This window comes from Euleptes europaea, chromosome 21 (genome assembly GCF_029931775.1).
Source record: "Euleptes europaea isolate rEulEur1 chromosome 21, rEulEur1.hap1, whole genome shotgun sequence".
NCBI classification, from domain to species: domain Eukaryota; kingdom Metazoa; phylum Chordata; class Lepidosauria; order Squamata; family Sphaerodactylidae; genus Euleptes; species Euleptes europaea.
The window spans coordinates 5,748,920-6,029,649 of NC_079332.1; the positions used below are offsets into that span (position 1 = coordinate 5,748,920).

Here is a 280,730-nt window from a genome sequence, read left to right on the forward strand (position 1 = left end):
TCAGCAGAGCGAGCTGATTTATAGTGTGCAACCAGCATTGAAAAACAAATACCACCTCCTGAGGAAGCTTCTTCCTCTCTTTTAATCTCCCCCCTTTTTTTTAGGCCATGAGTCACACTGTGAAAATAGCCTTATTTGTTCGGTAGTTGCTGTTCTAATATCGAAGGAAGGCATGCAGGTGACTCACGGTGGTTTGTAAAAGCTACTTTGCAAACTATCTGCCTGCCAACAGTCCGCTGAGAGGAGCTCCGAGGATGACATTCGGGAGGATGTTGGATGTGATTTGGTAGGAATGATGACATAGTGTAGAAAGCAATACTGCATGCAGAAAGTGCCTAAGAATCGCAGCTTGCTTCCTCTCTCTTGTAAACAGCAAGGTTCTAGTCCTTATGGATGCAGAGAGATAAATCTGTGATCAACACCTGCTGTAATCTCAAGAGGGGTGGCACGAGACGATTTCTCATGGAAGGGGGTGTTGGTTTGCTTTGCTCCCTTTCCTTCAAGGGAGCCAGTGTGGTGTAGTGGTTAAGAGTGGTGGTTTGGAGCGGTGGACTCTGATCTGGAGAACCGGGTTTGATTCCCCACTTCTCCACCTGAGCGGCGGAGGCTAATCTGGTGAACTGGATTTGTTTCCCCACTCCTACACACGAAGCCAGCTGGGTGAGTTTAGGCTAGTCACAGCTCTCTCAGCCCCACCTACCTCACAGGGTGTCTGTTGAGGGGAAGGGAAGGTGAATGTAAGCCGGTTTGAGTCCCCCTTAAGTGGTAGAGAAAGTCGGCATATAAAACCAACTCTTCCTCTTCAACGGTACTAGCAGAACCAGAGTAAACTATGCAAAATGCAAAAGGTAAATTTACGCAATATATACACGGGGAAGAATTTGGATGGCCTTGGCATTCGTAATATTGTTTTATATGGAACACTCCATACTGAAAGGGTAAAGCCAGACATAGAATCATAGAGTTGGAAGGGGCCATACAGGCTGTCCGGTCCAACCTCCTGCTCAATGCAGGATTAGCCCAAAGCATCCCTGGCAAGTGTCCATCCAGCCGCAGCTTGAAGACTGCCAGTGAGGGGGAGCTCACCACCTCTAGGCAGCCCATTCCCCTGCTGAACTACTCTTACTATAACTACTCTTTTCCTAATATCCAGCCGGTACCTTTCTGCTCATAATTTAAACCCATTATGGCGAGTCCTATCCTCTGCTGCCAGCAGGAACAGCTCTGCCCTCCTTTGACTGACAACCTTTCAAACACTTAAAGAGAGCAATCCTGTCCCCTCTCAGGTTCCTCTTCTCCAGAATGAACATCCCCGAGTCTTTGGGTTGTGCTGAGGGTTAGACTAGGCTGCGCTGAGAAGAGGGTTAGACTAGATGGCCTTTAGGGACCCCTTCCAACTCTGTGACTCTGTTATTCTAACTGTCAAAGAGCTGTCAATGAAATGGAATTTCTTCTGAGAATCTAACCTTGCTAAAAGGCTCCGTGATAACAAAAGGGCAGGAGGGACGGGAGTTGTGCATTCAGACTTGGCCCCTCATGTCAGGGGTGAACGTCAAGGGTGAACGGCTCACAGTTGTTTATCCCACTTTCTTGGCTTCTGGGGGTTTGCTTCCCCCCCCTTTTTTTTTAGATTATAATGTTTTTTAAGATCTAATCCACTATAACTGATAGAGATGAAGGCTTGGAAGATACTGTATTAAATATACTATGTGAAAAAAAATTTAATGGTTTTTTCCAGCTTTCCCCCCTGCTTATTAATATTACTGTGTTATTATCATTTATGAAAAGGAATAATATAAGGGGGAATTATAATATTAACATTTTTTAAAAAGTATCAGGATTAGAAGATATTAGTACAAAGGAGATACCAGTTTAATGATGGGAGAGAGGTGGTCGGTGGGGAAGTTCACTATATTATATTTGATTTAATGTTGAAGACAAATGCCTAAGAATTTGTTAAAGTCCTTTTTTCTTACATTATATGGAAGGTAATGTCAAATGAATATGTTATAATTGTTGAAAAATAATAAAAATATATTTAAAGAAACAAAAACAAAGTAGAGGCATTTGGGGCAGGGGGAGGAAACTGAGGAAAAAAGCTGACCTGTGGTCACCCCAGTGTGGACTGGGAAGGAATGATTAAACAACTCGAAAGAAGAGGGTTCGAGCCTGTTCTTCTTCAGCTCAGCAGGGGAACAGAGCAGAGGAACAGTGCGGGGCTGCACTGAATGATGCACAGAGAAATCCCACCGCAATAGGATTGTGAGAACCGCAGATCCCTCCCCCTTCTTGTAAAGGGGATTTTCTAGCAGAGAAGAGGTGCCTGTCGCTAGCGATTGCTCCTTCTCGTTGTTCTGGCGGCGGGAGCCCCACCGGCAACCAAAACAGTGACGAGGTCCGCGGCAGCCCAGGGGTTAAAGCCACCACGGTTGTCATTCGCATTTCGGCATCGAGGAGTGGAGCGGACGGCTTCAGTTGCCGGTCAGCTGCCAACGCGCGGTTCTCTCCCGGACAAAATCGGCATCTTGCTGGCGGCCACGCTGTTGGGCACGGACGGGAACGTCCGGCAGGCAGGTAAGGTCCAGTTATGCTCGGCTGTCAGCCCACACAAGCAATGAATCGGTGTGCTTAAAGCACAACAGGGGCAAGGCAGAAAGAAACTGGGAGCGTATGAAGATAGAACATTGTTTCCCTCTCGAGGTTTCAAAGCATAGCGGGCGGCCACGGGATAGTTATTTCCAACCGAGGCAACACTTTCTCTCCCTGCTCGTTGGAACGTCAACAGGATTTGTGAATTGGAGATGTGAAACCTACGACTGGACTTTTATTCTGGCCCTCTAGGGACGACCTCTTAACTTCAGTCCCCATCAGTGATTGTATTTTCCATGTGGCAAAAAAAAGAAGAAGAAGATGCACAAATTAGGTCTGAAGGGGCGTAGAGTCAGCGGCGGACGTCGAGCGTTCGAGCGTACGGAAGGTGTTTGTACATGACCAGCCCTAGGGAGGCGGCTCGTTTCTGCCTTTTGGGACAAGGACGCTCACGTTACGAGGACCGCTTTGGGCCGAGGGAACGGCAGCGTGTCGATCCAGGGCGAGACGTGGGCGTAATGGAACTGGGGCAGTGCACCACTCCGCCCTGTCCCTTGAACACCACCGGTAGACCCCCCAACGCCACTTCCGAGGACCTCGACGCTGCCGGGAGCACCGTCGTGACTTCCCTGCTGGGCTGCATCCTGGGCGCGATGTGCCTGGTTGGGATGGTGGGAAACGTCTACACCCTGGCGGTGGTCCACCTCTCCGCGAGACTGACCGGTTCCATGTCTGTGTACATCGTCAACCTGGCTCTGGCAGACCTCCTGTATCTCTCCACCATTCCTTTCGTAGTCTGCACCTATGTCTTGAAGGACTGGTATTTTGGAGACGTGGGGTGCCGGATCCTGTTCAGCCTGGACTTGCTCACCATGCACGCCAGCATCTTCATCCTCCTGGCCATGAGTATGGAGAGGTACCTGGCGGTCGTCAAGCCTCTGGATACCATCAGGAGGCCGAGAGATTACCGAAGGATGATCACCTGCTCCGTGTGGCTGGCGTCCTTCCTCTTGGCCTTGCCGACCATGATCCTCATCGACCTACGGACCAGCATCCAGGACGGGGTGGTCAAGCACATGTGCTACCCCACGTGGCAGATGGAGGCCTACAAAGTCTACCTCACTGTCCTTTTCAACACTTGCATTTTGGCCCCCGGGGTGGTCATTTGCTACTTGTACGTCCAGCTCGCCAGGGCTTATTGGAGATCTCAGGTGGCCGTCTTCAGCCCCAAGGAAGTGAATAGATGTCCCAGGCAGAAGGTCTTGTACATGATATTTAGCATTATCCTCACCTACTGGACCTGCTTCATCCCGTTCTGGCTCTGGCAGCTGCTCGGCGTCTATCGCCACCAGACCGACGACATTGCGGACAACACAGCTGTCAATTTCCTCGTGACCTGCCTGGCTTACAGCAACAGCTGCATCAACCCTTTCCTCTACACGCTGCTGTCCAGGAACTACAAGGAGTACCTCAGGAGCCGGCAGAAGAGCAGTGTCAACCTCTCCAAGATCAAGCCGAGGAGGAGCTCCTCGAAGAGGTCGGTGCTGACCGGAAGCCACCGATACACGGAGGCGGTGGCCGTTGCTCGGATCAAAGACATTGACGGTGAGGATGCCGTCTCCTTGTGAGCAGGTGAGTGCACGTGAACACATGAAGCTGCCTTATACCGAGTCAGACCATCAAGGTCCATCAAAGTCAGTATTGTCTACTCAGACCGGCAGCGGCTCTCCAGGGTCTCAGGCAGGGGTCTTTCACATCACCTACCTGCCTAGTCCCTTTAACTGGAGATGCCGGGAATTGAACCTGGGACCTTCTGCATGCCTAGCAGATGCTCTGCCACTGAGCCACAGCCCCTCTCTAGGGTCTCAGGCTGAGGGTTTTCACATCACCTGCTTGTCTAGTCCCTTTAATTGGAGATGCCGGGGATTGAACCTGAGACCTTCTGCATGCCAAGCAGATGCTCTGCCACTGAGCCACGACCCCTCTCCATGGCTCTCCAGGGTCTCAGGCAGAGGTCATTCACATCACCTACCTGCCTAGTCCCTTTAACTGGAGGTGTTGGGGACTGAACCTGGGACCTTCTGCATGCCGAGCAGAGGCTCTGCCACTGAGCCACGGCCCCTCCCCTAAGGGAGGGCAGGGCAAGGGGCATAAAGAAGGCCGACTGCCATCTATTGTCAGGACCTACGTAGGTTGCAGCCCTGTGTCTGGAGCTCGCCATCAGTTGGCTGGCCCTCACAGTTTGCCAGTTGTTGCACCCGCTCAACCTCTGCTGCCATTTACAGGATTTCTCAGAGTAGCTCCTTGGCTGGGACCTGTATGAATGGATTTCCTTTGATTTCCAGAACCATCGCGGGCAAATCTATAACAAAGCGGATGGATAGGGAGAGCCGCTGCCGGTCTAAGGAGACGACATGGACCTTGATGGACCGAGGTTCTGACTCCGTCCGCGGCAGCTTCATGCTACCGAAAGGGCTAGGGGTGGTCCAACTTGGGTTGGGAGCCTGACAGCACGTGCCTCCGCATGCCAGCGGATGCCATTTTCCAGCTGGTACAACGGCACTTTTGTTTTAGCCAGGGAAGGAGGCGGAGGCCCTGCTGGCAATTATTTTTTCTTTAAAAAAAAAAAAAGCAGTTTAGGCCTTTTGTTCCTTGATACCCAAAGTGGCAGGGGGATGGGGGAGGAGTGAAGCCCACTCTACAAAGGCCTCAATAGACCCTGCCATTTCGCACGGAGCAAAATGATTGTTCATCCTGTCTCAGTAGGGAAGGCCTTAAGAACTGCCTCTGCCTCAGCAGCGATTCTATTATGGAATAATTTCACACTCCCTTCCTTTCTCCTCGTGAGAGAGAGGAGTGGTTCAGGACAGCCGTGAAACGGTATGTTTTCCTGAGCCCTGTGGCGCCTTTGTGAAAATGGGATGCTTTACAAGTACATCGTGGAAGAGGGGTTGGGGGGCACAGAAGCAAGCACACAGGCTGTGCCGGTCCCAAAGCAGTGATACCAGCGCCAGGGAATTCTAAAAACAGTGGCTTTCCACAAGTGTCTATGACTCTACCCCAATGTCCTATGGAACCTCTGGCATGTTTTTGTCCCCGTTTGGGGCAAGCTTCTGATGCAGGAGCAGGATTCCAGCTGCAAGTTTTAAACTGTTGATCCGAGCCACCGATCAGCTGCTGGTTGCAAAAATCCAAAGCTAAACCCGAAATGCTCCCAGCCTCTTCTTTTCAGAGTCCGTACATGATCCTTGAACAAGTGTTGGAGCCTCGCGTTCACACAGTGGCAAGAAGCATTTTAAAAACGTAAGCGGGCAGAGATGCAAAATGCCAGAATGAGTGGTGTAGTGGTTAAGAGCAGTGGTTTGCAGTGGTGGACTCTAAATCTGGAGAACTGGGTTTGATTCCCCACTCCTCCACATAAGCGGTGGACTATAATCTGGAGAACCAGGTTTGATTCCCCACTCCTCCACATGAGCGGTGGACGCTTATCTGATGAACCAGGTTGGTTTCCCCACTCCACACATGAAGTCAGCTGGGTGACCTTGGGCTAGTCACAGCTCTCTTAGAGCTCTCTCAGCCTCACCTACCTCACAGGGTGTCTGTTGTGGGGAGGGGAAGGTGATTGTAAGGCGGTTTGATTCTGCCTTAAGTGGTAGAGAAAGTCGGCACATAAAAACCAACTCTTCTTCTTTAACAGCCAGAATGCATGAAGGTGGGCAACGCTTGTCCAAATAGTGATTGTTCCCACTAAGGGACATCGTATTGGGATCTACTGTCTGCTGATTTAAGATTTAAAACTATCTGGGGAAAGTGGTACCAATCAGGACCGGTATTTTACGTGTTGGCAGTGCAAACTAGGAACAGTGTGGACATGAAAAAAGCCATTGGGTTAGGGCAGGGAGGGCAGACTCCTTGCGGTCCATGACTCAATGGGGGCTCGGACGAGAGTTTTGCCAGCCACTCTCCTGTGCCGTCGGTACTTGGCTTCGTTCCTGGCTTGCAGACCTGTGACTCACATGTCTACCTCCTCCGCACCCTCCCCTGCAAGCTGCAAATCCCAGTCGGAATTAAGTCCTCTGCCAGGAACGATTCAGAGAATCAAGTGGGAGGCTTTTTACACTTGGCTTCCTGGTGGACCTTGGAATTCATCCTCACCATCCACCTGGGCGCTTGACTACTCTCCTAGAATCATAAGAGTTGGAAGGGACCACCAGGATCATCTAGTCCAACCCCCTGCACAATGCAGGAAACTCACGGCTACCTCCCCCACACACACCCAGTGCCCAGAAGATGGTCAAGATGCCCTCCCTCTCATCATCTGCCTAAGGTCACAGAATCAGCATGGCTGACAGATGGCAAACTAGCCTCTGCTTCAAAACTTCCAGGGAAGGAGAGCTTACCACCTCCCGAGGAAGCCTGTTCCACTGAGGAACACCTCTAACATTTAGAAAATTTTTCCTAATGTCTAGATGGAAACTCGTTTGATTTAATTTCAGCCCGTTGTTTCTGGTCCGACCTGAGGCAACAGAAAACAGCTCGGCACCATCTTCCATGTGGCATCCCTTCACATCTTCCATGTGGCAGCCCTTCAAGTACTTGAAGATGGTTATCATATCCCCTCTCAGTCTTCTCCTCTCCAGGCTAAACATACCCAGCTCCTTCAACCCTGTCCTCATAGGACTTGGGTCTTCAGACCCCTCCCCATCTTTGTTGCCCTCCTCTCTCTCTCTTCCCCTTGGGCCCGGGAGATTTAGGGACAGACACCAGCCGCAACAGACGTACCTTGCAAATTAGCCTCAGACAAGCGGGTTTTTCTTCGCTGACAGCAGGTCTGGTCATTGTGCTGGCTGCCTTCTAATCTGGACCTCACCCGGTGGCCGTTCTGCCAAGGCCGCAGGTATTCTGCGATTCCGCTCGAGCCCAGAATGCATTCTGCCCAGAGAACGCAGCTCCTTTAGCACTGCGGCTTTCAGTTAAAGAAGTGAAAATACATTTATAAAGTGGTTGAAAGAACAAAAACAAAATTAACGGAGCAACTGTCCTCACCCTTTGTTTTTTGTTTCTTCATTTATATCCCACCCTATATCCCACCTGGTCTGGAGAACTCTGATTTGGAGAACCAGGTTCAATTCCCCTCTCCTCCACATGAGTGGCGGAGGCTAATCTGGTGAAATGGATTTGTTTCCCCACTCCTACACATGAAGCCAGCTGGGTGGCCTTGGGCTAGTCGCACTCTCTCAGCCCCACCTGCCTCCCAGAGTGTCTGTTGTGGGGAGGGGAAGGCGATGGTAAGCCAGTTTGATTCTGCCTTAAGTGGTAGAGAAAGTCGCATATAAAAACCAACTCTTCTTCTTTCTCTTTAATGGGAACTCAAAGCGGCTTTCATCGTTCTCCTCTCCTCCGTTTTATTCTCGTAACAACCCTGACGGACAGAGGGGGTTTGCCATGGCCTTCCTCTGTGTAGCAACTCCTGGACTTCCTTGGTGGTCTCCCATCCAAGTTCTGACCAGGGCTGACATTGCTTCGCTTCTGAGTGTTTATTGATACCGGATATTATTGAGAAAATTATATTTCTGCTACCTAATATTGATGCATCTGCATCATATAGTCTCTTTGTTTGCTCTTGCAGCAAAGAAAATAAGGTATAAAATATTGAAAGAAGCAGCTTTTCTTTTAAATTGAAATGTTTTAGTTTATCCCATTATCTATTTAATATTTTACTTGAGAATCTATTGTATTTGCATTTTATTTTATTTGTTTTAGCATGTTACTAGCAAATTGTGATGGCCAATAGCTACATACAATAAAATTTTCGTCGAAGGCTTTCACGATCAGAGTTCATTGGTTCTTGTAGGTTATCCGGGCTGTGTAACCGTGGTCCTGGAATTTTCTTTCCTGACGTTTCGCCAGCAACTGTGGCAGGCATCTTCAGAATAGTAACACTGACAGAGACACTGTCCTTCAGTGTTACTACTCTGAAGATGCCTGCCACAGTTGCTGGCGAAACGTCAGGAAAGGAAATTCCAGGACCACGGTTACACAGCCCGGATAACCTACAAGAACCAATAAAATATTCATTCATTCACAATAGAAGGTAATTTTTTTAAATCAGTTATTTGTAAGTGATCTTTCTGTATGAATAAAGTTAACCCTTTCCAAGCATGGGGCGTGCTGTCTGGGCAAACGTTTTGGGCTGGTCAGCACTCCCAACCCTGAGAGGTATGTGTGCTTGGACTCTATTTACTACTTGTAAATAGTGAGTCAGCATGGTGTAGTGGTTAAGAGCGGTGGTTTGGAGCGGTGGAGTCTGATCTGGAGAACTGGGTTTGACTCCCCTGCTCCTCCATACGAACAGCGGAGGCTAATCTGGTGAACGAGGTTGATTTCCCCACTTCTACACACATGAAGCCAGCTGGGTGACCTTGGGCTAGTCACAGCTCTCTCAGCCCCACCTACCTCACAGGGTATCTGTTGTGGGGAGGGGAAGGTGATTGTAAGCCGGTTTGATTCTCCCTTAAGTGGTAGAGAAAGTTGGCATATAAAAACCAACTCTTCTACTACTTCAAATCCTGAGCAAGAAATAGCTTCCTTAACTGGTCACTCCCAGTTTCATTCAGGCATGTCCTGCAGTGCCACCTACTGCCATATTTTCACATTGACAAGGCATTTTTTAAAATGTATTTTCCTTAGAACAGCATGGATGACCAGCTGGTCTTCCTACTGGATGATCCTACATTACCCCTTTCACGTCAAGGCAGGGTTTAACTGAACTGGAAGGAATGTAGCGTTCCACCTCTTGGGGATTTCTTGTTCCCGAGACCCGCAGGGCAGCAATTAATCTTTCCACCAACTTCAGAATGGACCGGTTTGGACTCAATGCCCCACCTCCTCTTTTCAAAAACCGTCTCTTAGGGGCCCTTCAGTTAGGTTCCTGCCAGCCGCATCCAGAATATTCATATCTGGAGAGTTCCAGCTAGACGCCAGAACGTCTCCTTATGCATAGAATTAAGTATTCTTTGATTGTTTCAGTTAATATTGCGAGCCCGTGAGAAGTTTTGAGATTCTGTTTCAGGGAGGGGCCACAGCTCAGTGGCTGAGCATCTGCTCGACATGCCGAAGGTCCCATGTTCAATCCCCTCCATCTCCAGTTAAAGGACCAGGCAGTAGGTGATGGGAAAGACCTCTGCCTGAGACCCTGGAGAGCCACTACCAGTCCGAATAGACCAGGGGTTCTCAACAAGGGGGGGAATTCCCCCCCCGGGGGGATTTTAGGGTTCCAAGGGGGGAATTGGGACCACTATTCAGCAAAGTGTGATGACCTGTAGATTATGTACAATCTGTAAAATTGAAGTTTGTTTTTTTGAGTTAGACTATCTTGGGAAGGGGGGAATTACATTCTGAACAATGGGGAAAGGGGGGAATGGAGCAAAAAAGGTTGAGAACCACTGGAATAGACAGTACCGTCTGCAATGGGGACTAATTCCAGATAAAATGGCCTCCTATACGTTTTGGCAAGGTACAATAAAATATAAAAATGATTGTGATCGTAAGCCGGTTTGAGTCTCCCTTAAGTGGTAGAGAAAGTCGGCATATAAAAACCAACTCTTCTTCTTCAGTTTGCCTGAAATACCACAGGTAGGTTATTTCCAAGTCTACCTTACAAAGTGAAGCCGCTTTTCACATGGCGTCCGCCACCATAAAGTGCAAACGATACCACGGCAGGGTAGTAGCCTTCAATAGTCGTTTCGGAGTGTTTCAACCCCAGTGTGAACACAGCGCTAGCACAACAAAATGGTAAAATACCTGAACTTAAAGTTGGTGAGTTTATTGCATATGTAACAAAACAAAAAAATGAATATGACCTCCTGGGCCCAGCCTATTATACAATCACTTTTTATTCCAGCCGGCTCCAATACCACATTAAATAGAAGTAGTATTTCATTAAATACTTTGATTTTAAGACATAAAACGGAGAGAGAGAGAAATTAGTGTACAACTTTTTCCACAAAATAAAATCCGCAATTAAAAACTGTGAGAAGAATAACAAGGGTAGCAGCAATACTTTTTCTTTTTAAAAAAACAGACATTACAAAACAATAAGTTAAAAAATACATTATAAAGTGGTTGAAAGAACAAAAAAAAATTAACGGAGAAAAAAAAAGACACAAATACATACTGCGTCGCCCCCCCCCCCAAAAAAAAACTTTCTGTGCTCTACAGTGTAGGTTCTGGATAAGGGGGGGTCTGAGAGAGAGAGAGTGGGGCATTTTAATGAGCTGGGGTTTTTAACAGCCACACGGCTTTAGCAAAGGTGGGCACGCTCCCCATGCAGAGCAAGCAACCTTCTCAGAAGCAAAAGCTGGTCTGGTATGTTGTCGTTTTCGATTTACACACTTGCGCCTTCCCAATTCACCAAAATCACACACAGGCAGGCACAGGCACATGCAGACGAGTGGTCATTTCCTACGTCCCTGAGAGCACAAACACCAAGATGACGGTGGCGCATTTGTACCACTGAACTAGATTCCTGGCTCTGTGCTTGCTATGGGCGCGAAAGACCACAGGAGGCTTTGGGTGTGCTAACAGTGTGTGTGGGGTGGGGAGGAAGCACGAGCGCCCTGATGCGTCCTCTCTGTGTGACTCCACTGAAGCAGACTTGGGGAGGGGGGGAAGCGAGAGGAGAGATGCGAAAACCGTATTTCGGGCGGCGCCAACTGCACCAGGACAGGCGGCGTTAAGACACCGGTGCTTCCGGCCCCCTCCTCTACCAGCGACCTGTTGGAAGATCTTCGGTCACTACCTGCGGGCCCATCCCAGGCCGCATTAGCGATCAAGAGGCTGCAGCGGCCAATGCGTAAGCCGCCCCCCCTTCTGTTTCTGATGCACGTTTTGCCTGGATGGTACAGACGCCGGTGAAGCTTACACCTGCGCCCTACACAGCAAGAGAACCTGACTTTTGGACACGGCCCTTAAGGCTGCCTTCGAGCACAAGCAGAGGTGGAAGTCTGAGCTCGAGAAGAAGCGGGGACTCTCTGTGGCACTGCTGCCAGCACCCCGGAAGGGGAGAAAAACCCGCAAGAGAGTTTTGCCTGGGGTGCTTCTTTCCACAGATCCCAGCTCCTCCCCGTTTGGGCTCTCGGATGCTAAAAAAACCCCAACAGAAGCGCAAAAGCTTCAGGGCACACCCAACCCCCCCCCCCCCCAGGGAATAGGAAGTAGCTTTGGAGAGATTGCTAAAGAGACGGAGGGGGCAGCCTTCCCTTCTCCCTCACTACTATCGCAGATATCGTGGAGAAGCCATCCATCTATGCTATGCGGCCTGATCCACACCTGTCCATGTGCTACCTCTGGCACATCACTTCCACTCCGCAGGCGTGTCCCGGTTCTACCGCTCCTCTCTTGAGAACGTTACCGGCACAACGTGCGGCCTCAGCTACCCAGAAGCTGCGGCTTTATCGTGGCAGTAGTGGAAGAGCTGGCCAGCGGGCAGACCAATTGCCAGTGTTATCTCTACTCGTCTTACATCGCTAGCTCGTTTGCCTCTGTACTGCGCATGAAGCCAACTGCTGTGCTTAAGAACATCTCTTCCCTCCCCCCCTGCAGGGAACAGTCTGGGCAGCCTTTGGGTAGCGCTGGCATCTCTCAACAGTATCTCACAAGTTCCAATTCCACTAACAGGGCTTAACTGCACTCAAGAGACAGCGTCTCACCTCCCCAGGCATTTGAAAAACCAGAGCCACTACAGTTCTATAACCCAGAGGATTGCAAATTAAGCTTGCCCATCTATTTGAATGCCACTCACTCTCCCCCACCCCATAATGCAGTTAACTGGTCCCTTAAGTGCGACTGGGAGGCCCTCCCCACCCACCCCAGTTATGTCTGAATCCGCCAATGAAATCCAACACTTCAGCCACATGGTGCAAATTTCACAAAACAATACAGATTTCCTCTCTCACAAATGTAAATCCTCATATCCCCAAACATCAAATCACAAAAAAGTTACCGTCAATTGAACAAACAGGAAAGCTTTCAGGATTCTGCCACGTATCTAAATTTAATTTGCCCTGTCGCAGTTTAAAGCTATTGTCAAGCTTAAGAAAGAAATGGACCATAGAAATATTGTTTTTGTGGATCGGACGACAAAATCTGACCCACATTTGAAATCCAACATGCTACTTGCCCAGAACCCCATCTGTTAACATGGATGTATGAGATTCTCTCTCTTTTTGTAATCAAGTCTGCCTAAGTCTGTTTGGGGATTACTGGGGCTTTCTGCAAAGAAATGGTTAAGAATACTGCGGCGTTGTGCAAACTGTAAGAGTGATTCAATTAAACAGGTTGCTTTGGTCTTCCTTCTCCGGGAAGTCACATGAAGTGAGCGCCTCAATGCCAGTCCTGAACCATTTAGCGCCAGAAGAATGAAAATGAAAATAAAAGAAAGAGGCTAAAAACAGTACTCCGGGTTGCTCAATCTCTGTAGGCTAAAACCATGAATCCTTCCAATAGATTTACATTGTGTTAAGACTTTTATTGTCTGTGTATGCTCCTCCGCTCAACTGCGTCATCCTCCAGGCTACACAGAACTGGGTTCCGTTTGCTTTTAGCTATTTTCTCGTAAGAGACTTCCACGGTTTTGAGTCAAAGAAAGCATTTGAGAAAGCCACGTTAGAGGAAAACCTTCCAGGCTGGTGGATCATGGCGCCCCAGGCTGGCTCTCTCCACGTCCTCTAATGTATGCTAGGGAAGGAAGTCTGCAGGGCAAAGTCGCTCTCGGCTTCGAAGTGTCCAAAACGTAAAGGAAATAAACAGCTTACCTCCCCATTCAAGGAATGGCTTAGGATTCCTCAATCTGCTCTCAAAAAGGCAAGCTGCTGTGGTCGCACAGAGCGCTGCCTATCAAGGAACCGCCCTACGTTACGTGTGCCTACGGAGCTCCGTTCTGCTAACCGTTCTGCAAAGAGGGCTCTGAAATGTGAGTTTGGGCATTCCAGCGCTCGTCTCCTTCCCCACAGCTTCTGGAACTCTACAAGGGGAGCTCGGGACCGTGTTAAGACAAAACATCCAGGTACACATAACCAGTCGAAAGTCCTCAGCAAACCAATCTCAAGATACTCAACTACAAGTCTGATACTCCTATTAAAAAAAAAAAAAGACCACAGGTCATTGACCTTATCACAATATGTGTTACAAGTCTAGCAGAATATCTTGGGTCACCGAAACCAAAAATCCTGATCCCTGGCTGCCTTTTGTTCCACGGGAAACATGGGAGCGGAAAGAAAAGGGAATTATTGTAACAAAAGGGAGGAGTCGTGTGGTTGGGAACCACCAAGAAAAGCCCCCCCCCCAACGTCACTGCAGGAGGAAAGACGGCCTCGTCCCCCCGTCCCCCCAAAGTACTTTTAGCGTCCCAATGCTTTGGACAACGGAAGTTCACAGCAAGCTTCTTCTTACAAGCTTTTGGTTTGGTGGTCCATGAGCTAGAATCTGTTTTCCTTTGGTTGCCCGCTCACTCCACTGCAAACCCACACGTCTCTTCCACGGCAGTCAGGAGCTTCTCGTATAGCTTCTCATAGGACTCGTAAGGCGGGATGTCGATTCGGTTAAAGCTGCGGAAGGCAGAAATCTCAGTTAGCGTCCTGCAGGCTCGGCCCGACAGCACACCACACAGGCGCAAGAGACATATTTTTTTAAAAATCAGGAATACCATCGGGTGTTTCAGAGTTCGGATACACAGCCCCTGGTCTGAGAAAGCGAGCCCTGATCAGACGGCCAAAAAAAACAGCCTCTCTTTTAAGGAAACCGACCGGGGTTTTGTTCCAGACATTTTCAAGTAAAATAAATTGCGAGGTGGTTGATGCAGTGGTTGCAAAGAAATAATATTTCTCTGCTGCCACCGCCGTTGCCTCCTACATTTCCCAGTGGGCTCTGCAGCATGCTCTGGCAGATTCAGCGCGGGTTTTCCGCCATCGTCTTTCCAGAGGTCTTCCGGTGCTGTCTGGGTCACCCAGCGCCACAGTAAACCAGGGGGGCCGGCTTTCTGCCTAAGGGTGGGAGAGGTCGATGAGGCGCCATCTTGCCAATGGCATCGGGGCGTCTCATGTTCCGGTTCCCACCACAGCCTCAAAGGGGTGAGCGTTGGGAATCCCAAAACCTCCCAGGGCATCTTGAGATCCCAGAGGATCCACGAGCCCCCAGGGGCGAATCGTTTTTGCTGAGCCCCCCTTTTTGTGGGGAGTCGCTGCCATAGAATCATAGACTTGGAAGGGACCACCAGGTTCGTCTAGTCCAACCTCCTACACAATGCATGAAATTCACAACTCCCCACCCCACACCTCCAGTGACCCCTATTCCATGCCCAGAAGATGGCCAAGATACCCTCCTTCTCATAATCTGCTTAAGGTCATAGGATCAACATTGCTGACAGATGGCCATCTAGCCTCTGCTTAAAAACCTCTATAGTCACCCTTGCCTTCAGTAGACAGTGGTCAGACCACTGAATCTCTAAGACCTCTCTAAGACCTGAATCTCTAAGACCTGAAATAAGTCCTCTCCTCAAGAGGCTCAGCGCAAAAAGATCCAAGTCTAAGGTCTGGCCTTGTCTGTCTGTTGGGCCTGTCACAATCCGAGAGAGTCCCGGGGCAATCGAGGAGGCTTTGGGCCAACCCTAAAGAGGAGCGGTCAAGCGCGGACGCTGACGTCACCCAGGACAACCGGTGTCTGGATGTACTCGGTAAGCGTGAGCGTCTGGAAGCACGGTCTGAACTGCTGAAACAGCCTTACCAAGTATGAGCTTTTGGAAGGTTGTCGGTGTTGGCATCTATCAAGTGGATGGTGAAGAGCCTGGGTCCTGCCGCGCCTGTAGAGCCTTGCAAAGAGACGTTCTAGTTAAGGCCCTTCACAAACACGGCTATCCCACAGCAGTCATTTATTATCTCTGGCCGCCCCGCCCCCCCACATACACACACAATCTGACATCACTGGGGGTAGGTGGGAAATACCATTTGGGAGGGAAGAACCAAGAGCAAGCACGAGGCTTCCCAAACGCCTGGCTCAGTGAGGAATTCCCTGCCCCCTGGCCTCAGTCTCCCACTCTTGAGGAACCGTCTTTGTGGTATTTACTACCAACATTAGGGGGAATTCCTAGGGCGCCACCCCCAGAAGAAGTGACGTCGCCTCCTCCCCAAACTCCAGCTTACCTAGGCACTGGCCACCAAATCTCCCGCCATTTGCCGGAACAGTATTAGGAATGTGCACGTGTTAAGTGCCATCAAGTCGCTTCTGACTCATGGCGACCCTATGAATCAATGTCCTCCAAAATGTCCTCTCTTTGACAGCCTTGCTCTGTTCTTGCAAATTGAGGGCTGTGGCTTCCTTTATTGGGTCAATCTCTTGTTGGGTCTCCCTCTTTTCCTGCTGCCCTCAACCTTTCCTAGCCTGTCTTCTCCAGTGACTCTTGTCTTCTCATAATGTGACCAAAATACGACAGCCTCAGTTTAGTCATTTTAGCTTCTAGGGTCTGTTCAGGCTTGATTTGATCTATAACCCACTGATTTGGTTTTTTTTTTTTGGGCCGTCCAGGGTATCCGTAACCCTCTACTCCAACACCACATTCCAAAAGAATCTACTTTTTCTTCCTATCAGTTTTCTTCAATAACCATCTTTCACACCCATACACAGTCATAGGGAATACGATGGCATGAATACTAGCAAGGAAAATTACTTTAATGGACTGCAGAGGGGCCCTAAGCTCGGTGGCACGGCGCATACTTTTTAGGAAGAAGGTCTTGGCCTCAAACCCAGCTAAAGGGATCTCAGGGGGCAGTGCTGGCAAAGCCCCTGGAGAGCTGCTGCCAAATCAGAGCACATAATGCTGGGCTAGACGGACCTACAGCTCCGAATCAAGACAAGGCGACCCCGTATATTGTGCGAGCAATGCACTTCTGCAACAGCGATGGAGCGGAAAATCGCCGCAGCCTCACTGTAGTCCGGAGATGCCATCGGACGGCAAGAGGTCTCCCAGCTCCAAGCCCTCCCCTCGAGAGAGAGCTAACTCAGCCCCCCTAGCAGTCACCTTGCAGAGCCTTGAAGCCCTGAAGCGGAACCCGGGTGGAGCCCGTCACGAACTGCAGCAGCCGCGCCCTTCTCTCCTCGTCGAAGGCTTCCACCGCCTGCCAGAACCACTTGACGATGCTGCTGTCCCCCGTGCAGTGCTTCAAGCGTGTGTTGGACTTCCAGTCGCTCAAATCAATCTTGTCCAGGCCTCCTATGATGAGCTGTCGAAGGACACACGCATATTTTAGTTTGCAAGCACCCAGCCGACAAGATGGAGCTCGCCCCATTTACTTCGGAGCGCCCTGCCGGCTATTAGTTTCAGGTGGGTAGCTGTGATGGTCTGTGGCTCAGTGGTAGAGCCTCTGCTTGACATGCAGAAGGTCCCAGGTTCAATCCCTGGCCTCTCCAGTTAAAGGGACCAGGCAAGTAGGTGATGTGAAAGACCTCTGTCTGAGACCCTGGAGAGCCGCTGCCGGTCTGAGTAGGCAATACTGAATTTGATGGACCAAGAGTTTGATTCAGCTTCATGTGTGTTCAAGAGCAAGACTGGGAACACCTTAGAGACTGGCAAGATCCCCAGGTCATATGCTTTTGAGAGTCAGAGCTCCCTCCAAGACAGACAACCATATTAAGTGACTTGACTGAGCGTTCTTGTAGGAGGATAGCCAGCCAGATCAATGCTCCCTCGCCTCCTGCAGCGAGGCTTCATGGCCGGCCTTTGCGCCTCCCCATTTCCACTTATAGTGTCTCCATGACAACCCAGTTTTACATTGCAAACCACGCTCATCAAACCCCTACCGGGAGCCATCCTTAGAGCAGATCAACAGATCCTAGTCAGATGATACTGCAGGCATCTCGTAGGTTAAAAAAAAACCCAACAATTTGCAAAAATGCTTTGGGAGTTATCAAAACAGCAGCGTGGAACCCATTTTGTTCTTGAATAAGTGTTCCAGAGCATAACTAGAAAGCTAGCTTGACATAAGGAGGAGGCAAGAGACGTTCAGAGGTGGTTTGCCATTGCCTGCCTCTGCGCAGCGACCCTGGGCTGCCTTGGAGGTCTCCCATCCAAATACTAACCAGGGCCAACCCTGCTTAGCTTCCGAGATTTGAGGACATTGGGCTAGCCAGGGCTATCCGGATCAGGGCATCGTAAATTACCTTGGAGATTATCTGTGCTTGCGAGGCGGGGTAGAATGTTAATAACTAAAAATTTGAGAAAATTAAAATAACAAAAAAACAAAACCAAAGAGAGAAACTGGCCCTGTCTTCAGTCCCTGACATGTAAATGAAGTCTAGTCTCCCAAATAAGACCAGCGTCTTTAATAGGACTGGTGTTCAAGAAGCAACCCCAAGCAGTTTATTAACAGCTTCATACAGAACTGTCCCTGCCACCATGTTCAACAGGAGGAAGGGAAAAGATATTTTTACGTGGCAATATTCATGTGATATTCACACCCTGATCAGAAGAAAAGGAGCCCATCTGAAAGGGGACGCTTCACAGTACCTCGAGTTCCTTCTGGTCGAAAGGCTTCAGGAGGTGCTGAGGGATGAGCTCGTTAAAACCCTTCTGGAGAGCCAAGAACTGGGCCTCGATTCCTCTCATGAACCGCCAATTAACGTACAGCCTGGAGGGGGAGAGGAAAACCAAAATTGAGATGCTCGGAGGCGTCCAACGCTGCAAGTGAAATAAAGCCTGCCTGCTGGCTCCAAACCGTGAAAGATTTCATGATGAGTTCCAAAGTCTGGAAGCCCTGACAGCTGCATCTTTGTCACCTGTCATGTCTGTTCTGGTATAGTCATCGCTGGTAAAGCTGTTCCGGTCACAGCATGATCATCCTTGCGGCTAAGTCAAATGCTCAGAGCACAACCCGCAGTCACTTTTGGCAACGGATGCAAACGCAAATCATTGTTAATATCCCCGCAGTCACAACCCTGAACCTAGACCAGGGGTGGGGAACGTAGGGCCCGGGGGCCATTTAAGGCCCGCGAAATCATTTGGTCTGGCCCTTCGTGGGTCCTGGCAGATCTCTAGCTCAGAAGGATCTAAGACTGGCGATCCGCCCCCTCCCACGGACAGGAATAGCCTCCATTCAAGGTGGATGTCAGTTTGTTTTGCCGAGAAAAGGAACCGTTTTTCCCCCTTGCAGAAGAGTCGTTAGCTATGGAGCTGCTAGGACCGCCCAAGAAACTGTATTAACCCTTTCCCACCCGGGCTGTGGAGAAACGTATTCTCTCTGTACTACAAGAGGCCTGGGGGTGGAAGTGGCGACAATGGAGGGGTTAAAGGGGGCAGGGCCAGAATATATATATGTGTGTGTGTGAGAGAGAGACAGAGAGACAGAGCGAGCAGGCAGAGGTCGCAGGAGCCGGCTCCGACCATGCGAAGCAGGAGCAACTCCAGCGTGTGTCTGGACGGCTACGCCCGGCTGGTGCAACAGATCATCCTGTGCCACCAGGTGGGCAAGTGCGCCACTGGTTGGATGCCTGCCTGCTTGCCTGTGCCGGGGGGGGTGTCATCTGGGGCAGCTGCCTGCTTGGGGCTTGGTCGCTAATTTTTAAGTTGATAATTTTGTATGGTCTGCAGATGATGTTATAAATATCCAAATGGCCCTTGGCGGAAAAAAGGTTCCCCACCCCGACCTAGACGTTCCCCGACATGCAACCAAACGCCAACGGGAAAGAGCTACGCCCGCTTGACTGGCAAAGGGGGGGGGAGAGAGCTTCTCCTCCAGGGATACCTGACATATTCTTTCTTGTTCTCCTCTGTGACAGGGACGTTCCTGCCGTTCGGCTTGAGCTCATGCTGCAGGATCCTGCCGAAGGCATTGTGCTCCACGCAGAAGGTGTGGTCCAGAACGGGAGTGATGTCGTTCTCTCTGTCAACGAGCCAAAGGAGACACCGGTGATTTCTTCATCGGCCAGCAAGCACACGTGCTCCCTCAACGTTTTGACAGCGGGAACCCGAGGAGCCGTGTAACAGTAGCCGGTCTACTGTCTGTTATGGTGCGAAACCACCGAGCATGTATTGTTCGGCTGTTCATTCTATCATGAGGCCTGTATTAGATTCATTGCTCCCCTGATCAGTGAATTCCCCGATAAGCCAGTAGAATTCCTGAATAAGAGGCTGCTGATGGGTGAAACTCCACACCTTTCGCTCCCAGCTGCCAAATTCTGGGCCATTGCAATTAAAATTCGCAAAAATAGAATGGAAAAATATTACTAAACCGGGCTATACTTTTAGAAGAAGAGTTGGTTTTTAGACGCCGACTTTCTACCACAAGGGAGACTCAAACCGGCTTACAATCACCTTCCCTTCCCCTCCCCACAACAGACACCCTGTGAGGTAGGTGGGGCTGAGAGAGCTCCAACAGAGCTGTAACTTGCCCAAGGTCATCCAGCTGGCTTCGTGTGTAGGAGTGGGGAAACCAACCCAGTTCTCCAGAACAGACTCCACCGCTCCAAACCACCGCTCTTAACACTACACCACACTAGAAATGTTAAGTTGTTCAGTTAAATCTTGTGATTTGTTTTAATATCCTACATTTTAACATCATTAGCCTTTTATCTAATTTTGTAATTTATGCTAGTTTTACAGCTTTATTAAGTCAGATAATTTTATGTATTAACCTTTGGCTGGTTGAACAGACTGCCATCGATAATTAAATACAAAATATAAAATTGTTACAGTGAAACTCTGTGGGAAGTGTTATCTCTGGCAATTTTTGGGCCGGGGGGGGGGGGGGTAATAGTAGGCTGCATTATTTAAAAGGGCCTTTGAGAAACAGACGGGCGGCTGTACCAATTGCTTAAAAATTTGTTATTGTTAATTTTAATGTTCTCGGGTCTACAGCTTCATTTGTATCTCTAAAAGCTGCTTTAAGTGCTTATCAGGAAAGCAGTGATTTAATGTTAATAATTAAAAAAACTCTACCCCCCCTCAAAAAATATGACCACTTGATGTATTGCCTGCTGGGTCTCAGAGAAGAATGACATCTCAGCAATTTTCCTTTGAACTACTGTCGAAAAAGTAATTCTGCTGCACATAATTATGGAAAGAAACAAACCGGCTGCTCTAGAAAATCAGAGTAATTCAGCATTAGAATCAAACCATAGTGCCTACTTAAAGATAAAAAGGGTCCTTGTTAGAAGAAGACTTGGTTTTTATATGCCGACTTTCTCTACCACTTAAGGAAGAATCAAACCAGCTTACAATCACCTTCCCTTCCCCTCCCCACAACAGACACCCTGGGAGGTGGGTGGGGCTGAGACAGCTGTGACTAGCCTAAGGCCACCCAGCTGGCTTCGTGTGTAGGAACCAGGAAACAAATCCAGTTCACCAGATTAGCCTCCACCGCTCGTGTGGAGGAGTGGGGAATCAAACCCGGTTCTCCAGATTAGAATCCACCGCTCCAAACCACCACTCTTAACCACTACACCACGCTCTTGCTCTTGCTGTTAGAGCAAGCCAGGAGATGTCCAGCAAGCGCATACTTGATTTTTTGACCCCAAATGGCAAGAAGCCATATAGGAAGCCTGCCCAGGTGTTCAAGGGGGCTGCAAAGAGGTCCTTCTTTGCCTGACAGCTTTGATGAGCTCTTATGGGTTCGTCCTCAAATTATTGGAAGGCGGGGAGGCTCTGCAGTAACATTGGACAATGGACCCAGAGAAACTCACTGAACAGATCTGCCTCCTTCCCACACCCCTTTTGCCCTAGTCTAGAGATCAGCGTCCTTCAACTGGCGTCATACTCACAAAATCCAAACAAGGCTCTTGTGCAGCTCCGGGTCAACGGATTCCAGATCGGACAGCTGGATGGGCTTGCCCAGCAGCTGCTTGTAGAAAGGGACCGTGAAGCCCCCGTTGATGTAGTGCCCATGGAAGACGGCCAGGCCCATTATCCGACCAACAAAGTGGAAGTAAGACAGATGGTCCTGCAAGAGACGCGAGGGTTTGTTTCAGGGCCCGGTGGTGTGCTGCCGGCGTCTTGCAGCTCTACCCACGCCTTCAGCGCACACAGGGCCTTTCCTTTAATTAAATGCCGAGCCCTCTGTGTGGGAAAATTATTAACTCCTCTGTACAGAATTCAACGTGAAGGGTACACGGCGCAGCTGATTGGGTGGACACCATTTAAAAAGGATGGTGGTGACCTCACCCGGCCTCTCTGACTAGCGGGTGGGTTTGTTTGGCATCACCTTGAGTGGTACCTATTATTCAAAGCCCTACATGGCTTGGGACCGGAGTATCTAAAGGACCGTCTTCTCCAATATGTTCCTGCCCAGGAATTAAGATCAAAGGGAGAGGCCCTCCTGACTGCCCCATCAATCAAAGAAGAAGAGCTGGTTTTTTATATGCCGACTTTCTCTGCCACTTAAGAATCAAACCGGCTTACAATCACCTGCCCTTCCCCTCCCCACAGCAGACACCCTGTGAGGTAGGTGGGGCTGAGAGAGCTCTAAGAGAGCTGTGACTAGCCCAAGGTCACCCAGCTGGCTTCGTGTGTCGGAACGGGGAATCAAACCCGGTTCTATAGATCAAAGTCCACTGCTCCAAACCACCGCTCTGAACCACTACACCACGCTGGCTCATTTGGTGAGTACACAAGAGAGGGCCTTTTCGGTGGCGGCCACCCAGTTATGGAACAAATTCCCCTGAAAAGGTGGACCGGGGGAGGGGATTCTCTCTTTGATTGGTACCTGACCCCTCCTTACTTTTAATCTTTAGGAGGCAGTTGAAGACAGTTTTATGTACGACCACATCTGATCACTTTACAAGCAGTCCTAAATTTTGGTTTGTATATATTTTATGTATTCTACTGTATGCATTTTATCTATATGGTGAGTCGCCTTGAGCAATGTAAGGAAAGAAGGTGGCTGACAACCAGTAGGTCTTTGGGCGCCCTGCACAGGCAGCCTCTCACCCTTGCTGCTGGGAAGGGGGTTCAGCACCATACGATGGTTTGTTTTAAAACCTGAGCTGCACGGAAGGCCAGCACAGCTACAGCCTTACTAGCTGCAGGCCAGGAGAGATCGATCCTCCTACTGGGATGAAGCTTTGCGCCCCTCAGGAAAGGAAGCTGCCTCCCATGTCCTGCGGATGCTTCAGCCAGCGTGGCGTCGTGGTTAAGAGTGGTGGTTTGGAGAGGTGGACTCTGATCTGAAGAACTGGGTTTGATTCCCCACTCCTCCACATGAGCGGCGGAGGCTAATCTGGTGAACTGGATTTGTTTCCCCGCTCCTACACATGAAGCCAGCTGGGTGACCGTGGGCAAGTCACATTCTCTCAGCCCCACCCGCCTCACAGGGTGTCAGTTATGGGGAGGGGAAGGGAAGGTGATTGTAAGCCGATTTGAGTCACCCTTAAGTGGTAGAGAAAGTCGGCATATAAAAACCAACTCTTCTCCTTCTTCTTTTTCATGCATCCCATACCCACAGCCCCCTCTTCTCCAAGGCAAACGTGGGATAAAATGGTCATGTATCACCAGGCACTTTCTGTACAATTGCCCACTTACTTGGGCAGCCGTCTTGAAGAAATGGAAGCACAATTTAAGGCTTGGGGAACACTGTTACAATAATCGAATGTACAGGGAGATCTTTTTTTTTTAAATCAGGTTGTTAACATGCAGCGGATGTTCCTGGGGGATGAAAGTTCAGGCAGCTATCTACGCCATGAGGGTTTAGTGTGAAGTTTTTTTTTTAAAAAGGTTGTTAAAAGGAACAGCTTTAATTACTCCTTAACTGGAAAAAATGGAACTCTACAAATTAGTCCGTTACGTGGCTGAAAGTGTAACGTCCTCGGTTCCACTTACCTTCGCTGGTATATTTGCCATTGGCTAAAAAAGTAACGGAAACAAGACAGCCCTTCTGTATGGTGTTGCCACTCTACAAAGGGAAGGCTCAGGTCTCGCAACTGGCCAAAGCTACAGCCCTGTGCTGGCACTGCAGCTTTGCGCCCAGTGGGAGGGACAGGAAAAACGCCAGTCTGCCTCCGTGCCACCCTGCCCGTGCCTTTTGTCAGCACATCTGAATTTCGGCAAGCAGGACCCTCCCCCCCCCCCCCCGCCCCAGCAACTGAGACCAAAGTAAGAAAGCCTCATTCTGCTTTGTTTCTCGGAAAGGGCACAAATTGGGTCCACGCGTTATGAGGTTTGTGAATGCAGACAAATGTGCATAGAACACATGAAAGGCAGCCCAACCAAACGTGCAGCTAGTTATCAGCACAGGGCTTACAAGCTGGGGTCCCAGCGCTCGTACGTCAGAGTGTGACTTTGTCTTAAACCCCCGCCCCCCTTGAACAGCAGACACACGAAGAACACATGAAGCACATGAAGCTGCCTTATACTGAATCAGACTCTTGGTCCATCAAGATCAGTATTGCCTACTCAAACCGGCAGCGGCTCTCCAGGGTCTCAGGCAGGGGTCTTTCACGTCACCTACTTGCCTAGACCCTTTAACTGGAGATGACGGGGACTGAACCTGGGACCTTCTGCATGCCAAGCAGATGCTCTACCACTGAGCCATGGCCCCTCTCCATGGCTCTCCAGGGTCTCAGGCAGGGGTCTTCCACATCGTCTCCTTGCCTAGTCCCTTTAACTGGAGATGCCAGGGACTGAACCTGGGACCTTCTGCATGCCAAGCCCTCCCCACAGCCCCTTCATGAAAGCTCAAATTGCAATTGAACCCCCCCCCCGCACCAACACGTACCCACAGGGCCATTTCACAAGCCTGCTCCTGGAGAAACACAAGCCTCAAGGTGGAGTGTGCTCGGCAAACCGGTGACGCCACTGCCCTGTGCCATCAGCTATATTTCCCTGAAGGTGTTCTCTTAAAAGCATGCCTCTGAGCTCGGCGCTCAGACTTTACTTACGGGATTGATAGAGGAGTCCGGATTTATTTGCAGCATGTAAATGTTATCAGTGGAGTACTGGAAGAGTCCATAATAGGGGTTCAACATTTCATGGCACAGCAGGTACAGCCATTCCCTGCAGGACAAAACAAACAAACAAAGATTTCTCTTACAAAAAAAGAAGCTTCCAAAAAGGCTTTTACTATTATGCAGCTGGCAGGGAGGACAGGCTCTCTTAATCCTCTTTCTGGGAGAAAGGGAGAAGCCTGCCCCAGAAGGTAAGGCACGGAGCTGCACAGCTAACGCCGCCTGCAGCAGACAGGCGAGTTGGGAAAATCCAGAAAGTGCGATATTTGAAGACAAACTAAGAAAAGCCTTAAAAAAAACCCGAATCAGCGTCTACCATGCAAAGAAGAGAGCAAACGCTCCCCTTTCACAGAATCTTCCCTTTGGCTTCCACCCAAGACAACTATAGCACAGAGGAATCGGGTTGCTTCTCATTATAGGGTGCCCAAGACACCATCAGATAGACAAGATACTTTTTTTAAAAAAAGAGCTTTACCCTTCATTTAAAGCCGAAAAGATTCAGGAAAGTTTACAGGGCTTGGAAGAAAAGTCTAAAGGGCAGGCTTAAAAAAAAAAAGCCTTCACAGCTGAGCTGACTCGTATTCCTATCATGGGGAATCAGCTGCCTTGGAAGTCTCTTGAGCTGATAGAGAAGATGGAGTAAGGATACAGGGATAGAGAACACATTATAAACATATTTTTAACACTGCTTGATCGTATCGTTCCTTCCGGGAAAAAGAGTGAGCTTCTCAAAAGAGACCTCGCGCTCTCCTGACGACTGGAGGAGGAGAAAACCGCATAATGGAATCCGAGACTAATTAACACATCTCTAAGTATTCCATATAAGAGCACCATGGTGCAGAGTGGTAAGCTGTAAGTCCAAGTTCTGCTCCCGACCTGAGTTCAATCCCAACGGAAGTTGGTTTCAGGTAGCCGGCTCAAGGTTGACTCCGCCTACCATCCTTCCGAGGTCGGTAAAATGAGTACCCAGCTTGCTGGGGGTAAAGGGAAGATGACTGCGGAAGGCACTGGCAAACCACCCCGTAAACAAAGTCTGCTTAGGAAACGTCGGGATATGACGTCACCCCAAGGGTCAGGAATGACCCGGTGCTTGCACAGGGGACCTTTACCTTTTTAAAGTATTTCATACTATGAACTTTTGCAGAGTAATTACCTGTTTAATTTGTATTTTTATTGCATTTATTTGTATTTTTTATATTTGGTTCTAGTAATCCCTACTGTAAAAATCAACAGTCTCCAGGCAGCACTGGGATGAGCGGCAAAGAGGAAATTGCTAAACAAGCCGGATAACAAATACATTTCAGAGGCTATTAGTCACCAAAGGCAGCTCCAGGGACTTGGCTGGCTTTCGTAACTCGGAGGGCAGGAGATGGTGTGTTGTGAACTACTACTCGGGATAATCGACTAGCTTAATTGCGCAACGCAGATTCTCCCCTGAAACCAAACAGGCATTTGGGCAAGCTACGCAGGATCATTCAGCAAATTGTCTAGACAGATTTAAAGCCGAGACAAGATAAAAACTCTTGCAACATGCCCGTGAATGCAAGGGAGGAGGCCAAAAGGGAAGAGCTCCCAGACAAGAATTTAGTCTACAGAATTTAAGATTAGAGAATATGTCTGTGGGTTGAAGACAAAAGAAGTCTAGCTGGGGGGAGGTGACATTAGACACTCAAGGGCTTGACCCTTGGAAGAAGTGCCACACCCAGGAAACAGATCTATCACTGGGAGATGTGCAACACATAACAGAGACCGGCTCAAGAAAGATGGAACAAGAGAATATAAAATGGTGGTTTTTTTTAACAAGTTCTAAAGCTCATATAAAAACCCTCAAACAATCTGAACGGGCAGCTGTGGCTCCATTTATAGCAACACGCGAAGCCAAGAGTCCTGCCGCATCAAAAAGATTAACACGTTATCGTGGAGTAAGGAACCCCCTGGGTGACCTTTGGCCTGTGAAAGGCTACTGCACAATACGTGCCAATACGTGAGGTGCCATAAGACTTTTCAGACATCATAACCTCCTTCCTGGAAGGTTTGTAAAAGAAAAATTACACTGAATGAGAGCCAAAAGGGGTGGGGGGTGGGGGTGACATATCTTACTCTGCAACACCACTCCCCAATAACGCACTGAACCCTATCGGCTGAAAGCAGGATGATGCAAGCCAGAGGGGAATTTGGTCAAAGGCATCCTGAAGGATTGAAAGGAAGTACCAAACAGGAAAAGGAAATCAGCAAGGATTTAATTCTGCACTGGTATGAGGAAGGACTTTTGAAAACACTACTTTTGGGAGGAGAGGGAACAGCATGGGGAAGAAAACACTACAGTTCTACAGCAACCCTGATGCAGAAGTAAAAAAACAACAACCAGGTTATTTCCCAAGTCCATACAGCTCCCCTTCTGCCAGAAACTCAAAGCGCTCCCCCCTCCATCACTAATATGGTATTAACTGGTTCAATAAAGGCTTCACTCTGTCGCTACAGTGCCTGGAGCTCTCCATTAAGGGCTCCAAGTCTGGTTTTTACCTGGCCACGCCACCGTAATCCAAACCCTCCTCGCCTCGGAACTTCACCATCAGCCTCTTCTTCAGGTCTTTTGGCCGCATCTTCATTATCTGACGGTAGGATTCCTACAGAAGGAAACCAAACAAAGGAGGCCATTTTCAGGAGATGAGCATGAATTTTTCGACGGGAGCTGGGTTTTGCGCACACTCATCCCTCTGGGTCTCAGAGGGAGAGGACAGCTTCCTGATCGCTGATAAAGGATGCTCTCCTTGTTTCCACTGCTTTAAGGCATAAGGTTCAGGACAGTATCCATTTCTAGGACAGCAGACCTTCCACGTGATGTTGAGAGCCAGCATGGAGTAGCGGTTAAGTGTGTTGGATTAGTATCTGAGAGACCCAGGTTCAAATCTCCACTCCGCCATGGAAGCTCACTGGGTGACCTTGGGCCAGTCACGCTCTCTCAGCCTAACCTACCTCACAGGGTTGTTGTGAGGATAAAATGGAGGAGAGAAGAACGATGTAAGCTGCTTTGAGTCCCCATTGGGGAGAAAGGCAGGGTACAAATAAATTAAGATGAGTTGGTTTTTATATGCCGACTTTCTCTGCCACTTAAAGGAGAATCAAACCGGCTTACAATCGCCTTCCTTTCCCCTCCCCACAACTGACACCCTGTGAGGTAGGTGGGGCTGAGAAAGCTGTGACTAGCCCAAGGTCACCCAGCTGGCTTCGTGTGTAGGGAAAACAACCCGGTTCACCAGATTAGCCTCCGCTGCTCATGTGGACGAGTGGGGAATCAAACCCGGTTCTCCAGATCAGACTCCACTGCTCCAAAACACCGCTCTTAACCATACACCACACTGTTTACACCATTAACAAAGGTACAGCACCAGTCTAGCAAAACTTCTCGGATAGCAGTTAACTTTGGTGAGTGTATACAGAAATCCAGGAGCCATTCCAGCAATGCCTTCGGAATGCCTTCAACGGAAATCTACATACCTCAAATATTTCTTCCCTCGACACTTCGATGCGGCAGTGACCAGCCTGGGGCTGCTGGAGGGAGAGCTCGTGCCGAAGGATCTTAAGTTTTTGCACCAGGTCCCGCTCGTATCTCTGCGCCGGCAGCTCTTCACTGTCTTCCAACGACCCCTCGTTCTGCACTGACAAAGGCTGGTTGGGTTCTTTCAACTGGCATTGGTGGCTTTGGGAACGAGGGAGGAAGAATACAAACATCACATGAACACAGGAAGCTGCCTTATACTGAACCAGACCCTTGGTCCATCAAAGTCAGTATTGTCTACTCAGACCGGCAGCAGCTCTCCATGGTATCAGGCAGGGGTCTTTCCCATCACCTACTTGCCTAGTCCCTTTAACTGGAGATGCTGGGGATTGAACCTGGGGCCTTCTGCATGCCAAGCAGATGCTCTACCGCTGAACCACAGCCCCTCCCCATAGAAGAACAGAGGTGGTTTACCATTACCAACCTCTGTGTAGCAACCTGGAATTCCTTGGTGGTCTCCCATCCAAGTGCTAACCAGGGCCGACCCTGCTTAGCTTCCAAGCTCTGACAAGATTGGGCTAGCGAGGGCCGAGCAGACCACTGAGCTCTACCACTGAGCCACGGCCCCTCCCCTAATAATCTCTTAAGGAAAGGAGGAGCGAACCTGAAGGGCGGCGCTGGTGGCCACTTGGTCCCTACGTTGTTTGAAGGAACGGGAGACAAGCTTGTCATATCTTTAAAGAATGACCTCTACAAGTCATGATGGTCGACAGTAAGTCTGGGAAGTGGGACTACCTGTGCTTCAGCACTCCGAGAGACGAGAACCTCAAAATCCTCTGCACACTGTCACTTTTCTGGCACCCGCACCAGCTTGCTGGGCTCCTGACAAAACTAGCTTCTCTGACGGCGAGTCACATGAACCCAGGAAGCTGCCTGGTACTGAATCAGGCCGACGGTCCGTCAAGATCAACACTGCCCATTCAGACTGGCAGTAGCTCTCCAGGGTCTCAGGCGGAGATCTTCCATATCACCTACAACCCCCATCCTTTCAACTAGAGGGGCCGGGGATTGAACCTGGGAACTTCTGCATGCCGAGCAAGATGCTGTACCACTGAGTCACGGCCCCGCCCCATCCATTACCGCATATACTCGGGGTTGAAAGCGGTACAGCGAAGCAGAAACTTCACTAGTGAGGTTCTATGCAGGGTCAGAGGAGCATGCCTCTGATATTAGGGGCTGTGGAACACAGGCAGGATAAATGCTGCTGTCTTGTTTGGGGGCTTCCTGGAGGCACCTGGTTGGCCACTGTGGGAACAGACTGCTGGACTTGATGGGCCTGGGTCTGATCCAGCAGGGCTTTTCTTATGTTCTTATGTCCTTGCTCTTTTTAAGATCTCAGCTGTGGAAAGGGGAGGGGCTTCAAGATACATCCCTATCCCTTTTCCCCAGCTGGCTCTTCTGCTGCCTAGAGCCCAAACCATCTATCCTCACTGGCCTCCCCCAGACTTGTAAGTACCAGTTGAAAGAGGAGGTAGTTTCATAGTTAAATTGTGGAACTCCCTGCCCCGGGATGTGGTGACAGATGCCAACTTGGAGGGCTTTAAGAGAGGAGTGGACATGTTCAGGCAGGATAGGACATTCATCACTATTAGTAAAAATGGATACTAGTCATGATGCATACCTATTCTCTCCAGGATCAGAGGAGCATACCTATTCTATTAGGGGCTGCGGAACACCGGCAGGACAATGCTGCTGCAGGCATCTTGCTTGTGGGCTTCCTAGAGGCACCTGGTTGGCCACTGTGTGAACAGACTGCTGGACTTGATGGGCCTCGGTCTGATCCAGCATGGCCTTTCTTATGTTCTTAAGATCTTATCCTTGCACTTCTCCAAGTACAGTATAAAAAAAAGGGTTTCAACAAGGTGTTGGCCACAAGTTCCAGCTAGAGCTTTATTTCTTCTATTTTTTGCTTTATGAGGCCAGAGATGAGCCTCAAGAGCAAATAACATTACGCCGGCTTCTTACTTCATAATATGATGCAATCTTGGGTCCGTGAACTGGGTGGTTCTGTTATTATGATCTACAAAATATATTCTTCCGGACACCGTGCTTCTAACTTCCCAGCCTGGCGGCAGAGGTCCAAGTTCATCACAATTCACACTGTTAAGGTCCCTGCAAAGAGCAGAAGAGGAACGGTTAAACCATATTTGTCAAGCTGAACCCCACGTGACTAAAAAAAACCCCGCTAACTCAGCAAGTCTGGGGCTGCTGAAATGCCTGAGGTGGTGATGCTGGTGGTAGCATCTAGAGAAGAAACCCTTCCCCACACGTGAAGCTAACTGCAAAACTATCTGAGGGGGCAGGCATCTTTCAAAACTCACACACGCTTAAAAGTTAAAACTACCCGCCAACACCCAGCATACATACCTTGGTATCCTGGGGTCATGCCATGTGCTAACGCCAGTTTGTGTATGCAAAAAATAAACCTGTCCCTGTACAGTTGTTCTTTGTTCTACAAAGAAAAGTGAAGGGAGTGGGGAGAGAAAAGAGGTTACGGTGAGAATTTCAAATTCTAGTGAACTACAACACATCTAGTGACCTCAGCTGGGACCTAAACACTTAGCCATATTCATTTTCTCAGTTGTATGTACGTCACAGAATCATAGTTGGAAGGGACCACCAGGGTCATCTAGTCCAATCCCCCTGCACAGCGTAGGAATTTCACAACTACCTCCCCCCTCACACCCCCAGCAACCCCTACTCCATGTCCAGAAGATGGCCAAGGTGCCCTCCCTCTCGTGAACTGCCTACGGAGAGATCAGAGTGAAAAATGTGGTTGGAAAAGCGACTGGATGGTATTGAAAACCAGAGGGTGGGGGGCCTGGAAAAGCAGGCCACACATCAAATCCACACTCTGGGGCAGGGCACTGTTGCAAATATTGGCAGTTACCTCCTGTGCCCCTGGCATGGTTTTTTTGTCTAGGCAACTGAGCTAAGAAGCAGAACGGGGCTGGGAACATGGGCGGGGGCATAGTCTAGTCAGGCTTGTGGGTTCTCCTGCTCCTGCCCAGGAGCGACAAATGGCTGGTGCAAATTCTGCACCAACGTGACAAATGGGCCCACCCCTGTGATGACCTGAGAAAGGACTCTGCTCATAACATGGGTGAGTTGCTCCTTTACAAGCAGGTCAGATGCAGAAGAGCACGACAAAAGGCTACTTATACTTGTGTCAACAAAAAATGGGTCCCAGTAATTAAAAAAAACAAAACAACTATGGAATAGTGTAGAGTTAAGGGGGGGAATCCCAAGTTCCTCTTCCTCTCGTAATTTTCATGTGTGTGTGCATGCGTGGTGTCAAACTGCATATCAAGGTGAAAAAGGAACTTTTACCCTCACAAAGTGGTTAAGCAGGAATGTGAGGGGCAGAACTATCCATACACTTTGCTCCGTTGCAAGAAAACCAGACACCACACACTGGAAAAATCAATCCCACAGACTAAATGTTGGCAAGTTCAGGGACTGAACCTGGGACCTTCTGCATGCGAAGAGCGGAGGCTCTTCCACTGAGCCACAGCCCCACTCCTAACTGGCGTATTTTGAACCAGGGGCCGCTTGGATCATGGTACAATGTCCCAGCCTCAAGGCCACGTCGACTCATGCGCTTGATGGGATACAGAAATACGCAGGACAGGAGCTAAGGAACTGGCTACGTCGCGACTGAGGGATAATCTCACCGTAGCCTTCGGGCAGGTCAGGAGATGGTGACTGATGGCCATGCGGCCGGTTCTGGGGAGTCTGTACGTGGCCTCTCACGTCAGGAGCCCGCAACCGCTGGGCCTGCGATGTCTGGTCCTGGCTAGGAGACTCCACAAACCGACAGTTCCCTCCCCCGGCAGCCCCCGTGCTGTCCGTATACGGCGCTGGCTCTTCCATGTAGCAGCTCAGCGGCCTTCCGGGTCCTGAGTCTTCATAAACCGTTCTGGAAGTGGGGAAAATATCAGGGAGATGTCGGGAAATGTCAGCAGAACAGAGCTGACCTTTAAAGGGACACTTGAACTTCTGAAGCAAGCGCACGCATCATCCCTGCCAGGGCAGTCAAACAGTCTTGACTGAAACAAAGAATTGTGTGGCGACAAGATACTCTCTCTGGAACTCTGTTCACAGCAGCATCTGGGGGACTGCAGCGGTGGTGTGTGTGTTATGCTTTCAAGACAATTCAACCGTTTTTCTCTGCAAAATGAACTGGGCCTTGCAAACCGAGGTGCCAAGTCCAATCTGTCGGCTGCACATTAAGAACAGGAGGGCGTTAAACCAATCTCCTCTGCTCATAAGCAGAGTTGGCCCACAGCCTGGGCAGCACCAAGCAGCGAGGAAGGAGCACTGAAACAACCATTGGCACAAAACTGGGCTCTCCCTATGCCAAACCATCTTAGTCCGAGATTCATAGAATCATAGGATCATAGAGTTGGAAGGGACCACCAGGGTCATGTAGTCCAACCCCCTGAACAATGCAGGAAACTCACAACTCCCTCCCCCCCACACACCCCCAGTGACCCCTACTCCATGCCCAGAAGGTGGCCAAGATGCCCTCCCTCTCATCATCTGCCTAAGGTCATAGAATCAGCATTGCTGACAGATGGCCATCTAGCCTCTGCTTAAAAACCTCCAGAGAAGGAGCATTTACCACCTCCCAAGGAAGCCTGTTCCACTGAGGAACCGCTCTAACGGTTAGAAAATTATTCCTAATGTCTAGATGGAAACTCTTTTGATTTAATTTCAACCCGTTGGTTTCGGTCCAACCTTCTGGGGCAACAGAAAACAACCTGGCACCCTCCTCTATATGACAGCCCTTCAAGTATTTGGAGATCGTTATCATATCCCCTCTCAGTCTTCTCCTTGTGGAGAAGACGGAGAAAAGGAGTCTGTGATCTCTGAGGATGTCCCAAGTCCACCCATAAGCAGATCCCTGAACTCCAGGATTATGCTGGTATTGTGGGTAGAGGGGGCTCGATCAGCCTATTGCGAAAGCTGGCAAAGAGCAAACAACGAATGAGTGAGACAAGGTTTTGCTCATTCAAAGTGTGTGCAACACCACCACCACCGACAGCATTAGATAATGATAATTTTTGTCTATACCATAGATATAACACACGGTATTTTGAAGAAGAAGAAGAGTTGGTTTTTATATGCTGACTTTCTCTACCACTTAAGGCAGAATCAAACCGACCTACAGTTACCTTCCCTCACCCTCCCCACAACAGACACCCTGTGAAGTAGGTGGGACTGAGAGAACGTGAATGGCCCAAGGTCACCCAGCTGGCTTCATATGGAGGAGAAGGGAAACAAATCCAGTTCACCAGATTAGCCTCCGCCGCTCATGTGGAGGAGTGGGGAATCAAACCCGGATTTCCAGATCAGACTCCACCGCTCCAAACCACTACACCAGCTGGCTCTCACACCATGCTGGTGTTCAAATAGGATGTTGTTCAAATAGGACTAATTTTGCCCACAGTTTGTTCAAGAGATTCTCAACATTACCGTAAAATGCCACACCTACCCTTCATTCTCCAACAGCCCCCTGCAATCGACGACAGACCCTCCTGTGCCTATCCTGTCCCGCGTCTGCAAGCTGACTGGAACACAAAGGAAGGAAAGCCAAAAATTAAAAGGTGGAGCAGGATGGACCCACATTAGGCAAAACCAGCCAGTCCCAGATGAAGTGCAAGCAACTGGTTGCGGAAGCTGAACTCAACACTGATGAAGGAAGCTTCCACTCTTGAAAGATTATACCCTAAAATACCTTTCTCATCGTATACACATGTGGTTAAAGCCCTTTCCTTTATGGGAGCAGACAGCTGTGGAGTTCTGGTAGGGCACACTGATGGTGCTCTTTTAAAGCTACGCATTCCAGGTTTGCAAATACTTTGATAATTCAATACCCTTTTAATGAGAAATGTGAGACACCCAAGGACAGCAGTTTATGCTTACTATGCTTCAAAATTGTAGCTAAGATTTGGGGTTTAAATGTCAATTCGCACACACACAACCCAGATAAGACCCAGATTTCTTGTTGATCACAGCAACACAAATTCTGTTTTTAAAAAATGTGATGCGCTAGACCACTTGCAATGATTTCTCATCTTACAGAGGCAATCTGGGAGCCAAACGTCTACCACTAGATGGCTCTAGCTATAACAGACAAAAACACTTGACTGCCACATGTGTGTTATCCCAGAGAAAGCGTTCTCACTTCTCCACTGCTTTCCAAACACCTTCCTGAGAAAGCAAGGCAGAGCAACAATCCGTGGAAGACTGAATACAACGATCCACGTAAGAAGTCACGATTCGGCTACCCAGTTTGCAAGAAAAGTCTCGCACCCAACACAAGCACGGGACATAGCACATCTCACCTAAGAGCTGGAGCGGAGAACGCCACACATCGGCCCTACGCTACATTTTTATCGGCTGGCCAGCGCGAGTGTGACAAGCTATTCACCTGGGAAGAATATTCAGCCAACTCAAGCAAGTGGCTAATGACAAGGCTGCCCGTTCATGCTGCTTCATAAAATAAATCTCTCACAAAGTTACGCCCTATTAAAGCCACCTCTTTTAAATAATGCCATTTTCCCTCCAGAAAAGGCTGCAGTCCGCAGCTCACCCTCTCACTAGTGAGCTACTCTTAATGCCCCAAGGCTCTCCAATACACAGCTGGAACTTTTCGCTTACTTTCTAAAACTGCCAAAGAACTTAGCCCCTTGCTCCGGTAGGAGTGGAGTTACCAGAAGCAGGGCCCTCAGTTCCTGTTTAGAGATGGTGTGCAGATGAGGACTCATCCAAGAAGTCTGGGCGATTCATCCAGAGCAGAAGCTCCCTTGCGATAACCCGGAAGGCCCCAAGCAGTCCGGGACCAATGTAGCGGCACCGACACCTTGAATTTTGCCCGGAAACTAGAGTGTAACCCGCAACACGGGTGCTGCCGATTCTAAACACTCGCCTCCCATTAGTCATGGGCAGCAACGCTGAGAACCACTTGGAAGATCCCAGTCTCCGTTAGGAGTCCCACGTAGCGTCAGTCCCCCAGTTTGATGCACACGCTTTCATACTGTCTTTCCGAAAGATAAGCCTCTCCCCGCCCCCGCCAGAACTAGCGCTCCTCTCCCCCACCCCACCCTTACCTACTATCTGGCCTCGAACCGCATCAGTATCTGTGGGGTTTAGTTTGCATAGATCCAAACGCTGGTCTGAAAGTGAACAATTAAACAGATTTAGCTGAAGGATGACCCCGATCGAGCAAATCAGAATTCAGTACGCTTACAAGGCATTTCCGCAATGAACGCACACTTACATCCAGTATCTTTTAGCCTGCTGATGGCGTTGGAAAGGAGCCGGACGCACCCCAGGAAGCCACCTCCCTGTTTCTTGTGTATTTTCTTGTGGTTCCAGACACTGATGGTGATCGAATCTGACTTCCCGATGTATCTACAAGATCGGTTTGAGAAAGATGCTTTAACGGCGGGGCTTATCCTTTGCGAAGATACTTCACGCTTGCAAAGGCTAGACTTTTAAAATAATAATAATAATGCTTTGGTCACACTGTCGCTTAGTTAAATTGTGGGACTCCCTGCCCCAGGACATGGTGATGGCTGCCAACTCGGAAGGCTTCAAGAGGGGAGTGGATGTGTTCATGGAGGAGAGGGCTATCCATGGCTACTAGTCATGAGGCACACCTATTCTCTCCAGGATCAGAGGAGCAGGCCTATTATATTAGGGGCTGTGGAACACAGGCAGGACGATGCTGCTGCAGCCGTCTTGTTTGTGGGCTTCCTAGAGGCGCCTGGTTGGCCACTGTGGGAACAGACTGCTGGACTTGATGGAGCTTGGTCTGATCCAGCAGGGCCTTTCTTATGTTCTTATCAAATATGGAAAACGTGTAATTAAATGGTCAGGATTACTGTAATTTCACGCAGCGTGTTAAACTGATAATGCAGCAATGCTGGTTATTTAATCGCCGACAACCTTCTTACAAACTGTGCAGCACTGAGCTCATTAGCAGAGATGAGACTCCGCCTCCTTCCCCGCGTTTTGAGTTATTCCATAGACACAGCAGCCCAGCCTCAATGGGCAGCACGAGTGACGTTGGCAGCCCACAGATGAACTCCAGAGGAATGGCACGACTAGTTCCTCACGTCCAAGGGGGCTTTTAGAGCAGCAACTGCACTACAAACCAAGGAGGCTTTGGAAAGCAGACTGTGACACAGCATGGGGGTTTGCTCTTCAAAGCAAGCGCTCTCACTAGGCAGGCCCTTGCCTTTGGGGTGGTTCTAAAATAGTTCTGTGGAGCCCAGCCAAAACGTTTCGGCTGTCGGCACAATACTGAAATGCTTCAGAGGAAGTGAAGACCTGCACGTTCTCGTACAGCTACGATTCCCCTATCTGAACGGCTAATGGCCATGTGGCGCAGAGTGGTAAGCTGCAGTCCTGCAGTCAAAAGAATTGCTCACGACCTGAGTTCAATCCTGACGGAAGTTGGTTTCAGGCTCAAGGTCGACTCAGCCTTCCATCCTTACGAGGTCAGTAAAATGAGTACCCAGCTTGCTGAGGGTAAAGGGAAGATGACTGGGGAAGGCACTGGCAAACCACCCCGTAAACCAAGTCTACCTAGTAAATGTCGGGATGTGACGTCACCACATGGGTAGTAATGACCCGGTGCTTGCACAGGGGATTACCTTTACCTTTTAATGAAGAAGGATTTTTATATGCTGACTTTCTCTACCACTTAAGGAAGAATCAAACCGGCTTACAATCCCCTTTCCCTCCCCACAACAGACACCCTGTGAGAGCATGACTTGCCCAAGGTCACCCAGCTGGCTTCATGTGGAGGAGCGGGAAGTCAAACCCGGTTCTCCAGATTAGAGTCCATTGATCCAAACCACTGCTCTTAACCACTACACCATGCTGACCATGTACTGGAGATAATTTTCTAGCTGGACTTATTAATGTGGGTTCCTCCCCCGGCCATTGGCAAATTATCCTTTGCGGAACAGACAACTCACAAGTCATAATGCTGGTTCCACTTGGGATCTAACGTGTTCTTCACGGTGTCAGTCGAGTGGCACTGGCCCGATCCATCGACCACCACCTTTGCGAACGGGTCAGGAAGCCCTGTGGAGAGGCGGCAGAAACAGTTAGGACAAAAGGCAGTGCAACCCATCTGCGAGCGACAATGCGACTTCAAGAAAGCCTGGCCTGCCCCCAATCCCGCTGGGAACATTAAAATTACCAGGAGCACATAGGCTGCCCACCCCCTACCCTGAAACTCTGAAAAAGCAAAAGAGGAAACTATACACCTTATTATCATCCATTCATGATTTAAAGGCACAGGAAATGGACAAACATTAATGGTTTGCCCTTGACTGTCAGAGTCAGGATGGGATTTTAAGAATTCAGCTCATAGGGCGGGGGAGCCCAGCCCTGTGCTACAGTCTGCAGAGGAGACATTTCAGACCATTATGCTACTGACTTCCAAGAAACTATCCTTAAATGACCCAACAGAAACATGCAAGAAAGAAAAAAAAGCTGCCATCATCAGGATAAAGTGGGGGGGGGAAAGCTTCAATATGCACATGGGGGGGGGAGAAGCAGAGACTTCTGCCAGCTACTTACTGAAGAAATCTTTTTTTGCAAGGTTCTTGGCACAAAGTACTATAAAGAGAGAGAGAGAGAAAAAAAAGGTTATCAAACTCCACCCATATTTGGTTAAAAACAAGTCCAGCAGGGAGAAGGATTCTATTGCCCAACTCAAATCCTCAGTTTAGAAAAGGAAAAAAAATAAGGGGGGACAGGATGCAATAGGATTAGCAGCTACAGCACCACGTACAAATTATTTTGCACAAGCTCAGGCAAAGGACAAAGGCTTGATTTCTTCCCTCCCCCCCTAAAACTGGGTTTTCATCACCGCCACACTAAGTGGATACTATGGAGAAAGTTTTATATACTTAGGAGTATTCTTCTAGTTGTCCTCTTTTGTAACCTGGGGGGCAGCAGGTGAGGATTTGGCCTGGGCCCGACCACCTGGCTCTGACATTCCAACATATGGCCCTTCACTTCAGTTGGTCCCATCCCAGGAAAAATTACACCACATGCTTTTCTTAGCAGGCTGACAGGCTTTTAGCCTAACGCGGCGTTTTCTCTTTATGAAACTAAGCGCATACACGGCTCTCGCCCAGAAACCTTGGTTCTGAAAACGCTTCCCTTATGATGCTTCTGCTCGACTAGTTTAATTAGATTCTCACACCTTCTATGGAAAGAGAGGCTCCATGCTGGCTTTGCTGAAGATTTAATAGCAACACCCTGCTTCCATGCAACATTAATGCAGGAATCTGCAGTAGTGACTGGACTCCTAACACCCTTCCCCACCTGACAACAGCTCGACAAAGAGCTGGCAAAGACAGACAGAGTTAACACAGCCTTGGTAATGTGGGCATTCAACAGGTGCGGCCATGGTTGAGAGAGACCAGCAATCTCTGGATGTATCTCTCTGTTGTACTTCATCCTGCCCCTGGTCTCATCTTCACATATTTCCCCAGACACACGCTTTGAGTTGGTACATGCTGGTATTTCTCACTAAAAAAAGGGGGGGGGCTTTGTGTAATGGCACTTCAAATCCACACACATCCCCCAACAACTGTGATGCGTATTTGTGAAAATCAGCTTAAAATTTCTTTATTGGGGGGTGGAGAGGAAGGCAGAGTGCAAATTTATAGACTGCTGTTCATTACATTTCTATCCTGTCTTCCTTGTCTCATCACAGAAAAGGAAGCGGACACAGGATTCCCATGAGGTCACCCCCTGCCAGCGCTGACAAGATGTACGGCGCTTTCACACATGCTGAATAATGCACTTTCAATCCACTTTCAATGCACTTTAGCGACGGTTCGCAAGTGAACAGTAAAATCCAGGTAAGCTTCCCCTCAGCAGGATAGTCACATGGCCTGCCTTCTACCCAACAACCTCTGATGAAATGCAAAACTGAATAGGCAGATGTGTCAGATCAGGAACATTACTTGAAAAGAAACTTGCTAGATATGAAGAATTTGTCATCTTTGGGGGAGGCTTGTACAGACAGCACAAAAGTAGAATTTGCGCTGTACTGGTGGCTTTGAATACTCTGAAATCATTCAGAAAGCAAGGTGAGGTGTATGGGTATGCTTCCTCAGAATGGAACAGCCAACATCCGTTTCAGAATGCAGAGTTCAAAATGTCTCACTTGGAATAACGTGGAATTTGTTTTTGTTTTTTTAAGCATGTTCTAAATTGGATGCAAGGAGCCCCATGGCACAGAGTGGTCAGCTGCAGTACTGCAAGCTCTGCTCACGACCTGAGTTCGATCCCGACGGAAGTCGGTTTCAGGTAACCGGCTCAAGGTTGACTCCGCCTTCCATCCTTCTGAGGTCGTTAAAATAAGGACCCAGCTTGCTGGGGGTAAAGGGAAGACGACTGGGGAAGGCACTGGCAAACCACCCCGTAAACAAAGTCTGCCTAGTAAACGTCGGGATGTGACGTCACCCCATGTGTCAGGAATGACCCGGTGCTTGCACAGGGGACCTTTACCTTTAAGTTGAAGGCAGTTATCATTTGTATTCAGATAAATGGGCTAGGATCCAAAGAGAATGTGGCTACCCCAAGAGATTTTTTGCCTTTCCCCCAGCTGAACAGTGCAGTCTCCTGCCATATCATAAGCGGCTTTCGACGGACCCCCCACCCAGTTTCACAAGTGCTTGGCTTTGATGCAGTGGAGGTTTTGGTCTTAAATGTTATCCAGTTATGCCAAGAAGCAGGTAACAAAACTCAGAAAGATCACCATCTTCTTGCATCCAAAAAGGGAACTTTACTTGAAGATATTCCAGGATTGTCTTTGGATCATCTTTGTACTTTTACCTGGTACCGTAAATTGCTTTAACAAGTGTCAATTACACATTGTATTCCAAGAAATGGTTATTTTTAGTTTTCTATACGACTCTCTCCCTAACCTTAGTTAAAACTATCTTGGAGCATCAAGACTTCCTTTAATGACTTTCATATCTGCCTAACACACAGTTCCTCAAAATCAGAGATCAGTGACCTGTTTAGGAAGGTAAATATTAATTTCTGGCAGCAATTTAAGGAGCAGGATTCTGTATTCCCAAAGCTATTTCTGTGTTCAGGGTTAAAAAGCCATTTCTCAAGTCACAACCCTTGCATGATTTGAAAAGGCTTTCAAAAAAATAAACGTGACTGTTCCAGTGCAGCCTACAAAACTGACAATCCCCCAAAATGGATAAAAATTTAAAGAAAACCTAGAGGCAGAAGCAGCCTGACATATGCTGCACTAAATCCCACAGCACACTAGCCTGAGATTAAGTATTCTCAGAAATCTAACAACTAATTGCTTCACAACCGAAATAAACTTCAGGTCTTGTACGCGGTATATACTGAATGCTCCCATATCTGTAATACAGCAACCGTCTTTAGCACCTATATGTCTGTTGTGTTCACATGCATGAAAGGTTCACTGGTGGTATGAAACGCCATCAAGTCGCAGCCAATTTATGGTGACCCCTTGGGGGTTTTAAGGCAAGAGACTAGCAGAGGTGGTTGGCCATTGCCTGCCTCCGCGTACCAACCCTGGACTTCCTTGGTGGTCTCGAATCCAAATTACTAACCAGGGCTGACCCTGCTTCCCTTCCAAGATCGGGCAAAAAGGTCTCATTGCTCTGCAGCCAAGGAATTTTTTTAAGCTCCCTTCTTTCCTTCCCAGGAAAACAGAGAACAGAAACAAAAGCTGGCATATAAAACAACTTCATCCTACACAGAGCATTTGCAGTTTCCAAGCATACTCATACTCCAACACTTAACTACTACCACAAAATCCAGCCTGCAGAACAGACCAAGTCATCTTCCCTCTCTTTAATGCCCCGCATTCAGCTAAGCAGGGTCAGCCCTGGTTAGTATTTGGATGGGAGACCACCAAGGAATACCAGGGTTGCTGTGCAGAGGAAGGCACTGGCAAACCACCTCTGTTAGTCTCTTGCCATGAAAACCTCAAAAGGGGTCGCCATAAGCCGGCTGTGACTTGACGGTACTTCACACACACATTCAGTCTGTCACATCAACTCTCCCTTTACAGTTTTGTGACGATCTAGCCCCTCTCAGGGTTGCTGTGCAGAGGAAGGCACTGGCAAACCACCTCTGTTAAGTCTCTTGCCATGAAAACCCCAAAAGGGGTCGCCATAAGTCGGCTGCGACTTGAAGGCACTTTGCACACACACACAGCCCCTCTCTGTTCCCTCTGGCTCTCTCCCACCGTTGCACAATTAATCACGTTACAATTAGATCATATTTAGATACTTTAATCAAATAAGCTCTGGGCCTTTTCTAGCAAGATTAAGTGTCTTTGCTGTGTTCAAACTTATTGGGCAAAGAAGTGCATCAGGAACCTAAACTGAACATCAAAGTTGTGTACATCGTAGGTTTCTTCAGAGGGTTAATAAGGGAGGTGAAGGTAGAAGCAAAACCTGATCGAATCTCTCATCCACTCACACACATAAAGACATGTACGTTAATTATTCACTTATTTCAGTTGGCTGTGAGCAACCACTACATTATATTTAAAAAACCAAGCTGTTTTAAACGCTCACATTTTTTTTAAAACAACTTGAACTATAAGAATTGTGTTTTTCCTCCCACTAGCATGCATGGTTCAGATTCCAAGCTGAATTTCACCTGCCAAAAATATTTCGCATATTTAACACTTCCAAGATCACTGAAAGCTGTAATTCAGTGCACTGCTATACAAACATCCACATGGAGTGATGAAGTTAAAGACTGGCACGCGTTGCCCAAGGCCACAGACAGGAATTAGGTTAGAGTTGAAATCTGATTGCTTCCCAAACCTCGATTCCATGCCCACCTCTAACCTTAGAGAGCTCTGACCTGGATAGTCCAGGCTAGCCCAATCTTGTCAGATCTTGGAAGCTAAGCAGGCTCAACCCTGGTTAGTATTTAGATGGGAGACCACCATAGAAATCCAGGGTCACTATGCAGAGGCAGCCAATGGCAAACCACCTCTGAACGTCTCTTGCCATGAAAACCTAGGGGGTCGCCATAAGTTGGCTGCAACTTAACGTACTTTACACGCACAACTTTAGAGAACACTCAAGAATCAAAGCCACTGTTACTAGCAATCTGTGACATGTACCCTAAGACTCAAGAAGCAAGAAGGTTCCAGGAAATGCATACGGGGGGGGGGGGTGTCATAGCACACACACTCTCAACCACCACGTTCGAGATTTCTCACTTACTGTTGACAAATTAATGAACGGAAACAATAAACAGGATAGATTATGTAAAACGGCAATGCGAGACCAGGTCCATCTGGAGGAGTTTAAGCAGTTTTACAGGTAGAAACTGCGGGGCAATATATCAAATAGATTGGCGCTACAAGGAAACCCAGCCATGAGCTCCGCATTCCGGCTAATTGCAAGGCAGGCATGCAAATGCAGTTTTCACTGATGTATATCAGCTACAGTAACTTAAGCATATGCATGGAGATTGAAATGCTTATGCTGACATTACAATCTCCAGGATAGCTAGTAGCACTGCGACTTAGGAACACTCTGCTGTCTGGAGGGGGCATGTAGCGCACATATAAAATGAAGTTACTACCCTGCCCCATTTGGTGGCATGGCATACCCACACTCAGTTAGTCATGTATGGAGCACTCACAGGGCCAGACAGTTGTGATGGGGAGGCTGGGACAAACTAGGCTTGGGCAGGGGAGGGAAGGAGAAGGCAAGGAAGAGGTCTTGGGGGGCAGAGAGGTCTCTGAACCTCCCAAGGCAAAAAAGGAACCTTCACCACCCCGGAGTGACTTCGCCTCGCAATCCTACTGCTCCTCTCCACATGCAGGCTAAGAGGGAAGCAGTGTTGCTCTCTACACATATGCACTAATGTCAAGTCCTTCAAATGAGCAGCTCCACAGGCCATCCCAACCCAGTAGGCGAGCCTCCATCGCAATAGATCTGAGGGTCCTGACCCATCCGTTGAGACCACCTGTTTGAAAAACTGGATGGTTGTTCCACAAAGATGTGTAGCACAACTGAAAAAAATGGACTTCTGGAAATGCCAAGGAAGGCTTGTTCCTTCAGCCAGGGAGAGGTGCAAAGTCCAGGGGTATAAGACACGCTGCCCAAGGTGAAGAGAAAGTCGATGAGTGTTTGCCAAGTATCTCAAGTCTGTGGGTGGCCAGTGGTCCTGTTAATATTTCCAATGGTTCAGAAGTTCAACCTGGTAAAACAGGGCTAGCCTGCCAGTTCACCAGGGGAGCTAGTGAACTCTGTTTTGGAACAACCAACAATTAACACACACACTCACAAAATACTGCCATTGTGAATGAGGGCTTTTTAAAATTCAAAGTAAAGCTGTATCAGCCTATGTGTTGCTCTTTTGTTCTTCAAATACGACAGCATTCACTTCAACAACCCAGTGAACCACTTCAAATTTGAATCAATACTCATTGTTGACACAGACCAACACTGGCCGTCGCCAGGGCTAGCTGACAACGCCAACTTAATACCAGAAGTCTGCCACTGGAGCACAAGAAATCATACAAGAAAGGCAACATACACACAGAGTACAAGAAATCATACAGAAGTGGCAAACAGACATGTTCAGAATTGTCATGGTTACAAAGATCTTTTACTGTTACTACTGTTAATTAGCAGCCAGGGTTGTTCAATGTCTGCTGTCTTACCAGTTTTGACTTCCACAACAAGAACATCTATGCATATTTTTCTGGCTCACAGCCAAATCGAAGGATTAGGGCATTCTTGCATAACCAAGCAGCACCGGCCCAAGTCCAAACTTTATCCTGTATCGCCCAGAAACATTAATATTTAAATACATGCTCTCGGGTTCATACACTGGGAGACCCGACAATTTCCTGCCAGGGAACGCTAACGTAAGCTGCAGGCTGTCATTCATCTCGCAGAGAAGACTATAAGGGGCCCATGGAAGGCTTTAAACTATATCCTGGAATGGAATCTACAAAGGCTACACAGGAATCCTCTCAGGAGCAAACGGAGATGCACCATTGTCTGCGTTTTGTTAACTGACGCTATAAATCATTCATGCAACACAAAAGCAGCTCAGGATGAAGATATGAGTTTCACATTTTTTGCTATGGCTACATGAGAGAAAACATTTCTACTTCCCCATATTGGCAACGGTGGAAAATTAGTTCAGTCTAAACATGAGGCCGCACCTTTGTATTGAGGAGTAGTGACATGTTTGCCTACTCAGACAACTTTTTTTAAAAAAACAAAAACGAAGGGTTAATGCAGTATTGCGATTCAGATTCTACAATGTGACATTTGAAGGGTGTAAAGTTTACGGACGAAAAAAGAAAACTAGAAATCCTATCAATATTTCTACCCACAAAACCAGTGTACCAATGAGTCATTGTTGCTTTGGCTTCAGAATGGAAACTGCAGGAAAGCACTGTCAATATTGGGAAAATAAACCAGTGTCTTCACCTGCCTTTTTTCCTTGCCTAGTTGCTTAATTATGGATCTTCGCTGTGGGGGGAGCCGCATTAAATCACTCGTACAGTCGATTGCCCAAAAGGCTAACAGAACATATGTCCAATTCATCTTGAGAGGAATCACAAACTGTAACTCATTTCAATACCGCTTCTGTTCATATGTAAACAAGAAACTAATTAATAATACACACAAAACTGGCTGTAACAACGCAGTGATCAGAAGTCATGCAAATGCTTCAGACTTTTTTTTCTTAGCCAAAACAGTATGTCTGTACATGGTTCTGAATCCTATTCCACTCACGCTGCCATCTAAGCACTTCCAAATTAATTCCCATCCATCTACTCTTCTGAATGAGTTCCCCTGTACATTTTATGATGCTTAGCAATGCAAGATGATAAAAGCCAAACTGTTTTATTTTCTTGGCAACTCCTTTTTAATCCATCTCCTCTCCCTTCCATAACCCCAACCATCTGGGAGCAGTTTTCAAATCTGCTCTGGTTCAGTTTGGAAGCCAAGGGCTCTGACTCTATCAGAATTCTGCACAGGAAATGCTTGGGATTGCAGACTATTTGGAACATTTCGGTTTCCCTAGTGAGTCTGTATAACTTCAGTTGATGGGCGATTCTGCAGATTCCAATTTCCAAAGAATATAAAATGAGGTGGCTCAACTAGAGAAGTCAAAAGAGGACTTTTTCTGATGGATGCGCAACCTCACCCAAGTCAGAAGAAACAAAAGGCAGGCTTTAAATTCATTAAACAAACAAGCTTGGAGTAAGTTATACAGAAAAGCAACCAATCACTGCAGGAGACTATCTAGAGACACTTAATTTTCTTAACTAAGTGGTTGAGTTTTACATAAAGCTAACCTCTCATATTAGCCTCTCTCGTCAATAGGGCACAAACTATTTTGCATGCCTGAGTGGTTAATGTGCTTATTAATTGTCAACACTCAAGACTTCCTAAAGCACAGACTGCAATAACAGGAAGGAAAGGGATTTTTTTAAAGTCCTTGACTACAATAAACCCAGTTGCCTCAGTCCAGCGGCCAGCAGGGAAAGAAGTACCAGAGGACAAAGCAGGGAGGCAGACAGAGAAAAACCAGCACGGGACTTAGATAGGTATAGACAAAAGTTGCTGGGTTTGAAGGGGAGTAAATGTCACAGGCTCACTATTCTTGTATCAGACCAGGCAAGAAGTTGGCACTTTCAAAAGAATCCATCTCAGTTATACTGCCACAGATAGGTGTCCAAATTTTTTTATTGCACACTTATCGTAAGTCACAGCTGGCCTGTACACCTCTGGTGCATCAATTGCGTCTGTTCCTGGGTTAGTCACATCTAGCCACAGTGATCCATACCATACTTACACCTACACTGGGCTACTGCAATGCGCTCTGTCTCATGTTACCCTGCAAGAGTATGTATTTGGAAGTTGCAGTTAGTGCAGAATGCGGCAGCTAGACCACTGTTCAGGGCCAACTATCAGGGCCAGTACAGCAATTGTACTGGCTGCCAATCCGCTTCTGAGCCCAACTCAAGATGTTGGTTTTGTCCTTTACAGCCCTACGTAGCTTCAGACTGGGGTATCTGAAGAACCGTGTTCTCCCATACGCTCCTGCCTGGGAATTAAGATCGTGGGGAGATGCCCTCCTGACTATCCCACAAATTAAAGACGCTCGTTTGGTGATACACGAGAGAGGGCCTTTTCCGTGGCAGTCCCACAATTATGGAACAACCTCCCCAGGGAGGTGCGCATGGCTCACTGTCAATCTTCAGGAGGCAGATGAAGAGTTTTATTTAGGAATGCATTTTGATGGATTTGGCTTTTACTACCATCCAATTATAGTTTTTAAACTGTGACTTATGAATGTTATATTTGGTTGTTTTTATAATGTTTCATTTATACTGCAAGTCACCTTCAGTTCCGCAAGGGAGAAAGGCGGCTAAATAAATGTCTAAAATAAATAAAATAAATAAATTTGTCAGCAACCAGGCTGCGGCTTACGGTTAAACTCACAGATTGGACTGTATCTAATCTTCTCAGGAACAGACTTACGGTGCTGTGAATGACATACTGTTAACGGTTTTGTTTCATAAACAAATATGATGCCAGCATTCATAAATACCAATATGAATTCTCTAAAAAGTTGGTTCCTAAGAAACTAAAAAGAAGAAGCTAAAAGTAGTCTCCAGCTTGGCTAATGCAAGGTCAACCGCATTCTTTTCTGCTGTCTTCGCAAGGGACCTGTGGGATCTGGCTAGAAGTAAGGAGACTCAAATAATTACTGCTTTTGTGTTTTTAAAACAAGAATGACAAAGAAACAATAGCAGCAGTATGCTTTGTCAGTCTGTTCCCCCCCCCCCCCCGGCCAAGATGGGCTCAGAACTAATCCAGTTTGTCTGTAACGAATGTTCTGAATCACAATGTTAAGGCCATAACATGCCGCAAATGAGGCTTTTGCCAGGCCCCTTTCCAACGACATCTCTCTTTTCTTCCTGCACCCGTTAAGTTTTTGTTTAACACTGAGCCTGAGAAAGAGTTCCAAGAAACTGAAAAGTTAATTCACTGTTTTGTAATTTTAGATGGTTTGTAATATAGTTATTGCAATAAAGTTCCTTTTTGTAGTTTTTCCAATAGACCGGGACATACGAAGAATATAAAGTAATATAGATGATGAACAGCCTCTGTGGTTGCTATTCACTATTTTTTTTTAATGACATACAAAATTGCCTGGGTAGATCTATATTAATGACACTGATTTTCTGTGAAGCCAACAGGATGTTCACTCAATGCGGCATTCGTCACACAAATTAAGCAAGAAATGCCAGGATATTGGTTAAAACCTTGTCTTCGAAATATCCCATTGCATGCCTTTTCACAGTCGCCTGTTAAAGCACCTTTTTAAATGGACAAAAGATGTTTGACGATAAACCCAGGCCCTTCCGATGGCATTCAGCTTTACTCGGATGGAATTAATTTTTTTAGTTTGGCTAGCATGTACACATTAAATACCATACACACTTCTAAATTACTTAAAATTTCCCTCAATACCAGATTTTGATGCTTCAGAGGGTAGCTGTGTCGGTCTGCAATGAAACAAAGAAGTGTGCTTTGACTCCCAAAAGCTCATACCCTGAAACTCTTGCTGGTCTCTGAGGTGGTACTGGACTCAAATCTAACAGATTTTGATGTATGATTATCCTTCTGTTGCTAGTAAAACCCACCGTCCAACAGGATATTGGAAAGACTTGATCTCATTTTTATGATTTTTTTTGTTGTTCTTTCATGGCTGGCCCATAAATCTGTCAATTTCTACTAAACTAGATCTTAAGTATGTCCGCCTCCCCTCTCCCAAAAAAGTCTTCTTCTCGTTCCAGGCTCCAATCCATAAAAACCACAGCAACTGTCTTATAACAGCCTCGCTGCATTTTATCCCCATCGTCCTTCCATTCTGAATTACTGTAGTAATTGTCCCTTTCCCATTCTAATTCCAAATTTCTTGTCCAACATAACCTTAGGGTTCTCAAACAATAGGGATGGGCCCAGAACGTGTGACAGTATGGCTGTGAACTTCGACTTCGGGGAGTGATCCACTCCTAGCATGGGTATGCAAGATCTCCACACAGACACAAAGAGACGTCAGTTCAGAAGCATCCTGAAAAGCAACAACGATAGAACGCACACTCACGGAGTCCTAGAAGCTTTCTCAAACTGCTTTAAACTTATTTCCAACTTCCTTCATGATTTACAGCCCACCTGTTCAATTTGCTTATTCAAGATAGATCTTCACATTTGATGCTTCACTCCTCTCCTACCCTTTTGCTTCAGTATAAAGCTTATCCTATTCCGTCTGAACATTATTTGCTGAAAAGAAAAGTATGTAGGAAGAAACTGAGATTTAAACCAGCTCTTCCTTCCTATGCATAAAGAAAATGAAACAGGGAAAACATAACCTTTCATTTGCAAAGTGACCCCTTAATCCCAGTATCCTCAGTATGCAAAAATATTTGCACACTGGTATACCTTAATGCATATCCAGATGGATTATCACCACCGCAAAACAAATTGCAAAATTAGTAACAGGGCAATATTTCACGCTTTGCTTTAATGCAGGCACATCTATGGGATTTTGAGATCAACCCATCAACTGTTAGAAATGTGCAAGTACACAAAAAAAGTGCAAGTTATATTTACCAATTCTGCAATGAGGACCAGTACGCAGATCTCTCTTTGTATCAGGCTTTAAAAAAAAAAATTAAGAGGGAGATGCTGGGCTTGCTTTTTTGCGGCTGAATGACAAGGCAGAGGATTTCAATTTATTAATGCTGCCATGTTTAAACAAGCTACAGAATTCCATTAACTGCAGCCTCTCCAATGAAGTGTGCATAATTACAAAGGCAGACGGAACAGCCCCCACTGAAAGCAGCGGCACAAATGTCGACACTCACCACGCCACGTAAAAATATTGAGCCAATAACATTACCGTAGTTGTAGATAATCCCAACTTTGTAAACACCTTTAAAAAAAGGGGAGCGTACCAAGTCTTTAAAAAACAAGAGATAACTTGGATTTTCCAAGTCTCCATGAACGAGGAATGCCACGGTAATCATCTTGGCAAGACAACTTACCTCCCCCCCAAATAAAAAAGTTTTCTAAACATTCATGCCCTTACACCACCTCTAGTCATGCACCCCTGATTGTGGCTAGCTGGGCCACAATATGAACGTATATTCAGATGTACATCCCATCAAACACAATAAAGCGAGGGTGTCGGGACCTGCAATTAGATGCTCCTCAGCATCTAATTTATGCCAGCAAGAGACATGAGCGCAGACACACATGGACTTCCTTACCTAGATGAAAGCACCAATTAACAAGATCAATTGCATATTAAAAGAGTCCTGAACCCACTTCAGTGTAGACAAGGTTATTTTAGAGGCTCTTTTCCGAAAGCAAGATTAAACCAGTGAATTACAGCTTGATTACATTCCCATCCAAATTAAGCCTGCCTGCATATAAGGGCAGCTGTTCATATTTATTGCTCTTGATTCTTATTCTGCCCTTCACCTTATTTTGACCATAAATTCCTTGTGGCAGGACCCTCTCATTTCTCATTGGGAAAGTGTCACACTTTTCAAATAAAGGAATAATTAAAAAAATTAAAATTACCATTACTTCTTTCTACAGCAGTATCCTCAGCTTTACTGTTAGTTTACAAGTTCAGTGTCATCAAGATTCCTATTTGATTTTTGCCTAACTCACATCGCACAAAACAGTTATGCATCCATAAAAACAGACACTTGAGGTGTAAGTTGTATTCCGTGAAATAGAACAAGCATACTTTCTGTGATACATGCCTTCCAAAGTCTTGTACATGTGTGTAACCAAAATCAATAATTCATATTGCAGCAGATCTTCTCACATAGATAAGATGAACCTTAATTAATTCTATAAGTTTCACTGAAGTTGATGGAATACTTCCTATGTACATCAACTCACCAGCAATACAGTTCACAGTAATATTTAGGACACAAAAAACAATTATTCGACTGGTGATATTATGGCCATCTCTATATATTACATCGACAATGAACTTTCAGTTAACTGTAGACAGTCACTATTCATTGAGCCTAAATCCCCACGCATACAATATGAGGATAACTGACCTATTTTACAGGGCTGCTGTAATGCTTACTAGCATAACTATATGAAGCTCTTTAACACATTATATTAATGCTAACCAACCAACTATAATTTTGAACTAGCTACAACATGAATCTGCTGAGAACATGCTTTACCCTACATATACTATACAGCCTTTTGAATATCAACAACACAATACAAATACAATATAATAATTGTATGAAGCAGTAGGGAAAAGCAAGCAAAATGCATATGGCTTCCGTCTATTTTGCAAGTTTTTCTTTCCCTTCTCAGCAGACACTGACGTGTGTTTTCAGTTTTGAATATTTGTTTAATTAATTGTAAAGCTCTAAGAAGTTGGGAAGGCCCAAATAATGCCCACACAGCGATGGCAACATGACAGCAAACAAGGAGGCACCCAACACACTACGACGGCTGATATCTCCAGAAGGAATTTTAAAGTTTGCTTGCAATTTAATGAAAGAAAGCAAACCCCACCAAAAAAATTAAAATAAAAGCAATCGTTGACAGGTGCTCTTCGGGACATACACAGGTAACTGAAAACACCAGACTTCTGGCAGAAATTAATGTGTTAATGTGAACAGTCTACACAAAGGGACAGGTTAATTTTTGCACTGCTTTTGGCAAAAGCCACTGGGATGCAAAATAGTGTTTTGGACTCAGAGACAAGCTCTTTCCCACAGGAGCAATCTATCAAGGCCTTTGCCAGGCATCTTTTAATGGGATCACTAGACATCCCCCTGGGGGCGTGCAAGTTCCATTCAGAAATGGGAGGGGGGGCAGGAAGTTAAACATTGTCTGGATTCCAATGGCCTCTTCACACATTTCACATTTGAATCACTCACTCAACTGTGCTCTGCAGCACATTTCGCACACAGTCTGCCTCGCAAAATTAAAAAAATTAAACAGTACGCTGATGTTCAAAGCACTTCGCATATACTGTCTCAGTAACCTAACAATTTTACAAGGCAGGTCAGCATATCTGCCTTCATGCTGCAGGTTTTTGGGAGAGGAGAAATGTTGAGACAGAGAGCCTTGGTTAAGACAATAATTAACAAAGGAATGTTGAAGAAATATTTTAAAGAGGGATTTCCAGGCTCAGAGTGCATACTCTTAGCTGCTATAGCAGCTCCCAAAATAGGCACATATGACAAAGCTCCAGTTGAGGGGCAATCCCCATGTGGTGAAGCAGACATGTCTGTGATCAAAACAGTTGACCACAGACATGCCGTTCCCTAAGAAGAGACAGCCTTGTAGGAAATATCATCATGGGAGAAGCAGTTCTACAGGCCAAACTAGAGAACCACAAAAAGAAAAATCCAAGTTGTACAGTACATGGAGATGATAAAAAAGTAGAATAGGAAAGAAGATGGCCAAGAAAGAAGTGGATTAAAACAAGAGGTACAAGAGAAGGAGCTTCGCATTTTCATTACCCTCTAATTAACTTTATGGAATCGCTATGCTACCAGATCATTTTTAATACTGAGGATGCTTTCACACATCACATTTTTAGTGCATGTATGTTAAGAACCTACTGCGGAGAAAGGACAAATGCATATCCTGGAAGACCTGCATGCATGCACCTGGGAAGCTGTGACTGGCAGAGGTTTCCCACCACGTACACATGGATTGCAAAATGCATATGTGTCTTCTGCAACACATGAAACAGCCCTCTGTGGAGAAACCCACAGCTGTGATCCCGTGCAATTTATAAAGCCACATTAAGAATCACTTCAAAGTGTCCAACCCACAATCCCCAAAGAACTCATCCAAACAGATCTGGACTGAAACCCAACCTTCCCTTCAGGCCCCAAAAAGTCTAGCTGGCCAGGCCAAATTTCCACACTTCAGAATCGGCACACAGTGGCTGGATATGAATGTATTCATTAAGAAGAAGACACAGTGAAACGCTGGACTCCAATTACATTCCACATTACTACAATATACTGAAATACAGGCTGTCCTTTAAAGTGGGGGGGGGGTCAGAAAGTTTTTCAGTGTTAGTTGGTCTTTAGGAAAGCCACTAGATTCTTAATGAGCTTTACAGACCAGCAGGAAAACAGAAACAAGTCTACATTTCCTCTGAAGGAAGGGGGGCAGGGAGCATAGATTCCTGCCTTTAACATCCACTGCCTGAGTCTCTGAAAACAGAGAGAAAGCAAAAGAATAGCGCAAAACACACACACACACTTATGTGAACTTCTCAACACAACTGGAACAGAATAACGAGATAGGGAGGGATACAGAATAAATAGAAGCCTCTACCTATACATTCTATTCCTTTCCTGCAAGAGGAAATTGGGAGGGGGGGAGAGGAAGGAGAAAAGCAATGTATAATTTCCTGCAAAAGAGAAAAGGGGTATTTGCCACCCGGCTTTCCACAAAACACCCCTTATAGTAAATGGAAAAAGGGGAAAGACAGTAGTTGCCACCCTGTTCCTACCCCCTCCCCAAAATCCCTGGTGGGAAACAGGGAAGGACTCCTCCCTTCCCACATAAAACTATCATGAAAAAATGCAAACTGGAGTAAGGAATCAGCAGCACTCAACCCTAGCCAAATAAGAAAGCTGGTATGGTGGCGGTAGTTGACAGTGCAATCCTAAAGAGAGTTATTGAAGTCTAAGCCCATTCACTTCAATGGGTTTTGACTGGAGTAACACTGTATAGGATTGACCTATCAAAGGGCGTCTGTTGACAGTACAATCCCAAAGGGAGTTACTCCAATCTAAGCCATTCACTTCAATGTGTGTGGACTGGAGTAACTCTGCATAGGATCGCACTGTCAGATTGTCATACTGTGATCCGGAGACCCCCGTTCAAATCCCCACTTGTGCCGTGGCAGCTTGCTGGGTGACCTTGGGGCCAATCACACTCTCAGCCTACCTCATAGGGTTGTTGTGAGGATAAAATGGAGGAGAGGAGAATGATGTAAGCTGCCTTCGGTCCCCATGGAGGAGAAAAGCAGGGGATGGATGGATGGACAGATGAAACCAGACGCCCCTTCCCCAACAGAGGGAGGGGGGAGAGAGGGGGGGGAAACCAGGCACCAGATAGATAGACAGACAGATGAAACATAGATGGATAGATAGATAGACAGACAGATAGACAGATGGATAGGATAGATGGATAGGATAGATAGGTTGGATGGACGGATAGACAGATGAAACCAGATGCCCCTTCCCCAACAGAGGGAGGGAGAGAGGGAGGGAGGGGGGGAAACCAGGCACCAGACAGATAGACAGACAGATGAAACATAGATGGATAGATGGACAGACAGACAGATAGACAGATGGGATAGGATAGATAGGTAGGATAGATGGATAGGTTGGATGGACGGACGGATAGACAGATGAAACCAGACGCCCCTTCCCCAACAGAGGGAGGGAGAGAGAGAGGGAGGGGGGAAACCAGGCACCAGATAGACAGACAGACAGATGAAACATAATGGATAGATGGATAGACAGACAGATAGACAGATGGATAGGATAGGTAGGATAGATAGATAGGTTGGATGGACGGACGGATAGACGAAACCAGACGCCCCTTCCCCAACAGAGGGAGGGAGAGAGAGAGGGGGGGAAACCAGGCACCAGATAGATAGACAGATGAAACATAGATACATGGATAGAGAGAGAGAGGGAGAGAGAGAGAGATGGATAAGGTAGATGGATTGGATAGATGGATGGATAGATGCATGCAACCAGGCGCCCCTTCCTCAACAGAGGGAAGAAGAGAGGGGGAGAGAGGGAGGGAGGGGGGGAAACCAGGCACCAGATAGATAGACAGATGAAACATAGATAGATAGATGGAGAGAGAGAGAGAGAGAGAGAGAGAGAGAGAGAGAGAGAGAGAGAGAGAGAGAGAGAGAGAGAGAGAGAGAGAGAGAGAGAGAGAGATATGGATAGGATAGATGGATAGGATAGATTGGATGGATGGATGGATGCATGCAACCAGGCGCCCCTTCCCCAACGGTGGGGCTAAAACAGGGAAGACCGAGCCCGACGGCCTAGCTCCCGCCGCTGCATGTGAGACGGGCGGGGAGGAAGAGAAGGGCGAGAGCGATGTGCACGGGTGGGGTGGGGGGTTATTTCTCCCCTTTCAACCCCCCCCCCTCCTCCTCCTCCACCGCCCCGAGCCTCGCGTGACCCGCAGCGGGACGGGGTGGCGCCCGCTGCCTCCCTCCGTCTCCCGGCGGCGCCAGGCGGCTCCTCCCTCACCTGTGAGGCGGACTTTGATACTCGAGCCGGTCCTGCGCGTCCCCGCGTTCGACATCGCGTCCCCTCAGAGACACGGCCGGGAACGGCGATGGGGGGGAGGGGAGGGGAGAGAAGGGAGGGAGGAGCGGAATCAGCCGCCGGCGACACGGACCGCCATCCGGGACCGTCACGACTCCTTCTCCTCCTCCTCCCCCTCCGGACCCCCGGGCCTTTTCTCTCCCGTCCTTTCTTTTCTCCCCCCCCCCCTCCTCCTCCTCCTCCTCCTCCTCCTCCTCCTCCTCCTCCTCCGCCCCTCCTCACGAGGCGGCGGCGGCGGCGGCGCCGCCTCACGAAGCTCGACGCCCGCCGGACGCGAACGAGGACTGCGCGCTCGCGTCGCCTCGGCGGCCGCCGTCGCCTCCTCCCCTTCTCCTCTCAGGCGGGCTCTCGCGCGCGCCTCCTTTCCCGTCGTGCCTCGGGAAGGGAAGGAGAGTGGCGGCGGCGGCGGCGCGCGATGACGCGGCGGCGTCGCGTCGGCGGCCATGTCGGTGAGGTCGCAAGGAATGAAGGTTGCCAACCTCCAGGTGCTAGCTGGAGATCTCCTGCTATAACAGGGCTTTAAGAGGGGAGTGGACATATTCATGGAGGAGAGGGGGGGGGTTTAAATAATTTTTTTAATTATTTTCCAAACTAATTCACATTCTATTTATCATTAAGGGATATGTTTTGATCAAATTTTTTGAAGTAATTAAGATACTAATGTTAAAAAGTAGAGTTTTTTACAATGAATTAGACACTAGATACAAAGAAATAAATAAGAATATCAAATGGACAGAGAGGGGAAGCCAACTATATATATTTGTTTAATGATCAGATAGAAATTGTTTGTAGTATATACTATATGAATGGAATGATAAATAGAATGTGATCCTTCTGAACAGTAACGCAACCGGCTTTTCCTCTGAAACACAATTCCGAATCTGTCTCAAAACGTACCGTTCGCATTAACGCAAATTGTCATCGCCCAAGACATTCCTGTCGTACCAATGTCCAGTCCCCCCTTTTGAAACCGGCGCTGTCTTTGATCACAAAGACATCCTGAACCAAAGTGCTTAAGTGCGACAACGTGGTGGAGGAATGCAGACGTGATGCGGTGAGACATTGCCCCAAAATAGCTCGTTTTCAAAAGGCTGTGCAGGGCCGCCAAGAAACAGCGGCAGCCTGAACGGCTCAGCTCAGCCTGAGCTTGCCAGAAGCTAAGCAAGGTCTGCCCCGGTTAGTCCCTGGATGGGAGACGTCCAAATAAGACAGGGGTTGCTATGCCCAGGAAGGCAATGGCAAACCACCTCTGCACGTAAATTGCCTGCAATGCCTTGTGGAAGGGGTTGCCCTGAGCCGGTTGTGACTCGATGCCACGTTCTTAAGAACAAGCATTGACCCCAGAAAGAATGTGAGAAGACAACACAATTGTTTTTGACAACTTGGAAGGCTTGAAGAGGGGAGTGGACATGATCATGGAGGAGAGGGCTATTCATGGCCACTAGTTAAGATGGATACTAGTCATGATGCATGCCCATTCTCTCTAGTATCAGAGGAGCATGGCTATTCTATTAGGTGCTGTGGAACACAGGCAGGATGGTGCTGCTGCATTCGTCTTGTTTGTGGGCTTCCTAGAGGCACCTGGTTCACCTTTGTGGGGACAGACTGCTGGACTTGATGGGACTTGGTCTGATCCAGCATAGCCTTTCTTATGTTCTTATGACACCAGGGGCAGCTGCCCTGGGTCCTGGGCTTGGGGGCCTTGGCAGCCCCTTCCTTACCAAATGGGAGGAAGAAGAAGAGCAGACTCCTACTGCTGTTTCTACCTACCCCATCCGGGCCTTGGGCAGCTGTCTCCTTGCTTGACGGGGGAGGCGGGGGATGTCAGTGATTCTGGGGTCCCACCCCAGACTTTTGCCCAGCCCCTACCCTCACTAAGACCACCCTTGTTTGAGGCAAGGACTCAGCTTGAGTCCCATAGCCACTCTGAGCCACATATTTGAAAGCAAATGATTGGTAAATCCGTCAGGGTATAAAGCCCAGGTAAGCCGAGACGCGGTGAGAGAAGTGAGTAATGTGTAGTTCAGCTCTCAGTAGGGTTGCCAGCTCCGGGTTGGGAAATACCTGGAGATTTTGGGGGTGGAGCCTGAGGAGGGTAGGGTTTGGAGAGGGATTTCAATGCCATAGAGTTCAATTGCCAAAGCAGCCAATTTCTCCCAGTGAACTGATCTCTGTCAGTAGGGTTGCCAGATCTAGCTGGAGATCTCCTATTACAACTGATCTCCAGCCAATAGAGATCAGTTCACCTGGAGAAAATGGCCGCTTTGGCAATTGGACTCTATGGCATTGAAGTCCCTCCCCTTCCCAAACCCCACTCTCCTCAGGTTCTGTCCCCAAAACCACCTGCCAGTGGCGAAGTGGGACCTGGCAACCCTAGTTGCCAGCTCCAGTTTGGAAAGTACCAGGAGATTTTTGGGGAGGAGCCTGAGGAGGACAGAGTTGGGAGAGGGGAGGGACTTCAGTGCCATAAAGTCCAATGGCCAAAGCTGCCCTTTTTCTCCAGGGGAACTGATCTCTATCGGCTGGGGATCAGTTGTAATAGCGGGACATCTCCAGCCACCACCTGGAGATCGGCAACCCTACCTCTCAGTGAGGCTGCTGTATGAAGTTGTTGTGATGATTTTTGTTATTAAAAGGTGGGGTTCACTTCTTCAAGCTCCATGCCAGAAGGGCAGGATGCCAACAGTAGTGGAAGGAGACCGCTGAGCTTCCAAGGCTATTTGCTGCCGCCTTTGCGTTCGCTGCAGGGAAAACAAAGGGCAGCTAAGGCTACGCGTATCCATCCGGAGAGAGAGAGACTGGGGGAAAAAAACCCCAGTGTGGCGCAAACGGCATTTCAATTTTTCTACAGGCAAGGAGCTGACCTAGTTCCCCAATCCCGTTGATTTATCGAACTGGAAGCCGGAATCAAGGCGACGTGCGGCTGAATTATTATGCGTCGCTCTAGAGACTACTTTGGGTTCAGATCATCGACGACTGAGTGAAAGTTGAAGCGGGGAGGCCGGCCTGATCAAGAACGGCTACAAACAGGTTTTCTGATGTTTCTTCCCCTCTCCCTAAACATATATGTATTATTAAAAAAATTAACCCAGCCAATCAAAGAGCCACGGTTCTGAGTTAGCCAACATGGCGTAGTAGTTGAGAGCAGAGCGGTGGACTCTCATTGGGAGAGGTTTGCATCCAGGCCTTGCCCGTTGCACCAGGGTCTCGCTGGAAGAAGGCAACTCCAGACGACAGAGAATACAAATCTAGAACAGTGATTTATTAATCAGAAATTACAAACAAGATCCTTCCCAGTCGTGAGCTCCCCCCGCCCTTGTAGTGCTTCAACAGTCAATTTAAGTGCTTCTTTACACAGCAGCTTTCACTGTGTTAGAAATCGTAGTGATCCCGTTGCTCGACAGAGAAAGTGAAGGTTTTGCTTTCTTCGTCTGCTTCGGGATTTAGGTCCTTGTCCTCCTGTTGTTTGAGGCAGGGTAAGGGGAAAAAAAAAACACTAGATGAGGGAACCATCTCAAATATTATACAATATTAAGGTCTCGTTTGAATGTGGAACTTGCTGCTAGAGGATGTACTGATGTCCATAGCAATAGTCTCTTAAAAGGGGATTAGAGAGATTCGTGGATGATTGGTCTACTGAAAGCCAGCGTGGTGTAGCAGTTAAGAGCGGTGGTTTGGAGGGGTAGACTCTGATCTGGAGAACCGGGTTTATTTCCCCACTCCTCCACATGAACGGCGGAGGCTAATCCGGGGAACTGGATTTGTTTCCCCACCTTGGGCTAGTCACACTCTCTCAGCCCCACTTGCCTCCCAGGGTGTCTGTGGAGGGGAGGGGAAGGAGAGGTGATTGTAAGCCGGTTTGAGTCTCCCTTAAGTGGTAGAGAAAGTCGGCATATAAAAACCAACTCCTCTTCTTCTATTGGCAGCTATTGGCCATGGTAACTGAAGGGAACCTCCACGTTCAGAGGCAATCAACCTCTAAATACCAGTGCCAGGAGGCAACATCAGGGGAAGGCCTCGGCCTCTGTGCCCCGTTGATGGACCTCCAGAAGAACTGGTTGGCTACTGTGTTCAAACAGGACTGCTCTTACATTCTTATCAATAAAGCTGCCCAGACATGTGCTTTTCAGCTACCTCCAGCCTCCCTCACAGAACTACAATTCCCAGGATCCCTGGGGAAAGGAAGCAGTGCATCTGGTATAGGCCAGGCTGGATGTGCTTTGCAACAATCCAACCCTTCAGTTTCCCTCCAGGAAATTAAAAAAAAAACAATATGGGTCTGATGAAATTCGTATTCAACGACTTTTGGAAGATAGTAACCCATTAATCTCAAGATGTGTGGCTGAACTTTGTGCCGCTATATATAAGGCACAGAAAGAAGTAAGTCATAAACATTAAATGCTATTAGATAAACCTTTTAGAAGTTAGAATATGGTCCATTTCAGAAATGGGATTTTATTGGGATCGTGTCGATAATTTTAATCTATGGATTTGTTAAGCAATTAATATTGTTTTATGGTGATCGTATGTTATTTTGATTTGGTCAAATGACTGTAAATTAAAGATTGATTCCTCAGTGTTTTGCTTGGACTGACGCACCCTAAGGGGGGTATGGAATCAAAAGCCAGCAGCTACCGACCTCGCCAGAAAAATACTTTTCTATGAGATTTAAAGCGGATTGGTAGACAGCGATGTTCTCGTGTGTCTGGAGCGCTTCAATCTTCTCCAAGCCGCCAAGCTGCTCCACGATGAGGCACAGCTTCTCGGTCTCGCCCAGTTTTTCAGCTGACTGGTGTGGAGAGAAAGGAGAGTAGTGAGCAATTCAGAAGCATATTCCCACAATGTGGCACAGCCCCTTCTGCTATACAGCCCAAAGATCATTCCCTTAAGGTCCCACTTCGGTGGAGAATCAATGGTCTGAAGACCATCCATGAGAACATAGTAACCGGTCAGATTTCTAGACTGATCAAAGTTTTTTTCATAACAATCCTAGTGGTCGATGAGCTGGGAAGAAGGCACAAGATACACATAAAATTGCCCTTGAAGGACAGTGAATATCCCAAGGATGTGATCACCACTTCAGAACAACCAGTTATGACTTGTATAACCAGTGACTCCAGGAAGCTGCCTTCTACTGAGCCCTTGACCTATCAAGGTCAGTCTTGCCTACTTGAGAAGTGGATGGCTGGCAGAGAGCCTCTCACTTGGTCCTTTTAAGTGGAGACGCCAGGGATTGAACCGGGGACCTCCTGCATGCAAAGCCGATGCTCCACCACTGAGCCAAGGCTCCAGCTGCTGATCCTAGGGAGAGCTATGCATTGAAAAGCCCTGACATTGAACACATGAAGCTGCCTTCTACTGAACCAGACTCTTGGTCCATCAAAGTCAGTATTGTCTACTCAGACCAACAGTAGCTCTCCAGGGTCTCAGGCAGGGGTCTTTCCCATCACCTACTTGCCTAGTCACTTTTAACTGGAGATGCCAGGGATTGAACCTGGGACCCTTTCTGCATGCAAAGAAGATGCTCTACCACTGAGCCACAGCCCTTCCCCTAGAGAAGGGTCTTTTACATCACCTACTTCCTTGTTCTTTTAAGTGGTGATGCTGGGGATTGAACCTGGGACCCTTCCGCATGCCAAGCTGGTGCTCTACCACTGAGCCAGGGTCCCTCCCACATTGAGGTTCCTATAAATTCAGCTGAGAGTCAAATGCATTCATCTCAGCGCCCATACATAAATAAACCAACCCGGTAGGCTGACATGCCAGTTCCAATGTTCCTTCTCTAGAGGAAGCTAAAATTGGCAACCCCATGTTACCCTGAAAAGGGAGGGATGAAGTATTCTGGTACAGGTTCAGTTTACAGCATATGTTCAAAGGCTGTTACAAGAGCTAAGAAGAAGAAGAGTTGGTTTTTATATGCCGACTTTCTCCACCACTTAAGAAAGAATCAAACTGGCTTACAATCATCTTCCCTTCCCCTCCCCACAACAGACACCCTGAGAGGAAGTTGGGGCTGAGAAAGCTCTAAGAGAACTGTGACTAGCCCAGGGTCACCCAGCTGGCTTCACATGCAGGAGTGGGGAAACCAACCCGGTTCACCAGATTAGTCTCCGCTGCTCATGTGGAGGAGCGGGGAATGAAACCCGGTTCTCCAGATCAGAGTTCACCGCTCCAAACCACCGCTCTTAACCACTACATCAGACTGCGTGTATATATAAATATATAAATCATTGATAAAAGTCGGACTACAGTCGCAAGTTAAGAACTCGCGGGATGTGTTCGTCTAACCCTTCGGAACTTATCTTCCATTATTCTGGAGTACTGATTGGGGACCGAGGACAAGAGGCAGTGCAAGTCATCGGAAGCAGAAGGCGAACGAAGAAGAAAAATCTTACCATGAAGATGTTGGAAAGGCTGTCCAGGATCACTTGGATGGTTTTCCCATCTTTGGCAGACAGCAAGTTGAGCAGGGGCAAGAGGATGCCTGCTTGGACCAAATCAACAACCTGCTCCACGGTGCCTCCGGTGGTGAAGTTGGCAACTGCCCAAACGGCTTCTTTCTGAGCTTTAAAATCTCCCTGCAGATGGGGTGTGTGTGTATAATTTCAACAAAAAAGGTGGTGGCGGGGTGGGGGGGGAGAGAGAAACAGCATCAGACCTGTAGGCTATTCTAGTTGGCACACCATACCACCCAAGAGCTGCTTGGACAACCACAGAGGGCATTAGAGCCCCATTGCTGGAGACTTCACTGATGTGCTTCCAAGAACATGTGCGGCTGCTGTGAAAACGGCTAATTCCATGCCGGCCATAAATAGAAAAGGAATAGCGAACAAAACTGCTGCTATCATAACTGCCCTTGTACAAATCTATGGTGAGACCACATTTGGAATACCGTGTACAGTTCTGGTCACCACTCCTCAAAAAGGATATTGCAGAGCTTGAGAAGGTGCAGAAAGGAGCAACCAAAATGATCAGGGGACTAGATCCTCTGAGGAGCGGTTAAAACCCTTAGGGCTGTTTAGCTTGGAAAGGTGGTGGTTAAGGGGAGAGACACGATAGAGGTCTATACAATTATACATGGTATGGAGAGAGTGGACAGGGAGAAGATTTCTCCCTGTCCACTCTCTCTGTGCCATGCATAATTGTATTTTCTCCGTCTCATAATGCTAGAACACGGGGTCATCTGCTGAAGCTGGAGGATGAGAGATTCAAAACAGACAAAAGGAAGTATTTCTTCATGCAACGCATCATTAAATTATGGAACTCCCTGCCCCAGGATCAGAGGAGCATGCCTATTATATTAGGTGCTGTGGGACACAGACAAGATAATGCTGCTGCAGACGTTCTGTTTGGGGGCTTCCTAGAGGCACCCGGTTGGCCAATGTGTGAACGGACTGCTGGGCTTGATGGGCCTTTGTCTGATCCAGCAGGGCTTTTCTTAGGTTCTTAACATGCTGGCCTCCATAAGGGATAAAAGCATGTTTCTTGAGGAAAAAAATGAAAACAGGGCTTAGGAAGCACTTTCTACACAAGGAGTTGGATTACCCCAAACGAGGTTTACCCATCCCCTCCTGGGCCTGCTTCACTGCCAGCCGGGCCTATTCCATGCTGTTGACTCGTGTGAGTAAGCCAAGTTGCTCACCCAGAGAACCAAGCATCCAAGGCAACAGCCTACCAAGCACCCTGATGAATTACCTTGTCCAAAAGCTCCACCAGGGGAGGCAGGAGTCCGCAGGTAATGAGTTGCTGGATCTGCATGCAGGGCCCCGCGGCGATGTTGCTGAGTGCCCACGCCGCTTCCTTCTGGATGGAAGACTTAGGGTGCCGCAGGAGCCGCGGCAGGACCGACAGCAAGCCTGCGTCGATCGCCTGCTGGGTCTGCTCGTCCGTCCCGGTGACGATGTTGCCCACGGCACGCAGAGCTGGAGTCTAAGGGAAAGGCGTGTTAAAGAGGGCAATGGAGGGCACGGCCCCAACCACAACCTGAATGTGTGCAGCATTTTATGCATGTAGAAGAGTTGGTTTTTATATGCCGGCTTTCTCTGCCACTTAAGGGAGAATCAGATCGGCTTACAATCACCTTCCCCTCCCCATAACATACACCCTGTGAGGTAGGTGGGGCTGAGAGAGAATGACTTGCCCAAGGTCACCCAGCTGGCTTCGTGTGTAGAAGTGGGTGAACAAATCCAGTTCACCAGATTAGCCTCCACTGCTCATGTGGAGGAGTAGGGAATCAAACCTGGTTCTCCAGATCAGAGTCCACCGCTCCAAACCACGCCACACTGGCTCTCAAAGTGAGTAGCGAGTGAGCAAGATCAATTCACAGGCACTCTTCCGAAGTTTAGGGGCGACGGTTGTAAGCACTTGTGTAGTCCTTCACAATCTGTTACATTGCTTTTTAGCCCAAAGACCTAGGTAGACTTAGATCTGTGTCTGATTTGATTAACGGCCAGCTTAATACACTAGAAAGGACTACCATATGGTCGCTCGGTAAAAGAGATTGCAGCCTGTTCCAACGTTTAGTGTATGCACTAACTTCCTCATAGCGTATTGCATTCTACCTCCGTAACCTGTTTTCTGCATTATGACACATTATCCCTAAGCAGTTTGGTCTAGACCGTCCCCTGGCCCTTGTGGAATCTTGGGAAATGTAGTTCCCTTCTGCCAAGTAGCACCCCAGGCCTAACGGCAGATTTCACTCTGAATAGCACTGATAAGGCCCTTTCTGCAGAATCAGCAGACAGGATACAACTCCCCCCACCCGCACTGTTTAGATTGCAATCCTTGATGTCCCTAGGCCCCAAAAACTACATCTTCCAGGATGCAGAGAGGTTTGTGCTGCCCCAAACTGAACACGATACTTTAGGTGAGGTCTAACCAGAGCAGAGTAAAGTGATACCATCACTTCACGTGATCTGGACACTATACTTCTGTTGATGCGGCCCAAGACTGCATTTGCCTTTTTAGCTACGCATCACACTGCTGACTCATGTTCAGTGTTGGGTCTACTAAGACCCCAAGATCCTTTTCACACACGCAACTGCTCAGACAAGTCCCCCCCGTCCTATAATTATGCATTTGATTGAATCCTGCATAACTCTGCATAAACTCTTGTTTGCCTACCAGAACCGGCAACTCCGGGCAAGACAGAAGCAGCACCAGCCTCGGCAGTATCCCCGCGTCCACTACAACATGAATGCGATCGTTGGTCCCATCGGTCAGGTAGGAGATGGCCCAGCAGGTGTCCGAGATAATGTCCTTGTCGTCATGTTGCAGGAGGCAGATCAGCGAAGGAAGGATCTGCTTCACAGCTTCCAGAGGAGGCCAGGGGTTTTTATTCCTGCACAGGTTGGACAGGGTCCATGTGATGTTCCTCAGGAACCCGACCTGAAACCAGAACATGGCAGGGGTCTTCAGACAAGTTTCATCCCATCGGCTAGGAAGCTGGGGGCTCTTTAATTATTCGAGGGTAGGACATGAGCTGGGGTTAAATCAACGCAAGATAAGGGGAAGGAAACGTTAGTAGTGTTCAAGGACCCATTTCAAGGTAAAGGTCCCCTGTGCAAGCACCGGGTCATTCCTGACCCATGGGGTGACGTCACATCCCGACCTTTACTAGGCAGACTTTGTTTACAGGGTGGTTTGCCAGTGCCTTCCCCAGTTGTCTTCCCTTTACCCCCAAGCAAGCTGGGTACTCGTTTTACCGACCTCAGAGGATGGAAGGCTGAGTCAACCTTGAGCCGGCTACCTGAAACCAACTTCCGTTGGGATCGAACTCAGGTCGTGAACAGAGCTTGGACATACAGCTTACCACTCTGCTCTTATATGGAATACTTAAGAGATGTGTTAATTAGTCTAGGATTCCATTATGTGGTTCAAGATGTTGGGAGAACGAGGGTTGGCTTCATGAGACCCAGAAACATACTTACAGGAGTCACTGGGGCCACCAGAGCCAGGAGAGGTGGGATCACTTGCAGCTGGATCAAAGAGTCTCTGTACATGGGGCCATCACCTACAGATAAAGAGCAGCAGTCAAGTGGATCAATTGCTAAGGAGCGTTCCTGAAGCTGGCAAACACGCTGCATCAGCTCTCTGGGTTTAATCTGTCCCTACACTAGATACTAAGGGCCCCGTGGTGCAGAGTGGTAGGCTGCAGGGGGTCAAGTGTAGATGACTGGGGAAGGCAATGGCTAACCACCCTGTAGACATAGTCTGCCTAGTAAAGGTTGGGATGTGACATCACCCATGGGTCAGGAATGATTAGGTGTTTGCACTGGGGACTACCTTTACACTAGATACTAGAGGAGAATTCCCTACCTAAGCATTTCTGTGAGCTTGGCAGAGTGGACAGGGAGGCATGTTCACACAAACTGGATGGCAATGGCAGAAGATTGCGGGGAAGGTGCTGTGGTTCAGGGGCAGGGCATCTTGCTTGGCATGCAGAAGGTCCCAGGTTCTATCCCCGGCATCTCCAGTAAAAAAGACCAGGTAGGAAGTGATACTGAGAGCACCTCCACTTACCTGCAATGTTACCAAGCGCCCACACCGATTGCTCACAGATGTGCATATGCGGAGAGTCCAAGAGGGTTATGAAAGCCGGTATGGCATTGGCCTCCACGACCGCCCTGGTTTGGTCCGACGTGCCGGAAGCAATGTTGGTGAGCGCCCAGGCTGCCTCGAACTGCAAGTTCGGGGCATCGTGACGACTCAGAAAGGCCACCAGCATGGGAACGATCCCAGCTTTTATGACCTCGTTGATGGGGGGATTCTTCTGCCTGGAGAGCATTTTCCTGCAGGGAGAGATGGGATGGCACAGCCTTGACAGGATGCTCAAATTAAATGGACACTTACAGTGGCAAATCTTAACCTAGGATGTTGGACCTCAAAAGAGACGTCGTTCCCCATGGTGTAGGCCAGGGCTCCCAACATGAAGCTGCTTTATACGGAATCAGACCACTAGTCCATCAAGGTCAGTATTGCCTACTCAGATGGGCAGTGGGTCTCAGGTGGAGGTCATTCACCTAACCTACTACTGGGTTCTTTTCACGGGAGATGATTAAACCTAGGACCTTCTGCATGCCGAGCAGCCTTGACAGGATGTCCAAGGGACGTCGCCATGCAATATGATGCCCAAAGGTGCCATGGCACCTGCCGGTACTTCCCTGGGAGCCCACTGAGCTTTTCAGAAAGCAGGGAGGGGCAGTGGCCAGGGTTGAGCATCTGCTTGGCAAGCAGAAGGTCCCAGTGTCAATCCCTGGCATCTCCAGTCGAAGGGACCAGGCAAGTAGGTGATGTGAAAGACCTCTGCCTGAGACCCTGGAGAGCCGCTGCCAGGCTGAGTAGACAAGACTGACTTTGATGGACCAAGGGTCTGATTTAGTATAAGGTCAGCTTCATGTCTTCATAGTAGGTTGGGCCATTGTAAGGCAGGGCTTACTACTGTTCCCCCTCATTCAAACAAAAGTTTTCCTCTGGAAGACGAGGAGTTCTGGTAAGCAACTGGGCTTTCCTTAGTCAAGAGGAGACAAGAGCATGGTCCCATCCCCCTTTACCATGTCCTTCTTAGGAGGTGCAAGAAGGAAAGATTTCTTTGGCTCCGCCTCCTGAGGCAGCCATTTTGGGTGTTCCCTCTTCTTCCTGTGGGACACCATTTTGGGGTGGCGTTCATCCCTCCCTCTCAAAATCCCATGTGCTCCATGCTAGCAACACTTCCAACACTTGAAGCTGCCTTCTACTGAAACAGACCCTCGGTCCATCAAAGTCAGTACTGTCTACTCAGACCGGCAGCGGCTCTCCAGGGTCTCAGGTCTTTCACATCACCTACTTGCCTAGTCCCTTTAACTGGCGATGACGGGGATTGAACTTGGGACCTTCTGCTTGCCAAGGACATGCTCTACCACTAGTAGGTTTAGTAACTGATACTCAATATGGCTTTGAGACATTATCTCTCTCTTGGCACCCCCCCTCTCTTGGTATCCTTCTGGCTGGGTTACTCCAGCATACACTAAGTAGGGCTGCCTCTGAACAGTCTTTGTTACCTTTAACAAGCTCAGAATACAGCAGCCAGGCAGATGAACATGGTCTTATTGCAATATTTCACCCTAGCATTTAAATAATTTCACAGGCCTCAAGCTGGTTTCTGGGGATACTCAAAGGGGTGGTGTGGACCACAAGATCCTAGGCTGCCTGGGTATCCCAGAAATCATTTTTCAAGATGAACCTGGTAATTTGCAAGTCAGAAGTCCTGTTCAGGGACTGCCAATCTTTGAAGACTGGGTGGATATCTACCCAACGCAGGCCATTGTGACACTAGCCCCAAGTTTGGATCCTCCCCGGAAACATTATCTTGGCACTCACTCATGTCAATGTTATATACCAGTAACACTCAGCCCCCCCCAGTACACAACTAAACCTGTAGATTGAGCAGTCCACAAATTGATGCTTCTAGCCGTAATTGTGGATTTTCCAGAAAGCCGTGCTCCTTGACGGACGTGAACAGTTCTCCCACCCTTGTTTCAGTCCAACCCCGAGCTGTTTCAGAGACCACACCAAGTCTCCCAACAGTGTGATATGGTGGCTAAGAAGGCCAATGCAATTCTGGGCTGCATCAATAGGAGTATTGTGTCTAGATCAAAGGACGTAATACTGCCACTGTATTCTGCATTGGTCAGACCTCACTTGGAATACTGTGTCCAGTTTTGGGCTCCACAATTTAAGAATGATGTTGACAGGTTGGAGGGTGTCCAGAGGAGGGCAACCAGCATGGTCAGAGGTCTGGAATCCATGCCCTATGAGGAGAGACTTAAGGAGCTGGGTTTGTTTAGTCTGGAGATGAGAAGGTTAAGGGGTGACATGATAGCCATGTTTAAATATTTGAAGGGATGTCATGTTGATGAGGGAACTAGCTTGTTCTCTGTTGCTCCAGAGACTAGGACACAGAGTAATGGATTTAAACTGAGAAAAGCGATTCCACCTAAACATTAGGAAGAACTTTCTGACTGTGAGGGCTGTTAGACAGTGGAATGCCCTGCCTCAGAGGGTGGTGTAGTCCCCATCTTTGGTGGTCTTTAAGCAGAGGCTGGATGGCCATCTGTCAGGAGTGCTTTGATTGTGGGATCCTGCATGGCAGGGGGTTGGACTGGATGGCCCTTGTGTTCCAACCTTGTGAACACCATCTAGGGCTAGGCAAATACCAGGCAAAGTTCATTGGCTTAACATACCTGGCTGACTGAGCTCCCTTCAAATGGAAGTGAAAACTGTCCGAGTTCAGAGCATCGACTATTTCTTCCACAGATAGCTCAGCAACCTACATGGGGGTGGGGGGTAGAAAATAGATCCAGAATCAGGCACGCATGGAGAAAACCCAGTCCGTAGATACCCAACTCTCCACTTTCCTGCTATAGCTGCTCTCCAGGAGGAGATCTAGAAAGCTCAGGAAAGCTTCATAAAGTATTTCCCACTCAGAAAGGCCACCAGTTTACGAACAATCCCAGCTTTTATGACTTTGTTGATGGGGGGATTCTTCTGCCTGGAGAGCATTTTCCTGCAGGGAGAGATGGGACGGCACAGCCTTGACAGGATGCTCAAATTAAATGGACACTTAAGTGTCAAATCTTAACCTAGGATGTTGGACCTCAAAAGAGTCGTCGTTCCCCATGGTGTAGGCCAGGGCTCCCAGCATGAAGCTGCTTTATACTGAATCAGACCACTAGTCTATCAAGGTCAGTACTGACTACTCACATGGGCAGTGGGTCTCAGGCGGAGGTCACTCACCTAACCTACTACTGGGTTCTTTTCAAGGGAGATGATTGAACCTAGGACCTTCTGCATGCCAAGCAAGACGCTGCACCAGTGAGCCACAGACCCTTCAGTTCTACGTTGCAAAGATGGCCATCTCAACCCCTGCCAACTCTAGTTAGGGGAGGGGCTGTGGCTCAGTGGTAGAGCATCCGCTTGGCATGCAGAAGGTCCCAGGTTCAATCCCCGGCATCTCCAGTTAAAGGGACTGGGCAAGTAGGTGATGTGAAAGACCTCAGCCTGAGACCCTGGAGAGCCGTTGCCGGTCTGAGTAGACAATACTGACTTTGATGGGCCAAGGGTTCAGTATAAGGCAGCTTCATGTGTGTTCATCTTGGGTGGTCCGTCCTTCTCTGTCCAAGACCCTAGAGAGCCACCACCAGTAAGGCTAAGCAATACTGTACTAAAATTCTATAACTAGAATCGATCAGCTTCCCAGAGCAATAGGAAATGCATAAGTATATTTTAAAGTTCAAAAGTGAAGCATATTTCCTAATGTAATCTAGGAGGCAAGGAAAAACGTGTCCTCATATATCAGGACTTTGGGAACAGTTGGCTTTAAGTGTTGGGGGGATGCATTTCTCTCGGGAGCATCCATACCATGTTCTTGTCTTCTATCTCTGGAGATGAGCCGTCTTCCTTGCCAAAAGAGAGGTTTCTTCGCTTCATGATCTGTTCATCTTTCCTAGCCTTACGAAGTTCGACTGCAACTTCTACTCTTTGTCTTCTCATCGCCTGTGGAAAGTTGGGGGGGGGGGAGAGAATCAAGCATTATGCAGTCTTGTCAATAACCCACAACCCCACACAACAAAAACCTTATATCCTTCCTCACAAGGAAGACCAACAACTGCATTTTATTATGCTAGATTTAATAGGCAGCCTAGCATAGCTGAGGAAGCTAGCAGATCAGGAGATTGACCTGTGTAGTGCAAACACATTTTACAGTGAGGGAAGCCAAGCATGGAGCAATCCACACAGCAATCTACTCAGGCCACAGCTGAGAATTTGGTACTGGTCACTTACAGAGAAACAGCTACAAACACGGGACTGGAAAATTAACCTACGTAATTAGATAACTTTTCTCATACCTAGAAGGAAAGAAATTGCTCCATAGAAGGCAGGCAATTTTTAATATCAAGACATTATGAGGTAAATACAAGGCAATCTTCTGTGAGAAAAGGAAAGCTACGAAGCACATAGGCCTCTGGGCAGCCTGCCAAGCAGTAGATTCCTAGCACCTGGCATTTAGAGGTATACTACTCCTATACATGGAGGCTTGCAGCCATGCACAATACGTTCTGTGCTATTGCGGTACTTGTGATATTGCCGAACCGAGCTCTACCAATGAGGAACACCCCCCCCCCACTCACGTCTGTGTCTTTCCCTTTGTTTTTAAACTTCTTCATCCGTTCAGTTTGCACGTTTTCGGTGGGCATTGTGGAGCTAGCAAGGCAGCACACGGTGATGAAAGCTGACCGTTTCTACGTATACCTATACAATTAAAAAATAGGTTTTAGTTGGGAATCCAGTTTCTTTTCTGTTATCAAGTCAAACTAAACATGGTTGGCTCCCTAAGGGTAATTTAGCAGCCCCAAAAAACACCAGCTTGTTAAAACATGTTATTTGACTTTTGGGTGTGTTTTTTAAAATGCTGGTTTACAGCCTCAGACAGCTGCTTTTAAGATCATAGAGGACTCCCTGGAAGCAAGAGAATGTTTAACCCCTTGGGGTGCCAGAAGCAATGTATCTGCCCCACCAGAGTCAACCGCAGCGCTAGAAAGGAGTTTTAAACTGTAGAGCCAGCATTCCCAAGCCTGTGGGTCATGAAGCCTGTAAAAGCAGGTCTAAGGTTTTTGCCATTTTAACAATTTGAGCATAGGGTTGCCAACTTCCAGGCACTAGCTGGAGATCTCCTGCTATTACAACTGATCTCCAGCTGATAGAGATCAGTTTACCTGGAGAAAATGGCCACTTTGGCAATTGGACTCTATGGCTTTGAAGTCCCTCCCTAAACCCCACCCTCCTCAGGCTCCCCCCAACCCTATTTGAGCATGCTCTTTTTTTTTTTTTAAGTAGGTCAGTATGCCAAGTAAATTTGGACTTTGGGGGCCATACATGGGAAAGGTTGAGAACCAATACTGTAAAAGAGGTCTAGAAAGAAATACCTTCCCACTGAAGTTACCTGTCATGGCATACCAAATTAAGTATGCCCTAAAAGTTTTGAACTCTTTCCAAGTACACCTGAAATTACCCTATATCAAGAAAATGTTTTTTTGTTGTTGTTTAATTTAAAAGCCTAGGTATTTTCTATTGCCCCAGCTTAGGAGAGACCACAGCAGATCTCACCTCAATCCATTAATGCAGCAGGTACAGGGGATAAACTGGCAAAAACGGATTTTACTATTTTAATTAGTGAGTTATAGAAACTAGTTTTAATACTTTTATATCTTACTGTTAATAGATATTTTTAAAACTGTTTAGACACTTCTTCGGAAGTCGGGTGATGGGTCACTTTTTAAGGTGGGTGGAGGGTCGAAGGGGTATCTTTTTGAACTTTATAATTTTGTAACCAGGAATGTATTATATACATTATATATACATATATTATATATAGATACTCTTTTGTATTTTCTTTTTAAAATTTTCTTTATATTATTATTATTGTATTTGTTTTGTTTTATGTTTTAATTTTTTTTTTAATTATAAAATAAAAAAAAATGCAGCAGGTACAGTTTTTCAAAGTACCATTTTAAAAAACAGAGCAGAAAAGATCGACCCCTCACCTGGACTCACCTTTCCTCTTGCAATCCGCCTCTCAAGCAAGCCCAACAGCGCGTGATGCTTAAATCTCCCGGGAAATTGCCCCCCCCCGCCTCCGATTGGCTGTTCCTCAACGCGGCCCCGCCCCCATTCGTGACGAAACGTTCCATTCATTCACGGGCGGGCGAGGAACGTCTGGGCGCAAGGCGCACGTTCGTCAGGTGCAGCAGAAGCCGGCCTGTTGAATTGTTTTCTCTTGAAGCGTCGCGTGTTTGGGGTTTCTCCCCCTTCGAGGAAAACCCTGTACTTCCCCCCCCTCCACCCCCGCCATCGTATACTAAATATTCTTGGATCTTCCATTGAAAACAGAAATGGGAAATCTCTGTTAAAATGGTCGCTAGGGACCCCAATCCAGGCAGCTGGCAAGAAAATGACTAACAATAAAAAAAGAAATATCTGCATTACTTTGTTTGGGGAGGAACAGTGCAATCCTAAACAGAGTTTTCACTAGGGTTGCCAACATCCAGGTACTAACTGGAGATCTCCCGCTATTACAACTGATCTCCAGCCGATAGAGATCAGTTCACCTGGGGGAAATGGCCGCGTTGGCCATTGGACTCTATGACATTGAAGTCCCTCCCGTCCCCAAGCCCCACCCTCTTCAGGGTTGCCAGGTCCCTCTTCACAACTGGCGGGAGGTTTTTGGGGCGGAGCCTGAGGAGGGTGGGGTTTGGGGAGGGGAGGGACTTTAATGCCATAGAGTCCAATGGCCAAAGAGGCCATTTTCTCCAGGTGAACTGATCTCTATCGGCTGGAGATCAGTTGTAATAGTGGGAGATCTCCAGCTATTACCTGGAGGTTGGCAACCCTAGGCATATGATAGTAAGAAAGGAAGTCTCAAAGACAGACGTATGCTCTGATCTGTACCAGCAACACTGTTTATTGACCCCGTAGAAGATCCACATTTGTTTTAGCTTCTTGGACCCTGAAAGGGGATGGAGGAGAGCAGTGGTACGTCTGCCAAATGGGAAAGGGGAGGCAGAGAAAACTGCCCTTCATCTGAGTAAGAAAGATATCAAGATTAATGGAGAGCTGAAAAGATTCACGCCTTAAATCTGGACGACAGTGTCCGTTTCATTCAGTCACATGTATGCTTTCGGGAAAAGTTCAGTTTTGACAGCTGCAGAAAAGCTGCATTTCTGGACGAGACTTTTCTGGTCACGTGGAACAATAAATGCAGACGTTTTTAGAAGTACTGATAGCTGGGGGATATATTTTTATAAGTTAAGACTGAAGTCAGACTTCACTTACACCCTCCCAAATGTACTGTATTTTTCTGTGTACAAGACAATGTTTTTTTTTTCTTTAAAAATTTGCCCCAAAATTGGGGTTGTCTTACACACGGAACGCCGCAAGCCGGCGACTGGTTTGAACACCGGACACCGGCCGGACAGGGCCACTGGCTTCTTTCACTGCTCCCTCTCTTCCCCGCCCGTCATCTGACGGGAGGGGAAGTGAGCTAGAGGTGAAAGAGGCCCGTAGCCCTGGCCGTCCGGCGTTCAAACCCAAAGCCACCCACCCCGCCCGACAGCTGTCAGGCGGGGTGGGCGGCAAACGGTTTGAACGCCGGATGTCGGCAGGCTAGAGCAATGGGCCTCTTTCGCCCCCATGTATAATATGGACAAGATAGTTAAAACGGATACTAATCATGATGCATACCTATTCTCTCCAGGATCAGAGGAGCATGCCCATTATCTTAGGTGCTGTGGAGCACAGGCAGGATGGTGCTGCTGCAGTCATCTTGTTTGGGGGCTTCCTAGAGGCCCCTGGTTGGCCGCTGTGTGAACAGACTGCTGGACTTGATGGGCCTCGGCCTGATCGAGCAGGGCTTTTCTTATGTTCATAAGACGACCCCTATTTTTTCTTAATTTTGGGTTCAAAAAAATAGGGGTCATCTTATACATGGGAAAATACGGTCATGCTAGAGCACGGAAAGGTTTGAAGCACCTTTCCGCAAAAGAGCGCACCTTGGGTTCGGAAGGAGGCAAGCTATGAGCTTAAATATCTGCACCGCCAATCAAATCCCCAACGGCCAATCAGAAACGTCGTTGGACAAAAGCCTCACCTGGCCCCACCCACGTTCTAAAAGCATTTGGTGGGCGCCAGGAAAGGTCTTGGTGGGCATCATGCAGCCCACGGGGACCCTTGGCTTAGGGTCTTTTCTTTCTAGCATTCCCAACCCCACCTTTCTCGACAACGGAGAAGCAGATTCTGTAAATAGAACCTGGAAAGAACACCCTTTCCTTGTTTGGGGCCAATACCAGGCTACCAAGGAACGCCGGTGGGAATACACGGATCCTTCCCAGGGTCAGACATTATCAGACAGCTGGGAATGAACGCTGAACCAGGAAAGATGCATCAGCATTTCTATAATTTTTTTGGTTGTTGTAGCGGTTAATAAAATACCACAAAGACGGGAAGGGGGGGGGAAGCAATCCTCTCTGCGGGTCCGGAGCTTAATATAAACTGTATGACACACGAAGCCCTTGCCGGGTTTTCTCGCTTCATTCTTTCTGGAAAGCGAAAAGGGCCTTCTTCTGTCAATCCGGCCGCTAATTAGCTGCGGCTTCCCCGCCGGAGTAACAAGACATGTCAGCGGCTCCTTTCCCCTCCGGGGCTGGCTGGAACGGAGTGACAGAAACAGCAGCTGCCCCGAAGCTAGGGGCTAGCGGCGCAAATCAAATTATCAAGAAGGTCCTCCGGGCCAGCCAAATCGATGGCAAAGAGATCTCCTGTCTTGTATGATTCCCTTCATGTGTATGTTAAATGCTCTTACATGGGGTAAAAAAAACCCATAGAATCCTAGAGTTGGAAGGGACCACCAGGGTCATCTAGTCCAACCCCCTGCACAATGCAGGAAATTCACAACTACCTCCCCCCCATGCCCCCAGTGACCCCTACTCCATGCCCAGAAGATGGTCACGAGAATACTATGTGGAACTACTCCATTATACAAAAACTAGGATGCCATGTGTTGAACTGTGATCCCTGACAAGCTAGTTTTCTACGTGAGGGGAGTTTTTTTTTTAATATGGAGGATTCGAACTCACAGCCCCCTTCCTCACAACCTGAAGTGACACAGTCCAGGAAAAGGTTTACTGCCTGGTTTTCTGAAGAGGCCTGACTTTTTAGGAGTCCAAGCGAGGATTGTCATCCTTTTGAAACTAGGAACTAAAGTGGGTGCAGGAAGGGAAGTGGTTCTGGGGGACACCAGGGCAGGATTGGAACCCTGGGCAGCCATTGTGTTGAGATCAGCTGGAGCGGTTGTTTCATAGAAAATGTGGCCTTTGAGAGGAGGGAGGTGGGGGAAACCCCGCGTGGTGTCGTGGTATAGCTAGGTTCTGGGAAAGTCAGGGTCAAATCCAGACGTGTAACAAAATCTGGTTCCAGTGTAACAAAATCTGGACCTGTGGTGAAGAGAAAAATAGATTGACCACACATAGTTGTCGTTGTTTTTGCTTTTTGCTCAGCAGGAGCAGTCTATCTGAGCAGCCAGGACTTTGAATTTTGGCAGCAGCACCCTTGAAGAAGCATCACTTGGCTTGGTCCCGGTGCCCAGGTTGGAGTGGTTATGGTAAAACTGGGAGCCTACATTGGATGGGGAAATTAGGAATTATGGGCCTGGTTACGGATAGCCTCCGACCCTCTGGTTTGCAACTCCTCTTCTCTGGATTTCGGTTGGGGAGGGATGGAAACGTTGGGCTGAGTTACATGAAAAGCTACAACCAGCTGTGGGAACCCTCTGTTAAACTTTTAGGTGAATACAACCCTGTGGTCCAAACCCACCCCGGCTCTGGCACCTATTGCTCCCACAGGCAATAGGTGGTGTGGTGGTTAAGAGCAGCAGTCTCTAAACTGGAGAACCGGGTTCGATTCCCCACTCCTCCACTCGAAGCCTGCTGGCTGGCCTTGGGCCAGTCACAGTTATCTCCGAACTCTCTCTGCCCCACCTACCTCACAAGGTGCCTGTGGTGGGTAGGGGAAGGGGATTGTAAGCCGCTTTGAGACTCCTCAAAGGTAGAGAAAAGCAGGGTACAAAAACCAACTCTTCTTCTTCGCTGACCCTCTGCGTGAACTGAGCCCGCTCAAAACGGCGCCTTCCGAAGAGAAGTCAGCTTCTATTTTGGCCTTCTTTGGTCCCTTGAGCCGTGTGGCTGAGTTTATAAGATGCCCTATAAGGCCGAGAGAAGGAAGAAGAAATCCCCGAGAAACCGGGCAGGACTCGATCTCTCCTGAGGGAGACCGTCTTAGGCCAATCAACTTTCCCTGCCACAAAATTTTTTGGCTCACATGTCCCCCACCCTGCAAGGCAAGTGATATCTCAGGCACATGGAACAGGTATAAAAGACTTGATCCAGTGCCTTGTAAACAAGAGGTGTCTTTCTGCCTTGTCTCTCTGGTAGGTACTCCCTGTCTGTTGGATGAGGTTTTAAGGGGTACGGTATCTTCAGTGGGCAAAAAATTAAAACAGGAGATAACAGTAGATGGGGAGGGAAACCATGGCCATTTTTGCATGGCAGCACGTTCCAGGCTGAACTGCCCCGCATATTTTTTTGAATTTTGCACACTGAACCGTCATTCCGGAAGTGACTGCGAAGCCGGGGCTTACCCGCTTCGCATTACTAAAGAGGCCATTTAACGCGACCTTTGGTGTTTGCCGCGAAGAATCCCCCTCAAGGAGCCATACGAAACAGAGGCGCGTTAGCTATGCCTATGCTGATGGCTATGCAAACAGGAACAAAGGAGCAGGCGAGTGGGGGGGGGAGTGGAACTTCTCCTTTTGCGTGGGGACCGTGAAAAGGCATTTTTAAAGTCGCATTTTGAAAAAGAGCTTTGAGCGAGCATCAAAATTGACCATGCAAAAATGGCCATTTGAGTGGATAATCGTACAAAGTGGACGACCGTATGGGGCAATGCAATACTCTCTCTTTTCCTTCGCACCAGCGGTCTGATTTCTCTCCTTCCCGAAGCAGCGGCTTTGTGGGTCACACCTTCACCAGCGCCCTCGTCCTTCCTGCGTGTGCCCCGTGCCTAAATCAACGCCGACATGCCTGGTGGGTACAAAGGAGAGTGTGGGGACGATGTGGACCCCATGCCGTTCCTGGCTCCCACCGAGAAAGAGAAGCTGGAGGCCATAAACAAGCCCTACGATATCAAGAAGTCGTGCTGGGTCAAGGACAACAAAGAAGGCTTCGTCGCCGGGGAGATCCAGTCGGAAGCTGATAACCAAGTCACTGTGAAGACGGTGACCAATCAGGTGATTTGATGCAGAGTATTGAAAAAAAGATGCTGCACTTTGATTGATTTTCTTTGCTGTAGGTTACCAATAGAGGGTGTTTCTTTTTTTCCCAAACTGGGGAGGGGGACCAGAACAGGGATAACCAGTGCTAGCTGGTAACAGTGGGAAGTGTCGCCAAGTCGCAGCCGACTTATGGCTACCCCATACGGCTTTCAAGGCAGGAGAGGCACAGAGGTGGTTTGCCATTGCCTGAACATAAGAAAACCCCTGCTGGATCAGACCAAGGCCCATCAAGTCCCGCAGTCTGTTCACACAGTGGCCAACCAGGTGCCTCTAGGAAGCCCCCAAACAAGATGACTTGGTGCCTCTAGGAAGCCCACAAACAAGGCCCATCAAGTCCAGCAGTCTGTTCACACAGCGGCCAACCAGGTGTCTCTAGGAAGCCCCCAAACAAGACGACTGCAGCAGCACCATCCTGCCTGTGTTCCACAGCACCTAAGATAATGGGCCTGCTCCTCTGAGGGTGCATCATGACTAGTAGCCATTTTGACTAGTAGCCATGGATAGCCCTCTCCTCCATGAACATGTCCACTCCCCTCTTAAAGCCTTCCAAGTTGGCAGTCCTCACCACATCCTGGGGCAGGGTGTTCCACAGCTGAACTACGTAACAACCCTGTGCTCTTCCTTGGTGGTCTCCCATCGAAATCTTCTGAGATTTAACGAGATCGGGCTAGCCTGGTCCATCCAGGTTGGTAATGCAGGCCTCAGAAACAGTCAGCGCTTTGGGATACAAGTGGGATAATTGCAACAAAGGGTGGGGGCACAAGTATGGTATCCAGATGTCCAGCATGATGTAGTGGTTAAGAGCAGTGGTTTGGAGCGATGGAGTCTGATCTGGAGAACCCGGCTAAACTGGTGAGCTGGATTTGTTTGCCCACTCCTCCACACGAAACCAGCTTGGGCAAGTCACAGCTCTGTTAGAGCTCTCTCAGCCCCACCTACCTCACAGGGTGTCTGTTGTGGGAAGGTGAAGGTGATTGTAAGCCGGTTTGAGTCTCCCTTAAGTGGTAGAGAAAGTCGGCATATAAAAACCAACTGTTCTTCTTCTTCTTCTCTTTTCGAGCTGGAGATAATTAACAAAATTTCAACAGCATCATTCATGCCAGTTAAATACTTTAGTGTGACCTAGGCTGAATTCTTTTTTTCGCCTGTGAAATGGTTCTCTGAACTCTACGGGTAGTGTATTATGCACAATGTAAGTTCCTTTTCCCTAATCTGGATGGCCCAGGCTAGCCCAATCACGTCAGATCTCAGAAGCTAAGCAGGGTCGGCCCCGGTTAGTATTTGAGTGGGAGGCCACCAAGGAATTCCAGGGTCGCTATGCAGTGGAAGGCACTGGCAAACCACCTCTGAATGTCTCTTGCTTCGGCTACAACTTGATGGCACTTCGCCGCCACCAAGAATAGCGTTAAGAACATTCCAATGTATCATTTAGAAGTGGGAGCATTAAGAAGCTTTGAACAATGCAGAAGATGTTGATGCTGCAGCCTGGCTTTCACGAAATTATTGTTTAACCACACAGACCGTCACCATAAAGAAGGACGATGTCCAGCAGATGAACCCACCCAAGTTCTACCAGATCAGCGACATGGCCAACATGACCTTCCTGAATGAAGCCAGTGTCTTAGACAACCTGCGGCAACGTTACATCCTCATGAGGATCTATGTGAGTGGAGCAAGAAGACTGTCTGGTGTAGCTGAATGGCGTGGAGGTCAAGGGTATTCCAGATGTGACGGACATCTCTGCTTCCTAGAGTCTGAGCATCTTTTGGAAGAGTTATAGGGCCCTCTTGTTTGAGCTGAGTTTTAATGCTCAGCGTTACGTAGGGAGAGGATGGGGAAAGTTAATCCACCCCAGCTGGGATAGGTTAAACTGGAGGGTCATTGTTCCACTACCATCCACTGAGTATGCAACATTATTATTTGAGAACCAGTGTAGTGTAGTGGTTAGAGTTCAAATCTCCACTCTGACATGGAAGCTTGCTGGGTAGACTTGGGCCAGTCACACTCTCTCGGCCAAACCTACCTCGCAGGCTTGTTGTGAGGATAAAATGGAGGAGAGGAGACTGGTGTGAGCACCCTTGGGTCCCCAGATTCAGGTGTGAATGCTCCTCAAAATGGGCAGATGCCCCCCCCCCGGGGAAGGGACATACGGCTCTTGTTGAGAAAGACTGCTCTAGGACCCCTTTTGCCTCTTGATTGTGTAAACGGGCATGGGTCAACAGAATCCACACTTGAAGCTGCCTTATACTGAATCAGACCATTGGTCCATCACAGTCAGTATTGCCTACTCAGACTGGCAGCTGCTCTCCAGGGTCTCAGGCAGGGGTCTTTCACATCAGTTCTGGGCTGCGTCAATAGAAGCATTGTGTCTAGATCAAGGGAAGTAATACCACCAATGTATTCTTCATTGGTCAGACCTCACTTGGAATACTGTGTCCAGTTTTGGGCTCCACAATTTAAGAAAGATGCTGACAAGTTGGAGCGTGTCCAGAGGAGGGCGACCAGAGTGGTCAGAGGTCTGGAATCCATGCCCTATGAGGAGAGACTTAAGGAGCTGGATTTGTTTAGTCTGGAGAAGAAAAGGTTGAGGGGTGACATGATAGCCATGTTTAAATATTTGAAGGGATGCCATGTTAATGAGGAAATTAGCTTGTTCTCGGTTGCTCCAGAGACTAGGACACGGAGTAATGGATTTAAACTAAGAGAAAAGCGATTCCACCTAAACATTAGGAAGAATTTTCTGACGGTGAGGGCTCTTCGAGGGTGGAATGCGCTGCCTCGGGGTGTGTGTGTGTGTGTGTGTGTGTAGTCCCTGTCTTTGGAGGTCTTTAAGCAGAGGTTGGATGGCCATCTGTCGGGAGCGCTTTGATTGTGGGATCCTGCATGGTAGGGGGTTGGACTGGATGGCCCTTGTGGTCTCTTCCAACCTTGTGTGATTTTGTGATTTGTGATCACCGACTGCCTGGTCCTTTTATCTGGAGATGCCAGGGATTGAACCTGAGACCTTCTGCATGCCAAGCAGATGCTCTGCCACGGAGCCACAGCCCCTCCAAGTTACTGCATGCTCCCCTGACTGAGCGAGGGCCTGAAGCTGTCCTCCCAGCTCTGAAGCCAATCTCGAGCCCACTAAACCCCTGACCAGAAAGCTTATGTCGGTTCCTTTCTGCTCCCTCTAGACCTACTCCGGCTTGTTCTGCGTCACCATCAACCCGTACAGGTGGCTGCCCATCTACGGCTCTCGGGTGGCGCAGATGTACAAAGGCAGGAAGCGCACAGAGGTGCCTCCCCACCTCTTCTCCATCTCTGACAACGCCTACCACGACATGCTGATGGGTGAGAGCTGGGAGGGTCGTGGACAACACTGCAGCAGTGATAGGATGCTGGAGAGCCAAGGCCTCTGTTCTCATGGTTACGGGGCCTAGCCACATTCAGTTGCATGGTGAAGACGCCAGAGTACAGTAGGGTTGCCAGGTCTCCCTTTGCTACCAGCGGGAGGTTTTTGGTGCGGAGCCCGAGGACGGCGGGGCTTGGGGAGGGAAGGGACTTCAATGCCATAGAGTCCAATGGCCAAAGCGGCCATTTTCTCCAGGTGAACTGATCTCTGTTGGCTGGAGATCAGTGGTAATAGCAGGAGATCTCCAGCTAGTACCTGGAGGTTGGCAACCCTAGAGTACAGCCTTCTTGGGTTAAAAGTTAAATTAGCACAGCCTCAGCACTGTCTCTCTTTGCTCCTTGCGCTCTGGGAAAACAGGTGCTGGGTTGGGGGACGTGCCTGAGAGCAGGTTAGGAGGCAGGTTTGAAAAGCCACAAGCAGTGGGAAGCCTGCTGTGGTATTATCTTCAGGGGCAACCTAGAGGAAACATTGGCTAGACTGAAGGAGTGGTGTAGGCCTTGGGCCTTTATAGTAGGCAGTGCCTTTTGAATGGATCTTCTGGATCATCTGACTTCCAGGACTGGGATATTATCTGGCCTCTGGTAGCCATATACTGGTTTGAAATGCAGGCATTCCCATGAACACATGAAGCTACCTCATACCAAATCAGACAATCAAGGTCCATCAAAGTCAATATTGTCTAAGACTGGCAGCAGCTCTCCAGGGTCTCAGGCAGAGGTCTTTCATACCACCTACTTGCCTAGTCCCTTTAACTGGAGATGCCAGGGGTTGAACCTGGGACCTTCTGCACGCTAAGCAGATGCTCTGCCACTGAGCCACGGCCCCTCCCCAGGGTGTCTGACACCACGTAGTTAAGCCCAGCGTGGTTGACATCGGCATGTATAAACACTGTTCCGGATTTACCAAACGGCCGGCGAAATGAGTTTTCAGCTACCCTCAGAAGGCTTCTGGGTCCATTTTTTGGTTTCTCTTGTCTAATATGGTTGTAGAACTCAAAGCTGTGGAATAGGGTTGCCAACTCCACGCTGGGAAATTCCTGGAGATTTGGGGGTAGAGCCGTGAAAGGGCAGGGTTTGGGGAGGGGAGGAACCTCTGTGGGTATGATGCCATAGAGTCCGCCCTCCAAAGCTGCTCTTACCTCCAGGGAAACCAACATCTGTCGTCAGTTGTAATTCCAGGAGATTTCCAGGCCCTACCTGGAGGTCGGCAACCTGATATGGGGAGCAGTCGCCTCCCGGCAGAAACCAAAAATGCTTACTAAAATCCTCTGCAGTGGGATCTGTCTCCGTTCATGTAGGGGGCCAGCTTGCATAGTGGTTCTGGCCAGACTGGCGTACCACAGGAAGCAAGGGATCATCCGTGACCTTGCAGGAGGCTCTGGGGCTTGCTTCACAGACACCCTTGTCCCATCCCCGAAAGTCTAGGGTGGCAACGAGCTTTATTCCAGCACTGCTGTGCCTCCTTCCCCAGCTCCATTTCCCTGCCCCCTTCCACGAAACCCATGTTTTCAGGTCTGTGGCCAGATTAGTGGGGAGCTACTGCAGAGTTGTAAATTAGCTCGGCAGGAAGATGAAGACCCTTTATTAACGCCTGCTGTGTTATCTTTCTTGTGCTCCCCACAGAACGGGAAAACCAGTCTATGCTGATCACGTAAGTATACATTTGCTCGCTGCTTAGCTCAGCCACTTGAGACAGGTACTTTTTAGCTAAGAGGAATAAAACTGTAAGAAAACTGTGAACGGCAGAAAAGCAGCATTTCAGCTCTGAAAATTGTCTTGATCCGAGGGCGCTGGTCTCATCTGCTCGTGCGCTCAAGGTTCAGTGGGGTTGCCGTCTCTGACCTTTGACCTCAGAAACCGAACATCTGGTCTATCTGATGTATGAACCCTCTTTTTGTGGGTGGGGTTGATTGCCTCTGAGTGCCTTTCAACTTTCTGGGTGTATCTGTCTACATATATATCACATTTTTTAATCCTGCCCTCCCTACGAGGAGCTCAGTGGTCTATGTATGGTCTCCTCCTCTCCTTTTCCCCCTCACTACAGCCCTGTGAGGTAGCTTAACTGAAAGTGAGTGACCTGAGGGAGCCAGCGTGGTGTAGTGGTTAAGAGCGATGGTTAAGAGCAGTGGACTCTGATCTGGAGAACCGGGTTTGATTCCCCACTCCTCCACATGAGCGGCGGAGGCTAATCTGGCGAACCACTCTTACACATGAAGCCAGCTGGGTGACCTTGGGCTAGTCACAGCTCTCTCAGCCTCACCTACCTCACAGGGTATCTGTTGTGAGAGAGGAAGAGAAGGTGACTGTAAGCCGGTTTTATTCTTCCTTCAGTGGGAGAGAAAGCTGGCATAGAAAAAACCAACACTTCTTCTTCTAGCTTGTGGGGATTTGAACCTAGACGTGCCTGGTTCTAGTCTGATACTCTAACCCAGCGTCCCCAACCTTTTTGACCCTGTGGTCACCTTTGACATTCTGACACAGGGTGGTGGGTGCAGCCAAAAAATGGCCGCTGATGCTCACCTTCAGTCATACGGTTAAGATACTTGGCACTGTGGTGGCAAGCTGCCACCGAAGCAATGTCTTTAAAAATCGGCACTGCCAATCAGAATCCCTGCTGGGCAAGGGCCCCACCTGGCCCCATCCACTTTTGAAAAGCATTTGGCGGGTGTCAAGACCCCTGCTCTAACCCCTATACCACACTGTCTGTTTGCTGCTGATTTCCATCTCCTCTTTCATCCGTAGTGGAGAATCCGGGGCTGGCAAGACTGAAAACACCAAGAAAGTCATCCAGTATTTTGCCAACATCGGCAGCACAGGCAAAGCCTCTGCTGACGGGAAGGTAAGGGCTTCTGGCAGGATCAACTGGAAACGTTTGTCCTGCAGCAACTAAAATTGTTCCCCGCCCTTGGAGGTTCCAGGTGATAAATGTTCACCTTTTGCAGTAGAGAAATGTCCTCGATTAACAGAACATCGTATTTAGCCGACTGATGGTTCTGTCTTGCGCAGGGGTCCTTGGAAGATCAAATCATCCAAGCTAACCCAGTCCTGGAAGCCTTTGGAAACGCCAAAACGACCAGGAACAACAATTCCTCTCGCTTTGTGAGTACCTGATTCTGAACGTGTGTTGCACCCCCCCATCAATTTCTGTTTGCAGAACTCACCTGTCATCGAACTGATCTCTCATTCCCAGGAGCCTGTTTATGCTATACTATTCTATAGTTTCTGAGAGCAAATTTTGTTTGCAAAATGCAGGAAAAGTCTAATGTTTCTGTTCCCAGTTGGCAGTTAGTCCCCTGAAGACTGAACCGGTCTACAATCTTCTGTTTATTCTTCTTTGCGTGACCGTATCTCTCTCTCATGTGCTCAACGGGCCTGTCTCCTTTTTTCCCATTGCCTAGGGTAAATTCATCCGAATTCACTTTGGCAGCACAGGCAAGCTGGCTGGGGCTGACATCGAGAGCTGTAAGTATCCGCGTAGGTCCAATCTCTGCCGTAAGAGAATCCCCAAATCGCAGCCCTGGTTCTGTTTTAGACGGAAGCCAGCAGTAACGTTACGGGAAACAGTGATGCGCAAACACTCTCCTGTTTGTTTTATCGACACTGTGTCTGTCTCTGAAGAGGCGGGATGTAATTTTGTAAATTAAATCCATACTACACCCAGCCTTGGAGTAACACTTTGCGCAGCAGAGGAGCTGCCTCCTTAAATATATATTTTAGCTGCGGGTTGCTTCTGCCTTCCCGCCACAAGCCCAGGTTTCTTTCGTGTTCCAGATCTCTTAGAGAAATCTCGCGTCATCTCCCAGCAGCCTGCTGAGCGAGGCTATCACATCTTCTATCAGCTTCTCTCAAACAAGAAGCCCGAACTTATTGGTATGGCCAACTTGTATGTGTTTGTTTTCAAGTATATATGTGTGTGTGTAAACACGTGCAAGAGAGAGAGAGAGAGAGAGAGAAATCTCTACTACAGGGTCCCCAATGTGATACCCATGGGCATCATGGTGCCTGCCGACACATAACCTAATGGAGAGGAGCCGTGACTCAGCGGTAAGAGCATCTGCTCATCATGCAGAAGGTCCCAGGTTCAATCCCCAGCATCTCCAGTTAAAGGGACTAGGCAAGCAGGTGATGTGAAAGACCTCAGCCTGAGACCCTGGAGAGCCACTGCCAGTCAGAGTAGACATTACTGACTTTAATGGGCGAAAGGTCTGATTCAATATACATCTGCCTAAAGTCATAGAATCAGCATTGCTGACGGATGGCCATCTAGCCTCTGCTTAAAAACCTCCAGGGAAGGAGAGCTTCACCACCTCCCAAGGAAGTCTGTCCCACTGAGGAACTGCTCTGACTGTTAGAAAGTTCTTTCTAATGTCTAGACGGAAACTCTTTTGATTTTATTTCAACCTGTTGGTTCTGGTCCGACCTTCTGGGGCAACAGAAAACAACTCTGCAACTCGGGAAAGATGGGACTCCTTGCTCTCTTTCTCCAGATCCGCCTGGCCCGTCAGGGCGTAAGGGGGCTGGGTTTTTTTTCAAAACTCACAGGACTCTTACAACTGCGAGAGCCACCACCTCCTGGGAGGGGCGAAGCGTTGCTTTAGGACAGGGGTGGGGAACCTTTTTTCCGCCAGGGGCCATTTGGATATTTATAACATCATTTGTGGTGGGGAAAACTCAGATGCAGGAAACTTGGCATTTCGTCAAAGCATAGGGACCCAACTGTGATAGAGAACAAGCCAGTATACAAAGGCTGTGTTTTAACGCACTTCAAACAAAATTGACTGGCACTCGGAATGGTGGCGCAGCTCAGTCGCGTGGCAAAAAAGGCCGCGCTTTCCCCATCCCATTGTCCCTTCTGTCTTGCAGAATCCTTGCTTCTCACACCGGACCCCAAGGAGTACCACTGGACGAGCCAGGGAGTAACCATAGTCGACAACATGGATGATGGAGAGGAACTGATTCTCACCGACGTAAGTCTGTTAATACTGATAAGCTCTGGGAGAAAAGCCAGGGCTCGTTTATTTGAGATAAAACAAGTCTCTGAAAACCCGAGCAAAACGCCGGGAAATGCAGGGGGAGAGCCAGGCAACCTCTGACGGTCGGAAATGGCATGCGTAATCCAAACAAAGAGCCGAAGTTGGAGGGGTGACGGAGAGGGAAACAGCCATGCATAAAAGACCATTCACTCTTCGGGCTGGGGGGGTGATTGTTCTGGTTCTTATCGCGTCTCTCCCTCCCCTGCTCTGACAGGTAGCCTTTGACGTCCTGGGCTTCACTCCGGAAGAGAAGGCCAGCATTTATAAGCTGACTGGCGCCATCATGCACTTTGGCAACATGAAGTTCAAGCAGAAGCCGAGAGAGGAGCAAGCGGAGGTGGACACCACAGAAGGTAAAAGGGCCCTTTCGCACGTGCTGAATAATGCACTTTCAATTCACTTTGCAGCTGGATTTTAATGTGTGAAATGGCAAAATCCACTTGCAAACAATCGTTAAAGTGGATTGAAAGTGCAGGATTCAGCTTGTGTGAAAGCGCCCAAAGAGTTGTTCTTAGGATTTTTCTTTTCTTTTTTGTGGTGCTGGGGGAAGTCGTAAGAGCCGGCGCAAAGCAAGCGGCCATCAAAATAATACATTCTCACGATGCTTAGTTGGGCTGGGCCGGTTCCAAATATGCAACGCAGGAAGTTTTCGTCATCATCTTTTCCCCCCATGTTTGATCAGGGCACTATTGTTTTTGAGGGCCTGTGGTTTCATTCTATCTGACCATGGGAGCCAGTGTGGTGAAGTCGTTAAGAGCTGTGGTTTGGAGTGGTGGAGTCTGATCTGGAGAACCGGGTTTGATTCCCCACTCCTCCACGTGAATGGCGGAGGCTAATATGGTGAACTGGATTTGTTTCCCCACTCCGACACATGAAGCCAGCTGGGTGACTTTGGGCAAGTCACAATTCTCTCAGCCCCACCCACCTCACAAGGTGTTGTTGGGAGAATTTTTCAAGTTCTCTCCCTTGAGCTCTTTTATTTTTTTGGTCTTCTCTCCCTGCTACTTAGAGTCTCTCCGCCTGCTGCTTACCAGAGCAGGAGCTAGAGAGTTTGATAGGAAAAGATAGATCTTGCACACTAAACACTCTTAAAACAGTACACCAAATGTATAAAGTAAATCATGCAGCTTTATTATACTTACAAGGAAATATAAAGCAAAGAGAGAAAGCAATACTTAACTGAATATATATATGACAGCACACACACTGACAGACAGACAAACAGTCAGAGATCTGAGGTCGTTCCAAGGAAGAGACAGAAATGGGACTCTCTCTTAGAAGGACGACGGGCTGGGCTCTTTGAAAGCCTTTTATAGGTTGAACTGTGTGAGAGAGGTCTCAAATGGCCCCCTCCTGCCAAATTAGTCAGGATATGAGTTTTCACAAATCATGGCTATAAGTTGTTTGGGAATATTTTGTTTTATAATAAGTTTGCCATGTCCAGGTCTCTGACAGCCATCCGTTCATCCATTACCCTGTGTTCATAAACAATTTCCTCACTGCGTAAGCAGGCACTTTGCTGCCCATCTACGTGACCTTGTTACCCCTGAACATAATTTCTAGGCACCTTAATGTTCTTTGGTTGGTTAACTATTAGTAATGCAATTTCCTATGGCCTCTAGGTCAGGGGCCTGGTTTTGGAGCTAAGGTCCTTTAGAGGCTTCATGTGGCTGTTTAAACTACAGGTTATAGTATTAAGATATAGAAGGTACAGAGAGTGGTTCTTCTTAAGCCAAATTATAATATTCCTGCCACAGGTGTCTGTTGTGGGGAGGGGAAGGGAAGGTGAGTGTAAGTCAGTTTGAATCTCCCTTAAGTGGTATAGAAAGTTGGCATATAAAAACCAACTCTTCTTCTTCTTCTAAGTGCCAGATAATTGGAATGTACCCCCATTAAGGAGCCCCGTGGCGCAGAGTGGTAAGCTGCAGTACTGCAGTCAAAAGCTCTGCTCACGACCTGAGTTCGATTCCAACGGAAGTCGGTTTAAGGTAGCCGGCTCAAGGTTGACTCAGCCTTCCATCCTTCCGAGATCGGTAAAACAAGTACCCAGCTTGCTGGGGGTAAAGGGGAGATGACTGGGGAAGGCACTGGCAAACCACCCCGTAAACAAAGTCTGCCTAGTAAACGTCGGGATGTGACATAACCCCATGGGTCAGGAATGACCCCGTGTTTGCCCAGGGGACCTTTACCTTTACCTCCATTAAGTGTGTTCTTTGTCGTGAATGTCAGTGAAGTTTCCAATGCTGGGTTTATCCATCCCGTCGAACGTGCGTCTTTCTCGCTTCTTTGGACAGTGGCTGACAAAGTCGCCCACCTGATGGGACTCAACTCCGGGGATCTCCAGAAGGGCATCACCCGCCCCCGGGTGAAAGTGGGCAACGAGTTCGTCCAGAAAGGTCAGAACATGGACCAGTGCAACAACTCGGTCGGGGCCCTGGGCAAAGCCGTCTATGACAAGATGTTCAAGTGGATGGTGGTCCGGATCAACAAGACCTTGGACACCAAGATGCAGAGGCAGTTCTTCATCGGGGTGCTGGATATTGCCGGCTTTGAGATCTTTGAGGTACAAGGGAGGGGCCGTGGTTCAGTGGTAGAGCATCTGCTTAGCATGCAGAAGGTCCCTGGCTCAATCCCTGGCATCTCCAGTTAAAGGGACTAGGAAAGTAGGTGGTGTGAAAGACCTCTGCCTGAGACCCTGGAGAGCTGCTGCCAGTCTGAGTAGACAATACTGACTTTGATGGACCAAGGGTCTGATTCAGTATCAGGCAGCTTCATGTGAAAGCCAAGAACAGCCTCTCAAATGTCCTTTTATTTGGATTCTCCAGGTAGATCCAGAGCCAAGAATTCTGCTGTAGCGATAGTCTTAGATGGGAGACCATCTAGAGTCAATGCCAGACAGGAAAAACCAAAACACTTATAATGAAAAACCTTTCTTTAAAAAAAAAATTATAACTTTTACGAGTTACCATTAGAACCTTTTTGAACTGCCACCCTCCTGCCAGCAACTGGTATTCAGAGGTAGGATGCCTCTGAACTTGGAAGATCCTTTTAGTCATCATGACTAAGAGCAATCTATCAACCGATCCTCCATGGATTTGTCTAAACCTCATTAAAAGCCATCTGAAGCCAGTGCCAGGTGGCTATGAGTTCCATAAGCTGATTATGCATTTTTTTCCTGATAACAGTACTTTGGGTGTGCCTTGCATCTGTGGCCCATCAACGTCATGGGGTGTCTTCTAGTATTATGGGAGGGGCAAAACCTTATTTCTGTCCACATGTTTTTTCTAAGTGCCAAACTACATATTTCATATGCAGTTCTCCTCTGAAAATGTTTTAAAGTATAATTTTTACAAAAAAATGAACTGCAGTTGGGGAGAGTTGGGGCAACTTTTTAACTCTTTGGTGCCTTTGTGGTAGACCCACAGCAAGGCTGTTAAAGTCTACGGAACAACCCGGCTCTGGTTTGCCAGAGACCGAAACACAGCCCTTCGGCTTGATAGAAGCCCCTGTGGCGTTTGCAGGCTGCATTTCTGAGGAAGGCAAGTCGTGTCACTAACTGCTTCTTCTTCCTCCCTTTGGCAGTTTAACAGCTTTGAGCAGCTCTGCATCAACTTCACCAACGAGAAGCTGCAGCAGTTCTTCAACCACCACATGTTCGTGCTGGAGCAGGAGGAGTACAAGAGGGAGGGCATCGACTGGGTGTTCATCGACTTCGGCCTGGACCTGCAGGCTTGCATTGAGCTCCTGGAAAAGGTGAGCCTTCCTTTGGGGGCCTGCAGGGAGAGTGATCACTTGGAGGCAAAGCCGCCCCCTTTCTCAATGGAAGACAGGTGGCCTCGATTCATTTCAACCAGAACCAACCCTAACCCTAACCCAGAACCAATAGGTTGAAATTAAATAAAAAAGAGTTTCCGTCTAGACATTAAGAAGGACTTTCTAACAGTTAGAGCGGTTCCTCAGTGGGACAGGCTTCCTCGGGAGGTGGTGAGCTCTCCTTCCCTGGAGGTTTTAAAGAAGAGGTTAGGTGGCCATCTGTCAGCAACGCTGATTCTATGACCTTAGGCAGCTCACGAGAGGGAGGGCATCTTGGCCATCTTCTGGGCATGGAGTAGGGGTCACTGGGGGAGTTGGGGGGGAGGTAGTTGTGAATTTCCTGGGTCTCTACATCTCTTTCTTGCATGCCCAGGGTAGTGCCGATTGCCGCTTTGGGGTCAGGAAGCAAGTTTCCTCCAGGCCAGATTGGCCAGAGATCCTGGAGGGTTTCTTGCCATCTTCTGGGCGTGAAGTAGGGCTCACTGGGGGTTTGGGGGGGAGGTAGTTTTGAACTTCCTGCATTGTGCAGGGGGTTGGACTAGATGACCCTGGTGATCCCTTCCAACTCTATGATTCCCAATAGCTCTGTTGCCATTGCAGGGAAACCCTGGGCTGTCTGTTGTAGACCTTTGCACAATAACATAAGATCAGTCCTCCTGGATCAGCACCAAAAGGTTCATCTAGTCCAGAATTCTGTTCCTCACAGTGGCCAACCAGGAAGCTCACATGCAGGGCATGAAGGCCCCATAGCCCCGACTGGGCAGACGGGCAGGATATAAATGTTGTAAATAAAATAAATACCCCGACCTGGATGGCCCGGGCTAGCCTGATCTCATCAGAGCTCGAGAGCTTAGTAATTGGATGGGAGACCACCAAGGAAGTCCAGGGTCGCCACGCAGAGGCAGGCAATGGCAAACCACCTCTGCTCATCGGCACGCAGTTATCAACCCTGACCTGGGTAGCCCAGGCAAGCCTGATCTTTTCAGATCTCAGCAACTAAGCAGGGTTAGTCCTCCTAAACTGCTTCAGGCATATTTTCCTGGAGGATGTGGTTGGTAACAGTTTGAAGGGAATAGGTTTTTTTTTTTTTAATGTTCCACTGTATGCTTTTCTCACGTTTTCTCTCTCTTCTCCAGCCCATGGGCATCTTCTCCATCCTTGAAGAGCAGTGCGTGTTCCCTAAGGCAACCGAAGCTACTTTCAAGGCCGCCCTCTATGACAATCATCTGGGCAAATCCCCCAACTTCCTGAAGCCCAAAGGAGGGAAAGGAAAAGGGCCCGAAGCTCACTTTGAGCTGGTCCACTATGCCGGCACGGTGAGTACACACAAACTCTGGGTGATGTTGACTTTTGCTACTGCTTCTTTTGGGATTTTGAGAAAAGGTACTGGATACCACCACAAGATGGGCACTTTGACTTACTTTATCGTCCGTTCCAACTCGGTTTTTCGTTGGGGTTATGCATGAGTTTTCCGTCCCTTAGAGATGTCCTTGCGTCCAGCCCGCCAAATGTCCGGATCTTCCTGATCCTGTTGTAATGCTGCCGGTCAGAGTAGACAAGATTGACCTTGATGGACCAAGGGTCTGATCCAGTACAAGGCAGCTTCATGTGTAACCGGCATGTGTAATGGAGGAAAGCCAAGATGGACTCTTGATTGTCATTGGGGGGGCATCATATTGGTAATCGCTGGTGTATAGGATTGCTCTTCTAAGTGGCGGGGTGTTGACGGGACACGCTCTTCAAACCTCTCTGCCCCTTCTCTCTCACTTAGGTGGGCTACAATATCAGTGGGTGGCTGGAGAAAAACAAGGACCCCCTGAACGAGACGGTGGTGGGCTTGTTTCAGAAGTCCAGCACGGCTTTGCTCTGTGTTCTCTTCAAAGAGGAAGAAGCAGGTCAGTGAAGGTTTATTAATCAAGGCAACGGACACCGGGATAGCCCATTTCACGCTTATGAAGACTTAAACTTTTCCCTTTTCTCAGCGTTGGAACCCTGATCCACATCAGCCCCCACTGGGGTTTGCCAGCGCTGGATTGGGAAATTCCTGGAGATTTGGGAGGTGGAGGGTTGGGGAGGGGAAGGACCTCAGCAGGGTATAATGCCATAGATCCCACCTTCCAAAGCGGCCATTTTCTCCAGGGGAACTGATTTTTGTCATCTGGAGATTGGTTGTAATTCCAGGAGATGTCCAGGCCACACCTGGAGGCTGGCAACCTTAGCTCCCCTGAATCTCCCCCTCCTCTTCCCCCCACCAGACTCATAATACATTGAGAAATCAAATGTATTTATTCATTTTTTGTGGGTCGCTGTGTCATTTGGCCCTTAGGCTGGTCCGGTTTTGCAGGCATTCCAAAGTTACCCACATTTCTCTGGCGCAAGCAAGCAGATGGGGCGAAAACGCATGGTCGCTTTAGCCTCCTTTATTCCCTGTTTCAGCCACGATTCAGCCAGGATCGAACACACGTTCGGTGAAACGCATGAGTCCCATCCTGGCTGAATCCTGGTTGAAACAGGGAATAAAGGAGGCTAAAGCGACCATGCTTTTTCGCCCAGGGTCTCTTTGTCATTCCTTGTGCTGAGCCTGCAGTCTCTATCTGGGTTGCAGGAGGCCTGGCCGCCCACCACAAACAGTCCAGAAGCGTCCCCTTCAGAAGGCGTGCACTACCTGCTCGATCAAGCTTTCGTTAGTGCCAGGAGTTGTGGGTGTGCCCTGACGCTCGACTCTTGTCTTATTTGAACGACAGCCTTCTTAGATCACCACTCGAGGAAAAGCCTTAAACTGGATAGAAACAAATGGATCGGGGGGAGCACCTAGTTCAGGAACTGGGCTAAAGAGAAAGACAAGAATCCCCTCATGGTAGCTAGCAGCCATCCGTCGGCCAGATAAATGTCAGGCTTCTGTCAACTAGGAAATCTTTGCTTGCCTAATTGTTGTTGCCGAAGTCTCAGCAGTTGATGTGTGTGTGTTAAGTGCCGTCAAGTCGCTTCCGACTCATGGCGACCCTATGAATCAATGTCCTCCAAAATGCCCTATCTTTGACAGCCTTGCTCAGGTCTTGCAAACTGAGGGCTGTGGCTTCCTTTATTGGGTCAATCCATCTCTTGTTGGGTCTTCCTCTTTTCCTGCTGCCCTCAACTTTTCCTAGCATGATTGTCTTTTCCAGTGACTCTTGTCTTCTCATAATGTGATCAAAATGTGATAGCCTCAGTTTAGTCATTTTAGCTTCTAGGGTCAGTTCAGGCTTGATTTGATCTATAACGCACTGATTTGGTTTTTGGCTGTCCACGGTATCCCTAACACTCTCCTCCAACACTACATTTCAAAGGAGTCTACTTTCTTCCTGTCAGCTATCTTTGTTGTCCAGGTTTCACACCCATACATAGTAATAGGGAACACGATGGCATGATATAGAGGGAGACAATTATCCTGGAACAAAAACAATCAGAATCCTCTGGAAACTGCAACTTACAATTGACTCTGCTGCATGAAAATTGGTGGCGTGGCTTTGCCCTTCCCCATTCCGCAACAGGGATATGAAGAACTGGAAAAACGCCTGTGATTTGTTTTGTTTTTTTTAAGTGTGGTGTTAATGCATTTATTTCCATACATCCTTGACTTGTCCGTTCCAATGTTGTCCTCAGCTGCAGGAACCAAGAAGCAGAAAAGAGGATCTTCTTTCATGACGGTCTCCAACTTCTATAGGGTAAGAGAACAATCATCTTTTAAAGCCCCCTGAAGCTGCCTTAAAATGAGCCAGACCCTTTGTCTATCACGCCCTTTTATGCGTGGCTGTTTTCCTCGCTGTCACCCCTCCGACGAGTTTGTGTCTTTGCAATGCATAAGATGGAGATCAGCCGTAATAATAACGTTGCACAGATCTGTATTGTGGAAGTGACTGCTGAACCCTCCTCCGGCCCCATTCATCCCCCCCTTTCCTTATTTTAGGAGCAGCTGAACAAGCTGATGGCCACCTTGCACAGCACAGCCCCACATTTCGTGCGCTGCATCGTCCCCAACGAATTCAAGCAGTCCGGTACGTGTTTTGGCTGCAGACAGTGAGAGTAATCCTACACCCCCTTTTAGAAGGCAGCTGTCAGCAGGCGGCCTGCCACACCATCCTCCAGCTTCTTTTTGCCAGCTTCGTTGTCTACTAGAAAAATCCATTCTTTTTAATGTCTAGACTACTGTCATACGCCATCTGTGGGGCTGCCCTTGAAGATGGTTCACAAACTTCAAAATGCCGCATCCAGACTTTTAGGGGCCTGTCAGCAAAAAAATATCACTCTGGTGTTGAACAAGCGCAAAGCAGGTTTCAACTCTGTTAAATCCCAACCCAGCAGAGGACTCTCTTTCTCTGGGACCCTGTTAACTGTAGTTTGCATCTCATCCTGGTTAACCCAGCCCTAGCTGGGTTAAGCCTCGAGTCGATCGCAGTCGAGCAGTGGCCCTGAACATCCCTTGCTGTCGCTGTCTCAATGTGGGAATGCTGACAGGTGTCTTTTGGGTTTTGCAGGAGTGGTTGACGCCCACCTGATCTTGCACCAGCTGGCCTGTAATGGTGTGCTCGAAGGCATCCGTATTTGCAGGAAGGGCTTCCCCAACAGACTGCAATACCCCGAGTTCAAGCAAAGGTGACCGTTGCTTCTTCTTCTTCTTTTTTTTTTTTACAAAAAAATCCTCTATTCCTTTTGTTCTCCTAGAAATTAGGGAGCCCCTGATGAAGCCGAGGGGCAGCAAATTCAGGAGATAAAAGGAAGTACCGTGTCATGCCATGCACAGTGCAGTGAGCTGTGGAACTCACTGCTGCTAGAAGAGTTGGATTTTATATGCCGACTTTCTCTACCACTTAAGGAAGAATCAAATTGGCTTACAATCACCTTCCCCTCCCCACAAAAGACACCCTGTGAGGTAGGCGGGGCTGAGAGAGCTCTAAGAGAGCTGTGACTAGCCCAAGGTCACCCAGCAGGCTTCGTGTGTAGGAGTGGGGAACCCAACCCAGTTCACCAGATTAGAGTCCGCCGCTCATGTGGAGGAGTGGGGAATCGAATCCGGTTCTCTAGATCAGAGTCCGCCACTCCAAACCACTGCTGTTAACCACAACACCATGCTGGCTCTAGATGTAGTGATGGGCAGCTAGCATGTGGTTGTAAAGTGTCATCAAGTCGCAGCAAGAGACGAACAGAGGTGGCTGGCCATATCCTGCCTCTGCATAGTGGCCCTGGACTTCCTTGGTGGCCTCCCCATCCAAGTACTAACCAGAGCTGACCATACTTAGCTTCTGAGATCTGACAAGATCAGGCTAGCCTGGGCCATGCAGGTCAGGTATCTACCCTACCCCAGGGTAATATGGGGAGGTGACCTTGGGCCAGTTGTTTACCCTGGTGGTGGAAAGTGCAGTCAAGTCGCAGCCGACCTATGGTGACCCCATAGGATTTTCAAGGCAAGAGACAAACAGAGGCGGTTTGCCCTATCCTGCCTCTATGTCCCAACCCTGGATTTACTCGGTGGTCTCCCATCCAAGGACTAACCCGGGCAAACCCTGCTTAACCTCCGAGATCTGACAAGATGTGGCCATTCTAGGTCACGTATAGCCTACCTTAGGATGAAATGAACCACTGAAAAGTCCATCTTGGTCTCCTAGGAGGGGTAGGATAGACACATGAAGCTGCCTTCTACTGAACCAGACCCTTGTTCCATCATAGTCAGTATTGTCTACTCAGACCGGCAGCTGCTCTCCAGGGTCTCAGGCAGAGATCTTTCACATCACCTCCTTGCCTAGTGTCTCTTTAACTGGAGATGCTGGGGGTTGAACCTGGGATCTTCTGCATGCCAAGCAGATGCTCTACCTCTGAGCCATGGCCCCTCCCCACGTGATAAATGGCATTTGCAGATACTAGCATAAGTAGCTTTAAAAGACTAGACACGTTCACCAAGGACAGGTTGACCGACGGATTGAAGAACGAGTGTCCAGAACCTGCAAACTGGCCGAAGTCCTGCTTGAAGAATGAGGAGGCGGGGCAGCTGTGAATTCTCTGCCACTGAAAGGAAGGTGACTCTTGGTTGTTAAATCACTTCCTTGTTTGTGTTTCCTTTGCCTCAGGTACCAGGTCTTAAACCCCAACGTCATCCCGTCGGGATTTGTTGACAACAAGAAGGCCTCAGAACTTCTTTTGGCTTCTGTCGATCTGGGAGAGAACGAGTACAAAATTGGGCACACTAAGGTAATGTACGTTCCAGCGTCAAGCCTTGTCCTCCTTGAATGGATCTCTCGTTTGAGGTCAGAATCGTTGTAAGAATGGAGGAGGGAGGGAATCCAAGGCCTTTTATGCAGGGTTGTTTCCCTGTGGTCACCCCCACCGACTGCTTCGGAGCTTCCTTTTGATTATTCCTGCCTTTTCTGCCCGTCGGAGGTCACCTCACTCTCCTTGCGTGTTTTGCCCGCGTTTTCCAGATTCTGGCTAAATCGGCACCTTGAAAACAAGGGCAAAACGCATGGGGAGAGCGAGGCGACCTCTGACGGTCTCAAAAGGCTCGCACAATCAAAAGGAAGCCCTGAAGCAGTCGGTGGGGGTGACCGTGGGGAAACGTCCCTGCATAAAAGGCCAAAGAAAACTCTAACCCTGCACTTAGGGTTGCCAACCTCCAGGTAGTAGCTGGAGATCTCCTGCTATTACAACTGATCTCCAGCCGATAGAGATCAGTTCACCTGGAGAAAATGGCCACTCTGGCAATTGGACTCTACGGCATTGAAGTCCCTCCCCAAACCCCGCCCTCCTCAAGCTCCACCCCCAAAACCTCCCGCCGGTGGCGAAGAGGGACCTGGCAACCCTGCCTGCACTACCCTGGGCCAAACTTTCTTCCTCTTGACATTTCTGGGTGCCCTCTCGCAGAGACGTTTGAACCACGACAGCCTTTGGTAGGAAAGCAAAGCAGTTACGCTCACATAAAACAGGGGTCCCCAACATGGCACCCACTGACACCTTTCCTGGTGCTCACCAAGTTCTTCTAGAAAGTGGGCTGGTCCAGGCGAGCCTTTTGCCCAGCAAGACTTGATTGGCCATTGAAAATCTGATTGCTGGTGCAGATGGTTAAAAACCCTGCTTGGGCAGCAGCTGCCACCACCCCACAAGGATCTTCACTGTGTGAGTGAAGGTAAGCTGCAGCGGCCATTGTGTGGCTGGTTCTGTCTCCTGTGGCAGCCGTTTTGGCCAGCGCCCACCCCACTGTGTCAGAATCCCAAAGGTGCCCACAGGCTCCAATAGATTGGGAACTTCTGATCTAAAACCAGTATAAATTCTTTTCCAGGGTCTGTGAAGACACAGAGCAAAAATGGGTAGGGAGGAATTTGCTTCTCCCCCGCGATGGTCCATACCTCGTGCTTACAGAGGTCCATTCTGGAAATCAGTGTGGGTGATTGGTTGTAGGGGATGGGGTCGTGAGGTCACTACCCAACCATTGGGCTGACGGGTACACGGATCTCTGCTTTCCCAGGTGTTCTTCCGTGCCGGCGTCTTAGCCAAGCTGGAAGACCTGAGAGATGAGCGGCTGGCCAAGATCATGACCATGTTGCAGTGCCGCGGGCGGGGGTTCCTGATGAGGATCGAGTTTAAAAAGATGCTGGAAAGGAGGTAGGGATTCCCTGTCTCCTCCTCTGATTGCCGTAACTGCCTTCACGTGAACACGGGAAGCTGCCTTCTACTGAATCAGACCTTGGTCCATTTGGGTCAGTCTTGTCTTCTCAGGGAGCCCCGTGGCGCAGAGTGGTAAGCTGCAGTCCTGCAGCCCAAGCTCTGCTCACGACCTGAGTTCGATCCTGACGGAAGTTGGTTTCAGGTAGACAGCTCAAGGTCGACTCAGCCTTCCATCCTTCCGAGGTCGGTAAAATGAGGACCCAGCTTGCTGGGGATAAAGGGAAGATGACTGGGGAAGGCACTGGCAAACCACCCTGTAAACAAAGTCAGCCTAGTAAACGTCGGGATGTGACGTCACCCATGGGTCAGGAATGACCCGGTGCTTGCACAGGGGACCTTTACCTTTTACCTGTCTTCTTAGAGTGGCATCAGCTCTCTGAGGTCTCGCGCATCACCTGCTACCTAATCCTTTAACTAGAGATGCCGAGGATTGAACCTAGGACCTTCTGCCTGCAAAACAGAGGTTCTTCCACTGAGCCACAGCCCCTTTCCCTTAAAGAGAAAGCCATGTCACTTGTAAGACTGCAGTCGTTCAGTAGGGTGGGGACAGACATACCTGTGCACAGGAACGGGTACAGGCTTTTTGTCCTTTGAGTGAGCTGTGAGCCGTGGTACCTTCACTCCTGTTAAGGACTGCCCATAGGAACTGTGGATCAAATCCTGATCACCTCTTTTCTATCAGACCTTTCTCCCCCATGCACCGGGCAAGCAATTACCTCATTGCGCTTCAGCGCCTGGCACGTTTATCCAACCAAATGTTTCTTTTGAAGCGTCTAAAAGATTTTTTGAAAGGCTTTTAATACTGTTTACCAACTCTATATGGGGGGGAGTTGGCTTTGCAGACTCACAGGTGTTGGCCAATCAGTCCTGTGCACAGTGGAAAGGATGGGGTGGTGGTGGCAGTAGCGTCATGAGGGCTGACCAGTCAGTGCTGCCCAATCCAATTTTGACTGAAAGCTGGGACAGGTTCCTTGAGCTCGACCTAACAGAGAAGGTTGAATGTGTGTGCAGAGGTTTGTTGTTTCATAAGGCCCAAACACCCTTTTTTCCCCATTCCAGGGTGGGCCTGATGGCAATCCAGAGGAACGTCCGCAAGTTCTTGCAGCTGCGGTTCTGGGGATGGTGGAAGCTGTACAACAAGGTGAGGGAAAGGGGGTTAGGGTTGATAACCCTGTTATTAACAGACTCTTTTGTAGCACCCTGGCAGCTAGCTCTTAATAAAAAACTGGGCCACTGTGGGCTCTCTTGTCAGCTGCTCTTATCAATGGGGGTTACCGCATTATGTATTCCCAGCGATGTATTAAGAGTTTGAAAATGTTATAAAAAATACTGTTCGCACTTTCTATGTATTCCCATCGATGTATTAAGAGTTTGAAACTGTTATAAAAAACTACTGTTCACACTTTGTTTGGCCCTTTAGCTGTGAAGATGTCTTCCAACCATTTTTTAGCCGTGGCATCCAAAAACCCTTTTAAAGCTTTTAATGTTTTTTATAACATCCAGCTCAGGGTGGGTGACATCATGCAAAAACAATACATCAGTAATAAAATTAACCACAAAACCTCAATTTAAACAATGCCGTTCCCGACTGTCAAAGGCCCATCAAGTCCAGCAGTTTGTTCACGCAGCGGCCAACCAGGTGCCTCTAGGGAGCCCACAAACAAGACGACTGCAGCAGCATCTTGCCTTTGTCCCCAGCACCTAAGATAATGGGCCTGCTCCTCTGATCCTGCAGAAAAGAGGTGTGCCTCATGACTAGTATTTATTTTGACTAGTAGCCATGGATAGCCCTCTCCTGCATGAACATGTCCACTTCCCTCTTAAAGCCGTCCAAGTTGGCAGCCATCACCACATCCTGGGGCAGGGAGTTCCACAATTTAACGATGCGTTGTGTGAAGAAGTACTTCCTTTTATCAGTTTTGAATCTTTCACTCCCAACGACTTCAGGTCTTTGTTGTGATTATTCATGCTGTTTCCGATTGTCAGAGGCCGCCTCTCTCTCCCGCTGTGTTTCCCCGTGTTTTCAGGGCCCAGTTTTATCTCGAATTTCAAAATGCGGGGAAACACAGGGGAGAGCGAGCTGGCCTCTGACGGTCAGAAGCTGGCCTCGCTCTGCGGGTGGAAAATATCTGTGTGGGGCCTGCTTGGCGGTATTCTTGGCAGACCGGAAAGGTTCTCCCCTCCCCAGTCACCTTGGTGCCCGGTTTTCCCTCCCTGCAGGTGAAGCCTCTGCTAAACGTGGCCCGCCAGGAGGAGGAGATGAAGGCGAAGGAGGAAGAGCTGAGGAGCGCGATGTCCAAGACGCAGGAGCTGGTGGACCGCATCAAAGAGCTGGAGGAAAAGAACGCCACCCTCAGCCAAGAGAAGAACGACTTGACCATCCAGCTGCAGGCGGTGAGTCGCCGGGCTGCTTACTAGAGCTCCGTCTCTTGTTGTGGTGTTTTCCCGTGTGTGCACGTGGGCCACCGTCCTGCTCGGTATGTCCACGACACACAAAATACCCACGAACAATAATCAGATATGATTGTGTACCTGTGTCAGTGTTTATTGTGATGATCGACCACCAGCATAATTTAAAAAAACACCAAGGATTAATCATAATTCCCATATGCAGTCATTTCTGGTCCCAGGGTTTACGGAGACTAAACATTCCCAAATAAAAATTTACATAATTTAGAACATTAAAATAAAACTACCTCTCCAGTGTGGTGTAGGAGAGCCAGCGTGGTGTAGTGGTTAAGAGTGGTGGTTTGGAGCAGCAGACTCTGATCTAGAGAACCAGATTTGATTCCCCATTCCTCCACAGGAGCGGCGGAGGCTAATCTGGTGAACTGGATGTGTTTCCCCACTCCTACACACGAAGCCAGCTGGGTGACCTTGGGCTAGTCACAGCTCTCTCAGCCCCACCCACCTCACAGGGTGCCTGTTGTGGGGAGGGGAAGGTAATTGTAAGCTGGTTTGAGTCTTCCTCAAGTGGTGGAGAAAGTCAGCATATAAAAACCAACTCTTCTTCTTCAATATACAATGGGCGCTTTTACACATGCTGAATAATCCACTTTCAATGCGCTTTAATGATGGTTTGCAAGTTGACTTTGCCGTTTCACACAGTAAAATCCAGCTGCGAAGTGCATTACAAGTGGATCGAAAGTGCATTATTCGGCCTGTGTGAAAAGCGCCAATCATTTCTGATCCCATGGTTTACAGATAGTAAAAATCCCAAATAAAAATGTACCTAATTGAGAACATCAAAATAAAACTACCTCCCCACTGAAGCATGGATTTTGCAAATCTTGCTACCTTCTCTGTGATCTGATTATATTATTTTGCTAGCAGAATAATCAGGTAAGATTGTTCGGATCTTTCCGAGGAATTTTCGTGAAACGGGGGAACAGATATGAATGTGGTTTTCAAGCGGAGGTTACCAGGACAGGAGACGTTGGCAACCCACTGAATTGGAAAACTGTTGAGGGGGAATAATACTTCAACCGTTGTTAAAAAAATCGCCGGACTCTGTGATGTTCTCTTGCTCAGAGGCATGGCTTCCGGGAGTGGGGAAGGGGGTGATAACCCTTGCATCTTTGCTACCCTAACCCCTTCAGGAACAAGAGAACCTTATGGATGGTGAGGAGCGCCTGACCCAAATGATGAAGGCCAAGCTTGACCTGGAGAGCCAGATCTCAGACATGAAGGAGCGCCTGGAGGAGGAAGAGAGTTCTGCCTCGACACTGAGCGCCAACAAGCGCAAGATAGAGGCGGAGCTGAGCGACCTCAAGCGGGACCTCGAGGGGCTGGAGACCACCCTGGCCAAGACGGAGAAGGAGAAACAGGTACGCTCCGCTGTTCGGCACAGCCATTTGGGACATGGGGCATCTGTGGTAGAGCCGGCGTGGCGTAGTGGTTGAGAGCTGTGGTTTGGAGCGGTGGAATCTGATCTGGAGAACCGGGTTGGATTCCCCACTCCTGCACGTGAAGCCAGTTGGGCGACCTTGGGGCTAGTCACAGCTCTCTTAGAGCTCTCTCAGCCCCACCTACCTCACAGGGTGTCTGTTGTGGGGAGGGGAAGGGAAGGTGATTGTGAGCCGGTTTGATTCTCTCTTAAGTGGTAGAGAAAGTCGGCATATAAGAACCAACTCTTCCTTCTTCACGCTGGTTTCCCACCAGAGAAAACCACGGCTCCTCCGTGCTGTTCTAAGACACCAAAAATGGCGGGTTTGTGCACAGACAGGGGGAGGCTAAAGCCACTTCTCCCCATGTGCCACAGTCGCAATCAGAATTGGGCGCATGTGCGCCTGGGCGGCATGGAACTCCCCTCCCCACGTGTTTGATGCAAAGTCATTGTAGTGACTACGAGGATATTGTTTTGTGTGAATCGGCCCATGGGATTACACCTCATGCCGAAAACTGGTTTCAGTGTTTGGCACTGTGAGAAAACGACTTGGGTTAACTTGTCCGGGATGGCACGGCTTTGACTGGATGAATTCCCCCTTCCTCTTTTCCAGGCTCTGGATCTCAGAGTGCGGACCCTGACTGGCGACCTCTCGGCCCGGGACGATAGCATCGCCAAACTCCAGAAGGAGAAGCGGGCTCTGGAGGAGCTTCATCAGGTAGGGGCAGGGCTGTGGCTCAGTGGTAGAGCATCTGCTTGGCATGCAGAAGGTCCCAGGTTCAATCCCCAGCATCTCCCGTTCAAAGGACCAGGTAGCAGGCAAAGTTAGGACTTCCACCTGAGACCCTGGAGAGCCACTGCCATTCTGAGTAGACAATACTGACCTTGATGGACCAAGGGTCTGATTCACTATAAGGCAGCTTCAGGTGTTCATGTGTGTGTGTTCAGGGTAAGAAACAGCAGCTTTTGCCAATTGCCAATGTGGCCATTTTCTCCAGGGGAACCGATCTCTATCAGCTGGAGATCAGTTGTAATAGCAGGAGATCTCCAGCTAGTACCTGGAGGTTGGCAACCCAGTCAGAGAAGACTATACCAGACCAAGTGGGCCACTAGTTTGACTCGACATAGAATCATAGCGTTGGAAAGGACCACCAGGGTCATCTAGTCCAACCCCCTGCACAATGCAGGAAATTCACAACTACCTCCACCCGCACACCCCCAGCGATCCCTACCCCACGCCCAAAAGATGGCCAGAAAATAATAATAATCCTCGTGGATCTCTGGTCAATCTGGCCTGGAGGAAAATTGCTTCCTGACCCCAAAGTGGCGATTGGCATTTCCCTGGGCATGTCAGAAAGGGCCACGAGAGCCAAACACTGACGCAACCCTTCCTGCCCTCCGTCTCATGATCTGCCTAAGATTACAAAATCAGCATTGCTGACAGATGGCCATCTAGGCTTTGCTTAAGGGCTGCTTCATGTGACTGTCCTGTCCTTGTCCAGACCAAAGAGCCCTAGCCCTATTCAGCATTCCATAGCAGGGTCTATTAATATTGAAACACCCTCTATTAAACCAAATTTTAAAGGAGGAAGTTCTATAATTTATAAGCTGGTTTAACTGCAGGAAAGATTTCTGAGAGGAAGCCATGTTTCAGGTTGGCGGGCGCGCATTTTCCTCCCAGCTTGCAAAAGACGGGGGGAGATTAACTAGCTTCTTCGGTTTTCCATGTTTCCCTCCTTTTACGTTTGCCTCTCTTTCCAGAAAACTCTCGACGACCTTCAAGCCGAGGAAGACAAAGTGAACCACCTCACCAAAACCAACAGCAAGCTTAGCACTCAGATTCACGAGGTCAGTATCTGTCGGTCCGCCACCGTTTTTCTGCCATTGTCATAGTGGAAGGTATAGGGTTAAACTTAGGACAACGGAGTTCTATTATTTCATTGCCCCTGGCTTTTCATGGCTCCTGGCCAGCAGCAACCGGAAACCTGAATTTTCTTTGCCTGCCAGAAATTCCGCCCTATCCTGGCCAGGGGGTCAGGAAGACCTGTAATATCTGCATTCCCCTCTTTTTTATTTTGTAACCTCTGGCCTGATGCAAATTCGGGGGAACTAAACAAAGCCTGAACATTATGATGGGTTGCTGGGTGGTTCCTAATAAAGGTATTACACAGATGGTGTTTTTGACTTTTTGGATTATACCTATCATAGAAGCATAGAGTTGGAAGAGACCACCAGGGTCATCTAGTCCAACCCCCTGCACAATGCAGGAAATTCACAACTACCTCCCCCACACACACCTAGTGACCCCTACTCCATGCCCAGAAGATGGCCAAGGTGCCCTCCATCTCATGATCTGCCTAAGGTCATAGAATCAGCCTTGCTGACAGATGGCCATCTAGCCTCTGCTTAAAAACCTCCAGGGAAGGAGAGCTCACCACCTCCCGAGGAAGCCTGTTCCACTGAGGAACCGCTTTAACTGTTAGAAAGTTCTTCCTAATGTCTAAACTGAAACTCTTTTGATTTAATTTCAACCCGTTGGTTCATTTTCATTTCTGTAACTCCACTCCGGAGTCTGACCGAATCACAACCCCCGCTCGCTCTAGCCGTCTTCTCCCCGCACCCCGGTTCTGGCTCCGCTTTCCCCAGCTCCTCTTCTCCTTGCTGGTTCCGGTGACCACTGAGCCATTAGCAATAATTAGAGAGCAAACCCATCCCAGAACTCAGCACGCTCATGCGCGCTCACACATACATTCGTGCGCAAGCTCAGTTATGACATCCGTTTTGAGTTTCGTTGGTTACCGCATGGGCCAAGGCCACTGATAACGCCATGTACCCCCTTCTGCTGAAGACACCGTGTGACGTCTCCCTCCAGTGCCTCTGGTTCATCACCCTTTTTCGTTGTTGTTGTTGTTTTTGAGGGGAGGGACTGATGGTTTTGTTCCTCTTGGTTCTTCCAAAACAGCTGGAGGACAACTGGGAGCAAGAGAAGAAGATCCGCGCCGAGGTGGAGAAAGCCCGGCGCAAGGCAGAGGGCGACCTGAAAATGACCATCGAGAACCTGAACGAAATGGAAAGAGCAAAACTGGACCTGGAAGAGGTGGTGAAAAAGTAAGTGTGCAACAAAACACACACGACAGGAAGGAAAGTGGTTAGGAACTGGCTGAATATTACCAGTGCCGAGGGTTACTTCCATGATACCATGCGGTAAAGTTACAGCTGACTTATGGCAGACCCCCCGCAGGGTTTTCAAGGCAAGAGACGTTCAGGGGTGGTTTGCCATTGCCTGCCTCCGTGTGGGCTGAGAGAGTTCATAGAGAACTGTGACTGGCCCAAGGTCACCCAGCACGCTTCACGGGGAGGAGAGGGGAATCAAACCCGGTTCTCCAGATTATAGTCCACCATTCCTAACCACTACACCACGCTGGCACTCACCTCCTGGAGGATAACGTACCCCATGTATAACTGTGACTATCATTATGATGTCTGAGTGTATGCATTAGTATGATGAATTTTGAAAACCTAATCCAGCATCTCCTGAAAAGAAGAAGAAGAGTTGGTTTTTATATGCCGACTTTCTCTACCACTTAAGGCAGAATCAAACCGGCTTACAATCACCTTCCCTTCCTCTCCCCACAACAGACACGCTGTGAGGTAGGTGGGGCTGAGAGAGTGTGACTAGCCCAAGGTCACCCAGCCGGCTTCTTGTGTAGGAGCGGGGAAACAAATCCAGTTCACCAGATTAGCCTCCGCCGCTCCTGTGGAGGAATAGGGAATCAAATCCGGTTCTCCAGATCAGAGTCCACCGCTCCAAACCACCACTCTTAACCACTACACTACGCTGGCTCTCTTTGGTCCTGAACGGTCTTAGTTTGACTTTTGGCTCTGTTCAAACTCTGACCTATATAGCCTAGGCTAGCCTGATCTCATCAGATCTCAGAAGCAAACAGGGCCAACCCTGGCAAGTGTTTGAATGGGAAACCTCCAAGGAATACCAGGGTTGTGATGTGGAGACAGGCAATGACAAACCACCTCTAAACATCTCTGGCCTTGAAAACCCCACAAGGGGGTCACCTTGGGTCAGAAGTGACTTGCGGCAAACAAGAGGCTCTGTTCAGATTCTCTCGTGGCAATGGTCTGAATCGTTTTAGTTTATGGTGTATATGGCAGGATCCCCCGAATAAACTTGTTACATCTTTTCTCGCAGGAGAGACATGGAAATCAACTCCGTCAACTCCAAAATGGAGGACGAGCAGTCCCTGAACTCCACGCTGCAGAGGAAACTGAAGGAGCACCAGGTAGGTGGGACAAGGAAGGGGCCGAGGACAACCCAGAGGGTATCCCTTTGACCGCCCTTGCATGAATTGACCGTTCCCCCTCAGTCCTCTCGTACTGGCCACAGAAGGTATAGAACTCCCTGCCCCAGGATGTGGTGACGGCTGCCAATTCGGAAGGCTTTAAAAGGGGAGTGGACGTGTTCATGGAGAAGAGGGGTATCCATGGCTACTACTCAAAATGAATACTAGTCATGATGCACACCTCTTCTCTCCAGGATCAGAGGAGCAGGCTTATTATATTAGGGGCTGGGGGACAAAGGCAAGATGCTGCTGCAGTCGTTTTGTTTGGGGGCTTCCTAGAGGCACCTGGTTGGCCGCTGTGTGAACAGACTGCTGGACTTGATGGGCCTGGGTCTGATCCAGCAGGGCTTTTCTGATGCTCTTAAGGTCAGCCTGCTGCTTGTGGGTTACGACTTTCCCTCATTAACTGCGAGCTGTAGTGGTGCTGGACCAGTCCCCTGACTTGTTAGCTGGCTGCCAGGCTGTCCCGAACCTAAATATTGCCAAACGGCGCTTCCGATTTCACTGTCTTGTGTGTTTCTGGCAGGCTCGGATTGAAGAGCTGGAGGAGGAACTTGAAGCAGAGCGTTCGATACGAGCAAAGGTAAACAGCTTCTCCATTCCAGTTAAATAGGATTCCCCGCCCCCAGGTTTGCAGAAATTAAATTGTGGAACTCCTTGTCCCAGAATGTGGTGATGGCTGCCAACTTGGAAGGCTTTAAGAGGGGAGTGGACATCTTCATGGAGGAGAGGGCTATCATGGCTACTAGTAAAAATGGATACTAGTCACAATGCATACCTATTCTTTCCAGGATCAGAGGAGCATGCCTGTTATATTAGGTGCCGTGGAACACAGGCAGGATAAATGCTGCTGCAGTCATCTTGTTTTGGGGCTTCCTAGAGGCACGTGGTTGGCCACTGTGTGAACAGACTGCTGGACTTGATAGACCTTGGTCTGATCCAGCAGGGCCTTTCTTATGTTCTTAAGTGTAAATGGTAGTTGGGCATGGAGCCGTTTTGTTGATATTTTTTTTAAGCCGCACATCGGCAACTAGCTTATAAGGCTGATTAATTTTATGACAGCTCAGAGTTGACTGGAGGCAGCCACTGTTGGAAGAAGGTCCCTGGACTTGAATGGTGGTCTTCAACCTTTCCAGACTCAGGAACTGCCTTTCACCCTGCGCCAACTTAGGGACCTTATTTGGGCGGGAAAGTGGCATAGGAATGTTTTAAATAAATGAATGAATCATTGGTAGCCAGGTCCCCCGGAATTGCAAGCATGTGACATTAGAGTCACGTGAGAGGAAGAGTGGGGAGCCAGAAGCTCTGATCAGTGCCTGTACGGAAAAGGAATCCTCCCCCGCCACTGAATGACCTCACGGGGCTCTCCCTCTGCTCCCCTCAGCAGGCGTGCAAAGGCAGACAGGGGGCATGGTGACCTTGCTATCTACGCATGGGCCTTGGTAACCACTCCTTCCCAAAAGGAGTTCTAGATCCAGCTACTGATATGAGCGCCCTGGGTTCAATCCCTGGCATCTCCAGTTAAAGAGACTAGGCAAGTAGGTGATGTGAAAGACCTCTCTGCCTGAGACCCTGGAGAGCTGCTGCCGGTCTGAGTAGACAATACTGACTTTGATGGACCGAGGGTCTGGTTCAGTAGAAGGCAACTTCATGTGTTCATGTGACTACTGGCCTAGAAGCCCCATTCCTCCGAACCCCGTAGACAGTGTTCCAAACAGGTGGATTCTCCCATTGGTCACTTCCAGCACAAGGGGAGTACGGTGCCACCCACAATCATACCGCAGCTTTCGCTCCGTCCCCAGGGTATCGGATGGCGTTTCTTCCGCCACGTGCCCCAAATGTCTATTTCTCAGTGCCTGCGCTTCTGACACTGTTTAAGAAGATGCCATCGGGGGTGGGAATTTAAGCCAGGGTGACGCAACGCTAAGGTTTTGCTTCCCTGCCTTCCTACAGATCGAGAAACAGCGCAGCGACCTGTCCCGGGAACTGGAAGAACTCAGCGACCGTCTGGAAGAGGCTGGAGGGGCGACGACATCTCAGGTGAACAGTTATCAGAGGAAGAGAGAGTTGTTCAGCAGGGGAATGGGGCTGCCTAGGGAGGTGGTGAGCCTCCCCCTCACTGGCAGTCTTCAAGCAGCGGCTGGACAAACCCTTGTCAGGGATGTTCTGGGCTGATCTTGCTTTGAGCAGGAGACTAGATCAGGGGTGTCGAACTCATTTGTTACGAGGGCCAGATAGGACACAAATGTCACTTTGACCGGGCCAGGCCATGCCTTGCCAGCCCAGATCGGGAGCGGGGAGTGGGGGGGTGGCTGCCTCGGCTGGCTTGCGGGCCAGATAAGAGCCCTCAAGGGGCCAGATCCTGCCTACGGGCCATAAGTTTGACACCCCTGGACTAGATGGCCTGTATGGCCCCTTGCACCTCTATGATTCTCTGGTTCTGTGCTATTATTATTGCAAGCCACCTTGAACCAAGAGGAAAGGCGGGATAGAAATGTTTCAGTAAATAAATAAATATTAGGGCTGATCACGATCACACGAAAAAGCTTCCAAGTTCTTCAGAGTGGGCAGTGGCTCAGTGGTAGAGCATCTGCTCGGCATGCAGAAGGTCCCATGTTCAATCCCCGGCATCTCCAGTTAAAGGGACCAGGCAAGTAGGTGATGTGGAAGACCTCTGCCTGAGACCCTGGAGAGCCCCTGCCGGACTGAGTAGACAATACTGACTTTGATGGACCGAGGTTCTGGTTCAGTATAAGGCAGCTTCACATGTTCATGTATCATCAGGCTAGATGTTAACATCCGTCCTAATGAAGATCTCTGAAGTACCTGGAAGTTTGAACACTGTTTTGGCTGCATTTAATAAATGACTTTTGTTTTGGGGAAAAACTAAAACAAAGACTGGGTATCAGTAAACGTAGCTGTCGGTTCTTGGTTCTTTGTTACCAATCCATGCTCCTCCGTCCTTCCCGCCCCCCCAGATCGAGCAGAACCGCAAGCGGGAAGCTGAGCTGCTGAAGCTGCGCCGGGAGCTGGAAGAGGCCGCCTTGCAGAGTGAGGCCACGGCCTCCACCCTGCGCAAGAAGCACACGGACACCATGGCGGAGATGACGGAGCACCTGGAGAGCCTGCAGCGGGTGAAGTCCAAGCTGGAGAAAGACAAGCAGGTCATGAAGGCGGAGATCGAGGACCTCAGCAGCAGCATGGAGACCGTCCAGAAGTCCAAGGTGGGAGGAGAGGAGACAAAAGCGAAGTTCTTCTAAGTCAGGGAGTCCCCCAGCCTTTGGGGAATGCTGACCCAGGGCGGTGGGTGCAGCCACAAAATGGCTGCCGCGAGAGGCGGAGCCACACACAGAGGAAGTCCATGTGCAGGGAAGAAAAGAGGTAATTTAAAAAATGCACTGGGAAACAGGAGTGAGAGGAAGAATCAGTTGGGGATGGGACATGGCTCAGTGGTAGAGCCTCTGCTTGGCATTCAGAAGGTCCCAAGTTCAATCCCCGGCATCTCCAGTTAAAGGGACTAGGCAGGTAGGTGATGTGAAAGACCCTGTGCCTGAGATCCCGGAGAGCTGCTGCCGGTCTGAGTAGACAGTACTGACTTTGATGGACCAAGAGTCTGATTCAGTATCAGGCAGCTTCACGTGTTCACGTGTTCAATAAAACCAGTGCTGGTGGCAGCTGCTAGCAAAGCGACATTATTTTAATCTGGACAGCCAATAGGATCCCCAATGGCCTTTCAAAAGCTGTGCTGGGCAAGAGCCCCACCTGGTCCCCGCCCACTTCCTGAAAACACTTCGCGGGCAACAGGTAAGGTTCTGGCATTGTGCTGGGACCCCTGTTCTAAGTCAGCGGGACCAAAAGGAGTCTTGGAGATGGGTCAGGTTGCCAGCTTCTGTGCTGGTCTGTACCTCTTCCTAGAGGTCCGTTCCCCATTCTCTCCTTCGACGAGCCCGCCGGCGCTGCAGGCAAAAGATAAGTCGGGCCTGTGTTCAAGAACCTCTGCTCTGCGTTTCCCCCTCCCCCAGATGAACGCCGAGGCCCACGTCCGCAAGCTGGAAGACAATCTGGCCGAAGCCAACGCCAGGCTGGGTGAGATGGAGAAGAACCAAGCCGAAATCAATGCTATTCGGACACGGCTCCAAGGTAGGACGCCCTCCGCTGTCTTGGCGCCGAACGGCCCATCTGCCTCTGTGTGCACTGCGGAGGATGCTGGGGCCTCTTCTGAAGGGTGCATTCCGTTCTTAAGAAGCATTTGCTGGGCCTGTTGAGCCTCAGCCATCGCTAAAGTGCTCAATCGTCCCTGTGCAACGTAAGAAAAATGCATGGTTTAAGAATTACTCAACCTTAAGGTGGACAATGAGGAAAATGAAATTGTTCAAGGCTTTCTATTCCTTGGCTCCGTTATCAACCAAAAGGAAGACTGCAGCCAAGAAATCAGAAGGGGATTGAGAGTGGGAATAGCCAGAAATTTTGTTAGTCCTTAAAGAAGTTTCAGTTTTCCCTCAGGAAGGAGATAAGAAATCACATTCCCCCGCAGTCGTCCTTCTTTCCTCAAACCCTGCTTCTCCCCCTCTCATCTGCAGCTGAGAACAGCGAACTGAGCCGGGAGTATGAAGAAAGTCAGACCCGACTGAACCAGGTCATCCGGGTCAAGATGACCCTCACCTCCCAGGTGGATGACTTCAAGCGGCAGCTGGACGAAGAGTCAAAGGTAGGGGCGGGGAACGGCGGCGTTTAGGGGCGCGAGAGAACCGATAACTAAAGTCTTTTGATTTTGTTGTTTTAGTACCTGTGGGGTTTTTTAATCCCCTAAAACGTTGCTGCTACGAATGGTTAACGATGGGAGCAGCCTGGAGAGGGGGGCGTTGGGCCGATGGGGGAGTGGGTATTGAGATTCGTAAATAAGCAGGGAAACTGATTGGCGTCTCTAGGCCCGAAGCACTGCGGTAGTGAGCCTGGCTAACACCAAGCACGACCTAGACTTGATGAAAGAGCAGCTGGAGGAAGAGCAGGGGGGCAAATCCGAACTGCAGCGCCTGGTCTCCAAGCTCAACACTGAAGTCACCACCTGGAGGACCAAATACGAGACCGACGCCATTCATAGGACGGAGGAGCTGGAAGAGACCAAGTGAGCGGGATTCGAGGGAGGGGGTCCCAGTCCACATGGGAGGTCTGTGTTGCTCAGGTGGGGCCAAGAGACCACCCACAGTGAAGGCTGACAGGGTATCGTCCCTGGCTTCTCCTAACAGGAGGAAGTTGGCTGCCCGTCTCCAGGAGGCAGAGGAGACGGCCGAGGCTGCTCAAGCCCGGGCGGCCAGCATGGAGAAAACCAAACAGAGGCTTCAGATGGAAGTGGAAGACCTCACGTTAGATCTCGAGAAGGTGAGGGGGAGATCAACCGAGGCGCTGCTCAACTGGTTACGGGACCTTTTATGGGCTAACCAAAGGGACAGCTCAAGCTGCCTCCGATCACCAAGAATCTAGTGATCTGAAGGACCTCCTAATCTGAAGTTATTGGCATTGGGTGTGTGTACAAAGTGCCATCAAGTTGCAGCTGACTTATGGAGACCCTATAGTGTTTCCAAAGCAAGAGATGGACAGAAGTAGTTTGCTATTGCATACCTCTGCGTAGTCTCCCATTCAAGTATCAACCAGGGCTGACCTGGCTTAGCTTCCGAGATCTAAGATCAGTCTAGCCTGGGCCGTCCAGGCCGTTATGAACGAATGAATAATTATCATTTCAACAGCAGCGTCAGTGCTGCTGCGTGTAGCATAAACCAAAAAGAGAGAGAGATCTGTGTCTAGATCGAGGGAAGTAATACTACCACTGTGTTCTGCATTGGTCACTTGGAATACTGTGTCCAGTTTTGGGCTCCACAATTTAAGAAGGGTGTTGACAAGTTGGAGGATTCCAGAGGAGGGCGACCAGAGTGGTCAGAGGTCTGGAATCCATGCCCTATGAGGAGAGACTTAAGGAGCTGGGTTTGTTTAGTCTGGAGAAGAGAAGGTTAAGGGATGACATGATAGCCATGTTTAAATATTTGAAGGGATGTCATGTTGATGAGAGAACTAGCTTGTTCTCTGTTGCTCCAGAGACTAGGACACGGAGTAATGGATTTAAACTAAGAGAAAAGCGATTTCACCTAAACATTAGGAAGAACTTTCTGACGGTGAGGGCGGTTCGATGGTGGAATGTGTTGCCTTGGAGGGTGGTGGAGTCTCCGTCTTTGGAGGTCTTTAAGCAGAGGTTGGATGGCCGTCGAGAGTGCTTTGATTGTGGGATCCTGCATGGCAGGGGGTTGGACTGGATGGCCCTTGTGGTCTCTTCCAACCTTGTGTGATGTTGTGATTGAGACGGAGAGGTCTCTGCCCCAAGGAGCTTACAAGCTGAACTTGGATGCTTAGTCTAAACGGTAGTTATGATAATTGCTTAGGAAACACTTCATCAGAGTACAATAAATACCGCAAGGGGAAGCGTGAGGAGGTCAGTTCCCTGTCTGACATCTCGAGGGGAAGGGAGATTTTTACACAAGGCAACCTGTGATCGCAGGCCAGTATTTTAGCCATCCGTTTGGGGCGGAGCTGCAGGAAATGCTGCCGGCCCTGCGTACGACAACCAAGTGAACTGCGAAGAGCTGGCCGTGTGCCGGACAGAAGGGTCGATGCCCATAACGTGCCCCCACTCGGCTCCCTTTTTTCCAGTCCAACGCTGCCTGCGCGGCCCTCGACAAGAAGCAGCGGGCTTTCGACAAGATGCTGGCCGAGTGGCAGCAGAAGTGTGAGGAAGTGCAGGTGGAGCTGGACAACTCCCAGAAGGAGTGCCGCATGTACATGACGGAGAACTTCAAGCTCAAGACCGCCTACGAGGAAGCCCTGGAGCACCTGGAATCCGTCAAGAAAGAGAACAAGACCCTCCAGGGTAAGTACACCGGGTGGGGAGTATGCCAGGTGGGGTGGGGAGTATGCCAGGCCTTTTATAGCCCAAACCACATTGGGCCTTCAGACACAGCTGAAATTTTGGAGCAGAGAGCAGGCCAGTCGCAAAAGTTTTCCGAGGGCCTCAAAGGGGAAAGCTGTCATTAATTTGGTCGCCCTGAGCACAAGAGATACAGCTACTTTCAGCCTCCTGGCTAACGCCTTCCTCTTTTGTGAAGTTGACACAGCTGTTTGTATGGAGCAGAGAACATATTCTTTCAAAGATTCTTTTAGGGTCACAATTGTCATCTGATGCTGACAGATTAATCGATTTGTTGTCAGATAGGGACCTGTATATGTCCAAAAGATTGGCACTGTATGGTCTGGTGGCCAAGAAAATTAGGGAAAAGCAAACTATGAAGGGTGGCAAAGTTGGCTAGAGTCGACTGAGCGTATTTTAATTTTTTAATTTTTGTATTCTTTTAAAGATTTTGGTTCTGCCTATTTTAACCTGTTACTGTACTGTTTTAGATTGTAATGGCCTATGGCCTTATACAATAAACTTGACTTGACTTGGTAGCCATCTGGGAGAAGAAAGTGTAAGGCACGAGGAAATAGGGAAGCCAGGAAGCGTGTTTCTTTTCTGTGTAGAGAGTCTCTCCCTTCCGCATTTTGGGACCCACACAATGGTCAAGGCTGTTTTGCAAAACATCTTCGAAAGCTGCAGTTGACTGCGACTAGAACCAGCGTGGTGTAGTGGTTAAGAGCGGTGGTTTGGAGCGGTGCTCTGATCTGGAGAACCGGGTTTGATTCCCCACTCCTCCACGTGAGCGGCGGAGGCTAATCTGGTGAACTGGAATTGCTTCCCCACTCCTACACACGAAGCCAGCTGGGTGACCTTGGGCAAGTCACAGCTCTCTCAGCCCCACCTACTTCAGAGGGTGTTTGTTGTGGGGAGGGATGGGAAGATGATTATAAGCCGGTTTGATTCTAGTTTAGTTTATTGTTGTTACGGTCATAGACCAGCACATGTATAAAATACAGTCTTAAACCGACGCTCCGGTTTGATTCTTCCTTAAGTGGTAGAGAAAGTCAGCATATAAAAACCAACTCTTCTTCTCCTACAATCTCCCTTCAGAGGGGTCAGCAGGAGTGCCGCAGCAACTGTCCCCGGGTCCGGTATTTAAGCATCAGATTCAATATCTTTGTATGTGTGTGTTTGTGTCCCCCTTTCTTCAGAGGAGATTAAAGATCTGATCGACCAGCTGGGTGAGGGAGGGAGAAGCGTGCACGAGCTGCAGAAGATAAAAAAGAAACTGGAGGTCGAGAAGGACGAGCTGCAGATGGCTCTGGAAGAGGCCGAGTCTTCCCTGGAGGTGACTGTTTGCGGTTCCATTTGCCCTGATTTATTTAGCACTTCTGAGCCTGCAATGGTCAGCATCCTGGCCCTCAGACCCGTATTGCTAGGAGGTAGCCCACACCATCAGTGCAGTGAAACCTCCTGAGGACTGCAGTAGGATTCCCATCTTGGAGGACAGAGACTAGCCTCACCTAGTGGAATGCTCCTCCATGCAAAACGTTAGTGCATCAGGGAGAAGTGCTGAAGCCTAGCCATCTCCCTGAGGTGCTAGTTCTCTATGCTGAAGAACGGAAAACTAATCTTTGCTTGCTCCCCCTTTTATGTACCTTCCCTGGTCATTCTAGAGTCTACCATTTGCTTTAATATTCTGACCATCTGGAGTTAGCATCCCTGCTGTCCATCAGATGTTCTCTGGGAGTTCCCTGTCTGGAACATAATTCCTGGGCATGCGTTTGGAGCACGACCGTTGGGAGAGGGGATATGCCTTCCCCCCCCTCTATTAAGCCCCCTCTCCCTGTATATTGTTATCCTGATCCAAATAGAGAGGGAGCCAGCGGGGTGTAGTGGTTAAGAGCGGTGGTTTGGAGTGGTGGACTCTGACCTGGAGAACCGGGTTGGATTCCCCACTCCTCCACATGAGCAGCGGAGGCTAATCTGGTGAACTGGGTTGGTTTCCCCACTCCTCCACATGAAGCCAGCTGGGTGACCTTGGGCTAGTCACAGTTCTCTCAGCCCCACCTACCTCACAGGCTCTGTTGTGGGGAGAGGAAGGGAAAGGTGATTGTAAGCCGGTTTGAGTCTCCCTTAAGTGGTAGAGAAAGTCGGCATATAAAAACCAACTCTTATTATTATTATTTCTTCTCCATTTCATGTGGTTCTCCCCCTTGCACATTGAAAGCATCATGTAAACAATACGCATTAATACCTCTTTCAAAAGCCTACCATCCAAGCCTCTACTTGTTCATTTGCCGACAGGTGGAAGAGAGCAAACTCATCCGCATCCAGCTGGAGCTGGCTCAGGTCAAAGCAGACATCGACAGGAGGATCCATGAGAAGGAAGAAGAATTTGAAGCTACAAGGTACGGAACATGGAAGGTGGGAGGTTCAAGCTTGGGTAGCCCCCCCCCCCCCATCCTGCACAAGAAGCCAAAACATACCGGAGAAAGTTTATTTGAACAGCCATCTTTGTGTGTAGTTAGATTTGAGTCCGGTAGCATCGTAGAGACCAACAAGATCTTCAGGCAACGAGCTTTCGAGAGTCAAAGCTCCCTTCGTCAGAAAGCTCATACCCCAAAAATCTTGTGGTCTCTAAGGGGAGGGGCTGTGGTAGAGCATCTGCTTGGCATGCAGAAGGTCCCAGGTTCAATCCCCAGCATCTCCAGTTAAAGGGACTAGGCAAGTAGGTGGTGTGAAAGACCTCCGCCTGAGACCCTGGAGAGCTGCTGCCGGTCAGAGTAGACAATACTGACTTTGACGGACCAGGAGTCTGATTCAGTATAAGGCAGCTTCATGTGCTATTGTACTCGAGACTTGCCATTCTACTACAGACCAACACAGCTGCCCTCTGAAACTATCTTTGTGTGTGCCCCAAATCAGGTCATTTAAGGAAAACACAGCTCCGGAAAACAGTTGGGGAAATGGGGTCGGAGAGGGAAAACACATGGGCGGAAGGGTTAACTGAGGACACCCTCCCCTGCCTGCTGCTTCTTGGCAGCAAACCGCACCCTCCCTTGGCTGCTTTGCAGCTGTTCGACGACAACCAGGACTCCCAGTCTGGTATCTGCTGCCGAACGTCTAGCTTGGCCTAGACGAGACCCACCCAGTTCTGAGGTGCTGTGTCATGTGACCCAACCATCACAACATGACTTCCGTCACTTTCCGCTGTAGAAAGAACCACCAGCGTGCCATCGAGTCCCTCCAGTCCAGCCTGGAGTTGGAGGCGAAAGGACGGGCCGAGGCCCTTCGCCTGAAGAAGAAGATGGAGACGGACCTGAACGAAATGGAGATCCAGCTGGACCACGCCAACAGGAACAACAGCGAGCTGGTCAAGACACTGAAGAAACTGCAGCAGCAGATCAAGGTGGGGCGGGGCGAATTAGCAGGGAAAGCGTGGGAGAGTGCCAAAACGAAAACGGCGCCTGAGAGAAACTCTTGCTGCCCAGGGCGAGGGGCAGAGCCCTGGTGGTTGTTCTCCCACGAGCAGGGCTGACTTAAGAGGGTGGCAAGGTCAGGCCAGGGCTGGTTCTGTCGTCAGGCCACAAAGCAACTGCTTCTAGTGGCACAGTGAGGGGGCCACGGATACACTGTTCAACTTGCTCCCTCCTGCCAGAGACCCAGAGTATAGGTGGTGGAGTCAGTCAGTTGTCTGACCAGCGTCCGCTCCGTGGACCTGTGCCAGTCCAGACCCAGCTGTATGCCCACCGTCACCCTTTGTATCGGCAGGACCTTCAGAGCCAGATGGACGAGGATGCCCGTCAGCACGAAGAGCTCCGCGAGCAGTACAATCTCCAGGAACGCCGGCTCAGCCTTCTCCAGACCGAGCTGGAGGAAGTCCGCACCGGCTTGGAGGGCAGCGAGCGCTCGCGCAAGCTCATTGAGCAGGAACTGGTGGAGGTCACCGAGAGGCAGAATGAATTCAGCGTTCAGGTGATCACGGGTGGTAGTTCTCCCTTCGGGAAGTTGGATTAGTGGACATTGGTACGAGTGTAGCACGTTGAACTCAGAGGCGAAGCTAAACAAACCTTGGCTGCATCAGCAGTAGGACGCTCTCGCACTGCGTCGGCACTAGGACGTACTATGTCGGCAATAGAACACTACTTTTTTGCAGCCGGCTGCTAACATAATTAAATTATGGGTTATATGATCCATAAACCCCCCCCCCGCCATGTCCGTTTTCCACAGGAATGTTCCTGCTGTATGAAGTTCCTGTTCCGTTCCATTACTTACTTACTTAAATGATATTGCTTAAACAGCCAAAAGCCACAAGCAGCATCACACTAATATAATCCCCCCAAATTAACCCTTTTTACATGTAATTACTGCCCTACAAAATTGAGCCACTAATAATGTAATTCTGTTATCTGTGCCAAATAGCAACTATTGAATAAAGCTTTGAAGGGAGAGATAACATTTATAAGGTAGGAGTTGCCCTAAATATTTCTGCCTCAAATCATCCCAACGACAGCAGTATAGCAAAATTTGTTTCAGGGTCTCTACATCCCTTTCTTGCATGCCCAGGGTAGTGCTGATTGCCACTTTGGGGTCAGGAAGCAAGTTTCCTCCAGGCCATATTGGCCAGAGATCCTGGAGGGTTTTTCTTGCCATCTTCTGGGCATGAAGTAGGGGTCACTGGGGGTGTTGGGGGGAGGTAGTTGTGAATTTCCTGTATTGTGCAGGGGGGTTGGACTAGATGACCCTGGTGATCCCTTCCAACTCTATGATTCTATACGGCCATCCCCACATAACGCAGCTTCTATCTGAACAAGGAATGCCTGCAAAGCAGCCTTTGGTAACCACAGACGAAAGTTCTTCTCCCCGCCCATTTCCCTTTTAAAAACTTTGCTCCCCTTTGCAGAACCAAACCCTGCTGGTGATCAAGCGCAAGCTGGAGTCCGACCTCCAGCGCCTCACCAACGAACACGAAGAGGTCATCAGCGAGTACCGAGCTGCGGACGAGAAAGCGAAGAAAGCCGTGGCCGACGTGAGTCCCATCCCTGGGTTCAGCACGGGCCTTGGGACAAGTTGGAGCCCCTTTCCGGGCAGGCATGAAGGGGCTGTGGCTTGGTGGTGGAGCATCTGCTTTGCACGCGGAAGGTCCCAGGTTCTATCCCTAGTGTCTCCAGGTAAAATGTAGCAGGTGATGTGAAGGACCATGACCTGAGACCCTGGAGGCCCCTGCCGGTCAAAAGCGGACCATACTGACCTCAATAGACCAAGGGTCTGACTCAACAGAAGTCAGCTTCATGTGCTCCAAGTCATATACTTCAGAACGAGCTGGCCGTAATGAGCGTATCTGACGAAGGGAGCTTTGACCCTTGAAAGCCGATACCCTAAAAGTCTTGTCGGTCTCCAAGATACTTCTGGACTTAAACTGAGCTGCCCTAATGATAATAAATTGTTGATGTTATGGGCAAGCCTTTCTGTCCAAGAGGATACACCGGGTGGAAATTAAATCCAAAGAGTTTCCGTCTAGACATTAGGAACAATTTTCTAACAGTTAGAGCGGTTCCTCAGTGGAACAGCCTTCCTCGGGAGGTGGTGAACTCTCCTTCCCTGGAGGTTTTTAAGAAGTGGTTAGATAGCCATCTGTCAACAATGCTGGTTCTATAACCTTAAGCAGATGATGAGAGGGAGGGCATCTTGGGCATCTTCTGGGCATGGAGTAGGGGGTCACTGGGAGTGCGTGTGGGGAGGGGGGAGGTAGTTGTGAAATTCCTTTTGACGTTCCTTGTGAATGATCGTGTCTTGACGGTCTAGTTTTACTCACTCCTCTTCCCTCCTAATTTCAGGCGACTCGTATGGCGGAAGAGCTGCGCCAAGAACAGGACCACTCCATGCACCTGGAGAAGATTAAGAAGAACTACGAGGTCACCATTAAGGACTTGCAAGTCAAGATCGAGGAAGCCGAGCAGTTGGCCCTGAAAGGAGGGAAACGTACCATCATGAAGCTGGAAACCAAAGTGAGAACACCTTCCCCTGGTTCTTTTCTCCAGCGGAGACGCTGGCTGCTTCCCCCTGCTTTCAGTAGTGGTGGATGAGAGATTTATGGAGAAGGAACATGTTCTCATCCAAGCGTTTGTCCATCCAACGGGCAGTTCCGCCACTCAGCTTGCCCATCTGCTCAGGGTGCTTTGGCCAAAATATTTGTCCACTTTGGGCCTGAGCTCCCGACAGTGGGGTGGATCCAGACAGGTTCTCCACTCCGTCTTGCCCAGCTTCCCTTCACATTACAGCTCTCGTCCCGCTTGACTTTTTGTCTGGGCAGATCCCATGATCCCTGACGTAATCTTGTTGCATGGTCAAAGGGGACCCCCACCTCCTTAATTATCAAAAGAAAAGTGGGTCAGATTCACCCCCATCCCCACCTTAGCCCCTTACCCTCATTAATCAAATCGGGCATTAGAAGAAAGAAATTATGTGTAATCTAGTTAGAAAGTATGCCGCATTTCTAGAGACATGCTCACAAAGTAAAAAACAAACAATAAATCATAAAAACCAAGGACTTCAGAATTTTTGGCCATAACACAAGCCATCAAAACAAGCCAGGGGCATTAAAACACCATTCAGCCGCCAAAATGACATCAATTCAACAGCCACCAAGCAAGAAGCAGATCATTAAAACAGTGTTAAAAGATGAAACCTCTCAGTCGAAAGCCGGAGTAAATAGAAATGTTTTGATCTGGCGCCTAGAAGCCAATAAGGCACCGGGCAAGCCTCGAGGGGTTAGGCCATTCCAAAAGACAAGGTGCGAACGCTGAAAAAGCCCTGTCTTGGTTTGCTACCCTCCTCACCTCTGCAGGTGGGGGTACACAGCGCAGGGCTTGGGAAGAGGATCTTAACAGGCAGGCTGGATAGTAGGGAAGGAAGCGGTCCTCCAGCCCCAAACTGTTTAGGGTCTAAACTGTAAGAACCAGCACTTTGAATTGTACATAGGAATTAGTTCTCTTTGTGGGAAAGAAAAGAAAGTACAGTATTTCACATCCGAGTATCCTTATCGCCATATCGTGGTTATTGAGAGGGCAAACCGCTCTCTTAAATTCTTTAAGAAACATTCCCATTTCAAACCTTCCTTCCTTCCTTTCTTTCTTTCTTTCTTTCTTCCTTTCTTCCTTTCTTCCCTTTTTCCGCCAATAACCACCCCCTTCCCCAGTGACCTCCTGTCTAACTTCCCAGCAGCCGACCTTCTCAACCTCCCTTTCCCGCTTTCAGATTAAGGAACTGGAGACCGAGCTGGACTCCGAGCAGAAGCGGCACGTGGAGACGGTGAAAGTCCTACACAAGAACGAACGGCGCCTGAAGGAGCTGGTCTTCCAGACTGAGGAGGACCACAAGACTAACCAGCGTATGCAGGAGCTGGTGGAGAAGCTGCAGAACAAACTGAAGACGTACAAGAGACAAATCGAGGAGGCTGTAAGTATCTCAGCCCTTTCCTTTATTGCAGGGGGTGGAGCCAGGTGGGGCTCTTCCAGAGCACAGCTTTTGAAAGGCCATTGGAGGTCTGATTGGCTGTCCAGATTAAAATAACGTCGCTTTGGTAGCAGCTGCCACCAGCACCGGTTTTATTCTCCCTCTCACTCCTGTTTCCCAGTGCGTTTTTAAAATTACCTCTTCCCCACCCCCTGCACTTGGACTTCCTCTGGGGGTGTGCATGTGAGGCTCCGCCTCTTGCTGCAGCCATTTTGCAGTTGTGCCTACCACCCTGTGTCAGCACTCCGAAGGTGCCCGCAGGCTCAAAAAGTTTGGAGATCCCTGCTTTAGCACTTCCCACCAGCAACCATACCCAGGGTCAGTTGTTGCTCTGGGTGAAATATTAGAACAGATTGCACGTCCCGTTCATTCCAGTGTGGACCATGGAGAACATCCCAGTCAGTTGTGCCTCTGGATTAGATCCGCCTGTCTCTTTTTCTGCCCAACTGAGGCAGCTGCCTCACCTGGCCGCCCGGTAAGGCCACTTTTTGACTTTGGGTACCAATTCAGCACATACTGGCTACCCAATACACAGACTGAGAAAACAATCGGTAACACACCCGCTTCATACATATAGCCTCCATGATGTCTGAGCCAGAAAGCTGCTTCTGCTCAAGGCCTGCAAAGATCCTTGCCGAACCCGTTCCGTCCAGGCCTGCTATCTTTGCCTTGTTGCCAGCTGCATGAAACCATTAATCTTTCTAACCAGTTCGCTGGTTTACATTTCTGCTGGAGATATAAGGTTCTGCCTTAAATTAAGGAGGATCCGTTCTGCTTTCTTCCAGCAGAGTTTTGGAGAAGTAGTTAACATGGCCATACAACTGTCTTCCTCTGAATGCCCACTGTCTTCCTCTGCATGCCGTTTTCCTCTGAATGCCCTCTGTCTTCCTCTGAATGCCCCCTGTCTCCCCCTCTATCTCTAGCCCAGCACTGAGCCTGTTCCCACTCAAGCAATGCTATTCTTCTTTTAACTCTCTGCAGGAGGAACAGGCTAACCAGAGCATAGCGAGGTACCGCAAAACCGTGCACGAGCTGGATGACGCTGAGGAGAGGGCTGGAATGGCCGAGTCGGCGCTAAACAAACTGCGCACCAGGCACCGGGTGTCAGCTGGAAAAGCTTTCACCTCTGTGGAAATCATCCAGGTCTCCAAGTCTTCCGCTTCCAAGTCGGCAGCAGAGGAATAGAGCCCGCCTCGCAACCTGCTGCCGGTAGGTGCGATGTTTCTTCCCTTTTCAGGAGGCTGGGAGGGGAGGCTCACAGCTACAGATAAATAATATGGCACCCCCTTTTAGAAAGAGCATTCCAAGTGCTTCTCGTCGCTTATCTCAGCGATCCTTACAACACCCTGACAACAGCCCTGTAAAGTAGGGCAGCGTTATTGACAAATCTCCAATAAATCTGGTCCTAGAAAATGGAACCACAGTGGAGGGAAAGGGGGGGAGGATAGAGGATCAGCACCAACTTCTTTTGGAACAACCACTACAGTCGCAGATACAAGTTATGGTAACTGCGCTACATTTTGGTGGTGGGGATCCACCCTGAATCCGATCTCAAAAACCTCCCAGTTTCTGTCCTGTTTGCTCCAGAGTGTGATACTCTCTTGGATTTCTCCTTCTTTTCTTATTCAGCCTTTTCCTCTGTCTTCCCACCACACCTCTCTCTTCTTTAACTGGGGACTTAGTGAAACTACCACAAAAAATTCCCTTTCAAAACTGCTGCTCACCAGCCTACCTTCCTAAGCTTTCTTTTGGTTTTAGCCCCACAATTTCAGTTTTATGGCGATCCTTTTACAATCGCAGTCTTAGTCGCTCCCACCATATGGCTTATTCCGTTTGGCTGCTTTTCTCCCCCCCCCCCCCACATGCTATTACAGTTAATTTTAAACCCTCGTTCTAAAAAGCCATGAGCAATTAATTTTGCTTGGGAGGGATATAATTTTTTAAAAGGAAATAATGAAAGGAAATGACAGGTAGGACCCCATCCTGAGACCAAGTTTAGAGTTGTTTCTTCACATCCCTTCTTTGCCAATGTGGTGTATTGGGTAGAGTATCGGGTTAGGATCTGAGAGACCCAGGTTCGAATCCTCATGAAGAAGAGTTGGTTTTTATATGCCGACTTTCTCTACCACTTAAGGAAGAATCGTACCAGCTTACAATCTCCTTCCCCTCCCCACAACAGACACCCTGTGAGGTAGGTGGGGCTGAGAGAGCTGTGTCTAGGCCAAGGTCACCCAGCTGGCTTCATGTGGAGGAGTGGGGAAACAAACTCAGTTCGCCAGATTAGCCTCCACCGCTCATGTGGAGGAGTGGGGAATCAAACCCGGTTCTCCAGATCAGAGTCCACCGCTCCAAACCACCGCTCTTCACCATTACACCACACTGGCTCTCAAGCTTGCCGGGTGACCTTGGGCAACCACATACTCTCAGCCTAACCAATCTCACAAGGGTCAGTGTTGGGAGGATAAAATGGAGGACTGGAGAAAATGTTGTAAGCTGATTTTGGGTCCCCAGAGAGGAGAAAAGCAGGGTATAAATATCAAAATGAATAAACCAGAACGGAAGTATCCTGCGGCCGCTTGGGCTTCTGTAAACCTGGTTACCTGCTGTTCAGATTAAAGATTAAAGGGTGCAGGGAAATGCTTCTGACCAAGCAGGCCAAGAGCAGCAGCTAGAACATCCCTGGCTGTGGCATGTTGCATTTTCTCTCCTGCTGTGTGTTGATCCCTCTCAAACCGATGCCCCTTCAGCATCCTAGGAGGGCTCCATTTGCTCTCTGATGCCCCACCTTGTCCCATTCCTCCCCCACCCCTGACCCCGGTTTAACTGTTTGCTTTTCGTTTACAGGGTGATAGGCAAAGCTTTTCCCGGCAGCGGCCTCTTTGCAAGATTGCTACCATAGTGATGACCGGAGCAGCCCAAGTCCATCAGAAAGACACTTGCGTAGGAGACAGAAGGAAGGCAGAAGGGGAAAGCATCTTGGCCTCTGGGGTGTGGGGAGAAGAAACTGGGGGGTGGGGGTCTGAGCATCTGCAATACGTGAGCTCAACGCCCCCCCTCCGTTCCTCAGGTCACATTTTGTTTACTGCTGAAGGTTGTAAGGACACTTTCTCCGTTGGAATGGGGGTCTGTGTTGTTGTTTTTTATGTAGTCGGTTTGCATTTTCATGTCAAGGACGGAAAATGCTGCGGAAGGGTTGACTTGAGCTGTCTCTTGTAAATAACTCTCTCCTACCAATAGTCAGAATGCATAGTCTTAATAAAGCTTTTATCACACCAAAAAGGAACTTGGCAAAGTTCATTCTTTTGTCACAAGCTGCTGGGGGGGGGGGGAGGAGAATGCAGCCCTTGTGCGTCCCATAACCGCTTTCACCTCCCACTACCACTGGCTGCTCTAGGGCAGGTCAAAAGTCTGTGGTTACCAACCTCCAGGTAGGGCCTGGCGATCTCCCAGAATTACAACTGATCTCCAGATTACAGCGATCGGATCCCCTGTAGAAAACGGCTGACTTGGTGGGTGGATTCTATGGCATTTATAACCCCGCTGTAGTCCGTCCCCTCCCCAAACCATGTCCTCCCCTGGCTCCACCCTCCAAAATCTCCAGGAACTTTCCAACCGTGAGCTGGCAACCCTACAATTTGTGAGCAAAGGGGCTAGGAGAGAACGGCAAGGTGAGAAGCATGGTATTCGCAACCTCACTGCTTCCAATTTTTGGAAAGGACGAGCATCAGCCCCAGGATGAAAGTCAAGACAAACATTTCACCATTGTAGGTCTTCTACTGGGCAGAGCCGTACTCTGTAGTGTTATATACCATCACAGCAAACCCAACCAACACTATATCATGTGTGTGTGTGTGTGTGTGAGAGGGTGTGTGTGTGTGTTAAGTGCCGTCAAGTTGCTTCCGACTCATGGCGACCCTATGAATCAAAGTCCTCCAAAATGTCCTATCTTTGACAGCCTTGCTCAGATCTTGCAAACTGAGGGCCGTGGCTTCCTTTATTGAGTCCATCCATCTCTTGTTGGGTCTTCCTCTTTTCCCGCTGCCCTCAACTTTTCCTGGCATGACTGTCTTTTCCAGTGACTCTTGTCTTCTCATAATTGACCAAAATACGATAGCCTCAGTGTAGTCATTTTAGCTTCTAGGGTCTGATCAGGCTTGATTTGATCTATAACCCACTGATTTGTTTATTTTTTTAAATCTTTTATGTGTTACCTTTTTTACACTTATAAATTCTCCCGTTCCAGATAAACAGTATGGCAGGAGAAGTTTAGAAAGGAGGATAATCTATTCTTTGAGAGCCAGTGTGGTGGAATGGATAGAGTGGCGGACTAGGACCCTGGGCGGCCTGGGTTCAAATCCCCCACTCTGCCATGGAAGCCCGCTGGGTGACCCTGGGCCTCGTCACAAACTCTGAGCCTGGCTTACCTTACAGGGTGGTTGTTGTGTGAGAAAACGGAGGAGGGGAGAACGATGTTCTAGGCCACTTTGAGTCCCAACAGTGGGGAGAAAAAACGGGATACGAATAACAATGAGGTTAAAAAAGCATAAAAACTGCAGCCTAGGACATAGTCCATTGAGAGCGAAATCCTATGCAGAACTCCTCTGGTCTATGCCCACTGAACTCAATGGGCTTCAGCCGGAATAACTCCGCATAGGATTGCATTGTAAATCTCCAAATTGCAGTTGTGTGTCTGTGGGTAGGGTATCTCTGGCTTTGCAGCTCCCACCCCTCCCCCAGCTGCCAAAGACGTTCCTGAACGCTGAAGCTGTTTTTACACGCAACTGCATTCCAGTTGTGCAGTTTTCAGCTGACCTAGTTCGCAAAGCTTTTAATCCGCAAAGAGAGATCGGGCGCAGAAAGAGGGCAGAGGCTGTCTTTCGCCCGGCGCCCTTCGGTGCCCAACTGGCGAGGTGTCTCGTGGTGAATCAGACGGCAAGCCTATGCATGCTGTCAGTTCTATTTAACACAGGAGTCAGTTCTATTTAACACAGTGGGGATTTGCACCTGAATAAAATGATGTAGGCTCAAGGCTTTTCAACACAGCAACACACACCAGATTTGGAGAAATTAAACTCATGTTGGTCATTTCACTCAAGAGTAACAGCTCCATTTGCAACAACCTGCCACTGAATTCTATGGCAGAAAGTTCCAGGCGCTGAAGGCGGGGTGGACTGAGGGAGAGCAAATAATAATTAGGATTTTGCACTGTTTTCATAGCACAAAGATTTAAAAAAACTTTCCTGGGAGTAAGCCCCATTGAATAAAACGGGACTTCCTTCTGAGACGCCCTGTTCAGGATTGCCCCATACAGTGCCATCCTAAGCAAAGCTGCACCCTTCTAGGATCATTAAGTAGGTTGAGAAGGGTGTAACTAGGGTTGCTAACTGCTAAAGCGGCCATTCTCTCCAGGTGAACTGATCTGTATCGGCTGGAGATCAGTTGTAATAGCAGGAGATTGCCAGCCGCTACCTGGAGGTTGGGGAACTCTAACCTGGGAACAAGCTTTTTATCAAAATATTGTCGAAGGCTTTCACGGTCCGGATAACCTACAAGAACCAATGAACTTTTTCATTGGTTCTTGTAGGTGATCTGGGCTGTGTGACCGTGGTCTTGGTATTTTCTTTCCTGACGTTTCGCCAGCAGCTGTGGCAGGCATCTTCAGAGGAGTAACACTGAAGGACAGTGTCTCTCAGTGTCAAGTGTGTAGGAAGAGTAATATATAGTCAGAAAGGGGTTGGGTTTGAGCTGAGTCAGTGTCCTGCGAAAGCTTTTTATCGCTGACTAAACATGCACAAGACTGCTTCGCTTGGCCCCTGTACTTATTTGAAGGTTATAATGTAGCTCTGGCATATCTGGGAGCTTTCATTTCACTTCTGTCTGATAAGGCACTGAAAAGAATAGCTTGGCTGTGTTTTAGAGGGCTAGGTGCCGTGTACAGCCAGTGGTGTAGTGGTTAGAGTTACAGTAGGATCTGGGAGAACCAGCTTCGAATCCCCACTCTGCCATGGAAGCTCGCTGGGTGACGTTGAGCCAGTCACTGCCAGCCTAACCTACCTCACAGGGGTATAGTGAGGGTAAAATGGAGGAGAGAATTATGCTTTAGGTCCCCATGGGGGGGGGGGAAGTCGAATTATAAATGAAGTAAGCAAATAAATTTCACAAAGTTTTATGCTTTGCAAAAAAATGCACACTAAACCACACAGGACTGGACAAATTTCCTGGCCCGGAAAATTATCCAGGCACCCAACCAACCCAGTCCCTGCAGCTTATTCACACAACCTTTCTCATTCTCCAGAGTTATGCTTTCCTACGGTTTGACAAGAATCATAGCATTGGAAGGGACCACCAGGGTCATCTAGTCCAACCCCCCTGCACAATGCAGGAAATTCACAACTACCTCCCCCTCATAAACCCCCAGCGACCCCTACTCCATGCCCAGAAGATGCCCAAGATGCCCTCCCTCTCATCACCTGCTTCTTGTCATAGAATCAGAGTTGGAAGGGACCACCAGGGTCATCTAGTCCAACCCCCTGCACAATGCAGGAAACTCACAGCTACCTCCCCCCCACCTCCATGCCCAGAAGATGGCCAAGATGCCCCATGAACTGCCTAAGGTCATAGAGTCAGCACTGCTGACAGATGGCCAGTGTCTCTTGCCCGCGCAGGCGCACTGCGCAGATCTCGCCCCATCCGCCCTCACCCGTCCCATCTGCGCAAGCGCGGCGAGAGAACCCGGGCGGCCTTTCCCACGCTTGGCGCAGGCGCAGTACGACGCGCAGGCCTCCCCCGCCCCCCGCTCCTACCAAAGGCCTGGGAAGGAGGACTTGACCGTTGGGACGCCGCCGCGCATGCGCAGCGAGGGCGCGAGGCGCTGGGGGGAAGCCGGCGCGCACGCGCAGTGGCTCCCAGCGACGGAACCGGGGCCCTGCTCGGACGGCCGCGCCTTCGTCCCTTCTCTTCCGAGCGCCGCTTGAGGCGGAGTCGCGTTGACTGACCAGAGTCCGCGATCCCCGCTGCCCCTTAAGCCCCTCAGGTGAGTGGACGGGAGGGAGGCGACCCCTTCCTGGGGGCGGGGCGGGGGGGGACGTGAGGGAAGCCCCTCCCCCACGCGAGGGATGGCGCGCGAGGGATGGAACGCGGGGGAGGGAAACGAACGAGAGGAGCCGGCCTAGCCCCGAGGCATTGTGGGAGTAGGACCAAGCAGCCACGCTGTGCAGTGGCTAAAGGGGCGGAGGAGGATGCGGGGGGGGGATCCCCGGGGTGGCCTTGGGCCAGTCACTCCTCCCCCCCAGCCTAAAATTATGACCCCCCCCTTCCTCCCCATTCTTAGTTGCAACTGAAAGTGGATCAAGCTGACGTCATACAAAGTCAATAAAGGAGCCCATCTAGGGTTGCCAACCTCCAGGTACTAGCTGGAGATCTCCTGCTATGACAACTGAGCTCCAGCCGATAGAGATCAGTTCCCCTGGAGAAAGGGGCCGCTTTGGCCATTGGACTCTACGGCATTGAAGTTAGGGTTGCCAACCTCCAGGTACTAGCTGGAGATCTCCTGCTATTACAACTCCAGCCGACAAGAAGTCAGTTCTCCTGGAGAAAAAAATGGCCGCTTTGGCCATTGGACCCTATGGCATTGAGGCCCCTCCCCAAACCCCGCCCTCCTCTGACTCCAGCCCCAAAAACCTCCCGCTGGTGGCAAAGAGGGACCTGGCAACCCTAAGCCCATTTTGCTTGGTGTTGTCTACTGTGAGTGGCGGAGTCCTCATTGAAAACTGGTTTACAACCTGCCAACCCCACCCTTGCCCTCTTCCTACACCGCCTTCACTTCTAGGTTTTGAGATCCCATCTTGTTATGTAGTTCCTGCTCTGGTTGACAGAGACAAGCCAACCTCTACTGCCTGAGAGTCTTTAAGTGGAGATGGCCTTTTTTGAGTTCTCAGCCATTGGTCATAGTCATAGTGTTGGAAGGGATCACCAGGGTCATCTAGTCCAACCCCCTGCACAATGCAGGAAATTTACAACTACCTCCCCCCGACACACACCCAGTGACCCTCAGAAGATGCCCTCCCTCTCATCATCTGCATAAGGTTATAGAACCAGCATTGCTGACAGATGGCCATCTAGCCTCTGCTTAAAAACCTCCAGGGAAGGAGAGCTCACCATCTCCCGAGGAAGCCTGTTCCACTGAGGAACCGCTCTGTTAGAAATTCCTCCCCACACCCCCAGTGACCCATACTTCATGCCCAGAAAATAGCTAAGGTGCCCTCCCTCCTTGAACCCGCATCTGCTCCCTTTCATGACCCCTTTCTCTTCTCACGTCTTTTTTAAAAAACAACAACGTGTTAAAATAGAGGACAAGGACCTGGCTACTTTTTGTTTACCTGATTGTGTACGGCACCATGTGTGGCAGTCACCCAGTACAAATAATATAGTCAGCTTGTACTGGACTTGCCAAAACCAAGGAGAAATTGAAGTTGAAAACAAAATGTCTAGTTATGGTATTCCCCCCTGTAAAAAATCCAGGTGGGACAAGGGATTCTTTGTAAAATGTTACTAATGTTTAAAGCAGTGATAGGGTGCCCTTCGACTTACCAAGTTTTAAATTCAAGTATTCGATCTGGAAGAAATTCTCAGAGGGAGAAAATTTTGATTACAATAAGCTGTTTTGTCTTTTAGCTGTTATGTATTGTACAACAGAAGTGTTTCCAGACCTAAAAAATAAAAACATCTAAAACCTTTCAGTATTCCTTCCTACTAAATACCTGCCAGAGAGTCTGCAGTTCAGTTTCCTCAGGATGTGATGTAAAACTCTGATTCAGATGTTATTTAAGTTATTAAAACATATCCTGCCTTTCCACTTGGTTCAAGGTGACTTAGAATATTAGCGTTACAATGAAGGAAGCTGGAATTTATTAACCTATAGCGGTGGTAAGGGTGAGATTGAGGGGCAGGAGTGAGTCACAAAGACCAGCTGTAATTAAAATGCCAGTGCCATTATTACTGCATTTCCATTTTATTGCTTTTTTCACAATAATGTCCTTTTGGGAAAACTATTTCTTTGAGATCACACATATTTACGTTTGATTAACACTGTTAATAAATAGACCAGCTATTCTTCACAGCTGCTGATGCATTTATTTAAGTTGGCACTGCCTAGAACTGAGGACAAGGTGTCTTCTTGGTTTTCTTCAGGTTTTTGCTTGGATTTACTCTGTTCTCTCCCCCTTCATAAGACACAGCCAGACTTGGGGGAGAGTATCTCAAGAAGCCATTATAGAGTTGCTTTGTTCTTTGTGCTTTGATGCACAGGATGGAGTATTTCTGTAAGAGCACTCAGCCTGTGATTATACATTGCAGCAGGAATGTGGTGGTGGTGGGGGTCTGGGCTTCAGGAATTATAGTGTTTAAGCATTCCATAGTTACCTTGTACTTGCCTGGTTTCTGTGCACATTCCAGCCCCAAAGTGTCACTGACTTTACAAACACCTGAAGATGATTCAGCTCATTTACCTTTTCAGGCGTGGTTGCTCATCTGGCATCTGTTTGGCTAGGAAACAAAATGTCATTGTTTTCCATTATGCTGGAATTTAGATTGAGCTCTTCGCAGGGCAACGTCTCGCTTAGGTTCCTGTGCATCAGGAAAAAGCAACGTCCAAATAAGATTCCAAACTAAAAGTTGGCACATCCCATAAATGCAAATGGTCCTGGAAGTTCTCCCCCCCAACCTATTCATTCAAGCAAAAAGACTCACAACAATTGATTTAGCCACTGTGTTTGAGAGTATATTTGACAAAAATAGTTAACTTCTGATGGCCCAGGGCAGTCAAAACAGGCTTATGTATCCTGTTAAATTCATGTTGCTGAATTTGTAATGATAGTGTCACATACAGTATTCCTAGTTTAAGGCATCACTTTCTTTCAGCTTCCTCCCTCTGAAGACCATCCTTTGACCAGAATGTCTCTTCACCAGTTCTTAATAGAGCCAATAACCTGCCATGCCTGGAACCGAGACCGAACTCGTGAGTATTCCTGCGATTGTTAATACATTGGGCTGTGAGACTTCAGATGCTACAACAAACTTGCCACAGAAAGCCAGCTCACCTATGGAATTTATGCAGTTGGGCAGCTTGTGGCTTACCATTCTGCTGAAGACTAGTATTGACAACATTCTGTATTGCTTTTTTTACTCCCTTGGGCCGCTAATACTGAAGGTCAGCTACACACATTTTGCAGCCATTTCAAGTCACATAAACCCAGCGGTTATTTCTGTGCCATAGCATAACACCATAAAGGGATGGTTTGCAGCAGAAAGGGCAGATAGGAGGACATGACTAAGCCCCTTTTCCATGCTTTACTACTCCCCAGGAGTTGCAGACGGTCAAGTCTCCAGGGCCACATCCCACCTGCCTCACCAAGAGCGGTCCAACAGTAGAAAATGGCAGAGGTTCTCCCTGAAGTGCTTAAATCTCATTGGCAAGCCCCAGACTTAACAGCGTTGTCCTAGTCGGGAAGCTAGTTCTCCCATCTCCACTATTGCCCAGTTCAACCCAAGTTCCATGTCTGGGTTCTTCCCCAGGCCCTGTAGCTGTTGCCTCTGGCTGCTGTACCATTATAATAAAGTTAAGCCATGAGGTAGCTAGACTGTCAGAGTCCCAGGTGATGCAGCCTACCATATTCTCAGGCAGGAATACTGCCTCATGAGTCCCAGAATGGTCCCAGGCCTTCACGTTGCAGAGAGACCAGGGTAGTCTGTTAATTTCTCCCCCACTTGCACAGAACTCAGGTTATTCAGTTAATTTCCTCCCCATGTCTTCCTGCTGGGTCCTTTTATCTACTTTCTCTTGGCCCAGCCCACTTCCTTCTTCCTTACACCTGAGAAGTTCTTTTCCCCCAAGGAGACCTCTACACCAGAGGAGGCCATTACTCTACGGTACTGGCTGTCATTCCTCCTGTTTGCTTTTCTCAGTTCCCCTTGGGGACCTGCCTTGCCTTTCCCTCTGCTCTGAGGCCGGGCTGCTGTCTGCTATGGCTGCACCTAGGCTCCTCCCTCTGGGGTGTTTCTGTCTCAGATGCGTGTCTTGAATTCGTGTCTTCAATCCTGCTGGGTTGGGTCTGGTGGGGGGAGTTGCATTGAAAAAAATATTGGTTGGCGGGGGAAAGGTTATGTACCCCTCCCCTTATATGCCTTCATCTTAGCTGGAAATTGATGGTGGTTGCTCCAATGGACAAGCAGCTGTAAGGGGTATGTTGTGCTGCAGCTGGACGGAACTGTCAACATGACCTTCTTTTTCTCCTCTGTGCTTTCTGACCTGTGTTAAATCTTGGGCTGGCAGGATTTGGTGTCTCTGTCTTCCTGCCTGTTCATTGTGCATTCCACTTGTGTGCCATTGCGTTCAGTTTTGTGTTTAAAATCTCAGCTCAGCACAACAATGGCATCTGTATACTGCTAACTTTTGTTTGCTTTTTTTTTTCAATTGGAAAGGTGACTCCCTAAACTGTACGCATGAAAGATGAGCCTGTAGATCCTTGGATAGATTTTGCACTCTAAATTTTGTAGTTACTTTTTTTTTTAAGACAAAGCTTTTAATGCTAACGGATTTGCTCTCTTTACAGAGATTGCCATTAGCCCGAATAACCATGAAGTTCACATCTATAAGAAAAACAGTAACCAATGGGTAAAGGCCCATGAGCTGAAAGAGCACAACGGACACATCACAGGTAAAAGCGTTTGTCTTGGAAGACCATGTTCTGCTTTGTACACGCTGCCAGGGAGTTGTGGCTCAGCGGCAGAGCGCATGCTTTGCATGCAGAAGTTCCCACGTTTGGCCACTGGCAAAACAAATAAACTTTATTCTGGTGCTTCCCTCCACTCCTCGTTTTATATATATAAAAAAACGATTCAACCGCTGATTTATCCATAGATCACATAAATTCAGGATGCACATAAATGCCAGATACTGCCTTAGCTAAATAATCATATACACTAGTCTGCAGAAGAATTTGGCAAGATAGGGACTATATAAGTCCTAAAATGGGGTGGGTGGGATTGAAGGTCTAAGTAGTATTCAGGAGACAGGATCAGAAAATGTGTTTCTGCCTGAGGCAGAACATGAGAGGGAGGGCAGGAAGGGTTGCATCAGTGCTTGGCTCTTGTGGCCCTTTCTTGCATGCCCAGGGTAGTGCCAATCGCCACTTCGGGGTCGGGAAGCAATTTTCCTCCAGGCCAAATTGGCCAGGGATCCTGGAGGGGTATTTTTTGCCATCTTCTGGGCATGGAGTAGGGGTCACCTGCGGGGAGGTAGTTGTGGATTTCCTGCATTGTGCAGGGGGTTGGACCAGATGACCCTGGTGGTCCCTTCCAGTTCTGTGAGTCTATGATTCTATGCGTTGTGACAAGGTGTTGACGGCCAAAAATGAAGGCGTCCTCTCAAACTGCAGGGATCGATTGGGCCCCCAAGAGCGACCGCATCGTCACCTGTGGTGCCGACCGCAACGCTTACGTCTGGAGCCAGAAGGATGGTGTGTGGAAGCCGACCCTGGTCATTCTGAGGATCAACCGAGCTGCCACTTTTGTGAAGTGGTCCCCTCTGGAGAACAAGTTTGCCGTGGGGAGCGGGGCACGCCTCATCTCCGTGTGCTACTTCGAATCGGAGAACGACTGGTGAGCGGGTTGGCGTTTGAGCAGTTTCTCTTGGGTGATTCCCTCGGCTTTTGGCCGCGATCTGTGGGAAACGGCTGGTGATCAGCAGGCCCTTTTGCCACTTCTGAATTGTGTCTTCTCTAAATTGTGTTTGTAACCTCAAAGGGGAGTTGGAACCACTTTGGGGCTCTGCAGTTTGATGTGGCCTCAGTCGAGAGAGCCACTGACTTTTGACTTTCTGATGGGTTGGCTGGGCCCAGAACCAAGTTTATTACTTTTGGCTTTACAGATATTTTTCAAATACTTAGACTGACATCATTTTTGCAGCAGATCATTAGTTGGCCGGGAGGGGTCTCCCTTGAGTAATATTAATCTATAAAGGCTGATTCTGTGGCAAACCTGGGATGTTCGCGTGGTGGTTGTAGTAGTGCCGCCTCATGTGCTGATCTACGGGCTTCTTTTCCCTCTTCTCTCCCAGGTGGGTGAGCAAGCACATTAAGAAGCCCATTCGGTCCACGGTCCTCAGCCTCGACTGGCATCCCAATAATGTCTTGCTGGCGGCTGGCTCCTGCGACTTCAAATGCAGGTGAGAGAAGCCCCTTCCAGAGTGGGTTTGGGTCAAGGGGTCCGGCAGCTCAGGGCTGGCATGCGGAGGTCTTCCGCCAACAGGTGGCAGCAAGGGTTGGCTCCTGAAAAGGGGACGGATTTCACAGATAGTCTTCGGTGCTCAGTCTTCAGATACTGTTGTGGTTATCAAATCAGTTTTCTTTTTTTGAAGCTGATGACACATTTTTTGTAACTATTAAGGCAGCATCTGAGAACAAATTGATAGGGCAGGTGAAAATGAATGTAGGATAGAGGTTTCGGGGGAAGGAGGTGGTGGCAAATAGAAAAGGCGAGGCAAACGAACGTCCAAAGGGATCCATGAGTTCAGACCAACGAGAAGCGCAGCCATTGATTTCCTGGGCTTTTCAAGAGGCTGGGGAGGGTGGCCTCCAGTGTATCTTTTATCCTGTGGCTCCCGGCAGGCATGGGGGAATGTTTCACGCTGTATAAGGATTGCAGGAATTACAGCTGTCCTCCAGCCTCTTAAATATTGGGGACCTCTAAGCAGAGAAAAGAGCCCTGTGGCACAGAGGGGTACGCTGCAGTACTGCAGTCCAAGCTCTGCTCGTGACCTGAGTTCGATCCCGATGGAAGTCGGTTTCAGGTAGCTGGCTCAAGGTTGACTCAGCCTTCCATCCTTCCAAGGTCAGTAAAATGAGGACCCAGCTTGCTGGGGGTAAAGGGAAGACGACTGGGGAAGGCACTGGCAAACCACCCCGTAAAACAAAGTCTGCCTAGTGAACGTCGGGATGTGACGTCACCCCATGGGTCAGAAATGACCTGGTGCTTGCACAGGGGACCTTTACCTTTTAAGCAGAGAAGGGGATTTTAGGTGAGGAAAATCCCATCTTATTAAAAGAAGCCTTACTAAACAAGATGGTTTTCTCTCTCCACCCCCCCTAATCATAGGTACCTGCAGTGTCCCTTCTGGTTCACATGGGTTTATTAGTGCCTCACCAAAGCTTTAATGTCCTTTTTATGTCCTTACATTGATGCCATGTGCCTCCTTCAGCTTTTGTGAATGGCTCTTTCAATTCAGTCCACTGCCGGGGTTCAGCTACTTTTAAAAAATACCTCAAATGGCTGTAAGCTTTCTTTTTGCATCTACATACAGTTTGGAGTCTTTTGCCGTTTCAACACATGCAGCTTCTTGTTTACTGTTTACTCTGGTGGGGAAAATATAACAAGCTTTCAAGGAAACACAGAGCTCCGTGTCAGGAAGGATGACTAAGCTACGCAGAGCGGAGAAGATGTAATGTTGCATCAGCAATGACAAAACAAAAAAACCCTTTATACCTTCTAGGCACACAGGGCTCACTGCCTAACAGGAGACTTCAGAGTATTGGGAATCCCTCGTCGCAGGGCTTTTTCTTCTTTACATTAAACGGTCACGTAGTGATGCTGTTTGCATTTGAGTTTAAAACAAAACAAGTAATCCTTCTTGCTGAAATAGCGCGTCCTGCAGATGGGAGAACAGCTGTCCTTAACCCACTTCTGGCTAGCGGACTAAGCAGTTACTATAATTGAGCATCTGTGACATCAGCAGCGCTTTCTGTGGGAACAGTCACGTACACTATAGAGCAGTCATTTTCATACCGAGTGTCAGTCTCCCCAAAGCTTGTTTGGTGTTCTGCCACAGAGTAGAACAGTAAAGGCAGACAAGCTTACTTCTTCACGGTCTCTGTTCGTCACGCTGATGGGCTTTTATACCTGCTGAGAGTTAGGATTCGGATGCGGATCTTCTGCTGCAGCGGGCAGTGGCAGGAGTTGTCTTGGGTGTGATCCGGGTGGCATTATGGGTTCCTGTAGGACAGTGGTGAGGGCCAGCCACCATAGGATGTGCCCTAGAATTCTCCACTGTGCGCTGGGGGCTGCTACTGCAGATCTTTAGGTGTTCTTTGACAGATGATTGTGGGAGGGATTTCCCTGCAGACAGAAAGTTTGAAAGTGTCTCCTATAACGGGAAGGTGATGTAGAAGAGATTCAGAGATTGAGCCAGAGGCACCGGAAAATCCTCTTGGGAGAGTTGTACCACCTCAAACACTGATGAGAGATAATTCACAGTAGCCGTATTAGTCTGTCTGCAGTAGTAGAAAAGAGCAAGAGTCCAGTAGCACCTTAAAGTTCAGCTGGGTGACCTTGGGCTAGTCACAGCTCTCAACCCCACCTACCTCCCAGGGTGTCTGTTGGGGGGAAGGGAAGGGGATTGTAAGCCGGTTTGAGTCTCCCTTAAGTGGTAGAGAAAGTCGGCATATAAAAACCAACTCTTCTTCCTTTTTGAATTCAGATGTGGTACAGCCTGACTGAGGGGACCCGCATGCCTCTTCTGATTGCCGGAATCTGCTTGTATGTCATTTCCAGGTGGGGAGGGGTTGATGAGCGTCAGGCATGTGGAGTCTGCTTGGCTGTTAGTCATAGTCCAGTGGGGGGCATTATCCATCCTTATGCTGATAGCTCCTGGTTCAAGATGTGTTGGTTGGACTTGCACAGGTGGGGTCACACAGCACAGAACCCCCCTGCAATAGGGCATCTCCTTTCCTCCTCCTCCCGTAGCTTTCTGCTGAGAGGTGCAGTTTCTGGGAGAATCCACTGTCTCTCTTTGAGTACTGGGCCTTCCTGTGTCAGTGCGTGTGCGCAAATACACCCGCAGCTCGACAGAGAGATCTCTCTCTCTCTCTTCCTTTATGCCTCTTTCTTTGCAGAGTGTTTTCAGCCTACATTAAGGAGGTTGATGAGAAACCGGCAAGCACCCCCTGGGGCTCAAAGATGCCGTTTGGGCAGCTGATGGCGGAATTTGGCGGCACAGGGAGCGGCGGATGGGTCCACAGCGTCAGTTTTTCTGCCAGCGGCAACCGCCTCGCCTGGGTCAGCCACGACAGTACTGTATCGGTTGCGGACGCTTCCAAAAACATGATGTAAGTCACTGAAACGAGTCTTGGGGCTGACATACTTGAAGAGCCTCATGATTATCGTCCGACCTTTCGCCACCAGCAAGGTTTCTTGACGCTTGAGCCAAACGTGCTCTGAATGTTTCGCATTCTGTACGTAGACCTGCACCTCGGTTGTAATGTGCCCAGCACTGATTCGGGCCGAATGTATGGCCTACTGCCAAAAGTGACAGGCTGATTTGAAGTATAGTTTCAAGAAAAGCATATGGGGTTCCTGGCCCACTGACCCCAAGCACAAGTGAAATTACTAGTGGGTCGTTCCAGCTCCTGTCTTAATAAATTTCCTCCTTGTGCTGTTGAACAAAAAGAGGCTTCATTAACCAGATGTTACTGTGAATGTTTGTTTTTTAGGGTCTCGCAACTGAAAACGGAGTTCCTCCCGCTCCTGAGCGTGTCGTTCGTTTCGGAGAACAGCGTGGTCGCTGCTGTAAGCATCTCCTCTCTAACTTGTAGCACTTTTAGAGTCCACCGGCACAGAGAGCTGACGTTATCCTTTTGACGCCCCAGCTGGCAGCAAGGTTGGAAGAAAAAAATCACAGGACCTTAAATGCTGAACAGTTATTGTGCAAATCATATTTGGCGGCCTAGGGCCTCCTCAGATGGTACGCTGTCCTTGTGCAGAAAGCATAACCTGTAGAGGAAAGCACCGAGACCTGTTAGGTAGATGTGGAGTGCAACAGTAGCCACAAATTCATCTCACTCCTGCAGTTTTGTGTGTACCGAGGCAGCCTCCCAGCACGCTGGCAGGCAGCATTATGCAAGAAGTGGAGAGTCACAGGAAGCTTGACAGTTTGTTCTTTCTCTACGCAGAATTGCTTTCTGCACAGCACAATTGTGACATGTCGAGCAGCCTTCGTTTAAGCCCTTAGTGTATAATAAAACTGAATTGGCAGACCTCATCCCTTTTGGGAGCCAGGCCCTTGGACTCAGGAAGCCCCGCCTCTTACGTTCAGGCGTAAACAGACTGGAGGCGGTTACCTAGTGGCGGGTCAAATGTTACACGTTGACACACCTTTTCCTTGAAATCTTTGGGGGCAAAATTTAGGCTGCAAACTGCTTGCGGCAGATGGGTCTTTTGTCCCTGCTGTTCTGGGAAGCACTGCCTACACTGGTGGTTCTGTCTCATCAAAGGTATATTTTGCTGAGGGATCGGATGATAACATACTCTGGGACAGAACTTTACAACTGCGGGTCAGGAAGTGAGGGTGGGCAATTATTTGGAAGTTAGGAGACCAAAAGTCAGCCGAAGACAGCAGAGACGTACTAGCTCGGAGAAGAATCTTGTCTTTGCGGCTGGCTTTCCAGCTAAGCCTGGCCAAAATTACACCCAAGCATCAGTTCTTAAGAAAACAGGTTTTTCCTCGTCCGGTGGATTTGAGCAAGGGTGTCAACGTTTTGCCGCAGGGCCACGATTGCTGCCCCATGCTCTTCAACTGCGACGACCGCGGATCCCTCGCCTTCGTCTCCAAGCTCGACATTCCCAAGCAGAGCATCCAGCGCAACATTTCCGCCATGGAGCGCTTCCGCAACATGGACAAGAGAGCCACCACCGAGGACCGCAACGCCACGCTGGAGACCTTGCACCAGAACAGCATCACGTAGGTGCCCGCAGGGTGTGTGTGTGTGCGTGTGGCTCAGGAGCTCTCTCAGCCCCACCTACCTCACGAGGGTGTCTGTTGTGGGGAGGGAAAGGTGATTGTAAGCTGGTTTGAGTCTCCCTTAAGTGGTAGAGAAAGTTGGCATATAAAAACCAACTCTTCTTCATTTACAATCGCAGCCGTCGTTCCCCGTGTTCAGGAGAGTAAAGAAGGTATTGGGTAACCCTTCTCGCACTGTTAAAAATACCTCCTGAGTACATTTTTATCTGGGCACTTAATCCTATCATAAATATCCTGCTTTCGGTCTCTCTTCCCTTCCAACGCCAAAGCAGTCTTTTTTTTTTCCTGCCTGCAGCCAAGTGTCTATTTACGAGGTGGACAAGCGCGACTGCCACAAGTTCTGCACCACCGGCATCGACGGAGCCATGACCATCTGGGACTTCAAGGTACGCTCGAGCCACACCGCCTCCGCCAGTTGAGCACCAGCGGCTCATTGACTCAATTCCTTGGGGTGGCGGGGCCAGTAAACCGGAGGGACGGCCCCAGGTGAGGAAGGGCCCTGAGAGCCGAGCACTGACTTGTCCCTTCCTGCCTTCGCTCTCACAATCACATGACCAGCGTTGCAGTCAGATGGCCATCTAGCCTCTGCTTAAAAACCTCCAAGGCAATGCTCCCCTGTTTTCTTTGCCCCAGAAGGTCAAACCAGAACCAACGGGTTGAAATTAAATCAAAAGAGTTTCCATCTAGACATTAGGAAGAATTTTCTAACCGTTAAAAGCGGTTTCTCGGTGGAACAGGCTTCCTTAGGAGGTGGTGAGCTCTCCTTCCCTGGACGTTTTTAAGAAGAGGCTAGATGGCCATCTGTGAGCATTGCTGATTCTATGGCCTTAAGCAGTTGATGAGAGTGAGGGCACCTTGGCCATCTTCTGGGCATGGAGTAGGGGTCACTGGGGGTGTGGCGGGGGGGAGGTAGTTGTGAATTTCCTGCATTGAGCAGGGGGTTGGGCTAGATGACCCTGGTGGTCCCTTTCAACTCTTTGATTCTATGATTCTGTGAACTCTTTGCGGGCGAGGCAAGAGAAGAATATAATTGAATCCAGCTGATCTTGAACTGCTGGTGAACACCACACAGCTGTCTGCACGTGGAAAGGACACGCGGTACCCCCCAGACAGTACAGCGTCTCTTCCTTTCTGGAGGGCTCCTTCCTTGCGCTAAACTCACTGAGTCAGGGAGGAGGCTCTGCCACGTACCTGGTTGGGCCTCCAGCATCCGGTGGTGTGCCGCTTCCTTGCAGCCGCTTGCGTCCTGGCATGGTGTGGCCACCAGGTGGCGCTGTTCATCCGAAGATAGCTGCCGTGAGCCGCTCGGCGTTGATTCGTTGAATTATTAGTATTTTGTTCAACCACCCTTTGGACTTCCGGAACTGCCCCCCCCCCCCCAATTATAATCCATTTCAAGCATATCTCTGCAGCCCGAAGGAGTAGAAACATGTGCATTCTCCTGCCTCCCCCCCCCCCAATCAAAGCCAAGGATCCCAGTCGGATCATGTATCCAGTTACCATGTTCTGTGGTGCCCTTAGGGTTGCCAAGTCCCTGTTCACTACCAGGTTTTGGGGGCGGAGCCTGAGGAGGGCGGGGTTTGGGGGAGGGGAGGGACTTCAGTGCCATAGAGTCCTATGGCCAAAGTGGCCATTTTCTCCAGGGGAACTGATCTCTTTCGGCTGGAGATCAGTTGTAATAGCAGGAGATCTCCAGCTAGTACCTGGAGGTTTGCAAAAATCAGTATAGGATAACAAAAACCACCTACAAATTATTGCATTCAAGTATTTCTTAATATTACTAATTAACAAATTCTTAAGGTAAAGGTAAAGGTCCCCTGTGCAAGCACCGGATCATTCCTGACTCATGGGGTGACGTTACATCCCAACGTTTTGTAGGCAGACTTTGTTTACAGGGTGGTTTGCCAGTGCCTTCCCCAGTCATCTTCCCTTTACCCCCAAATTCTTACCACAATATAATTTTATCTCCTAACATAACATCTAAGAAGGATCCTATCTACTTTGTATATACAATATCAATCCTACAATCCTGTTTTCTATCAAAGTCCATAAGCCATTAGGGATTTCAGTACAAGATGAAGATGGCTTATGGACTTTTAATAGGATTGTTATTGTATATACAAAGTAGATAGGTATCCTTCTTAGATGTTATGTTAGGAGATAAAATTATATTGTGGTAAGAATTTGTTAATTAGTAATAGTAAGAAATATTTGAATGCAATAATTTGTAAGTGGTTTTTGTTATCCTATACTGATTTTTGCAAACTTGAATGAGTATAGAGGTGTGATTTTCCAGCAGTACCTGGAGGATGGCAACCCTGGGTGCCCTGCAATCATCATCCAACTCTCGTTAATGCTTGTTTGCTTTCCCATTCTCTCCCCCACCCCAGACACTAGAGTCCTCTATCCAGGGCCTGCGGATCATGTAAAGGAGCCTCTCTGTTCTCTAGCAAGACAGCTCGCTCTGGCCCCTGCACAGACTTGAAAAGGGACGGCGAAGATGGGTCACTTTGAAGCACTGAGAAATTGAAGGCTTGGTGGATTTTTTTTTTTGTGTGCCCTCCTCTTTTTCAACCCCCATCCCACCCCCACCCCCGTTCGGTGAAATGTGTTTGGTTTGCAAATCAGCTGTGATCGTGGTATATATTTGGGGTTTTTATTATTATTATTATTATTATTGCTGGTTGTTTCATTCCATTCTTTACCAAAGCTGCTCCTTAAAATAGTTTTATTGCAGGAAGTATGAATCCCTAATTTAAAAGAGGGGAATTTTGTGTAAACTGTCTGCTAGAAGATTAAAAAAACAAAAAAGAACACACATGCTCAGCCTTCAGTCGGTTCCTCCCGGGAGATAAAAACCATCTTTTTGGAATCGGAAGAGAGGCAGGGATCCGGGGTGGAGTAGTATCGGGGCTTTGACCCTCAGCCTTTTCTTCACTTTCTTTCATTATTTAAACTGCTCCGCAGAGAGGCAAAAGCTCCCACTGCCTGCGTTCTGCCCCAGAGGGCTGAGCCAAGACGGCTACGGCTTTGACTGTATCCCCCCCCCCCAAGTCCCTTATTTCCCATGTTCTTCTGATCTCAGACTGGGGGGAAGATGGGGCTTACAGGATTCACCCACCACTTCCTGCTGACTTGAGCAGCACTGTGCGGGGATGTCTTCCATGGTGAGCCCCGAAGGCACACAAGTAACCCCTCTGTTCTTCTGCGTACCCCATTCTCTGGTTCTCCCCCCGATCAACCGTGCAGACTCCTAGGAGGGTTTGCCCTTTTGAATGTCCTCTGGCAGCCTGAGCTGTGTAGTGTGTTCTATGCCTGTGAGAGCGGGGACCCCCCCCCCCCACAAAGAAGGACTGATGCCATCAGGCTTTGAAAGACCCAGGAAGAGCCATGGCATTTTCTGAGAATGTGAAAACGTTACCTGGCCAAGCCCCCAAAGGTCCCAGCCGGTCCCCACCCAGCACGCTGTTTTCTGACGGCGAACAGCTCCTGCGTCCCTGGGAAAGCTCTCAAGGAAGGCACACTGGGGAACGACTGATGTTCCCTTGCATCCAATCTCTCTGAATTTGGAAGTTCCTGTTTTCAGCTGTTGGCAGACCCATCCTCCATAAAAAAAAATTCTTCTTTAAAAAGTCCCAACGTTTTCCAGTTCTTCACTGTCACCCTCTCCCCCCCAAAAAGCGTTCCCGTTGTTCGGTTTGGTTCTGCGCCTGAGACTGGCATCTGCTGTACTGCCGCCTAGGCTCAGCTTAGGAAATCTGCGCTTACTTGAGACTCTTCCCCGCCGTTGGTGGGGGGGCACAATGAATGGTGGACCTAATTGCATGAGGACAGCTGGGGAAGGGGGGTTGGCCTGCTGCTCGGCCTGCCCACCTTGTTCCCTCCGCTCTTCCTTAAAGCTGCAGCACTCAATTTGCCGAGCGGGCAAGATCAGAGAGCCCTTTTTCTATAGGAACAGGCCTGTATGTTCTCCGGGCTCAAACAAAACAATAGAGTTCTGGGATTTATCTAAAGTGATGCAAATTGAACAGATTTGCACAACTTTTCTCTTACATAATTCTGCAGCTTCCCCTCCCCCCCCCCCCACTTTTAGTGTTTGGTGTAAATCATTCTCGTTTTGCTCGGTGGAGGCAGAAGGCAGGTGGGCGCAGAAGAGCTGAAGGCATGGATGGAGCTCACCACTGATAGACACAGCGTTCTGCCGCCCCTCTAGGCTTCTAAGTCTTTGGGCGTTTGCCTGTTCAAACTGCAAACCTGAGGACTAGAAATTTGTTCTTTTTAAAAAAAACAAAAGTTGAGAATCTCAGGAAAATGAATTCTGTACCTGATTATCATCTTCTACAGGATCGCACTATGTGTCCAACCCTCGGTGTGGAGGCAGTGAATCCTTTTACAGTCTGGAAACTAATCCTGAAGTCTAATTAAATAGCAACATCATCTAAAGTTTGTGAAACCCATCCACAGGGTCTTCCAGACACGATGCTGGAGCCCCCAGGTTGCTTCCTGGGGCTTTATGCACGGTGCCATTGATTTTGCCGGCCACATGCGCCCCGCTTGTCCCATTGTCTAGATTTCCTGCACCAGGGAATGTGAGACAGGATATGAGATGGTGTTCCACTAGGCTCATGTTCGCCCAGTTTTTTTCTGAATTTGTGAACGGACCAATAAGTGCGGGCAGCGGCGTCTGTCCAAAGATGGAAATTCCCAGACATAACTCAGAATGGCCTGCATCCTCTTGTGCAGATTTGGGCAGGCCATGTACCAGCGTTCTGTGACTTGTGGATGTGGGATGGACGGTGTCTAGTGCGCTTTTATCCCGCCCTTTTTTCAAGGAGAGCTCAACGAGGCTTACCGAGGTTTCCCCTTCCATTTGATCCTCACAACAGCCCTGTGAGGTAGGCAAGACTGAGAGACTTCAACTGGCCCAAAGTCATCTAGCAAGCTTCCATGGGCAGTGCAGGGACCAAACCCGGGCATCCTAACCCGACACTCTTTTAAGTAGCACACTACCGAACGCCGACCGAGGCTCCGAAAAATCTATCTGGGAGTGCCTGAACAGCAGAGGGGGGCAGGACTTCCCCATCTGGACTTCCCAAACCGCCCTTGTCTCTGCCAAAGTCAGCCGTGCTTTCCTCGCTGCGAAACGGCTGGGTTGTGAAAGCGGCTCTCTGAAGCATGCACAAATATGGTATGTTGTCAGGATAAGAGCCGGCAAACAGGATGTGCAATTGGCCAACTTTTTAGAAGAATTTCGCAATAGGCAGAGAGGACAAAACGGGTAACCCAAGTGCTCAGAGCCTGCCGCATCATCCCAAGCGCTATAGGTACATGTGCCGGTCAGTTCATCACCACATCCTGGGGCAGGGAGTTCCACCATTTAACTATGCGTCTGAAGAAATCCTTCCTTTCATCAGTTTCGAATCTCACCCTCCAGCTTCACGTTCTGATATTATGAGAGAAGGAGAAAAGCTTCTCCCTGTCCGCTTTCTCCACACCATGCATAATTTTATACCCCTTTATCATATCCCCCCCTTAATCACCCTTCTTTCCAAGCTAAACAGCCCTATGCGTTTTAACCGCTCCTCATAGGGCAGTTGCTCTAATTCCCTGATCCTACAAAACATTCATCAGCCTCTTGGCCTTTGAACCAAGGGCAGAGCCTACTCTTAACAGCCGGCAGCTCTCCGCAAGAATTCCTTGCAGTGCTGCCAGATTCGAGGCCCAGGAGCACCTTAGAGGCCAAGAAGGTTATCGGGGGTCTGAGCTGTCCTTCGTCAGAAAACCGTCTTCCGGTCCTGTGACCTGGCGATGCTGGGGCTTCGGCTTGGGACCCCTTCTTCTACAAAGCCCCCGCTCTGTGAGCTGCAGACCACCACCCCCTGCCTATCTGAGCACATCGGTTTGCAAGGCTGGGCCCTAACACAGCCCAGAGCTGCCTGCAGTCTAACCGCAGCAGCTTCTAGTGGTCAAATAGCTCCACTTTGGAGAGGGAGGGAGGGAGAGAAGCCCTGCCCTGCCCCACGAGGAAGCCAGCAAACCAGGAAGTGGTTAGAAGCAGCCCTTTGCGGAGAAGCTTTCCTGGGGTCCCTGTGAATTTCCCCCAGAGGTGAGTTGCAGCTCAACCAGGAAGGCTTTCCCCCAGCAAGAGGAACAGATGGGGCAGCTTAACCTTCAAGGGCAACCTCTGCATCCAAAGCCCTGGAGCTTTATATTTGGCGAGGGGGAAATCCCATTTAATTGCCTGCCCGGTCAGCCGGGTGTCGGCTTCTGGCCTTTAGCCATGGGCAGAGCTGGGATTTGCGTGCTTAAGGGCCGGTGGAAATTGCGGTAGTTGGAGTGTGTTGCCCCCCACCCCAACCAACGGGGGAGGGATTTCCCCCTTTTGATGTCTCTGGCTTGATGGTGCTCTCTAATCTGTTCAGGGAATCTGGGCAGGGGCTGGCTTTACTGTGAAGTAAAAGGAAGCTACTGCTGCAGGGTGCAATTTGCTGTTTTTTCCCCCCAGCCTTCGCTGTCTTACTCCGAGCACTGTTTTAAAAGGAAAAAAAATATTATTTATCGACTTCATCAATACCCCAGCCTTTCTCCCCGGTCTTAACATCGTCCCCTCTCGTTTTATCCTCACAACAGCCCTGTGAGGTAGGTCAGGCCGAGTGTGCGGCCGGGCCAAGGTCGCCCAGCGAGTGTCCACGGCTAGGGTCGCCAGGTCCCTCTTCGTTATCGGCGGGAGAATTTGGGGGCGGAGCCTGAGGAGGGGAGGGTTTGGGAGGGGAGGGACTTAAATGCCGTAGAGTCCAATTGCCAAAGCAGCCATTTTCTCCAGGTGAACTGATCTCTATCGGCTGGAGATGAGTTGTAATAGATCTTCTGCTATTACCTGGAGGTTGGCAACCTTATCCATTGCGGGGGTGGGGGGAATTCGAACCTGGGTCTCCCAGATTCTGGCTTGACACTAAGCACTACACCATGCCGGCTCTCCAGTGCAGATTGGAGCGGGGTGGGGGGGAATAATTTTGCCCTTTAACTTCAGATATGGAAATGACACAGTAATCCCCCTAAATAATTAAAAAGCAGCTTGTAATTTCTCTCTCTCAGATCTTTCATTAACAAAACCTCTCTTTGTTCCCAAATGCCTTAAATCTGCTGGGTTTTCCAGGCCAGGCTTGGGCGGCACTATTCCATCCCCCAAATGGCAGCTGCCCCCCCCCCATTTCAAACAACCTCTGGCTCTGGAGACAGTTCCTTCTTTTTTTGCAGAGAGAGCCAGAGCCGGCAAGTCGGAGCTCCCCGCAGCTGGGACCGAGAAGCGGCTTTTGGCCCGGCAGGAGGCAGGCCTCCCTCCACACCCACGCAAGGAAGTGGTTGCATTTCTCAGAGAGGAAAGGGGAAGTCAGAGGAACTTCAGAGCAGTCGGCTTCTGCCTCCTGGCCCGGCCGTGCTGCTGCTGCTGCCGTTCATGTCGACTGTCCAGAGTCCATGAACTAGCCAGGCCTCCGGTTCCCGACGGCAGAGTGGGGGGAAAAAAACCCAGCTCCCTTTCCCCGCTCCTTCAAGGTAAGTGCCGGAGATGCCACTTCTGCTAACAGATGTGCCCCCGGCTCCATGGAGCCGCTGGCCCGCATCCAGCATCTCTCCGCCCTCTCTCCAACTCCCTTGCGGTCCAGAGGTTCCGGGGTGGCAGGCTCTGTGCCGGAGGGAAAGAAACTCTGCCTTCCCTCCTGTCTTTTTGGCTTCCTTTGGGTCCTCCCTGTGAAAATGTTTGTTCCAAAAGTTCTCTGCAGGGCTTGGAGGCTGGGGACTGGGTCCTGCCATTCGAACTTTTGAGTGGGTTTTGAAGAGGCGCCCTCTGACCTGTTCCAAGAGCGGTAGGAAGGTTTTAGGTTTGAGCCTGGCTCAGGTTCTGCTTTCGTGAGAACCAGAGGGGGAAAACGGGAGCGGCTGGGAGATCTGGCAATTCCCACAGTGTGTGAGATACGTTTTAAAATGACTGAAAATGTAACGGGAAATGCCTGGTTGTGGTTCCTCTCGTGGCTACTTCTTCTCGTGGCTACCAGCCCCACAGTCTTTAGGGTAATGCTTATCCCCATTTCAATAGCTTAAAGAACTAAAAAATATATATTAAAATTGCACACCAACCTTTAGCATCCGCAAAGTTTGCTTTCAAAGCATGTGAGTAACCATCCCATCTGGCCTGCAGCTGCGAGGGTTATTGTTCTGAACGCACCTCCGGCTTGAAAGGAGGCAGGGCCAGAACAGCAACTCATGTATATATTTTATTATTTACGAAAGTATTTATATCCCGCCTTGTGAAGAGGCCAATCTGCGAATCAGAACCGATTGGGTCATTTGATTATACCGGATACTGAGACCCTGAAGGGCTTAACCTGCCTATAGTAGAAACTGAGTGGAAGGGCCCCCGATTCTGAGCAGTGACTCATGCAGGTGTGCAACAGGCAACCTCCTCTGGGACCACAAGCTCTGTGTTTATAAGGAGTCTGGTCTTAAGGTTTCCATCATCTGTCCAGCTTGTGCTAAGCTGGGTTTTTTTTTGGGGGGGGGCAGATAAACATACAAAATAGCTTTTCAGGCACCTGTTTGTTTTGCAAGCAGACAGTAGGTTTTAAAAAATATACAGAGGTTTCTCACCGTGCACAACCGCTGCCCCAAAGGAGAGCGCATTTTTGCTTTCCTTCTTAAAACCACACAAATCTCACTGTGCAGCAAAAATGTGAACAGCCACACCCTGCAAGAGCAGAGCCAGACTTTGGCTGCTTCCAAAACCAACAGACAAAACTTTACTGCTGAGGCCAGTCCCACCCCAGAGAAGCCAAACACTTTTTATATCCTTTGCAGGCCCCGTATTTCTTGCTGAACGTTACTGAAAGAAGCAGATGTCCGCCAAACTTCTATACCTATCCGCCAATGTTCCCATTCCTCCCTTCTTCCAAGGCGGTCAGGGCAATGTCTGCATTTCTCCCGTACCCATTTTTGTCCTCGCAACAACCTTGTGAGGTAGGGCTAGCAGGAAAGTGTGGCTGGTCCAAGCTTACCCAGCAAGCTCAGTGACCGAGAGGGGACTCGAACTCAGGATTCCTGCGTCCTAATTTGACACCCAAGCTTCATGTGTCAAGCCACTACACCGCACCGTGTCTGCATTTTGTTTTTAAAACCCAGCTCGCCCCATTGGCTGCAAAACAGGCGTGATGAGTTCACTGCCTGGAAGGTATTTGTCATAATTCCAACAGGAGCCCGGCAAAACACAGATGTGCAATGGATGAGCAGAGATTATTCCTTATTTGGGAAACCTCTGGGTCCTTGTGACTGTTGTGGAGGTACAGATGTTTCCCCTCCTGGACACACCTTGGTGTGCTGGGCAGGGTAAGCCCAGGGAGTAATGCCAGGCCCCTCCCAATATGTTTATGGCTGGGAACAAACTACACCCGCGCAGGGCACCTGCGTCGTTTTTAAAGTACAGGGACGCAACCTCTGCTTTTCTTGGCCTTCGAGAGGACCTTTTTTGGCTTTCTTTTTTCCCCCCTGGGTTTTTAAAAGCTAACTTCCTGATTTGAAAGGTTATCAGGGCCTGCCTCGTTTCCTTTCAGAGGCTGCTCAGAGCCGAAGGAACTGGGTCGGAGAGGAGGAGAGGCATTCTCTTACGACAGAACACTGGGCTCCGCCCCACTGTGCTTTCCAGGGAATTTCTCCGCCCTCGTGTTAAATGGGATAGGGCCACGCTCAAACGCTTGGCCAACCTTGAACTAAAAAAAATAAACTCTCCTTGCCAAAACACCAAAAAAAACCCTTGGCTTAGTAGATAAAAATGGGTTAAACGCAATGCGAAATGCCTCGATTTCCCCAGCCAACAAACATTTGATTTGGGACCTGTTTCATAGGCCAAAGAAACCCTGATGAACAGATTTCTGAGCATTTGCAGAGTGCATTCCTCTCTCTGCCGAGCAATGAGGACACTTCTCTGTCCCATGTGCAATTAGGGTGGCCAGGAAGGGGGTGGGAAAGAGCTTCCCAGCCAACCTGAGGGTTACCAAACTCCAGGTAGGGCCTGGAGATCTCCCAGATATTACAACTGATCTCCGGACTACAGAGATCAGTTTCCCCAGAGAAAATGGCTGTTTTGGCGGGTGGGCTGTATGTCATTACACCCTGCTCAGGTCCCTCCCCTTCCCTAGCCCCACCCTCCCCAGGCTCCACCCCCAAATCTCCAGGAATTTCCCAACCCGGAGCTGGCAACATTGGGCCTTTTGGGCACAGGGGCTCTGGAAGGCACAGTTTAGATGCTCTTGACAAAACATTAAACCTGAAAAAGAAACTGGTTTTTTTCCCCCGTCCAAGGTTGAGAAGTCATGGCTTACCACAGCTTTCTGCTTGAGCCCATCAGCTGCCACTCCTGGAACAAGGACAGAACCCGTAAGTCATGGCCTCCTACAGACACGGGGTTGCCAACCCTCTTGCCCCAAAGAAAAAGGGGGAAACGCTTCTCTAGGTTTTAATGGAGATTTATTTATTTACACCATTTATACCCCACCTTTCTGCCCTCCTCTGACCCCTTAAACACAATGCAGAAAGACACGCAATGTTCGACACGTCACTGCTGCTGAAAAAGGTAGTCCTGAGTCAAGTTCTGCTTTCTCCATAATCATTGAATCAAACCTGCCCCATTCTCATTTCCCTGTGTTTCTCCACCCTTCTCCAGTAGTGGCCAGTGATCTGTAGTAAGGGATGGAGAAAAGAGGCATGTAAATCTTACTAGTTTACAAGGAGAGGGGGAGGACGTGGCACGCTGCTTCCGTTTTTGGTGGCAGCCCGCGTGGAGCGCAGCATCTAATTCCTCCTGAGTTGCATAGAGATTTTGCTGCTTGCAGATCCAGGCCACAAAGCGCTGGGAGCCCAGAGAGGTGGAGGCCCAGGGCGGAGACAAAGAGAACAGAAAGTTACTGTCAGCTGCCTGACTAGATCTCCGAGAGACAATATGGCCATTATTTGTGGGTCAGTGGGATGCCCTGGCAAAGCACAGCCAGCCAGACTTCCTCCGCTCCAGCTGTAGCATTTGAAAGAACCATTGTGGTTGCATTATTTTCCCCGAGAATAAAAAGCACGTTCTCTCCCTCTCTTGTGCTCTGAGAGGTTGACATTACAGACAGAAAGAGGAGAAATCAACCTTGTGCACGGAAGAGGCTGGAGGTAGCCTAAGTGGCCAGTTATAACATCAAGGCTGGATTACTGCCATGTGTTATCTGTGGGGCTGCCCTTGAAAACTGTTTGAAGCTTCAGCTGGTTTGGGCGGCAGCATCCTGCTGATTGGATGATTTCATGTGGATTTGCAAAGGTCAGCAGTGGCTGCTAGTAAATTTCTGAGTGCAAAATGGCTTGGATCAGGGCGCTCGAAAGCCGCCTCCTCCCCTTAGAATCCGCCCCAGTTCAATACAAGGTTTCTTCTCAGCAATATCCGTGCAATTGACTCCTGTTCTGCAGAACTGGCGATCTGCCCCAACAACCACGAAGTGCACATCTACCGGAAAGAAGGGGCCAAATGGACCAAGGCCCATGAGCTGAAGGAACACAATGGGCAGGTGACAGGTAAGGGGCCTGGGGGCATTGCCCGGGGCAGAGTCTGAGAAACAGAGGATTCTGCTGTCGTAGCATGCTTTAAAGACTGAGCTAGAAATCGGGAGGACCCGGTTTAGGGTTGCCAGGTCCCTCTTCACCACCAGCAGGAGGTTTTTCGGGCGGAGCCTGAGGAGGGTGGGGTTTGGGGAGGGGAGGGACTTCAGCGCCATACAGTCCACTTGCCAAAGCGGCCATTGTCTCCAGGGGAACTGATCTCTATCAGCTGGAGATCAGTTGTAATAGCAGGCTTCCTGATGAGGCTCCCTGGGTGATCCCGGGCTGGTTCTTATCTGTGCTGAGCCCACCTCACAGGGCTGTTGCGAACAGAGAGAACCATGTATAAATAGGTCTGATCTCTTAGTAGAAAGGGCTGGTTTAAAAAAAAAAATCGAATGGAGAGGTGGCACTCCATGCTGGGTCAAGCTCTCTTTGCCTCTTGCGCTGAAGGGCGTCTGAAACACCACCCTGTGAGGAAGCCCACTTCCCTTGTCTCATAATGCTGCCCTGTTGGATTCCACAAAGCTGCCGCTGCCCGTTAGGAGGGAGAGCGACCAGGAAGTACAGCTGGCAATATAAGGCGACTGCAGGGCATGTAATGGACCTCTGCTGTCCTCTGCTGGCCACTTTGTGGAGATTTCATCTCTGCTGTCTTCCCCCCCCCCCTCTCCATTGCGTTCTTTAAAACATGAGCACATGAAGCTGCCTTCTACTGAATCAGACCCTCGGTCCATCCAAGTCAGTATTGTCTGCTCAGACCGGCAGTGGCTCTCCAGAGTCTCAGGTGGAGGTCTTTCCCATCACCTACTTGCTCTGTCCTTTTCACTGGAGATGGCTGGGATTGAACCTGGGACCTTCTGCATGCCAAGCAGATGCTCTGCCACTGAGCTACCGCCCCTCCCCATGCTTTTGTCAGAATCCCAGCAGTGCCCACAGGCTAATGAAGGCTGGGTGGGGGATCCTGCTTTAAGCTCAGTGCTACATTAGCTCATGAGCTGACAGCTCTGAAGCTGACTGCCCTGACTCACGGCCAACTGCTCGGAGGTCCTACCTCGGAGAGACGTGCCTCGGTCGCAGCCCGCTCTCTGTCTCCTCCGCAGGCATTGACTGGGCCCCGGAGAGCAACCGCCTCGTGACCTGTGGCACGGACCGTAACGCCTACGTCTGGACCCTGAAGGGCAACGTCTGGAAGCCCACCCTGGTCATCCTGCGGATCAATCGGGCTGCCCGCTGCGTGAAGTGGTCTCCGAAGGAGAACAAGTTTGCGGTGGGGAGTGGCTCCAGGCTCATTTCCATCTGCTACTTTGAACAAGAGAATGACTGGTGAGTCCCTCCTAGGACTGGACCGCTCCAAGCTGCAGGTCGGAGACAATCAGGGACTTTGTTTTAAGACTCCCCGCAAGCAGAAAGCTAGCTTGTCAGGGTGATGGGGAGGCCCAGCCGCTTCTGCCTTGAACTGCTGCGAGGGTGGAGCGTTCTATCCTGCGCTAGTGTTGGCGAGGATAGTGTCTGGGTGGGATAAATCTTCCACAATTGTCAATGTCCTCTCTTCTAGGTGGGTTTGCAAGCATATCAAGAAACCCATCCGATCCACCATCCTCACCCTGGACTGGCACCCCAACAATGTCCTGCTGGCAGCCGGATCCTGCGATTTCAAATGCAGGTAAATAACCCTTCGGACGCCGCTTGCGACGGTTGAAAGGACTCGGCGGGCACAATCTAGCCGAAATCCTTAGCAGCAGCCCTATAAGGCGGGCCAATGTTACGATTCATATATTGTAGGTGGGGTTGGGGCAGGGATGCAGCGATGGGTGAGAACAACCCCCCTGGCCAGTTCGCAGCGGGGGCCAGGTTCAACCTGGGGACTTCCTGATTTCCCCCCTCCTTAGCCACTAACCTGTAAAAGCTGTCTAGGCAATTTCTGTTCTAGATCCTGAACTGGGTTTGATTCCCCACTCCCCCACATGAGCGGGGGACTCTAATCTGGTAACCCGGGTTGGTTTCCCCACTCCTCCACATGCAGCCTGTTGGGTGACCTTGGGCTAGTTACAGTTCTCTCTTTTCCAGAGGACAAACTTGGGTGGATCAAACATACAGGACTGTGAAGGCAGTCCTGTAACCATTGAGTCCCCTCGCTCAAAGCTCCTATCATTGACTCCACAGCAGCCATATGACTCCTTCCTTTGAGAATGAGCATTGGTTGTATATAGCCAAAGGCCATCACAGTCAACCCCAAAGAACATAGAAGTTATTAAAGTAAACTATGTCTAAAAGCCCTTGCCCTGACCTTGATAGGCCAGGCTAGCCTGACCTCATCAGATCTCAGAAGCTAACCACGGTTGGCCCTGGTTAGTACTTGGATGGGAGATGGGAATTCCAGGTTCGCTAGGCAGAGGCAGGCAAGGGCAACCAACCTCTATTTGTCTCTTGCCTTGAAAACCCTATGGGGTTGCCATAAGTCGGCTGTGACTTGACGCCAGTTCCCACCACCACCAAAGTGCTCATTTCACCTTTCAGATACAACTCTAGCCCATATTTTCTTTGCTGCTTCCTCCACTGCAGATGTTGTCATTGTAAGCTGCGTGGGGCAGAGATCTCTCTCTCTATATATATCATTTTGGGGGGCTTCTCTAGCCTCTAATGTACCTGCTGGGTCACAGGCCTTGGTGGACACGCAACTGTTAAGGGGACTGTTCAGCCACATGCAAGGGGGTGTGCACGTTCAGCACCCCCTTGTATAAGAACACCTGGTTACGATAGGCACACGACAGCGTTCCTGTTTTCGGGGTTATGATTTTGGATACCGCAGAGATGGCTCCCGCTTCCAGGGGGGCTCCGCCCGCTTCCCTCGCAGCCTCCCTTTGGTTTCCCCCCTAGGATCTTCTCTGCCTACATCAAGGAGGTCGAGGAGCGTCCGTCCCCGACTCCCTGGGGCTCCAAGATGCCCTTTGGGGAGCTAATGTTCGAGTCGAGCAGCAGCTGCGGTTGGGTCCACAGTGTCTCCTTCTCCGAGAGCGGCAACCACGTGGCATGGGTGGGCCATGACAGCACCATCTGCCTCGCCGACGCCAACAAGAAAATGGCGTAAGTGGGACATTTGGGGTGATGGCTTCTGACAAACTCATCTGTTCCAATTAGCAACAGGAAAATTCCTTGCTTGGGGGTTGGGGGGGAGAGGTTTGATCCAAGGACAAAAAACCTGCACATGAAGTCTGCGACATCTTTGTTCTGCTAAGGAAAAAGCTTTCAAGCTTTCATTTACTGATCCTTTTCAGATTGGGAAAAAAAAAAGAATAGCAGGGAAATGCAAAAATGTTCTTGCACCTTATCCGAGAGCCACTAGTTAGGGCTGCCAAGGAGGGGCCTTGAGATCTCCCAGAATTACAGCTGATCTCTGATCTCCAGAGATCACTTCCTGGGAGAAAACGGCTGCTTTGGAGGGTGGACTTTATGACTTTATACCCCACTGAGGTTCCTCCTCTCCCCAAACCCTGCAGTCTCCTAGCTGTACCCCCAAATCTCCAGGAATTTTCCAACCAAGAGTTGGCAACCCTACCCTTAATCCTAGCTAATGTTTCCCGCCACGTTTCCCCCAACAGCGTGGCTTCACTTTCCACGGAGACACTTCCCCTCCTGGCCGTGACCTTCATCACCGAGAACAGCCTGGTGGCCGCGGTAAGTCACCTGCCGAGACCTCTTACAAAACAACGAATCCAGAAGCGCATTTGAGACCAACAAGGTTTTTGGGGTATAAGCTTTGGAGAGGGGAAAGCTCCCCTTTGTCTCTAAGATGCTACTGGGTTCAAATCTGGCCACTCTGCTGCAGACCAATGCAGTTTTCTGGGTAGCCTCAGTGCTTTGCCTGCTGTTTGTGAGAATCGGACCTCTTACTGAGAATTGACCCTCTTACTGTGAATTGGACCTTTTACTGAGAATCGGACCTCTGAGGAACGCAAAGTGAACGCCAGCGAAGTCAGTTCGTACTCTGGAACCATGCCTTGCGACTCGAAATCCAGCTCTGCTGACCGGAGCCTCTTCCTCTCGTCTCTCCCCAGGGCCACGACTGCTGCCCCGTGCTGTTCACTTACGATGGCCAGCAGGGTGCCCTGAGTTTCGAGGGGAAGCTGGACATCCCCAAGCAAAGCTCCCAGCGGGGCCTGACGGCTCGCGAGCGCTTCCAGAACCTGGACAAGAAGGCCAGCTCCGACACCGAGAGCAGCCTGGACACGCTGCACAAGAACAGCATCAGGTCAGCTCCTTCGCCCGTTAAAAAGGGGCGTGAGAAGGTGCCCAAGAGCCACTCACTCCACTGGGCCCCCTGCGCTGGTTGGCAGCGGCTCTGCAGCATCTTTCCCATCACCTGCTGCCATTTGTCTTTTTAACTGGAAATGCTGGGGGATAGAACCAGGGACCTTCTGCATGTCAAACAGAGACCCTTCCACTGAGCCACGGCCCCTCCCCAAATTATAGGTTTCATATGTACCTATGAAACTGCCTTATCCTGAATCAGACCACTGGTCCATCAAGGTCAGTATTGTCTGCTTGGACTGGCAGTGGCTCCCCAGGGTCTCAGGTGAAGGTCTTCCAGGGAGCCAGGGTGGTGCAGTGGTTAAGAGCGGTGGTTTGGAGTGGTGGACTCTAATCTGGAGAACCGGGGTTGATTCCCCACTCCTCCGCATGAGCGGCGGAGGCTAATCTGGTGAACCGGGTTGGTTTCCCCATTCCTGCACACGAAGCCAGCTGGGTGACCTTGGGATAGTCACAGATCTCTTAGAGCTCTCTCAGCCCCACCCACTTCACAGGGTGTCTGTTGTGGGGAGGAGATGATGATTGTAAGCTGGTTTGATTTTTCCTTAAGTGGTAGAGAAAGCCGGCATATAAAAACCAACTCTTCTACTTCTTCTATTGCATGATCCTTTTAAATGGGAGGTGCTGGGGATTGAACCTGGGACCTTCTGCGTGCCAAGCAGATGCTCCACCTCTGTGCTACGGCCCCTCCCCGCCTAACTCTGACTAAGCTAACTCTGGCTAGACTTTAGCCAACTTTGAGCTCAGCCTAACAACGATCCTCTCTGCACTTTTGTCTACCTTTTCATTTTTTTTTAGCCAAATATCCGTGATTGCCGGCGGGAAAGGCAGCTGCTCCAAGTTCTGCACCACGGGGATGGACGGAGGGCTGAGCATCTGGGACGTCAAGGTAAGCACCGGCGGGGCGGAACATGGTGCCCCCCCCAGAGCAACACTCTTAACCGCTGCACCACACGGGCTTCACCTACTCGTGCACCCTATTCCCCCCCCCCATCCTTCCTTCAACTCCTTGCCGCTTTCATTTCAGAGTCTGGAGTCCGCCATGAAAGGCCTGCGCATCAAGTAAAAGGACCGCCAAGGGAAGGGCTTCTCCAAGGGCTTCCCGTCCGCTGGCTCAGTGCTTCCTTCTTGCCGTTCTGTGAGTTACCTGCGAAGACAAATCCTGGCAGCAGCAAGCTTTCTTGCCGCCCCCCTCTCCCCCAGCTGATGCCACGGGAGAGGAACATATTAGCCAAATTCAATAAAAAAAGAAATGTTGGTCATGAATAGCGTAACGGGAGTTGTTTCTCCTCATGTCAACGGGTGGGGAGGACAGTATTCTTATATTTGAGCCGCTGTTTCCCTCCAAACTACTATTTGGTTTTCAGTAGTGTTGCAAGCTGTTAATTTACAGCAGGGGTGGGGAACCTTTTTTCCCAAGGGCCATTTGGATATTTATAACATCATTTGCAGGCCATACCAAACAATTTCTTGGGCGGTTCTAGCAGCTCCATAGCTAACAACTCTTCTGCAAGGGGGAAAAAAAGTTCCTTTTCTTGGCAAAACAAACTCATATCTGCCTTGAATAGAGGCTATTCCTGTCTGCGGGGCTGGATCACCAGTCTTACATCCTTCTGAGCTAGAGATCTTCCAGGACCCACGAAGGGCCAGACCAAATGATTTTGCAGGCCTTAAATGGCCCCCGGGCCTGATGTTCCCCACCCCTGATTTACAGGAAACTTCTCATAAGGAAAAGCAGCTTTGCCTGTCCCCGAGAGTGTAGAGAGCTAGATGCTCAGTTGTATCGGAAGGTGACACGTCTACCAGCTAAGACAAGGGTCCCCAGCCTGTTTGAGTCTGTGCGTACCACTGGAATTCTAACACAGGGTGGGTGGAACCACAAAATGGCCACTGCAGGAGGCTGGACCAATCATGAAATGGTCACCACAGAAGGCGGAGCCACACAGAGAGATGAAGCCCAAGTGCACAGGAGAAAAGGGGTCCTATTACTGTCTGTAAAAGGTAGGCCTTTTCTAGGTGATGGGTGAAGTCATGCCTCCAAGTTTTAATTTGGAAACAATGCCTTGGCTGTCAGAAGTCCAGGAAATATTTTTTTGAATTATGTGCATTTTAATTTGCCAGTCGCTGAGGGTCAGAGAAACAAGCTGCACTCTGGACAGCATACAGACTGCATAATGGGTGAGGTATAGAAGCAAGGATTAGAAGTCTCAATAGCCCAGGCTAGCTCTATGGGTGGTCAGAGCATGGGAAGCTCAGCAGGGTTGGCTATGATTAGTATTTAGATGAGGGACCACCAAGGAAAACAAGGGTTTCTATGCAGAGGGAGGCAATGACAAACCACTTCTGCTCATCTCTTTCCGTGAAAACCCCATGAGGGGTCGCCATAAATCTGCTGCGACCTCTTGAAACCTCTTGAATCGCCATTCCTGTTTGAGAAGGAGAACATTCGTTGTCTGAGCAGGCTGTCCGCTGTCCCGTCTCGGTGATCTGCCTGGTAGTAACTCCCAAGCCACAATCTGGAAGGCTACCAAGCTCTTCGCCAATTCCCCCCCCCCAAAAAAAAACACCTCCAGCACAGTGTACGATAATTTAAACTTTATTCAGCCAAATATACAAGTTTCGTTTCCAATTTGCATCTTGTCCAAAATGTTGCACAATCGAGAAGGGTGTTTTGTTTGCAGGTAAAAAGTCACCTTCCCGGTTTCTGGAGCGGGGGTGGGGAGATTATAGATGGCTTTCAAAAAGATAAGGTGGTGGTGAGGAAAGGGGGATGAAACCGGAAGGAGAGGCACAGGTCAGCTCAGAACGGTTCCTTGCCGCTCCACAGCTCAAACCCCACAGGTCGGTTTGCAGACCAACATCTTGCAGGTGATGCCTTCCCCCCGGATCCGGTCACCAGTTCTACCCCATCTGCAGCCTAGCTGAAGCGTTTCTCCCCTTTGCCCCCTCCCCCATCCTTTTCCCATCCGACCCCTGGATATGTGATCTGCACTCTTAACACAGCAAAAGAAAAAGAAAACCGTTTGGGTTTATCCCTCCTCGAAACGGTTCTGCGGAGAAGTGCTGCTCCTCACAATTCTGCACCGGATTAATAGCTGCCCTACCCCCGCCCGCCCTGTTTCCCCCCCATTCCCTGCCCCCCAATGGAAATTCTGTGCCCAGATGAAGACAAACGTGTCGCTGTCAGTGTCTCTTGGAGGTGAAGACAATGCTGGCGCCGCAGCCCTCTCCGTCTGGTCTTGCACGGACGTGGTGCGGCAGAGCTCCCAAAAGGCACCCGCCAGGCACGGCTCCTGGGAATTCCCTCCTCCCACGTGGCTTACTTGTTGAGGGACAGCGACTGCAATCGTTTGCCGGTCACAGAGGCGTCATCTTTAGCTTAGGAGGGTTAAAAAATAAAAATAAGAGAGAGATGGAAAAGTTTGAAAGGTTGATGGGACTGCTGCTAGGTTAAAAGGCAGACAATGCAAGCAGGTCGCAAAATCTGATGTTTGCACCGTTTGGCCAAAATGACTACATTGGGGCAAAGGACACATCCACAAAAGAGAGCAGTTGACAGGAGCAGGCTAAAACGGCTCACATGGGAAAGGCATGAACTTTCTGGACCCTCCTGGGAAAGTGACTTGCACGGCGGGCAGGAGCTCCGCATGCAATCCTTCATTCGCTAAACAACCTGCGGCAATCAGAGGCTGTTTGTCAAAAGCTCAGGCAGGCAGGCAGCCGCCAGCCTCAAGGTAGAATGGCAGCAGAGTTCAAGACGTCCCCCCCATCTGAATGTCAATGGACGGAAGTCAACGGGCAGGATCTGTGGCTCTCTCACGCTAACAGTGGTGCCTTCCCCTAGCAGATGGAGACTTGACCTGCTTTTGCACTGGTGGGGGAGAAGTACCAGCCTTTGTGGAATGGATCTGCCAGATCTGACCCTTTACCTCCAGCCTGAGCCTGCATCGCAAGGTTATTGACATTCCATTTGCGTGCCAATCAGATTCTCTACCATTGAGCCATGCCTCAGTGGCTTACAACAGCCTCCCCGCACCCACCTCATCTTCAAAACAACCCTATGAGGCTTAGAGTGTGCGGCTGCTGGGTTTCTGCTGGGTGCCTGTCCAACAATTCCCCGAAAGCTTGGAATGAAGGACATTCCCATCCTTCTCACATGTAACAAGCTCTCCCTAACATTTAACCTCATTCACAACCTCCCCCCTGCCACTGAAAAGCTGAGAAAGAAGGAAAGACCGAGTGCTGGCCGAGAAATTGTGGCGTGAGCCTGGTTGTTTCACCGCAACCGTGAACTCAAGGGGGGGGGGGACTTTGAGTTCCCACTGGGGAGAAAGGCAGGGTATAAATTAAATAATAATAACATGGCTGGTGGGGGGACACTGCGTTTTAAAAAATATGTAGGGTAGCCTCACCTTTTTTTTCTTCCTCCTTCTTTTTGGCTGCTTCTTCCCTCTGTTTCCGGATGATTGCTAGCCGGGCGAGATCCGCCTTGGCCTGTTCCGTCTTTCCAGCGAGGTGCATTTTCATGTATCGCTCTTTCGCTTTCTGTTTTTCAATTTCCTCTCTGTCCAAGTACAAAAGGTGGTAAAAAAAAACCCAGGGCCTCTCAGGAATTAACACAGAGTTTAGTGGACCCTCCCTTTCCAGGGCGGCAAAGATGCCTTCGGAGAGACAGAAAGTACCGAAAAAAGCCCACAAACTCTTCCAAAAGCATTCAGGGGGGCTGTGGCTCAGTGGAAGAGTCTCTGCTTGGCATGCAGAAGGACCCAGGTTAAATCCCCAGCATCTCCAGTTAAAAGGATCAGGTGGTAGGTGATGTGAAAGACCTCTGCCTGAGACCCTTGAGAGCCGCTAACAGTCCGAGTAGGCAGTACTGACCTTGATGGACCAAAGATCTGATTCAGTATAAGGAAGCTTCGTGTGGAAAGGCACTGTGTGCAACTTCCCCCTCAGTTTCTACACCAAATCATGCTAAACTTGCAGAGGTGATAACCTGCGGCGATTTGGGTGCACCAAAAGGAGGCCTTTCCAATGGCAAGAACAGCGAGCTCTCTCTGAACTAGCAGCACCACTTAGTGGCAGAACCCCTGCATTGCGTGCAGAAGGACGCCGTTCGATCCCTGGCACCTCCATTTAAGAGGAGCTCAAGCACCAGGGCTAGGAAGAATCCTCCGCCCAAGAGCAGTTGCCCATCACAGAGGAGACGGCACCAGCTAGATAACCCAAGGGTCCGAGTCAGGATAAAAGCTGCTCTATGCGTTAGCAGGATGGTTCAACCCAGTGAAACCAGTGGCTGCATTCACAGGGGTGTGGAGTCCTTTTCTCAAGGAACAAGCCATACTGTTCCTTAAGTCGGCAAACAGCGACTCCACCACCTGTCTTTCCCACCTGGAGGCTTCTGTCCAAGAACTGCGCCTGTACACAAATTCGCCACCCCAGAAAAAAAAAAGAGCTGTTGAGCAGCGATTCTTAAATGTGGGCTCCTTGCACGCCTCTGTTCTCCTTTGCGCCTTTGTTGTGGACCAGTGTATGTCCAGCTGGGCCCTGCCTGCACTTCCCGAAGCAGCAGCAGAGGCGCAGGCGCATAACCCTGCATCAGAGACGTCTGCCAGTCAAGAAGCTAATGCTGAGTACCAATTTCTTCGGCGCAGTTTGCATCTGCGGGCAAGGAGCCGAGATGGAATTCATCCCCCTTCACTCCAAAACACATTTGCTCTTCCCTTCAGCGAATTCACCCTGGTCCTGCAGATCACCCCACCCTCCAGTTTGAGAGTCACGTTATTTCAAGGGAAGGAGACCTTCTTACCGCTCTCTCCGCGATAATTCCCTGGGGCTCTCCATATCTATCTGAGTGACTTTTTTGGCCGTCTGTCCAACGCGATTGGGATTTTCGATGTCTATCATGCCTTCCACTCCTTTGTGCTTTGGCTGAAATCAAAGAACAGGACAGGCGCTTGATCGGGGCAGCTCCTATTTATTTGACGTTATTTCTAGCCCCCCTTTTTCACAGGGACTCAAGGCGGATTATAAATACTGAGTCAGTACAGTCAACAAAACAGGACATTCAATAACCAACGCGTTAGGCTTTGAAAAGGCTGAGACCACTGGAAAGAAATGAAGCATAGCGTAAGCATTCACATGACAGATTAAGTGGTACAGAAAGTACATAATAGGACCCTACTTACAATAAGCTATACACAGCAGCACAGACCACACTTCCAATCCTTTATCCAGGTAAGTTTTCAAAAAAAGACAGTTTCAGAGAGCAGCTGAATTGGTCTACAGTAGAACTAGATGAGTCCAGCAGCACATTGGAGACAACACAATTTTGGGGGGTATGAGCATCAGGTATCCAACGCAGCAAGCTTTGACTCTCGAAAGCTTATACCCCCAAAACCTGGTTGGTCTCGAAGGTGCTACTGGACTTGTACCTAGCTGTTTTGCCAGGGAAGAAAGTGTATCTTACCCTTTGGATCTGGTCCGGGGAGCCAGGTCAGAAAACACAAGCCAGGGGCTAAATACAGCCATCATGTGGCCATTTCTTACTAAGGATGTACATAGTAAATGGGCACATGTGCAATCAAGTGCTCATGTAAGAGACAGGGCAAAAAACATAGCACATGTCCCTCTCTGACTGCACATATGCTCTCCCAAAGGTAAACATCCTCCTTTGTAGACATCTTAAACAACTGATGATGGTACAGGGCAGGACACAGACAGTTGCAGCACCAAGGGAACCTTTCCACCCAATTTATCACATTAAAAGCAGACCGGGAGAACACAAACACACACACTCCACACCTCTGAGGCCAGAAGAGCCCACACACACCTGTACAATTGGGCCGTGGAGTCTTGCTGATGTGCACGCACGGCTTGTGATACAGCCCACCTCAAAAAACATCGGCCACGCTCAACCCAAGAAGTTTCCTGGGGACAGTTTGATGACCACAAACAGCCTTGAGACTTAGAAACCTTTTCAAGAAGTTTAGCGTTTGACAGTCCCCAGGGGAGCATTAGGCGCGACGTGAACTCATCTTCTGGGAGATCTCGCCCTCCTACCTGGTAATCTTCATCCTCCTCCTCCTCGCTCTCATCTGAATCTAGCGACTTCTTCTCCTTTTTGGCCTCTGCCGATGCCCCGTCGCCTCCCTCCTGTTCAGCCTCCTCTTCCTCCTGCAGAAGTCAAAATGCATTGCCATGGTTAGAAGGATCACACGGATGTGGCTCACTGGTAGAGCCTCTACCTGGCATGCAGAAGATCCCAGGTTCAATCCCCGGCATCTCCAGTTAAAGGGACTAGGCAAGAAGGTGATGTGAAAGACCCCTGCCAGAGACCCAGGAGAGCCGCTGCCGGTCTGAATAGGCAATACTGACTTCAATGGACCACGGGTCTGATTCAGTATAAGGCAGCTTCATGTGTGTTCATGTGCAACAGGTATCATGCAGCAGAGCTTTCATAGACAAGCAAAGCATTGGGAAGGCTAATTGGAAAGAAAGCAGGCCAGGGAGTCCTCCATGCCCCCTCCCCACTAGCTCCAGGGGTGTGTGAGATCTTGGAGGAGCTTACCTTGGCCTTCTGCTTCTCTGCTTGGAGCTGTGCGTCAATCTCCTCGGGGCTGGTGTACTGCCTCGCCCGGCCCTTGTGGCCTCCTTTTCTCCCTGCAAAGGAAAGACCCGATTTAGCAAAGGATTTCGTTCCAGCATCGGCATCCTCACCTTTGCCCACGGTCATCCAAAGAGTGTCTAGTTCCGCCAACATCTTCACTTCTGCGGCAATAGCAGCTAGGCAATGGAAGCGGTTTCCAAATCACCAGAGTGGCCCTCCACTGGAATCTGGAGAAGAGCCCCACACATGAAGATAGGACTCACAATTATGGGTTTAAATTGCGGGCGGAGAGGTACTGGCTGGATATTAGGAAAAAGTGTTTTGCAGTCAGAGTTGTTCGACAGTGGAATCAGCTGCCTAGGGGTGGTGGTGAGCTCCCCTTCTCAGGCAGTCTTCAAGCAGAGGCTGGACAAGCACTTGTCAGGGATGCTCTAGGCCAGGGGTCTCAAAACTGCGGCTCCAGAGCCGCATGCGGCTCTTTGGCCCGTTGAGTGCGGCTCTCTGAACTTGGTTTGGAGCCCCTGCTCTTGCGCTCGTTTGCGCCGGCAGCTGGGCTGCGGAGCCGGCGCGCCTGAGAGAGAGAGAGTGAGCGGGTGCACTGTCTCTTCCCCCCCCCCCCGCCATGGAGAATGGCCGGGTCCCCCTTTCCCTTGCCCTCAATGGTTGGGAGGCTAAAGCCTCCCCTCCTCTCTAGCCGCGCGATTGCTGGGCGGGTGGCTTGGCGGTTCCTGCCCCCCTGCCTATCAGCTGTTGGGCGGGGCGGGCTTCCTTTGGTAGACCTGGCCTCCGGCTGAGTCCCATTGGGAGGACATGTCTACCCACTGGCTTTCTTGGCGGTAGACCTGGACTCCGAGGATGGGGAAAAAGTCCCCCTTCAGTGGCCAGGTCTACCAGTTGGCTTCTCTGGGCCTCCGGAGGCCAGGTCTACTGCCAAGAAAGCCAGTGGGTAGACCTGGCCTCCCAATGGGACTCAGCCGGAGGCCAGGTCTACCAATAGGCTTTTATGGCGGTAGACCAGGCCTCTAGACGAAGACTCCGGACAGGGAGGGGGAAATGGCAGGGACTTACAATTTAATTTTTATCAATAAATAAGATCACTATTAAGTATGATATCAAGTTTTATTCAGTGTACCTATAGTTTAATTAAGACTTAAAACTTTAATTACAGATTATTAAGTTAATAAACAGTGTACCTACCTATATAGTTTAAGAAATTTGGCTCTCAAAAGAAATCTCAATCGTTGTACTGTTGATATTTGGCTCTTTTGACTAATGAGTTTGCCGACCCCTGCTCTAGGCTGATCCTGCATTGAGCAGGGGGTTGGACTAGATGGCCTGTCTGGCTCCTTCCAACTCTATGATTCTATGGCTCCACTACCTCACGGAGGAAGTGTGGAGGGCTGCCCAAGCATTGTGGGGTGCAAAAGCTCAGATTCCCCCCTCCCAAGCTCCAGTGCTTGAGGGACCCAACTGGTTCTAAACCTCGCCTGGTCCAGATCCAAGTTAGCCCCCTTTTTCCACGGGACCCACTTTGAGATTCTGGGGGGGGGGAGTCTAAAGTGCTGCAGCTGATGGGGCCATGTGTTCAGAGTCTTACTATACGCCAGTCGGCTAATGCGCCTCTGTCCTCCCCCCCCCCCCATGCATGCCGCTGCCTGACTCACCTTCTGGGCTGGCGCCCAACTGCAACTTTTGCAGCTGTCCGCTGTGCTCAGCCGCCCCTGGGGGACGTCACAGACTCTGAAAGCATCACTCGAGCGCCTGAGCAGCGGGCGGGGACCGAGGTCTACCCTCCTTCTGGCTCTGAGGGCCTCTATCAAGAAAACATGCCCACTACAACACTGGTTTAGGTCTCTGTGAGGCGGCATGCTTGAATCTGGGCTCTAGTGCCTCACACTGTGGGTGGCCATTCATGCGATAGACTGCACCTCCATACCCCCCAAAAAAGCTCCACATGCGTCGAAAACTGGTGTTTCCAGGGAGTCCGCCAGAACAACCACTGAGGGAAGGATCCCAAGCAAAAAGCGATCGACCATATTAAAGAAGCACCCATATGACAATTTAAATGAACACAAGATTTACAAGGCACTACAATGTATGCTGAGCAATAAATATAAAGTATGGTGGATGTAAATATGAGAGGGCAACAAGGATATTGTAAAACTAGCGTATCATACTGAACAGATATAAATATACTGAATATTTACTCCTGAGCACAGTAAAAATACATTTAGAACAATGTAACCTGTGTTCGTTTACATTTGTTTGTGACAGTTATACCCTGCCTTTCTCCCCAATGTGAACCCCAGACGGCTGACCGAGTTCTCTCCCCCATTCTGGCAATTTACACTGTCACATTGCTGATTCTTTAAGGCCTTCTATTGCTTTTACTTGGGTCCCTTCCTATAGGGGCGTTCTGTTTTTCCAGAGGATCCTCTTCCCTTTATTTTTCGTATATTGTTACATTCGTGGGAGTAGACCAGGTCAGAGCTTTTCTATGTGAACACATGAAGCTGCCTTCTACTGAATCAGACCCTTGGTCCATCAAAGTCAGTACTGTCTACTCAGACCGGCAGTGGCTCTCCAGGGTCTCAGGCAGGGGTCTTTCACATCACCTACCTGCCTAGTCCCTTTAACTGGAGGTGCCGGGGATTGATCCTGGGACCTTCTGCATGCCAAGCAGATGCTCTATCACTGAGCCACGGCCCCTCCCCTACAGATGTGGGGTGTGTGTCTGCCTCTGAGAAAAAGAGAAGACCGGCTGTCTCATCTGCTGCCTAAAGTGGTACAGCCCAGAAATTCTAAAAACTCAGAGCTACCTGGACAACCCAAACTGTGGCCCTAGCAACTCTCAGATCTAGCCGCACCTCAAGCAAAGCCATTCAGCATAAGGCGGCGGCTGTATGGGGTGGGGGGAAGAGGATGAAAGGGAATGGAATTAAACCAGGTTTCCTGAACAGACAGCAGGGACTCTCTGAACAAAATGTAATCAATCTGTATTAAGCTGTTCCATGCTTTAAATCCAGGGTAGAAGTGGCACCCGGAAGCTATTTAGGGAAGACTCGTGAACTAGCATCCTGCCAAATCTCGTTTTTGTTTGAGAGGACTGTGTTTCTCTCCCTCCTGGCAAAGGCAGATGGCTGCGTCTTCTGGCACACATCTAAGCCAAACTCGCCTGTGCTCTCTGTTGCCACCTCATTGTACAGAAGACAGTAATTATGAGCGGTGAACGGAACTCCTTAACAACAGAGATTCTACGTGCAACAGCTCGGCATTTAAATCTGGATTTAATCCAGCTTTTGCCGAGTCTGTGGGCTTTTTACGGTGCTCTTGAAAGAGAGCAAAGCGGTTCACATTTCTTTCGATGATCTCCCCACCGTTCACAAACCTCTATGATCCCACCTCTCTTCCCTAGTTCAAATCCAGCGGAGCAGAGGAGCTGAGCGCTCGATGCTGGGAAGTACAGGTTCTAGCAGAGCGTGCCCTGGGAGAAAGGCGTGCTTGGCCACATCCCTTGGAAAGAGTCCAAACTGGGTGCGGTGAGGCTGCAGCCCGGCTTGCCCTCCCCGGTCCCTGCTAGTAGCAATCTGCCACATCGCCGTCGCACACAGCGCAGCAAGCAAAGCGCCTCACTTGAGTAGGACAAGCCCAGACATGTCTCCATCATCTCCCGAAAAGGTAAGCTTCAAACCAAAGCTCTCCCCCCCGCACTGGTTCCCCTTTCCCCTGGCTTCAAGGTACTGGTTCAAAGCATCTCAGCCACACAGGCTCCCAAGTTGCAAAGCCAGGCTTACTTTGGAGAGCTGGTTTTATCCAAGTAACCCAGACTCAAGTGACAGGCCAACGCTTGAGCGGGAGGTACAAGTAAAATATATATAAATAAATATAAACAGAACTTGTTTAAATGCACATAACTGCATTGATGGTGACTTGAACACAGTCACGCAGCGACACCTTTAAGAGGAGGAAAAGCTGCTTATCAGAGAGACAGCGCGATGCAGTGGTTACAGTGTCAGACTAAGATCTGGGAGACCCAGGTTCGAATCCCCACTCTGCCAAGGCAGCTGGCTGGGTGGCCTTGGGCCAGCCTCACACACACACAGCCTAACCTACCTCATAGGGTTGTTGTGAGGACAAGCTGGAAGAGGAGGGAATTCTTTAGGCCACTCTGGGTGTCCAATGTTGAGACATGTGGTATCAATGAAGTACATAAATGAATCAGTAACAGCCATTACAAAGCCTAACAACAAATGATACACCATAAGACACCCCCCCAACTCAGCTATGTCCCCAATAGATGCATTGGTCGGCTTGTGCTCTCCTTCCACCTGTACTGTGGGGAAAATAACACTGGTGTATCGAAGACATCTTTGTAAGACTAGTCACTGAACCTTTCCAAGAACTGCTTTACAAAGTTGTAGCGATCTATTATGTCAGTTTCTCAGGGACTAGATCTCAACCTGGCTTTTTAAACCTCTCACTCCAAGAGAATGATCCAGCTTTGTTTTGGGAAGTCTTTGGGCAGCAAACACATTTTAGAGCAAGCTGAAATCAGATAGTCAGAGAGGGACTAGCTATCCCATGTGCACACTGCTTTTTTCTTGGCAAGCAGAGGCTGGATTATTTCTGTCTCATTTCTGGAAACTCCTTTCCCGACAACGCTGGCTCAGCAACAGCTCTCCTGAACCGCACTCCGCTGTTTTCTTCCCATGAGATTCCACCTGCAAATCCATCAAGTTTTATGTCCTACTTCACTGAAGTGTGCCACTCCAGAGATAGAATCATAGAGTTGGAAGGGGCCATACAAGCCATCTAGTCCAACCCCCTGCTCAATGCAGGATCAGCCTAGAACATCCCTGATGGCACAGTCTACCCAAGAAAACCACATCTGGTTGTACCTGTCTACTTTATTACCCTGCCTTTATCCCTAATGGATCACGTGAGGCAGGGTGAAGTTGAGAGATAGTGACTGACCCGAGGTCACTCAGCATGCTTCCGAGGTAGAGTGGGATTTGAACCTGGGCCTCCTAGATCGTAATCTGACACTCTAAACACCATGCCAGGCTGTCCCCCATTTTACATTATGAAACTGTTTAGAAGAAAAAGAAGAGCAGGTTTTTATATGCCGACTTTCTCTACCACTTAAGGGAGACTCAAACCGGCTTACAATCACCTTCCCTTCCCACAACAGACACCCTGCATCTCGTTATTCCAGCATCACATTAAACATAGAAGCTAATACACCCCCCCAAAAAAAAGTTTCCCACGTACTTGGAACAAGACGGCTGCAAACGCACACTAGCCCCTTACGCATTTCGACCAGCGACACTTACTGGACCAGAACTGAGGCTGCTCATGTGCTCCAGTCTACTCAAGCATCCCATGAGAATGAAGCTACTCCTATACCATTTGAGTCTGCTGGGGGGGGGGGGAAGAGAAGAAAACCCTGCAGGATCAGCCCAAGGTTGGGATTTAAAAGGCTGAACGCTCACCTGAAGCTGCCCTACATTAGAATCACAGAGTTGGCAGGGACCACCAGGGTCATCTAGTCTAACCCCCTGCACAATGCAGGAAATGAATCAGATATTTGGTCCATCAAGGTCAGTATTGCCTACTCAGGCTGACAGTGGCTCTCCAGGGTCTCAGGCAGAGGTCTTTCAAATCATCTGCTGTCTGGTCCCTTTAAACTGGAGATTGTACCTGGGGCCTCCTGCATGCCTCTAGCAGATACTCTACTATTTCTTAACAACAGTTACTTTCTAAATTAAGCTGCCTTCTACTGAGACAGACCCTTGGTCTATCAAGATCGGTCTTGTCTACTCAGACTGACAGCAGCTCTCCTCAATCTTGGATCATGGTATTTCGCATAGTCCCTCCCCAGCGGTAAACTGGGCAACCCTGCAGGATCCTTTACCCAGGCATCGCCCCAACAAGTGAGGAAGAGTAAGAGCAAAAGGAAAGCGTGTTTGATCTGCAACCCCGCCCCCAACAGATGCAGTTCAAGGAGAGCTTCTCCCCCATCACCTGCCCTTTGCACGGGACCAAGTCCGCTCTCGGGAGGTGGGGAAGAGGCAACTCTAAAGCTCCATCCTACTTGGAAGCACGCTTCTAGTCATCAGACCTGCCTCATGCTCACCTTTTAAGGAGCCAGATAAAAGAATCAGAGTTGGAAGGGACCACCAGGGTCATCTAGTCCAACCCCCTGTACAATGCAGGGATTTCACAACTACCTCCCCCCCAACACCTAGTGACCAGAAGATGCCCAAGATGTCCTCCCCTCTCATCATCTGCTTAAGGTCACAGAATCAGCATTGCTGACAGATGGCCTTGTTGCAGTAAAACAGGGGTTCGCGGGGGAGAGGGAGACCCAAGATCGTTATCAAGAAAGCAGAAATCTCCGAGTCCCGATTAAACTGGGGAAGAGATATTTATCCAAATTCAAGTTATGACGCTACATCAACAAGCTATGCGTATCTGATTGTATTACAGACAGAAAGGCGACTCAGTACAGTTGCAGTTTCATCCCGTTTCTCCTATCATTGTTTACCGTTCACTCTGACGCTCCATGACTCTTAGCCCAGTGACCCAGTGCACAGAGCAGGCTTGTAGCTAGGCAGAAATCCCTTCCCTGGCAGTCTGGAAGCCAATTATTACCGGGAGATCTCTGGGGTCTCTTCTTAAAAACCTCCAGGGAAGGAGAGCTTCACCACCTCCCGAGGAAGCCTGTTCCACCGAGGAACCGCTCTAGATGCAGGACAGCGCCTGCGGAACTCCCTGCCACGATACCGTGACAAGAAGCCGATTTGACAGAGGAAGGGAGAGGGGGGGTAAGAGAAAGGAGATCCCCCGGCTCGGTCACGGTACAGAGAAAGAAAGAATGGAGGAGGAGGAGGGGTCCCTTCGCCCTCCCCATAGATGGATGGGACCCCCCCCCCCCAAAAAAAAAGCAACTAGACCGCAGCCTGCTGCTCCGACCCCCCCCCCCCGGCCCTTCCTCACCCACCTCCTTTGGGCATGGCGAAAACGAGGGCGGCGGCGGCAACGGCTCCAGCGGCGAGAGAGAATCCGTCCCGCACCCCCCACCCGCCTCGCTTCCTCACCAGCCGGGAGGCGACCCGGAAGCGGAAGACACCCGCCGCCGCTGCCCTGTGCCGCCTTCCCCCCTTCCCGCCGCCCCTGGACCCGAGCGCGCAGGCGCCGTGCCCCTCCTCGCCCTGACGGAGGAAGGGCTGTCCACAGCGCTGCCTGATTGGAAAAAAAATGGACACCCCCCCCCGTTCCGTTCGACACCGTCCTCGTCGTTTTCATTCCCACCCCTCTCTTCCGGAGGGACGTTTCAACCTATAAGTCGGAGAAGAAACGAAGGGGGGCTTTTAAAATTAAATAATAAGGCATCGATCGCGACGCCTACCGGACTGAGAAGGCCCTTGGAAGCGACGCGTGAGGGGACTAAGCGCCTCCTTCTAGGGTGACGTCACTAGGCAGCGACGGCGGAAGGTGGAGGAGAGGCGGAAAAGGCAACTGGGCGCTTGGAAGGTGCGGGGGTTTTCCGTTGTGACGGGCTGACCGGAGCCCGCCCACCCACCCACTCCGTGAGGCGTTGAGTCCCTAACAGCTTCGTCAGACGTTTGTTGGTTGGTTTTATTGGCTTTTTTATCATTGCTTCGGTAAGGGACGCGGCAGGAAGAAATCCGACCGGTGGCGTAGGGACAGGCCTCGACTGTGAGGCTCCTACCTGTCTTCTAGCCGGTTTGGAGCGTAAAAAAGTGGGGGGGGGGGCCTGGACAGTCCTAGTTTTGTCCTGGTAGATAAACCCGGAGGGAGGGTGCTTGTGGGGGTGGGGCAAGTCCTTGAGAAGGAATTCTTATTTTTTAAAAAAATTCTGTGGGAAGACCTAGGACTAGCTGTTTCTAAGAGGAAGAAAAACACATGGACACATGAAGCTGCCTTATACGGAATCAGACCATCAAGGTCCATCAAAATTAGTATTGTGTACTGAGACTGGCAGCAGCTCTCCAGGGTCTCAGGCTGAGGTCTTTCACATCACCTCCTTGCCTGGTCCCTTTAACTGGAGATGCTGGGGATTGAACCTGGGACCTTCTGCATGCTAAGCAGATGCTCTACCACTGAGCCACGGCCCCTCCCCTAATTATACATGAAGGTGCCTTATACTGACTCAGGCTCTCAGTCCATCAAGGTCAGTATTGTCTACTCAGACCAGCAGCGACTCTCCAGGGTCTTTCACATCACCTACTTGCCTGGTCTCTTTAACTGGAGATGCCGGGGATTGAACCTGGGACCTTCTGCATGCCAAGCAGAGGCTCTACCACTGAGCCACCGCCCCTCCCCTCATTACACTCCCTCTTTCTCTCTAGTGGACACCAACAGCAGCTTACATTGCATTCCTGCAGCTTACCCTCACAACAGCCCTGTGAAGAAGGTTAGGCTGAAAGCGTATGACTGGCCCAATGGCACCCAGCAACCTTCCATGTCAAAGTGGATTTCCCAGATCTTAGATGCACTGTGAGCCCTGGCTCTCTGTAATTTAGTACCTTTCTTCCCAGTCCTCCTGCTTTAGAGTAGCCAGATGCGAAGGATTGGCCAGAGTGAGACTCAGTGGTATAGCCTCTTCCCCCCCCTGCAGAAAGTCACCTTTCCCCCCCCCCCCCAGCATCTGCAGCTAAAAGGATCCAGTAGCGGTTGATGTGAAAGACTGAGACTTTGGAGATCCACTGCCAGTTAAACAATCCTGACATTGATAGGGCAATGATCTGACTCCGTGGAAAACAACCTTGTGTTCAGCTTGCCATCTTGTACCCGATATGACATTCAGCAGATGCAGTTTTTCTTGCTTCTGTGTGATAAGCTACCCCTGCCTGCCTTTGCACTGAATCATCCTACGCAAACCCATTCTAGTATCCTGTTTCCTTAGTTTTGGGAAGGCTGAAGCACGTGCTATCTAGAAGTGTGCCTCTTATTAGTCCTGGTATAAATTTGACAACTGTTGTGATTTGTTCTTTGCTTCCGCAGTTCCGTTTTCCTCTTGAAATGCCCAAGGTGAAAAGGAGCAGAAAACCTCCTCCGGATGGTTGGGAGTTGATTGAACCAACTTTAGATGAGCTGGATCAGAAAATGAGAGAAGGTGAGGACTGAAGCAAAGAACTGGGCTGATGATGAGAATTGATGTTGCTTAAGAAAGTGTGGCAGTTGAGGTTTGAACCCTGGCCTTTTGGGGTTCAAGACACTTACACTGCACTGACAACCGTTGCTGTGGTAGGGGCCCGTTTCAGTGTTACACATCTCAAGTCCAAGGTTGAATGTTTGGCATCTGCAATGAAATGCAGCATGCCTCTCCCTCTCCTTACTGCCTTTGGTTCTGCCTCCCCCCCGCCCATCCCATCACTCCCCTCTTCCCAGTTGCTGCTTTCCCTACCCATTGCCTACTGGCTGTCCTCCCTCAGTCTCCAGTTTCCAGCCTGCCTCAATGTAAAACTCAGGTTAAGAATTCCAATATACAATCAGCCATCATTTTGGGTAGTCTAGACAATAGAGCTTGGGGCAGCTCCAGTGGTAGCTGAGATCTTGCCAAGTAGTCTCACAAGATCATAACACTTTTTGGTGTTTTATTTCTCTCAAATCTGGGAGTGCCCCTTGGGTTTGTCTAAACATGTACCATAGACCTGAGCGGCTCACTCCTGTGACTTTTCTAATCTGTTCAGGGGCCATACTTAGGTGTTAGATATATAATATGGAGTAGCGGGTGTGTAATGGAGATGCCTTTTGGGAAAAAATATCAACCTTCCTGCCCTGTTTTCTTCTCACTGACAGCTGAGACTGAACCACACGAAGGGAAGAGGAAAGTGGAATCCCTTTGGCCCATTTTCAGAATTCACCACCAGAAAACACGTTACATTTTTGATCTCTTTTATAAGAGAAAAGCCATCAGTAGAGGTAAGCCATGGGTTTTCCTTGTAAAGGACACTTTGTTCTGGAATGGGAAATTAGTGCACATCTCAGTGAAGCCCTCCCCTTACTAATTCTGGCTGTTGGTAGATTTATTTATTGAAATGTCGCCTTTCAGCATGACAAGGAGTCTGCTGCTCCTGGTTGTGGGAGGTTGAGGATATAAAACTCCTTCCACCCCCCACCAAGCGCAATATTCTTTGTGTCCTCACTCCACTCTGCAGAATTGTACGAGTATTGCATCAGAGAAGGATACGCTGACAAAAACCTGATTGCGAAGTGGAAGAAGCAGGGCTACGAAAACCTCTGCTGCTTGCGTTGCATCCAGACGCGGGACACGAACTTTGGCACCAACTGCATCTGTCGGGTTCCCAAAAGCAAGCTGGAAGTGGTAAGGATGCGATGCAAACCTTTTCTTTGAGCCGTTGCAGCAAATCCTTCTGCCCCACATATCCTTCTCACATGAACACAGGAAGCTGGCTTACACTGAACCAGACCCTTGGTCCATCAGAGTCATTATTGTCTACTCAGACCGGCAGTGGCTCTCCAGGGTCTTAGGCGGAGGTCTTTCACATCACCTGCTCACCTAGCCCCTTTAACTGGAGATGCTGGGGATTGAACCTGGGACCTTCTGCATGCCAGACAGAGGCTCTACCACTGAGCCACCTCCCCTCCCCTCCCAAGCCCTTGGGGGCAGTTTTTTCATAACTGCCTCTGCAAACTCTCCTACTGTGGGGTTGCCCTGTAAGATATGAAAATTCAATACTGGGTGGAGATTTTAAGGCATGCTGTTACGCTTCCTGACTTTTCTTGGGAATGTTTAAAACACGAAAGCGGGGATTATAAAGGGCCTTCGCACAGTGGGCCTGGGGAGGCACTTTCTTCTTACACAGAAAGCATTTTTGTTTGCGATTGTCCCCATAACACCAGAGATGTTCCCACCCAGGTCAGCAGAAAACCAGACCTGAGAGCCAGCGTGGTGTAGTGGTTAAGAGGGGTGGAGTCTGATCTGGAGAACCGGGTTTGATTCCCCACTCCTCCACATGAGCGGCAGAGGCTAATCTGGTGAACTGGATTTGTTTCCCCATTCCTGCACACATGAAGCCAGCTGGGTGACCTTGGGCAAGTTACAGCTCTGTAAAAGCTCTCTCAGCCCCACCTACCTCACAGGGTGTCTGTTGTGGGGAAGGGAAGGTGTAAGCCAGTTTGAGTCTCCCTTAAGTGGTAGAGAAAGTCGGCATATAAAAACCAACTCTTCTTCTACCTCTCCGAATCCATTTCGGTTCCTGTCGAGATCAGGTTCTCTGATCCAGCAAGCCCGCCTGGCTGTCTTTTCAGCCATTAGTTCCTGCGCACTTCTGACCTGGGGGGCGATTTTAACATGCTGGTTTCATTCCACAGGGGAGAATCATTGAGTGCACTCACTGCGGCTGCCGAGGCTGCTCCGGATGAAGCCTTTCCCCAGTCACCCCCCTCCCCCCCCATTTGCGGGGCTGCTGACTCTGCATCAGTGACTGTTCTTAAGAGCTACAATTTGCCTTTCATAAAACCCGACGGTGAGCGGGCCTCCGTAGCAGCCAGACGACGCAGCGGCGCCACGTTAGTTCATTCTCTGTAACCATTTTATTGTAAAATAAAGCCTTGCCGACCTTCTCCCCGGGCCCTGCTTCTACAGTGACTTTTGTGAAGTTAATTGAGCAAAACAAAAAAGGCCTAGAGATAAACACAACCTGTTAGCGGCAGCGGGACCAGTGGCAAGATTGGGGGTGGTGCAGCCCAGTTGCTCAACCCTTTCTGATCAAGCAAGCAGAGAACTGGTGTGGGGGAACAGGTAAGAATCTGCCGAGATTCTCTAGCCCTGACCATGGTAGAAATCTTTTGCTCTGACCTGGATGCCCCAGGCTAGCCCCATCTCGTCAGATCTTAGAAACGACTGAATGCCATTCCATCAGGGGAGTTAATAGGTCGTTTAAATAGGGTACCGTACTGTGAGAGAGCATGTCAATGTGGTTCTGGCCAAACAGACACTCTTCAGCATTCTTTGTTTAGCTGTGACTTGCTCAACGAGGCTAGACAGATGGATAAAGCCTTTTATTAGGGAATCTGTCCCTAAACAGGATAAACTGAGGGTTATTTTAGCAGGGGTGGATTTTAATATTACATGGGCAGTTGCCAAGTTTCTTTCCCGGTCAATTAAGATTAAACAATACTAATTTCCTTATGGGATAGTTCCTCCCCCACTTTTTATTTTAATCTCAGTGTGACTTTGTTCAGGGCCGAATAGGCCATGTGAACAATATCATTAAAGTAACAGATCTTGGCAACTGAGCTGGGTCGGCCCTGGTTAGTACTTGGATTGAAGACCATGAATAAAGTCCAGGGTCACTGCACAGAGGGAGGCACTAGCCAGCCGTCTCTTGCCTCGAAAACCCTATGGGGTCCACCATAAGTCAGCTGCTAGTCAATGGCACATTCTGCCACCACCAGAGATCTTTTGGAAAGAGTTACTTCACTATATTAAATTACAACTGTATCACCTTTGTGCCCTCTTAAGCAGAGTTGCCCCATTCTAGGCCCACTGATTTCAGAAGATGCAGAAGGGTATAACTCCCTTAGGATTACACTGTAAATTCCACACTTTCATGAAACACACACAGTCCTTTAAAATTAAAATAAAAACTATACATGTCTTTGCTGCTGCCGCTGTAGAGGAAAACCAGCCCAGAAAAGAAGAAAGCACATCAAATGCAGGAATTCAACATTTTCTCCTTTGAATTATTTTTTATTAAAGGCATTTGTAGTGCCACGTGGGAGGTTTTGCTTTCCTTAAGAGTTTTTATTTACATACTTTACGGATGCCAACTTTTACCACGCCGAGGATGTGAAAAACGCCACAGGAGGATGAAGGAAACAGCACAGATTACTCCTTAGCGATGCTGGTGCCACTTGGGCAAGCAGGCTGTTTTTTTTTTTGTCCCTTTCTTGCTGGTCCACCTGGCAGCTGCATTGTTCATTCGTCTCCTGCACTGGCTTTGCTTGGCGACCGCTTTCCCGTTCTGTATTTGGCCCATGGGTGCGGCTGCTCCTCTGCTCCCATCCACTTCAGCCAGCGGAAATAGTATGCTCTGAAGCCGTCAATTTTTTCCAGATAGCGGTCTTTTCTCTTGTACTGCGAGCGGAAAAAGCAAGAGGGTGACTAACTCTTTGCAGGAGGACAGTGTTTACACAGACAATAAAGAAGGGAACACTCTTTCCTGGAAACAGTCAGAAATCCATAACCTCGTTTTAAAACACTTCTATATGGGAAGGGATGGATGAACTTTCTGGTGTTACAGCAGAGTTCCTACTGCAGGAAGGCCCAAACCAGCCCTTTTGCTCCCTGCCACCGAAATCAGAAGACAAACATACTTTAAACTGATATCCATCTGCAATCCACCTGTGGGCAAGTACGCCGTAAGAAGGGGGTAGGGGAACCACAGTGGCTACGAAGTTTATGAACAAGGTCTTCAGAAGACTGGGAAGGAATCAACGTAAGATGATTTAAAACATTTTATCATCTCCACTTGAAAATTCCTTTAAAACGTTCAGCTAAAATGAGAGAATGGATATAGCGATCTATTCGCGTGAGGATGTGCAATCTTTCCAGCGTCCCTTTGACTGCCAGAAAGCTGATGCCCAGGGCCGTGGCACCCTTGGGGACTTGTAGGTACAGGGATGGGGGGCACACACTGAGGATGGGAAGGGGGCTAAATCAAGGGGGGGGGAAAGCATGCTTCCACTCAAAGACTGCTAGATCCAACTCAATGGTTTTGCATTTAATAACAAACAAACACCACTATGGTATCTTACTCGGTCAAAGTCTGGAGGATACTGAGCAGCAAACTCTAGCATCTGCAAGACAAATTCATTTGGGGCCGTCTGTGTGTTCCTCATGTCCCTGAGGATCTCAATGAGGTACGCATAGTCCAGCTTCTTCACAGCTGCATTGAGCAGTGCGCCATAGATGTGGATGTTTGGATTTATCCCCAATTGCTGAAAGAGAGATGAGAATAGTAAGGCAAAGGAACTTGAAAGAACTGATAAACTCAGCCATGCAGGAATTCAGGTGCAGGTCCAGGAAGAAACATAAGGCCTTCCCCCAAGCGCCAAGGTTATTGTCCGTACTCAAGGGCTGCTCTGAAATCTGGCATGCAAAATGGCCTGAAAGACTGGGTTGTGGAGAATCCAGCTAACATGCACTACTTCGAACCTAATTCGGAGCTTCCAAGGCAACTCCTTGACGTCCGTAACATGCAGATTACAGAAACTCCACCCTCCAAATTTCATAATTCTCAATTACAAGTGGACACGGCATATATACCTCACTATTCTATATCTCTGAAACTGTTACCAAACGTGAAGGAACTTTAGTGTTTCAAAAAGCTGTAAGGACTTCCATCCAGACAATGTTACACCTTGTTTTTGATACTGCAGTGTATTTTGTCCACACCTTGATAACTGTACGGGCTTGCTGATTCTGTTTTTAAAAGAAGCTAAGCTATGCTGTAGGTCGTTGTGGTAATTCCATCAATTAGACTGCTCAGAGAAAGGGCAAAGCAAGTAGAAGAAGAAGAAGAGTTGGTTTTTATATGCCGACTTTCTCTACCACTTAAGGCAGAATCAAACCGGCTTACAATCACCTTCCCCTCCCCACAACAGACACCCTGTGAGGTGGGTGGGGATGACAGAGTTGTGTCTAGCCCAAGGTCACCCAGCTGCCTTCGTGTGGAGGAGCGGGGAAACGAACCTAGTTCACCAGATTAGCCTCCGCCGCTCACGTGGAGGAGTGGGGAATCAAACTCGGTTCTCCAGATCAGAGCCCACCACTCCAAACCACCACTCAACCCCTTAAAAAAATATATATCCAAATTTCATTTTGGACCAATCAAATAGAAAGAAGGAAATAATCACACCCTGCTCAACGGACCCGTGGAACGGGTCCCAACTTCACAGAGGTTTGTGCTAAACCTATTTATATTATAAAACCCTTCAACACTCGCGGATGCCCAGATCTCCAAGTCTGCCACACGGCACCCTGATCCAGAAGCTTCCTACACCTTCATGTCGGAGAGTAACTGCAGTCCGTCCTTCTGTTTGTGGCAAGCTATCGCCAAGTTGCAAAAAGTGTGCAGGTCCGGGTGTAGTCCTTCCTTCGCCAGAATGGGCAGCAGGCTCTGCAACATACAAAGAGACATATAAGTCGGGCTGCAGATATTCTATCCAACCCGCTGCTCAATGCAGGATCAGCCTAGAGCATCCCTGACAAGTGCTTGTCCAGCCTCTGCCTAAAGGCTGCCAGTGAGGGGGAGCTCACCATCTCCCTAGGCAGCCCATTCCACTGCTGAACAACTCTTACTGTAAAAACTCCCCCCACCAATATCCAGCCGGTACCTTTAGGTCCGCAATTTATACCCATTATTGCGAGTCCTCTGCTGCCAACAGGAGCAGCTCCCTGCCCTCCTCTAAGTGGCAGACCTTCAAATACTTCAAGAGAGCAATCATGTCCCCCCTCAACCTCCTCCAGACTAAACATTCCCAGCTCCATCAGCCTTTTCTCGTAGGGTTCGGTCTCCAGGCCCCTGACCATCTTCATCGCGGTCCTCTTCACCCACTCAGTTCTGTCCACGTCCTTTTTGAAGTGCAGTGTATGTCTTCCATTTTGCACAATTTATCGTTTTCTCCCCCATCTTTGAGGAGGAGCCAGGAGCTACGTACGACTCCCAACCTGTACCCTGAGCAAAGGAAACCTTGTCTGGCTACCCTTCTTGTTTATGAGATTTCAGCAGAAAAATTCACGTTTTTGTGACTGCATAAGGGCTAGAAGCTTGTTATTTTGAAAGCCAAGACTCTCAGGAAGCTGAACGTTGCCAATTCACCTTGCGTGCCCTTGTGAAATGGCAGCGTGGTGCACTGGCACACCAGTAACATTACCTTTGCTCCATCCAGATCCGCTCGCTTGCTCTTCTTCCTCACCAACGTATTGAAGAAGGTCAGATCGGGCTTCACCTTGTGCTCCTTTATCACTGTCAACAAGGAAGATTCTGACGGGCTGTTGGGCTCCACCAGCTCGGCCAGAAGCGTGAAAGTTTTGATGTTGCCTGCCACGTTGTCCTCCTTCATTTTCTTTAAGAAGCCCTCCAGGTTCCCCATCAGAGCCAGCCTGTCGGAGGCCGTGGCCACCGTCCCTAAAGAAATCAGGTTGCCGTTCGGGCTCGGCAAGTCCAGCAAGTTGGGAGGAGAGCCAGCACCCATGGAGAAACCCACGTTCACTCCTGCAAAACTTGGAACGAGCTGGTACTGATTTGAGATCAGCGAATTCTCAGATGTCTTGGAATCCGGCCCAGTAGAATCATCGGTGAGGTCTTCCTCTGCAATAGTCTTGCCTGCTCTGGTTTCTTGGCTGAGAAAAGGCTCCGCAGGTTTTCTGGAATCCTCCGGAAACATGCATCTTTCCAGCACTTCTACATCTAACTGCAGCCCAACTCCAGGGCCCGGTTCCTTCCCCCTGTGACCCTTTGTCTTCCGCCTTTGTCTCAGTCTTGGCATCGCTGGGCTCTCCTCGGGAGCTCTCAGCAACAGCTCTGAAGCTACGAGGGGGTCGCCCAGGCCGCAGCCTCTGGCAGCCGCCAGCATCAAGTTGTAGGTGTAGCTGTCGGGTTTGACGTCCAGTTTCGCCATCTGCCGCCACAGCTGTTGGCAGGAGGAAGGGAAGTTAGGGCAAAGTTAAGGTTATCCAAAACACAACTAACTCCGGGCAATTGCAGTGGCTTGTAGCTGTCACACAGGAGGGAGGCTAACAGCAAGTCACTCCCACTGAGCTCAAGTTACTTACTTATTTAAAACACCACTGTGGTGTAGTGGTTAGGTAAAGATAAAGGTCCCCTGTGCAAGCACAGGGTCATTCCTGACCCATGGGGTGATGTCACGTCCCGATGTTTACTAGGCAGACTTTGTTTACAGGGTGGTTTGCCAGTGCCTTCCTCAGTCATCCTCCCTTTGCCCCCAGCAAGCTGGGTCCTCATTTTACTGACCTCAGAAGGATGGAAGGCTGAGTCAACCTTGAGCTGGCTACCTGAAACCAACTTCCGCAGGGATTGAACTCAGGTCGTGAGCAGAGCTTGGACTGCAGTACTGCAGCTTGCCACTCTGCACCACGGGGCTCCTGGTGTAGTGGTTAACAGCATTTAAAAACCAACTCTTTTTCTTCTTAGCTGCCCCTGCATCATACCCCTACATCCAGCCTAGGAGAGCTTTAATATAGCCCTTACACTGCTCCACAATGTGGCGGAAGCGCTGGCTTACGAGCCTGCAGCTTTGGCTAGAGGCTCAATGCTCCCCAAAAGAAGCATCCCTCACAAAGCAGACAGATATCCAGAGGCTTGCCCACCCCAGTTCCAGGAGAAGAGTTGGTTTTGATATGCCAACTTTCTCTACCACTTAAGGGAGACTCAAACTGGCTTACAATCACCTTCCCTCCCCACAACAGACACCCTGTGAGGTAGGTGGGGCTGAGAGCTCTAACAGAGCGGTGACTAGCACAAGGTCCCCCAGCTGGCTTCATGTGTAGGAGTGGGGAAACATATCCAGTTCAACAGATCAGCCTCTGCTGCTCATGTGGAGACTCAAATTTGGTTCTCCAGATCAAGGTCCACCACTCCAAATCAACGCTCTTAACCACAACTCCACACTGGCTCTCACAGCACATAGCCCTTGCATTCTAGCGTGCACATGAAAACAGGAAGATCCCAAAGGGAGGAGAATGGCAGCTTTGGCTGCCACACAAAAACCTCTGCACCACTGAAAAGAAGAGAGGTTTATATATATTTTAAAAAAAAACAGACCTGCAAGGCGTATCGGAAACCGTTCTCTTTGTCTTTTATGCACCCCATCAGCAAAAAGTTGAAAGTCTCCGTGGTGACGCTGTGGCCTTTCTGGATCATTTCCTAGAAAGGGGGGGAAAGATAAATTTCTTTCCCACACTGTTCTATAGTACAGCTTTTATCAGTAGAGGCGCTGCCAGTGAGACACACACACACACACACACACACCACCCAACTGGTTAGGTCCAGCTGCTCTGCTCCACTACTGGCACCCTCTCTTCTGGACCTTGTTGTGTAAGCACAAGGCTGCCTGCCTTGGAGAAACGGGGGAGGGGGGGCGTTAGTGGTCAGATCTGCAGGACCCAATCTTCTACACCTTGGTTAACCGGAATGGTTTTGCTGGGTTCCCGCACAGGGTTTTTGTGGCAAAGGCCACTAACTTCAATGGACTCAGAGGGATATAACTCTGCCAGGGACTGCACAGAAAACCCTTCCATGGGGAATTCTAGAGCATCAGATAGGAAAGCGGAGTCCTTTTCTCTGAAGTGCTTCTTTATTCTCTGCAGGGAACTTTAAAAAAAAACAACTAGAGCCGTCACGTCATTAGAAGGCAATTAATCATCTACGTTTTAGTCAACTGATTTATTTTTGTTTAATTTTTTGCTCTACCCTTCGTCCGATGTTGTCCTGACAACAACCCGGTGAGGTAGTTTCAGCTGAGAGTACGTGACTGGCCCAAGGTAACCCAGCAAGCTTCCGTGGCAAAATGAGGATTAAAACCTGGATCCCCCAGATCACATGAACACATGAAGCTGCCTTCTACTGAATCAGACCCTTGGTCCATCAAAATCAGTATTGTCTACTCAGACGGGCTGCGGCTCTCCAGGGTCTCAGGCGGAGGTCTTTCACATCACCTACTTGCCTAGTCCCTTTAACTGGAGATGCCGGGGATTGAACCTGGGGCCTTCTGCATGCCAAGCAGATGCTCTACCCACTGAGCAACAGCCCCTCCCCCAGACAGACAGGAAGCTTCGCCTTACCTTGAACACCTCAAAGCACGTCCGGAGATCTGAGCAGAAGGCACAGACTTTCAACAGCGCCTGATAGCTGATGACGTTCAGCTCCAGATTACAGTCCCTCAGCTGCTGCTGCAACCTGAGCGCGTTCTGTAAGCCTGAATCTTTCCAGGGCGATTCCGCGCAGGCGTTGAAGAGGGCTGTGTAGGTGGCGTCGGTGGGGACCAAGCCTCGCTTTTTCATCTGCCTCCCAAGACAAAAAGGAAACAAACAAACAAAAACCCCTCTTGCGTTGATTGAAATGAACGCCATGCTCACAGTTATGTAAACACTTGAGAAGAATTAAACACAGCCAGTGCCATGTGGAGCTTAGAGCAGGGGTCCCCGATGAAGTGCCCGTGAACACCATGGCGTGTGGCATGGCACCTTTCCTGGCACCAGCCAAGTGCAGGGCTTCTGACTCAATATTTTGTTGGGGACCCAGCTTGGTGTTGTGGTTAAGAGTGGTGGACTCTGATCTGGAAAACTGGGTTAGTTTCCCCACTCCACATGAAGCCAGTTGGGTGACCTTGGGCTAGTCACAGCTCTCTTAGAGCTCTCTCAGCCCCACCTACCTCACAGGGTGTCTGTTGTGGGGCGGGGAAGGTGATTGCAAGCTGGTTTGAGTCTTCCTTAAGTGGTAGAGAAAGTCGGCAAGTAAAAACCAACTCTTCTTCTTCTTCCCCCTCTTGTGGCAGCCCATTTGTGCCCACCGTCATGTATCTAAATTCCAAAGGTGCCCACAAACTCAAAAAGGTTGGGGACCCCCGGCTTAGAGTGTTGTACTAGTATCCAGGAGACCCAAATTTAAAATCCCTACACTGCCGTGAAAGTTCAGGGGGCAACCTTGGTCAGTCATGCACACTCTCAGCCTAAAAGACCTAACAGGAGAATGAGAGAACCACACGTACCACACTGATCTCCTTGGAGCAAGGACAGGTAACCCCTTTTATCTATTTACTTCATTGACACCCCATCTTTCTTCACAACGGGGACCCACAGTGGCTTTCATCGTCTTCCTCTCCTCCATTTTATCCCCGCAACAGCCTTGTGAGGCAGGTCAGGTCGAGTGTGTGTAACTGGGCCAAGACTACCCAGCAAGCTTCCGAGGCGGAGTGAGGATTTGAACCTGGGTCTCCAAGATCCTAATGGATTCTCAACAAGGGGGGAATTGGGACCACTATTCAGCAAAGCGTGATGTCCTGTAGATTTTGTACAATCTGTAAAATTGTAGTTTGTTTTTATTTAATCTGCGACATTCAATAAAGTTTATGACTATCTTGGGAAGGGGGGAATTATATTCTGAACAATGGTGAAAGGGGGGAATGGAGCAAAAAAGGTTGAGAAGCACTGTCCTAGCCTGACACCCAACCACTACACCACACTGTGCTAAATAGACAGATGTTAGTCAAAATGGGAAAGGGTAAATGAAGCCAATTCCAGGAGCATGCCACGGATACCAGAAGCAGCACAAAGAGACCGGGCGCAAGTCCTGAACCACTATTATGAAAAGAGGCCTCATTTCAAACCGCACCTCTTCTGCGGAACCTGGACTTGCCCCAGTTTGGTGCCACAAATACTCCCTTTGCGGACACCAGCTCTTTTCCCAGCTGAAAAACCCCTGGGCTGAGAGCGCTTACGTCATTATAGAGCTTGAACGCCTTCTTCACGTAGCCAGCCCTGCCGCAGCCGCCAATCAGCACCGTGTAATTGCTCTCCTCTGGCTGGAGGCGCTCTTCCTTCAGCATCTGCACCTCAAACAGGTCCAGGGCCTCGGCCAACTGCAGGGAAGAGCACAGGGCTAAAAAGGTGATGGGCACAGGAGTCACATTTCAAGGCTCAGAGCCAATCCCCCGACAGTGGTTGTCAGCTCTTTGCTAAAATGCCCAAGGATAAAACAACTTTTTCCCTGTCTGCAGGGTTATCTGGAGAGAGGCAGACAGGTGACAGACACAAACACACTTCTGACCCTGGTCAAGACGGCCTTTTGCGCACTTTCTTCATTCCCTACCACACACACTTCAATTTAAAAGGCTCTGCTTTCTTTTCACACTTCTCTCTACGATATGTAAAGGCCTCTTCAATTTGTAATGTTCTGAGCCTTTTGCTAAATGTAAACTTGTAAGGAACCTGCATTTAAACAAAAATAGTAAGTTTTTTTTTTTTAAAGTCTGGGGAATTAATTTTGCATTCTCTTTGCCCCAAAACTGCCTCACTGGGACACCTTAAGAGGCTTTCCTGTGACGTCACCACCAAGAATGAACGGGAAAGGAGATCGCACAAAGGTGAGCAGGGCTAGTCCAGTTACATCTAGTTTGCAATGAGAAGCCGGGATCAGGCCTCCACGACACAGAATTCAGAAAGCTCTCTGTTCTCGCCTCCTTGTCGTTTGCGGGGAAGACGGCCTTGGCGCGTCAGCTCTCAGGTTGAGCCATGCCAGCCAGTTCCTTTGCAATTAAACAAAGACGGCCACTGACCTTATCTTCCTTGATCAACGCCTTGCAACGTAAGAAGTACCAATAAGGAGTGTTCCGACGGCCTCGTCTGGGTGGTGGCCTCAGCTCTTCCTCCTCCTCAGCTGCCACTCCCTGCGTTCGGAGCTGTAAGTCGTGAAGCTCTGTCTTTGCTTTATAAAAAAAGCGCCGGGAAGAAAACTTTTCAGACAGCGTGCCAAAGCCTTCCTCCGTGTCAGCTTCCTCTTCTGTGACGGTTTCAGAGGAGCTGGCGGGGCGACTCTCATTCAAGTCCCTGCCACGGCCAACCGCTTGGGATGAGCTGAAAGGCCTTGAGCCCAGGAAGTTGAGCGGATGCCGTGGGTTTTCAGGGGAGGCCATCAGTTTCCGCGGAATCGCCCCCAGTTTGCAAGCCGGAGACGTTGGAGGGCAGAAAGAAGCTTTCAGGGCGTGGAGGCCCGCAGGGAAGTACCGGGATATCAGCTGCCCGGCCATTGGGAAACTCTGGACTTTATCACCTGATCATGCAGCCATCTTCCGAAATCAAAAGCCTGAAATCAAAACAAAGAAGATGTTATGTTGTGTTTCAGAAACACACAAAGCTGCCTTATATTGAGTCAGGCCATTGGTCCATCATGGTCAGCACTGTCTAGAGCAGTGGTTCTCAATCTTTTTTGCTCCATTCCCCCTTTTACTATTTTTCGGAATATAATTCCACTCTTCCCAAAAAAGTCTATCTCAAAACCAAAACAAACTAAAAAAAAACCCCTACAATTTTACAGATTGCACATAATCTATAGGACATCACACTTTGCTGAATAGTGGTCCAAATTCCTCCCCGGAACCCTAAAATTCCCCCCTTGTTGAGAACCCATGCTCTAGAGCCAGCGTGGTGTAGTGGTTAAGAGCGTTGGAGTCTGATCTGGAGAACCGGGTTTGATTCCCCGCTCCTCCACAGGAGCGGCGGAGGCGAATCTGGTGGATTCGTTTTCCCACTCTTATGCATGAAGCCAGCTGGGCGACCTTGGGCTAGTCACAGCTCTCTCAGCCTCACCTACCTCACAGGGTGCCTGTTGCGGGGAGGGGGAAGCTATTGTAAGCTGGTCTGAGTCTTCCTTAAGTGGTAGGGAGAGTCGGCATATAAAAACCACCTCCTCCTCATTTTTTTAAAAAATAATTTTTTACTTTCTTCATTTAAAAAATCAGCATAGAAACAATATCCAATATTAAAAATAATAGTAATAAAAAAACAAGTAATATCACTAATTTAACAATAAAATGACTTCCCCCTCTCCCTCTTCCATCTAAAAATAAATTGTATAAACATTTGCTAACGGAACTAATTCCAATATTACTGTAATTAACCTATTCTTGTCCTATCTAACATTATTAAATCAATACCTAATATAAAATTAATACAAGTTATATATTAATTGATACGTTCTTGTCTGTTTTTCTTCTTCTACTACTACTACGCCCTGGCAGGGGCTCTCCAGCATCCCAGGTGGAGATTTTTCAGCTCTCCCACCGCCTGATGCTGGGGATTGAACTGGGGAAGGTTCTGCACGCCAAAAAAGCAGCTGACCTGTGACCACCCCGGAATCAGCCGTCCCGGGACGCTACCCGTGCAGGCGCGCTCACACGACCGCGCGCGGACAGCGTCGCACAAACGCACGGAGGGGGCGGAGCCGCGCCCTCATTGGCTGACGGGAAAGGACGGCGCTGGCAACGCCGCCACCGCCCTCAGAGAGGAAGCGTCTTCTTATTGGTCGAGGCGGGCGGGTCGTCCCAGCATCCTCCGCCCTCAGAGAGAGGAGGCTTCTTCTTATTGGTCCAGGCGGGCGGGTCGTCCCAGCATCCTCCGCCCTCAGACAGAAGGCTTCTTCTTATTGGTCGAGGCGGGCGGGTCGTCGCAACATCCTCCGCCCTCAGACAGAAAGCTTCTTCTTATTGGTCGAGGCGGGCGGGTCGTCCCAGCATCCTCCGCCCTCAGACAGAACGCTTCTTCTTATTGGTCGAGGCGGGCGGCTCATCTCAGCATCCTCCTCCCTCAGAGAGGAGGCTCCTCCGCACTCAGAGAGGAGGCTTCTTCTTATTGGTCGAGGCGGGCGGGTCGTCCCAGCATCCTCCGCCCTCAGACAGAAGGCTTCTTCTTATTGGTCGAGGCGGGCGGCTCATCCCAGCATCCTCCTCCCTCAGAGAGGAGGCTCCTCCGCCCTCAGAGAGGAGGCTTCTTCCTATTGGTCGAGGCGGGCACGTCATCACGCCGCGCCGTGGCCCAGCATCCTCCGCGGCGTCGGCGGGCGGCCGTTTCCCTCAGTTTCCTCGCCGGGGTGGGGACGACGACGGCGTTTTCTTCCCTTCCTCCGTCTCGCTTGGGGCCGCCGCCATGCAGGAGCTCATCGCCAGCGTGGACCACATCAAGTTCGAGCTGGAGATCGCGGTGGAGCAACAGCTCGGGGCGCAGCCGCTCCCCTTCCCGGGCATGGACAGTACGTGGAGGCGCTAGTCCTCAAGCCCCCCCCCCACTTTAAAAAAAAACATTTTAATTGGCTTTTTAGGGTACAGAATGAAACGGGGGGAGGGGGTGGGGAAACGGGGCAGTGAGGTTTCTGTGTCCAAGATAAGTCAACGCATCCATACCACGTCTCAGAAATCAGCCTAACACAAAAGCGCCTTGTCTTTACCATTTGGAGTGAAGCTGTAGTGAAAAGGGATAGTAAAGAGTTAACTGGAGCCTGATTGTGGGGTGGGCATGAGCTTTTGTCGTATTTTGGTCACGACGAGTCACTGGAAAACAGCAAGAGTCCAGTAGCACCTTAAAGACTAACAAAAATATTTTCTGGTAGGGTAGGGGCTTTCGTGAGCCACAGCTCACTTCTTCAGATACCTTTTCTACTACTGCAGACAGGCTAACACGGCTACCCACTGGAAAAGACAGTCATGCTAGGAAAAGCTGAGGGCAGCAGGAAAAGAGGAAGACCCAACAAGAGATGGATTGACTCTATAAAGGAAGCCACAGCCCTCAATTTGCAAGACCTGAGCAAGGCTGTCAAAGACAGGACATTTTGGAGTACTTTCATTCATAGGGTCGCCATGAGTTGGAAGCGACTTGACGGTACTTAACACACACACACACACATGAGCTTTTGAGAGTCAAAGCTCCCTTCTTCAAGTATGGGTTGGAAAGAGAGAGAAGTAACCGTGCGTCTGGTCTTCCTAACTCTGTATGAATAATACCTTTTGCTGAGGAGAATTGCCCATGCAACTTAATAAGCCTCCCGGGCAGTGCTGTGTGTGTGTTAAGCGCTGTCAAGTCACTTCCGACTTATGGCAACCTTAAAGTCGATAACCCTAGGAAAAGTGGAAGACCCAGCATGAGAAGGACTCAATCAAGGAAGCCACTGCTCTCATTTTGCAACTTGACAGCGCTTTATACACACGCATTAATTAACAATCTCCAAAAAGTCCTATTGTGAACAGCCTTGATCAGATCTTGCAAACTGATTGACTGTGCTACTTATCCAGTAACCTCAGATGTGGGCAAGGCTCCCGAGGAATGCCAGGCTTTGCTGCTGTCTCCTTATGTGTCCCCGTGTTATTGTACAACAGAGGTTTAAAAAAACACCCCAAAGATCAGAAATCTTCAGGGCCCACCTTGTGTTCTTGCAGCATGTATGCTTTCAAGTTAGAAAGGGCTATTGGTCAGGCTGATTGAGTAAAAGAGAGAAAGTTGGGGAAAGCTTTCTTGGATTTCTCACTGTGTCCCTGATAAAATGGACTGCCAATGCTCATTTTTTGTCCTGTTGAGACTTCTGTGTGGACTTGGTTTTGGAAAGATCTGCAAGGGCACAGGAAGCCTCTGTCTGAGTGAGGAATTGCAGACCAGGCCACACTGAACTGTGTAACTAATTAAGAATCATGGAACTTCTACACTTAAACCAATAGAGCAGTGGAATGTATGGTACTTCATTGTGTGTCTGCTTTTCTCCACAGAATCGGGAGCTGCTGTCTGTGAATTTTTTTTGAAGTCTGCCTGTGGGAAAGGTATGCTTCAGTTACATATATTCTATGCTAGGAATCATCAAACGTGCACTGATATGTTGCCCATTCTACCACGAAGTCAGATCAAAGATTATTTCCCCCCTACTTGGTAAATTCCCTGACGAGTTCAGTTGAGCTTTTGGCAAAGAAGCTCCTATTAGGAGAAGACCCTCAGCTTATGCTCCAAACTGCCAAGTTCTGCGCTGTTGCTATTAAAATACGCAGAGCTTTATTACAGAATGACTGCTAGAATATTTTACAGTTTTATCAATTTTAATGTGATAATTTTAACCAGGGGTTGCTTTTGTTGACCATATACCTTTATATGTTCGGGCAGTCTGTGATTCTGCGGTGCAAAGCTATTGTGTCTGGAAATTTTGATGTGTTGGCACGTGATTGGTCAGTCGACCGTATTAATAAACTTGACTATGCTTGGAAAAGGTGGGTGGGAAGCCATTCGTTGGCACACCGTCCTTCCCCTGTTAAGTTGTGAACACCTGCGCAACGGTATCTCCCCGCTCTTCATCGACTCTAGGAGGAATGTGTCCGTTCCGGCACATAAGTGGTGAAAAGACTGTGGTTTGCAAGCACTGGCTACGGGGGCTGTGCAAGAAGGGAGACCAGTGCGAATTCTTGCATGAGTACGACATGACCAAGATGCCAGAGTGCTACTTCTACTCAAAATTTGGTAAGAGGAACTGTGCTATCCATCTGTCTGTCACTGTGGCTTCTCTGTGGAAGGGAGACGTTGGGCTAGTTACCCTGTGCATAGATATGTGGGTATAAGCCCAGTTGGACAAAGGGTTTATTTCCTTCTGAGCAGATATGCTTGGGATTGCGCTGTGCCCTCAGTCATGTCTTGAGCCTTAGCATTCAGAACCGTTTATAAGCAGCTCAGTACACTGTGGAATTATTAGCTCCTCGTCACAGATTTGGGCTGAGGCTGACTTTTCTAAGGCAGGGATGAGATTTGACTCCCTGATTGGTAGCCCAGTGCCCTAGCCCCAGCGCTCATTGTTTCCTCCACCACACAGAAGGGCTCCAGAAGGCTTTGTTCCCTCGCTAAAGGAACAGTACATAACCAGCTTTGTGCTGGAGGTTTAGAGATGCAAAACAAGGTTTTAATACAATTACCCAGCGCCCTCTTCATACTTAACTGGGCTACTTACTTACTCGGATGGAGAACGCCAAAATGGCCAGGCTTAGCCTGTTCATTTTCACCGCTTTGCGAGCAGGCAGGAAAAGCAGCGCATCCTCCTGAGATAAAGAAAACTTATCCAAGAGATTCCTAATACTGTTTAGCTTTCTTGGGAGGGAGGGGTTTGTTCCTCATGGAGAGTTCTCCCCCTCCCCTTCAACTTTGGTCAGTGAAGTGCGCGATTGCCTATTGCAGGGGAATGCAGCAACAAAGAATGCCCGTTCTTGCATATTGACCCCGAGTCCAAGATCAAGGACTGCCCTTGGTATGACCGAGGCTTTTGTAAGCATGGTACGTATGCATTTCCCTTACCTTTGCAAGTAACCTCAACTTACTTACTGCCTTGTGAGAAAAAATGTCAGAGCAGCAGCCTCTTGTGGCGTGGGAGGGCTGGAGCCAGAGGTCTGGTTTGCCTGCTGGAGATCTGGCTTAAATTCAGAAAAGTTCCTTGCATTCTTGGTTGGGACCAGTAGTCTGGGCCTGCTCAAAGGTTCAAAAGCCCAAGGAGGCCTTGCAGTTGGGGGTGGGGCAAGTATTCTATATCAGAAACATGACCCTGATGTTCTGTGTTGCAGGCCCCCTCTGCCGGCACAGACACACCCGGCGTGTTATTTGTGTGAATTATCTGGTGGGGTTCTGTCCGGAGGGGCCAGCTTGCAAATTCATGCAGTGAGTATATTCCTGGACTGTCTCCCTGGTCTTCCGCTTTCCCCCCTTGAATCTGACATGGGTCAGTCACTATGCCACATAGCACTCCTTGTGGATAGAAAAGCATTTTTTAGCTTGGCAGCGATCCCACATTTGACCTTCAACTTTAACATGTTTTGTGCAACGTGTTCTTACATGAATAACCTCAAGCTATTTCCCCTGCGATCCAAATCAGTATACATGTGTCAGGGCTGTACCAGGCAATGGCGTCCGCCTGCATGCGCGAAACTAACACATTTTCGGCGCCTATATATTTGGGATTGCTGGCCTGCATATACCAAGGTCCAGATTCAAACCAACACTTGGAAAAACGAGGGGGGGAAAGACTCCTAAACAAATGGGGTTTTTCTTTTGCAAACAGAGAGACCAAATCAATCTGCAATAAGGTGGAGCAATAATGACCTTATTAATAAGGTGGAACAGTAATGACAATTACCAAATGGAAATGCAGCGCAGTAAATAAAAATATATATAAAAAACACTTCCCTACATTGGCTGCCTACATAGAGGGATAATAAACCTATAAAATAAACTGAGACATATTACCTGTGAAGAGAAGTGTGTGTGTGTGGTGGGGGGAACAGAAAAGGAGATTTATACTGTACAGGAAAGAGGGGGTCCCCTAGAGTGAAGGTCTCTGGGCATCAAAAGCATCTCTTGTTCTGTTGTGGAGACTGATCAGGGCGCATGTGCCTCTAGGACAGAGATGGGGCTGCGGCATGATGGAGATCGCTTTTTGGATGACTTTGTGGAACGGATTCCAGCCAGTTCCTCAAGATTCAGCTCTGCCTTTGCCTCTTCCCTGATGTCCTTTTTCCTTTCTTCTTTCAAACCAGCCCTCGATTTGAGCTCCCCATGGGAACCACAGAACAGCCGCCCCTGCCTCAGCCGCCGCAACCGCAGCAAAAGGTATGCAGCTTCTCGCTCACATCTCCAGCGAGCGATGAAGGTGCTTCTGGGAATTCTCTGTGGCTGTCGGATGGCATGCGGGTGGCATAGAGGAATCACATTATATCTATTCCTTGAGATGATGTCACAGCCTATAAATGAAGGAGGGGGAGAAATGATCCACAAGGCCATGTTTGCCCTGAGGGTCATGGAGGGGTGGGACTGATCGGACATGGTGGCATAACTTGCAGAAGAAGAAGAGTTGGTTTTTATATGCCGACTTTCTCTGCTGTTTAACGAAAAATCAAACCAGCTTACAATCGCCTTCCCCTCCCCAAAACACACCCTGGGGGGGGGGGCTGAGAGAGCTCCAAAAGAACTGTGACTAGCCCAAGGTCAACCAACTGGCTTCACATGTAGGAGTGGGAAAACCAACCCGGTTCACCAGAGTAGCGACCGCCGCTCACGTGGAGGAGTGGGGAATCAAACCTGGTTCTCCAGAGTCTACCGCTCCTAGCCACCGCTGTTAACCAGACAGACAACCTTTATTGGCATACTCGCTGTTAACTACTACACGCTGGCTAGAATATACTTTGAAGGGCATGAGCTTAAACCACCCAGCAGTTGCGTGGCTGTTCCAGCACCCTAGGCCTGAGTGACAAGAGATGTATTGGGAAGGCCTGGGTTCTTGCACAGGGCTCTTTTATTGTTGGGCATGTAATGCTTAGCCTAGCCCACAGAGGTGCCTCGAAAAGACTGATGTGGGCTGTTCTTTTTCCCGCCTGCAGCAAAATAACAACCCGCCATTGCAGAGGTCGTCCTCCCTGATCCAGTTGACGAGTCAGAACTCTTCTCCCAACCAACAGAGGACCCCACAGGTCATCGGCGTCATGCAGTCCCAAAACAACAGTGTCGGCAACAGGGGCCCCCGGCCACTGGAGCAGGTCACTTGCTACAAGGTAAGTCGAAGGCACAACGGTGCGTGGGGGTGTTTTGATTTGGAGAACCTTGCAAACGTAATAGCCCCATTCACGGCTGTATGTCATTTTCATGCCTCTGTTCAGGTGCAAGGAATTGGGGAAACAGCTTGCGTTTTGAATGGGATGTTGAACTCTGGGATGTGGGAACGTAAGAATGTAGGAACTGGCAAGGAGGCAGCTGGGACGGGCTGAAAGCAGTGTTGAAAGTCATAAACTTGCCCTCACTCCTGCAAAGAGCCCGTTTGTGGAAATGACTCGCATATTCAGATGTCTGAACCGTAAGGGATAGAAACTCCTGAATCAGGATTTCATAAGGAAGAAATCCTGCTCTCTTTATCTCTGAGGTGGCTGCCGTTTCCGCCCAGGATGTTGTGCATTTAAATAGCTTCATGTCTTTTCTTCCCCCCCCCCTCCTTCCTCGAGTGTGGTGAAAAAGGACATTATGCCAATCGGTGCACAAAGGGACACTTGGCTTTTCTCAGTGGACAGTGAGCCAGCAACCGTACCGGAGACAACTTCACTGGAAAGAAAAAAGGGGAGCGGAATGATGCCACCAATTCGAAGCGTTGATCTGTTTTTTTTAAGCACCTGTGCCAGAAGAGCTGCCCCGCCGGGGACTCCTGATGTGCAACACTTTTGTAACTTCCTCATTTGTTTTAACCTTTTTAAAATTAGAACTTGAGTGGATTCTGCCTTAACTGAGATGCAACCCATTGGGGAAGTGGGACTGACGGGCGGGGAGGGGAAAAAAATACACGCACCTCAAATTGCATTCAGAATGGATACTTTTTCTTTTGTGCTCGAAGTCCTCGGTTGTTCAAGCAGTCCCTGAACACTGAAGACAGTGCTAAAGGGCTAGTCTGTGCTCTGCACCACGTGGAAGGAAGCATCACACGTCTGTATTCTCTGCATTTGGATGCGTACCTGTGGGGGATGAGGATTGGCATAGCTCTCTGCAGGAGCTTCTGTGGTGTTCTGGCAGTTGATCACAGAGCGGGAGCAGCACATGCCATGAGCCTGCGCATACAGCTTGCCCTCAGTAAATGGCTAGGTCAAAAAACAGCCTCAAGGTGAAGAGCAAAGGAGCTTGAAAAGTTCTGGGCCCCGGTGGACAGGTGCTAGAAACACACCTGTATAAAGAAACTAGCGTTACTTAAACCCTTTGGCTCTTGTAGGCCTTGACTAAGCGTTTGTTAGCCGAACATCCCCATACCCAAAACTCTGCCAGTGGACTCCCTCAGGTAGACTTCTTCGAAGCTGAGTCAGAAGACTGCGCTGCTCTAACTCAAGCCTTATCCCTCAGCAGCTAACTACCTTCAAAGCATCATTTATTTTTGTTTCTTTTTTAAATGGATGTAGCATTTGAAAAAAGTTGGGAGTATTTTGATTTCTGGAAAAAAATGACTTTTTGGAGGGGGAAAAATGTGCCTAGGAAGAATACAACTGGAACACACGTGTTTCTTAGTTGATTAAAGACTCCCCCACCCCCAAAAGCCTATGTTGTCATCTGTGGAGAACGTAGCAACTCTTCAGCAAGCAATCAATATATTCAAGGATAGTTTTTGTACTGAAAATAAAACAGCAGCTGATTTCAAGAAGTGACAGTATGCCAGTTAACACACTTTACTTACCAGGAGCTATTAGGTCTGGAATGGACAACCCAGTATCAAGGCTTGCGCTTGGCACAGATGCTGGAAAGTGTCGGCTGCTGATCTGTGCGTCCTGTATGGCCAGCGCACTATCCCTTGCGTGAGGAGGGAACCCAGTGGGGGCTTCCAACTACCCTTTTGGGAGAGAGGCCCTCATGTTTGTCCTTATGAACAGCTGTGAGTTGGAGCACTGTGCAGTTCAATTGGGGCCCTATGGATCTGTACGCCAGCCGTTGATGGCTACGGACCTTCCAAGGGCAACCAGTCTTCCACCCTTTACAAAACACAGCACTTATTTTAAATTAGAGTTGGATGTCAATTTCCTCCCAATCGGAGGAAACGTCAGGGGTTAATACGATACTTTATACCCGGTTCAGGGCCGTCCATGCATTCTTTTCAACTACTCCTGCATCACATTGTCCGTTTCTATAAATAAATGCTGTGCGATCTGCCAACACAAAAAATCCTCTCAAAGAAATGTTTTATTATTGGTCACCATACACTGCTCATTCAGGAAAAGAATTCAGCTTTTAAGGACTAGGAGCCTCAATAGACGGGATCTCTTCTCTTCCCACTGCCAGTCAGGACGGCCTGTATTGTTCTGGTGCATTCAGTCTCAGTGATACTTCCTCCAGCGGTCATGCTCTGAACGATTAAAACAAGTCAGTTTGCTTTGGGTTTATTGTGTTCACCCAGTAAGGGGGACAAAAAAAGGATGACTTTTTCTTTAGCTGAGTACAATACTAAGCAGGAACCAATGCCAATTAACTTTGCTAGCTCAAGAAGAGTTGGCTTTTATATGCTGACTTTCTCTCCCACTTAAGAGAGACTCAAACCAGCTTACAATCACCTTCCCCTCCCCAGAACAGACAACCTGTGAGGTAGGTGGGGCTGAGAGTGACTAGCCCAAGGTCACCCAGCTGACTTCGTGTGTAGGAGTGGGGAAACAATTCCAGATCAGCCTCCGCCGCTCACGTGGAGGAGTGGGGAATCAAACCTGGTTCTACAGATCAGTCCACTGCTCTTAACCACTATACCACGCTGGCTCTCAGGCAAGAAACAGTAAGCTTGCCCTGATGCGAGTAACTGGAAATTCCTAACACCTAATGTCAGGCCTGGTGGATTAGGTAAAAGGCTTATTTAGGCCAGCAGCCCTGACAGATGCTTCTAGGAAACGAGCAGGCCAGGCCAGTTCAGAGGTACTGTGGACCTCCTGTTTACAAGATTTCCTAGGAGCCCTGTCTTGTTTCCCAATACTGCTCTCTCTGCCTGCCCTGCCAGGATCAACTGGAATGCTCTTGCCCGATCCTTTGGAAGTAATCAACTTGCCCTGCCTCTTCCAAACATTTCAAGCTCTACTCTATCCTCTAAAAGGTTGTTGGATTTAAGACCCCAAGATGCACACTAGCAGGCTCTTACACTCAGATGTGAAAAATTCTCCACCTTCTCAGAATGCGTTTTTTTTTTTAAAGCAGACTTTCAGACATATAAGATTTTACTCACTAATATGGTCGTAGCTCCAGATATAGCTGATCACCACGTAGCTTGTAAGGAGTATGGCAATACCCCCGATGCCACCTTTCTTCACATTAATGTACTTATTGTAAAATCGATTGGTACCTAAAGGGGGGGGGAGGAAAAAAAACTCAGCTTCAAAAAGTTGCTTTCTTGGCCTACGGATATTGATGGCGCCACCTTAACAGCAAGGGGTGGGAGTCGAGAACCACTCAGAGGTGGCCAATTCTGCCGTAAAGCAAACTCCATGCAGAAGGACGCAGGCTGGTTCTCATGCCTCCAGCACCAAGGAATTCAGCAGGGGTAGGGAAGGTCCCCTTCCCGCAACCTTGAAGAGCCAACACTAATTGCAGTTCCCAATCCCAGCCCAAGGGTAGAGTTCACGTACCAGTGGGCCTGCAAGTTTACTGATTCTCAAGTAGTTTCTGCCTCTCCCGATAATCCTAATCTGACTAAAGTGAGGTTTTACTCACAAAACTTTATACTCTGGACATTTTTTGCTGGTCTTTAAAGGTGGTACTGGACTTGAGTTTTTTTCGGTCAATAATGAGATACAGAATTTGTTCGAGGTTGTAATCTTACATGCCCCTTTGCTCGCCAGTTCCACCGAACTCGGGGTTGTAGCGGCATGATTTAAAGACAAACTTGGCACTCAATCTTATACAATTTTGCTGGGCAGTTCAATGAGAGGACTGAGTACGGGGGGCACTGGATCATACTGTGTTATCCCCAAGCCCCAAAGCACAAGACTGTCAAAAATAAAGCTAGGACTAGTAATCCATAGTCAACTGAACCAACAAGCCTTCCACTATCCTCAGGTGCAGCTTCTACCACTAGGGATGCACCCCTCCAGAGCAGGCTTCTGCCTACAACTCACCTCGTTGGTAAGCTTTAACAATCCCCGCGGGGCTGTAATCGCACGACGCCAGCCATGCCGGCAGCTGACCCAGTTTGACATCCAGGAGCCTCAAGTCTTTAACAGGAACTAGAAGAGAGAACACAAGGAGAGTTCATAGAATCACATAGTTGGAAGGGACCGCCAGGGTCATCTAGTCCAACCCCTCGCACGGCTGTTGAGAGGTTAAAATGGAGGAGGGGAGAATGCTGACTGCCAGTTTGGGGAGAAAAGCAGGATAATAAATCTCTCCCCAGATAAATACAGCCATGTGTACATATAGAATCACAGAGTTGGAAGGGACCACCAAGGTCATCTAGTCCAACCCCCTGCACAATGCAGGAAATTCACAACTACCTCCTCCCCACCACAAACCCCAAGTGACCCCTACTCCATGCCCAGAAGATGGCCAAGATGCCCTCCCTCCCATCTGCTTAAGGTTATCGAATCAGCATTGCTGACAGATGGCCATCTAGCCTCGGCTTAAAAACCTCCAGGGAAGGAGAGCTTCACCACCTCCCGAGGAAGCCTGCGCTTTGACTGTTAGAAAATCCTTCCTGATATCTAGACGGAAACTCTTTGGATTTAACTTCTACCCGTTGGTTCTGGTCCGACCTTCTGGGGCAAACAGAAAACCACTCGGCACCCTCCTGTACACGACAGCCCTTCAAGTACTTGCAGACTGGATGGGTAGGCAAGCGCATCATTTTAAAGGCGTGCATCAGCACGAGCCGGCTGGATTTCCGCCTGTCGCGTGAAAGAGACCTGGGCGGCAGATATGCGCATGCGCAGAAAGGCTGCGCGCGCGCACACACACACACAAAAGAAGGGTCTCGTTATTCGGAGTCCCCCCCCCCTCCCGGGACACCCCCAGGGACCGAGGCAGGCCCGAGGACTGGGGCGGGGGGTGGGCACGAGCGGATTCCCCCCCCTCGCCGAACCGGGCCGCCGCGCAGCCGGGTGACCTTGAAGGCTCCCTTCAAGCCAACAGCCGCTTACCGAGCCGGTCCGCCATCTTGCCGCGGCCAGGAACGCGCGAGGGGCTCTGGGAAAGGAAAGAAAAGGGGGGAAAAGCGGAGGCCGCGCCCAGAGGCTCACGGGAAGGAGGGCGTCCTGAGTCGCCCTTTTTGCCGCTGCCAGGAACGCGTGAGGGGCTCTGGGAAAGAAAAGGGAAAAAAAGGAGGCCGCGCCCAGAGGCTCACGGGAAGAAGGGCGGCTTAGGGGCGAGGCTGAGTCGAGAGGGAATGGGAATTTAAAGCGACAGGGGCACGAGTCTGGGGTGGTTGTTTTTTTTAAGACCGACTGACTGTGCAATCATAAAGGGGGTCACTCCAGCCTATGCCCGTCCATTTCGATGCGTTGAGCCTTATTTTGGAACAAAACGTCCATTTTTGAAGGCGCAGCCGAAGAAGCGGCCTCTCCTCGTCCAAAACAAATAAAACACCGGCTGCAGTGATAAACGTTTTGGGGGCGGCCGGGCCGAGCCCGTCCCTGCAGGGAAGTCCAGTTGCAAAGGGATGCTTTCGGAGCAATCGGCGGCGGAGCATGCGCTGTGCACGCAGAGGGGCCCCAATTCAACCCCCTGTGCCTCTAGGTCCAAGGACCTGTCGGGCGAGCCCGCCGGCTCGCGAGCACCATTTCAGACTGGCCAGCAGAGGGCAGTCTCGGCTTGCAAAAACCCGACCCGTTTCCCCTATTTCCCATTGCTTTCTTCCTTGTGTACCTTCTACACTAGTCCACTAGGGGGGGCTAAAGAGTGGGGTATTCATATATATGGGGGGGGGGAAGGCGCCATCTCCCCAGAGTGGTTGGAGGGCCTGCAGCTTCCCTCAGAAAGACCCCAGCCTTTTTTAATTATTATTATTATTACAAAAAGTACATATTAATAATTCTAGGTATTCGAATATTTCTTATGCTGATTACTGGAAAGGGGAGTTGTGTTTATATTAATGGGCTGCCGGTCTGTATTTTGGCTCCTTGGCAGCCCGGCCTGTTGGGGTTGCCAACCTCCAGGTACTGGCAAATAACGGTTAGCCTGCTATACAGTTAGTTAGCAAATACAAAATAGAAGGGGGAAAAACAAGCATTCAAAGTCTGTCTTGGTTCAATTTAGGCATATAGTTAACGTACAATTATATAATCGTTGTCTGTGCACTATTTGGCGGGATAAATCATAAACAGCTTGTAATTACTAATGTCTGAAAGTTTAAATTCTTGAGATTGTGAAGTGTCTTGTAATAGCTCTCCTCGGGGTTTGTTATTTGCTCTGTTCAAAGCTGTTCTTATAATGGTTAGCACATTACCTTTGTTACTTTTTTGCAGGACAATGATTCAGCTCAAACTCAACCCCTTTCTGACTATATATTACTCTTCCTACACACTTGACACTGAGACACTGTCCTTCAGTGTTACTCCTCTGAAGATGCCTGCCACAGCTGCTGGCGAAACGTCAGGAAAGAAAATACCAAGACCACGGTCACACAGCCCGGATAACCTACAAGAACCAATGTTCTTATAACTGTTTGTGGATACTGTCTTACAGTTAGGTCCTTCACCAGTTGGTTTGCTGCCTTGTTGTATTCATGTAATTCTGTGGCATCCCTCTTTAAACGAAGGAATTGGCCATACGGGAGGTTGCGTTTCAAATGGAGGGGATGAAAGGAATTGTAGTGTAGTAGGGAATTTCTATCAATGGGCTTCCTGTATGGCTTGACATTAAGGGAGCCATTATGTTTCTTATATATTATTGTGTCTAGAAATGGAATTTGTAATGTATTGGCTTCTCCAGTAAGACGAATATTGTCGTCTTGGATATTAATCCATTCTTTAAATGCTGAGAAGCTTTCCATGTCTCTTGTTGCTATTAGGATGTCATCAATAAATCTTTTGTACAGAAATGTTGAATTGTTAAAGGGATTGTTTGGAGAAATAATGAAATTGTGTTCAAAATAAATCATATAAATATTAGCTATAGGTGGAGCACATGCACTCCCCATAGCAACTCCTTTTGTCTGAGGAGGGTGGAGTTTGGGGAGGGGCTGGAGATCAGTTGTAATAGCAGGAGATCTCCAGCTAGTACCTGAGGGTTCGGAGGCTCGAGAAATGCAAACCACACTGGAATGTAACAAATAAATTATAATAATCTGAAGGCATTAAACTCATGCCAATCACTGAGAAACATGAGCATCATAAGCATCAAGAGAGCAGATGCATCATAACAAAGCAATACCCCATAAGGAGAAACCCAGGTCGGGGGTCTCCCGCCCGGGAGAATAGAAAACAAATAATTGTCCACGAGTCAAAAGCAAGGTCCAAGGAAGTGGTAGGGTGGGAGAACGTGTGGCTAGTCGTTGGTGCACGTTGGAAGTAAGCGCGTTGTCCGTTGACCGTCAGCTAAAGTAAATGCGTCTATTTGGAATTCAAGTGCGCATGTAATTTCACCGCTCTCATGAAATTACATGCGTACTTGAATTCCAAATAGACGCATTTACTTTAGCTGACGGTCAACGGACAACGCGCTTACTCCCAATTGGATTTAAAAGCATTACAGTTGCCTTAAGTTGTTTTTTGGAGCTGAAGAAAGCCTTTTGAAACGTCCACCAACAACTAGCCACACGTTCTGATGCTTATGATGTTTATGTTTCTCAGTGATTGGCATGAGTTTAATGCCTTCAGATTATTATAATTTATTTGTTACATTCCAGTGTGGTTTACATTTCTTGAGCCTCCGTGCCACCATTTTCTCCAATTGAATTAATTCTGGCATAGGTGTTTTCATTTATAGTACCTGGAGGTTGGCAACCCTACTAGAATGACAGGAAGCCACCCATCTCAGAGCATTGGACTGGTTTGGGGGAGACTGTCATGACTAGAAAGATCTGGCTGCTCCCTCTTTCCTACCTCACAGAGAGGCAGCATGGTGTAGTGGTTAAGAGTGGTGAACTCTAATCTGGAGAACCGGGTTGGTTTCCCCATTCCTCCCCACGAAGCCTGCTGGGTGACCTTGGGCCAGTCAGTTCTCTCCGAACGCTTTAAGCCCCACCTACCTCACAAGGTGTCTGTTGTGGGGAGAGGAAGGGAAGGGGACTGTAAACTGGTCTGATTCGCCTTAAAAGGTAGCGAAAGCTGGCATATAAAAACCAACTGTTCTTCTTCACAGGGTTGTCGTGAAGGTAAAACAAGAATCGTCCACCCTGAGGTCTTTGAAGGAAGCGTGACTGACTTGAGAACGGAGAAGAAAAACATACCGGACAGTTTGCTCTGGTCTTAGAAAGCATATTTTGAGTCTTCGTGCATCCGGTATGTAATTTATTTTCTACAGTTACACAATGCACATTGCGTTTGTTGCATTAACTATTTGTCGGTTATTGAAACAGAGCTCTGGTTCATATTGGCTCACTCCAACATTTCTTCCCCTCCATTTGCTTTGTATTCAGCTTTGCTGTGTCCATCAAAGATAGGGTTGCCAACTCCAGGTTGGGAAATGCCTGGGGATGTGGGGGTGGAACCCAAGGAAGACATGCTTTGGGTAGGGAGCGCACTGTTTTACGTTTTCTCCAGGGGAACTGATCTCGGTAGCCTGGAGATCAGCCCCTGCGTGGAGGTTGGCGACTCTAAGGCATGGGAAAGGAAAGGGTACAAGGGAGGGATTCAATATGGCTTTGGAAGTTCTTGCGATCCCACTTGACTGTCCCTGCCTGAGATTCGGTGTTAAGTGGCCCTCTCCCCAAGGATGGCGAACTCCCACGCTGTCACCGGAGAAATGGCTGCTGATGGCTCGTGGCTACTCCGAGCATCTGGAATTTGCAGAGGACCTTGAGCATCTAGGGAGGGGACCATTAGGGAAGCCACAACTTTTGCAATTGACCTCTTAGCAGAAGGACACGAGTTCAGTCCTTGGCATCTCCAGCTAAAAGGATCAGGTGGTAGGTGATGGGTGGCAGGTGATGGGACTTGGCAACCCTAGAGTTTGAGCATCCCTAGAGTCTGAGCATCCCTAACTGAAGGAGCCCCGTGGCGCAGAGTGGTCAGCTGCAGTACTGCAGTCCAAGCTCTGCTCACGACCTGAGTTCGATCACGACGGAAGTCGGTTTCAGGTAGCTGGCTCAAGGTTGACTCAGCCTTCCATCCTTCCGAGGTCAGTAAAATGAGGACGCAGCTTGCTGGGGGTAAAGGGAAGATGACTGGGGAAGGCACTGGCAAACCACCTCGTCAACAAAGTCTGCCTAGTAAATGTCGAGATGTGAATTCACCCCATGGGTCAGGAATGACCCGGTGCTTGCACAGGGGACCTTTACCTTTACTTTTTTTTATTATCTGCAGTATCTGCAGACCTCTCACACTATTAGGGTTGCCAATCTCCAGGTACTAGCTGGAGATCTCCTGCTATTACAACTGATCTCCAGCCAATAGAGTTCACCTGGAGTAAATTGCTGCTTTGGCAATTGGATTCTATGGCATTGAAGTCCCTCCCTTCCCCAAACCCCACCCTCCTCAGGCTCCACCCTAAACATCTCCCACCGGTTGCAAAGAGGGACCTGGCAACCCTACACAGTATAGCATCCTAGTATCCAAGTCATCTATTTTTCCTTCTTTGTGTTGCTTCTGCTCTATGGGTGGTGTGTGTATCTGGTACATGTGATTTTATTTTTCAAACATAGAAGAGCATCAGTGTGTGTGTGTGTATGTGGGTGAGACCAAAGGTTCTCAGTTACATATTTGTGGCTGTGGGCAGCTCATGGGTTTGGGCCAAAGGAAAACAGTAACCTGAGGATTGCTAGCTTCTGGCTGTGAGATTAGCGATGGTGACATTTCTTTCCAGGGCGAATGTCCCCGTATCTAATTGTTTTACCTCTTTCGAGACAACCTGCCTATCTTTGGCGTTTGTGTGCAAGGTAAACAGCTAATAAATGTCAAGAGGGTGGTGGAATTATGTTTAAATTATCATTGCACTTAATCAAATCAGATCGGGGGGGGCACATTTTATTGCCTCCTTCTCCCTCTCTTATTTAACACTAGCAGGGGGGTGGAAATCCATCCTCTTGTTTTTTGTTGAAAGGATACATATGAATGCTCTCTGGGTTCTGCTTATCTTTCCTTGCAGTAGCATTAATGGATCCCATTCCGTGCTCTGTAAGAGTTCATTCCCTGTGGTGCATAGTTAAGGGGCAATCCACATGTGCGTTGACAACTCCAGTTTAGGTGTGGCAAATAAGTTGTGCTTACATGCCTGCATGTGGCAAGAGCCAGTGCCAAAGATGATGCTTTTTAAAGGCTTACCTTGGTATGGTACACATGGATGTGTATTCATGTGACGTCTTTTGCATGCAGAAAGGGCTTTACCATAACCCTGCACGCACAACCTGGAGACGGAGCCGTGTGGGTGCCTATTGACCCTGCCTCCTGTTGACATTGTGATTGCCTCCTCCTCCCTTTCTTAGGGGAAGAGGCCGTGGCTCAGTGGTAGAGCATCTGCTTGGCATGCAGAAGGTCTCAGGTTCAGTCCCCGGCATCTCCAGTTAAAGGGACTAGGCGATGTGAAAGACCTCTACCTGAGACCCTGGAGAGCCGCTGCCGGTCTGAGTAGACAATACTGACTTTGACGGACCAAGGGTCTGATTCAGTATAATAATAATAATAAGAGTTGGTTTTTATATGCGGACTTTCTCTACCACAAGGCAGAATCAAACCAGCTTACAATCACCTTCCCCTCCCCACAACAGACACCCTGTGAGGTAGGTAGGGCTGAGAGAGCTGTGACTAGCCCAAGGTCACCCAGCTGGCTTCGTGTGGAGTAGTGGGGAAACAAATCCAGTTCACCAGATTAGCCTCCGCCGCTCATGTGGAGGAGTGGGGAATCGAACCCGGTTCTCCAGATCAGAGTCCACCGTTCTTAACCACTACACCATGCTGGCTGTCATAAGGCAGCTTCATGTGTTCATGTGCCGGATCTTGAGTGCACATCGTGTGCATGTGGGAAGTATACGCGCACGAGCTCCATCCCTGTAAGGGAGGAATGTTTGGAAAAGCAAAGCTCCCAGTCACAGGGCGGGATCTGAAGCCAATACCCTCTTTATGCGTGGTGGCTCCCTGTGCAGGGGGTGGAACTCGGGCATTGGCGTGCATTGACGTGCAATGATTTCAATGCACATTGAGAGGTGAGACCAGAAGGGAAGCAAACCAAACATGACCACATAAGAAATTTGCGTCTATTTAGCTTTCCCTTGATTATACAAAGGCACACATCTTCTTTTTCGCTCTTAACCCACTTCTCAAAGACCCAAGCCGAGGAAATAATTCTGGATGTGCCATGAGGTTTTGGGTAAGAGAGGGTCTTGTCTGTGTGATTTTTAAGAAAGTTATTTCTATTTTTAAAAAGGTTGTGGGAGCTGAACATTTGGAGAGGCACGATGATTACCGAAGCCCGGTCCCTTATCGCACCTTACAACCTCATCAGTGGAAAGTAAGTAAATTCTGCCAATCAATATCCGATCCCTTCCCTAAAGCGGCGTAGAGGTTGGAGCAATGGACTTTTGCTGGCAAGGAAGTCAGATATTTAATACTGCAAACGGCCTAGATTTCCAAGAACCGCCTTGCTGGAAGGGACTGAGGTAGATCGAGGAAGGGCCTGCCGGACACCTCTGGGAAACTCACAAGCAGGGCAGCAAGAGTGGAGCCGCCAATATGGGGTAGTGGTTAGAGTGTCAGACTAAGATCTGGGAAACCCAGGTTCGAATCTCCACTCTGTCGTGGAGGCTTGCGGAGGGTCATGGCATGGAGGAAGGCAATGGCAAACTACCTCTGAACGTCTCTTGCCACGAAAACCCCACGGGGGTCTCCATAAGTCAGCTGTGACTTGACGGCAGCCACCACCACCCCAGCCAGTGTGGTGCAGTGGTTAAGAGCGGTGGTTTGGAGCGGCAGACTCTGACCTGGAGAACCAGGTTGGATTCCCCACTCTTTCACATGAGCGGCGGAGGCTAATCTGGTGAACTGGATTTCTTTCCCCGCTCCGACACGTGAAGCCAGCTGGGTGACCTTGGGCAAGTCACAGCTCTGTTAGAGCTCTCTCAGCCCCACCTACCTATCATAGAATTATAGAGTTGGAAGGGACCACCAGGGTCATCTAGTCCAACCCCCTGCACAATGCAGGAAATTCTAAACTCCCTCCCCCCACGCCCTCCAATGACCCCCTACTCCATGCCCAGAAGATGGCCAAGGTGCCCTCCTTCTCATGATCTGCCTAAAGTTATAGAATTAGCATTGATGACAGGATGTCTGTTCCCATGAGAATGGAAGGCGATTGTAAGCTGGTTTGAGTCTCCCTTAAGTGGTAGAGAAAGTCGGCATATAAAAACCAACTCTTCTTCTTCTTCCCCCAAAACCCTAAGCCTTAGTAGTAGTAATTTGTTAAAATAGGGGCGATCTGTTTGTCCCTTTGGGAACTCAAAGTCTGCAAGATAGAAAATGCACTTTATTGGTTGTTGTGCTGTGGTGAATGCGCTGTGGAGTACCAAACCAGAGTCACAAAGTAGCGGAATGAGCTGCATTTTCCACTATCCCTTCAGGTATTTGACGGTCGACCAGTTGCAGATTTGTCTGGTGTCAGTCAAGAGGACAAGGGAGGTGCCAGACCCCTTTCTGCTCAGTTGGTGGGAGTGACACCGTTCTCTAACATTAAATGCCATTTCCATGCTGCTCTTAGGCATGCTGATATCTGGAAGGCAATATTTGGGTCTCGTGGGAAACCAAAATTAACCCCCCAGCTAATGGCTCTGTAGCATCCTCTGGTTTTGCTTGCATGCTGTCAGTTTAATAGGTTTATTAATTTAACCGTCTGAGCCTTTATCGTAATGTATTAGCAAGTACCTGTGAGCTCGAATGTGCTTGGCAGCTCGATTTCCTTCCTGGTAATTGGTTTAAGAAGTTTCCATTACATTGTCTCTGGAATAGCAGAAAGATAAGCTTTCAAGCCTGAGTTTGATCCCCCCCCCCTGTGTTCAGAGAATGTTTGTTCCCCCACTGTGCTGAATAATCAGTACAACTATTGAGTTGTGTGCTGTTGGGGCTTCACTAATCAAGATCTGACCTGAAGCAAGCCCGTTTTTTATTTCATAAGGGCTCTCAATCCAAAAAGAGTTGTTTCCAGTGTTTGTGAATGGTTGGAAAACCTTCCAGTCTGACAGCTATTCTAGTACCTCCCTGTGTTTTTATTATCTTTAGTCGTGGGCTTTGACTTTGGCTCTTCCCCCCCCCTCCGCCCCCCATTCAATATAGAGAAAGAGAGACATCTAGAATGAACTTTTACTTACTGGGCATTCAAAATGAACAATGTAAAAAAAAAATACAGAGGTTTTTCAGAAGCCTTCCATGTTCCATCAAGACAGCTATGAAAGTCCTTAGTCTCTCTAGAAGAGGGGTCCCCAGTGTGGTACCCGTGGGCATCATGGTGCTTGCCAAAACCTTTCCAAGTGCCTACCAAGTGTCTCGACACAGAGCACATAGAGATGCCCTGTGTGTGTGTGAGTCTCATACTGGGTCTTTGCAATATACAAGCTGGCTCTCTATTACCAACCCCCCCCTCTCAATCATAAGGACCAACATTTCCCTGGGCTCTTCTCTTCCCTGCCCTCCCTCACACCCTAAACAAATGAAAGAGGTTCTTGTGCCTCAGGGTTCAAGTCAAAAGGTGGTAATTGCCGTCTGGCATCTCCCCTTAACACAGTTCTGCCCACCTCGGGCCCTTGTGAAGAAGGGCCATGATTGTTCTTGCAAGAAGACTCAGAAAACTACTTCATTGAGTCACAGGCTGGAAATGCCTAGGAGAATCTCGCTCTCTTCCTCTCTGTCTAGTGTAGAATCATAGAATCATAGAGCTGGAAGGGACCACGAGGGTCATCTAGTCCAATCTTCTGCACAATGCAGGAAATTCATAACTACCTCCCCACACACACCCCAGTGACCCCTACTCCATGCTTAGAAGATGGCCAAGGTGCCCTCCCTCTCATCATCTGCCCAAGGTCATAGAATCAGCATTGCTGACAGATGGCCTTCTAGCCTCTTCTTAAAAACCTCCAGGGAAGGAGAGCTCACCACCTCCTGAGGAAGCCTGTTCCACTGAGGAACCGCTCTGACTGTTAGAAAATTCTTCTTAATGTCTAGACGGAAACTCTTTTGATTTAATTGCAACCCATTGTTTCTGGTCCGACCTTCTAGGGCAACAGAGAACAACTAGTCACCATCCTCTATATGACAGCCCTTCAAGTACTTGAAGATGGTTATCATATCCCCTCTCAAGTCTTCTCCTCTTCAGGCTAAACATACCCAGCTTCTTCAACCTTTCCTCATAGGACTTGGTCTCCAGACCCCTTTGGCAGAGATGTGTTAACATCATTTTCAAAAGCACGGATTTTGCAGAAGTCCTCCAGTACAGCCGCTAAACTTCACGCTAGCCGTTTTGTTTTTGAAGCCCCACTGATCATAGGCAGTGGCTCTGGCCTGGCTTAGAGCAAAGATTCCCCCGATGCGAAAACTCATTTGAGAAATGGGGCATTTCATGATGGAAGGATTTACTACATTCGCTCTGGGCCCCGCTGAGACTGTTAAAACTATCGGAGTTCATGACGGCATGAAAAAAAAAACCCACACAATGGCCGTTTCCCCTTCAGAGGTGCCAGAGGTCGGATTTCCTATTATCTGTAGGGGATAATTGAGCAAAATAATGTTTCCCCAGTTAATGAAGCCGACAGGCCGCGGCGGGTGCCGGTGTGGGTGACGTGATCAAGGCCAGACTGTATTATACGATACAAAAGCCTCTTGGAATTGGGAAGTGGGCTGAAAAAGGGTTATTTCCCCTTTTCATTTCTCAGCCCCGTGGAGACTTGCTGCATGTTCAATGGCCGGAGCTGTTACTGTGGTTGCTGGAAAGCTTGAGAGCTTCTGGAACATCCGTCCACAAAACGCGGGTTTATTAATCGCTTTGGGAGATGAATGTGAGGCCCGTCAGCCAGTAGGTGCCCGAGGCAGCAAACAGCAAAGACTAAATCCGGTAATAAAATCTAACAATCCGTTTCAAAACTCAGCCATGCAGGGGTGTGTGTGTGGGGAAACAAACACATTCGGTAAAACCAGGATTAAAACTGCTGTATGCCCTGTTAGGCAGAGTGACGGTGGCCATCCTAAGCTGGTCTACTCAGAATGCTACTCAGGTCTGTTCCATGAGGCTTACTCCCAGGAAAGTGTTCTTAGGATTGCCCTCGTTAACTTCTGTTTTATGGACTCCAAAGGGAGCCAGGGGAAGCTTTAGCACCTGGAACTTCTCACCACTGGTGGGGTGTGTGATCCAGATGTAGGGTTGCCAACCTCCTGGTGGCAGCTGGAGATCCCAGAATTACAACTGGTCTCCAGATGACAGAGATCAGCTCCCCTGGAGAAAATGGCTGTAAGGTTGGACTGTAGGGCATTATTCCCTGTAGGGTATTTGGAGATTGGACTGTAAGGTATTATTCCCTGCCTGAGGTCTCTCCCCTCCCCAAACCTCATGCCCCAAATCTCCAGGAATTTCCCAACCCAGAGCTGGCAACCCTATCCCAGAGGAGAACTGGAGATTGCCAGTTCTGGGTTGGGAAATCCCTGGAAATTTGGGGAGTGGCAGGTGGGGTTTGGGGAGGGGCGGGAGCTCAGCGGAGTATAACGCCATAGAGCCCGCCCTCCAAAGCAGCTGTTTTCTCCAGGCTGATCTCTGTATCTGGAGAACAGTTCCAATTCTGGGAGATCTCCAGCCACCACCTGGAGGTTGGCAACCCTATTTAAATGGGGTTGCTAGAAGGGTTGGCAAACAACAATTCAGTGTGATGGGTGAAAAAATTAGAAGTCCTTGGAAAATACCAAAACTAGGCACACCACAGCTAGATGAATCAGCTATAGCAGTATTACAAGGATCTGTTGGGGTTAATGGAATCATGGCTGTGGGTCGAACAGCTTGTGGAACGTGGAGGCTCTGGCTCCTGCATCCTGGGTTCGAATCCTGCCAGGTCCATCGGCCAGCGAAACATTGCTCCAAACAGTCCGCTGTTCTTTTGAGAAGCCTCTCGGGAGAGTTCAGCCCTGGGTTTAGAGAGAAAGTGCACGGGAACAGAGGGCAAACAGACAGGGCAGGAAGTGTCCGGAAGCAGACAATCACCTTGATTGGCGGTCGTGAGAGAGACAGCCGGATGAATAAGTGAAGCTGTCCGGCCCCGAAGAGGAGATTAATTTGAGGCGATATACTAGAGATGAATGCAGGCATCATATAGGGATGCTCAACGAGAAATGGAGAATGCGTTGACCTAGACGGGGGGCGGGGGGTCATAATGGAGGCGGGCGCAGCCTAAATGAGACATGGCTGCCTCAACACCAGAGTCTCCCCAAGGGCCTTTGGCCAGATGTCTGAGGGTTGTCGGGAAATTCCTGGAGATTTGGAGGCAGAGTCTGCGGAGGGTGGAGTTGAGAAGGGGGCTACCTCAATGCGGTATAATGCTATATAGCCCATTGGCACCTCAGTGGGGGCTCGTGTATAACCACTATGCGATGCTAGTGGTTTCTCAGTCTTATATTCTAAGAACATAAGAAAAGCCCTGCTGGATCAGACCAAGGCCCATCAAGTCCAGCAGTCTGTTCCCACAGTGGCCAACCAGGGGCCTCTAGGAAGCCCCCAAACAAGACGACTGCAGCAGCACCATCCTGCCTGTGCTCCACAGCACCTAAGATATTCGGCATGCTCCTCTGATTCTCGAGATAATAGGTATGCATCATGACTAGTATCCATTTTTACTAGCAGCCATGAATAGCCCTCTCCTCCATGAACATGTCCGCTCCCCTCTTAAAGCCTTCCAATTGGCAGCCATCACCACGTTTTGGGGCAGGGAGTTCCACAATTTAACTATGCGTTGTGTGAAAAAATACTTACCATTCAGCCTGGTACCATAATGTACTCTGAAAAGGGGCGGGGGGGGGGAGAGGCAAACTCAGCCATAACTCTCAAACTGAGCTGTTTGTATTCCAGACATCAAGCTCTGCCTCAATCTTGCAAATTATTTCTTGCAGACTTGCAAACCGTTGGGAAACATGCACCATCAAAACATACTCCTGGTGATTTATTTTTATTTGCTTTATTTGTTGTTAATTTGACATTTTTTTAAAAAAGGACCCCAACCCATGCAAGGTGGGGGGTGGGAGAGGATGAACGATTGCAAACGATATTGGCCGGAAATACAAAGATTGCTGAGGTTTTTTTTTTTTACAAATTGCGAGATGTTTTCAAAGTGATGCTGAGACGTGCTCTGGGGGCGACTGGCAGATTGACTGTCTTTCCCCGAAACCTTAAGGCAAAAACAAGCCACTCCAAAGGGCAGAAGATTGCTATTTAATCAGGCAATCGGGGAATGTTCTGTCTCCTCTCGCGCAAACGCCACACCTGCTCCTCAAAGCTGGAACGTTTTCTCCGTCCTGCACAATTTGCTGTGCATTCGGTGGCCTTGGCCTCCGGGAAAGAGACCCGAAGGCACGTTTCTCCATTTTAACGATGAACACACTCTCAGTATGCTCAGGGGCCAACGTTCAGTAGACATCCGGCGGGTGTTTGAGATTCACCATCTGTGTGTCTCTCCCAACAATATTTTACTTCGACGTCGGTGTCGCTCGGTGTCTGACTGTGTCGGGATGGCCGTTGTTCCTTTTATCATTTCCGTTCTGCTTTTTCCTCCAAGGAGCGGTTTTCTCTCGGCAGCCGTTTGGGGGGCTGCGCCCACCATGCTGGGACGGGATTCCGCCGTGGCCCACAGGCTCAAAATGGCCGTGGACCCCCCCCCCCCCGCCCTGTAGGACAGCAACCCTCTGAGAACCGTCAGATGCTGGGGACAAATTCCGTTATCCTCTTCCCCCCCTCCCAATTTTGAATGCAAAGAAGCGTTTGGCAGGCCGCAGAATACCGGTCCTGATGGATTTGAAAGGGGGGGATTTGATCCAGCAAGGTTGTTTTTAGATTAAAAACGGCCCTCTGTGTTGCCGTCAATCAGTTGCGATTTACTGGGCCGATCGTCCTTTTCAAACAACCCCTTCCTTGGACGGCAGCCCAAATCTCCATGCCAGAGAAAATCAAACTGGGCGCGCTCTTGAAGCAGCCTTCCCTTTGATGGGAAATGAAGAGCTCTGAGGCTCTTCTCTGGAGGGAAACGTCACAGCGGGTGCACTGTTTTATTGTGGGGTTTTTTATCAAGCCAATGGGGCTTTCTCGACAGCCGGAGCCGAGAGAGCTTTCCTGAGCACAAACTGTATCCGTAGCAGTTCAGACAAATCAAAGAGGTTTGGAAAAATAGGGCTACGGGGCAGTTGGTTTTGGGGAGGAAACGGAGGTCTGTTTTGGAGGGGTCTTGAGGCCGTTTATTTATTTGTTGACTTCACTTATTCCACATTTTCCTCCCAAATGAGGAGCCAGAGTGGCTTACGACGTTCTCCATTTGATCCTCACGACAACCCTGAGAGGGAGCTCAGGCTGAGAGTATGTGGCTGGCACAGGGTCACCCCGTAAGCTTCCGTGGCAGAGGAGAGATTTGAACGTGGGTCTCCCAGATCTTAACCCAACACTCCAACCACCGCACCATGCTGGTTTCTCGTGGCCTTGCTGGGTTTTAGACACAGGGGGTTGCAAGTGAATGTGGAAGCCTGGTGGAATGTGGAACCCAGGTTTGCCACCTCCAGGTTGGGAAATTCCTGGAGATTTGGGGGTGGAACCTGGGGAGGGCAGGATTTGGGGAGGGGAGGGACCTCAGGGGGGTGTAATGTCGTGAACCTGCCCTCCGAAGCACTCATTTTCTCCAGTGGAACTGATCTCTGTTGCCTGGGGATCAGTTGTAACTCTGGGAGATCTCCAGGCCTCACCTGGAGGTTGGCAACCCTTTTGACTCTGCACGCCTGCACTGCAGGAACCGCCCCCCGGTGGCTGCATGTTCTCCAGCCATAACTCTCGTTCGCCCAATACTCCCCAAGGGCCAGATGGCTCAGGGAGGGGGCGACACGAATCGAATCACCGTCATTAATGAGCAAAAATTAATTATTAATCTCTCTTGGTGGCTCGTTTTCGTGTTGGACGAACGATGCCCCTTAGACTTTGGCCCCGTTGTGCTAATGAGGGAAAAACTACAGTAATTTCCCCCCCGCCCTTACTTTCTCCCATCCCATTTGAAACCTGCCATTTTGACTATGGGCATATGGTGCAGATCAGGGGGAAACGATCAATTGACCCCTGTTCTTTTATGCGGTGCTCATGGTGTAAGGAGTTGTCTCAGTGGGTACCATAAGAACATAAGAAAGGCCCTGCTGGATCAGACCCAGGCCCATCAAGTCAAGCAGTCTGTTCCCACAGGGGACAACCAGGTGCCTCTAGGAAGCCCACAAGCAAAACAATTGCAGCAGCACCATCCTGCCTGTGTCCCACAGCACCTAATATAATAGGCATGCTACTCTGATCCTGGAGAGAATAGGTGTGCCTCATGACTAGAATTCATTTTGACTAGAAGCCATGACTACCCCTCTCCTCCATGAACATGTCCACTCCCCTCTTAAAGCCTTCCAAGTTGACAGCCATCACCACATCCTGGGGCAGGGAGAAAAGCCCTGCTGGATCCGACCAAGGCCCATCAAGTCCAGCAGTCTGTTCCCACTATGGCCAACCAGGTGCCTCGAGGAAGCCCACAAACAAGACGACTGCAGCAGCATTGTCCTGCCTGTTTCCCACAGCACCTAATATAATAGGCTTGCTCCTCTGATCCTGGAGAGAATAGGCCTGCATCATGTCTAGAATCCATTTTGACTAGTAGCCATGGATACCCCTCTCCTCCATGAACATGTCCACTCCCCTCTTAAAGCCTTCCAAGTTGGCAGCCAACACCAAAACCTGGGGCAGGGAGTTCCACAATTTAACCATGTAAGCAATGGGGAGGGGGCTGTCAAAGAGGCTGAGGAATGTCCTTTGGAAGTTTTTCCCCAAGGACTGGTGATACAAGGGTCGGTCAAAGGTGGTCTAAATATGGGATTAGTTGCCTTGAGTGAGGCAAGGGATCCATAAATGACCCCGGGATTGTGTTCTGGGGAAGGGGCTGCCAGAGTTGCTTTGAGTAGCCAGGTAGAGGAGGAAATTTCCGAGCTGCTGGTGCTTTCCCCACCACAAGCTTAGCCTTCCAACCCCCCCCCCCTTCCATTCATCCCTGAAAAAAGGTACAGGAGTTCTTTCTTATCGGGTCAGTGCACAGGAAAGGAGAGGGACCGGCATACACAGTTAAAAAAATAAAATCATAAGTGCATCCTCATGTTACGGATTGGGCTGAAGGCGAGTTTGGGGTCTGGGAAAGATCGCCAAAGAAGCTAGGGCCGGGTGAGCCGCCGCACGCACGGCTTCTCCGCTCGCTCAACAGGAAACGAACTCCCTGTTCGTAATCGCTCAGCGTAGAAAACGTTGGTCGGGAGGGAGGACAGAGAGTAGGTTGCCCCCCCCCCAAAGTCAAGAGCTCTCTTTCTTCTAGTTGTGGGTCGGTGCAGTTGAAGCGAAAACACCAGCCACCCCTCCACCCTCCCTGTTCTGTCCCCTGCGGTTGGGGGCCAGGAGTGGCTGAGTTCTTTAAAAACGGACGGTTCGGACAGAAGTCTTGGTCAGGAGTCTGTTGGGCCAGGCCATGTGTGTCTAACCGCCCCTGTTTCAGAAGAAGAAGAAGAATTGGTTCTTGTATGCCGACTTTCTCTACCACTTAAGGGAGACTCAAACCGGCTTACAATCACCTTCCCTCCCCCTCCCCACAACAGACACCCTGTGAGGGAAGTAGGGCTGAGAGAGCTCTCAGAGAGCTGTGATTAGCCCAAGGTCACCCAGCTGGCTTTACATGTAGGAGTGGGGAAACAAATCCAGTTCTCCAGATCAGACTCCACCGCTCCAAACCACCACTCTTAACCACTACACCATGCTGGCTCTGAGAATTACACATGGTCCTCTGGATGGAAAGTAGTGTTTTTCGGAGAGACGGAACTCGGGGCCGTTTCACGCCAGCGTCCTAGGGTTGTAGCTCTCCTGGTACCCGCTTCCGACTGCCATGACGACGTTGGGCTCTTTGCTTGTGGAGCTCTTGTACGAGACCAGCTCGGGGGTGGAGGAAGGTGCGCTCTTTTTGGACAGGGAGAAGCTAAGAAGGGAGGCCATCTTCTTGTGGTACCTGCTCTTCATTTCCTTGGCTGAGCGGTAGAGGTTGCCCATGAAGCAGTAACAGATGGGGTTGAGGCTGGAGTTGGTGAGGCCCAGCCACTGGGCGAAAGGGCGGAGCTGGAGGACCCAGGGGGGCGGAGCCTGCAAGGACTTGGGGCTGTTGAACTCAATCCAGAGGTCCATCATGTAGATGGGCAGCCAGGAGACGGTGAAGAGCAGGACCAGCGCCACCACCATCTGCGCCACCTTCTTGCGGATCTTCAGCCGGGAAGCCGGCAATATGGGGTTCAGGGCGCCACGGCCCCTCAGAGGCCGGGCAGGGCTCCATAGCCTGCGGGCCGTCAAGCAGCAGACGACCACGTTGAAGAGGACGGGCAGGCAGTAGAGCGCGCAGAAGAGGAGGACATTGTACGCTTGCTTGACCCTCTCCTGGGGCCAGATTTCGGTGCAGATGGGGAATACCAGGGGAAGGTCCTGCCCCACCCCGATCTCGTCCCTCCGGTTCATGAACAGGAGGGGCGCGCAGATTCCCGAGGACAACAGCCAGACCACCAGGATGGTGCACAGGATCTTCCGGCGGGTGAAGAACGACCGGGCGTTGAGCGGGTTGTGTACGCTGTAGTAGCGGTTCAGGCTGATCACCGTGAGGCTGAGGACGCTGGCTGAGACGGACACCGCCTGGACGAAGGGGACAGCCCTGCACAGGAAGTCCCCGTAGACCCAGGCTTTGTAGATCAGGTTGCCCACAGTGATGGGCATGCAGATGCAGACCACCATGAGGTCGCAGACGGCCAGGTTGATGAGGAGGCTCCTGGTGGCGCTCAGGCTGGGCATCCGGTGGTGGCGCTTCCGGGTGAGCATCCTCAGCGACATGACATTGCCGGCGAAGCCCACCACGAAGGACACCAGGTACATGGCCGTGAGGCAGATGGCGATGGGATCCTTGTCGAAGAGGAAGAGCAGCTTTTCCAGCTCCTCCCAGCCCAGCGGTCGGCTCCCGTTCAGCAGGCCTGGGAACGAGAGGTTGTCTCCTTGTAAGAATCCCAGCAGGCTGTGGATCTTATAGAGATGGAAGGAGACGTTCATTGCTCTTCTCGTTGTCTGTCACATGGAAGCAACAGTACGCCACAGGCTCCTTTTCTACCACAGACCTCAAGAGGCATCCACCGAGTACAGAGGGAGATATCCAAACCTGGGGTGGGGGGGAAATGAGCTGATTATAACAAGACAGGCACAAGTTGTTCCCCATGCGATTGAACGGTGTGTGTCTGTAAAGTGCAAGGGTCCGTCAAGGCAAGTGAGAAGCAGAGGCAGTTTGCCGTTGCCTTCCTCTGCGGAGTCTTTCTTGTAGGGCTCCCTTCCAAGTAGTGACCCTGCTTAGCTTCTGAGATCTGACAAGTCTAAGGGCAGTCAAGAGGTGTGGCAAAAGGGCGGAAAGGACTCTGACCTTACGGCCCTGTCTAGCTGATCCCTTGACCCCCCTGGCCCCCCGCCGGGTCTTCTTCTCAATTCCTTTGCACGCTAGACATTCTTACTCTCGACACTGTGTGCGTCTGATGGAGCAGCCTCTAAAGGGACTGCAATATAATGGAGTGGTTCAGGAAGATGCTTCTTAAGTCTGCTCCAAGGTTCGTTGTGTGCTCTGGCTTGCTTTCACTGCATTGCCTTCTACTTGTATAACTCCGTGTTCTGCATTGTTTATGACACATCATGCCTGATATCTCCCCCCCTTTTTTTACATTTTTTTAACCTTTATTAACCCAGTGGTATGGAATCACCTATCGGGTGCCATACGCAGTAAGATTACATTGTTTTTGTAGCGGGTGATGCACCCTGAGTCTCCGCAAGAAAGGTGGATTGTCAATAAAGTTAATCGATAAACGAAAGCTTCTGCTGGAATAAAACCCGGTTAGCCTTTCCAGCGGCTAGAGAAGCTAGAGCCTGCTTCTATCCCAGGGCATTTCAATAAGAATAAAATCTGTCTTTCTATCTTATGCGTCTTATCTATCTCTCTAGCGTGGTGTAGTGGTTAAGAGCGGTGGTTTGGAGGGGTGGACTCTGATCTGGAGAACTGGGTTTGAGTCCCCATTCCTCCACATGAGCGGCGGAGGCAAATCTAATGAACTGGGGTTGGTTTTCCCCACTCCTACACATGAAGCCAGCTAGGTGACCTTGGGCTAGTCACAGCTCTCTTAGAGCTCTTTCAGCCCCACCTACCTCACAGGTGGGGAGGGGAAGGGAAGGGGGTTGTAAGCCAGTTTGAATCTTCCTTAAGTGGTGGAGAACGCCAACATATAAAAACCAACTCTTCTTCCATCCATCCATCCATCCATCCATCCATCCATCCATCCTGCTTTAAAAGAAGAGACTTGGACCATCTGGTCTATGGATGGAAGATTCTCATAAGCTACAGTGGTCTCCCCAATAGGAATGATCTGATTGTGGGGTGGCGTTCCATCCTGACCCCCGAATTGCAGTATAGATTCTTTCCCCTTCCCTGGTGCTGAAAGAACAGCTCCCTCTATCCCCACGTCCTTTATCTTTCTCAGACACTGGGCACTCCCCGACTTCGAGACTTAATTCCCTTCATTGCTCTTTTATTTCTCCTTCCCTTCTGTCGGTGGCACATCTCTACGCACTTACTTTGAGTTGAGCAAGGAGCAAGTCCGGTGAAACGGCAAGGAGGCAGCTTCCGACCAACGCAGGGCTGGGATTTGGGAACAGCACACCTCCGAGGCGTTGTTATCGCTGGCTACTCCAAGTTGCTTTGGAAAAATTGACAGGTGGCTTTCCAGCAACTGACATTTTGCTTCTGGCTTGGATGAAGAGGGGTTGTCACCGGTGGCTTTCTTCTGTGCACACCGACGACGCTCAGAATGTGTTCTCCGTTCCAGCCACGCGCAAGCCAACGGCGACTGCGTTCTGCCGGCTGTTGGCTCAGGGTATGTCCACTGAACTTTCTCCCACACGTTCCTGTACACACCGTCTCCGCAGCGTCACCGGCTTGCTCACAGAGACCCCACCTCTTCGCCCCTGTCTGGTACTCATATCCTCAAGTGCATCTCTAGTGCTCGGCAAACCACATCCGCGCAACTCTTTTCTGCGTCCGTGGCTGCATGGGCACCCACCCGCACCCACCCACGTGTGCACACAAATGTTCTTCCCTTTCAGCAAAGAGATAACTGCCACGCTTGCATTGTTCGGATACGCACACTCCCCCGTTTCACATTTTCCTCAAAATACAAAGGGTCCTGCCCCTCACAAAGCCACTGTACCGTGCTGTGCTTCCTTCACACCCACCAACTCTTTCTGTCTATGCTTTGTGCGCGCACACACTTTGTACATCAATCCGTGTTTCACAGATGCCGAATTACCCCTTTATCTAGAGTGCGTTCTCTCTCTCTCTCTCTCTCTCTCTCTCTCTCTCTCTCTCTCTCTCTCTCTCTCTCTCTCTCCCCCTCCCTCTCCCTCTCCCTCTCTCCCTCTCCCTCTCTCTCTCTGTCCCTCTCTCTGCTTTGTGAAGCTTCCCTTGATTATGGATCCATGCTAGCCCAATCTTTCTGCTGTCAGCTCTTGCGCTGGGAACAGCTGGCGTGATCTACTCCCGGCATTTCTGGCTCCCAACAGGAAAGTTTGGGGTTGGGTTTCGGGCTCCAGCTGCTGTTTCCCTTGTGCCTCTTCTTGGCTGGCTCCTCGCCCAGCTTGGGGCTGCGGGCAGATTTCCGCAGCAACCGGTGCCTCTTTGCTCGAGAGCCATGTGGTGCTGAAGGGACAGCTCCCTGCAGAGGCACACCTACCTTACCTGAGGCACACCTTTCCTCGCAAGCCATATGCTTCCTTAAAGGGGCCATCTGATACTGTTTATTTCTTTACAATCTCGTCCAAAAAGTGCGGAGTGTGCCTTTATTTATTTACTTTCACTTACATCCCGGCTTTCTCCCCCACCAGTGACCCCAAACGGCTTCTTGTCTTCCTCCGTTTTGTCCTCACAACAACCTTGTGGGGTAGGTCGGGCCGAAAGAGCGTGCGACTGGTCTGAGGTCACCCGGCAGGCTTCTGTGGCAAAGTGGGGATTCGAACCTGGGTCTCCCAGACACTAGTTCAGTCCTCTGTAACCGCTACACCAGTCTGACTTTGGCCCACAGCACCATTGGAAGCAGCTCCGTACCCAGGATTCTGCACAAAGTCCTGAGGAATTTTCCTTTCTCTTTTTAAACATTTTTACTTTTAAATTTTGTAACCTCCTGCCGGAGAAAGTGTTCTGGTGAACTTGAAAGTTGTCACGCTTGTTCCGGGGCATTTGATCGATTCTAATCAACAGTATCACCTGGGCTTTGGGGATATTTCCTTTGGACCAACACGGATGCTAACTGCTTCCGTCCTGAGCAGTCTGTTCTGGCTGCCCTTATTTTTTGGAGTGGGGGCGGCTTATGTCCCTGCTGAGCATGGATGACCAGACAAGGATGCAGGTAGACATTCATTGGTAAAGCAGCATCAGTGCCCCACGGCAAGCAAACAGGCCTTTTTCTCTCTCTGATGAGTGCATTTTTTATCCCGGCCTTCCTCCGAAGAGCTCAGGGCAGTGGATGGAACTCTTTCCCCGTTTTTTATTCCCACAACAACCCTGTGAGGTAGATAAGCCTAACCCACCTTGCAGGGGTGTTGTGAGGATAAAATGGAGAAGGAGAGGGAACTGGGCATGCCACCTTGAGCCCCTTGGTTTTTTTTTTTTTAAAACGTACTACATAATTAAATAAGAGAGAGAGAGAGAGCGTGGATGAGCCAAAGGTTTCCAGTAAGTGTCCTGGTAGTGTGGAGTGATTCGAATCCAGGTCTCAGCAGCCATTGGCCAGTCTAACCACCACGCCGCCTTCCCATCACATTTAATCAGCCGCAAAACTTCCCCCTGCTTCTCTGTTCGAGAGCCTCGCCCCAAACCGTGCCCCTCTCCAGCCAAACCGTGATCTCACCTGGCCGGTTGGCGAGCCGCCGGGTTTAATGGGCATCTCCCCTGCAACCCTACCCGTTTGTAGAAGCGTCACTTGCTCCTCCGTGAGCAACTGAGGCGCCAGACTGGCACGGCCATGCCACGTGCGCCTGTGGGCAGAATATGTGGGCTCTGACTCACCTGCGGCCGCGGCTGCGCCAGGCCTGCTTTTGCCATTCCCATTGTCACCTTCCTCGGTGAATGTGGATCTTGCCTTTGTTTTCCTGTGCGGTGCGGCATGCGGGCTTGTTTTGTTCTCGTCCCGGGAGCATTGTCTCGGCTGTGTGCCTGGCCTTGTGCTCTGGTCTCTCTTCCCCTCCATTGTTCGGTTTGCCTTGTTTGGCGGCGACCGGGGATGCTGGGAGTGTGAGATAAAAGCAGTTCCACGGGAAGCGTTTTCCCCGCTTGCGTTCCGCTCTCCATCAGAGAGCAAAGTGGACATGAAGCAGGTTCTTTGGTGGCCAAACCCGCCCCTTGGACGTAAGCGACATGGAGGATCTTGTTTAGTGTCCAAGGTGATCCTTAATGCAGAAGAGAAGAATGCTTAAACACATGAAGCTGTTGGTCCATCAAATCAGGTAATCGGTCCATCAAATCAGTATTGTCTACTCAGATCGGCAGCAGCCGTCCAGCATCTCATGCAGAGGTCTTTCGCGTCGTGCACTGCCTGGTCCTTTTAACTGGAGATGCCAGGGATTGAACCTGGGACCTTCTGCATGCCAAGCAGATGCTCTGCCACTGAGCCACAGCCCTCCCTCAAAGGTTGAAGCAAGGCATTTCTTTTTCAAATCCAAGAGAATCTCTCTAGGAATTCCAGTCCTCGGTATTCTAGGGATGGGCCGTGGCTCAGTGGTAGAGTACCTGCTTTACATGTAGAAGGTCCCAGGTTCGATCCCTGCAATTTCCAGTTTACTAGAAGAAGGAGAAGGAAGTAGGTAATGTAAAAAAATCTCTGTTGCAGAGCTGCTGCCAGTCAGAGTAGACAACACTAACCTTTCAGTACAAGATAGTTTCTTGTATGTTTGTGTGGTTCATCGTACAACAATAAGAACATCTGCTTTGCTTACAGAATATCCCAAGTTCAATCATTGGCATCTCCAATTAAAAGGCTCTGATTGTAGGCCATGTGAACGATTTTTGGCTTGAGACCCTGGAGAGCGGCCTGCCCATCAGAGCAGGCAACGCCGACCTTGATAGACAAATGTTCTGACTTGGCAAAAGGCAGCTTCCTCTTGAGATGTCGGGGCTACATGATGCAGCCACCTGTATTAGAGACCCCCCCCCCCGGGAATCCTAGATAAGCTGCCTATTCCTGCACTGAGATGGGGGTTGGACTAGATGACCTCCAGGGTACCGCCCAACATACAGTGACTTTAGGTGTTCATATGAGGATATTCAACTAGTTGAGAGTGGTGCTGTGGCTCAGTGGTGGAGGTGCGTTCTTTGCATGCAGGAAATCCCAGGTTCAATCCCTGGCACCTCCAGTCAAAAGATTTCAAGAGCAGATTTTAGTAAAGACTTTTCCCGAGACCCTTGAGAGCCGCAGTCAGTCAGAACAGACAAAGTTGGCCCTGATAGGCCTGTGGTCCGATTCAGCGTGGCAGCTTCCCAGATCCTTACGAAACATCTATGGCAACGTCTGAAGCATATATTGATGAGCCCCCCACCTCTGGTGGACTCATTAATAAAAGAAGCCTAGGCAGTGGGAGGAAAAAGCAATCTCTCGAGCCAAACTGGGAAAGAGCGCGAGCATGAATCTGAGCCACGGAACAGGACGTCTTGCGAGAGGGACGGCGGTCGCCTCCGGCGAACACAATCGGCCTGTGAAATTAAGCGCCCGGCTGGGTTTGTTGGGATAGAAGTGGGAGGGTTGTGTGCGTGTGGAATTAAATTCACTGGCAGGCTGGATTAGCATCTCCCGCCCTCCCCATGCGGGTTCCTTTGGCACTGATGGCTGCACGATGCGGGAATTTGATGAGAGGAACCTGTCCCCATCGTGGCAACTACAGACTGAATTGTGGCTTCATATAGGCTTTTCATGTCGACGTTAAAGGCATAGCAGCCCTGACAAGGAAAAGAAATAGCTCTCCCCAGCACCCTCGAAAACTCAAGGTGGGATCCAAAGCCATTATTTTTAATAGGAATGTGTGTGTGGGGGGGTGTTAAGTGATATCAAGCTGCTTCCGACTTATGGCGACCCTATGAATCAATGTCCTCCGAAATGTCCTATCGTTCACAGCCTTGCTCTGGCCTTGCAAACTGAGGGCCGGGGCTTCCTTCATTGAGTCAATCCATTTCATGCTCGGTCTTCCTCTTTTCCTGCTGCCTTCAACTTTTCCTAGCGTTATTGTCTTTTCCAGGGACTCTTCTCATAATGTGACCAAAGTACGACAGCCTCAGTTTAGTCATTTCAGCTTTTAGGGAAAGTTCAGGATTGATTTGATCTATAACCCACTGATTTACCTTTTGGAGGTCCATGGTAGCTGTAAAACTACCCTCCAACCCCACATTTCAATGGAATCAACTTTCTTCCTGTCAGCGTTCTTCATTGTCCAACTTTCACACTCATACTTAGTAATAGGGAATACTGTGGCGTGAATTAACTTGATCTTGGTCTTAATAGAAGTACTTCTACAAAATGTAAAGCATCAAACAGCGTCTTACGAGAGACATTCCCTCTTGTGTGTGAAGAAGGATGACTCTTCTCGTAGGAAATCTAGTACATTTTTATCCTACTCGCCCTCCGAGTTAAGGGTAGCACATAGAGTTCTCCTTTCTTCCATTTCATCTTGACCACGACCCTGTGAGGTAGGCTTGGTGGACAGAATGTGACCAGCCTGAGGTCAACCGGTGAGGTTTATGGCAGAATGAGAACTTAAACCCCAGGCCTCCCACGGTTATAGTCTGACCCTCTACTCACTACACCACACTGATTCATTATCTTCTCTGAGTAGACAATACTGACTTTGATGGACCAAGGGTCTGATTCATGTGTTCAAGAAGGTCTGCCAAAAGACACTTGTGAATGGTCTGAAAACAGAACTATTTCTCCTTGTACTCAAACTGAATTTGCTTAAGTGATATAGTCAAACCTGTGTTAATTAAATTTAGTTAAACGTAGCTGTTGTTTTTTCCCTCAACTAAAAAGGCAGTGCAGCGTAGTGGTTACAGCGTCAGACTAGGGGGAAGGGCCGTAGCGCAGTGGTAGAGCCTTTGCTTGGTATGCGGAAGGTCCCAGGTTCAATCCCCGGCATCTCCAGTTAAAGGGACCAGGCAAGTGGGTGATGTGAAAGACCTCTGCCTGAAACCCTGGAGAGCCGCTGCCGGTCTGAGCAGACAATACTGACTTTGATGGACCCAGGGTCTGATTCAGTATAAGGCAGCTTCATGTGTTCATGTGATCTGGGGGATCCAGGTTTTAATCCTCATTTTGCCACGGAAGCTTGCTGGGTTACCTTGGGCCAGTCACGTACTCTCAGCTGAAACTACCTCACCGGGTTGTTGTCAGGACAACATCAGACGAAGGGTAGAGCAAAAAATTAAACAAAAATAAATCAGTTGACTAAAACGTAGATGATTAATTGCCTTCTAATGACGTGACGGCTCTAGTTGTTTTTTTTAAAGTTCCCTGCAGAGAATAAAGAAGCACTTCAGAGAAAAGGACTCCGCTTTCCTATCTGATGCTCTAGAATTCCCCATGGAAGGGTTTTCTGTGCAGTCCCTGGCAGAGTTATATCCCTCTGAGTCCATTGAAGTTAGTGGCCTTAGAAAGCTGTAACTGTGCTTAGGATTGCGCTGTTAGTTAGCCTTGTTCTGGTCTGGAAGCTGTTTTCTCTGGTCTCTGGGACAGATGGATGCCTAGCGCATGTTTGGAGAGACGGTGATTTCCCAGAAAATTAAATTCGGTGTGCTTCTGGCTTTCGTGGATGGAATAAAATGCCATTTATTTACGTGAAGGGAGAGATCGGGGTTTCTTCTTCACCTGCTATGAAATCCACGGCAAAGTAGACGTGTACGTGGGTGGGGGGAATGTGATAAAGAATAAAAATCTATGGGTTGCCTCCCAAATGCATTTGTTTTGGGTCTGCAAGTAATCATTTCGTGACTGGCGTGTCGATAAATTTGTGTCTTGGCAGCCACTGCAAAGTAAACTGTGCATTTTCCCCTGGGCACACGAAACAAATTCCCTCTTTCATCCTCCAGTAATCTCTTCAGGCAAATGTTCAAGGGGCGCTCATGATTTCTCACATTTCCCCCCCCCCCGCCCTTCCTGAAGCCAGTCAGTCGTTTACTAATGGCCAACTCAGAAGAAGTAGTTTCTGAAATATTAACAAAATGGTATCTGGCCAGCTGATTTGGGTTTTGGCATTTTAGAAGATTAGAAGGAAAAAACGAGAGCGAAAAAGTATAGTCCTAAGAGATAAAAGGTAAGTAGGCAGCTACTTATAAGTAGGCAGCGTGGTGTAGTGGTTAAGAGCGGTGATTTGGAGCGGCGGACTCTGATCTGGAGAACCAGGTTTGATTCCCCCCTCCTCCACATGAAGCCAGCTGGGTGACCTTGGGCTAGTCACAGCTCTCTCAGCCCCACCTGCCTCCCAGGGTGTCTGTTGTGGGGAGGGGAAGGGAAGGTGATTGTGAGCTGGTTTGATTCTGCCTTAAGTGGTAGAGAAAGTCGGCATATAAAAACCAACTCTTCTTCTGCCATTATATGATAGAGAACAGCTGTTGCTCTAGCAGCAGCCAATGAGCAAGACCGTCGTCCTAGACCAGGGGTCCCCAATGTGGTGCCCGTGGCGCCTGCCAACACATTTCCTGCCCGTTCTACATCTGAGCCCCCACTTATGTGCTTCCTGAATCCATGAGGTCGTGCTGCCTTCACAGCTCGCTGTGCAGCGAGGGAGCTTAGAAACCAAATTTGACGAAAACAAAGCCGCGGGAAGGTCAAGAAAGCAGCCGTTTCTCTGAAATCCAAATATTATTTTGTTCCCCCTGGTTACAGAACGAAAGCTTGAGCGAGCCAGTGTGGGGTAGCTGTTAAGAGTGTCGGACGAGGAGCTGGGAGACCCAGGGTCCGATCCCCGCTCTCCCGTGGGCGATCTTGGCCAGCTAGTCTCAGCTTAATCTTTCCGGCAGGGTTGTCGTGAGCATAACGAATCCTTGGAGGAAAGACGATAAAAATGTGCCAAATAAATGCATAAAGCCCGGGCAACAGCATCCCAAAGTTACACCCTTTCAGCTTTCTGCCCATAAGGGGATGTCTGCCGTATATTCCTGCGGGAAGAAAGAAAACATATTTGCTTGCAGGTGTAAACCCTACCCTCTCCAGCAAAAGGATCGGGTAGCAGGTCTTGTGCAAGGCGCTGAGAACTCAGGAGGCTGCTGGCGGCCAGAGCAGATAAGACTGAGCTTGCTAGACTCAGTATGGCAGCTTCAGACGTTCATACATATACAGACCACTCTGTTGTAAGAGGCATTTTGCTAGCAATCCCCCCCCTCAACTCCACAATCTTTAGAGTTGGAGACCTGAGTCTCTTCTAGCCATGTAAGAGGCTCTGAACCGTCTCGGTCTCTGTAGCCCAGCTAAAAGCATTATCCATTAAATATCCCTGAAGGGAGCAATAAAAAGAGCAGTTTTATCCAGATATCATCCCGCCTTATGAAACCAAAAACAGAACACAAAGGCACTTCGATATGCTTTAATAGGCCGGTGCTGATGGCCTCCATAGAGCGTGACTCGGTTGAAGCCAGCGGATGAGATAACCCAAGATCTCAGCCTTTGTAACGACCAGAGAGTAAACCAATCTTTCTCCATCCAGGAAGAATGGGGAGTCCTCATCGAAACGAGCGTAAGATTTAAAAACATTCTGTAAGATTTAAAAGCATTTTGTATGGCTTCAGACGCAAGAGACTCTCCAATCTCATGTAACAATTGTATATGTGTTAAGTGCCGTCAAGTTGCTTCCGACTCATGGCGACCCTATGAATCAAAGTCCTCCAAAATGTCCTATCTTTGACAGCCTTGCTCAGGTCTTGCAAATGGAAGGCCATGGCTACCTTGATTGAGTCAATTCATCTCATTCTGGTTCTTCCGCTTTTTCCTTTGCCTTCAACGTTTCCTAGCATTTGTGTCTTTTCCAGTGAGTCTTGTCTTCTCGTGATGCGACCATGTAACAGTTCTGTATGTGTCCAGGGCCGTCAAGTCGCAGCCAACTTATGGTGACCCCGGCAAGGGGCTTTCAAGGCAAATGGGAAGCAGAGTTGGTTTGCCATGGCCTTCCTCTGCAGAGTCTTCCTTGGTGGTCTCCCTTCCCAGTACTGACCCTGCTCTTCTTCTGAGATCTGACGAGATCAGGCTATACCATTCTGCCTTCCCTCCCCATGTAACAGCTGCTGGACACCTATTCTTGTTTTTGCAGTATGTTAGCTCAAAGGATCTGTACAGGAATCATGAGGGACAACCAGGTGTTGCTTGGAAGGTTGGACTCTCAGGGCCAGCCCAAGGTTTTTTGGCACCTTAGGTGAGCTAGGACTTCGGTGCCCCGTTTTAGAGAACAAAATAAGAAGTCAAGAACAAACGTTTTAGTTGCTGGGCATTCGACGTGAACAACGTAAACATAAAAATAGATAAAAACACTTCCAAAGCCCGCCATGTTCTATCATGGCAGCTACAGAAGGCCAGAGTCAACTGATGTGGAGATTCTGGAAGCCATGTAATGCCAAGCCATTTGTCAGCGATGCTGATTCTATGACCTTGGGCTGTTCATGGGAGGGAGGGCACCTTGGCCATCTTCTGGGCATGGAGTAGGGGTCACTGGCGGGGAGGTAGTTGTGAGTTCCCTGCATTGTGCAAGGGGTTGGACTAGATGACCCCAGTGGTCCCTTCCAACTCTGATTCTATGAGGAGGTTCCTCTTGGGGTTTTGGTGCTCTCAACGTCTGGTGCCCCAGGCGACTGCCTGGGCTCGCCTAGTGGTCAGTCTGATCAGTTCAGACCGTTTTGCTTGAGCTTATCCCTCCCCTTCCATCCATCTTGGCTCGAGGTAGAAGGGGAAATCACAGCTCACGCCCTGGTCTAGAGGCAGGCATACAAAACGGAGACGGCAACACCACAGTGGCCTGTGGACCACCCCTGGTTTTTATAACAGACTGTGCTGCCCAAAGCTTCTCCTCTCGGAGTAACGGTCTTCACGATCTGGGGGAATGCCGTAAATGTTTAATAGGCTGGTAAATGGAGGCTTGGCAGTATCCCTGATTATGGTTGGCTGACCCCTTTGCCCATAGGTGACGGAGGATGAATTAGAGCAGAGGAGAATGGCTTTGACCGGTGAAGATAAGACCCGTTCTGAAAAGAGCTGAACCATCCCCTGTAGGAGAGGTAGCAGTTCTTTCAATTATCTGGGTTTGGTAAGGACCATATCACCAATGCTCTTTTCTCAACCAAAGACAGGGGGTCACAGCAGCGCCTCGAGATACGCCATAAAGCCCTGGAGAGTCATTCTCGAGTCTGGAGGGCAGAAGTAATTGGATTGTCGAGTCCGATTTCATTTGCAGCATGTCAAAAGTTCAGCCAATTGCAACATCCTTTTTTCCGGCTGCCAGTTTAAGAGGAACTGTGAGGCTCTAAATGCTGGGGGGAAGAAAATGCATCTATTGTAGGAAGGACTCCAAAAAGATAGGGGGGCAGGGATGGTCCAAAATGATCAAGGGGACTAGAGCAACTGCCCTATGAGGAGCTGTTAAAATGCTTTAGGGCTGTTTAGCTTGGAAAGAAGGCGGTTAAGGGGAGACATGATAGAGGTCTGTAAAATTAAGCATGGTGTGGAGAGAGTGGACAGGGAGAAGCTTTTCTCCCTCTCTCATAATAACAGATCGTGGGGTCATCTGCTGATGCTGGAGTGTGACAGATTCAAAACTGAAAAAAGGAAGTCTTTCTTCACACAATGCATAGTTGAACTGTGGGACTCCCTGCCCCAGGATGTGGTGATGGCTGCCAACTTGGAAGGCTTTAAGAGGGGAGTGGACATATTCATGGAGGAGAGGGCTATTCATGGCTACTAGTCATAATGGATACTAGTCATGATGCATACCTATTCTGTCCAAGATCAGAGGTGCATGCCTATTATCTTAGGTGCTGTGGAACACAGGCAGGATAAATGCTGCTGCAGTCGTCTTGCTTGTGGGCTTCCTAGAGGCACCCGGTTGGCCCCTGTGTGAACAGACTGCTGGACTTGATGGGTCTTGGTGTGATCCAGCATGGCATGTTCTTATGTTCTTATGGTCAATTTGCAGTGGGCTGGGCTGGATTCTTTAAGGGGAGGTGAACGGCATTGTGGATGTTTTGGGAAGAAAGGGAGATCATTTGAGCACCAAGGCAAGATGGCCTTCGTGTTGTAGCAGTGATGTTTGACCAGCTAGCAGCGGGAGAGCGTTTAGGTGGTTATTAGAGAAAAGGGTTTCACTAAGAGTTATGGTGATGGGGAACCTGGGTGCCTGGTCCCGGCAGAGCCGATGAAATCTCCAATGGTCAACCAGGAGCCGTGCTGGTCCCCACCTGGCCCTGGCCCCAGCCCATTTCTAGAAACACTTGGCAGGCACCAGAAAAGGTTTTGGTGGGTGCCACAGCGCCCAGTATCTCCACATTGGGAACCCCTGAAGTTTAACCCCTCTCTTGACTAATCTCCCAAGAGTGAGGTGGTCAGCGGGGACTGTGGATGAGAGACCGTGTCGGGTCTGAGCTTGTGAGGGGCCCAGGCAGCTGCTCACCGTGGCCTAATGGTGACACCAGCCCTGGCTTTGGGATGGACTTCAAGGCAGAAGGAGGAGGAGGTTTTTATATGCTGACTTCCTCTACATTTTAAGGAGAATCAAACCAGCTTACAATCTCCTTCCCTTCCTCTTCCCACAACAGACACCCTGTGAGCTAGGTAGGGCTGAGAGACTTCCGAGAGAACTGTGACTAACCCAAGGTCACCCAGCAGGCTTCACCTGGAGGAGTGGGGAATCGAACCCGGTTCACCAGATGAGAGTCCGCCGCTCATGTGGAGGAGTGGGGAACCAAACCCGGTTCTCCAGATTAGAGTCCACTGCTCCTAACCACCGCTCTTAACCACTACACCACGCAGGCCTGGGCAGGTTCAGCCTCCCTACTTATTGTTATCTGAGGCTCCCGTTGAGCTGTTTTCTTGTGTTAGCTTTTCTTTGTGTAACCTTTTTCCTGAGCTGGATTAACAGGCAGCTTCTCGGCCTTTTGGATGAACAGAAAACGGTAGGGATGCTTAAAAAATTAAATGTGGGTTTATTTGTTTCTATATTAATCAAAACATGATACACACACCGTCGAATATAGTGCAGAGCTATTGGCTCGGCACATAAGTTTAGTTCTGTGCTTCTGGTGCAAGGTATTAATCTGGATTATTGTAGGTTGATAGTGCTCATCTGAGGAGGCCTACCTTCTTCTTGAGTTTGAATTCTGCCCCAGGCTTGGTCCTCCCTGGGGGACATGGAGGGTGGTCAGGAAAAGGGAACCTTGACAGTGAAGCAGGATGACTGTTTGTTCAATGAGGAAGGTTGCCTGTTTTTGGCTCCGCTTCACCCACTAGTAGAGGCCTCGTCTGGTGACCTCCACCGAGGATATTTGGATATCATCCAGAATCTGCACTTTGGAGATGGCGGAAAGTTGCTTCTGCCGGTGCTCATACTGAAGGACTTTCCCTTCGTTCACGAAAACGTGGAAGTGGTCTTGGTCTGAGTAGATTTCAACCTGAAAGACAGGCCACGTTGTCTCTGGGTAAAATGCCACCGAACGGATTGACATGCGTAACCGACAGCAGATCCCGCCCGCCGTGCCAAACGAACCACCGCGACATTGCGGTGTACCCCTAGATTAGCAACACTGCGATGGAGATGCCGGGGATTGAACCTGGGACCTTCTGCATGACAAGCAGATGCTCTACCACTGAGCTACAGATCTGCTCCATCTTCTGTTGGGATCCATGCCTCAGTTCCTGCAATCTCGCATGGACAGTTTTTTGTAATAGATTCTTTTTAGCTACACTGGGCGTTGGGTGGTTTTCAGTGTACGGGGAGGGTGTCAGAGGCTCTAAGTTACCTGGAAAGGCACTTTGGCTTCTAGCGGAAAGGTGTCAGCCAACACTTCCTGCCCCCATTGGTTGTCAAGAAAAGAGTTGCAGACGATAACCGAGTCGGTGAAGCGAGGGTTAAAGTGGAACGCTATCTGCTCCCCTCTGTCGCAGAGGAAATTAATCTGAAACCTGCAAAAGAGATTTTGGGGAGGGGGAGAAACCCTTAAAGCAGTTTGTACTTGAGTGCATGAACACATGGAGCTGCCTTATGCTGAGTCAGACCCTTGGTCTAGCAAGGTCGGTATTGTCAACTCTGACTGGCAGCAACTCTCCAGGGTCTCAGGCTGAGGTCTTTCACATCACCTCCTACCTGGTCCTTCTAACTGGAGGTGCCAGGGATCACACCTGGGACCTTCTGCATGCAGAGCAGATGCTCTACCACGGAGCCACAGCTCCCACCCCACACAGAAATGGCCGGAGAGGGCGGCCTTACGCATTTGTCCTGGAGCCCGTTTCTCCTTTGACTCTCACTCCCCAGCCAGGACACAGCCCATCTGGGTAGGAAGCTTCAAACTGCGGGGAGAAAAAGAGGGACAGTGAGGCGCTTCGACACAATAATGCAGTGGGGGCTGCTGGACCTCCATGTACTGGAAAGGGAACCAAGGGGGAGTTCTGTATTGGCCCCGGAGGAAGAGAAAGACATTGAGCTGGACTTCATGGGCAGGATAGACAGACTAGACCGTTAGGTGTAGTGGACGAATTCACACCCCAGCCCCCAACGTTTGCTCGCTTTCTTAGAGGTCCCTGCCAGAGAAAGCAGCAGTAGTGATGCCAGGGTAGAACCATAGAACCTTAGAGTTGGAAGGGACCACCAGGGTCATCTAGTCCAACCCCCTGCACAATGCAGAAAATTCACAACTACCTCCCCCCCACACCCCCAGTAACCCCCACTCCATGCCCAGAAAGTGGCCAAGATGCCCTCCCTCTCATCATCTGCCTAAGGTCACAGTATCAGCATTGCTGACAGGTGTCTATCTAGCCTCTGCTTAAAAACCTCCAGGGAAGGAGAGCTCATCACCTCCCGAGGAAGCCTGCTCCACGGAGGAACTGCTCTAAGTGGTAGAGAAGTATGTGGTATTATAGTGCTTACTTCCAAGCCAGAGGTTGCCCCTTTAAAACCTCTGGCAGTGTACCCCCAGTTGCAACAGGCTTATTTGTGATCTTCTTTGGAATAACCTCTCTGATACCCCTGGAGCTGCCCCTGCCCTAGAACTTTCTTTGATTTCTTGCTATCTTCAAACTGGCTGTTTTGCAACCCAGCGATCCAGGACCCCCCCCCCTCGTTTGAGCTTTGAGCCTCCCACTGTTGCTGACCTTCCCATGGTACCTGCAAGCCTGCGCTTTGCCGGGATGCGCCGGCGACTCAGCGACAGGCAATAATTTCATCTAATGCACAAAGAGAGGCATAAAGAGAGCAAGGGACAGCATTCCTCTATGAACAATCCCTCCTCTTCGTGAAAAGAACCCATTTTTATAAGACGACGCACTTGACATTTTGCTTCCATTGCTGAGGCTCTTACAAAAGACATTTTTTGTCTTACATTATCTTGTATGATAATGGAACCGCAACCTACTCTATCCTAGTCCCTGGCTCGAGCCTAGTGGGGCAAAGCAACCTCTTCTGCTTCCCCTTTCATATCTCTTCTGCGGTGTGTGTTTCTCAGACCCAAAGGGTCACGGCCTTTGGTATTCTCAGCCCTGTTATGTAAGCTGGGTCCTGTTGAGTGCAGGAGCGCCCCAAAGAGCACACCTTCAGCATGGCATGACGTTCATCCCCCACGGGAGAAGCAGCAACCGAGTGCCTATTGACGGCAGGTGTGATGTAGAGGTTGGGGTGTTGGACCCTGCTGGTCCCGAAACGAACAGGGCGACCTTGGGCCGATCATTCTCTCTCTCTGGCCATTTATGCACGGGAGGTTTTGCCTTGGATTTGCCGCTCTCTAGGTGCACATTTTCTCCATCCAAATTCTCAGAATTCAACAATAAGCCCCCATGCAGAGTTTTGAGAATTCGGATGGGGGAAATGAGCATCTAGAGAGTGGCAAATCCCATGCATAAATGGCCTCTCTTTTGCCCTCTCTTTCTCTCAGGTAGAAGACTTTTTGAAGAAGAAGAGTTGGTTTTTATATGCCGACTTTCTCTACCACTTAAGGGAGACTCAAACCGGATCACAGTCACCTCCCCCTCCCCACAACAGACATCCTGTGAGGTAGGTGGGGCTGAGAGAGCTCTTAATAGAGCTGTAACTTGCCCAAGGTCACCCAGCTGGCTTCGTGTGTAGGAGTGGGGAAACAAATCCAGTTCACCAGCTTAGCGTCTGCCGCTCATGTGTAGGAGTGGGGAATCAAACCCGGTAATCCAGATCAGAGCCCACCGCTCCAAACCACCGCTCTTAACCACTACACCACGCTGGTGTACCACGTGGGAGTCTTGGGAGGGGGAGTTAAACTTTTTTTGCTTGCATTCATTTTCATTTGCATTCAAATTTGCATTCATTCATTTGCTTTCATTTGCATTTTATACCCTGCCTTCCCCAAAGCAGCCTATATCCTCCTTTCCTCCATTTTACCTTCTCAACAGACCTGTTAGGTAGGTTAGACAGAGAGTATGCGACCGGCCCAAGGTCGCCCAGCAAGCTTCCATGGCAGAATGGGAGAAAGGGACCTGGCTCTTAGTCCAATTCTATCATTGCCGCGCCCAAGCCCCTTTTAATGCCCACTGCGCAGACGTGACTCGCCCCCTCCAAGAACCAGCTTCCTTTCCCCCTTACCTGCAGCGCCATCCTGTTAGGATTCCTCTCTGCCTCCAGACCCACGTGGAGAGGTTCAGGCCACGAGGCTGCATATATGGGACATGCAAAGTCACATGTTTGTGCGTGGCTGGTTCCCTGAACTAGAAGCCAGGGAGCTGCATTGTCATAAGAACAAAAGGGGGCAGGAAGTTATGTGGCAGGGGAGGGGGGAAAAATCCCATCCTCTCAGCAGATTTAGGAATCGTAGCTCCATCATTTTTTTTATAGCAGTTTTATCATCCGTGCCAAGCCCAAGGACAGTCCTGCCAATCTCATTTGAGGCTGCTGAGCTGGCTTCATGTTCCATTATGCCCTAGCTTGGTTAGATTCTTTGTTTGTTAATGGCCTTTGTTTACGGACTCGGTTTGATTTATTTCTCGCGTGCTCGGATTGTTTTATCAATCTGCATCCGTGCGTTTCTTTTGTGTCACCCGTTTGCTTGGTGTGGGTTTATTGAAGCCGGTCTGGAGGGGCAGTGTTTTCTCATTAAATAAATATGAAAGAAAACAGAAGCGCGTTTGTGGTCCAGACTTTCGGCTTCCTATCAGCATTTTCCTTATGCATCCCTTCTTTACCGCTCATGTTTTGACATCCTTTTTTTTCTGGACTTTCTCCTTTTCGCTGCAGGGCATTCAGGGCCAGCTGGAGGAAGAAGTTCTGCGGGAGCGGATCAATGACCCCCTGAGCTACATTGTGAAAACTGAGCTGCCCAGGAAATGGTGTGTGGGCAGGAGCCAGGGTTTCCTATCCAGCCTTGGGCCGTCCACGGTGGGGGTGAATTTGGGAGCTCCCTGCCTGTAGTAAAACCCAGCACATCCCAGCTTGTCACACGAATCTTTTCTTCCTGATAGCTTCCTTTTTTGCTTGCAGAGAGTTTGTTTTGTGGAGATGGGGCATGTCTCAAAAATGTGTATCTGCAGTATCTTCAACAACCAGCCATGAATGTATGAGCAGCTGTGTAGTCAGACCAATGGTTCTTCCAGTACATTATCCTGTTTCACACACTGGCCAGTCAGAAGGCTCACAAGGAGAGCATGAATCCTCCAGTTGACCCTTCATATTTACTATTATTCAGTGATATACTACTCTTGAACAGGGAAGTTCCCTTTAGTCATCAACTTGGAAAGTTTTAAGAGGGGAGTGGACATGTACATGGAGGAGAGGGGTATTCATGGCTACTAGTAAAAATGGCTACTAGTCATGATGTTTACCTCTTCTCTCCAGGATCAGAGGAGTGTGCCTATTATAGTAGGTGCTGTGGAATACAGGCAGGATAATGCTGCTGCAGACGTCTTGCTTGTGGGCTTCCTAGAGGCACCTGGTTGGCCACTGTGTGAACAGACTGCTAGGCTTGATGGGCCTGGGTCTCATCCAGCGGGGCTTTTCTTATGTTCTTAAAGGTACACTTTGCACATGCTCAGGCATTCTTTTATCATTGTGTCTAGTATTACCAGGGGCCCACATTTTGGTGCTTATCTAAAGCCAGTAAGCATCATGGCAGTGGAAAGAAAAGCCTTGCTGAGCCAGAGGCAGGGTTTAGATAACCCAGAATGGTCATTTCACACTGCGGCCGGGCAGATGTTTCTGGAAAGCCAACAAAGAGGTGCTGGCTTACCTCCCCACCCCCAGCCTCCGGACAAGAGACGTCTGCAGCAAACAGCCATTGACAGACATCTCCCTTTCCACGAATGTTTGTAATTATAAAGGCAGTGAGATGACAAGCCAAAATGAATTTTATGGTGGTGGATCGTCATATGTCTGTCTTCACTGTGCTTGCTTGTAGTATATAACAGTCTTAATGGTGTGTGTGTATATAAGTAAATTTTGGGGAGAGGTTGGGCGAGTGCCCAAGCATGCTTTGTCTCTGGTACAACCTTCTCCAGACACATGATTATGGAAAGCACTCAGTCACCTTCACTGCTTGAGTTTCAGTGATCCGTGTGATCGATTTTTGTTTTCCCTTCCCCTCCTTCCAGAGAGGCAACGGTGCAGCAGCGCACCCGGGAAACGGACCCTGTCCGGACAACGGGAGTAATCCGGAAAGAGAAAGACAGCTTCTGAGTGCCCAAAGAGTGAATTCATGACCCCCACCCCCACTGCAGCTCTGGAAAAAAAAATACATATATTAATTTAGTTATGGGAGGTCAGTTTCTGTGTTCTGTTTAAAACCATTGACGTTTAGGAAATATTTTAATTTTGTCTTTAAAAGGGAAAACACTCAAGGTACTTTGTGGTGGTTGGAGATGTTCTATCAGTTGTTGAAAAAGATGTTGAAATCTGACTAATCTTCTGTACCTGGGATTTTAACTGGTGTGTAGCAAGACTTTGTGTGGTTTCCCCCCTCCCTTTTAAAAGCACGGGTGAATTTTGGATGGGGGCCCCAGCAACTGAAGTTCTGTAGTGGGGCAAAATTTGGATTGACTCAGGCGTGGTGGATTTTGCCTTTTTATTGAATGTAGAATGCAGCTCTAGGCTTTCTTTTCTTCTTTCTTTCTTTCTTTCTTTGCAAGAAAGCCCAACACCTGTGTGGCATAGCACAAACCCTTCTGATGTGGTCCCTTGTGGTGCAATCCCTGCTGCAGCGACTCCAGGGCCCCCCACTTGTCACTTGGCAGAATACAAGCCAGAATCTTGCCTGCACTCGGCATGCGGCGGGGGCGGGGGTAGCCCTGTGAACCTGGACAGAGTGGGAGGAGAGACCACATCTGAGAAATGTTGAAAGGAATGGGCTATTGCCCCCCCCTGTACAAGGCTGTGGCGGGTGGCAACCTGAAATCAGTGCTGGGAGCCAGTTGAACACCTCTGCTCTCAATAAACCTCTCTTGCACTTCAGACTGGGTTTGTCCTTTAACTTGAAGCTGGGTTTCCTCCAGAAAAAGGCTGCTTTCCGCAAAGAACCTCTGCTGCAGACTTCCTTTTGGCGTCTGCTCTTCCTAAAGGAACCCTGGGATGGGTTGGGATGTTGTCTTCTTTGGGTGGTCTTTGGATCTTCTTTGGACACCTTCTGTACCCCAACGATGGGAGCTGCTAGCCCCAGCACCCACTGCCAGGCCTGGGCCACCCTTAGCAAGACTTTGCAACCATTGCCTGCACTGGGGATGCCAAGGAGAGAATCACTGGGGAAGGGGGACCCCATTTCCTGGAGTGATTCCCTCCCTCTTTGAAATTGTGGGGAACTCTCCGGGGAGACCAGCGGGGAAGAGCCGATGGTGGTGGTGGTGAGCATGGAGGATGTGGGGAGGGACCCCTCTCCCTCCCATGCCCGGGAGCAAACCACCCCCCCCTTCGAGAATGCCCTCAGGACGACAAAACACCTATGGCAGTTTATAAAAGTGCCCCCAGATCTCTTGTTTTTCAGATAGGGGCTACTAGACGCCACTGCCTGTTTGGAAGTTGGCTCCACTCACCGCCCCACCTCCTTAGCCAGGCAGTCCCTTCATTTCACCCCCAAACGGCAGCTTGTGTGTCCCTTCTTGGATTGGGGCCAGTAGACAGGGAAGCCAGACTGCTGGGAGGGAGTGGTTATTATTAGCTGCAGGTGGTAAAAAATAATCGACCGGCCGGGGGGGGGTTTTGACCCGGCTTTGTGTACTTCCATAGTTGGGAGCCTGAACTGTAGCTGAGTGGATTAGTGAATGGGGAGCCAGGGCTGAAGTGGAGGTCGAGGCCGCTTTCCCCTAACTCTTTGGCCGAGAATTTCCACCTGGTGACCGGAAATAAGCACACACTCCCCCTGAGAGAAAAGAGACCGCAAATGTTATATGAAATTGTTGCCCCCGTTCTGGAGTCTTTCCCATCCCGGCTCGGTGTCCAGAAGCGTAACAACACCGGGCCGGGGAAGACTACAGAACGGGGAAAGAAATCTGCGCGGCACTTCCGGTCAACCATGTATAGGGGACCTAATTGGTTGCTACACTTCCGGCAACGGGCCGGGGAAGACTACAGAACGGGGAAAGAAATCTGCGCAGGACTTCCGGTCAACCATGTATAGGGGACTTAATTGGTTGTTGCGCTTCCGGCAGCGGCCCGGGGAAGACTACAGAACGAGGAAAGAAATTTGTGTAACACTTCCGGTCGCGTTCTTTAGGGACCATATAGGCGGTAACACTTCCGGTCCCAGAGCGGTTGGGAACTACAGAACGGGGAATTGATTCTGTGTTACGCTTCCGGTCATGTGACAAGCAGGACGGCGTTGGCTGTAAAATCCCAAGGGCGATTTTGGGCCAAAGAGAAGCAGAAGGTGATTGCAACCTTAACTTCCGGTCTCCATCGACGCCCCCCCGAAAGCTCCCAAGGGCGATTTTGGGCCAAAGAGAAGCAGAAGGTGATTGCAACCTTAACTTCCGGTCTCCGTCGACGGCGGCGCAATCACTTTATGCTTCTCGGGAGTCTTCGGAGGGGGCGGCACCGTCGGCGGAGACCGGAAGTCAAGGTTGCAATCACCTTCTGCTTCTCTTTGGCCCAAAATCGCCCTTGGGAGCTTTCGGGGGGGCGTCGACGGAGACCGGAAGTTAAGGTTGCAATCACCTTCTGCTTCTCTTTGGCCCAAAATCGCCCTTGGGAGCTTTCGGGGGGGCGTCGATGGAGACCGGAAGTTAAGGTTGCAATCACCTTCTGCTTCTCTTTGGCCCAAAATCGCCCTTGGGATTTTACAGCCAACGCCGTCCTGCTTGTCACATGACCGGAAGCGTAACACAGAATCAATTCCCCGTTCTGTAGTTCCCAACCGCTCTGGGACCGGAAGTGTTACCGCCTATATGGTCCCTAAAGAACGCGACCGGAAGTGTTACACAAATTTCTTTCCCCGTTCTATAGTCTTCCCCGGCCCGTTGCCGAAAGTGTAGCAACCAATTAGGTCCCCTATACATGGTTGACCGGAAGTGCCGCGCAGATTCCTTTCCCCGTTCTGTAGTCTTCCCCGGCCCGGTGTTGTTACGCTTCTGGACGCCGAGCCGGGATGGGAAAGACTTCAGAGCGGGGGCAACAATCTCACGTAACATTTGCGGTCTCTTTTCTCTCCCGGGGGTGGGGAGTGGGGGGCGGCTTATTTCCCGGTCACCAGGGGGAGGGGAGATTACAGAGCGGGGGCCGCGATTCCGCGTTAAAAGCGCCGCCGCCTCTGAGCTCCCCCTCCCCCCCCCCGGGGGAAACTCTGGGCCCAAGAGGCCGGGGGAAGCGCTGGGGCGGTGCGGGGGGGGGGCTCCCCATTCACAAACCCACTCAGCTACAGCTCAGGCTCCCAACTATGCAAGTACACAAAGCTGGGTCAAAAAGCCCCCCCCCCGGGGGGGAGTCTGTGCGGAAACAAACACAACTCTGAAGTGGGACAGAGGAACCCACCACCACTCCGTGTTTTCCCAGGACACTGAGTAGGGTCGCCAACCTCCAGGTAGTAGCTGGAGACCTCCTGCTATTCCAACTGATCTCCAGCCAACAGAGATCAGTTCACCTGCACAAAATGGCCGCTTAGTCCATTGGACTCTATGGCATTGAACTCCTTCCCCTCCCCAAACCCCGCTCTCCTCAGGCTCCGCCCCAAAAACCTCCCGCTGATGGCGAAGAGGGGCCTGGCAACCCTAACACCAAGTCCAGGTCGTAGCCAGCACAGATGGCCTGTCGATTATTTTTTACCATCTGCAGCTCATAATAACCACTCACTCCAACAGCCTGGCTTCCCTGTCAACTGGCCCCAATCCACGAGGGAACACGCAGGCTCTCTTCCCACCCCCTTCTTCAAATTCCTTGTTTACGGACACATTTCCACACAATTTCCCCCCATTTGACTTCTTATTAATATCAACATGCTCACACACACCCTTCCCCCCAGCACGTGGTGTAATCCATATTTCTGTTCGACCCAGAGGCTGCAAAGACAAGCTTAATCACATTCCACTCAGCACTGACCTGTGCTAAACTCATGCATTTTTCCCCAAGCAAACTGAGGCCTCCCAAGTTCTTGCCTCTTACATTTATGTCCCAATGTTAATCAATCAATTAATCAATCAATCAATCATTTATTTTACGGTCATTTCACCAAAAACAACAACAGATCTAATCAGAAGAAACAGAAATTTACAATAACAACAGTATCATTCAAAGAATTTACAAAGTAAAATATATCTATAAAATCCCATAACTTAAAAGACAAATACACTAGTTTCTAAAATGTTTATCAATCCAATTTTATCTATTTATAAACTGCATCCTTTCGGGTCTTTTATATAGCAACACAAAAATTGGCCACACATCTCTAAGTTTGTGGGTCACTATCCTCCAGTAGTCGTTGGATGCAAATTTTATCAGGTAGTCCTATGTTATTTCTTAAATTTTTTTGATTAGTCTTAGCTCTTGACTCATGATGGATAGGACAGTATAAGAAGACATGTTCTCAATTTCTTCACCATTGCATAGGCAGACTCCCAATGTTATTAAAACGTTAATGTTTCTGATATGGAAATTGTGAGAGAGAATTTGCCTGTCCAAGCAAGTTCTGAATCTGACGTTTTGCCTTCGGGTCAATCTGTCCTGGCGCCTAAATGACAGAAATTTTAACCGGCCAAAAATGTTCCATTATTTACAAATGTCACTCTGCCAGTACAGCTGTCCATCACAGCTGACGAGATCGAGCATTTACAGCCTGGTCTGAATTGGGGATGTCATTAAATACATGGAGGACAACCCCAGATGTTTACTTCAATTGCAAAAAGACCTTGCTTATCCTCTCAGTTGCAGTACTGCATTGATGTACTGCCTGTCAGTCAAATGTCATGCAAGGAAAGCTTGGGAGAAGGGTCTTAAAAACTCAAGAAGCTTTTCATGGGGAGCAGTGGGGGTTAGGGTTAGTGGTTGAAACTCCGCCACCAAGGCCGCACCTATTAAAACTATGAAGCCGGATTCTCAGCTTGGTTGAGGTTCATACAGAGACCAATTTGGATCGAAGAAGGAATATGCCACTATGAATGTCTCCACAGGACATCTGCACCAACCCCCGTTTTCCGATTCGTCCCATTTTCTTACTACCACACTCAGATCAAAAGGAAGTACTTTGAAGATCGCTGCTACTTGGCCCCGCGTTAATATACGCTTATACAAGACAGGGTCAGTGAAGGATCGGAAACTGCTTTCCCGCATGTATTGCGCTGAGTGCCAATTTAGCACTCAGCAGCTGCCCTCTGTGGCTGGAACTAGACATTATGGTCTATACAAAAACAATGACACTCTCAGCTCCCCCACTCCCTTTCCAAGACGTATACAACTTACCTGTATTGTGATGTGTGATTCCACCCGATGCTTCCCACCACTATGACCAAGTGGGTAACCAGGAGAGACAACACCTCTCTGAGGGTGGGACACAGACGCTCTCACTGATACATACTAACAACTGGCAGATGTGTCTACGGAACCCAACCTTCCCAAAATTTATTAGTTAGTTCTACCCTCATTCCCCCCTCCCAAAGACCTTTGCGTTTCAACACTCTGCGAGTTACTAGAAAGATGCACCAGAGAAAAGTCTTTTAAGGTCAGAAACCATTTCCCGCGTCCCCACAAAAAGCACCCAGTGTGTTTGTGGAAAAGGGAGAGAGGAGGGAAGAAAAGAAATGAAAAAAACAACATCCCAGCATTCATACAATCAAAATTGTCTGTATTTCCTTTAATCTAAAAGAGGGGTGGGGAAAGATCTCACAGTGAAAGACATGACAGATGTCCCAAATACAGATTGCTGAAGGTTCCCCCCTTTGTTTTGGCACCTTGAGATCCTAAGAGCGGCTGGTCTGTCCTTTACACTCTTAGATGAAAAAGAGCTTTCAAAACCTTTTCTCTGAAAGGCCAAGGCGTTACAACTGCAGTTTCTTCCTCTCTCACTTTCTCCTCCCCACCCCTTCTGACCCGGGTGCTGCCTTTCGGGGCATTTCCCCTCCTCATTCCCCGGCAGCCTGTCCCTGGGGGGCTGTCGAAGTGATGATGCCGCCGGTGGTCTGCAGCAGAGTCCCTCCTCCTCTGGACTCTTCGATCTGGGGTCTTTTGACGTCCGGCTCATTCACAGGCTTGGACGCACCTTTAGTCCCGGCCTCGCCCCCCTGGCTGATGACCACAGGCACGGAGGAGCTCACTTGGGCGAGGAGCTGCAACGGATTGGTGAGGGCTGTGGAAGAGAGCATGAGAATTTCAAACACATATTTTACAAGCTTCACACAGAGAATGTGCATTATCTGTCAACTCTCACACAACCCCCAGTCTGGACATCAGCTCTCGTGTGCATCTTGGGTATCTGTGGGCCACAGTGAGGAACAGGAGAATTTCTCACGTGAACAGATTCTCCACTCTTCCTACTTATTGCTGCTCATTCCCCAAAACCACTTCTTTCGCCTTTTTCTAGTCACAGTGATCCGGTTCCAGAGGATTTACCCCATTATGGTCTGTCCTGCCCTCCTTATTCAAAGCATCACTGCTGGTATTGGCAGCTCAAAAAATATGAGCAACAGTTGTATCCAAAGGGTGACCTGTTTTATTATGGTCTGTATACGATCTGAAGAGTAACCAGAGTATATATTATGGCCGGTATTTTTCGATCTGGTTATTTTAGTGATATTACCAACAATTTGATGTTTTATTCCCTTTCATAGAATTATAGAATCATAGAACGAAGGGGTTGGACTAGAATGTCATGGCCTTTGGCTATAGGCATAACTGGTGACCAGTTGGGTCCAATTTTTTTCTGAAACAATTTCTTCCTGGAAAAACACACACACCTATTACAAACAATTCCATGGGAATACTCAAGACATGAGTTTATGAACTGCTTAATGGAAGCCGTTAAAAAACGCACTCCCATCGATCCAGCTAACGGCACTCTGCAAGAAATTACAGTCACTACCTCTGTTAAGAATGTGCAGCCAACCATTCGTACTGACATTCGCATTTAACATTTCAGCTTCAGGGTGCCAGCAATCTGATATTACGACTATGGTGAGAGCAGCTACACAATTAGGGGCGAACCAACAGGGTGGGGGGACACATACACACATATGATAAGCCACCTCTTTAAGAGGGGTTGGTGGCCACTGGCCTAAACTTAATTCTATTTATGTCCCCCTTTTATTATATGCTGACGATGCTGTCCTATTGTCACGCACAAGGGTTGGCTTAAAGCGTTTATTGAACCGTCGCCACGAGTGTTGTGCCGCTAATAGGCTTGCATGGAATTATGCGAAATCTAAAGTACTTGTGTTTTCGAGATCTTAGAAATTGCTCAGATGGGAAATTAGTGGTAATTCATTAGAGCAGGTTAAATATTTGAAGTAGCTTGGCATTTACTTTCAAGATAATGCTGGCTGGAAAACTCAATGTAAGTTTGCAAAAAAACCCAGCAGATATCAGCACATTGGCTATCGCTCGCTTTTTCTTTAGTAGAGGGAATCGATATATTCCAGCCGCACTAAAGGTTTTCAGTGCTAAAGTAAGTCCACAGCTGTTGTACAGCATCCCAATATGGATAAGCCACCTCGTGGTTTACAGGCCCAACACATTTCCACAATCCTATCAAACCGGGCCCCACTTGAAGACCATTTAGGAATCAGAACTCTTGAAACCAGGGCTGGGGGAAAAAATTAGAGGACATGGATTACTGGTCTTGCGCTGCCACCTAGTGGATACTTTCATTGTGGCAACTTGCATCACTGCAAAAACGTGTGTGTCTGTCTGGAGGTCACTTAGAATCATAGAGTTTGAAGGGACCACCAGGGTCATCTAGTCCAACCCCCTGCACAACGCGGGAAACTCACAACTACCTCCCCACACACACACCCCAGCGACCCCTACATGCCCAGAAGATGCTCAAGTACACTGCCTCTCAAGGTCATACAATCAGCATTGCTGACAGATGGCCATCTAGCCTCGGCTTAAAAACCTCCAGGGAAGGAGAGCCCACCACCTCCCGAGGAAGCCTGTTCCACTGAGGAACCGCTCTGACTGTTAGAAAATTGTTCCTAATGTCTAGACGGAAACTCTTTTGATTTAATTTCAACCCGTTGTTCAAAATGTGCAGCCAGCCATTCATGAAAAAGGCAGATTGCCGTCCGGTGTCTTCACACGAATGCTGGGTCCCTCCTAGCGCCCACTCGCTTACTTCTCCTCTGCGTTAGATCCGGTTGGACCAGGGACTGAACCTTTTCAATCTGGGCAGAGACGTCATTGAAATGCTTCCTTCAAGAGCATGGAAGCATATTCTTGCCACTGGTCTTCGATTTTCTGGTTCGACGGAAGCTCAGGATTCCGGGAAAGTAGCTCTGATCAGACTTAAGAAGGATGGATCTTCTGAGCGGCTGCACACTTCTCTCCTCAACATCCCGCCAGGCCTTGGATGGCTGACTGGGGTGGATCTGGAGGGCGCTACTCCACACAGTGTCCTGTTGTGGGCCTGCTTTCACCGCCCACACAGACATCCGTGTGCTGGAGCCAGGGAGGGTAATGACTTCCCCAGATGCTGCAGGCTGGTTTCAAGTTGCTTTCCCCCCTCCAGCGAAGTAAGAGAGCCATTATTTGGTTTATAAACAGAGGCAGGGCGAATACGGTTCTTAAAAAAAAAAAAAAAAAGTACAGTAATTAAATTAAAAAGCCAAGGAAGTCATCAGAAAACAGCCTTAAAAGCTTTGCCAGATTGCTCCAGATTGTGAAACAGTCACACAGGAGTCTTCTGCTCCCGCTTCTGGGAGTGGGAAGGGGGTCGGAGTGGCTGGGATTCTATTGCCATTCTTTCAGTTTCCACTTCCGAATTTCAGGTGGGTCGACAAATCAAATCGTTCATGTAAAGAAGAGGGGCTCTGCTTGGCCTTTCATTAAGATCTAGAACACGGCACAAAAGTTAGCCGAGCCAGCTGAAGAAATGCGGGTGGATCAATGCCATCAAACTGCATACTCTCCAACCATTTTGTGCAACATCACATTCACCTATGATGTGACCAGGGAATGAGCATGGTCTTCAAGTAGTCCGTGTGCATAACTTACCGGCCAACATGTGAAACTCACCACTGACAGATGCCATGCTTCTTCCCTGGTAAGCTCTCCTTCCCTGGAGGATTTTAAGCAGAGGTCAACAATGCTGATTCTATAACCTTAAGCAGATGATGAGAGGAAAAGCATCTTGGTCTTCTTCTGGGCATGTAGCAGGGGTCACTGGGGTGTGTGGGAGGAGGATAGTTGTAAATTTCCTGCATTGTGCAGGGGGTTGGACTAGTTGACTCTGGTGATCCCTTCCAACTCTATGATTCCCAATTGCCATTTGGAGGCTGTTCTTCTAGGCTGTTCACACATCAACATCTCTTGGCCTATGGGCACCGTCTCACTGACATCCAATAACTGTGCACAATTTCCACTTTGCGCATTATTTTCCATTCAATGCACGCAATTTCACAATATCTATAATAATAAATTGGGGTCTGCACGGTTCAGTGCTGGTTATCAAATTGAGCTCATAGGCGCAGAACATATACAGAAGGTATATACTGGTCTTAATCGAGGGACACCTTTAAAAGTCTTGCTGGATTAGCCCAAAAGTGATTTCTTTATTTGGTGCCCACAGGTTTGAGACACTTAAGGATCCGTGGATTAGAGCATTGTTCTTTGTTTCATTTCTTTTTAAATTTGGCTTTGTTGGGGGTTTTTTGGTCAAGGTTTCAGTTCTCTGCTTTTAGCTGTGGGTTTCCTAGGTCTGTTTGTACATTGAGTACATGTGTACAGAGGCCAATGCACATCATCTGTATGCCTAACGTCCCGTCCTGATGGATGCAACCTTGCAAAATGGGTCAATTTGATGAGAAACAGAGAATGGCACCAAAATTAAGAGTTGCTGGCCGGACACGAAATTGAGATGAGGTTACGGATGCCACAAATACCGCACACGCGTTACTCGGTTGGACGGGGCAAGTTTACTCACACATCAGCTGATCACTGGGTCAGTTTGAACATGTTTGCGATTCCCACCCCACCCCAAAAAAACTGTGCATGTGGGAGAAAAAATCCTGCCAATCCAAATCCTTTGCCAGCCATCACCGTCACTAAGGAGTACTTACACAAACACGGAGGAGTAGGATTTGTTTACAAGCCCAGCATATGTTAATGATTGCTTTCATAGGAACTAGACTTGGTTTAGCTGTTTATTTAGACAATCACCGGCTGAGCAGAGCAGTGATCTCCCAAGGATAAAGAAAAAGGAGAACTCACTTCAGACGGACGGGAACACCCACGAGTGAAAAGCCCACTGTGCTCTATATTGCACCGTTAGGAAGGAATACGGCCAAGGGAGCTGCCACACAGGGTCGGTGAACAGACGATTGCCTGTTGAAAAACCGGCTCTGTTTGCAACCGGCGAGCAGCATGGGAGCTGCAGCAATGTGTGTTTCAATTTGCCCTAAGTGGGGATCACAATGGAGGAGGTGAGAAGTTTGGAAAGCGTCATCATATGTGAAACAAAATGGGCGTTAAGTGGCAATCGATTCAGGCTTCCCCAGCACCAGGCTTGGCTCTTCTGCTCAAGATGGCTTCCGGAGTAGCAGAGTCATCGGTTGGGACACCTTTCCTGTGAAATAGCTTTAGGCAGGTGATATAACGCAGGCATCGGCTTCAATTTCTGGCTTAGGAAGATTATATGCGCTCTGCCCTCCCTTCATGCACAACTCCCCAATTAGTCTCCCATCTCCCTTTTCTCTCCTTCAAAGCCCGAAGAGCTATTAAGTTCCTTCAGGGCACTAGGGTACGGCTAACATCATAAGATCGTCTCCCCTCTGACCTTCCCGTCAGGTCTCAAATACTGTAACAGTTTAAAAAAAAACACCTCTTCTGTCATGGATGTTAATGGAACAAAAGGACTTCGGGTAACCTGATCAATTTGGCCTCTTCTCTACGAAGCTCCTTGCATGTATGGAGAGGAACGTCCAGCGCCGAACAACTTCACTCTTCTTCACCTCTCTGGAATTAGTCCTTTTGTCAGGATGGGATTTTTTAAAAAGTAGATAAAGTTGTACAGCTTTATTGGCCCGCACAAAATTCGCAAACGACACCCGTGTTGTTTTATTAGAACCAACCAAACTGGGACAAGACGGCATGCAAGTTTTTGAGCTCACCAGAACACTTCATCATGTTGGATGTAAAAAACAACAACAATTAAAAGCTTGAAGGGTGGAAAGCAGAATATTGTCGAAGGCTTTCACGGTCAGAGTTCATTGGTTCTTGTAGGTTATCCGGGCTGTGTGACCAAGACCACGGTCACACAGCCCGGATCACCTACAAGAACCGGTGGAAAGCAGATTTGATTGGGCCTAACCAAAGGGATTGCCCTGACCGGGATGGTCCAGGCTATCCCGATAGGGTTGCCAACCTCCAGGTTCTAGCTGGAGATCTCCTGCTATTATAACGGATCTCCAACTGATAGAGATCAGTTCACCTGGAGAAAATGGCCACTTTGGTCATTGGACTCTATAGAATTGAAGTCCCTCCCCTCTCCAAACCCCGCCCTCCTCAGGCTCCGCACCAAAAACCTCCCGCCGGTGGCGAAGAGGGACCTGGCGAGCCTATACCCTGATCTCATCAGATCTCAGAAGCTAAGCAGGGTCAGCCCTGGTTAGTACTTGGATGGGAGACCACCAAGGAAGTCCAGGGTCGCGACGCAGAGGCAGCCAATGGCAAACCACCCCCCTGAATGTCTCTTGCCTTGAAAACCATATGTCAGCTGCGACTTGATGGCACTTTCCATTACCACCAGTAAATGTGTTTGTTTCTTGTTTTGGAATTTATTCCTCTCTTCCATGTCTGGTTCCTTACCACAGAGTTCAAATTTGTGCTGCAGTCAGAGGCAGAGGTACACCTTTGGTAAGTATGTTGGAATCAATGGATTTAGAAGGGTAAAAACGGACACTAGTCATGATGCATACCTATTCTCTACAGTGTCGGAGGAGCATGCCTATTAGGTGCCGTGGAACACAGGCAGGATGGTGCTGCTGCAGCCGTCTTGTTTGGGGGCTTCCTGGAGGCACCTGGTTGGCCCCCGTGTGAACAGACTGCTGGACCTGATGGGCCTTGGTCTGATCTAGCATGGCCTTTCTTATGTTCTTAAGGGTGTCACTCTGTTTAAGAATGCACTGTTAGTTCCTCCTTGCTACACTCCACTGTACTCACCAGCAATCCAGCAACCCACCCCCAAATCTCCAGGACATTCCCAGCCCAGAGCTGGCAACCCAAGGCATTTCAAGCCTTTCAACCAATGCCCAGAGTATGGAATACAGACCCAGATTTTCCATAAGAGTTTACGGATGCGAGGCTTACGCTCCAGGCTCGGTGGGGAGGCGGAAGACTGAATTCTGCGGCGGAGCTCAAACTCCCCTCATAACCAGGACACAAGAATCAAAACCACCCCCATGCACACAGATGCCTTTTTTTTTTCTTTGCTCGCCCGAAATCCTGGCTTTTCAGTGGGCACTTTCGCCTGCTGGGGGGAAATTTCCAGCTGTTTCTTTTAAAAGCAAAGAAGGGGAAAAAAATCCCTGCTTCCTGGAAAGACTTCTGTCTACATTTCAAAGCGGCCTGGTGGAACGGCGGCCTTGGATCGGACGAGGCTCTCCGCAGGACTCCCGGCGGCTTTGAAATTTGAAACAGTGGGATTAGCGGGGCCGGTGCAGCCGGCATTACCAGCCGGACCGGGCAGCAGATACAGTTCTCTGTCCCAAGATGCTCCATCCTGGTTGGGTGAGAACTGAGACCGCAGATCTTGGTCGGGAACACGGCAATGCAGAGGCAGGACTGGAATATCCCAGCCGTTTTGCCTTGCGCATTGAGAAGGTCTACGGCCAGGGTAAGTCTAATCCAGCTTCCTGTTTCCAGCCACGGTCAGGTGTTTGGGAAACTGAAAGAAGACATCCTTCCTCAAGGGTTTGTCCCCGGCAGATGGTACTCTGGGGTACACTGCCTCTGGACAGGCAGGCTCCGCTTAGCTTTCACAGTTAATCAGAAATTGCATGCATTTGTTTAGTTATATCCCACTTCTCTCCGCACAGTTGGGACACAAAGTGGCATAGCACATTGTTCTCCCTTTCTTCATTTCCTCACGACAACGACCCTGTGGGGTAGGCCATGCTGAGCATTTGTGATGGGCCCAAGGTCACCCAGCGAGCTGCCATGCCAGAACTGGGGGTTCAAGCCCCGGTCGGCCAGGGTCCTCATCCGTCACTCTGTCTGCCACACTACACTGGTTCTCTCCACACACTGACATGTCTTTCTAAAGCCCTCTGTGGGAACTTTTGTGGCAACCAGTTCCGTAAACCCCTGTGGCGTTATGGATCTGGGAGAACTCAGGTTCGAATCCCCACTCCGCTGCAGCAGCTCTCCCAGTAGCTAGTCATTTTGTTTCTCAGCCTGGCCTACCTCGCATGGCTGTTGAGAGGTTAAAATGGAGGGAGCCGCTGGGGGGGGGGGAGAATGCTGACTGCCAGTTTGGCGAGAAAAGCAGGATAAATACAGCCATGTGTACATATAGAATCATAGAGTTGGAAGGGACCACCAGGGTCATCTAGTCCAACCCCCTGCACGATGCAGGAATTTCACAACTACCTCCCTCCCCGCACCCCCAGTGACCCCTACTCCATGCCCAGAAGATGCCCAAGATGCCCTCCCTTTCATGATCTGCCTACGGTCATAGAATCAGCACTGCTGACAGATGGCCATCTAGCCTCTGCTTAAAAACCTCCAGGGAAGGAGAGCTTACCACCTCCCGAGGAAGCCTGTTCCACCGAGGAACCGCTCTGTTAGAAAATTCTAATGTCTAGATGGAAACTCTTGATTTAATTTCAACCCGTTGGTTCTGGTCCGACCTTCTGGGGCAACAGAAAACAACTCGGCACCTTCCTCTATATGACAGCCCTTCAAGTACTTGAAGACGGTTGTCGTATCACCTCTCAGTCTTCTGAAGGGCTCTCTTCTAATGAAGGCTCTCTACTAATCCTGCTTCCAGACAATTTCATTTTTTTAGTCCCAGCCTCCATGGTTATAAGAACAGCTAGACATGAGTCCTGTCGCACCTGACAGACCAACAAGATTTTTGGGGGGTATGAGCATTTTTGGCGGTGGTTTTTGTGTGGGGGGTAGAACTGGAGAAGGCATCTGTGTCGTGGAGAAACTGGATTTCTCCTTCCACGTGAATCCTTGCGGGTCCCCTTCTCTGGGAGGGGCTGTGGCTCAATGGCAGAGCATCTGCTTGGCATGCAGAAGGTCCCACGTTCAATCCCCGGCATCTCCAGTTAAAGGAACCAGGCGGGTAGGTGACGTGAAAGACCTCCTCCTGAGACCCTGGAGAGCCGCTGCCTGGAGTAGACAATACTGACTTTGATGGACTTTGATGGTTCAGTATAAGGCAGTTTCAATGTGTTCATGAGTACTATGCATGCCAAGAAGTGACCATCAAACCAGGAGGGTCGACATGCGAGAAAAGAGATGGAATGTTAAATACATCCTGGGCTGTCGCCAGGAAATTTGCAGTCTTACTGCAGTTTGCCAAAGGTCCCCCCCACCCCCGGTTTTGGGAACTACTTCTGGTTCTGTAGGCATAGTCACCCCCAACCACTTCCACCAGCTCACACTAAGCTTTGGTACCCCGTGAGTGCCATGGGGGAGCTGGCTGTCCAGGAGGAACGCACGTGTTCTCAACCCACACTTCCCAGGTCACTGTGACTGTTTCTCTCCCCCCCCCCCCCCCCACGTTCTTCGGACACAACAGAAAAGCGTTTAAATCACACTTCCTTTGCAAAATAATCCATCCCGCTCTGTTTTTGGAAACCGGGCCGTGTACAGAACAGGAAGAAGTTAATTACTGTCCAGGGGGGGTGTGGGTGTGTGTTCCCAAATGTTTGAAAAAAATGTTTAATTTTCTTGAAAGAGAAAAGGGCTCTGATCTCTGCTGGAATCCCTCCCTGTTTACACAGAGGGTTTCTATTAGCAAAGCCAACAACATGGCTCCTGATAGTTCCCGGTCCATGTCGTTCCCTCCAAAGAGGAACCTCTTGCCAGGGGTGGGTGGGTGGTGTGAGCAATTGACAGGGGTCCCCCTCCCTTGCCGGTTCTTCCGCTTCTCTTCCTGGAATCAGATGGCGAACATCACCCCCGGGGGCCTTGGCTGAGGTGGCCCTGGAAAGAGACACCGTGAGGACAGTTCTGCATTTTGGCTTTGGGACTTCCTTTGAGAAAGAGTCGCCAAGCACCCTCAGAACGTATGAGACTGCTTTACAACCAGCTCACACCCTTGCTCCATCAAAGTTTTAGGATCTTGCCACACGAAGATCTGGTTTGGGTGCTGACCTATAAGCATTTATTCTCTTTCCTGGCGTCCTCCTTTTCCGTTTGTTGCCCTTCGGTGGTTTCTCTGGCCTTTCTCAAAATGGATCGCAGGGTTGTTTTTGGGGAAAAGCACAAAGACACGGCGGGGGGAAACGAGGAAAGATGGTGAACGGAAACAAGGATGCGAGGAAGCTTGGCAAAAATGGGCTTTCAGGTTGGCCCCCAAGCCAGTGGGAAACCTACTTATGAAAAGACGCTTCGTCTTGACTACTCTGAGTGTCAGTGGCTCGCCAGGGTTTTTCACACAGAGAAGCTGGAGACAGAATTTGGGCCCTTCGGCATGTGAAGCAGATGGCTCCGCTACTGAATCAGACTGTTGGTCCGTCGAGGTCGGTACTGTCTATTCAGACTGGCAGCAGCTCTCCAGGGTTTCGGGTTGAGGTCTCTCATGTCACCTACTGCCTGGTCCTTTTAACTGGAGATGCCAGGGACTGAACCAGGGACCTCCTGCATGCAAAGCAGAGGCTCTGCCACTGAGCCCTTCCCTGAGCCACAGCCCCTATAAAGATCACTATTGTCCACTCTGACTGTCAGCAACTTTCTAAGATTGTAGGTAGTCTTTCATATCACCTGCTACCAGTTTCCTTGAACTGGAGATGCTTTAGATTGAACCTGGGGCCTTCTGATCTAAGGACCCTCTACAATAGTAAGTTTGAACACATGAAGCTGTCTGACCACTGATCCATCAAGGTCAGTATTTGTCCCCTCTGAGCAACAGCTGCTCTCCAGGGTCTTTAAGCAAAGGTCTTCCACACCGCCTACAATGTGATCCTGTTCACTGGAGACGTTGGGGATTGAACATGGCACCTTCTCCATGCCAAGCAGATGTTCTGCTACTGAGCCATGACCCTACCTCGCTTTACCCAAGCTCAGCTGCAGGGTGACTTAGCATGCAAAAGAGCCTTTGTCCACAACTCAAAGCATCGAGGAAGTTTTCATGCCCCTCGTTTTCACGTTGAACGCAAGGATTGTCATCAACGGCTAGAGAAATCACATGATGTACTCGGACTTGTGTGACTTGGCGTCGGGCCTGTACTTGGATTCCCACATGGAATTAAACTGCAAAGAGAAGCCAGGGTGTGGTGCTCTTACAAGGGGAGTGGAAACTCTTCCTCTGGCTCCATTTCCCCTCTTGGAAGGGACCCTCCCACCGGGCTGCTGAGAGAGAGGGGTCGAAGGACAAACCCCTGGGCCATCTGATCATCCCGGATGCCCATGAAGCCACAGCACTTCCTGTTCGAATCAAGTGGGTGCAGAGAAGACCTGGGTTCAAATCCCCACTCAGCCATGAAGGTCATGGGGTGACCTTATGCCAGTTTTCTGATTGATCGGACAAGATAAGATAGGAGGGGGGAAATGAGTAATTGTGAGCTCCTTGGAGAAACAGGGGCATCAACATGGACAAGGGAATTTACATTTCAGATGATGTTATGGTTGGTTGGCGGTGGAGGTTGAGACAGTACACCAAGTACTGTTCATTTTCTTTTTTTATAAAATCCTAGAGTTGGAAGGGACCACCAGGGTTATCTAGTTCAACCCCCTGGACAATGCAGGAAATTTACAGTGCCCAGAAGATGGCCAAGATGCCCTCCCTCTCATGAACTTCCTAAGGTCATAGAATCAGCATGGCTGACAGATGGCCATCTAGCCTCTGCTTAAAAACCTCCAGAGAAGGAGCGCTTACCACCTCCCGAGGAAGCCTGTTCCACTGAGGAACCACTCTTAACTGTTAGAAGATTCTTCCTAATGTCTAGATGGAAACTCTTCTGATTTAATTTCAACCCGTTGGTTCTGGTCCGACCTTCTGGGGCAACAGAAAACAACTCGGCACCCTCCTCTATGTGACAGCCCTTCACGTCCTTGAAGATGGTTATCATATCCCCTCTCAGTCTTCTCCTCTTCAGGCTAAACATACCCAGCTCCTTCAACCTTTCCTCATGGGACTTGGTCTTTTAAATGAATAGAATAGAATAGAATAGAATAGAATAGAATAGAATAGAATAGAATAGAATAGAATAGAATAGAACTGTTTCTGGAGCGGCACCAGAAAGATTTAGGAGACGAGCGTGTAAAAGTACAGAAAGTCTTTGGATGAGCTGTTGGCACCAAACGGCTGTGTGTGAGTAAATTCGGAGTTGTGTTTGGCTGGCAGCGGTTGTCGACATGTATCTCTCACTGTTGTGGAGAGGGCGTTTTTTTTTTCCCCCTCCCTGTTTTTGTAGCTGCGGCTTATCTCGACTTTACCGGCGCTGCTATTAGGGGATTATGGACTTTTGTTCCATTTCCTTGATGAAAAGAGGGCACTGCGGTCGCCCTTCATCATAAGCACATCCCCTGCTTGGTTTTCCCAAAAAATATTATTATTAGAAGGAAGCGAAGGTGAACAGGACGTGCCCCGCAGGGCTGCATCTGATTTGCTTCCAAAGATCAGTGACGCCTCAGGTTTCCTCAGACCTTTGAGGGTGTGTGTGTTGGGGTAGGGGGGTTCACAGCAGGCAGAGTAGAGTGGGATGGAAGCAGGGGGGCATTGAGACAGGCTTCCATGTGGACTTAAAAAAAAAATCAGAGTTATGCACCACAGCAAGAGGAGAAGTTGGTCTTCAACTCAGCAAGAATGTTTCTGGTGGACCAGGGCTCTGGAGGGCCATTTTGGAATTTGCCTGCCGAGTCAAACATCAAGTCCTGTCCTTACCCTGCAGTTACCAACTCTGGCTTGGGAAATCCCCAGGGATTTGAGACCTGTACTTGGGGAAAGTGCAGTTCAGGGACCGGGAAGGAGTTGAGATGCCATAGCATCCGCCTTCCAAAGCTGCCATTTCTTCCAGGGGAGCTGCTGACAGATGGCCATCTAACCTCTTCTTAAAAACCTACAGGGAAGGAGGAGCTTACCATCGCTATGGCAGAAGGAAAAGAAATGGCATTGGTTGCTCCATGATGTCACTTCCGGGGAATACCTGGAAGTAACATTGGGTAGCTCTAGGAATCTTCAGAAATGGCACAGCCTGGCAACCCTACTCTGACTCAGAATAAGATGGCTTCACTATCTGGGCTAGAAGGAGAAGCTAACGTCCAATGCTATTTAAATACAATTATTTCTACAGTGATGTCATAGGGTTGCCAGCTCTGGGTTGGGACATTCCTGGAGATTTGGGGATGGAGCCTGGAGAGGTCAGGGTTTGCAAAGGGGAGGGATCTCAGCAGAGTATTTAGCCATAGAGTCCACTGCCCCCCAAAGCAGCCATTTTGTCCAGGGGAAGTGATCTCTGCAGTCTGGAAATCAGTTGTAATTCCAGGAGATCTCCAGGCGCCACCTGGCAGTTGGCTACCCGATCAGATGTCGACATATCTGGCCGTTGATGGAATTCATTAAGCAAAGGTCCCGACTCTCAAGGAGCTTACAGGCTGGCAGTGAAGAAGACCAATACAGAAAGAGAAAGGGGTGTGGCAAGAAATAAGACAAATGGCGGCTGCACATTCTTAGGTTTGGTGCCCAGTCGTGGGTGAAGATAAACAGAGTTTCACTGACCTCTAACTGTTGTTCATTTGACTACAAGATTTGCAGGGAAATGTGACTTTGGGATTCTAAGGTGGAGAGAAAGGTGAACACCACCTGAGGCTTGGAGAAGGATTAACAAGTATCTTGGGAGCAGCAATGGAGTATGGGTGTGCGGGGTATGGGCTTTGGAGAGAACTTTGTTGTTAGATCTCAATCCTTTTCTCCCCGGCAGAAGGACTTCTGCCTCGCCGGCACCCTGAGCCTGGACCGTCGGTTTGCGAGAACCATTTGAGGGAAGAGAGTGCTTGAAACGGAAGAGCCTGGCCACACTTCGGGGTTGCTCTCTCACCAGGCCCCGGTCAAATCTCCCTCCAGGCTCTTTTCGCTCTTCCAAGGAGAATAGGGTTTTGCTTGTGGGGCCACGAGCAAACATGATTTACTCGGGTCAGGACTTCTTCTAGTTCTTATTTAGGCAGCTGCGGCGAGAGTTATTGTTTTTAATTTGCTGTTTGATGGATTGTGTGGCTGGAGATGCTCCAAGATGACTCTATTTTTAAAATATGTCTCCCACTTCCCTTCCAAGCCCAGAGACTTCTGATCGACTTGGGAAAGATCTATATTTGTAATGCTTCTCTCGAGCTCTGTCACTTGTTATCTCTCCTCTGGGAAAACAGTTGGCTAGAAAGTTCGCCAAATATGTGTGCGTTTTCTCTCCCTTCCCCCCACCCTCTCTCGTGACCCCCCCCCAGAGAACGTAAGCAAAAAACCCGTTATCTTCCTCTCCATGTCTCTCGTTTTCTGGTTGCCTGTTTTTGTGAGCTGATTCCTGGGCTAGGATGTGCAGACAAGAAATTAGCATCCTGAAACCTACAACTGGCTTGATACCTATTGGGCAGTGCCAATACAGAGGGCATACAGAGTTGCCAACTCCAGGTGGGGAGATGCCTGGAGATTTGGGGGTGGAGCCTGGGGAAGAAGAAGAGTTGGTTTTTATATGCCTTTCTCTACCACTTAAGGCAGAATCAAACCGGCTTACAATCGCCTTCCCTTCCCCTCCCCACAACAGACACCCTGTGAGGTAGGTGGGGCTGAGAGAGCTCTTAACAGAACTGTGACTAGCCCAAGGTCACCCAGCTGGCTTCAGGTGGCAGAGTGGGGAAACCAACCCGGTTCACTAGATGAGCATCCGCCGCTCATGTGGAGGAATGGGGAATCCGCCGCTCATGTGGGGGAGTGGGGAATTGAACCCGGTTCTCCAGATCAGAGTCCACCGCTCCAAACCACTGCTCTTGACCACTACACCATGCTAGCAGGGATCTCAGTGGAAGGCAGGGATCTCAGTGGGGTCTAGCGCCATAGAGATCACTGTCCAGAGTAGCCATGTGTACCCCCGGGGCTGGTCCAACATATTTGGTCACCACCCTACACAAGGTATAACTTGGCATCACCTCCTGATGTCTTCCTCTGGCCTTAAACCACTCCCCTTCAGCAACACGAAAGGGCCTGGGTAGGGCCAGGAGGGGACGCTTTGGGGCTGGGACTAAAGCGTCAGCCCCGCCTCCAAGGATCTGTCAAGGCTTCTATCCCATTCTGCTCCAGGCAAATGAGAATCAGCTGCTTCAAGACCAGGACTCTATTGTGGGAAACAATAGACATCCAAATAGATTTTTTTTTTGGCACGCCTAGCCATGTTAACAAGACCAAAGAATTCAGAGCATGGCGTTGCCATTTGGATCTAATTCTGTCTCCTGCCAAAGAGCTCTTCCCAAGCCCCCAGGCCCGAGTTGAAACCAGGAACTTGGCCACGTTGTGTGACCATACTGAACCCACCCGCCACACCCCTGGGGGGGCCTGCTAGATATTCCCCTCTCCTCCGTTTTATCCTCACAACAGCCCTGCAAGGTCACCCTTCTGTGGCACAAGTGGGGATTCGAACCTCGGCCTCCCAGATTCTTCTCTTAACCGTAATCGCTGCACCGCGCTGGCTCTCAGTCGCTTCAGGGAGGCACTTTGCCAGAGTTGCCCCGGCGGCAGCTGCAAGAAGGGAAGGCCCCCAAGTCCAAATAGTCCTATTGAGGATCATGTTTGGTGTCCCCTCCGTTTGCTCCTTTTTAAGGGGGGGAGGGGCTGTGGCTTCGTGGCGGAACATCCTATTTGCATGCAGACGGTCCCAAGCATCACTCCCTGACACCTCCAAAGGACTGTGAAACACCGGAAAGCTGCTTCCAGTCAGAGTAGACAACTGCCTTCGATAAACCAAGGGTCTGGCTCCGTGGAAGACAACTGCACACGTTCGTCTTCCACATACCTTATCTTTAAATTGCATTTGTAGCCTATTTCATGGCTTTGCCGTCTCATCTGTGCGCACGATTTATCCCTCCGTGATAATGCACGGGCCTGCTGAGATCTGTACATCGGTATATATTCCACGTGTAAGTGAAGACATTTGTCTGGGTTGGGTGCTAATCTCAGGGTGTCTGCTTATTTTTTATGGGATGGATAACACCGTCGCTCGCAGACACAACTCTGGAAATGTAAATTTCCCCAGGGAATAAAAACATCTGCATTACTCGATGGAAGATTTAGCACAATCCCTCAGTCAGACAGACTTTGTTTCTGTGGCAGTAAGTGTGTTGAAACAGTTGTCTGTGTTTTATTTTATTGTAGTTTCTATTCAGAAATTCATAATGAACTACTAAGCCTTTTGCATACATGTAGACTGAATGCCTCTGATTCCAGTACTGCTTCCTTTCTTTTGAATAATTGTTCGCCCTATGCTCTGGAGAAGGTAGCACAATTTTGAAAGATTGCTATAGAACGCTGCGAATTTAGATAGACGGATGTGTTAACTCACAACACTATCTTATGCCAGTGTCTTTTAACTATTTTGTAAGGTTATATCTCAAATATTTATATTTTTACATGCTACCGTATGTACTGTGGTTTTATGCCAATAAAGGACGACAGGACTGACCACGAAAACGAAGTGCTAAACGTGAATGAAACACTGTGATTACAAGCCAGTGCTGCCTGCTTTGAAAGGGGAGACAACATTTGTGCTAGTTCAGCTACGGAGTGGCACGCATTGGGGATGAAATCACCGTCCAGTTGCAGCAGACTTATGGCAAGCCCGTAAGGTTCCCAAGGCAAGAGACGAACAGAGGTGGTTTGCCCTTGCCTGCCTCTGGGCAGCGACCCTGGACATCCATGGTGGTCTCCATTCCCAGGATTAACCAGGGCTGACCCTCCTTACTTTCTGAGATCTGAGACTTGAGCTAGTCCGGCCCTGCCAGCTCAGGGCAGAGTCCGGCATTGCCTGCCCCCCGAATGCAGCCCGCATTTAAGGCAGTTGATTTAGCTGTGGGCGTGGCAGAGAGAGAGAGAGAGAGAGAGAGAGTCCGCTCTGCAGAACACAATCCTTTGGGGAAGGTGTCTTGCACACAACCCCCGCTGGATCGCTGTGGTTTGTAGAGGAGAACTTCCCGTGGGGCTGGGCTGGGCCCCTCGTTTTTTGTCCTTTTTGGACTGAGGTTCAGTTACCTGGGATTTTGAGCGCGGCGGTAGCGTCCAGAGGGTGGGCTGCTAGTCCACTCCACGTAGGCCTGGCTCTTCCCCCTCCGGATCCTCATTTACATTTAATCCTGGAAAATGTAAAGTCTTGTTAAGAAGAGTCATAAAAAGGCACTCCGCCCTTCTGCATTCCCCTCTCTCTGGCCTACTCTGTGACTGCTCATAGTCCAATGAGAGCCGTGCATTTTGTAAAGACGCGCCCTACTAGTTTATCAATTTGGGAGTAACTAACTGCGGGGGTGGGATAACAGCCGTCACATTATTCAGGCAGCCTCAGACCCCAGGGAATCTAACAATGGCTTGCTCTGCTCCTCACAGGGTAGCTCAGTATAAATATTTTAACGTTTACTGTAAATATTTAAGTTCTCAAACATGAGTCAGTATGGAAAAAACAGACCCCCGTGAGTCAATGTAATCCAAACTCATAAGAACATAAGGAAGGCCCTGCTGGTTCAGACCCAGGCCCATCAAGTCCAGCAGTCTGTTCACACAGGGGCCAACCAGGGACCTCTAGGAAGCCCACAAACAAGGCGACTGAGCACCAGCTTGCCTGTGTCCCACAGCACCTAATATCATAGGCATGCTCCTCTGATACTGGAGCAAATAGGTCTGCATCGTGACTAGTATTCATTTTGACTGGAAGCCATGGATAGTCCTCTCCTCATGAACATGTCCACTCCCCTCTCAACGCCTTCCAAGTTAAGAACATAAGAAAAGCCCTGCTGGATCAGACCAAGGCACATCAAGTCTAGCAGTTTGTTCACACAGTGGCTAACCAGGTGCCTCTAGAAGCCCCCAAATAAGATGACTGCAGCAGCATTTATCTTGCCTGTGTTCCACAGCACCTAGGATAATAGGCCTGCTCCTCTGATCCTGGAGAAAATAGGTATGCATCATGACTAGAACATAAGAAAGGCCCTGCTGGATCAGGCCAAGGCCCATCAAGTCCAGCAGTCTGTTCCCACAGTAGCCAACCTGGTGCCGCTAGGAAGCTCACGAACAAGACGACTGCAGCAACACCATCCTGCCTGTCTTCCACAGCACCTAATAGAATAGGCCTGCTCCTCTGATCCTGGAGAGAATAGGTATGCATCATGACTAGTAGCCATTTTAACTAGTAGCCATGTATCTGAGATGTTCCCCCAGAGTAGATTCTTCCAAATGGTTTCCCCGGATTTTAGGCTTGCGAAGGGTGCCCCGAAAGAGAAATGAGGACTTGGGCAGAGTGGAACGCTTGCAGTCCACTCAGCCAAAGATTGGCCTACAGGAGCCCGTGTGTGCCACCACATTCCCCCCTGGGGTGAGAGGGTTATCCTAGGGTAGCTTCCTCATTTGTATCATCCTACCCAGAGATGAAAAGGACATCTGATGGAGGGGAAATGTTGTGAGCTGTCCTGTGGTCCTACTGGGGAGAAAAGTGGAGTCTCAATATCTGCCTACAAGAGAGTAATGAGTCCCAACTGTCGCTTGAAATACTTTGCTGTCCACATCCCACCTCTCCAGCTACCAAGCCCTGCTTGGAGGTACAAAGCTTTGGACTTCTGGAGGATCGAACGTCTGCCTTCCCTCGGAGCTCTCCTCGGTCCTGCACAGGCTGAACTCAAACCGGGAGCTTCTAACACTGTTGGAACTATTCCTCCTGTAATCGGGTTCCCACTAGACTTTACTACATGCCCTGGCTAGGAAAGAAACACAACCCCCTTCTCTTTCTACAGCAACTGCTTACAGTTGCCATTAGAGCTGCTAGTATGATTTCCAGTTCTGTGCTGGAAGGGTACCTCAAGGGTCATCTAGTCCAACCCCCTGCACAATGCAGGAAATTCACAACTACCTTCCCACACACACACACACTCCCCCAGTGAACCCCTGCTCTATGCCCAGAGGAAAGCAGAAAAAAACCCCAGGATCTCGGGCCAATCTGGCCTGGAGGGAAATTCCTACCTGACCCCAAAGACGACGACATTTTAACGGCAACTTTACCTACCCACGTATTAATCTTGATTTGCTTTTGAATTTCATCCTGTAGGCAAGCTGGAGCGATTCATACCAGCGGTGCTGATTCCCCCGCCCTCAACGTCAACATTGGCCCGTGTAAATCAAGCAGCGCCCAAGCTTCTACTCTGTTTACATGCACCATCCCATTCTAATAATAGTTGAGGCCAATATTTATAAGTTGGTGTGTCTCGGTGTTTGACAGAGGATTGGCCAAGATGCTGGTGCTCGAAATAGAAAAGTTTTGAATGAATGGTGGCGTGGGAGAAATGGAGGGAGGAGAAACTGAACGAATGCTGAGTTGAAAAAAACAACAACCCTGGAGTAGGGAACAATCAGGACGCTAACCTAAAAATATTACTGTTGGCTTGTTATATGAGACACGACAGAGATATTGACTCCTGTTGACAGAGATATTTGCTGAGGTTGGAATCTCTATACCATTGTGGGATAGTAGGTCTTATGAACATCAAGTCACGGATTCGATGCTGCAGAGAGTCTGTTATTGCCTTGGAACGGGACTCTTTTTATCCTTTCAGGCACATGTTTGTGACGCACGCAAGGATCATTGTTTACCAGCTTCACTTCTCACTAAAAATCAAGGCAGGCTACAGAAGATGATCAGCAATTCGATCATATAGCAAAGTTCTCCAATCGACAGCGCAGTCGGCCTAGGATTACAGAACTGGGGAAAAAACAATGCAAACCACCAAAAAACCTCTCTAAGGCAACAGCAACGGTACGAAGCATAACATACCGTCGGAAGGAAGGAAGGAAGGAAGGAAGGAAGGAAGGAAGGAAGGAAGGAAGGAAGGAAGGAAGGAAGGAAGGAAAGAAGGAAAGAAAGAAAGAAAGAAAGAAAGAAAGAAAGAAAGAAAGAAAGAAAGAAAGAAAGAAAGTTACAAAAGTCGAGGATACCGTAGCAAAACGAACCCAAGCCAAGTCCAGTAGCAGCTTAGAGACCACCAAGATTTTGGGCGTATGAGCTTTCAAGAGTCAAAGGGAATGGCGATTGCTCAATCGGGAAATGCCTGGATATTTTTGGAGTGGAATCTGGGGAGGGAGGGGTTTGGGGAGGGGAGGGACCTCAGCAGGGTCTAACACCATAGAGTCCCCCCTCCAAAGCAGCCATTTTGTCCAGGGCAACTGATCTTGGTCGTCTGGAGATCAGCTGTAATAGCGGGTGATCTCCAGGTGCCAGCTGGAGGTTGGCAACCCTAGGGGTCTAATGACATAAGAGTCCACCTTCCAAAGCAGCCATTTTGTCCAGGGCAACTGATCTTGGTCGTCTGGAGATCAATCGTAATAGCAGGTGATCTCCAGGTGCCACCTGGAAGTTGGCAATCCTAGGGTTTTAAGGACATCGCAGCCATTTTCTCCAGGAGGACCTGGCCTCTGTTGCCTGGAGCTCAGTTGTAATCCCAGGAGATCTCTAGGCACCACCTGGAGGCCAGCAACCCTATCTTCTGACGGTGGATTGTTCTGTGCTGTAGGAAGGCGTCCGGCAAATTCAGCCACCCACTCATTTCACCGGAGATCAATAATGCTGAGCCAACCCTTCCTGGTTCAGAGGTGTGGCACTGGACTTGTGGAAGCCAAGCCATTACCCTCGCCACCCGTCAGGCCTTTACCCCCCCCCCCAACAGCTTTCGTAGTGAGTGGTCTGGAGAGGGTTTTCTTTACACATCCCTTCCATATGTCACTGCTGTCTATCTATGGGAGAGGGAGAACCCCGAGTTTAGGGTTTACATAGCAAACTGAGCAAATCCAGCATATGTGCCAGTGCAGCTATTAACTGGGAGGGGGGGGTCATTCCTGTGCAGGTTGGGTGTCTGAAAAGAAAGAGCCTTCTTTGTCGGGTTTGGGAAGGGGCTGCTCCCCAACACCCGTCTTTTATTGGGCTCCGGCTTTTCTCCTTCCTCCCCCACCCCTTTCCCTCCTCCTTTCTTCCGCTGGTTGCTCGAAACAAGCCTCCGGTGAATGAAATCCTGGCAAACCCCCTTTTCCCTCCCGGCACCATCTGCTCCTCGAGTCCCCACCCCTCCAAATAGCAGCACACCCCACTTCAGTGCCCTCCGCCTAAACATTTGGGCCGCGGGGCTGCCTTTTGTGGCAACGTTCCCCCCACCCACCCCATTCCTCCTCACCCTCTTGTCACCCCCCACCCGCCTCCCTCTAGAAAATGGGGACAAGGTGGGGAAAGAAAAGGAGGAGGTCTTCCCCCCTTCCCAGCTCTGTCAAAGCGTGTCTCTTTCTCACAACCCACCAGCTGCCGTTTGCCACAAAAGGAGGCGCACAGAAGGGCGCTTGGTGACCTGAAAGGAAAACCCACAGAAAGGACAAGAATAAATATACCCTTCTCCCTCCCGTCCTTAACAAGAGGGGACAGCGCCCAATGGTTTTGTTAAGTCAGAGGGATTGTCCCGGCACCGGTTAACACGGCTCCTTCGCCCTGCCTGGCCCGTCCTGGTCGGGAGTTTAACTCCCTTTAGGCCTTGTCTTTCTGTCCCTGGGCAGAAAATTCAATTAGTCTCAAGCAAGTGCTTCCCTAAGGGGGCAGAGAACGAAGGGGGGGGGAGGAAAGGAAAAAACGAAAGGGGATGAATCGGCTTTCATGCGCACCAGAAAAGGAGCTTTGCAGACAGAGGGCAAAATTCAGATACTGGAGAGAAAAGGGGAACCACTTTTTCCTCTTCCTTATTCCCTCGGTCTCAATTGCTGAAGATCAAGGTGGAGAATCTAGATCTAGGACAGAATTCCAAATAGAATGGGAATGCGGCACAGTCTTGAGCACGTCTACTCAGAAGTGAGGCCCCGTTATGTCCAACATGGTGTAGTGGTTAAGAGCGGTGGTTTGGAGCGGTGGACTCTGATCTGGAGACCCGGGTTTGATTCCCCACTCCTACACATGAGCGGCAGAGGCTAATCTGTTGAACTGGGTTTGTTTCCCCACTCCTACACACGAAGCCAGGTGGGTGATCTGGGGCTAGTCACAGCTCTCTTCGAGCTCTCTCAGCCCCACCTACCTCTGTTGTGGGGAGGGGAAGGGAAGGTGATTGTAAGCCGGTTTGATTCTTCCTTAAATGGTAGAGAAAGTCAGCATATAAAAACCAACTCTTCTTCTTTTTCTTTTTCTTCTGCTTACTCACAGATAGGGTTGTCAACCTCCACGTGAGGCCTTGATATCTCCTGGAATTACAGCTGACAGAGATCTGTCACCCTGGAGAAAATAGCTTCTTTCGGGGGGGGGGGCATGGACGCTATGACGTTATACCTGCCTGAAGTCCCTCCCCTCCGCAAACCCCACCCTCCATCTTGTGTGTGGACATGGACTTTTGTCCCCAGGCCTGTTAACTACAGCAGTGTTAGCCCCTGGTGTGAAGTCTTGGTTGCTGGACATGCAAATAGGTCTGAGGGGAGGGCAGGGGTCATGTGGTGAAAACGGCTTCTGAAAGCAGTTCTGCCATCCCCCTGTGGTCCTTACAAGGCAGGGGATTGGAGGAGCTTATAGGATGGCAGGGTGAAGATTACCCATGTCCCTGCCTTCCTCTCCTTCTTCACTTTCTGATTATAACTTGCTCTCTCTGCCAGTACAGCGGCTCTGGAGGGGGAAAAGGCAAACAGACTCGCGTAGGTGCCGGACTTTGTTTCATAAGATGAGATGAAAGACATCAAAAGCCGAATGTTTAAGGAAATGCCATGTCTTGGCAAGACGTGCTGTCCTGTTCGGGGAGATGGCGGCAGTGATTTAGTGCACTTTGGAACAGGAAAACCGATCTACAAAAAGAAGCGGCTATTACAGCGTATCTTCTTGGTTCCTGTTGCTGTCTGGTGTATCCTCTAAACATCTGGAGAGATACTTGCTGGAGCCTTCCTTCCCTTCTCTGTCTCTTGCTCTCTCCCGCTCCAACCTTCTTGTAAGATCTTGCAATCCCAACTCAAGTGTTTTGCCCCGTGCTCGCCGGACGTCCCACCGAAACGGCAACCAAGTGGAAAGAACAGTGGGATGACACGGGGTGGGGGGCAGCTAGCACAGGACGCTGCCGTAATGACTCCCTGATGCACACGTGCGTGTGTTTGTGTGAGCGCGCACAATCCTCTGACACCTGCCCTTCTGGCACTTCTCCCAAGTCGAACGCCAGCACTTCAAGGCCAAGCTCTCTACTCCGTTTTTGGAAGGCCTCTGCCTCATAGAATCATAGAATTGGAAGGGACCACCGGGGTCATCTAGTCCAACCCCCTGCACAATGCAGGAAATTCATAACTACCTCCCCCCAACACACACCCAGCGGCCCCCACTCCATGCCCAGAAGATGGCCAAGATGCCCTCCCTCTCATGATCTGCCTAAGGTCACAGAATCAGCATTGCTGACAGATGGCCATCTAGCCTCTGCTTAAAATCCTCCAGGGAAGGAGAGCTCACCACCTCCCGAGGAAGCCTGTTCTGCTGAGGAACCGCTCTGTTAGAAAGTTCTTCCTAATGTCTAGACGGAAACTCTTTGGATTTAATTTCAAACCGTTGGTTCTGGTCCGACCTTCTGGGGCAACAGAAAACAACTCGACACCCTCCTCTACATGACACCCCTTCAAGTACTTGAAAATGGCTATCATATCCCCTCTCAGTCTTCTCCTCTTCAGGCTAAACATAACTAGCTCCTTCAACCTTTCCTCATAGGACTTGGTCTCCAGACCCCTCACCATCTTTGTTGCCCTCCTCTAGAGACGTTCCAGCTTGTCTACATCCTTCTTAAATTGCAGTGCCCAAAACTGAACACGATACTCTAGGTGAGGTCTAACCAGAGCAGAGTAAAGTGATACCATCACTTCACGTGATCTGGACAGTATACTTCTATTGATGCTTGAAAATCCCTCTTGGATAATTCGGTTTTGCATAACTGAGCAAGGTTTTTGTTTCCGAGCAAGGTCAGTGAGACCCTTTTGGGTCTCAGGTCCGCAGTGAAGTCTCAGCACTTTGCATTTTGAGCTGACTTGCTGTATAGACCAGGGGGGCTGTGCTTTCCTGCCCCCGTCGTGGTACTCGGAGAGTGGATGCAGGGAGTGAGAAACAGATGGGACATGCATCATTTCGGCGTGCATTCCTCAGCACTGCTCTCTTGGGATTCGGGACCCCGATGCTGCGGGAGCAGATGGTAGCTGCAGAGGTATCCTTCCCCTCTCTCCCCCCTCAGTGGCTGGCGGTCACTGCTTTCAAACACAAATCTCTGGGTTTGCCTTCAGCGGAATGAGCTCATCCCTCCAGCCCCGCTGAAGTAGCAGGGCTCGGAAGGCGGCCGTTCATATTTCTCACTGTAGCTCATGCCTCTGATTCCCCAGGCGAGGGAGAAACGGTTGGCTCCACTCAGCCAGACGGTCTTTGGCCTGGGAAAAGCGCTCCTGAGTTATGCAAGGAAGCAGTCTTCACGGTTCTGCGGTTGCCAAGGACTGGAGATTTGGGCTGCTGGATCTGTGACTTCATCTTCTTTCGAGCGACGCCTCCCGTTCCCCACCCTAGGGCTGGGATGTGGAGAAGGACAGGGTGATACATGCGGCAGCAGGAGGGAGACTTGGAAGGATGGTCATGATGTCACCTGCATTTTTAGGCTCTTTTGTAACTGGGCTGTCCAGAACCAGGCTCCCCAGAGCTGCCCCGTTCTATAGATGCAGACAGACACCGCTTTCCTACTACATCACATGCGGTATACACAAAAGGTGACACATCTCAGTCGTCTGAGATCCCTAAAAATGGAAAATTTGTAGGCCTGCCCCCACAATGTGAAGCGAGTCCCTTCAAATAGCTGAGATGCTTCAAATTCAACATCACCCATTGTAAGATAAAGGCCACAAGACAGCTAGGAAGTCTCTGTTTTGAATCTTGCGTCTACGATGAATTCACTTGGAGTCCATATTTTGATCGAATTTTATTTGCGGTCAAAGACCAATAAATACACGCTATATGTAACAATCTTACAACATTTCAAATAAAGTAGGGTATAAAAACTTATCAAAACTAAAATCAGATCACCGCGTAGTAATTTAACAATTATCTCCCTCCTATAAACAAAACAGCCGCCAGGTTTCTCCACTTCCCAAATCCAGTAGTTTAAGCTCAAACGTTATCTGCATCTTTGCTTCTTAATTTACCTCGTACACTAATCTTCGCAACACAAAATTTGGCAACCTGTCCTGTGGTTCGAAGGGTTTTCGTCCGCCAGTAGTTTTCCAAGTTTATATTTATTTGAATATCCAGATAGGTTTTCCAATTGTGCGGATAATATGGCGAGTCGAAGCTGATTATAAATAGGGCATTTAAAGAAAATATTCTCCCTAGTCTCGATTTCTCCGAGTTCACATGGACAGATCCTTCTCGCAACTGGAATCTTATTATATCTACCTTCCAGTACAGCAGATGGTAGTACATCGCATCTGGCTAGCGTAAAGATTCTAAGTAGTTTGCTTACACTTAGCTTGGAGTCCATATGCAAACCACACTGCCTTAAGTTCTGTCCTACTTTACAGGGTTGGCAGAAGGATTACATGAAGGGTTTTTAAAATTTTGTTTCTCTGCCGTCAAGTCACAGCTGACGTTTGGTGACCCCATAGGTTTTTCAAGGCAAAAGACGTTCAGAGGTGGTTTGTCATTGCCTGTCCGAGGTCTCTCATCCAAACACTTGCCAGGGTCGAGGCTGAGAGAGTGTGACTGGGCCAAGGTCACCCAGCAAGTTTCCATGATTGACTGGGGATTTGAGTGGTTAGAGCGGTTCCTCAGTGGAACAGGCTTCCTCGGGAGGTGGTAAGCTCTCCTTCCCTGGAGGTTTTTAAGCAGAGGCTAGATGGCCATCTGTCAGCAATGCTGATTCTGTGACCTTAGGCAGATCATGAGAGGGAGGGCATCTTGGCCATCTTCTGGGTATGGAGTAGGGGTTACTGGGGGTGTGGGGTGGAGGTAGTTGTGAATTTCCTGCGTTGTGCAGGGGGTTGGTCTAGATGACCCTGGTGGCCCCTTCCAACTCTATGATTCTATGAGATCTCCAGCCACCACCTGGAGGTTGGCAACCCTACTTATAGAATATTTATGGTGTGTTTGGTTTTAAACTGTTTTTACTGACTGCGGTGGCCGAAGTATTTTAAATAAAATCAGTTCAATCCGTACGACAAGGGGGCGTCTGCGAGACATACCGAAAGCCTGAAAAGCTCTCTGCAACGGCGACATCTTTTCAACTAGGGGAAAAAAACATGGTGCGTCCAGAACAAGGCACTGTGAGGTCGCAGGGCTGGACTTTCCCCCAACTAATAGTCCCAGCTCATCGGGATGCAAGATTCACCTCGGCGGGGGTCAGAGGGGCTGACAGCGAAACGGCCAAACCGCACATGTGGAGGAATGTTGAGCGGTGGGAGTCTGGTTCCTGGTTCTCTGTCTTCTGCTTGACCCTCCTCCCAGATTGGGTGTGTGTGTAGGATTTACACAAAAACAAGCCTGGAACATGTAGCTTTTCCATTAATTTGGGGGGAGGGTGTTCCTAGGGTCAGCTGGGAATGCCATCTATGTTGCCAATATTCAAGTTGTATTCACTGTGACATATGTACAACACACATGCTCGCATTCCAAACTTTTCCTCCGGCTGATTTCCCCCCCACCCCGCTCTGGGGTGTTTTTGCTACAGTTTTCTGTGCCTCTTTCCTTCCTCTGCCTCTTCTCCCCGGCCCATTGCTGGCGGCGCTCCTGTGCAGGCAGATGTGGGGGTCCCTCCAGGGCTATCCGGCCCACGTCCTCCTCATTGTCTGTTGTGGGAAAGGCCAAACCTGCGGCTGCAGAGGGCTGCCTGTGTTTACAGCTTTGGGGGAGGAAGCATCCAGTGTCGCCATCGGTTTGGTTCGCCTCAGCCCCATGGCCGCTCTCCAGCTCTCCAGCAAAAACCCGCCTCCCCTGCGAGCATCTTTAGGGGCCAAATGGGAAAACGTTGCGTCTTTCCCCTTTCGTCCCAGCCAAATAAAAACCAGCTGTTTTTGGCGTGTTTGCTGTTCGCTGGACAGCGGCGGCTTCCCAGACCTGTTTGGGGTGGCTTATCTAATACATCCAGGTGTGTAGGAATGGAAATTTAAACTCGGAGCCTGGGACCAAATGCTGTCCATCTGGAGCCCTTCCAAAGGAGTGACTCTGGATTTAATGCGAGGGGGCGGCGGGGTTTTCCCAGGCTCCTTTCTTGGGGGGGGGGGGCCGCTCCAATCCTGCAGGTGGCTCGTTCTCACCGGGATTGTCCGGTAACTAAAAAGCCGATTCTCTCACAGCCGCCTTAGCCGGTAGCCAGCTGGTGAAAACGCAAGATGTTTTGGCATTGGCGATGGGAAATGCAGTTGACGAGGGATGATAAAATCTCCCTAATAACGTCCCAGATGTCTGTGAGCATATTTTCACTAACGTTGAACCACTGCTGCTTTGGACTTGAGCGAAAGGGGAACCGTTGGGAAGACAATGGAGTGTGGTAGACCGTATCGGGCGAAACGGTGGGCTTTCCCCCTCTCATAATACTAGAAGCCGTGGGACGCCCAGTGAAGTTCATGGTATGCAGATTCAAGATGACAAAAGGAAGTGCTTCTTTGCTCAACGAGTCTACAGGAGAGCAAATCGCCAGCACAATACCTCAGTAGACATGTACGGTTTGGTCTACACACAGGGCTGCAAGCTGTTGAACACAGGAAGCTGCCGTCTTCTGAGTCCGACCCTTTAGTCTATCAAGATCAGTCTTGTCTACTCTGACTGGCAGCTGATCTCCAGGGTCTCAGCCGGAAGGAGGTCTTTCACATCACCTACTACCTTTGAGCTGGAGATGCCAGGGATTTAACCTGGGATCTTCTGCATGCAAACAGGATACTCCAACACGGAGCCACAGCCCCAACCCCTGGTCTCATAAGGTGTCACGTTAATAGTGTCTGAGCATGCCCCGGCCATACCAAGTTTGCAGTGCGCATTACCCATCAGGGCCAGGTCTCCAACCACCACATTCTGCCCCCTTTTATTTGCTGCTAGGAGCTGGGCTGGCCCCAGTCAGCAGAGAGATCAGGAGGAGGGAGACGGATCTCCCGAGTCAAACTGCGAACCAAGGGGGCACGTGTTTTTCAAATATGTCTACGGCTGTGCCTTGCATCTAGACCCTGCCCAAACCCCAAAGCCGGCTCTCATTAGTGGTATCCAAACTAGAAGTTGTGACCAGCAGCTCTGGTTCCTAAGGAACTATAATTCCGATTTTGGTTATGGAGTCTAAAGTGCGGCTGAAAGCTGTTGGTAGCACCACTAGAGTAAGCAGCCACATTATACCAATGCATGGTCCCACCTCGAGCTGGGAACGAATGGGTACATAAAGGCCAGCTTGACGTGAAAGTTCGCCCATGTAACTCATTGCCACAAGGAGTTTTGACCAATGTTTTCACAGATGGCTTTTTTTCTGAAAAGGATTTCATTAAGGATTTGGTGAAATGACATAAACTCGAGGTTACAAAAGCACACACCAAGCACAAAATGGAATGATTTGCTGCCTTTGCTAAGGGGCTGAGCATGACAGCCTTTCGGGAGGGATAAAAGGGACATGCGCACGCTCAGATTTGGGGTCCTCAAAAGCAAAGGGAACCCAGATCCCATGGCAACTGCGGGGCATTTGAACTTAACACTCTCCCTGAAAAGCCTTTTGATGTTAACCTTCTGCCAGCTCTCAGATTGGACAATCCCTCATTAAATCTTGTTAAGAGGCCTGGTCCTTGTACGCCCCCCCCAAACACACTACACCCCCACCCGTCTCTGTTCTCCCAGCCTTCTGCTTAAAAATCAAGGTTTCTAAGCGACCAGGCTCAGTTACGGGGCTACATTCAAAGCTGCTCTGGGAACAGAATGAGGGTATATGGGGGGGGGGGGTGTTGTACATCACCAATCCCATTAACAAATTCTGCCTCCCCCCCACTTTGGGCCTCTACACTTCTCCAGCCCCATTGATATTGAAATCAGAGGCGATCTATCAAGGGGGCCTCAACAAACCCCCTTTCACGGGAGGCTGAAAAGCAGAGGACCTGCCGGAGGGAAGGCCGGACCGTAGCGTGGCAGGTGTATTATGGGGACGGCTTTGTTGGGAGAGAAGGAGAGGGTGAATTCATTGCTCTTGTCAAGGGAACGGCTTCCCGCTCTCCTTGGGCAGGATCTGTAGGAATGTGTCCCCAGAGCGGAGAATGTGATGCCCTGCACTGGAAAGATGGAGGAATGAAGCTTTTCTGGAGACCGGGAAAAACTATTTAACTTACTACTAGCCCAGGCATCTGGGTGGCAATCACATGAACACATGAAGCTGCCTTATACTGAATCAGACCCTTGTTCCATCAGAGTCACTGTTGTCTACTCAGACCGGCAGCGGCTCTCCAGGGTCTCAGGCAGGGGTCTTTCCCATCACCTACTTGCCTAGTCCCTTTAACTGGAGATGCTGGGGATTGAACCTGGGACCTTTCTGCATGCCAAGCAGATGCTCTACCACTGAGCTACGGCCTTATTTAATGTGTCATGTTCATACTTAGGCTTTGCTTCAGTTCTGTTTTTTGGCTTCTTGTTGGTTTTACAGCCCTGGGGCCTTTTATTCCTCTTCCCCTGGCCACTCCCAGTTCCTTCTTCCCTGTCCCTACTCCTGAGTAGGTCCTTTCTCTAGAGGAGCCTTTCCCACTGAGGAGGCCTTTGAACACATGAAGCTGCCTTCTACTGAATCAGGCCCTTGGTCCATCGAAGTCAGTATTGTCTACTCAGACTGGCAGCGGCTCTCCAGGGCCTCAGGGGGAGGTCTTTCACATCACCAAATGCCCGGTCCCTTTAACTGGAGATGCCGGAGATTGAACCTGGGACCTTCTGCATGCCAAGCAGATGCTCAACCAGTGAGCCACAGCCCCTCCCCTAAAGGGAAGACAGGAACTTTTATGGAGTACAGGACAATAGGTTCCTAGCCCGAAGAACTTACAGTCTACAATCAGAGACCACAAAAGGGAGGTGGACAAGCAGGGGACGGATGTCTTGTGGGAACGTGGTTAGAGCGTTAGAGTAGCAACCAGGAGACCGAGGTCTGAAACTGTGCTCTGCTGGGTGAAGTTGGGCCTGTCACGCTCTCTCAGGCTAACCTATCTCACAGGTAGGGCTGCCAACTCCGGCTTGGGGAATACCTGGAGATTTGGGGGGGGTGGAGCCTGAGGAGGGCGGGGTTTGGGAAGGGGAGGGACTTCAATGCCGTACCATCCGCTGTTCAAAGTGGCCATTTTCTCCGCGTGAACTGATCTCTCTTGCCTGGAGATCAGTTGTAATCCCCGGAGGTCTCCAGCCACCACCTGGAGGTCGGCAACCCTATTCACAGGGTTGTGGTGTGGATGTAACGGAGGAGAGGAGAGCAACGTGGGCTGCTTTGGGTTCCCATGGGGGATAATGGCAGGCTATCAATGGAGTAAACAAATAATTTAGACACTCTGTGGCTGAGCATCCGAAGACCTAAGGTTAAATCCCTGGTATCTCCAGTTAAAAGGATCTGGCAGTATACCACACTAGCTACCCTGTGTGAAGAACCACCTCTACATCTGATCCAGCTGAATTATGGCAATCCCGTAGTGTTTTCAAGGCTAGAGATGAAAAGTGTGGCATTCCCTGCCTCTGCGGAGCAACCTTGGACTTCCTTGGTGGTCTCCCATCCAAGTTCTAACCAGGGCCAAACCCTGCTTAGTGTCAGAGATCTGATGAGATTGGGTTAGCCTGGGCCATCCAGGTCAGAGTTAATAATTGTGTGCTGTCAAGTCACAACTGACTCGTGGCCACCCCAGGACCATGGGGTTTTCAAGCCAAGAGATGAGCAGAGGTGGTTTGGCATTGCCTTTCTCTGCAGGCTTCCTTCGGTGGTCCTCCCATTCGAGTACTAAGCAGGGCCGACCCTGCTCAGCTTCCGAGATCAGGCTAGACTGAGCAATCCAGGTCAGGGTATCTCCAAGCTACAGCCACACAGCTTCATAGCTTATCTTCAATTTCTACTATTTTAGGGCACTGTGCATGCTCCTCTGATACTAGAGAGAAGTGCCGTCAAGTCGTCTTCGACTCAGGGCAACCCCATGAATCAGTGACCTTCCCAAAGACCCTATCCTTAACAACCTTGCTCTGGTCTCGCAAACTGAGGGGTGAGACTTCCTTGACTGAGTCAGTCCATCTCATGTTGGGTCTCCTTCTTTTCCTGCTGCCTTCAACTTTTCCTAGCATTATTATCTTTTTCCAGTGACTCTGCCCTGAGAAGCACCCAAATCTATAGTCTGAACAACGGGGGCTGACAGCATTAGGAGAGAAAGCACAGGGGGGGAAGTGTTTCCACCTAGACACTAGGAAGGATTTGCTCACAGTTAGAGCGGTTCCTGAGTAGAACAGGCTTCCTCGGGAGGTGGTAAGTGCTCCTTCCCTGGAGATTTTTAAGCAGAGGCTATAGATGTCCATATGTCAGCAATGCTGATTTTGTAACCTTAGGCAGATCATGAGAGGGAGGGCACCTTGGCCATCTTCTGGGCGTGGAGTCGGGGTCACTGGGGGTGTGGGGGGGGGGAGGTAGTTGTGAATTTCCTGCAGTGTGCAGGGGGTTGGACTAGATGACCTTGGTGGTCCCTTCCAACTCTATGATTCTAGGCGCCAGCAAAGAAAACAAGGAGGAGAAAGCAATGGAAACGTCACATGTACAGTGTGAAAAATGCCAGTCCTTCTTCGTGTTCAGAGCACAGAAGGGCCGCCGCTTTTCCAAGTCATGCCGAAGGACGTTCAGGTGCATTTGGGTGGCGGGCCAAGTCAGCACATCTCCCCTCCCGCCCCCAGGGTGGCGATTTGTTGGGAGGCCTTGTCAAGGTGTTGCTTTCTGGGACTCGGCCACCAGTTTGCGATTGAGTAGACAATACTTGACTCTGATGGACCAAGGGTCTGATTCAGTAGAAGGCAGCCTGCCAAGCACTTGTTTTCGAGGAGGGAGATCCTGGCGCTTGCTCTCGAGCGGGAGCCCAAGGAGCCGTTGGGGTGCAGTCGACGGGAAGGAGGGAGCCAGGAGCAGGTCTCCCCTGAGCAAGCAGCTGGAGCCCGGCTTGCCAAGAAAGGAGAGGCTTCTGCGGGTGGGGCCGGAGTGGCGGGCTGTTCTTGCCCTGCAGCTACTTTTTGACTGCGGCGTCTGACAGGGACTGGCAAGTAGGGGCTGGCCGACAGGATCGGTGTTGTCTGGAACGTAAACACTCACTGTGTACTCAGTACAGAGGTGCCGCGGGGCTGGGATGGGCGGCTGCTCACTTGCTCTGCCATCACCCTGACAGCAGAGTTTTCCACTGACTGCTAGATCTCCCACTTTACCTTTTGTCGGGAGTCGGAGAGCCCGGAGCCCCGGGAAAGGAAAGAGCCTTCTTTGCCTCACCTTGAGGGAGCTGGTTGGACCCATGCAAGATGAACTGGAGAGGGAAAACCCTGCCTTGGCCTTTGGGGTGGGACGGACCCCCTCTGGCCTACACCGGCTGCAGAGGTCTCAGCCAGGAAATCTTATGGTCTTAGGGAGCTTGTTTACCACAGACGAGTCCAGATTTTCTAACACGTTTCCTGGCTACAACATTGTCCCTGTTTTTGCTTTGTCGGATGTAGGGTTGCTGACTCTGGGTTGAGAATTTTTTCGTCAGGCAGCTTAGTAACTAACATGGCCCAGTTCTGAAGTGCGAGCAGGGTTAGGGTTGAGAACCTCCAGGTAGCGGCTGGAGATCTCCTGGGATTACCAATGATCTCCAGGTGACAAAGATCAGTTCGCCTGGAGAAAACGGCTGCTTTGGAAGGTGGACTCTATGGCAATATACCCCCTTGAAGTCCCACCCCTCCCCAAACCCCGCCCACCTCAGGCTCCACCCCCAAACCTCCAGGTATTTCCCAACCTGGAGCTGGCAACCCTAGGCCGCAGGGTCAATGAATCCGGCATCTAGCGGGGAACATTGTTTAGCAGTGAGCAATGGGGAGAGGCTCAGGCAGTGACCACATAAGGCTGACGAATCTCTAAGTGTCTCTGCCTTCATCTGCGAGACACTATTGTTAGTACTTTTATAAATAATACGTGTGGATAATGTGGTGGGGTGGAGAATCCTGCACACACTCTCAGACCTGCCTTTGCTGGCAACAGTAGTATTGAAAGCAGAAAAGGAATGTCAAATTTTGTGGTCTGCAGAACTATCCGTCATCTCACGATCTGAGATTCCAGCAGGACCTGATCCAGGATTGCAAATTCATGTACAGGAAAATCCTGCAAATTTGGGTGCAGTAGCTAGGGATGGTAGAGTCTGAGAGGGGAGGAAGCTCAGCGGGGAGGGGCTGTGGCTCAGTTTGTAGAGCATCTGCTTGGCATGCAGAAGGTCCCAGGTTCAATCCCCAGCATCTCCAGTTAAAGGGACTAGGCAAGTAGGTGATATGAAAGACCCTGTGCCTGAGACCCTGGAGAGCCACTACCAGTCTGAGTAGACAATACTGACTTTGATGGACCAAGGGTCTGATTCAGTATAAGGCAGCTTCATGTGTTCATGTCACTCTAAGGTGTCCATTTGTCCTGGACTCTGTGGTATATCATAGAGTCTGCCTTGCAAAGCTACCATTTCCTCCAGGGGAACGGATCTTTCTAGTCCCAGATGTAATTTCAAGAGAATACCTCATCTTGAGGTTGGTAACTCTACACTGACCTGATCTGAAGTTGGCTTGAGCTGCGAAAAGGGTGTGTGTGTTATATTTTCTGTCACCTTTCCATCCATCTGTCCGTCCAACCATCCATTTTCATTCAGTCATTCATCCACATTAACTTCAGAATCCAAGTACTTTCCCTTAATGCTGTCGACACTATTGCCTCGTTGCTAAAACTGGTCCATATATTTCAAAAGAGGATGGAGTTTTCTTTGCCAAGTCCCTGTTCTTTCCTCCCTCCTCCAGTCTGCTATTTGGGCATGTGCAATAAGGCAAACAGGTTTTCCAACACCACAGAGAAATCATAGCGGCCCGCTTCACAGGGATGTTGTGAATTTTCGGTATACATGAAGTGTCTTGGACACTCAAAGAGCTATATAAATACAAAGCATTATGAAGCATGGAGAAATATCTTGGGTTTGCTGACTTTGTTCTCATTTTGTTCCTGCGCCTTTAAACTGTGCTGTTTAACTAATATAAAGGTGCCAAAGCTTTCCCCTATACCGTAATCTTAACGCTTTGCTTCTTAAAGGCCCAGATACAAGACCAGCAGCGGGGAGGGGGATTGGCTACTTTTTAATGCTAGCAGCATGTATCGGTGTTCACACGGACCCCGACACCTGGAACAAGAATGGAAGAGAAGAATCTCTTTCATTTTAGACTTTCCTTGCCTTTCCAGCTCATGTTTTTGTGTGTGTTTAAATGCAAATTAAACCTCAGTCCAAGCATTCAACAGTTTTGGCAAGAGCCACTTTTCCAGTGCATCTTCCAAATAAGCCTTTGCCGACAAGTCAAAACAGGAACATCTGAATGAGAACAGGCCTCCCTCCGAATGGAGCTCTGCAAAGATCTGTCAAGCCAGCTTCTGCAGCTCTACCTCCCCCTAACCCATCAATTCACATTCTTCTGGTTCTCTGATCCTCTGAGGGTAGGGGGAGGGGGGAAATCCCTAATTAAAGGCAAAGCCAATAAGTGGCAATAGAGAAATGTAATAAAGCATTTCCAGTCCTGTTCCAGACACATGGAAGCAAAGCAGTCTGAGTCAGGCGGCTTCCTGGGACTGGGATCTCTTGAGGGGGTACCCTCAATGTACGCAACCACAGCTGAACACAGGAAGGGGCTATACAAGGCATGCAGCCATTTGGTCTATCACAGGACTGCCAATCTTCAGGTGGGGCCTGGAGATCTGGTGGAATTACAACTGATCTCCGGGCTACAGAGGTCAGTTCTCCTGGAGAAAATGTCTGCTTTGGAAGGTGACTCTGTGGCATTAAACTATGCTGAGGCCCCTCCCCTCCACAAACCCCACCCTCCCCAGACTCTACCTCCAAATCTCCAGGAATTTCCCAACATGCCAAGAAGATGCTCTACCGCTGGGCAATGGACTATACACAAATATGAGCACATGAAACTGCCATTGGTCCATTGACTGGCAGCGGCTCTCCTGGAACTCAGGCAGAGATCTTTCACGTCACCTAACCACCTGATCCTTTTAGCTGGAGATGCCAGGGATTGAACCTGCGTGCCAAGCAGATGTTCCGCCACTGAGCCACGGCCCTTCCCCATTTGATGCGCTGAGGTCCTCCTGTGTGAGCTCCCAGCTGAGAGGCGAGAGGAGAAAATGCAATCAACATTTAAGGGAAATTTAATTTCTTAAAAAACATCCAGTGCTACTCTGGACTTCAGGAAGGAGCCAGAGACGTCGCATGCTTCGTTTGATCCTGCACCAAGCGCAGACCATGTGCCTGATTAATGCTACGTTCGAGGCCCAACAAGCCCTCCATAAGCTTGCGCGTTCAGCCTTAGATTAGCGCAGCTATCAGGACAATTTAGATATGGACAATTTACTTTCGCAGTCGCTTGGGGTGGTGAGCCAACAGACTGAAATTTGCCTGGTGGAAGGGAGGTGGGGGGAGGACAGGGGGAGGGAAGAGCATCTTATTGAGCTCTCCGCTAATCGGATTCTGCCCACGCCAAGCGAGGGGGACAGAGGGGGGAGGATCACATGACTCCATCAGAGGCATATGGCTCTTGGCGTGGGAACTGTGTGGGAACCAGACGCTGGACAGAGCTTGTGGGGGGGGGGAGAGAAAAAGAGGGTGTTTTGAGGGTTCAGTAATGAAGGGCTTTTAGAGATGGGCTGCTAAATTTTGCGGGAATGACTCACAAGAGGTTCTACCATGTGGCCAGGGGAAAGGGGTCGTCGAGGGTAGGCGGGGCTGCGTTCTGAACGGATGTGAGGTCCGGTCTGCTCCGGGTGCGCATGTCCCTGAAGTGGATAGCAGCGGTGCCATATCTAAACAGAACCTCCACATTCTGAGGCAGTCTATCGTGGGAAACCAGGTGCTGGAGACTAACAAGGGGATCTAGCCTTTATCCATGGTTCATGGGTTTCTGTAAGACTCATATTCCTGGTTGCTTGTCTGTGCGAAATAAGAGATCCTTAGCGATTCTGGGAGATCGCCAGGTGCTGCCTGGAGGTTGGCAATCATTTAAACAAGCAATGTTTCAATCTGGAGATCACTTTGGATTCCAGGACATCTCCAGGCCCCACCTGGAGGTTGGCAGCCCTAGCTTTGCTCCCTGCTTCAGCCTGCCACAAACAGACGGGCAGTGGACATGTCCAGCCAGAGCATGCTCACACTGCAAGGAGGGAGAGACGGAAGGCCGGAGAGACAGCGTTCCCATCATCAGGATGGTGTTTTCCTGGGGGAACTCAAACGACGCCTGATAGTCCACTCGCTCCCACCGACGCCAGCCTGCATTGTTTCTAGGCCTTGTTAATTGGAACAGCTGCCGGCGGTACCCTCGGTGGGGGGCAGGAGAAGGGGTTCAGGGGAAACCCTCGGACAATAGGCCAGGGACAGAAATATGCGGAGACAGATTGCTGGGATGCTGGAGCAGCCGAGAAATTACCTTCTCATAGAATCATAGAGTTGGAAGGGACCACCAAGGTCATCTAGTCCAACCCCCTGCACAATGCAGGAAATTCACAACTACCTCCCCCCCACACACACACCCAGTGACCCCTACTCCATGCCCAGAAGATGGCCAAGGTGCCCTCCCTCTCATCATCTGCCTAAGGTCACAGAATCAGCGTTGCTGACAGATGGCCATCTGGCCTCTGCTTATAAACCTCCAGGGAAGGAGAGCTCACCACCTCCCGAGGAAGCCTGTTCCACTGAGGAACTACTCTGTTAGAAAATTCTTCCTGATGTCTAGATGAAAACTCTTTTGATTTAATTTCAACCCATTTGTTCTGGTCCGACCTTCTGGGGCAACAGAAAGTCGGCATATAAAAACCAACTCTTCTTCTTCCTCCTCCTCCTCCTCCCCGTTTTGGCAAAGCAGAGGGAAGCCAAGATTGCCTCTTGGCTTCCACGAGAAGATGCGTTGGGGGAAGTCATGGCAAACTGGTGTGAGTCCAACAGGGTTGTCACCTGGGGCAAAAAGAGACCCAGCGTTCAGTTGACATCTATGTGTGACAACAGTGAATGTATGTGAAGTGTTTTGGTCTGGGGTGGGAAAGCTTCCCCAGAGCTGAGCCCACAGCTCTCATTCCCCCTCTCAATCCCTTTAGCATATGGCCGTTGCAGATTCATTACTGTTTGACCAGCTCTTCTCCCCAAACCTTCTGCTACTAGCCTGGGAAACTTCCCCGTCTCTTTCGGAGCAGATGGCTCTGGATTTCTTCCCCGTAGCCCGATAAAGGGGGCATTGATGCTGGGCTGGCTCTTACCCTGTTCCATAGCTATTTGACAGAGGAAACAGGATTTGACGAGAAGTGATGATAAAACTACAATAGGTCGCTTTTCGGAGCGAAGAGAGGATCTCCAGGCCTCGATAACTGTCTACAATACCCTACCATTCAAACGCCAACTATCTTGAGAGTCGGTTCTTGGTGGTTTTTATAATCACCTTCTTCTCAGACAGATAGCCCCTTATCGGTGGTGCGCGTTTCAACGTTTTCAACCGGCTCGCTATCGGCGATCGCAAACGTTGGGTCGCTGCACAGGACCCAGCTGCTTTGTCGATGCCTGAAATGTTGCACCCGTTCCATTCTGCCCGATGCACAATGCAGTGAAATGTGAAACGCCGCATGCTGACATGGCCCTTCTAAGCTGAGCCCGTGCAGCAGGAATGGATTAGTCAGCATTGCACAGTCGGTTCCGTTCTAGAAAATTGGAGTCCCCTTATTCCACTGAGTTGTGTGTAAAACTTAAAAAGCAAGTGATTTCTTAAGAGTTAAGGCATGACTGCGTTAAGGGAGGGTTCCCCAGCGTGATTCCCCTGGTAGCCATGGCGCCCACAACACCTGTCCGGGGCTCCAACATTTACAGAATCTAGGTGGGGCCAGGTGGGGCGCTTGCTTAGCAGGGTTTCTGACTGGCCATTGGAGATCCGATTGCCTGGGGAGATTAACATCAGAAATTTCTGCTGCAGCTGCCACCACACTGTTGGTTGTCTTCTCTCTTTCCCAGTGTGTCTTTAAAATCACCCCTCTTCTCCCCCGCACTTGGTTTTCCTCCGTTTGCACGGCTCTCCTTCCTGTGACAACTGCTTTGTGGTTGCGCCCACTACCCTGTGTGAGAATTCCAACGGTGCTGGCAGGCTGAAAAAGGTTCCCCTGGAGAAAATGGCTGCTTTGGAAGGTGGACTCTATGGCAGTATACCCCGTTGAAGTCCTTCCCCTCCCCGAACCCCGCCCTCCTCAGGCTCCACCACCAAAATCTCCAGGTATTTCCCAACTCAGAGCTGGCAACCCTACTTCTCTTTGTAACACCCTCCTCCAGGCAAGCTGTATATAAAAACCAGGCCCGCTTCATATATCTGAAGAAGTAAGCTCTGACTTACGAAACCGGGCGCCAAAATAAATGCCATTCTTTAAAAGGACTGTGTCATTTTGGGACGACAGACCAATGCGGCTGTGTGTGTGTATGTGTGTGTGTGTGTGTTAAGTGCCGTCAAGTCGCTTCCGACTCATGGCGACCCTATGAATGAAAGTCCTCCAAAATGTCCTCTTTGACAGCCTTGCTCAGGTCTTGCAAATGGAGGGCTGTGGCTTCTTTTATAGAGTCCATCTATCTCTTGTTGGGTCTTCCTCTTTTCCTGCTGCCCTCAACTTTTCCTAGCAGGACTGTCTTTTCTAGTGACTCTTGCCTTCTCATAATGTGACCAAAATACGACAGCCTCAGTTTAGTCATTTTAGCTTCTAGGGTCCCCTTCGGCTACCCTTCGGGGTTGACTAAAAACGGTTTATATAAAAGCAACATCACTTTTTTAGGGGGAGGGGGACCTCTTTTCTTGGTCCTGGATCATTTTCTGCATTTGTCGGGGAGTGATTCTTCGTTAGTAAGCGCCGCATGCCCCTGGCATTGGTCTGCCCCCATGGCACCCCCGGTTACTTTCCACTGTTCCCGTCACCTCCCAAGCGGATGTGAACACCCCGCTCCCTCCATCCCAATTAAGAGATGGACGGCACTTTTGTGTCCCCGGCATTCCAGAACCATGTCCAATAGCCTGCCCCGTCTCTCTCGTGCTCCCCCTCCTTCCTTGGCCCAAGCAAAGGCCGTCAGACAAAGAAATCTCAGTGTACGCTTTGTAAGAGAGTTTCTGCTTCATTAACGGTAACCTGGCGGCATTTTCAAACTGGTTGGAATTGGAGGGGCATGGGAGGATTCTGGGCAGGCCTAAAGAACTTCGGGGATGAACACAAAACTACCACTACCACCTGCCCATAGCATATCTGTTTCCCGGCACTGTCTGCAGAGTTTTCTCTTCTGTAAATGCTATAGGACGACTCTGAGGAAAGTGCCTATCGTTTTTGGCCTCCGTTTTGTTCTGCGGCTCTTTCTTCTCCGTTTTGAAAACGCCGTGCGCGGAGGGAAATTCTTGGCAACGTGAATCATATCAAAAAGGTCCCAGCCAGAGGCATCATGGCAGCATGTTGAGAATGGTGGGGTTTTTTTTGGGGGGGGGGGGGTCAAAGGAATCCTGCCCACGGTCACAAGGGATTGGGAAGCCCATACATAACAGAAGGCTTTTCCAGGGGAAATTGAGACCATGTCCACACTGTTTTGTCAGTACACCCCATGCGATGAGGATGCAGCCGAAGGTACACCTGGGCTTGCACTTGAGGGAAGTGCGGGATAGTGGTTACAGTGTTGGATTCGGATCTGGGAAACCCAATGGAAACACAATGGAAGCTTGCAGGATGCCCTTGGGCACCACGGATGGGTTGTTGCCCAACCCAGACAGTTACACCGCTTTGTGCTCTTTCAAGAAACACATTGGAGTTAGCGTGATGTAGTGGTTAAGAGCGGTGGTTTGGAGTGGTGGAGAGCCGGTGGTTTGGAGTGGTGGAGAGCCGAGTGGTGGAGAGCCCCACTCCTCCACAAGGTCACCACATAATCTGGTGAACCGGGTTGGTTTCCCTGCTCCTATACATGAAGCCAGCTGGGTGACCTTGGGCTAGCCATAGCTCTCTTAGAGCTCTCTCAGGGTGACTGTTGTGTGGAGAGGGAAGGAGATTGTAAACCGCTTTGAGACTCTTTAAAAGGTAGACAAAAGCGGGGTATAAAAACTTCTTCTTCTTCTTCCTCCTCCTCCTCCTCGCGGGCTAGGCTGAACGCGCCCCTTTTCCTCACTGTCTGGGTTTACAGGCTCCAGCGAGAGAGCTTTGGGCATCATCCATGGCAGCGGCAGCACAATTAAATGTTATCACAGTATCAAGGCAATGTTCCCTGGGTGCATCACAGTTTCTTTCCCACAAGTCATACGATCTGGGGCACAGGGATTCCTGGGAGGTAACCACCTGTAAAGATCGACTGTTACCAAAAGGCCCCTGTCTTCTCCTGGTTCTTCTTTTTATTCCAGAGCCCTTTCCATTTCAGGCATTTCCCCTGTGCTCACGTCCCTGTGGATCTGACCGTTGGAATTTTTTTTTTTTAAAGGGAGTGCAGAGTTTTTTGGCGCTCTGGCATGAGCCCATCTTTATGAATGGCATTTGCCAGGATTGCTAGCTCTGGACTGGGAAATTCCTAGAGATCTGGGAGACAGGTGGGTTTCCCCATATAGCATACCCCGGTACTGTTTCCGGTTGGGGAAATGGGGCAGGGGGGGAGGACGAAGCGCCAGAGAGCCAGTGTGATGCAGTGGTTAAGAGTGGTGGTTTGGAGCAGTGGAGTCTGATCTGGAGAACCGGGTTTGATTCCCCACTCCTCCATGTGAGCAGCGGAGGCTGATCTGGCGAACTGGATTTGTTTCCCCACTCCTACACACAAAGCCAGCTGGGTGACCTTGGGCTAGTCACGCTCTCTCAGCCCCACCTACCTCACAGGGTGTCTGTTGTGGGGACGGGAAGGTGATTGTAAGCCAGTTTGAGTCTCCCTTAAGTGGTAGAGAAAATCGGCATATAAAAACCAACTCTTCTTCTTCTTTACCCACGTTGTGCTGTGGTGCTGATCTGAACTGGGCACAGCAAGCATGGCAACTGAGGTGAGCCCACAACTCATCCTTCTCGTCTGACACTGGACAGGGACCACAACCTGTGTCCTCCTTAGTGTGTGAATAGGCATACCTATGCATACCTATTCTCTCCAGGATCAGAGGAGTTGGCCATTGTGTGAACAGACTGCTGGACTTGATGGGCCTTGGTCTGATCTAGCAGGGCTTTTCTTATGTTCTTATGTTTCTTTTTGGCTTTTCAGCATCTTTAACAGGCTCTGCTCCTGTGTTCTGAACACCGTCCTGATGCGTGCTTGCCAACTGACCAGGGGAGGGGAAAAAAGCTCAGCTGGCTTTTGTGCCTTTTATCTGCAGCTGGGCAGGCCGAAAACAGGAGGAAAAGTTTTGCACCGCATGGAGATAAACATCCCCACCCACTTCAGATTGCTTTCTGTACAGGAAACGGTTCTTCCTCGTATCCCTCCGGTGCCGGTAGACCGAGGTCACTCACATCTGCTGCTCTGCTCTTCTCATTCATCGCATCTCCCCCTGCATTTTTGGGGAAAGTATTATTTTTTTCCTGTTGTGGAAACTGGAGGCTTATGAGAGCCTGCCTCCCTGTAGATTTCCTTACCTTGGCCCTGTCGATCGCCCAAAGGAAGGCAGGCGTTAACCCTACCCTTCCCCTGGAAGCCTGCTCACTGGCAGATGAGTCTTTTTCCAGCTGTGCTGGGAGAAAGGGGGGAGAGAAGCATCCCTGCATTGGAGCTTGAGCCATTAAAAACAACCCTGCAGAGGCAGCCTGTGCAAACGTGTCCGTTTCGCAGCTGGCCCGGCCCATGTGAGCTTGGACTGTCTCCCAAACCGAACCTTTTGTTTTGTCCTGGGAGAAATGACTCGCGCTCACCCGGTTCTCAAAGCAACAGGCAGCTGAGAGGGGGAATCCCTTCGGAAGTCCCTCCAGCTGGGAGATTTGGGTTATGAGCGATCTCGGCTGCGGAAAAAGGAATGCTCGCCTTCAGCACGTGTTCGCAGCAAAGTTTGTGCATCCACGATTCTCCTCCAGGATTACGGATGGTCGGGTTAGGTCATTCAATGGTGTGGGGGCGGTACTACCCCTCCCATAAGGCTGTGCAGAAAATGTGCATGCGCAGAATAATGTTGATACTTGCACTGACATATAGGAGCACTCAAATGGTAAGACTTTTAAAAAAAAAGTGTTTAATTTATAATCACTGGTGGACTCATTGGTAGAGTTGCCAGGTCCCTCTTTGCCACCAGTGGGAGGTTTTTGGATCGGAGCCTGAGGAGGGCGGGGTTTGGGGAGGGGAGGGACTTCAAAGCCATAGAGTCCAATTGCCAAAGCGGCCATTTTCTCCAGGGGGAACTGATCTCTATCGGCTGGAGATCAGTTGTAATAGCAGAAGATCTCCAGCTAGTATTGGAGGTTGGCAACCCTGCTGATTGCTTTATTTATATGTGATTTGTTGCTGAGTGACGGACAGTGACGTTGGGTCCAGGGGTGGAGAACTACGACTACAATTTTTCCAGGAGCTTGTGATGGATCATTGTTTGAAGCAGGACGCAGGGCCACATGAACCCTTGGTCTGATCCAGACCAAGAGCCAGTGTGGTGTAGTGGTTAGAGTGTCAGGCTAGGGTCCTGGGAGGCCTGGGTTCAAACCCCCACTCTGCCAAGGAAGCTTGCCGGGTGTTCATGGGCCAGTCACACCTTCTCAGCCTCACCTACCTCACAGGGTTGTTGTGAGGATAAAATGGTGCGGAGGACAAGGATTGCTGCTGTGGGTCCCCACTGAGGACAAAGGCTGGGTATAAATCCAGCGAATAATAAATAGTAATCATCATCCAGCAAAAGGGTTTTCTTCTCAACAGAGGTTTTGGTGATTCATTGATTTGAAGGCAGATGACAAATCTTTCTGACTAAAAACACATTTCCACGATTGGCTTAAGAACTCTTAAATTGGTTCAAAGGCCTACAATTAGACACTTTGGCCATGAGAAATCTCACGTCGTTGTTCTTGATTCCCACCCCCTCCCGCCTCAAAAATGTGACTCAATGTGCATTATACGGCAGGTCAAAAGGTGGGAATCCTAAACTGTGCCAAGACTCTGGTGTCGGCAAAGCCCTGTCTACCGAGGTTGAGGAAGAGGTTTGCACTTGGCAGGGCAGAGATGGAGAAGTCCTTTCTCTATTGTTCGGAGCATCCAGGCCCTCGCATTCCCACAGCCGCGGGGACAATAGGGACACAACAGGTTTCTCTGGGGATAAAACCTAATCTGAGAGATACCGAGTTTCTGAAAAGCTCTTCCTCCCCTAAGCAAATAAAAGCATACAGTGAAAAGCTTTTTGGGTCCCGACACCCGATCCGCTAGCTTCGGGGTATTATTCTCCCCGGCATTGTCCATTTTCTGAATGTGACGCTTGTTTCCCCGAGGCTAATGGAAAGCGATTGCGCCGGGGAGGGAGAGTATCGGAGGGGACAGAGGTGTGCTGGCTTCTCCCTCGGAGGCAACGGTTGCCAAGTGGGCTTTGTCCCACCTGAAAGCGAGACCCCGGCGGCAGCGAGCAGAGCCGGGCAAAGGAAGAAAGGGGAACGCCAGCTCAGAAGGCAGAAGAGCCCCTGGCTGCTGGGAACCGTCGCGGAGGAAAAGTGGGTCATGGCGATAGAATGACACGTTGACTGCATTCTTGGGGGCAAAGGCATCCCAAGCCCCCATAGATGAACGTGAGCCTGATGGATTGTGGGAAATAGGTCACTCTAACTGCGGACAATGCAAATGCTTGATGAGCAAACTTGCTTTTTTTTTTTTAGGTTGTTGGAGCCCTCTCTTCTAGCCATGTGCCTGATTCACTACAGGCAATATACTGGTTTATATTTTTTGTGTGCAAAATTTCTCTTCCCCTTCTTAGCCCGAGGGTGCACATTCAACATCACTGCCCAGCCAAGCATACATATCAAAAGAATACTAAAAAGAAAGACTTCATTACACAACACTACTCTTCCTTCAGGGAGCCAAGGATAGCATTCATGGCTCTCCTTTCTTCCAGTTGATCTTCACAACAGCAATTTAAGGGACATGAGCGAGTAGAGAGTGTGACTGGTCTTAGGTTAGGCAGTAAGGTTCATGGTTCTCCCTTTTTATCCTCACAACAACACTGTGAGGTAGATGAGGCTGAGAGCGAGAGCGAGAGCGAGAGCGAGAGAGAGAGGCC

The 280,730-nt window shown here is 49.5% G+C and overlaps 13 protein-coding genes and 1 non-coding gene across 16 annotated transcripts; 6 read left to right on the forward strand and 8 right to left on the reverse strand.

Annotated features, from left to right (window-relative positions):
* The first annotated feature begins 3,107 nt into the window (after positions 1-3,107).
* Positions 3,108-4,217, forward strand: LOC130492695 (urotensin-2 receptor-like). The gene has a single exon (XM_056866457.1). It carries the CDS (start codon positions 3,108-3,110, stop codon positions 4,215-4,217), a length of 1,110 nt encoding a protein of 369 aa, XP_056722435.1.
* A 9,765-nt stretch (positions 4,218-13,982) lies between these two features.
* SMURF1 (SMAD specific E3 ubiquitin protein ligase 1) lies at positions 13,983-55,053 on the reverse strand. The gene is made up of 19 exons (XM_056866580.1): positions 54,861-55,053; positions 54,531-54,593; positions 37,733-37,771; positions 37,123-37,231; positions 35,415-35,548; positions 35,245-35,310; positions 33,627-33,702; positions 31,804-32,048; positions 30,497-30,581; positions 30,095-30,241; positions 28,069-28,270; positions 27,094-27,197; positions 24,505-24,619; positions 21,394-21,572; positions 19,380-19,517; positions 18,146-18,266; positions 16,661-16,862; positions 15,370-15,445; positions 13,983-14,195 (listed from the first exon to the last, which is right to left on the reverse strand). Exons 1-19 carry the CDS (start codon positions 55,051-55,053, stop codon positions 14,096-14,098), a joined length of 2,394 nt encoding a protein of 797 aa, XP_056722558.1. The 3' UTR covers positions 13,983-14,095.
* Positions 55,054-57,980: 2,927 nt separating this feature from the next.
* KPNA7 (karyopherin subunit alpha 7) lies at positions 57,981-69,841 on the reverse strand. The gene is made up of 10 exons (XM_056866581.1): positions 69,776-69,841; positions 69,006-69,140; positions 67,829-67,914; positions 65,130-65,398; positions 64,538-64,620; positions 63,732-63,995; positions 62,304-62,537; positions 61,004-61,186; positions 59,248-59,397; positions 57,981-58,064 (listed from the first exon to the last, which is right to left on the reverse strand). Exons 1-10 carry the CDS (start codon positions 69,839-69,841, stop codon positions 57,981-57,983), a joined length of 1,554 nt encoding a protein of 517 aa, XP_056722559.1.
* Positions 69,842-76,270: 6,429 nt separating this feature from the next.
* Positions 76,271-122,083, forward strand: LOC130492703 (myosin-16). The gene is made up of 43 exons (XM_056866467.1): positions 76,271-76,482; positions 78,047-78,190; positions 79,704-79,860; positions 81,544-81,571; positions 82,663-82,759; positions 82,927-83,019; positions 83,319-83,382; positions 83,692-83,790; positions 84,784-84,887; positions 85,168-85,306; positions 87,248-87,516; positions 88,536-88,706; positions 89,903-90,082; positions 90,538-90,661; positions 92,409-92,470; positions 92,713-92,800; positions 93,281-93,398; positions 94,868-94,988; positions 96,259-96,395; positions 97,518-97,599; positions 98,679-98,852; positions 100,058-100,285; positions 100,958-101,062; positions 102,106-102,192; positions 103,307-103,452; positions 104,549-104,639; positions 105,226-105,282; positions 106,653-106,739; positions 107,678-107,923; positions 108,722-108,839; positions 109,280-109,407; positions 109,628-109,824; positions 109,946-110,078; positions 111,399-111,615; positions 112,851-112,987; positions 113,947-114,050; positions 114,859-115,051; positions 115,414-115,617; positions 116,546-116,671; positions 117,480-117,650; positions 118,900-119,100; positions 120,139-120,366; positions 122,002-122,083. Exons 1-42 carry the CDS (start codon positions 76,273-76,275, stop codon positions 120,340-120,342), a joined length of 5,841 nt encoding a protein of 1,946 aa, XP_056722445.1. The 5' UTR covers positions 76,271-76,272; the 3' UTR covers positions 120,343-120,366; positions 122,002-122,083.
* A 6,993-nt stretch (positions 122,084-129,076) lies between these two features.
* ARPC1A (actin related protein 2/3 complex subunit 1A) lies at positions 129,077-139,556 on the forward strand. Its single transcript, XM_056866456.1, has 9 exons — positions 129,077-129,172; positions 130,767-130,871; positions 131,592-131,814; positions 132,272-132,379; positions 135,102-135,314; positions 135,699-135,774; positions 136,752-136,945; positions 137,301-137,391; positions 139,396-139,556. Exons 1-9 carry the CDS (start codon positions 129,109-129,111, stop codon positions 139,432-139,434), a joined length of 1,113 nt encoding a protein of 370 aa, XP_056722434.1. The 5' UTR covers positions 129,077-129,108; the 3' UTR covers positions 139,435-139,556.
* A 7,789-nt stretch (positions 139,557-147,345) lies between these two features.
* ARPC1B (actin related protein 2/3 complex subunit 1B) lies at positions 147,346-154,001 on the forward strand. Its single transcript, XM_056866462.1, has 9 exons — positions 147,346-147,430; positions 148,496-148,600; positions 149,728-149,950; positions 150,183-150,290; positions 151,505-151,711; positions 152,227-152,302; positions 152,683-152,876; positions 153,734-153,824; positions 153,963-154,001. Exons 1-9 carry the CDS (start codon positions 147,367-147,369, stop codon positions 153,999-154,001), a joined length of 1,107 nt encoding a protein of 368 aa, XP_056722440.1. The 5' UTR covers positions 147,346-147,366.
* Positions 154,002-156,206: 2,205 nt separating this feature from the next.
* On the reverse strand, positions 156,207-167,579 carry PDAP1 (PDGFA associated protein 1). Its single transcript, XM_056866461.1, has 6 exons — positions 167,545-167,579; positions 160,503-160,594; positions 159,995-160,108; positions 158,742-158,863; positions 157,348-157,499; positions 156,207-156,313 (listed from the first exon to the last, which is right to left on the reverse strand). Exons 1-6 carry the CDS (start codon positions 167,555-167,557, stop codon positions 156,255-156,257), a joined length of 552 nt encoding a protein of 183 aa, XP_056722439.1. The 5' UTR covers positions 167,558-167,579; the 3' UTR covers positions 156,207-156,254.
* Positions 167,580-169,575: 1,996 nt separating this feature from the next.
* Positions 169,576-172,067, forward strand: BUD31 (BUD31 homolog). Its single transcript, XM_056866463.1, has 4 exons — positions 169,576-169,683; positions 170,370-170,492; positions 170,729-170,895; positions 171,906-172,067. The coding sequence occupies exons 1-4, from the start codon at positions 169,590-169,592 to the stop codon at positions 171,954-171,956; spliced, it is 435 nt and encodes a 144-aa protein (XP_056722441.1). The 5' UTR covers positions 169,576-169,589; the 3' UTR covers positions 171,957-172,067.
* Positions 172,068-173,514: 1,447 nt separating this feature from the next.
* Positions 173,515-182,366, reverse strand: PTCD1 (pentatricopeptide repeat domain 1). Its single transcript, XM_056866454.1, has 8 exons — positions 181,896-182,366; positions 181,059-181,199; positions 179,404-179,622; positions 178,385-178,486; positions 176,475-177,233; positions 175,601-175,717; positions 174,354-174,536; positions 173,515-173,673 (listed from the first exon to the last, which is right to left on the reverse strand). The coding sequence occupies exons 1-8, from the start codon at positions 182,364-182,366 to the stop codon at positions 173,515-173,517; spliced, it is 2,151 nt and encodes a 716-aa protein (XP_056722432.1).
* Positions 182,367-184,257: 1,891 nt separating this feature from the next.
* On the forward strand, positions 184,258-190,191 carry CPSF4 (cleavage and polyadenylation specific factor 4). Its single transcript, XM_056866460.1, has 8 exons — positions 184,258-184,363; positions 185,868-185,918; positions 186,451-186,603; positions 187,309-187,404; positions 187,689-187,782; positions 188,658-188,730; positions 189,498-189,668; positions 190,113-190,191. Exons 1-8 carry the CDS (start codon positions 184,261-184,263, stop codon positions 190,179-190,181), a joined length of 810 nt encoding a protein of 269 aa, XP_056722438.1. The 5' UTR covers positions 184,258-184,260; the 3' UTR covers positions 190,182-190,191.
* Positions 190,192-191,925: 1,734 nt separating this feature from the next.
* Positions 191,926-198,269, reverse strand: ATP5MF (ATP synthase membrane subunit f). Of its 3 annotated transcripts, none has more exons than XM_056866464.1 (4): positions 198,236-198,269; positions 193,731-193,838; positions 192,842-192,958; positions 191,926-191,983 (listed from the first exon to the last, which is right to left on the reverse strand). In XM_056866464.1, the coding sequence occupies exons 1-4, from the start codon at positions 198,267-198,269 to the stop codon at positions 191,955-191,957; spliced, it is 288 nt and encodes a 95-aa protein (XP_056722442.1). In that variant the 3' UTR covers positions 191,926-191,954. The 3 variants fall into 3 exon arrangements, with proteins under 3 accessions (XP_056722442.1, XP_056722443.1, XP_056722444.1); XM_056866465.1 differs by lacking the exon at positions 198,236-198,269 and adding an exon at positions 194,748-194,763; XM_056866466.1 differs by lacking the exon at positions 192,842-192,958 and having other exon boundaries at positions 191,934-191,983.
* Positions 198,270-210,813: 12,544 nt separating this feature from the next.
* Positions 210,814-212,061, reverse strand: LOC130492796 (QRFP-like peptide receptor). The gene has a single exon (XM_056866582.1). The coding sequence runs from the start codon at positions 212,059-212,061 to the stop codon at positions 210,814-210,816; it is 1,248 nt and encodes a 415-aa protein (XP_056722560.1).
* Positions 212,062-225,556: 13,495 nt separating this feature from the next.
* GRIFIN (galectin-related inter-fiber protein) lies at positions 225,557-228,885 on the reverse strand. Its single transcript, XM_056866583.1, has 5 exons — positions 228,874-228,885; positions 227,418-227,489; positions 226,537-226,616; positions 226,070-226,232; positions 225,557-225,721 (listed from the first exon to the last, which is right to left on the reverse strand). Exons 1-5 carry the CDS (start codon positions 228,883-228,885, stop codon positions 225,557-225,559), a joined length of 492 nt encoding a protein of 163 aa, XP_056722561.1.
* On the reverse strand, positions 225,860-225,936 carry TRNAD-GUC (transfer RNA aspartic acid (anticodon GUC)). The gene has a single exon. It is a non-coding gene; the product is annotated as a tRNA-Asp (tRNA).
* Positions 228,886-280,730: the final 51,845 nt, after the last annotated feature.

Excerpts from the sequence above, each read along its gene's own strand:
- GRIFIN (XM_056866583.1), bottom strand. Across the intron at positions 226,617-227,417 it reads CTTGCAGGTACCATGGGAAG|TTTGAAGCTTCCTACCCAGA; the intron begins GTCAGCAACAGT and ends TTCTCCCCGCAG. Across the intron at positions 225,722-226,069 it reads AAGCCAAAGTGCCTTTCCAG|GTTGAAATCTACTCAGACCA; the intron begins GTAACTTAGAGC and ends CCTGTCTTTCAG.
- ATP5MF (XM_056866464.1), bottom strand. The coding sequence starts at position 198,269 with ATGTCTTCCTTGGGTTCCACCCCCACATCCCCAG. Across the intron at positions 192,959-193,730 it reads TGTTAAAGCTTACCAACGAG|GTACCAATCGATTTTACAAT; the intron begins GTGAGTTGTAGG and ends CCCCCCCTTTAG. Across the intron at positions 191,984-192,841 it reads CTGGAGCTACGACCATATTA|AGCATGACCGCTGGAGGAAG; the intron begins GTGAGTAAAATC and ends TTAATCGTTCAG.
- KPNA7 (XM_056866581.1), bottom strand. The coding sequence starts at position 69,841 with ATGCCCACCGAAAACGTGCAAACTGAACGGATGAAGAAGTTTAAAAAC. Across the intron at positions 69,141-69,775 it reads ACAAAGGGAAAGACACAGAC|GCGATGAGAAGACAAAGAGT; the intron begins GTGAGTGGGGGG and ends AACTTTCCACAG. Across the intron at positions 67,915-69,005 it reads AGATAGAAGACAAGAACATG|GTTGCTGAGCTATCTGTGGA; the intron begins GTATGGATGCTC and ends ACCCCCATGTAG.
- ARPC1A (XM_056866456.1), top strand. The coding sequence starts at position 129,109 with ATGTCTCTTCACCAGTTCTTAATAGAGCCAATAACCTGCCATGCCTGG. Across the intron at positions 129,173-130,766 it reads CTGGAACCGAGACCGAACTC|AGATTGCCATTAGCCCGAAT; the intron begins GTGAGTATTCCT and ends CTCTCTTTACAG. Across the intron at positions 136,946-137,300 it reads TTGCACCAGAACAGCATCAC|CCAAGTGTCTATTTACGAGG; the intron begins GTAGGTGCCCGC and ends TCCTGCCTGCAG.
- SMURF1 (XM_056866580.1), bottom strand. The coding sequence starts at position 55,053 with ATGGCCGCCGACGCGACGCCGCCGCGTCATCGCGCGCCGCCGCCGCCG. Across the intron at positions 33,703-35,244 it reads GGTTCGAGGCCAGATAGTAG|TCAGCTTGCAGACGCGGGAC; the intron begins GTAAGGGTGGGG and ends TTTGTGTTCCAG. Across the intron at positions 32,049-33,626 it reads GGGCTGTTGGAGAATGAAGG|AACGGTTTATGAAGACTCAG; the intron begins GTAGGTGTGGCA and ends CCCCACTTCCAG.
- PDAP1 (XM_056866461.1), bottom strand. Across the intron at positions 158,864-159,994 it reads AGGAGGATGAAGATTACCAG|CCAAAGCACAAAGGAGTGGA; the intron begins GTAGGAGGGCGA and ends CTTTGATTTCAG. Across the intron at positions 157,500-158,741 it reads GAATTATCGCGGAGAGAGCG|AGAGGAAATTGAAAAACAGA; the intron begins GTAAGAAGGTCT and ends GTACTTGGACAG.
- LOC130492703 (XM_056866467.1), top strand. The coding sequence starts at position 76,273 with ATGCCTGGTGGGTACAAAGGAGAGTGTGGGGACGATGTGGACCCCATG. Across the intron at positions 109,408-109,627 it reads AGCTGGACGAAGAGTCAAAG|GCCCGAAGCACTGCGGTAGT; the intron begins GTAGGGGCGGGG and ends TGGCGTCTCTAG. Across the intron at positions 117,651-118,899 it reads TCATGAAGCTGGAAACCAAA|ATTAAGGAACTGGAGACCGA; the intron begins GTGAGAACACCT and ends TCCCGCTTTCAG.
- LOC130492796 (XM_056866582.1), bottom strand. The coding sequence starts at position 212,061 with ATGAACGTCTCCTTCCATCTCTATAAGATCCACAGCCTGCTGGGATTC.
- BUD31 (XM_056866463.1), top strand. The coding sequence starts at position 169,590 with ATGCCCAAGGTGAAAAGGAGCAGAAAACCTCCTCCGGATGGTTGGGAG. Across the intron at positions 170,493-170,728 it reads GAGAAAAGCCATCAGTAGAG|AATTGTACGAGTATTGCATC; the intron begins GTAAGCCATGGG and ends TCCACTCTGCAG. Across the intron at positions 170,896-171,905 it reads CCAAAAGCAAGCTGGAAGTG|GGGAGAATCATTGAGTGCAC; the intron begins GTAAGGATGCGA and ends TTCATTCCACAG.
- CPSF4 (XM_056866460.1), top strand. The coding sequence starts at position 184,261 with ATGCAGGAGCTCATCGCCAGCGTGGACCACATCAAGTTCGAGCTGGAG. Across the intron at positions 186,604-187,308 it reads CTACTTCTACTCAAAATTTG|GGGAATGCAGCAACAAAGAA; the intron begins GTAAGAGGAACT and ends TGCCTATTGCAG. Across the intron at positions 189,669-190,112 it reads AGCAGGTCACTTGCTACAAG|TGTGGTGAAAAAGGACATTA; the intron begins GTAAGTCGAAGG and ends TCCTTCCTCGAG.
- LOC130492695 (XM_056866457.1), top strand. The coding sequence starts at position 3,108 with ATGGAACTGGGGCAGTGCACCACTCCGCCCTGTCCCTTGAACACCACC.
- PTCD1 (XM_056866454.1), bottom strand. The coding sequence starts at position 182,366 with ATGGCCGGGCAGCTGATATCCCGGTACTTCCCTGCGGGCCTCCACGCC. Across the intron at positions 179,623-181,058 it reads CGTTCAAGCTCTATAATGAC|ATGAAAAAGCGAGGCTTGGT; the intron begins GTAAGCGCTCTC and ends CTTGGGAGGCAG. Across the intron at positions 175,718-176,474 it reads CGGATCTGGATGGAGCAAAG|AGCCTGCTGCCCATTCTGGC; the intron begins GTAATGTTACTG and ends TGTATGTTGCAG.
- ARPC1B (XM_056866462.1), top strand. The coding sequence starts at position 147,367 with ATGGCTTACCACAGCTTTCTGCTTGAGCCCATCAGCTGCCACTCCTGG. Across the intron at positions 147,431-148,495 it reads CTGGAACAAGGACAGAACCC|AACTGGCGATCTGCCCCAAC; the intron begins GTAAGTCATGGC and ends CCTGTTCTGCAG. Across the intron at positions 151,712-152,226 it reads GACGCCAACAAGAAAATGGC|CGTGGCTTCACTTTCCACGG; the intron begins GTAAGTGGGACA and ends TTCCCCCAACAG.